This window comes from Cyanistes caeruleus, chromosome 27 (genome assembly GCF_971803275.1).
Source record: "Cyanistes caeruleus chromosome 27, bCyaCae1.hap1.1, whole genome shotgun sequence".
In the NCBI taxonomy this organism is placed as follows: Eukaryota; Metazoa; Chordata; class Aves; order Passeriformes; family Paridae; genus Cyanistes; species Cyanistes caeruleus.
Window position 1 is genome coordinate 3,209,653 of NC_141727.1, and position 258,468 is coordinate 3,468,120.

At 48.6% G+C, this 258,468-nt stretch overlaps 22 protein-coding genes and 3 long non-coding RNA genes across 42 annotated transcripts; 21 read left to right on the plus strand and 4 right to left on the minus strand.

Moving 5' to 3' along the window:
• Positions 1–349: 349 nt before the first annotated feature.
• On the plus strand, positions 350–5,034 carry LOC147649186 (keratin, type I cytoskeletal 14-like). The gene is made up of 8 exons (XM_086864266.1): positions 350–930; positions 2,484–2,566; positions 2,822–2,978; positions 3,234–3,395; positions 3,477–3,602; positions 3,693–3,913; positions 4,347–4,384; positions 4,747–5,034. The coding sequence occupies exons 1-8, from the start codon at positions 421–423 to the stop codon at positions 4,842–4,844; spliced, it is 1,395 nt and encodes a 464-aa protein (XP_086720392.1). The 5' UTR covers positions 350–420; the 3' UTR covers positions 4,845–5,034.
• A 4,316-nt stretch (positions 5,035–9,350) lies between these two features.
• Positions 9,351–13,752, plus strand: LOC111940119 (keratin, type I cytoskeletal 14). The gene is made up of 8 exons (XM_086864267.1): positions 9,351–9,934; positions 11,488–11,570; positions 11,826–11,982; positions 12,238–12,399; positions 12,481–12,606; positions 12,697–12,917; positions 13,257–13,306; positions 13,496–13,752. The coding sequence occupies exons 1-8, from the start codon at positions 9,425–9,427 to the stop codon at positions 13,591–13,593; spliced, it is 1,407 nt and encodes a 468-aa protein (XP_086720393.1). The 5' UTR covers positions 9,351–9,424; the 3' UTR covers positions 13,594–13,752.
• Positions 13,753–19,384: 5,632 nt separating this feature from the next.
• Positions 19,385–22,724, plus strand: LOC111939989 (keratin, type I cytoskeletal 19-like). The gene is made up of 7 exons (XM_023942503.2): positions 19,385–19,915; positions 20,249–20,331; positions 20,563–20,719; positions 20,805–20,966; positions 21,269–21,394; positions 21,490–21,716; positions 22,634–22,724. The coding sequence occupies exons 1-7, from the start codon at positions 19,385–19,387 to the stop codon at positions 22,719–22,721; spliced, it is 1,374 nt and encodes a 457-aa protein (XP_023798271.2). The 3' UTR covers positions 22,722–22,724.
• A 6,733-nt stretch (positions 22,725–29,457) lies between these two features.
• Positions 29,458–34,403, plus strand: LOC111939972 (keratin, type I cytoskeletal 19-like). The gene is made up of 8 exons (XM_086864668.1): positions 29,458–30,089; positions 31,020–31,102; positions 31,457–31,613; positions 31,780–31,941; positions 32,366–32,491; positions 32,596–32,822; positions 33,119–33,264; positions 34,061–34,403. Exons 1-8 carry the CDS (start codon positions 29,514–29,516, stop codon positions 34,084–34,086), a joined length of 1,503 nt encoding a protein of 500 aa, XP_086720794.1. The 5' UTR covers positions 29,458–29,513; the 3' UTR covers positions 34,087–34,403.
• Positions 34,404–38,705: 4,302 nt separating this feature from the next.
• LOC111939973 (keratin, type I cytoskeletal 19-like) lies at positions 38,706–44,177 on the plus strand. Its single transcript, XM_023942491.2, has 8 exons — positions 38,706–39,474; positions 40,444–40,526; positions 41,058–41,214; positions 41,629–41,790; positions 42,249–42,374; positions 42,538–42,764; positions 43,235–43,353; positions 43,885–44,177. Exons 1-8 carry the CDS (start codon positions 38,986–38,988, stop codon positions 43,908–43,910), a joined length of 1,389 nt encoding a protein of 462 aa, XP_023798259.2. The 5' UTR covers positions 38,706–38,985; the 3' UTR covers positions 43,911–44,177.
• Positions 44,178–51,435: 7,258 nt separating this feature from the next.
• LOC111939950 (keratin, type I cytoskeletal 19-like) lies at positions 51,436–56,552 on the plus strand. Of its 2 annotated transcripts, XM_086864666.1 has the most exons (9): positions 51,436–52,109; positions 52,199–52,281; positions 52,894–53,050; positions 53,285–53,446; positions 53,721–53,846; positions 54,016–54,242; positions 54,534–54,835; positions 55,289–55,390; positions 56,237–56,552. In XM_086864666.1, exons 1-9 carry the CDS (start codon positions 51,513–51,515, stop codon positions 56,260–56,262), a joined length of 1,782 nt encoding a protein of 593 aa, XP_086720792.1. In that variant the 5' UTR covers positions 51,436–51,512; the 3' UTR covers positions 56,263–56,552. The 2 variants fall into 2 exon arrangements, with proteins under 2 accessions (XP_086720792.1, XP_086720793.1); XM_086864667.1 differs by lacking the exon at positions 55,289–55,390.
• A 1,141-nt stretch (positions 56,553–57,693) lies between these two features.
• On the plus strand, positions 57,694–68,878 carry LOC111939948 (keratin, type I cytoskeletal 17-like). The gene is made up of 8 exons (XM_023942455.2): positions 57,694–63,764; positions 64,539–64,621; positions 65,065–65,221; positions 65,822–65,983; positions 66,317–66,442; positions 66,659–66,885; positions 67,747–68,105; positions 68,556–68,878. Exons 1-8 carry the CDS (start codon positions 63,084–63,086, stop codon positions 68,579–68,581), a joined length of 1,821 nt encoding a protein of 606 aa, XP_023798223.1. The 5' UTR covers positions 57,694–63,083; the 3' UTR covers positions 68,582–68,878.
• Positions 68,879–69,062: 184 nt separating this feature from the next.
• LOC147649187 (keratin, type I cytoskeletal 19-like) lies at positions 69,063–75,626 on the plus strand. Its single transcript, XM_086864670.1, has 8 exons — positions 69,063–72,463; positions 73,246–73,328; positions 73,520–73,676; positions 73,912–74,073; positions 74,243–74,368; positions 74,461–74,687; positions 74,852–74,940; positions 75,348–75,626. The coding sequence occupies exons 1-8, from the start codon at positions 72,014–72,016 to the stop codon at positions 75,365–75,367; spliced, it is 1,314 nt and encodes a 437-aa protein (XP_086720796.1). The 5' UTR covers positions 69,063–72,013; the 3' UTR covers positions 75,368–75,626.
• Positions 75,627–80,409: 4,783 nt separating this feature from the next.
• LOC111939957 (keratin, type I cytoskeletal 42-like) lies at positions 80,410–84,513 on the plus strand. The gene is made up of 8 exons (XM_086864671.1): positions 80,410–81,071; positions 81,877–81,959; positions 82,113–82,269; positions 82,505–82,666; positions 82,836–82,961; positions 83,054–83,280; positions 83,830–83,858; positions 84,217–84,513. The coding sequence occupies exons 1-8, from the start codon at positions 80,622–80,624 to the stop codon at positions 84,234–84,236; spliced, it is 1,254 nt and encodes a 417-aa protein (XP_086720797.1). The 5' UTR covers positions 80,410–80,621; the 3' UTR covers positions 84,237–84,513.
• Positions 84,514–88,653: 4,140 nt separating this feature from the next.
• On the plus strand, positions 88,654–97,309 carry LOC111939959 (keratin, type I cytoskeletal 19). The gene is made up of 8 exons (XM_023942474.2): positions 88,654–92,969; positions 94,264–94,346; positions 94,671–94,827; positions 95,066–95,227; positions 95,360–95,485; positions 95,600–95,820; positions 96,523–96,551; positions 97,052–97,309. Exons 1-8 carry the CDS (start codon positions 92,553–92,555, stop codon positions 97,069–97,071), a joined length of 1,215 nt encoding a protein of 404 aa, XP_023798242.1. The 5' UTR covers positions 88,654–92,552; the 3' UTR covers positions 97,072–97,309.
• A 3,941-nt stretch (positions 97,310–101,250) lies between these two features.
• Positions 101,251–106,199, plus strand: LOC111939954 (keratin, type I cytoskeletal 19-like). The gene is made up of 8 exons (XM_023942464.2): positions 101,251–101,928; positions 102,434–102,516; positions 103,316–103,472; positions 103,757–103,918; positions 104,056–104,181; positions 104,319–104,539; positions 105,360–105,385; positions 105,892–106,199. Exons 1-8 carry the CDS (start codon positions 101,401–101,403, stop codon positions 105,963–105,965), a joined length of 1,377 nt encoding a protein of 458 aa, XP_023798232.1. The 5' UTR covers positions 101,251–101,400; the 3' UTR covers positions 105,966–106,199.
• A 3,406-nt stretch (positions 106,200–109,605) lies between these two features.
• KRT23 (keratin 23) lies at positions 109,606–119,395 on the plus strand. Its single transcript, XM_023942463.2, has 8 exons — positions 109,606–110,105; positions 113,528–113,610; positions 114,961–115,117; positions 116,599–116,760; positions 116,851–116,976; positions 117,713–117,933; positions 118,601–118,626; positions 119,195–119,395. The coding sequence occupies exons 1-8, from the start codon at positions 109,692–109,694 to the stop codon at positions 119,296–119,298; spliced, it is 1,293 nt and encodes a 430-aa protein (XP_023798231.2). The 5' UTR covers positions 109,606–109,691; the 3' UTR covers positions 119,299–119,395.
• LOC111939977 (uncharacterized) lies at positions 117,987–150,417 on the minus strand. 3 transcript variants are annotated; one of them, XR_015279565.1, is made up of 4 exons: positions 149,133–150,417; positions 140,799–140,926; positions 139,217–139,252; positions 119,395–119,829 (listed from the first exon to the last, which is right to left on the minus strand). It is a non-coding gene; the product is annotated as an uncharacterized LOC111939977 (long non-coding RNA). The 3 variants fall into 3 exon arrangements; XR_002869400.2 differs by having other exon boundaries at positions 148,811–150,200; XR_015279564.1 differs by lacking the exon at positions 140,799–140,926 and having other exon boundaries at positions 117,987–119,829; positions 148,811–150,403.
• On the plus strand, positions 126,127–133,587 carry KRT20 (keratin 20). The gene is made up of 8 exons (XM_023942467.2): positions 126,127–129,680; positions 130,441–130,523; positions 130,729–130,885; positions 131,384–131,545; positions 131,627–131,752; positions 131,897–132,117; positions 132,678–132,718; positions 133,365–133,587. Exons 1-8 carry the CDS (start codon positions 129,063–129,065, stop codon positions 133,460–133,462), a joined length of 1,506 nt encoding a protein of 501 aa, XP_023798235.2. The 5' UTR covers positions 126,127–129,062; the 3' UTR covers positions 133,463–133,587.
• On the plus strand, positions 135,283–139,065 carry LOC111939971 (keratin, type I cytoskeletal 12-like). Its single transcript, XM_023942489.2, has 8 exons — positions 135,283–136,000; positions 136,349–136,431; positions 136,661–136,817; positions 137,080–137,241; positions 137,340–137,465; positions 137,827–138,044; positions 138,298–138,380; positions 138,604–139,065. Exons 1-8 carry the CDS (start codon positions 135,356–135,358, stop codon positions 138,699–138,701), a joined length of 1,572 nt encoding a protein of 523 aa, XP_023798257.1. The 5' UTR covers positions 135,283–135,355; the 3' UTR covers positions 138,702–139,065.
• KRT222 (keratin 222) lies at positions 140,618–147,529 on the plus strand. 2 transcript variants are annotated; one of them, XM_023942477.2, is made up of 6 exons: positions 140,618–140,773; positions 142,399–142,527; positions 143,247–143,467; positions 143,970–144,046; positions 144,221–144,326; positions 145,656–147,529. In XM_023942477.2, the coding sequence occupies exons 1-6, from the start codon at positions 140,678–140,680 to the stop codon at positions 145,867–145,869; spliced, it is 843 nt and encodes a 280-aa protein (XP_023798245.1). In that variant the 5' UTR covers positions 140,618–140,677; the 3' UTR covers positions 145,870–147,529. The 2 variants fall into 2 exon arrangements, with proteins under 2 accessions (XP_023798245.1, XP_023798246.1); XM_023942478.2 differs by having other exon boundaries at positions 140,765–140,855.
• On the plus strand, positions 149,955–165,965 carry SMARCE1 (SWI/SNF related BAF chromatin remodeling complex subunit E1). Of its 6 annotated transcripts, none has more exons than XM_086864673.1 (11): positions 149,955–150,443; positions 151,183–151,233; positions 151,740–151,783; positions 154,666–154,770; positions 157,040–157,120; positions 158,236–158,367; positions 159,883–160,054; positions 161,680–161,852; positions 162,886–162,987; positions 163,490–163,700; positions 164,415–165,965. In XM_086864673.1, the coding sequence occupies exons 2-11, from the start codon at positions 151,227–151,229 to the stop codon at positions 164,624–164,626; spliced, it is 1,239 nt and encodes a 412-aa protein (XP_086720799.1). In that variant the 5' UTR covers positions 149,955–150,443; positions 151,183–151,226; the 3' UTR covers positions 164,627–165,965. The 6 variants fall into 6 exon arrangements, with proteins under 6 accessions (XP_086720799.1, XP_086720801.1, XP_086720800.1 ...); XM_023942469.2 differs by lacking the exon at positions 149,955–150,443 and adding an exon at positions 150,474–150,764; XM_086864675.1 differs by lacking the exon at positions 158,236–158,367 and having other exon boundaries at positions 150,224–150,443.
• Positions 163,408–189,630, minus strand: LOC111939979 (uncharacterized). Its single transcript, XR_015279566.1, has 4 exons — positions 189,589–189,630; positions 187,107–187,243; positions 168,563–169,077; positions 163,408–167,551 (listed from the first exon to the last, which is right to left on the minus strand). It is a non-coding gene; the product is annotated as an uncharacterized LOC111939979 (long non-coding RNA).
• CCR7 (C-C motif chemokine receptor 7) lies at positions 172,336–183,046 on the plus strand. The gene is made up of 3 exons (XM_023942475.2): positions 172,336–173,544; positions 178,416–178,465; positions 179,761–183,046. The coding sequence occupies exons 1-3, from the start codon at positions 173,535–173,537 to the stop codon at positions 180,823–180,825; spliced, it is 1,125 nt and encodes a 374-aa protein (XP_023798243.1). The 5' UTR covers positions 172,336–173,534; the 3' UTR covers positions 180,826–183,046.
• On the minus strand, positions 179,390–185,039 carry LOC147649188 (uncharacterized). The gene is made up of 2 exons (XR_015279567.1): positions 179,940–185,039; positions 179,390–179,832 (listed from the first exon to the last, which is right to left on the minus strand). It is a non-coding gene; the product is annotated as an uncharacterized LOC147649188 (long non-coding RNA).
• A 10,920-nt stretch (positions 189,631–200,550) lies between the features above and the next one.
• On the plus strand, positions 200,551–217,566 carry TNS4 (tensin 4). 6 transcript variants are annotated; one of them, XR_015279568.1, is made up of 14 exons: positions 200,741–200,825; positions 206,741–206,876; positions 207,010–207,375; positions 210,885–211,296; positions 211,456–211,865; positions 212,640–212,726; positions 213,198–213,317; positions 213,577–213,669; positions 213,950–214,027; positions 214,423–214,494; positions 215,456–215,624; positions 215,915–215,983; positions 216,140–216,224; positions 216,755–217,566. XR_015279568.1 is itself a non-coding variant. In XM_086864678.1 (14 exons), the coding sequence occupies exons 1-14, from the start codon at positions 200,760–200,762 to the stop codon at positions 216,882–216,884; spliced, it is 2,235 nt and encodes a 744-aa protein (XP_086720804.1). In that variant the 5' UTR covers positions 200,741–200,759; the 3' UTR covers positions 216,885–217,566. The 6 variants fall into 6 exon arrangements, 4 of the variants coding, with proteins under 4 accessions (XP_086720806.1, XP_086720807.1, XP_086720804.1 ...); XM_086864678.1 differs by having other exon boundaries at positions 216,198–216,224; XM_086864679.1 differs by having other exon boundaries at positions 211,459–211,865; positions 216,198–216,224.
• Positions 217,567–219,282: 1,716 nt separating this feature from the next.
• Positions 219,283–228,034, minus strand: IGFBP4 (insulin like growth factor binding protein 4). Its single transcript, XM_086864682.1, has 4 exons — positions 227,606–228,034; positions 221,772–221,926; positions 221,530–221,664; positions 219,283–221,291 (listed from the first exon to the last, which is right to left on the minus strand). The coding sequence occupies exons 1-4, from the start codon at positions 227,985–227,987 to the stop codon at positions 221,163–221,165; spliced, it is 801 nt and encodes a 266-aa protein (XP_086720808.1). The 5' UTR covers positions 227,988–228,034; the 3' UTR covers positions 219,283–221,162.
• A 2,175-nt stretch (positions 228,035–230,209) lies between these two features.
• Positions 230,210–236,783, plus strand: LOC111940004 (uncharacterized). 4 transcript variants are annotated; one of them, XM_086864686.1, is made up of 23 exons: positions 230,210–230,469; positions 230,685–230,824; positions 231,176–231,244; positions 231,396–231,479; positions 231,563–231,619; positions 231,860–232,057; positions 232,242–232,604; positions 232,798–232,917; positions 232,994–233,047; positions 233,232–233,258; positions 233,529–233,630; positions 233,814–233,858; positions 234,028–234,108; positions 234,216–234,257; positions 234,345–234,372; positions 234,471–234,652; positions 234,737–234,871; positions 235,000–235,062; positions 235,189–235,257; positions 235,442–235,510; positions 235,669–235,863; positions 236,063–236,175; positions 236,315–236,783. In XM_086864686.1, exons 1-23 carry the CDS (start codon positions 230,256–230,258, stop codon positions 236,523–236,525), a joined length of 2,661 nt encoding a protein of 886 aa, XP_086720812.1. In that variant the 5' UTR covers positions 230,210–230,255; the 3' UTR covers positions 236,526–236,783. The 4 variants fall into 4 exon arrangements, with proteins under 4 accessions (XP_086720812.1, XP_086720810.1, XP_086720809.1 ...); XM_086864684.1 differs by having other exon boundaries at positions 230,220–230,469; positions 231,417–231,479; XM_086864683.1 differs by having other exon boundaries at positions 230,239–230,469; positions 231,417–231,479; positions 234,534–234,652.
• Positions 236,784–237,392: 609 nt separating this feature from the next.
• On the plus strand, positions 237,393–255,613 carry TOP2A (DNA topoisomerase II alpha). The gene is made up of 35 exons (XM_023942379.2): positions 237,393–237,603; positions 237,911–238,054; positions 238,230–238,320; positions 238,737–238,800; positions 239,260–239,405; positions 240,022–240,119; positions 240,422–240,634; positions 240,843–241,016; positions 241,200–241,301; positions 241,753–241,890; positions 242,002–242,140; positions 242,423–242,580; positions 242,968–243,093; positions 243,533–243,643; positions 243,735–243,840; positions 244,220–244,329; positions 245,058–245,150; positions 245,617–245,731; positions 246,047–246,168; positions 246,729–246,877; positions 247,188–247,419; positions 247,548–247,682; positions 247,778–247,978; positions 248,532–248,727; positions 249,974–250,065; positions 250,251–250,394; positions 250,516–250,599; positions 250,702–250,899; positions 251,817–251,922; positions 252,202–252,342; positions 252,787–252,931; positions 253,064–253,125; positions 253,237–253,356; positions 254,338–254,531; positions 254,990–255,613. Exons 1-35 carry the CDS (start codon positions 237,571–237,573, stop codon positions 255,116–255,118), a joined length of 4,611 nt encoding a protein of 1,536 aa, XP_023798147.1. The 5' UTR covers positions 237,393–237,570; the 3' UTR covers positions 255,119–255,613.
• A 1,423-nt stretch (positions 255,614–257,036) lies between these two features.
• On the plus strand, positions 257,037–258,462 carry GJD3 (gap junction protein delta 3). The gene has a single exon (XM_086864328.1). It carries the CDS (start codon positions 257,401–257,403, stop codon positions 258,118–258,120), a length of 720 nt encoding a protein of 239 aa, XP_086720454.1. The 5' UTR covers positions 257,037–257,400; the 3' UTR covers positions 258,121–258,462.
• Positions 258,463–258,468: the final 6 nt, after the last annotated feature.

A 258,468-nucleotide genomic window follows, 5' to 3' on the forward strand; every position in this document is an offset into this window, starting at 1 on the left:
GCTGAGCTACTCGGTCAAATGCTGCCTGCACCGCTCTGTTTCAAAGCTCACAGTGCAGAGGGAATTAAATCATAGCCCTGAGCAAGGAGCCTCCTCCTTTTAATCACACCTGACAATTTACTTGGAAACGGAAGAAGCATAAAGACTCCCTTTGTAAGAGAAAAATCTTCTAGTGGAATATGACAAAAAGTATGAATAGAACAAAGGCAAAAATGACGATTCTGGAAGTTGGCTCAGGTTTTATGAGTGATGAAAATTGTCGGGAATGCAAAAAAAAAAAAAAAAAAAAAAAAAAAAAAGGTGGTGTGGCAACGCCTCCTGGCCGGGCTATAAAGGGCCCCGAGGCAGGGGAGCGAGCACTCGCTGCTGCTGCTGCTGCTGCTGCTCTGCCGAGCCGCCTCTCTCCATTGCAGCTCCAGCATGAGCACCACTGTCAGGCAGTTCTCCTCCTCCACCTCCCTCAAGGGCTTCGGCGGCCTGGGGGGGGGCTCCAGCAGGCTCTCCTCCGTGCGTGTTGGGGGAGGAGGCTATAGGGCCCCCAGCGTGCACGGGGGCTCTGGCAGCTACTCCGTGTCCTCCCGCATGGTCTCGGGCTTCGGCAGCGGCTTTGGGGGCAGCTACTGCAGCAGCGCAGGAGGGACCCTCGGCGGGGGCTTTGGGGGCAGCTATGGGGCCGGCTTTGGGGCCGGCTTTGGGGCCGGCTTTGGAGGAGGCTTTGGAGGCGGTGATGGCATCCTGCCGGCCGGGGAGAAGGAGACCATGCAGAACCTCAACGACCGCCTGGCCACCTACCTGGACAAGGTGCGAGCCCTGGAGGAGGCCAACACCGACCTGGAGGTGAAGATCAGGGAGTGGTACAAGAAGCAGGGACCTGGTCCTGACCGTGACTACAGCCCCTACTACAGGACTATCGAGGAGCTCAGGAACAAGGTAGGATGCTGGGATTAATGTGACATCTTCATCAAAGCCACTTGTAAAGAGATGGCTTTGTTCCTAACAGCTGGAGGGAAGAGGCTTATCAAATAACAGGTAATTACTCTGAAATGAAAACCAGGTCTTTGGAATAACAGTCACTATGAACAACAGAACACCAGGGACCAGAATGGAGTTTCTGTTGACTGTTCCAGTGTAGGAAGGAAGATGGGACAGGAAAGGAGTCAGACAGTGATTCAGGTTACCTGATGCTACTTGCTGTCCCACTGTCACCTCCTGCCTTCCTTCTTACTACCTGTGCCCCATAGTTGCTCCCTGTTAGGCTCCTGATGGAGCTCTCAGCAGGCAGGGACTTGTTATCTCCTGGCCCTCTTCACTGCTGAGTGATATGCAGATGGAGATGAATAGTCATTCTCAAAATATCCTAGATTTTTATCCCTACCCTTCAAGGAGGCTAAAGGCAGAGGTTAAAACAGAAAGTGTCCTATGGGATGGATTTTCTTTAGGAGCTGCAGACACAGACATAAGTCCAACCCAGGACTGGAACACACTGGGCTGTGGTAGTTGTGTACCCTGCTCTAAAATGTAGCAGATGAAATCATGGCCAAGGTAATTTCTTTATTCTTAGAAGCTCCCTGGATGATTTTAAACAAAAGTCCTTCGACAAAACACCAGAATCTGTCCATCCCTCCTGCCCTGCCATTGCTTGCCCCCCTTCACCCTCATCACTCATCCTGAGTGAGCTCAGGTTCGCTGAGGGAATGAGGTGTGGGCGGTTGGGCAATTCGTACCTGCTCTGGGAGTGTAAATTCCTGGGAAATGGGGCAGGGTCAGCCTCTGGGGGGAACTCACATTCCTAAAATTTCTTGAGCTTCACCCTGGGGGAAAGGGCTTGTCTTGATGCAGGAAGCTCCTCTGCTGATTCCAGCATGTGGTGTGCTTTGATGGAGCACAGAAACATCTGGTGGCAGGAGCTGTCTCTGGATTTGAGTGATGAAGTCCTGGGTCTCACAGAAACCTTCTGCTCCTGATCCAGGGGAAGGCAGATCCTTCCCTCCTCACCCTTCAGCTGGGAAATGACCATATCAATATTCCTGGATTATTCCTTGGATATCCCCTGAAGCAGGAGAACTCAGAGTTCCTCATTAGCTCGTGGCTACAGAAATTCCTGCTCACTAAATGGCCAATCATTTTCATAATCTCAGAGCAAATACTTGTACCTCAGGTGTAATTATGAAAGCCAAATGAGGCAGGCACAAGGCACTCCTTCCTTCCTCGTTTTTCCTTCTTAGCTGGGCTGCTTCCATTCCCAAAGCCTGGAGTGTTTCCAGGGCTCAGCATGGTGTGAGCACCTGGAGGTGCCACCTGGGCAGGCCCATGCACCCAGGGCAGTGTTCTCAGGGGTCTGTGCTGATGGGAGGTGGAAATGAGCACCCCACCTTGTCTCCCTCCATGGGCAGGAGGCCCAGTGCTGCTCCAGTCCTTCCCTGGATGGGATTACTCAGAGTGTTTGAAATGACTTTTTAACTCTTTCACTTATCCCTCATTAGATTCTTTCTGCAACTGTTGAAAATGCCAATATCGTCCTGCAGATCGACAATGCCAGGCTGGCAGCAGATGACTTCCGAACCAAGTGAGTCCAATCCCTCCAAGAGCTTTTGTGAAAAAGGGGGGAAAGCCTGGCTGTTCAAGGTGCTCTTTTTCTGCACTTGGGGTTGCTCCACTGGAGTGGAACATTTGGGAATAGTTCAACTCTTTCTGGGCACAGCACTGACATTTCTGCACTGTGAGAACTGTGCACACACTTGGCAAAAATACACTGATCTGGGGAAGGAACAAGAAAAATGCTGTATCAGGTGGGTGTATTCAGCTGTGTGTGTGTCCCGAGGTTTGAGTCGGAGCAGGCTCTGCGCATGAGCGTGGAGGCCGACATCAACGGCCTGCGCCGGGTCCTGGATGAGCTGACCCTGTCCAGAGCCGACCTGGAGATGCAGATTGAGAACCTGAAGGAGGAGCTGGCTTATCTGAAGAAGAACCACGAGGAGGTGAGCACAGAGTTGGGCTCAAATTGTGACCTGCAGACATTCATTGCACAACAGGGAAATGGGCCAAACACACAGGAGTCTCTGCAATTAGGGCTGTCAGCAGACACTTGAGCAGGAAGGGAGAGAGAAATAATCCCTTCAGGCAGGACCTCCAGGAGGTCTGTGGGGTTCCTGTGCTGGGTGCAAATAAAGAATGTCTCATGATGGGAAGATGCCATGTCACTCTGACGTGTGGTGTTTCTCTTTTTGTGTCAGGAAATGACTGCCCTGCGCGGGCAGGTGGGTGGGGAGATCAGCGTGGAGATGGACGCTGCTCCTGGCATTGACCTCACCAAGATCCTGGCGGAGATGCGGGAGCAGTACGAGAGCCTGGCGGAGAAGAACCGCAGGGACGCCGAGCAGTGGTTCTTTAGCAAGGTGAGGAGCCGGCGGCGAGCAGCGGGCGCGGGGCCGGGGTGGCTGCCGGGGCTCTGAGGACACGGCTTTGCCTGGCTGCAGACGGAAGAGCTGAACCGGGAGGTGGCCATCAACACGGAGCAGCTGCAGAGCGGCAAGACGGAGATCACGGAGCTGCGGCGCACGATCCAGAGCCTGGAGATCGACCTGCAGTCGCAGCTCAGCACGGTACGAGGGCCGGGCTGGCGGCGGGGCGGGGGGCGCGGGGCTGTGCCCCCCCGGCCGCCCCCCTGAGCCCGGCCCGTGCCCGTCCCACAGAAAGCGGCTCTGGAGGGCACCCTGGCCGACACCGAGGCGCGCTACGGCACCCAGCTGGCCCAGCTGCAGATGCTGATCACCGGCGTGGAGGAGCAGCTGGCCGAGCTGCGCTGCGACATGGAGCGCCAGAACCACGAGTACAGGGTCCTGCTGGATGTCAAGTGCCGCCTGGAGCAGGAGATCGCCACGTACCGCCGGCTCCTGGAGGGCGAGGATGCCCAGTGCGTGAGGGGCTTGGCTGGGAGGGAGGGTGGGATGAGATGGGTCGTAGCAAAGGAAAGAGAAAATGAACCACCTGCATCCCCTGGAGAGTTCTCTCAGCCCATTCCCTGACCCATTGCATGCAACAGGGTCTCCCTTTTCAGTCCCACCAGCCCACAACAGCCCAGTGCTTGTAACGGCCCTGCAGCATCCCTGGGTTCCACCTCCCGTTCTTCCACGTGTGTGTGGTCCTGGGCAGGGAGCAGGTGCTGCACTGGTGTGTGAATCCCTGTGTCACACTCCCATCCTTACCAGCTTCTTCCTTGAGTGGGGACACTGGCAGCATTTTAATCATATATTGGTACAAGAAATAAAGGCAGGGTTTAAATAATGATTTTGTCTTGGAGATGACTCACTTTTCCTCACCACCTTTTCCTTGTTCTCCTCCCATAGCATGTCTTCCCACTACGTCTCACAGCCTGTGAAAGAAGGTAAGAACAGGTCTTGGCCGAAGCTCTGGTCATATACAGCTCTCATACCCTCACCCACCTTAGCACGCACTCCTTTTACTTTTCTACTAAAGTTACTATTTTATTATATTTCCCAAATTTGAACTGATATACAAAATTTTACAATATAATAAGTTTATTATATTAAAAATATTATGATATACCAAAACATGTGTCAGAAATTATCTGAACAGACTGAGTCTGTACAATTTAGCAGTGGGAATGTGGTGCTATATTGAGTTTCTAACGTGATGATTGTAGTAACAAATCTCTAAGACAAAGATCCTTAAGACACTTCCTCCCTGCTGCCCTGGAAATAACAGTTCCTTCTTTCCCCATTGCAGGACCAGTAACCACCCGCCAGATCCGCACCATCTTCGAGGAAGTCCAGGATGGGAAGGTGATCTCCTCCCGGGAGCAGATCACCCAGGCTGCCCACTGAGGCACTGCCTGTTCTGCTGCAAGCCTCGCCCAGCACAGCAAAGCAGATCCCAGCTGATGTGTTCTTGCCATATGGATCATCAAAAGCACCTTCTCCCACTATCACCCCCTTCCTTCCCCTCTCTCACCCTTCCCTCAGCTCTGTGCTACACACAGAAATCAAATAAAGCTTCTCTTTGCAGTCCTGCAAACCAAGGTCTGGTCTCGATGCTCTTGGGCTGTCCCACCCCTGTGGGACAAAGCTCCTCCCTGCAAGGAAAATATTCCCCATCCTTGGTACCCTGATGGTGGGGCCTGCACACCCACATCTCTGTAATTCCCGAGACCTGGTGGCTCCAGGGGAGAGTGTGTGGGGGCCAGTCTAGAAAGGAGCTGATCCCACAGGTGGTGGGAGGTGAAGCCTGTGAGAATCCCCACGTGTCACAGGTTGGACAAAATGCTGCTCCCCCACTGCAATGCCCAGCAACAGCAGCACTGAAACTTTAACCCAGTGAGCCCAAGCAAGTGACAAAGCCCAAGTGATGCAGACAGGACCCTGCAAACACCACACCCCAGCTCTGCCCCAGCAGCTGCTCCCCATTCTGGATCCCAAGCTTTGGGGTGAAACTGTCTGAGGCTGCAGGCAGGACAGGGATGCACCGGCTGCTGTCCCTCCAGACAGGCAAACTCAGCTCAGTTCTGTTCCTGCTTCCAGAGGTGCCACTGAAGGGTGAGGAAAACAGTGATGGGAAGAGGAGGGTATGGTCTGTGCAAGCAAAAGGATTAAAATTCTTCTGGGTGTTCTTGTAGCACTCCCCGGCTGCCGGTGGCTGCTCCTGACACAGCAGTTCCCACTGCCGTCAGCCGGCCCAGCGTTCCTGGAAAGCCAGTTCAGACACATTCTTGGCTGCATTCTGACACATTTATTACTTCATAAATCCAACTTCTAACTCAATGAAATGAATCAGAGCAATGCAACTAAGCAAGAGTGAAAGCAGAGCTGGCCACACAGCCTTATGACCCTTCTCCAGAAATCTGTGGAATTTAGGAGGAGATAAGAGAGAATTCTTTATTTTTCCCCAAACACTGGAATGATGCCTGCAGTTCATCATCTGCCCTGCAGCCAGGTTGGAAGGGCTCCATGGTTTTGAGGCCCCCTCCATGCCCCTGCCCTGCAGCTCTGCCCAGCACCGTGGGCCGTGTCCCCCCAGCCCCCTCGGAGCGGATCCCCGTGACCCTCGTGGGGCATTGGTTGCCCCCAAGCACCCCCAGTGTCCACCTGCTGGAGGAGACACGGTTCTGGTTTGAAGTTTAATGCTAATGATCAGTGAGCTCCTCAGTGGGGTCAGAAGAAAGGCTCCTGGAGCATCACGAGTGATCCATGGGTCAGTGGCAGCACAATTCCTGACCCTCCCAACTCGAGGCACTTCCAGCCCCAGCACCTCCACGGTCCTGCAGACTGCACTCCCTCCACTCCCATAGCCTTGAGGAGAGAGCCCAGAGCAATCCAGGGACTCTTCCTGAGGGAATTCATGTCCCAGGGCTGGATAAAGACAGGGTTGAATCACTCAAGATCAGATGCCTGAGAAGGGTCGGGACAGACACAGCTTGCACGGCCACACCACGTTCCAGGTCACCTCTTAGGGACCCTGTTGTCCCCATGGGTGGTGCAGGGACCACCAACACCTCTTGCAGCTCCTCTGAGGCCCCTGCCACGCCTGTGCCCCTCTGGCTGCTGCCCTTGCAACACCCAGTGCAGGGATGCTGAGGTGCCTCACTGGAATTCACCCTTGCTTTATATTTTCCTCCTGTAAAAGTCTGGGCACACCTGTGTTCCTATAGAAACAACAAATAACACTTTGCTAATGAAATCCCCTGCTTTAATTACTCCTGCTGCCGCACAGTGTGAGGGAGGTTTGGAAAACAGACGTCAGTTTTCTCCTGCCTTGAGCATTAATAATTAGTCTTGACCTTAGGAAACCCTACCGAGGAGGGAGCTGCAGAGGTGGCTCATGACAGGCAGCGGCAGCTTGAGGCAGGTCTCAGAAAGTGGGAATTCAGTCCAGAAAGATGGCTTGACTTCTCAGGCAACACTGAATTCCTCTGACAGAAAAGACCACTTTAGAAACAGACATTAATGTGTGGTTTTCAGCTCATTTTAGGGAACTTCTCGGTGATAATTTGGTTCCAGGGCAAACTTTATAAACAGGTAAAAAGAGGGAAGTGGTTTTATCCAGGTAGTATCTGCATCTGCTGATATGTAATTTTGGAGCCAGAACTTCACCTCCATTTTCCCTCAAAGTAAGACTGAATTGTATGTTTAAACACCATTGTGCTACCATGAAGCTGCTGTTATGCCATAGAACTGGAATTCTTAATTTGAATTAGATTAAAAATGAGCTCGCAGTGTGCACGTGCGCAAGAACAGAGGCAGGATCTGGTTTAATACTCAGCCTTTTACTTCAAAGGGTGTGATAGAAATAGCATGCAGTCCTTGTGGTTGTGTTCAATGGGAGGTCATGGAAATAACTTTGAGTGGTTAATGTAGTTTTAAATCTTAATTAATGCTCATGATTTTAATTGCTGCCCTGTGGCATTACCAAAGTATCACAGATATTCTGGGAAATGTGTGTTTTTATGACATAGCAGTTCAATGGCAAACAAAAGATGAAAGAAAAGGCAATCCCCCATCCAGGAAGAACCGTGAATCACCTGTGTGTGACATGACTGTGACAGTGTGACACCTGTGCCACTCCAAGGGGCTTTGCTCAGGGCAGGGCTGAGCATTTGGACTGACACAGGGGCTCTGTACCGGCTTTGGCTCTGACATTCCCCGTTCCCCACATCACCGCTGCAATCAGAGAGGACAAACCACAGCATTGCCCAGGCAAAGGTGAGGAAATGAAGATGGGGACGAAGCACATTCCTGGGAGCGACACGTCCCGGCCGCCCCCGCGCTGCTGCACCTTTTCCATCTGCACCTGGGGAGGACGAGCAGCAAGTGGGCGGCCCCTGGCCCCGTGCCCGGAGCTCACACGACACGAACACGCTGACTCCAAGAGTCAGAAATGGCCAGAGCCATCATGGCCGAGACTCCCACCCTCCAGCTCTCCAAACTGCACAGACTTGTCTCCATTCACCTGTGGCAAATGGGAACATAGGGAATCACTTCTCCATAGCAGCCAACTTCTGATATTCCAAGGACACATCCAGTCCTGTACTGTCTCCAGCTTTTTGCAGATGGAGGGGAGGGAGTTGTGCCCTTTGAGCTCCTCAGCAATGTACCTTTGTTCTTCCTTCCATACCCTTTCTCCCCTCCTTTGGCAAATGATCTAAGGAAGAACTTGGCTGTTGGGAAGGGGCTGTTGGGGCCTGTCTGCAGAGACAGCCCAACAATCCACCGTGTGCTCACATGAGCAATCCCCTCCCCTCCACACCCTGCACCATGAGCCAGGGACACTCAGACTGCTGGATTCTGCTCGTGCTGCAGGTCAGCACAGAGAGGCGACAGCAGGGCCTGACCACACCACTGCCCTCAGTTCTGGAGCCTTTTTGCTTGCCACAGACAGTCACTGTCTCTCCTGAAGCTCCGTTTCTGTGGGAGCCGTAAACTCAACTCACAGTGGAGCTGTCCTGCCTGGTCACAACTTTCAGAATTGTCCACCACGGAAAACATCGCTGGCATTGCTGAGCTCACAGCTTTGTGCTCCTGTTCACAGGGCTTACACACCAGGAGCATTTCCCTTACGTCCTTCATCTACTTTATGCTATCCCACATTTTTCCTGGAGATCTCATAACTTCTAGCTAGCCACCATACCCTGTCCTTTTGGGATGGTTGGCTAGTGCTCGTTCCCAAAGAACACAAACCATCCTATTACCTTCCCACAGTCCCCCACTCTTGGGTGGTCTCTGAAGTGAAATCTCCAGTGAGCCCTGGAGCACAAATTCCCTTTTCATTGCTTTTTCACTACTGTTCATCCCCCTCCCTGCAGATAAAAGAGCGGACTTGCACTTCCAGGATTGGGAGCCAAGTTCCTCCCAGCACCACTGGTTTCAGGAGGCTTTGGAGGGCCATGCAGGGCCTCCCAACACGGCTACTGTCCTGCAGGTGTGTGTGCAGCCCAAGCAGGGACAGGAAACTGTAGCTGGGACAAAAAGCCAGAGTAAAGGAGATGCTGAGCTACTCGGTCAAATGCTGCCTGCACCGCTCTGTTTCAAAGCTCACAGTGCAGAGGGAATTAAATCATAGCCCTGAGCAAGGAGCCTCCTCCTTTTAATCACACCTGACAATTTACTTGGAAACGGAAGAAGCATAAAGACTCCCTTTGTAAGAGAAAAATCTTCTAGTGGAATATGACAAAAAGTATGAATAGAACAAAGGCAAAAATGACGATTCTGGAAGTTGGCTCAGGTTTTATGAGTGATGAAAATTGTCGGGAATGCAAAAAAAAAAAAAAAAAAAAAAAAAAAAAAAAAAATAGGTGGTGTGGCAACGCCTCCTGGCCGGGCTATAAAGGGCCCCGAGGCAGGGGAGCGAGCACTCGCTGCTGCTGCTGCTGCTGCTGCTCTGCCGAGCCGCCTCTCTCCATTGCAGCTCCAGCATGAGCACCACTGTCAGGCAGTTCTCCTCCTCCACCTCCCTCAAGGGCTTCGGCGGCCTGGGGGGGGGCTCCAGTAGGCTCTCCTCCGTGCGTGTTGGGGGAGGAGGCTATAGGGCCCCCAGCGTGCACGGGGGCTCTGGCAGCTACTCCGTGTCCTCCCGCATGGTCTCGGGCTTCGGCAGCGGCTTTGGGGGCAGCTACTGCAGCAGCGCAGGAGGGACCCTCGGCGGGGGCTTTGGGGGCAGCTATGGGGCCGGCTTTGGGGCCGGCTTTGGAGGAGGCTTTGGAGGAGGCTTTGGAGGCGGTGATGGCATCCTGCCGGCCGGGGAGAAGGAGACCATGCAGAACCTCAACGACCGCCTGGCCACCTACCTGGACAAGGTGCGAGCCCTGGAGGAGGCCAACACCGACCTGGAGGTGAAGATCAGGGAGTGGTACAAGAAGCAGGGACCTGGTCCTGACCGTGACTACAGCCCCTACTACAGGACTATCGAGGAGCTCAGGAACAAGGTAGGATGCTGGGATTAATGTGACATCTTCATCAAAGCCACTTGTAAAGAGATGGCTTTGTTCCTAACAGCTGGAGGGAAGAGGCTTATCAAATAACAGGTAATTACTCTGAAATGAAAACCAGGTCTTTGGAATAACAGTCACTATGAACAACAGAACACCAGGGACCAGAATGGAGTTTCTGTTGACTGTTCCAGTGTAGGAAGGAAGATGGGACAGGAAAGGAGTCAGACAGTGATTCAGGTTACCTGATGCTACTTGCTGTCCCACTGTCACCTCCTGCCTTCCTTCTTACTACCTGTGCCCCATAGTTGCTCCCTGTTAGGCTCCTGATGGAGCTCTCAGCAGGCAGGGACTTGTTATCTCCTGGCCCTCTTCACTGCTGAGTGATATGCAGATGGAGATGAATAGTCATTCTCAAAATATCCTAGATTTTTATCCCTACCCTTCAAGGAGGCTAAAGGCAGAGGTTAAAACAGAAAGTGTCCTATGGGATGGATTTTCTTTAGGAGCTGCAGACACAGACATAAGTCCAACCCAGGACTGGAACACACTGGGCTGTGGTAGTTGTGTACCCTGCTCTAAAATGTAGCAGATGAAATCATGGCCAAGGTAATTTCTTTATTCTTAGAAGCTCCCTGGATGATTTTAAACAAAAGTCCTTCGACAAAACACCAGAATCTGTCCATCCCTCCTGCCCTGCCATTGCTTGCCCCCCTTCACCCTCATCACTCATCCTGAGTGAGCTCAGGTTCGCTGAGGGAATGAGGTGTGGGCGGTTGGGCAATTCGTACCTGCTCTGGGAGTGTAAATTCCTGGGAAATGGGGCAGGGTCAGCCTCTGGGGGGAACTCACATTCCTAAAATTTCTTGAGCTTCACCCTGGGGGAAAGGGCTTGTCTTGATGCAGGAAGCTCCTCTGCTGATTCCAGCATGTGGTGTGCTTTGATGGAGCACAGAAACATCTGGTGGCAGGAGCTGTCTCTGGATTTGAGTGATGAAGTCCTGGGTCTCACAGAAACCTTCTGCTCCTGATCCAGGGGAAGGCAGATCCTTCCCTCCTCACCCTTCAGCTGGGAAATGACCATATCAATATTCCTGGATTATTCCTTGGATATCCCCTGAAGCAGGAGAACTCAGAGTTCCTCATTAGCTCGTGGCTACAGAAATTCCTGCTCACTAAATGGCCAATCATTTTCATAATCTCAGAGCAAATACTTGTACCTCAGGTGTAATTATGAAAGCCAAATGAGGCAGGCACAAGGCACTCCTTCCTTCCTCGTTTTTCCTTCTTAGCTGGGCTGCTTCCATTCCCAAAGCCTGGAGTGTTTCCAGGGCTCAGCATGGTGTGAGCACCTGGAGGTGCCACCTGGGCAGGCCCATGCACCCAGGGCAGTGTTCTCAGGGGTCTGTGCTGATGGGAGGTGGAAATGAGCACCCCACCTTGTCTCCCTCCATGGGCAGGAGGCCCAGTGCTGCTCCAGTCCTTCCCTGGATGGGATTACTCAGAGTGTTTGAAATGACTTTTTAACTCTTTCACTTATCCCTCATTAGATTCTTTCTGCAACTGTTGAAAATGCCAATATCGTCCTGCAGATCGACAATGCCAGGCTGGCAGCAGATGACTTCCGAACCAAGTGAGTCCAATCCCTCCAAGAGCTTTTGTGAAAAAGGGGGGAAAGCCTGGCTGTTCAAGGTGCTCTTTTTCTGCACTTGGGGTTGCTCCACTGGAGTGGAACATTTGGGAATAGTTCAACTCTTTCTGGGCACAGCACTGACATTTCTGCACTGTGAGAACTGTGCACACACTTGGCAAAAATACACTGATCTGGGGAAGGAACAAGAAAAATGCTGTATCAGGTGGGTGTATTCAGCTGTGTGTGTGTCCCGAGGTTTGAGTCGGAGCAGGCTCTGCGCATGAGCGTGGAGGCCGACATCAACGGCCTGCGCCGGGTCCTGGATGAGCTGACCCTGTCCAGAGCCGACCTGGAGATGCAGATTGAGAACCTGAAGGAGGAGCTGGCTTATCTGAAGAAGAACCACGAGGAGGTGAGCACAGAGTTGGGCTCAAATTGTGACCTGCAGACATTCATTGCACAACAGGGAAATGGGCCAAACACACAGGAGTCTCTGCAATTAGGGCTGTCAGCAGACACTTGAGCAGGAAGGGAGAGAGAAATAATCCCTTCAGGCAGGACCTCCAGGAGGTCTGTGGGGTTCCTGTGCTGGGTGCAAATAAAGAATGTCTCATGATGGGAAGATGCCATGTCACTCTGACGTGTGGTGTTTCTCTTTTTGTGTCAGGAAATGACTGCCCTGCGCGGGCAGGTGGGTGGGGAGATCAGCGTGGAGATGGACGCTGCTCCTGGCATTGACCTCACCAAGATCCTGGCGGAGATGCGGGAGCAGTACGAGAGCCTGGCGGAGAAGAACCGCAGGGACGCCGAGCAGTGGTTCTTTAGCAAGGTGAGGAGCCGGCGGCGAGCAGCGGGCGCGGGGCCGGGGTGGCTGCCGGGGCTCTGAGGACACGGCTTTGCCTGGCTGCAGACGGAAGAGCTGAACCGGGAGGTGGCCATCAACACGGAGCAGCTGCAGAGCGGCAAGACGGAGATCACGGAGCTGCGGCGCACGATCCAGAGCCTGGAGATCGACCTGCAGTCGCAGCTCAGCACGGTACGAGGGCCGGGCTGGCGGCGGGGCGGGGGGCGCGGGGCTGTGCCCCCCCGGCCGCCCCCCTGAGCCCGGCCCGTGCCCGTCCCACAGAAAGCGGCTCTGGAGGGCACCCTGGCCGACACCGAGGCGCGCTACGGCACCCAGCTGGCCCAGCTGCAGATGCTGATCACCGGCGTGGAGGAGCAGCTGGCCGAGCTGCGCTGCGACATGGAGCGCCAGAACCACGAGTACAGGGTCCTGCTGGATGTCAAGTGCCGCCTGGAGCAGGAGATCGCCACGTACCGCCGGCTCCTGGAGGGCGAGGATGCCCAGTGCGTGAGGGGCTTGGCTGGGAGGGAGGGTGGGATGAGATGGGTCATAGACACAAAATGCCTAAGGCCTCAGCCCAGTCTTAGCTTTCAGGCCTGGTTCCTCTGTTCACACCAGCTGTGGGTGCCCAGAACTCTGTCCCTGGCTGGAGTGGGATGCTGCCCTGGGTCCCTTTCCTTGCTGGAAAGGGCTGTGGTCCCTCCATCCCTCAGGAGAGGCCAAGTGGAACAACACTTCTATTGCCATGAGCCTTTTTTCTTCTGCCAGAACACAGAGCCTGTGTATTAGCAATAATCAGTATTTGTCCCTAACATCTGTTTGGTTTTGTGCTTCTCTTGTAGCATCTCCTCCCAGTACTCCTCCGCCATGTCCTCACACTCTGGCAGAGATGGTAAGAACCCACCTTTCTCCTCAGCCTGGTTCTTTCCCCTTCCCAGTCAAAGCAGGGTTTGTTTAAAGCAGCATTTTCTACTTCCCTGTGGAATTTTCACCAGCTCTTGAAGAATGTGCAATATCTGATAGTGTTTTAAAAAATTTCTCTCCTTCCAGCCATGAATAATTGTCCTCCTTTCCTTTGCAGTCACGACATCATCCCGTCAGGTGCGCACGATCGTTGAGGAGGTGCAGGATGGGAAGGTGGTCTCCTCCCGGGAGCAGGTCGCACTCACCACTCGCTAGGACAGCCCCTGGCTCAGGAGAGCAGGGAATTGAGCCAAGAAGTGCCTGAGGCCACGTGTGGTCGGGTTGTGTCCCCTCACCTGCTCTTCTGTGTTGCCCTCATTTTGTGCAGGTGTCTCTGGACACACTTAATAAAGCTTTTTCTCCTTGCTTGTGCAACTGCAGACTTGTCTGTCACTGTCATGCGATCCCTCAAAGCCTCTGGGTTCTGTGTTCATGCCAGGGAAAGTTCTGAGAAACACAAGAAGTCAGTGAGAGGAGGAGAATGGAGGGACATGTTCCACCTGGAGGGATAGGGGTTCTGCCTGTGACAAACATAATTTGAGACAGCTTTTTCTAATAAACTCAATACTTGTAAATACATGGGACTAGCCAAGACATAAACTGTGTAAAGGATACAAAATGAAGGCAATTATGGAAAGATGAGGTTTGAGGTCAATGTGCCACGCGACTCATAATTAAAGCCAACAAGATAAAGCTCAGTTCTCTAACTCTTGGGATCATAAAAAGTCACTTTCTCCTGTCAGCTGAACTTAGATGGCTTCAGCAAGACTGCTGCTGTCAGGTGTTCTCTCTGAGATGTGAGCCTGGTGTCTGCTCGGTTGGCAAACCTCATCCTCACAGGCCTGCTGTCTCTTTTGTCTTTAAATCACACTATCAGGCACAAAAACTTTTTACAGGGCTATTCATGCTGCCCCAGGGCTGCACTTAAGAGGAACTAAAGTAACCATTGCTTAATCTGTGCAGGGATGAGTAGCAATAATTTTATCACTGTCGTGTGTAGCAGATCACTGCTAAAACCCTTCCTGAAACATGCCAGGTAGAAACGACGCCTGAGGCTGAGCTGCAGCTCAGGATTAGTGATGAGGTTGGGCAGCAGCAGGTTCTGGCTGTGCCTGTGCCCATTTGCCTGCTGGAAAGCAACCAAGAGAGGGCCAGAGAGGAGAGGAAATTGTGTTAGAGCCAAATGCATGATGGAATCGCTTTGAGCCAGCCTCATGCTTTCTAGTCCGCGGTAGCTGGGAGCCCTGAGCATCGGCTTGTGTTCATCCCACACCTCAAGGATACAAATCTGGGGCTCAGCCCAAAGGGAGAGGGAAGAGTTTGCATTAAATCAGCTTCCCTAATAACAATGGGCAAGAGGCTCCTCCTTTGGGTGATCAGTGGTTCATTCATTCCCCTCAGTCTCCCCACGGCATTACTGTTCCTCATCCCACTGAGCGCTCCCCACGGTGCTCCCTGGCCCCAGCAGCTTTGGAAAGAGCTCATGAGGTCACACTGGGCATGACAGAACAGGCAAAGGAGAGGAAAGGAGATCAAAAATGTGAGGAACCCGCCATGAGAAGGGAGTGTGAGATATTATCACTCTGTATCATTGTTCAGCAATTACAGAAAAGGGCAGGAAATGAGACACAGCAGAGCAAAGAGTTCATGGGCTGCATTGTGCTTTTCCCTTTGGAATGACAGACCTTCCGTGGAGAAAGTCTTCCAGGCCAAGCAAACCAGAGCTATTCTCAAAAATGAAAACCAGAGCAAGGAAAAATGCACCTGAGTCTCAAACTATCTCAGACTCTATGGCAGTGGGCAAAGCTGCAGGCTGGAAATCCTGAGCCAACTGCTCATGTGCTTTTTTGGTTGTGGTGGTTTTTGTTTTGTTTTGTTTGTTTTTTGTTTCATTTTTTGGTTTTTTTTTTTCTTTTTGTCATCAGAAGAGAGTTGTTATGTTTAGTTGTAAATGGCTTTTTAAGTCTTGAACCATCTGCAGAATGCCCCAAGTGTATGAACAGAGAAAAGCTTTCTGCAAACCACAAATATAACTGATTAAATATAAGTAGGAGGTGAAAAGAAGACGTCAGTTTAAGAGTAATTGGCTCTGCTGGCAGCACAGAGAGACATGGCCCCTTCTGCAGCCAAAAGGGCACAGGGGAGAGATTGATCCAGCAGAACACTCAGTCATCTCTGAGATATTTACATCTGTCAGCAGGAACAGCCAGAGATGAAATCCTGAGGAGAGGTGGGAGAACAGCCGGGAGAGCTGATGGAAGAAACTGGTTTGTAATCAGTGGATTCAGTTCCCCTGGGAGGATTTTATCAGGGGATATTAATCAACATATATTTGCATCAATGAAAAAGGCTTTAATTCTGCATGCAGCTCAGTGTAACCCTGTTATCACAGGCAAGAGCAAAGTCCAAGCTCAGCACAAATGATCTCTGTGTGACATTACAGTGCTCTGAAGAAGGAAAATACCACAGAAGTGTAAGGTAATATATTGCTTGTTATTTACTCTTTGCTACACACATTTGTGTCTGTGAAACATGGACAAATTGTCTCTCTAAGAGGTGGACAAACACTGGTTTTGTGGTTTGTTTTCAGATTTGCTGCAAGCACAAGAAGAAAAGCCTTGTTAGGATTCAGCTGGGAATTACAGAGGCAAGTCCTCAGTGAATGATGGTGAAACTTTATGGACAACAAAATGAAAAATGGAAACTATGAATGTCCTTGAAAGGTGTTTCATGATGGAGACACAAGGAGAAATCTATGAGATGTGCCTGTGTCAAGAATAATATAAAATAGCAAGAACATTGACAATGAATTAAGTGTTGTCTTTCCAATCTCTAAAGCCCCATGTGCTCTTCAGACAGTTGTTTTTACAATGCACTCGAGGAGGAGGATAGTTGTTATTGTTGTGTCCATCCTATAAAGCATGAAATTGAGACCTGGAAGAGCTGAACAATTTGCCTGGAGTGACTTGCAAAGCTGGGATCAGACCCTGGAGCACCTGGTGTCAGCAGCAAGATGGAGATCAGCATCAGTAGAGCCAATAACAGGCTGGCACAAAGTGGCATGACAGGTGCATCATCAGCCAGATAAGCAAATACTTTGTAAATACTTTGTAAATTGAGAACACCAGGATTTTCCATAGGTGTAACATGGAAATTCAGCTGACAGTGAGAAGAGAAAAGCTCTGGCTGGCTCTTGATGAGCCTCTCCCTGGCCAGGCTGGCAGAGCCTGTCTCCAGCTCCTTTCCTGGCCCTCCTGTGCCTGGGCACCAGCAGTGACTTAGGGTTTGGTGCCATGTCTGAGTCATTGGGTCCCCAAGGAAGTCCTCTTGGATGTGAAAACAGCTGGTGATTCCGGGAGTATTTGTAATAACGCGAAATGCTGGATCTCCTTCCTGGGGACACGTTAAACACCTGCATTAGACTAAGAAACAGTCTTTAGCCTTAAAAAGTATCCTGAGACTCCCAAAGGATTTCCAGGGAAATTCAGTCTTTCTCATTTCCATTGCCCTGTTGAGTCTGATAATTCTGCTGTACAGAAGTCTTGGGAATAACTCCAGCACCTCCATCCTCTGCCACCACCCCACTCTTCGTCACACAGCCCAGGATGCTGACGGAAACCTGAAATATAATCTCTTCCTTTCTATATTTACAAAGCTCATTACGTGGGAGCAACGCCTTTGCCTGGGGGAGGCTCTTCTGCTCATTTGTTACTTAAAGTAGTAATTTTTCCTGGTCAGACCTGCGCTGCTGTTCCTGAAATGCCCACGGGAGATCCTCGTGCGCCGTCATTCCTCTGCTGCTCTTCCTCCCTTGGGGTGCAGCGTTGCCCGCGAGGGGCTCCCAAGTCAGCCAAGGACAGCTCCTCAGAGCATCGCCCCTGGCTGCCTGCGAGGACGTGGGGAGCAAATTTCCGTCTGTAGACTCCAGCCAGGAAGTCAATCAAAGCTAATTCTGGAAAGAGCCTTCCATTAGGCAATGAGATCCCATCATTAGCAGACCTCCTCATCACAAAGTGAAAATCTCTTTAATAAAATGAGGGCTGTGACTGCTTGGCAGGGCTTGAGGTTTGTTCTCATGTGAAAGCAAAAGCTGGTTTTAAAAAATATTTTTGATTTTGGAAAGGAAAAAGCTGCCATGAAGAACACACAATTCCAGGAAAATAATGACTGAAATGATTGTTCTCCTTTACAAAAGCTGTAGAAATTCTAATCACCTTTGGTAAGGTCTGAAGTAAGAAAATAAGTAAGAAAGAAAGAAACATGGACATCTCTGCTTAGTTTGCAGTAATTGAAAAAAAACCCTCCACTCATTGTGGATGTTTTCCTCATTGAAAAAAATCACACAGCCATGGGATGGTTTGTGTTGGGAGGGACCTTAAAAACCATCTCATTCTACCCCCCTGCCATGGGCAGGGACACCTGCCACTAGACCAGGTTGCTCCAAGCCCCATCCAATCCAGCCTTGAAAAATGAAGGACCATTTATCATATAAATATTGATTAAATAAAATTTAATGTTTGCTCAGCAGTAATTTTATAATTTTTTGGTAGAAAAAAACCCCAGTTGTGACCAGGCTGCACGTGGGCTCCAGACTGACTCTGATCTTGGCTCCAGGCAGGGTCTGGCCACCACCAGGGCACCAGAGCACCCTGGCATCGCTTCCTGATGATGGCTCTAACGAAGGATGGGCACTCACAGAACCACCCCGCACTTCAGGAGTGCTGGATTTGCAGTGCCAAGATAAAATTGAGCTTAATGAACTTGCCCAAATGGCAGAAGCAATATTTATGAGCCAGGCTGCACCTGACACATTCTTTATGCCACGTGTCCAAGTGACCTGGATGCCAAACCCAAAGCTGAACCACACGTGGGTGAGAGCCAGCCAATATTAGCATTGCTATATTAATGTTATTAATAAAATGAAAGATTCAGATGACAAAACGTTTTAATTATTTCCCTTCTTCCTCAATTCAGCATTCCAGAACTAAAAAATTAGCTTCATAAACTTTTTAAAAGATCTTTTCTATTGTCCTTTCTAAATTTAACACCTAGATTGTATTGGAGAGTTTTCATGGCGCTGTTTGCATGGAACTGGATCAGACTTCTGCAACGTCAAGCATCTCCTGAAATTCTCCACTTTACTGTTTAAGAAATCTTATTAAACATCCTGTGTGGCAGTGAATAGTCAGTGAACTGCATGTTTGGCATCCAGGAAATACCCTTTCATATTTTGGATAAATATTTGACTATTTTGTCTAGCCTTGAAGGCAGCAAAACAACTGAGACCTGCACAAGGGGATGTTTTGATGGATGTAGAATAAAGAGAAGGGATAAACCAGCCCTGGTACATTCCAGAGCAATATTCCTCTGTGCTCTCCTAGAGCATTTGAGGTCTAAAGACCCAGACCAGGGGCTCACTCCACTGGTGGCCATGTGGAATGGAACAGAGCCTCACTGCACGGCCCAGGGTGGTCTCCTGGCTCTGGTTCCAGCGACAGAGCCAGGTGAGTGAGGGGACACCCTCGCTTCTGGTCACAAAAGGGCCGAACAGGCTCCATCAGATAGGGCGCCTTTCCCACAGCTTTCACTTTCCGGGTAGACTCGCCCACGCCAGGGATGGATAATTGCTGTGGTGTTTCATTCCCCGGGCACTCTTGGGTATCGTCGGGTTTTTGTGTCACTGTTGTTGAGTTGTCATCACAAGTCAGACCTGATGATTCAGGAAGTAACATTTTTGATGTAGTTTTGAAACACGCTTCTGTTAACCAAAGCATCTTTCTGTTGTGGGATTTCTGGAGACAAACGCCTTTGGGGAATTATTTCCGGCTGAAAAAAAAGAAAACACCTCCTAGCCAGGTCACAAGGAGGAAGAATAAACAGCCCTTCTCCAGTGGCACGATCCACAGGGACTGGTATAAATAGAGGACCAGGGGACAGAGGGCTCACAGTTGGATCCTGCAGCGACCTGAGCGCTCGCCTTGGGCTCTGTTGGCTCCGCACCCACACCATGAGCTGTGCTGTCAGGCAGGTCGTCACCACCTGCGCCCAGGGCAGGGGCAGCACAGGCAGCAATGCGGCTGGCACCGGCAGGAGGGTCTCCTCTGCCTCCTCGGGGAGACACGCTGCCTATGACTTGGGTGCTGTGGTTGGCAGCTTCTCCGGTGGCAGCGTAAGCGAGGGATTACTCGGGAAGCAGCTGAGCGCCGGCAGCGTGGCTGGTGGGAGCTTCGGAGCCACCCAGAGGGCTTGTTCTGCCCTGGGATTCAGCGGTGGAGGCATCTGCACTCGAGGTGCTGGTGGCTTCCCCAGGGCTGGCGCTGGCTGCGGGGATGGGATCCTGTTTGCTAACAACGAGAAGGCGACGATGCAGAACCTCAACGACCGCTTGGCCTCGTACCTGGACAAGGTGCGGCTCCTGGAGGGGGACAATGCCGACCTGGAGTGCAAGATCAGGGAGTGGTACGCCAAGGTAGGGCCCAGCTGCGAGCCACGGGACTACAGCTGCTACCACAAGGAAATAGAAGACCTTCAGAACCAGGTAAATCCTTGCTGGTCAAGAAAATCCTAATATTTCTTTGGGCTTTGCTTTCACATGTGCACAGAGCTCTGGCTCTGGAGGGGCAGCTGAAGCAATGGTTTATATGAAATGATGGTCTGTGGGAGGGGGATTCTGCATTTACTGAGCACTGATGCTTCAGCAAGGCTGTGTCCACCATCTGGCACATGGGTTTCCCTGCTGTGATGCCATATAACTGATTAATAACCCCAAAATATGGAATAATTATAAAATTCTCCAGGTGTTTCCTCCAGGGTCTTCTGGAGGCAGAGGAAGCTGCAAGCCCACATATTCTTCTTACGATTCCTTTTCCAGATCCTGTGTGCAGCCATGGAGACTAACAAAATCCTTCTGAACATTGATAACAACAGGATGACTGCTGATGACTTCAGAGTGAAGTGAGTACAGTCCCCTGCTGGCCCGTGGAAGGGCAGGTGAAGGGTGGTGATGGGGAGATCCAAACCCTCTGCCTGTCACACTGCGTAGTAAAACAGATCTCTGACACCACTGGCAATGCTCATGTCTGGAGCAAAAGAACTTCATTCTAATTTTTTTTCCCCCCAACCTCACTGAAGGCCTTGCCCTGCTTTGCTGATGTGCTGACCTTCATTTGCTGCCTGTGGTTTAAGGTATGAGACCGAGTGTGGGCTCCGGCAGAACGTGGACGCTGACATTTGCAACCTCCGTCCTGTCCTGGACCAGCTGGCCAGCTGCAAGACCGACCTGCAGCTGCAGTGTGAGGCTCTGACAGAGGAGATGTGCTGCCTAAAGACCAACCACGAGGAGGTCAGCTCTCTCAGGGAATTAAGCAGAAGGAGAGTCCCCCCAAGGGTGGATGGATGTTACTGACACAGTCACATATTTCCTGCAGGAAATGAGCTGTCTGAGGAAACAGGCAACTGGGGATGTGAGTGTGGAGGTCAATGCCTGCCCTGGCCCAGACCTGAGGAAGATCCTGGAGGATCTGCGGTGTCAGTACGAGACGCTGATGGAGCGCAACCGCAAAGAGACAGAGCAGTGGTACGCCTGCAAGGTACCACGTCCCCGAAGAGCTGCACCCAGCCCTGCCCCCAGGGGGAAAGCGAAAAAAGAGGGATTAGGAAGTGTCCCAATAACAGCAAGTGTGTCACAGATGTACTCAGATCTATCTGTACTGCCCAATTTCTGTGCTCCATGTGCGGCAGAGGGGCCACCACACAGTGCCACAGGGTCAGAATGGAATAAACAGTGTCAGCCTTGGACATGCTCAGGGCACTGCAGGGTGTGGGGAGGTCCTGGACACCACGAGATGCACTGGGGAGGTGAGGAAAGGGCTGTTCTTTTCTGACCTTGCAGGTGGAGGAGGTGAATCTGGAGGTTGTCACAAGCAGCCAGGAGATCGAGTCAAGCAACAAACAGGTCACTGAGCTGAGACGGCAGCTGCAGGCCCTGGAAATCAATGTACAAGCCCAGCTCACTATGGTAGGTGATGCCACAAGGATTCACAGCTCCAGCTCTCACAAGCAGGGTTGTACCCGTGTCAGACCCAGCTACCTGTGTGTTTGTTCTATTCTCAGAAAGAAAACCTGGAATCCTCTTTGGCGGAGACCGAATGTCGCTACAACAAATACCTGGCTGAGCTGCAGAACCAGATCTCCTGCGTGGAGCAGCGGCTGGCCGAGATCCGAGCGGAAATGGAGTGCCAGAACCAGGAATACAAGACCCTCCTGGATGTCAAGTGTCGCTTGGAGCAGGAGATCCAGACCTACCACTGCCTGCTGGAGGGTGGCCAACATGACATCATGTATGCAAACAGGGCTGGGCACCTGAAAATCTCTGTGCTTTGCCTTACAGGGATATGAAAATTTGTGATTCTGGTAGGAAAAGCAACACTGTGGTGAGGAACCAGTGCTGACCTGTTACCAGACAGGGCCGATTAGAAAACCATGAGGCATCTGAGGATTTGGCTCTGATAAATGTCCAGGGAGTGCATCAAAAACCATTCTTGGGCCAGGGAATGGGCTGGGAGAACCCCCAGAATTGTCCCAACTCCTGGAACAGTTCAGCAGCTCTTTAAGGGCAGCTTCACCGGGAGCTGGGCAAACAGTCATGTAACTGAGTTTTATTGGCTTGCCAGAGTGAGACAGAATTAGGGACTAGCAGCTAAATTAACTGAAATGATGAATTATCTAAACATTTTCAGTTTCACACAACAATTTTAATTAAAGTTTTGGAAAATTTAATTTGTATGCAAAGCATTTGGCTCTGCCCTGCCTTCCATTGACTGAGGTTTTGAAACAGCCAGGCTGTTAATTCCAGACATGGCTGTGCACACACAAAACTGCCCTGAGCACCCACCTACTCCTTTTGTTTTGTTGGAAGAGGAGGCTTTGGAATGGTGGTGCCCTGACATGGGCTCCCCTGGACTCTGCAGCACTAAATTATTTACATGAAAAGTCAGTTTTTGTTCCAAAATGCCTATTGCAAGGGCTGAAGTGGCACCGTTAGTGCTTGCTCAGGGTAATTCTGAGTGCCAGATGGAAAACCATGGTCTGCCAGAAGACAGGCGGGATGGAGATGGATGGTGGCTGCAGCTGACCCTCGGGGCTGGGAGGGGGAATGGCGGCTGAGTCTGAAGAGATGAAGCTGAGAAGGGCAGGGGGAGATCTCCAGGGTGGCAATGCCGGGTGCCTGGGTGTCCAGAGCTGTTTTTTTCCACAGAGGGTCAGCGGGAAGAGGAGTTGGTGCCACATCAGCTGGGAGGAGCGCGGGGCTGAAAGGCAGCCTGTGCCAGCCCTGCCTGCCCTGAGCCCCAGGGCCAGGCTCTGCCAGGTGAGGGGGTCTGCAGGGAGGTGGGACCATGAAATGCTTCTTCAGTGCCGGGTACCTGTGGAACAGGAGGATAAGAGGTCTCCAGGCTTTTCTGGGTGGTGAAGAGAGGCTGGAGGGGTTTTTCCCTGGAGAGAGGCTGGGCTGGAGTCAGGATCACAGCTGTGACTGTTGGTGGTAGGGCACTGGGATTAACTGGGCTGTGGTGGGAAGCAGAGATAAGGGATGTAACTATGAGATATTTATTTATAAACCTCTGCACAGAAATTATGTTTGACACTGAGGGGTGCCCAGCAATAAATGTGTGTTTAAACAAGATTTTCAGCACAACATGGGAATGAGGAACTGGCAGGGGAATCAGTCACAAGTCTTTCAACAATGATACAGTTTAGCAAAGCTGGGGAGACAAGGGAAAGAGGAAGGTCAGTACAAAAGCGAAGGGGTGTAAGAGAAAGGCACAGGATGCAGACTCCCCTGAAATGATTATTCTTCCTACTCTCCTTCAGGTCACTGCAAACCAGAGAGTCCCCACCAGCCCCACTGCACATCCCCTGAGGAGCTCTCTGAAGAAAGTCTTTTGGAAAAACAAGGCAAAAATAACCTGGGAGTTCTCAGTTGTGCTCCAGCAGCAGTCAGAGGGACTCTGCAGGACGTCACCTCCTGGCCACCCCACTCTGATCCCAGCACTGCCCCTCACTCAGGCTCCCCTGGGTTTTGGCCGTTCTCTAACAGCAACCAAGGCTTGTCTCCAATAAAACTTTTCTCCTGCTGACACAGCCTTGAACCTGAGAAATAATTTCTACAAGTAAATCAATATACAAGTATTAAAAAAATATATTATGAGTCTACCTTCAGTCTCCATCCACACAGGAATCACTACAGGGAAAAAGGAAAACAAGAGATGTTGCCAGCAGTGCCCCAGCTGAACTCAGAGGCTGAGGATGGGGATGGAGGGTGGAGGAGAAGGACCAGCTGATGTTGTGAAAAGGGATATTTGCTATCAGAGGAGGAAGCATGAGGCAAGACATGAAGCAGAAGGTGGTGAGGAAAGGAACGCCCGGGGCGGCTGGGCAGAGGGCAGGGAGGGAGGCTCAGGGCTGTCTGACTGACAGTCTGCTGCCGAGAGGGAACTCAGTAAGACAGGGAGTCTTCACTAAAGCAGGCATATGCTAATAGAATATCACATAATATCACATAATATAATATAATATAATACAATACACAACATCTTTGAGTTATTAAAGATGCACACTAAGAGCATAAAAGCAAGAACAGCAAGTTTTTTCAAATAATACCAAAGGAGGAATTTTAAAAGCCAGGCTCTGCTGGACTCTCCACACCCTTCTAGTGGAGGAAAACAATTCCCAGAGAAAACACTAAATAAAAAACCTCTAAATGGATTTGTAAAAAAGGCAAACAGGAAGAACCAGCTGGTAACACGTGGGAAGATAAAAGGGTGAGACAAATTAATATGTGGGAGAGAATTTTTTTAAAAGTGAGACACAATAAACAGACAGAAAAAACAGCTGCTGGTGTTTTATTAGCGCAGAGAAAGGAATGACAAATGCATTTAGGAACACAACTGCATTTTGCTGTGTGTGCAAGCCAAGGCTCAGGATTCAGCCTGTCCCTCCTTGCTGGCAGCAGCGTCCAAGCGATGGCTTGGATGGGCTGGGAGTGGTGGCACACCCCTTGTTCCTTGTTGTGGGGCTCTGGCAGCCTTTCTCTCATGAAATGTGGGATGGGGGTTGATGACTGACCTTAGACAGAGGCCTGACATGAAGGCTTCTAACAGTAAGGCTTTGGGGGACATGATGAGTGTGAATTAGTGCCTGTTTCTAAAGAAAGAAACAGCTCAGATGGTTCTGGAATGGCCTCTTCTTGGGCTCTGTCCAGGACACTTGTTAGCCCTGTGGAGTAATTGCTCTAATGAGCTCCTGGACAAGCTGTGTTACTTTCCCTGCTCAGTTCTGCATCTCCCATTCCTGCAGCACTAATTACACTGTGCATTTTGGGGTGATTTAATCCACCTCGGTGCTGACACGGCACCTCTGAGGTTACTGCACTGCATCTGTGCAGAAATACAATTCTGTATTCCCTGCCCAGTGTTTATAACCTGGACAGCGATGGGAAATGGTGACTGCTGTGGAGACAGCACAGGAAGAGACAGGGAAGGGAAGATGAATGAAATGGGGAGGACACAGTGCATGGAACAACAGAACAGGAATGACCAGGGACCTGAACTTCACATGAGCTCACGGGTTGTGCGGCTCGTAGGAGCGTGTTCTGTCCTCTTGTAACACGCAAATCTTGTAAAGCAAGAACAAACGAGTATCTCCAAGAAAGAGAGACTTGAGCTGAAGGTACAGCTGATGGAGAGAGGAACCCAAGAATATGAGGAACATGGGTGGGTGCCCCTGAGAGAGGCAGGGGTGACATCAGCACTCGGGCTGGTAAGCAGGCAGTGAAATGCACTGTGACAGCTCCAGCAGATGTGTCTGTGTTGTAAGAGAGCAGGAACATGGGAATTACACCACCATCAGGAAAAATCCCTGAGGAGTTAACACACCAGAGGTTTAAGGGATCAGTGAAGAAATGGGAAGAAAACAACTAGTTTTGTAAATTACCAGTGCTGGAAATCAGCCATGAGTTCCAAACTGCACAGCACAGGAAATTATTTCTGATTACAGGCATGGTGTGTTTGGAAAAGCAGGCCATATTCTAGTGTGATACATAAACTGTAATTTCTCTACAAAAGTCTGCTTTATACAGTATGCAGATAGGTAAGTCTAACACCCACAGTAACTATTTGTGGGGTTTAGATTTTTGTTTGTTGGCTTGTGTAACACTTGTAAAGAATTAGATGAGCAAACTGCTGCTGTAACCCAACAGATTTCTCTGCTCAGTACACTGAAAAATACAATCTAAACTGCCAGTATGAGCCACATATTGAAAGTGTATTGAAATTAAGAGACTTTAGTACAAGTATGATATAAAGATAAAAGAATACAGCTTGGGGAGTTCTGGTTGCCCTCCACCTTTGCCTGCCTGGCTCTGTTGAACCACTGGACGGTGCCTGAGTGCAGGAAGCACCTGAACACTCCAGGTTGTCAGGCTGTGACCTGATCCTGTGTCTCTGCAGCAGACACCACAGGCTGAAGCCTTGGTTTCCCTCCTGTCATGCTCTGCCAGCTCTCTGTGCAGAGTGGAACTGTTGCAGTTTCATCACCCATCACTATTCTTATCTGTCCTAAGAAATCTCCAGGACTCTCCTCTGCTGTGATAACCTGCAGTGCCACCAAGAGATGCTGGAGGCCTGACTGCACTGTCAGCACCTGGCAGGTCCTGGGAGGATCTAACACTCTTCATCAACTCAAGTTCTCCTTCATCAGGGGGAGACTGAACTTCAGCAGGAAGAAACCCAGTTGTGCCCACCTCCATGTCCTGCTGAACTTCTCCTTCAGCACTGCAAATACCCAGACACTGCAGATGTGAACACTCAGCAAGAAAGAAGCTGAAGCAGAGTCATTCTCTCGGTCTCCGAGGTGTATTTAAGCCTGTGCTGTTACCAAACCCACTGTGGTAATTATTTCAGTTGCCTTACAGGATTTGGTTAACATGGTGGTATAAACCAATGAGTCACTAGCCAGGAAAAAGTCGTGGTCTGCATTTGAAAGATGGGAGTAGGGAGCCTGGAGCCGGCTCAGTATCACATCAAAGGAGTGTTTAATAAGTGATGCCTAATGGCCATTATGCAAATTATTAGTGGTAATTACAAGTGACAAGATAAAATCATGTTCCAGTGTGGTTGCACAAACATCACTGAGGCAATGCTTATGAAAGCAAAGTTCTGTTGAACCAGACACACCTTTCTTGTAGTTGACACAAGAAAACATTATCAGCTTTGATAAGCAAAGCAAGGTGAGCATGTGGAGCCAGGCTGGGCACAGCGACAGCCACAGCTCGCTAAGGACCAGACTGTCCTGGCCACAGCAGGACATGCCCTGCTCTTGGGAATGTGGCATCATCCTGCCTCCTCCATCCCTGTGCACCAGTATTCACCCTTATCCCCTCTTCCTCCCCTTTCACTCTCTCCTCTCATCCATCAAGCCCACAGGACTCAGCAGCACTGGCACTGATGTGTGCGACCACTGCTGATTGTCCTGGCCCAGGGCCTGTTGTGGCTTCCTGCACCCCAAACCAATTGTCTCCTCCAGTCCTACACTGAGGTTATAAATCCTTCTGGGACACGTTTATGTCTTAGACTTGCACATCCTTTCCCTGTGTTGTGCCCCAAGGCTGTGTCCCAAGGCTACAGGAATACAATAATAACAAAAATGAAGGTAAAGAAATCAGTTTAGTGGGGGGAAAAAAGCCTGTACTGAGGGAACACAGCCTGTGCCTGTCTTGGTGCTGGGCCCTGGAGCTCTGACATGGCCATGAGGAGTGAGACAACACCACAGTTTATTTTTCAGATACAGCCAGGTTAGCCAGGGACCAGCTCCTGGGTGCATTTGCTGTATCAAACACATGCTCCATGTCCCAGCAAAATTGGCAGGAGCCCAGAAAAACTCCAAAGAATGCAACTGCATCCCAAATAAGAGTTCTTCAGAAGAATTATATGGTCTTGTTTAATCTTCACTAATAAATATAAATTTGAGAGTCTATGGACCATTCCACCAGGACACGAGTGAAAGGTTGTACAGTGCTGCTGCTGTTTGTTTTATGGAGCAAAACCTGTTCCTTCTTCCCATCAGAGAACTGCTGAAAGAAGCAGGAGTGTGTGCTCCATGCCCACCCATAGAGCAATGCCCAACATCTGCAGTGTCTCCTCCTAAACCCAACACTCTGCAAGGGAAAGAAAGGCACCCTCAGCCCCATCTCTGTAGGTTGCTCTTGGGTAACTCCTGAAAACCTCCCCAGCAGAAGCAAAGCTCCAAGCAAACATTATATTAATTTCTGTTGGCTCCAACAGCCACACCCTGTCTTCAATTATATTCCTCAAAATGACGGATGAAAGCCAGATTTTCTCCCTGTCTTTTTTGCTCATGATTTTCCCGACTGTGAATCTAGGCTGTGTGGGGAGCACAGGGACTGTGTCTTGGGGGAGGATGGACTTGTATTTCAGGCACTGCAGTCTCAGCGAGGAATCCGAGCTCCGACAGACTTCAAGTCTGTCCTTAAGCAAGTTATTTCCCTGCACCATATGAATAATGAATATTCCTGGATGCCGCCAGCCTTGGGTAGGCGGCTTTTTATCATTTCTGATCTAAGAAATAAATTAACCCACTGGAGGGTGGAAAGCTTTAACTCATGCTGGTGTGAAGACGATCTTATCAAAACATGTTTGGGGACACTCTTCTACCATGGTGACAGCAGTCACCAACTTCCCACCAGTAAAAGTGGCTGAGGGTATGAGCGTTGGCTTTCTTCACTCTTCCTCCCAGAGGTGACGCTGCTCTCAGAGCTCCTTCAGTGTCACCCTCACAGCCAGCAGGGATCTATCACAACTGCTCCTGTATATATGGACGTCCTTGAGTCAAAAGCTGCTTTGTGAGTAAGAGATGCATCGAAATTCCATGCTGTAGGGAACAGAAGCTGTCGTCCCCTGGAGAGCAGAATATCCTCTCATTACAGAATCAGCTGGAAAAGGACACTGGCACTGGTGGAGCCAGTTCTCTGAACTCTCCCTTGTCTATTGCCTGCCTGGTTGGGAGGTTGTGCTCCTCTGACAGTTGTGCTCCTCTGACCAGCCAGGCTGTGCCTGCTAGCGCTCGACAAACTCTGTAAGAAATGCAGAAAGCGTTTCTCCTTATTCAGTGCACAGCACAATCTCTGTAATGGCAAAGACCTGCTGGGTTGCATCTGAGTCCAGGGATCACCAGTGGATGCTCCCTTTCCTGTTATCTCTGTCTTCATCTACCATCACCACAAACTGAGAAAGCATGGACAGCAATTAAAGCAATTGAAAAATAACTTCAGCAAGGTCCTTCATACGCTGCAGTGTATGTGACCCATGTGTCACCCATGTACAGGGGACACTGAACAGGCCTGAGCTTCACAGTGGGAGCATCTTGACTTCTTGTGTTCACATGACTAAAGAAATTTAAGCCATAAATAGGGAACTAAGTGGATGGGGGATTTACCTCAGTGATTTTGGAAATCTCACAGTAAAGCAGATATTAAAGCTCTGCCAGGTAACCAACATCCACACCACAGTGTACCTGGTCTGTTCTCTACTACAGTCACAACCATTCATACTGTTCAGAAGTGAGAAATTCTATTAGTTTTCCATTTTTTGTTTCACAAGCTCTACCATAGCATGTGATATAAAAATGGTTACTGAACTAGGAATAAAATAAATACAAATTAATAAAAGATTAAAGGCACTTTGATGTTATAAATACCGATGTTTCTTCTTTGTACATAATCTAGGGCAATTTTTTTTCTTGACTTGTTGCAAAGTTTGCATCATACAAAAAGCTGATGACTCATAAAACACCATTTTACTTTTTGGAATAAGCTGCTGACATGTAAAGTATCTTCCTTGTGAACTGGGATTTCTAGAGGGAAACTGCCTATGGGCTATTTAATCTTGGCATAAACAGCCAGACTAGCCAGCCCCGTGGGAAGAAGAAACACCCCACAGGTGACACCCCCTTTGGAAGGTATAAATGGAGACCTGAGGCAGCTGCCAGCCTGCAGTCGGACTCAGTATCACGCTCTGCATCTTGCTTTGGGCTGTGGGTTGGTGCTGCAGCTGGGCCTCACCATGAGCTGTAGTATTAAGCAGACAACTGGCTCTCTCAGGGGCAGGACCAGCGGTGGCAGCTGTGTGATTGGTGGTGGTGGTGGTGGTGGTGGTGGAGTGCGGATCTCCTCGGTCTCCTCTGGACGGTACACGAGCTGCGGGATAGGCGGTAGCCGAGGGTTCTCTGGGAGAAGCTACTGCGGTGGTGTCAATTATGGAGGAGGACTGAGCACTGGCAGTTTGGTCGGTGGAAACTACGGAGGTGGCTTAGGAGCCACCGTCCTTGGAGGATGTCCAGGCATGGGATTCAGTGGTGGCAGCGCTCGCTTTGGCGGTGGCATGGGAGGTGGCATGGGTATGGGTCTTGGTGGAGGTGGTTTTGCTGGTGATGGCATTCTTCTTTCTGGTGACGAGAAGGTCACCATGCAAAACCTGAATGATCGCCTGGCTTCTTACCTGGACAAGGTGAGGTGCCTGGAACAAGAGAATGCTGACCTGGAGTGCAGGATCAGGGAGTGGTACGCCAAGCAGGGCCCTTTTTGTGAGCCACGGGACTACAGCTGCTATTACAAAGAAATAGAAGATCTTCAGAACCAGGTAACATCCCCTTCAGCTGCTTTCCCCCTTGCAAGGCTGTCTCTGGGGCTGGTTCATAAATTGGTCCATTATCTGGAGTAACAAATTGTTGTTGTAAAATGCTTTTTGCAAACAGCTACTATAACATCTGCCTGTGGAAAGCCCAGAGCTCAGGGGTAAAACTGGAGGGTTTGGGCTGTTTCTGTTGCTGTTATTTATCAGACATATTGAAGGGGAAAATGTTACTTCACGGGATGCATCTGGATGGGCTCAGTAGTCTTTTTGAATTTAGTTTGTGCCAAGGTGGTCAAATTGATATATGGCAAGAAAAAAACTAAAAGATAAAAAGAATAATGGATCACATTAATTTGCCTGAATCCATATTATTGTCATGCAGTCTTGCAGAGTTCCAGTTAAACTTTATTTTCACTTTCTTATCAGTTTACTCTTTCATGTAGAATTGGGAAACATAGGACATCTAATTAAAACTAAGAAAAAAGAGAATATTGCCATTACACATTTAGAATGGGTAATTTAAAATTCAAAACATTTGTAAAGTGGCAAAAATTTAGGATGCCAATGCACAATGAATAAAGAGAAAAGAATCTAGGAAAGGAACTGAATAAGATAGGCTTGTCATTAATTCTAGAAATAAAATTTTAAATCTCATAAGATTTAGATTTAAAAGTCTGAGATAGATTGTTGCAGACGCTGGACAGTAATTACACCTCCCAGACTCTCTGCACCTGAACCATGAATTTTATCACTTTAATGTCTTCACTGCCCCTTCCCTGAATGTCCCTTTGAGTGCTGCATCCCTCAGGTCCCCATCTTTAATACCCAGGATTTAAAAAAAGGAGAAGGAGAAAGAGGGTCTGCTTGCACCAGGCAATGGGTGCTTTGAGCCCAAGGATGTAGAGCAGAGACCAGGAACAAATGTTCTTTTTCCAGATTGTCTGTGCAACCATAGACAACAACAAGATCATTCTGAACATCGATAACAGCAGGATGACAGCAGATGACTTCCGAGTGAAGTGAGTACCTGGGTCCCCTGTGTCACCTCCTCCTCAGGGCTCTCAGCCTCTCTCCTGTGGCCCAGGACAGGCTGGAGGCTGTGCTGAAGAATTCTCTCATCCATTGTCTCTAGAGATGTCCTAATTAGGGGCAGTTCCAGGAGGGGAAGTTTGGGATGCCAAGCTGGTTTTGAGTAGAGATTAAAGGAAGCAGAAGGGATCTGCAGACTGGGAGCAGTGAGGGTTCAACCGAGCTGCTGTTCCAGCATGTGCTATCTTTCAGAGGGAAAGGATTTGATTTTTCCTGTCAGAGCTCAGAAATACTGGTGCTGTCAGACACTGACTGCTCTTTCTTGCTTGTTTCCTCCCTCGCAGGTACGAGACGGAGCTGGCCCTGCGCCAGAGCGTAGAGGCCGACATCAACGGGCTGCGCCAGGTGCTGGACCAGCTGACGCTGTGCAGGTCTGACCTGGAGGCACAGCTGGAGTCGCTGCGGGAGGAGCTCTGCTGCCTGAAGAAGAACCATGAAGAGGTAGGTCCAGCCTTCTCCTGTACAAAACATTCCCATTGTGTGACCCAGGAGCTGTGAAGGTCCATCAGAAAGGGGCTCTGCAGGGCTCTGCTCCCTGTGAGGGAACTTGGCTCCCTCAGTTCTTTCTTTCGTTTTAAACCTGACCTGATCTGGCTGGTGTTTGCAGGAGATGTGCTGTCTGAGGAAGCAATCGACTGGAGATGTGAGCGTGGAGGTCAATGCCTGCCCTGGCCCAGACCTGAGGAAGATCCTGGAGGAGATGAGGTGCCAGTATGAGACGCTGATTGAACGCAACCGCAAAGAAGTTGAGGATTGGTACGAGTGCAAGGTGAGTAAATTCCCACAGCTCTGACTTTCCCTGGCTGACACCCAGACAATCATCCCACAGGGATTTGTTGCATGTAAAACCACACAAAAGACAGTAAGAACATTTAACATTGATTTGCACTGACCAAATGACACAAGGGAGGGGCACTGCCACCCTGTGTTCTTGTCATGGGCTGAAGGAAGTTGGTGGGACTTAAGGTATGAATTCTCTACAAAGCAGTAAGTGGTGAGAAGAACTGGAAGCAGCACTATTAGAAGAGAAAGAGGAATGACCAGCCAGGTTTACACTACCATTAGGATGAGAGTTTTCATCCAAACCTTTCTCATTTCATGTCTTTGCTAACTTCTTTGCTCTTTCCTTAATACTTGATCCAACTTAAACTGCACATTCCCTGAAGCTCTTTACCCTGGATTGGTGATTTCAGATTGAGGAGGTGAATCGGGAAGTTATTACAAGTGGTCAGGAGGTGGAAACGTGCAACAACCAGGTGACTGAACTGAGACGCCAATTGCAAACCCTGGAAATCGATCTCCAAGCTCAGCTCAGCCAGGTGGGTGATGAGCTGGTGCAAACCTCATCCATCTCACAGATGTCATAGCTAAATGCAGTGTTTCTCCTGCCTGTATTTGTCTTATGTCCCATGTCACTCCTCAGAGGGACAATCTGGAGTCCTCGCTGGCGGAGACAGAGTGTCGCTACAACAACCACCTTGGTGAGCTGCAGAGCCAGATCACCTGTGTGGAGCAGCAGCTGGCTGACCTGCGGGCAGAGATGGAGTGCCAGAACCAAGAGTACAAGATCCTGCTGGACGTTAAGTGCCGCCTGGAGCAGGAGATCCACACGTACCGCTGCCTGCTGGAGGGTGGCCAGCAGGACCTTATGTAAGTGGGCTTAAGACACACAAAAAAAATGCCATAAAATACCTGTGTTATGGTTATTTCAATGTAAGAGCAAAGTGAAGGACCTGCCAAGCTCTTTCTCCCTTACTGAGCTATTTGGCCTGCCTGGTGTCATGGTGGTGACCTGCTTTCTTCCCTGTGCCAATTGCTGCCACAAGGTCACTGCAACATTTTTCCAATTTTCTGCTAAAAAGGGAAGCAGACTGAGAGCTGAAAATCTGTATCTCTAATTTATCTGTCATTTGCCTCACTAAAATGTTATTTTCCTGTCTCCTCAGTCAGCAAGGAGGAATTGGTCAGTCTTCGGGTCTAGGAGGAGGAGTTGCAAGAAGCAGTGGGATAGGAGGAGGAGGCATCATTAGGACAAGCCACACTTACACTTCGTCTGCCCAGATCCCATCCTGTGCAGCTGCGGAGATCCAAGGTAAGAACTGTTCCACTCTAAATATTTCCACAATCTTCTCTGCTCTAATGCAACACTGATGGGCTGGAAGAAAGATCTTTCCCACGCAGCTTACAGGTGCTACTTGAAAGTTTTATTGGGGGGCCTGTGGGAAATAGAGGACAGGAGCCACAGAGGAGTGGCTGAAAGGAGAGCTTTTGGGAGCTGGGACTCTGCTGGGACACATGAGAATTGCTAAAGGGAGGAGAGGTAGAAGGGAGAGGGACAGAGTCAACAGATGGGCAAGCCATGGAGAACATGGAGAAAGGACTGATGTGAAATGTGAAATGTGAAATGTGAAATGCGGGACAAAGGAAAGAACAGGACAAAGAAAAGTTCTCAGAAATTATGTGGGAAAAAAAAAAAGGCAAGAATCATGGGAATACTGGCAGATAAATATTAGTCCTAATTCAAGGGGAAACTTCCAGCCAAGCTGAAAAGGAAAGAAGGAAAATATAGTGACAGTTGGTCCAGGAGAATGACATGAGCAGGGGCATTGATCTGGCATGGACCCCAGTGCCATTCCCTCATCCAGATCGCTGCTGGAACAGTGTCTGCAGCTTCCACCTTTTGGCATGTTGATGCAGCCTGTGCTCCAGCCAGTGACAGATCCATCTGCCAGGCTGGCAGGAGCCATCAGATCTTCCCAGGAAGGGGCAGTATTTATCTGAAATTTTAATTGAATTGGCTTGTGAAACGATCACGTGTAGGGAATGACAGTGTGGGAAAGAATCTATTTTTGCTATAAACACAGTAATGTTTCCTTTGATCTCTTCAGTGCCTTGCCGAAGGATTTGTGATTAAGCAGAGAAACGAGAATATCCAACAAGAGAAGCCTGAAGCAGAGCTATGGATGAAGAGAGAGAATATTTACTGCATGTGTCTGCAGAGAGCACGGAGCGTGCTCATCTGTGTTGCTCAGCCATGCTAAACAATGTGTCAGAGGGATGAGCAGAGCATTGGGCCACATTCTGCTTTATTTTGCTATTCGCTTTTCAGTCTGTGTTGCTGTGTGTGGCCCAGCACCATGACTATTGCTGTAGTCAGCCAGGGCTATGATCACTTATGTACCTGCTGGTGAAAAATGTCTCTAATAAAACTTTGCTTCTGCCTGATGCAATCAAGAACCTGTGTCTGAAACTGAGTTCCTTTTGAACACCAGGTTCATGAACAAAGGGCACCTAAACCGGTCAGGATCATCCTGCACTGGGAACAAAGCTGCTTTGACAGTGGGACCAGAGAGTGGCCTTGCTGACCTGGCAGGTCTCGTCCAGCTCCTCCCTGCTGGCACAGCCTGAGGCAGATCTTGCCCATTCCTGTGGGACACCTGCCCCATGGACAGGCAGGTCAGGCAGAGGCCTGTGTCCTTCCCATACAGCATTGAGCTGAAACACAGTTTTAGAAGAATTTTGAAAGTCAGTGGTGGAACATCTGGAGACAGTTTGCCTCAGTCACAGTCTAGTGCTGACACATCTGGGTTGATCCCTCCATGCTCCATCCCCCAGCCTGGGGACTGTTGAGGATGAAATCTTGGTCTCCACAACTGATTAAATTTCTGCTGACATGGCTTATATTCAAACCTATCCCTTTCATTGTATGGGAATCTTCACACTGGGAAAAGGACTGGAGGCAAAAGGTTTCTCTCCTCTCTTTTCACAGTGACTGAGTCATTTACTGATCGTTCTCTGATTGCCAAGAGTTTCAACCTGATCAAGAGTGGTTGAAAGATCATCTTTGCGTTAAACAAACCTTGTCTGGGGAGCTGCAGAGGGCAGGGTGGGAACTGAAAAAGTGCAGCTTAACAGAGAATAGAATGGAGAAAACAGCCAGGTAGGGCCTTTGGACACCCAGAGCCACCCAATTGTCACAGATGAGGCAGGTCAGTCCCTCCTTGGCCTTGACCAGCAGCCGGGTGCTGAGCTGGTTTTGTCCTGGCACTGACCTGCTGGAACAGCCATGGGCCATGCTGAGCTGGCAATCACTCTGGGTTTGGAGAACTGGCAGTTCAAAGTATCATAAGGGTGTTTTGAGGATTAAATTGTTGGTCCAGAAAGCCAAGCAGTGGTGGTTTTGACAGTGGTGTGGCTGTTAGAGAGTCACATTCACCTGTGAGATGACCCAGTAAAGCAAAACTCCTGGTTATTCATTTTCCATCAAAGGCTGGAGGTTATGGAACAGCTAGACTCAGGGCAGGAGGAGAACAGGTGCAAAGGAAAAAATCACCTCAGGACTGGACATACAGTATAGTGTGACACACTTTTCTATTGCCAGTTCTTTTCTAGAGACACCAATTTCTCTGATGATACAGAAATACACTTACCATGGTAGCAAGTGCCTGAAGAAGTTCAGCCACTAATGTCTTAGGGAACAGGTGGAAGGTGCCCTTCTCCTGTTGTAAGAGGCCATGGAGAGAAGATGTCTCAGTGATATTTCTTTATTTCATCTATCAGACACTACGTTTAATAATATCCATGGGTAAGACAAGAAAACACAGCATTGGGACACCTGCAATGACTCAGAGGAGTGGCCAAAGGTAGAAGTTTTTAAACCAAGACTAAATTAAGCCTTATTTGAAGTTCAGTTCCAGCCCTACAGGAAGTCCCAGACTTGATGCAGAATTCTTTCAGTAGACATGTATGGCCAGTGCTTCACAAGGGATCAAAAGAGATACAAATTGTGACTTTAATGGCAAATTTCCTTGTGTCAGACTCCAGTGGATAACCCAGTTGTTCTCAGAGCTCTGGCTGAGAAGTTCAAAAGCAAATCTTTCCCCTTCCATTCCCATTGTCTCTTCCTTCTTGTTTAGTGCAAAGACAGACAGTGAGATAACCCAATCCTTCCCGGTCTATGAGTCCTCACACTCTTGTTCCTAAAAACATTTAGACACTGCACTGAGACTCTTCCAGTTCCCAGTCTTCTGAAAACTTGGCTACCTATGGTACATAAAACTCCCCAGTCCCTCCTGGCAGCCCCAGCTGACTCCCACCAGCTGTGGGCTGGTTCCTCCTCTTGTGAACTGCTACTGACATCTAGCTGCTCCTCCAGATTCCCTGGGCTCATATCAAAGACCTTCCCACCCTTCTCACCACATCCAGCAGGTCCAGCACTTTCACAAAGGAGCTGTCCTGAATTCCTGAGAGGTGAAAGAGACCTAATGACATGGCCAGAAAGACTCTAATGATCCAGAAATTATGAATATGCCTCTGGAAAGCCCCTGGGCTTACAGCCTCAGCTCCTGGGACGCTGTAATGTTGTTTGTGGACCAACAAGTTGGGATGAGTCTGGAAGGCAGCTCAGGAGAGGCAGGTTGTGATTAACAGTTCCCCAGCAGAAAACACCCTAGAAACACTTCAATTATTAAAGACCTTCAAATTATGGAGCTGCAAAGCTTGGAAACTACATTTCCATAAGATTTCCCTATTTCTTTGTGCTGATGAGACAGACCCAGGAAGTTTATGAGTTCAAGTAACTGAATGAAAACATAAGGAAAAAATTAATTTACATTTTTAAGGTCTCGGAACAATTACTTAGTTTTGTCTTAGTTTATCTAGTGTCCTCATTTCCTGAAGACGAACAGGAAAAATAACAAGACAGAGGGAATTGTGTGTGGAGTGAAGCTCCTGGGCACAGGTGGTTGCTGCAGGCACACGGAGGTGTGGGGGGAGAGAGGACCGAGGTGTCCTGGAGGAGCAGGAGTGTCCCCAGCATGCAGACACCCTCCACTCCCACGGAGTACAAGTCATCCCGTGTTTCTGCCTGCTCTACACTGATGTGCCTGCGTGATAACTGCGGGGCTGGGGAAGGAATGTGTGCTCACTCAGGAGAGATGCTTGCTGCACACAGCTGTTGGGAAACTCCTGAGGAATCATCCGCAGACCAGGCGAAGCTTCCAGCAACGCAGCTTACAGCAGTTTCGGTTCGCTCCTTCCACCACACCCTGACTCCCAATTATGTTCTCCAGTCCTAGGAATGAAATCTGGTGATTCCTTCCTATACACAATAATTTTATTAGAGCTTTTACCTATTCTGAGCTTTGTGTGTTTTGGGCCAGAGGGAGGCCCAGTGTGTCAGGCAGGGCAGGGTGACACACAGACACCATGTCTGGGTCCAGCTGCAGCTCGGCCAGCAGTGAGTGCTTTGTCTTGGAGTAAATCACTTAATGAAGCTTCTCCACGCCAGTTTCCAGCCTGCTGGAGAGATTTCTGGAATGCTTCTGCCTTTCATGGCATGGATAAGGATCATCTAAGGAGGCAAAGAAAAGGGGCAACATCTTTTCAACAGAAACAAGAATAACAGCAATAAAATGATGAGTAAATCCATGAATACTGGGATAAGTCAGTCCTTAAGTAAAAGGGATCATTTACCTGCCATAACAATAGCTACTCCAATCCACAATCCTGACACACATTCTGACTGAGGATTTCAGCAAGAGTTTGAACTCACCTTTCTCTGATGAAGGAGATTTGGAGAATTTCTTACAAAGAAGAGTTGGGTTCAGAAAGCCATGGAACACCTGTCCCTTGCTTCATGGCCACTGGAAAGGGGCTCCCCTAGGGAGAAGGCTCTGGAGCCTCAGCAAAACATCTTATGAAAAGAAGCTCAGCCTGAATTTTGATTACAAAATTGTTAAAAGATTCTTACTTTTTATTTTGGGAACATTACTGATAGAGAGCCTCTAGTTTGTACCAAATCCAGCTTCTCCAGCCCAGGTAGAACTGCACAGGGCAGTGACTGCTCTGCAGCTCTATCAGCAATTCTGTCTTTATATGTCCCAGGACAGCAATCCCAAAGCTCTGATTAAAATGCAACATGTATTGACAGAGAAATTTGCCATAAGATGTTTCCACTCCCATCCACTGTTTCAAAACCACCCTTTCCCAGCAACAATTACAATCCATAATGAGGAAAAGTGCAGAAATTGTCTTTCACTGAACAACAGGAAATATTTAAAGCACTTTTACCTTCCTTTACATTCTCCACATAATGAAACAAATCCTTTGTGAATTACTGGAGAGCCACAATCATGTATGAAGAACCTTTCATCCGTGTCCATTAAGAGATCCCTCCTTGGTCTCACTTGTCTCGCAGCAGAGTGTTTCAGATTTGTCATTTTGCCAGTGGAGAGATTTGAAGGTTAATCTCTGTGTCTCTCATCTTTCCAGAGTTCTTACATCATTCTTCATACATCATTCGAAAAGCAAACTTAGTATTTCTCCTTTCTTTTTCATCTTACATATTCCAACCTCAGCACCTTGCATGAAAACTGCTTATTCAACTCAAAATAAAATGAAAATAAATTAATGAGAGATAAAGAGCTCTTTGATGCAATAACCTTTAATGATTTCTTCCTGGTATGTAATTTAGGACAGTGTTTTTCCTGGCTTAATGTTGTAAGTTTGCATCATAAACAAAAAGCTGATGATTCATAAAACATTATTGCTAATGTATTTTTGAAATTAGCAAGAGACATGTAAAGTATCTTCCTTGTCTACCAGGCTTCTTGAAAGGAAACTTCCCTTTGAGAAATTATTCTTGGCACCAATGGCTGGAGTAGCCAGCCTTATGGGAAGAAGAACCAGTGGTGACACCCACTGTGGAAGGTATAAATAGGGATTGGCGGCCACGGACAGCTCGCAGTCTGATTTCGTATCAAGCTGTGCATCTTGCTTTGGGCTTCTGCTTGTGTTTCCAACCGCTGTCGCCATGAGTTGCAACATTAAGGAGACTATTACTGTGTCTAGCAAAGGCAGGAGCAGCGGTGGCAGCTGTATCATTGGTGGTGGTGGTGGAGCACGGATTTCTTCCTTTGGCATAGGCAGTGGCAGAGGTTTTTCTGGAAGGAGTTACTGCGGTGGAGTGAATTATGGAGGGGGACTGAGTGTTGGTAGCTTGGCTGGTGGGAGCTATGGAGGTGGCAACTGCTATGGCAATGGCCTCGGGTTTGGACTCGGAGGTGGTGTGGTTGTTGGGGGTCTTGGTGGCGACTGCTTGCTTTCATCCTGCGATGAGAAGGTCACCATGCAAAACCTCAACGACCGCCTGGCTTCCTACCTGGACAAAGTGAAGTGCTTGGAGAAGGAGAATGCTGAGCTGGAGTGCAGGATCAGAGAGTGGTACGCAACACAGGGCCTCTCCTGCGAGCCCCGCGACTACAGCTGCTACTACAAAGAGATTGAAGATCTTCAGAACCAGGTAATCCCCCCCTTGGGCTTTCCTCCCCTCTGGAAACCTTACTACTGAGTTTCTGGGTTGTTCCTCCCCCTTAGAAAGCTTACTGCTGAGTTTCTGGGTTGTTCCTCCCCCTTTGAAAGCTTATTCCTGAATTTGTGTTTAGAACGTACCACAGTTGTTGGAAGGAATTTTGGTGCTTGTGAATGTCTTTGCAAATAGGAATTTTGGCAAATTCCCCAGAGACATTGCTGAGTGTGGGGGCACATCAAGGATGGGTATTGCAAGGTGGTATCAGTGGGAGAACACTCTGAAAGAGGAAAAGGATGCTTTGGTACATTGTAGTTGACTATACATTTTATTTGACTGTAATTGAAATATTACCAATGTACTCTGAGGAAATGTAGTGGTGTCAGCCCCACAGGAATATCAAAACAAACTATGGGACAATCAAAAATACACACCTTGGATGCTTTATCAAATGAAATGTTATAAATGTCTAGGTGAGAAAAGCTGAGAATTGAAACTGATTGTCACAGTGATACAAACAGCCTGATATTAATAAGTCCACAATGAAAGTTATGGCTGATCCTAAGGCTTAAAGACACCTTCCCACCATGTTCCCTGAAGGTCCTTAAGTCTGAAGCCCAGAACATGCCAGCTTGAATGTCAGCTGAGATTTAATATATTCAGGAAGGTATTTTAGGCTTACTTTTTGCAGCATCTTTAGAACTTGTTTTCAGATCTTGAAACTGGGAAGTCCCATCCCATAGCTCTTTAATTCCCAGTTCTATGTGGTTGATCTTTCTTTTCTGAGTAAAGGAGTCAAAGCTACCTCCTTCAACTTCTCTGCTGAAGAGACAAGGTTACTTACATAAGAAGGTAATAGAAAAAGGGAAATGTGAAGAATTACTCCCTAATTGCAAGGCAGAAAGACCTAGAGAGTAGAACAAGAGAGAGAGGAGACCTCTCTCATGGTTTGCTGTTTTCCAGATTGTCTGCGCAACCATTGATAACAACAAGATCATCCTGGACATTGATAACAGCAGGATGGCTGCTGATGACTTCCGTGTGAAGTGAGTGCTCATCTATGAACCTGATGCCTCCCCCCTGCCCCTTTCCAGCTCCCTGGGAGGCTCAGAGCACTAATTACAGAGGCTCCAGACACGTCTCCCCACACCACTGCGGCAGGGCAGGATGATGAAAGGCATTTTCCTCCTGGTCACCAGCCCTCCCTTAATTAGTGTTCTTGGGTAAAACATTTAGCAATGGCGTTTGTGGTGAGGCTGGGGACGGGCACCTCAGGGAGTGGCCCATTTTCACCCCAGACCAGTGCAGATGGGATCAACAAAGCAGAAGTGCAGCCAAATAAGTGATACCAAATATACAGTGAGCAGGAGCAGGGAAAAAATCATGAGGAAGAAAAGCTTTCACATAACAGACGTGAAGCGGTGCAGAAATCCAAGGCATGGTGCATTCACCTTGGACAGCAAAATGCAGGTCAAAGCATGGAGCTGGGGAAGGAGATCTGGGCACAAACAGAACCCATGTGGGACATCCCCATGCTGAATCTGTGTACAGATACCTGAATACCTGTCACAACGCAGGTACGAGACGGAGCTGGCCCTGCGCCAGAGCGTAGAGGCCGACATCAACGGGCTGCGCCAGGTGCTGGACCAGCTGACGCTGTGCAGGTCTGACCTGGAGGCACAGCTGGAGTCGCTGCGGGAGGAGCTCTGCTGCCTGAAGAAGAATCATGAAGAGGTAGGTCCTGCCCAGACCCTACAAGAATCATGGCCCTGGCAGAAAATTTTGCCATGGTGCTTGGAATTTAAAAGATTATCCCCTTTGAGGCCACAGCTTTCCCACCAAACTTTCTGGGGCTCAGACCACTCTGCCTCAGAAGGGAAGGGAGCTCTGGCAGGGGCAGTGCTGCTCCCAGAGCTGGGCTCACACTGGGAGTGCCAGAAGGGGGAAAGCTGCTGCTGACTCCAGTGGATGAAGAAAGAAATTAGCCAACAGATTTGTTGGGAAAACACTTGCACCATCCTCTGGTGCCTTTCACAGCCACAGCAGGGAGGAAAGTCTCACAGGGAGGGCAGTTTCTGGCCACTGAGCTTTGCTCCTCTGTGCTGCCTTCCAAAAGCCAGCATGATCTGATATGGGATTTATTTCCAGGAGATGTGCTGTCTGAGGAAGCAATCAACTGGAGATGTGAGCGTGGAGGTCAATGCCTGCCCGGGACCAGATCTCAGGCAAATCTTGGAGGATTTGAGATGCCAGTATGAAACACTGATAGCGCGCAACCGCAAGGAAGTCGAGGATTGGTACGAGTGCAAGGTAAGTGACACACTTGTGCTGCAAACCAGACTGACACACATAGCCCCAGGCCCAGGAGCTTTCCAGAAACCAGACACGGAGACAATAAGCAGTTCTTCCTTCCCAGTGAAGCCTGAGAGCAGCATTCATTATACCCTGTGTTCCACAGAAGCCACAGGCCTGTCTGACCAGTTTGTTATGTCCCATCTGGAACAGCAGCATTTGCCACAATGTGGTGTGTTGTTGGAACAGAGATAGATATTCCACATTTGGATTAAAGAGATTAAATAGCCACGAGATTAAGGGAATTTGTAAAATAATCAAGCGGGGGAGCTGGTAGGGAACACCCTGTGCACAGAGAACCTGCCCTGCTCCCTGTTTCCTTTTGCTGAACACTCACCGTATTCTGCTCCTGTAAAAGCAAGTCCAGTGTACCCAGATATCCCCTGAAGCTCTTTATCCTGGATTGGTGATTTCAGATTGAGGAGGTGAATCGGGAAGTTATTACAAGTGGTCAGGAGGTGGAAACGTGCAACAACCAGGTGACTGAACTGAGACGCCAATTGCAAACTCTGGAAATCGATCTCCAAGCTCAGCTCAGCCAGGTGGGTGATGAGCTGACTCACAGCTCCAACTGCTCACTCTTGGGTTTCTTAGCATGAACAGCCAGACCCACCCACCAGCACAATGGTGGCGAATGGCTCGTTCATTTTTGGATTGGAGGGTGACACTTAAAATGATTGCTGGTTTTTTTGGTTATCTTATCAGAGAAATAACTTGGAATCATCTCTGGCTGAAACTGAGTGCCAGTACAACACCCTCCTCGGTGACCTGCAGAACCAGATCACGTGTGTGGAGCAGCAGTTGGCTGAAATAAGAGCAGAAATAGAGTGCCAGAACCAAGAGTACAAGACCTTACTGGATGTCAAGTGCCGCCTGGAGCAGGAGATCCAGACCTACCGGTGCTTGTTGGAAGGAGGACAGCAGGACCTCATGTAAGTACCTCTCTAGATCCACTAGAGAATAAATGAAAACTTCAAGCATCTGTATTACAGATTGGGTATCCAACCTGATCTTCAGTCTTTCTTAAGGCTTTCTCTGAGATTAAGAAGTTGTTTCATGAACAACTTCCTTGTAATGAACATCCCAATCAGAACTAAATGTCAGTCCTTGGGATCTGCAAAGCAGAACACCAGATCTGTTAACTTCTGGTGACAACACTGTCACTCCTGGCATTATGTCAGTATTGGTGACAGTCACTTTTCTATAGTGAGATGGATGAGAACTGTCCATGCCAAGGGGGAGCACAAATGCAAAGCAACTCTGAAAGTTAAGGAAAATGCAATGTAAAATACTGTAATGCCTCTAAAGGCCACAGTTTGAGACTTTGTGTCGTGTAGTCAGTCAGCAGTGACATGCAAAGTTCTAAAATTCCCTATTTCTCTCACCAAATTTATCCCACTAGTCACGGAGGAGGAATTGGAACTGGTGGAGGGGTCATTAGGACAAGCCACACCTACACAACAACTTCAGCTGCCCACTGCCAGCCCCAGGTCCCGCCCTGCAAGACCGGAGACATACAAGGTAAGGGCTGCATTTTCATGAAAGGAAAACTGGCTTTGTTCATTTCCTTGTGCACTAAGGCCAGGAGACAACACATTCCTAGGACGTGTCAAAGGCATCCTCTCAGAGTCACTGTGCTACAGGGGGGATCTGTTCCAGTGGTGGTGTCACTGGGAAATGGATTTAAAGAGAGCTTGGACTGAACATGGGGTTCAGGAAGGAAATGGGAGACAAAAAGGAGAAGTAGAATTCAGAGAAGGAGGCCAGGGAAACAAAGCATGATGGGAAGATGTGGAAGAAGTGAAGAAAACAAGAGCCAAAGCTTAGCAAAAGAGTCTGGAAAGAGTGAAGAGTAAACTTATAACTTTACAAATGAAAATTCCAATTAAAACAAATTATTTAAGGAATTTCTGGAGCTTCCTGGGTTGCTGCCAGGTGCACCAGCTTAGCAGTACATTCCAGAAACAAGGGCACCACCAGGATCCAATATCTGTTATGTGAAGGGTTTTACTTATTTTCCAATCAAATAACGCTGCTGTGTTTTCTCTCCAGTGACCTGCAGGAGAATTTGTGATTAAGGAGAAACGGACTGGAAGGTGACAGGAAAACCCACAGACAACCCAAGAACAGTCTGTGCTCACTGCACCCTCTGTGCAGAGAAAGTAGAAGTAACTCAGTGACGCTTGGCCATGTAGCTAAAGGGGGTGTCTGGAGCCACCTCCTCTGTTCTGCTCTTCTGTCCTGCAATGCTGTAACCTCTAGAAGTTACCTGAGTTAGTCAGGTCACTTATGCACCTGCTGGTGAAAAATGTCTCTAATAAAACTTTGCTTCTGCCTGATGCAATCAAGAACCTGCGTCTGAGTTTCTTTTGAACACCAGGTGCTGATCCATGAACAAAGGGCACCTAAACCGGTCAGGATCACCCTGCACTGGGAACAAAGCTGCTTTGCCAGTGGGACCAGAGAGTGGCCTTGCTGACCTGGCAGGTCTTGTCCAGCTCCTCCCTGCTGGCACAGCCAGCAGATCTTGCCCATTCCTGTGTGGCAGAGGAGTCAGACAGGTCAGCAGAGCTGGAGCTCATCAGTGAAAGAGCAGTGACAGAAATGTCCGAGGCTCGGGCAGGTGTGTATCCAAATACAGGTACCTGAGCAGCCAGCTCTGGTGCCCATCTCCAGCTGCTCTCCAGATGTGCCAGGTGTTAAACTGGGAGCTGTGCTGGTGCTGGGGAGGATGATGTCTGTCACACACATCTCAGCAGGTGTCTCCTGGCCTTGCCTGTCTCCCAGCCTCGTGCAGTGTGAGCATGTCCGAGTGAGGTGCTGCCCCTCGGCAGAGCAGACCCAGCTCCTCTGTGTCAAACTGCTGCCCAGGGAGGGGGACCCTGTGGGGACAGTGCCCCTTCTCCTGGGTACCTCAACAGAGCAGCAGGTGCTGGCATGGCAGACATTCTCAGCAACCTCATCTGCTCTTCAGACAGACAAGGGGTGCTTGGACCTCCCTAGCTTTGCAGAGACACCCACAGGACAGAAAGAGCTGATGGCCTGGAAGCCGTTTTTGTACCTTATGTCACACGGTATAAAGATTTCTCACACCTAAACACGTGTCAAATATTTTGGACTCCTTTGTTGAGAAATTAAAAAACATTTGAAACATAAAGGCAAATTAATTTCCCCAAGTCTCGCTCCTACTGTCACAACATTTCTGAGTCTGCTCTGGCAGGTTCCTGCGCTGCAATAAGCCGGGAGCAGGGAAGGGGCAAAGGGAGGGCGGGATTTTGGCTGTGGGGAAGCGGAGAAGGGACAAGAGTGATCCCTGGCGGCCGGAGGAGGCGGGGACGGAGAGCAGGGATGCTCATCCCGGCAGCCGGGAGGAACCGGAGCCTCCTGCCGGCAGCGCTGCACTTTCCCGGGGCAGGGCAGGATCTGCTGCTCTTCCCAGAGTCGAATCAATCCCTGCAGCTGCCCAAAGCCTCGAACGAAAGCCCGAAGCTGCTGCTCGCTGCTCCCAGCAGAACAGCGTCAATCAGATCCTCCGTGAGCCAGAGGCAGAAGCTCATCGAAACTAAAATCCAGGGAATTTGGCATCTGACTTTTCACCTTCGGCTCCAGTGGCACTGCCCCTCTTGTACCACAGAATGAAATAGCAACCTGAAGCACCTGGGAGAATATTTACACTGCGTTGTTCTTCCAAGAGGAAAGAGAAATTTAAAATACCTGTGCTGGGCTGGTTTTATTTTATTTTCCCCAGAGACAGAGACATTGAACATGCCTGAGAATATAGGGCAAAACTGGCCAATCCAAAAACTGTCCCGTTTGGACCGAGTCTGAAGCAGAGGTTTGTTATTAGCACTGTATTTCTGTATTTAAAGTCACACAAAAATTTAAGAGCAGCTGGAATAATCAGTAATCTTGACTGATGTGCAAATGCTTCTCGTGCTGAAGAACAAGGAAATGTAGAAAGTGCCTGGGAAATTCTGGCACTTCCCAGCTCTTCCCATCAGGTGTCAGCTGTTCCCAGCTGGCAGATCCAAGGGAAACACTGAGCTGTCTGTCCTGCTCCGAGCCCTGCCTGTCCGGTGCCTGCTCTGCCCCAGGTGTGCAAACACTGCATTACCTGAGACCAAGGTCTGACACTCTGCTTAAAGCGGAGTTTACATTTTCCTAAGAGGTCCAGAGACCCTGAGTTAACGGAGGGTTAATCCTGAGCGTGGCTAAGTGGATGTAGTCACTGTTGGCCTATCCAACAGAAGTACAATAATATGTGATTTAAATGATATAAAAATGCATTGATCCACAATCTGCAGTAATTTCAGCCCTGCCCTGCAGTGGGGTGGGCAGCGCTCCCGCTGTGCCACCGAACCATGCCGAGGGATCCGACACACGTTTCGCCACACGGGATATTTGGAGAGTCTGTGGCGATGAAGCGATCCCCGGGCCTGGGCTGCAGGTGCTCTCTAGAGGGCACTCGGCTCCCAGAGAGCTGCCGAAGGGCAGAGGAGAGCGCAGAGCAAGCGCGGGGGCTCGGCTCATCCCCGGCCGGCAGAGCCAGCCCCGGGCAGAGGGGAGCCGGTCCCGGGCCGAGCGGGGCCAGCCCCGGGCAGGGCAGAGCCAGCCCCGGGCCGAGGGGAGCCAACCGGAGCCAGTCCCGGGCAGAGCGGAGCCAACCCCGGGCAGGGCAGAGCCAGCCCCGGGCAGAGCGGGGCCAGCCCCGGACAGAGGGGAGCCAGCCCCGGGCAGAGCGGAGCCAACCCCGGGCAGAGCGGAGCCAACCCCGGGCAGGGCAGAGCCAACCCCGGGCAGAGCGGAGCCAACCCCGGGCAGAGCGGAGCCAGCCCCGGGCAGAGCGGAGCCAACCCCGGGCAGGGCAGAGCTGGCCCCGGACAGAGCGGAGCCAACCCCGGGCAGGGCAGAGCCAGCCCCGGGCAGAGCGGAGCCAACCCCGGGCAGGGCAGAGCCAGCCCCGGGCAGAGCGGAACCTGCTGGATGCGCTGGGACATCCCAGCGCCCCAAAACACGCTACGAGCCCTGGCAGCCCGCTCCTGCTCCGCCGGTATTCAGCTCTCGTAGTGAGGTTGATGTGGGGCGGTTCTGTCCATCAGGGGTGCAGGTGTTCCCCGGCTCCCGCAGCTCCCAGCTCTTCTCCCGTGTGGGGCTGCGTGGGACGGGCGCAGACTGAAACTCGCTCACCACTTTGCTAATAGGTGTTTGTTTTCCAAACGGCACTGGACTGTTTTGAGTTGTGTTGTTAGGTGGGAGCACAGTGGAACCAGGGTCTCCTCAGGGGCTGTAAATGTGCTGTAATGACTCTTTGCTAATGAGGCTCTTGCCGAGGGAGCAGCAGCTGAGACCCCAGGGAGACAGCTGGGCCAGGGCTGCTCAGACCCACAGTAAAGCAGTTCCAAATCAAAGGATTTGTGCTCTCAAAGTTTCTTACGGCTCTGACTCACCTAATTACTGCTCCTATCACAACCACCATCGCTCTGTTGGGTGGTGGAGCTTTTGAAGGTGCTCTTTAATGTTTCATCACTACTCGGCTCTGCAATAGTGAATGAGTAACAGATCAGTAGAATGGAGGCAGGAATTACACTTTTCCTAAAGGAGGATGTTTGCTGGACTGGACACTCCTGACTGTCCTTCCCTGGAGGGCAGCAGGTCACCTGTCCATGACCAGTGGGTGAACGTGCTGTGTTAGGACCATTGGACACAACAGGGACAGATTCCAGGGATATTCCCTCTCCCACACCTTGGGGTGTGGGTGGACGCCAGGATTACACCCTGTCTTGCAGAATTGTTCAGGAGAGGTGGGGACTTTCTCACCTTGAAACAGATATTTTTAAACCCCTTCACTTAAAAAGAAGCCTAAATAGTTTTTGGCATAAGGGAATCACAGAATCATTTAGTTTGGAATATCCATCTAAGATCCTTGAGTCCAGCCCTTCAGCCAGCACAGCCAAGGCCACCACTTGCAGATGATTTTCACAGAATATCACTGAGATCTAAAACAATACTGTGTGTTTTGGGTTGTGGTAATGAACCAAAGAACACTTGGTGAGGAGCCCTGTGCCTGGAGAAGAATGAAGCACCACCTTTTGGCAAAATTGTTTCTAATTACAGAAATGCATTTATAGAAAATCACACCTTTCAGTGGAAATTGTTGGAACTGACAGCATTTTCAACCTCAAATATTTCTGGATGGAACTGCTGCCAGGCACCCATAGCTGTGCTAGTGAGGGGGGACAAAAGATTCCAAACACGTTGTGCCCTCACTACAGAGTGAACAATTATGAATTGTTGGGTAGGAATTACTTTTTGCTTAGAACTCTCAGTTAATCCACTATTAAAACAATAAATATGATTGAGCTCTAATATGTTACAATCGTTACAATATGTTACAATCTAAATCAGATTTTTCCATTTTCCAACATTTAGTTTTTTATTGGATAAGAAAAAAGATCCTCATCATTTAAATTTTAATGGAGAAGAGAAGAACTTCGTGCTAAGTGTCAGGCAGCTGAAGATCATTGGAATGAAGAGCAGAGTAGAAACAAGAATTGATGTTCACCCTGCATCACAGTCACACTGCACGGCCTGGCTTTCTTTTCTACTATGGAGAAATCCTATGGGATTATCTAGTGTTAATAAAACTGCCTGATGATCATATAATGAGAGTTACTTTATAACATATAATTATAAGAATGAGTCATATTCCCCAAGTAAATAATTCATAGTTTTTCTCTGTGTAGCAACATACAAAAATTGAGTTTTCTAACAAGAGCTGACCAGAAGCAGGAAGGATGGAATAGGATCCAGTGAAACACCAAAAAGGGGGAAAACAATCCAGCTGTGACCCTATGAATGTGCTCTGCAGCCTCGGTGGTTTCTCCCAAACACAAGTGTGGGAAAGGTGGTCCTGGAGTCTGAGAGGAGCTGGTGTGTGCTCACCCACACCCCCAGCCTGAGCTCTGCCCCAGCCCCTTCCTGCTGCCACCCTCCCAAAGGAAAGGGAAAAGGGCTTCATTCTCCTGCAGCCTCTGCTGCAGCCAACGCACATCTGGGCTGTGCAGGGAACTCTGCCATTGGAATGCTGAGGGAATTCCTGCCCATCCCAGGAGAATTCCTGCCAGCACTAGGTGAGTTCAGGCTTAAATAGTTCATCCTCCTCTTTGGGCAGGAGCTCCTAACAGTTTCATCATAGGAAAAGGGAGAGGCCTCAAAGTTGCAAACAACTGTGGAGCCGCCTGCCTCCTCCTCCTGCTCCTCCACACCCCCAAACCCCATCCCAGCTTGGCTCTACCCAGTTTTTGGCTCTGCTGCAGTGAGCAGCACCAGCCCCAAATTCTGTAACATTTCACTGTCCCATTTCACAGGTACCACTGGGGATCCTTCCAGTTCCTGAAGTTTATTGCAATCACTTTTATGTGAAGCTTTCCCAGCCCTCCAGCTGCACTTCAGCAGCATCTCTGAATTTTGCTGGAAACATTATCTAAGATCAGCCAGGAAGTTCAGTGCATTTCAAGGGCTTGGACAATACCATGAGACAGAACTCTGAGAAAATTACCACCTTATAAACCAGCTTCCACCTGACAGCAGCTCTGAAATAAAACATTCCTTTCAGGAACCATTTGTTCTGTAACTTCTATCTCTGATCCTGGCCAGGATCAGATCCCAACATGTTGAATCTGTCAGGCTTCTTCGGTTTCAAGGAGCTAAGTTTCACCCTTGAAGTACATTGCCTTCACAAGTTCTAGGGGAAATATGGCATTAAACCTTCCTTTCATGTATTAAAAATGAAGCTATGAAATTGCACACAAGCATCCTCACTGATTATTCAAACCATCCAAAAATGTTCTTTTGTTAAAGGAAGACAGGAAGGTTGGTCTTCCTAAATGGAATTACTGATACAGAAGATGTAATAAACATCTTTCCAGGAAAAAAAATCAAAACCTTTCTGCAGAATTTTACACAACAGCATTGATTTGTTCCCATGTCTCTGTATCAGGGATGTCAAAACAACAGTTAAATGGAACATAACCCAGCTGCTGCTTGAGCCAAAGTAGGTGGAAGTATAGAAGAGAATTTAATTCACTTTGGGAGAAAAGGATTTCTCCCTGGAGAAAATTATCCCCCAGACTCCACTGAGTGGTGAACCATTTAAATTCCTACAATGCAGAGGAGGCCTCGCTCCCTGGGATGTTTCAGAGATGAAGTGGAGCAGCAGGTGGAACACAAGGCATGTCCTCTGTGTGGGCCAGGGTGTGCTGGGAGGGGCCTCTACCAAAAGCTGTTTCCACAAACAATTGCTGGAACAAACAAAACTTAATTAGCAACAACCATCATCACAAAGGCTGAGTGAGAAAACAGTAATATCCCAAATCAATACAGGAAATTTGGTATCACACGAGTTCCACCTACAGGAACAGGTAACAGACTGGGATTTGCTATGGATCGTGTGCCTGGGCAGGAGGAAAGGGGTGAGAGGTACCCAGGGGAGAAATGTCTGAGGCTCAGGGTGCTGTGAAGGCTCACAGGGCAGATGTGCAGCTGAACTATCCACTGCACTGGGCAAAGATACAACCTGAAAAGAAGAAAATGGAAGATAGCAAATATTTCCTGCTTTTGGTCATGCTGTATCTGTGAATGGAAAGCAAATCTGAAGGAAAAATGCTGTTTTGATGTAGTTTATTGATCTAATCCCCAAACCAGGAACTTTACCTTTCTCCTCCAAGTATTTTATTTGTGCTGCATAGGGAAAACATCCTGATAAAATTCTGAATTCCCTTCAGGAACATGACCATGACTCCCAGCCATGTCAGGAGAGACCAGCCCCAAGCCTCAAAGCTTTCCCAAGTCTCTCAGCCATCCTGTATCTGAATTTGGTCCAAGCACATGAAGGGTTTTTCCCTGCAACAACCTGCCACACTTCCTTCCTTCAGCCTGACACAGAGCACTTGTTGTGATACCATTTTTTCATAATTAATTTGTTATTTATAAAACACAATTATAGAGGTGTGATTGAAATAATTGCTGACACGTGGTATTTGCCATTGTTCACTGAGTTTTTATGAGATATTACAAAGGAGTCAGAGTGGTTCTCTGTACCTACAACATGCACCCTGCAGTCGGCTTTCTAAAGGCATAAAGCAATAAAGGATTACAAATAAGGAGCATACAGCATAGGATAATGATAAAACCAAGAAAATACCAGTTAAAATTAGCTATAAAAAAATCAGCCAGAATTCCTTGACAAATATCTGAGCATTAGAAGAGAGCTAGGAACATGCACTGCTACTGTGGCAGCGTGTTGTTGTGCTGAGAGGGCTGTGACCAGGACGAGGTGAGTGGGATGAATTTGTTTTGGATGACTGCAAGGCAGTGCACTAGATCTCAACAGAGATCTCCCTAATTCAGGGCCACCCAACAGAAATTACATGTTTTGTGTCAATAAACAAATGGTCACAAACACTTAGAGGAAGGGTTAAGCTTCCTGCCACTGCCAAGCATCTCCCTTTGGCAAATTAGGGCTTGCAACCACACATGGAAAGCAGGTACTCCCTTCCACGGTGACACCCACCATCTCAGGTATAAATGGAGAGGAGGCCAGCTGGAACTTGGAGCTATGATTCCAGAACAACTGTAAGACCAGCTTTGACGTTTCACCTGAGTTATTTGCTGCTGCCACTATGAGCTGTGGCTCCAAGCAGCCCCTGAAGAGCTGCCTGCGGGGGAGCAGCAGCGGAGGGGGTGGAGGAGGGGGTAGCTCGCATTCCTCGGCCTCCTCTAGGACAGTCACTTCCAGGACAAGTGGTGGTGGCAGGTTTTCTGGCAGCAGTTGTGGCGGAGGAAGCTCCCGGAGCAGCAGTGCTTATGGCAGGCGCGGTAGCTACGGAGGAGGAATGAGCAGCAGCAGCTGTGGAGGAAGGCTGGGTGGTGGATGTTATGGAGGGGGAATGGGGCACTGCAGCATGGGAACGGGCTTCAGCTCAGGTGGGAGCGGCTTTGGGGGAGGCTTTGGTGGAGGTGGTGTTGGTTTCAGTGGTGGCAGCTTTGGCAGTGGTGGCTTTCACGGAGGGAATGTGGGAATTCTCGCCAACGATGAGAAGCTGACCATGCAGAGCCTTAATGAACGCCTGGCTTCCTACATGGAGACTGTCAGGAATTTGGAAAAGGAAAATGCTCAGCTTGAACAGTTAATTAGGGAGTGGTACCAGAAGCAAGGTCCTATTGGCCCAAAGGACTACAGCCACTATTATGGACAAATTGAAGAACTCCAAAACAAGGTAGGATGTTCTTTGCCAGAGAGGTTCAAGCACTGTCAGACTGAGAGATTCACAGGGAATGTTTTCCTAACATGTTGTTTCTCTTCTAGATTGTGGCTGCAGCTGTGGAAACCCACAAGGTACTTCTGGACCTGGATAACACAAAGATGACTGCAGAAGACTTTAGAATAAAGTAAATATATATTGCTCTTTTACAGGCACTGACTTCCTTCCTCCTGCCTTCCTGAACTTATAAACAAATATCAGCTCACATGGACTTGGCTTCCTCCTGCTTTCATGGCAGTGCAACTGAAATAATTTGTGAAACTTCAAAATTTTCAATATTCCTAGAGAGATCTTTGATGGGAATACTGCCTATGGCTGCAGAGCCAGAGCTTACAAAAAGTTTTATTTTTAAGAATATAAAAATTGGGATTTTCTGACACTCCAAGTCAGGTTAACCAGAGAGATGGAACCTGTACAAAACTGCAGTGAGAAGAGACGATGAAAGAGACCACAGAACACATTTTAATATTAGAGTTTGATATTGATACTGAACTTAACATTTATTTAGTATAAAGAATAATAACTTTATGTTATTAAGTAATATTATTAATTAAATGTTAAGTACTGGCTGATGATTTCCTAATTCTGATACCTGAGAGGTGCTGCATGCTCCAAAATACAGACATAAAAGCAAGCACTGATACTGGAACAGGTGAATTTTCTATAACTAATGTGACTTAGGAGGAGGACTGTGGGTGCCAGGAGCAGGGCTGAGCTCTCTGCACTGTCTTTGGCACAGGTACGAGATGGAGAGCGGGCTCCGGCAGAATGTGGAGAGCGACCTCAACAGCCTGCGGCCCTTGCTGGATAACCTGACCCTGACCAAGTCTGACCTGGAAATGCAGTTTGAGTCTCTGAAGGAGGAGATCATTGACCTCAAGAAGAACCATGAGGAGGTAAGAGACAGCTCCTTGAAAGGCACACTGGAGATGTGGGAAGCTGACACCCCGCGCTCGAAACGCCAACCAAGGCTGCTGCAGGGTGCCCCTGAGCTCAGCCCCCTCAACAAACAATGACTGGAAAGTCAAGGCTAGATAATTGCAACACAAAGCTCCCAAATATATATATCTGTATGTTGTTGGAAGGTTCCACTTGTGTTCATTGTCCTTGGGCCTGGGTTTTCTCTGCAGGAAATGAAACTGCTGCAATCCCAGTCCAATGGGGATGTGAATGTGAAGATAAACTCTGCTCCAGGAGAGGATCTGCTGAAAAAACTGAATGAGATGAGGCAGGAATATGAAGCTATTATTCAGAAAAACCGTGCAGAGGTTGAAAAGTGGTACGAAAGCAAGGTAAATGGTTACAATTCTTGTTAAGAACCTCCTGTAGAGGAATGACACAACATCATTTGCTTTTACAAAATAATAGTAGAGTCCCTTTGGTCAAAATGAAGCAAATCACGAGTGGGCTTGAATTGCTCTGGCAGAGCCACACAGTCAAGTTTAACAGTTCCATTCTACCAGTGGCCCTTCTGCAAATTATGTTCCAAATGCTCCCATGATAAACTGCCATGCTGGCATTGTAAGTAAAACTCAGAAACTCCAATTCCTTACATTAATTTTTCAGATGGAGGAAGTGAGTCAACAAGTCCACTCAAGTGGCCAGGAGATACAATCAAGCAACCAGCAGATCTCTGAGCTGAGACGTGAATATCAGAGTCTGGAGATTGAGCTGCAGTCACAGATCAGTCTGGTAGGTAACAACTACTCCTCATCCCCTGAAACGCAAAGAGCTCAGGAGCTGCTGGAATGCCAGGATGTCAGCTGTAAGGATGCTTGGAGCATCCAACTCATGTTGGGCATAAGAATGATCTAATCCTGCCACATTGCCATAAGCAGAGTGTTTTGTTTTCCCCTTGCAGATAGACTCTCTGCAATCCAACCTGGAAGACACGGAACGTCGCTATAACATGCAGCTGCAGCAGATCCAGGGCATGATCGGGCCCTTGGAGGAGGAGCTGGCCAGCATCCGCTGTGAGATGGAGAGCCAGAACGAGGAGTACAAGATGCTCCTGGGCATCAAGACCCGCCTGGAGCAGGAGATCCAGCAGTACCGGGCACTGCTGCAGGAGGGGCAGCAGGGCATTAGGTACAGACTTCAGTTAATTAACTTTCTAATGATGCAATCAGGGAAAGAGGACGGCAGTTCCTAATATTTGTATTAGGAACTGGTGCAAGGAATTAATCACCAACATATTTACTACAAGCACAAGAATTCACATGGAATCTAATTCTTTGCTGGCAGCATGCAAAGCTGTACTTTTACAAAAGTGTTTAGAATTGTAATTTGTCATTTCTTCCCCTAAGTACCATCAGGAAGTGCCATTTTTTGGGAAAATGAAAGGTAAGATAGAAATAACACACCCCTTCCTCCTTACAGCACTTCACAGGGAGGAGCTGGTGGTGGATCTTCAGGAGGAGGAGGTCATGGAGGAAGTAGTGGAGGTGGAAGCTGTTGGTCCTCAGGTGGAGGAAGCAGTGGAGGAAAAACTGGAGGATCCTATGGAAGATCTTCCTCTTCTGAAAGTGGAGGAGGAGGGAGTGGAGGAAGAACAGGAGGTGGAACTTGTGGGAAAACTTCAGGTGGAGGAGGTGGCAGTGGTGGAGGAGGAGGGGGTAAATCCTGCCTCTCCCGCTCTTCATCTTCCCAGTCCCAGCCCAGCGACTCTTGTGAAAGCCCAGGTAAATATGGAATTAAAAAATACACCCTGCAGTTCACAATTCTCTCTGAATAGCAGGAAAGGATATATCAACTTCCTTCCTGGAAATATTTTTGCTTTATTTTCCCAGTTTTTTTTTAAAGCCACTCTGACATTTGTTCTTGGACAGTGAGAAATCAACACAAGCAGCACGAAGGATGGCATGAAGAGTAGTGTCAGATGATGGGTGAAAAAAGGAAATTAAGAGAGAAAAGGGAAAATTGTGCCAAACCCAAAGTAGGCAGGGAATTAGGAAAGTCAGAAGTTAAAAATGTGACTGGAATTAAGCAGGGGTTGGTTAAAGCAGGGTAGGATAGTTGGAACACTCAAGACATTTGAAATATAAGGGGCATTGGCTGCAAAATACTGAAGCAGCAAAAGATGGAGAGTGACCAAAGGGTCTGATCCGTATCTGATTTCCTGGCTCTGGTTCCAGGAAGTGCTGAAAACATGAAGCTCTGCCTGGAAGGAAACAAAACATTGGAGAGAGGAGCAACCATGGAGGAAGTGTCTGAAGCCATAAAACACATGAGACTGGGTAAGGGTCCAGGTCCTGGCAGCACCTCAGACGAAAGCCTGAAAATGGTGAAAATGAGCAGGAAGATGTAATTTTAGAAAGATTCAATTCCACTTTTGATTTTTTATGAAAAGATGGAAAATGGTCCTGCTTTGAGGTTTATATTTACTTGTTATAAGGACCAGGTTCAGCCAGGCTCTGCCCCAAACACAGTTTCCATTGCAGACTGACAGGCTGTCATGACATGAGAGTTGTCTCTCACCCAAAGGGCCTGAAGCCATCAGTGCAAACAGCAGGAACACTGCACAGACACTCCTGATGCTGAAAACCAGGCAGTGAACTCAGGAGGATTTTGTGTCATGAGGAAGATTAGTAAAATTTGGTGTAGATGAGCTCTAGTTTTTAAAAAATTCCTACACAGGCTTTGCAAACTCCTCCGCAAAAATTTATTCCTGATCAAGGAACTCCTCTGTCCTGCAACACTCCAACACACATTAATGCTTGGAAGCAAGATTAAAGCATATTATGTGCCATCTCTCTTTAACTTATAAAAATCTACTGTAAATATCCATACACACACAAATGCAGATTCTAAGTTCTCCTGTATTTGGTTTGTACTGCAAGCCACTCTATATTTAAAGTGATTTGCACTCCCATGGCTGAGAACAGCAGCAGATTCATGTAGTTAATTGCTAAATCTGCACATGAACTGTACAGACTCAGGTCTGACAATGTCTAAACCTTTCCAGAAGGCTGGGAACAACCCTGCTGCACTGAGTACTGCAGAGGTGAAACTTGGGAAGTAACAAAAGGTTAAAAATGCTGAATACTTTGAAGAAATTCTTGCTTTCCTCCATCTTTCAACAGGGAGTTTTAGAAGGGTTGAGGAGTGATCAGCAAGACCAGCATCTCCCACTGCACAACCTCCCAGTGAGGCCTTCAGACCAAGCAAGACTCTACTGAGCATGGCTGAACATCCCCTGCCACGAGCAGGAGAGAACACTTGTCCAACTTACCCAACACTGCTCACTCCAGGGGCTCATCAGAGCTCTCTGGATGTTCTGTCTGCTTCTTCCATCTGTTTCTGTTCCAAATCACTGTTACCTGAGTTAATCTCTACCGTGATTGGTGTTCCTGTGGAATAAATGCTAATAAATCTTTGCTTTTCTCTGATGCAATCAAAGCTGGTTCAAGTTCCTTTAGTGGAGATTTTTGTTTGAATCAGTTACAAATATCAAGCCCTGCCTGTGTAATACACAATAATGTGTTAGATTACCCATAAGACCCAAAGTTTTCAGTGACATATTCACCATTTAAGACTCACTGGGCAAAACTTTGCAGTCTGCACTGCCAGGAACAATGCTCTGCTGGTTCCTGCAATGGAAAAACTCAGTCAGAACCCTTCTGCTTTTGACTTCCATCAGGGACAAGACAGTGGGCTTAAGGAACTGACTATTCCCTATGAAAACCTCTTTAAAATATGAGCTCTGTTAGGAATTTCACTTCAAAATAACCCAGAAGGTTTCTCACACAACACCAGCTCACAGATACATCCTTTCTCCCGTGCATTTCTCTCCTCACCTGCTTAAACCCAAATAGAAAGGTCACTCTATGAGTCTTTCTCTCTCAGTTTTATAACCATGAGGTTTGTTTTTTCCCTCTGAGGAAGGCATCACCCATGGGAGAATGCTGGGAAACACATACTGAGTGGGAGACCGTGGGAATGGGAACCCTAAATGCCTGAGTTCCAGGCAGATCTGTGCCAGTGATTCACACTGTTGCTTTATGCCGGGCTCTCAGCCATGAATTAGTACTGAAAAACAAAAAGAAATCTGATTTTTTTTCCTGTCCAGTGTCTCTCTGGGGGCTGGAGGACTCAGCTCAGCTGTATGAAGGACTCCTGCACACACAAGCACACGCTGATGTGCCTGGCCTGACACCACAGCAGTGGTGGGCTTCATTTGCCAGGATACCCCTGACTCCCACCTGCTGCAAAACCACCTCTTCATTATTAACCCCTTGCAGCATCACATCACACTTGTCTCTGTTCTGCTACCTATCCCCTGAGCCTACTTTCTTCAATTGCTCTGCTCGTTTTCCACCTCTGGCAGGTGGTGACACTCAGACCTGTCTGCGCAGGGTACTCAACTAGCAGCTCAAATTAAGGAATACTCCCAATCCAGGAGCCCTGCTTCTCATATCTCCCCTAGGCGCCTGCCAAGTTAACCTCAAAAATGTTCCTGCTCAGTTCCTGCTTCCTGGCTGTCCCAGGGTGATTTACAGGCCATCACCTGGCCTCACAGCAACACCCAGGAGGCTGTTGGGGTGGTTGGATATGATTTACTCAGAGGAACAGCTTGGCCATGCTGGAGTTCACTGCTCTCTGACCACTGTGGTACCACTGACACCTCTTGTTCCTGTCTTTCTTTCCAAAAATATAACTTACTTTGAGTATTTTACTGCTGCTTATCTAATTCTCGGGCATCTCTGCATTTAACCTTGCAGAAGAAATTCTCCTGAATTGATCCCTGGGGGAGCAAAGCAGAAACTGGAATTTGGAGCATGGAAAGGGCAATGAGGCTGTTCAGGGGCTGAAAACCCAGGGTGCAGCATGTTGCAATATTCACTGCAGTTCTGCTTTAACTGATTTAAATGCTTATTTTGATATGTTACAATAAGTAACAATTTCTGAAGCATAAGGATAAATAATATACTACTACTATTACTACTACTTTTGCTACTCAGCATTGATTGTACTGCCTTTTCCTTATCTAAAATCTTTGGCTTTCTTAACAAGATGTTTTTATAATGTTTATACATTTAATGAGTCTGCATCTACAATGTAAATCAGCTTCATAATATGGTTTATTGCATGCTACGGTATGTGACAAAATAGAAACAAACCACCAATAAACACACAAAACCCCCTACTTAATCATGGCATTAGCACTCACTACAGAAAAAAAGCAGACTAAAATGAGATGGTTTCTTACCAGACCCCAGAAGAAAAAGTCACTTTTAAGGATTCTTTCCTTTTTACAAAATCTACACCTGGGTTATCACTGGCACTTGCTAACTGAGAAAAAAGGCTTACATGGAGGAACAGAGATGGAAAAGTCACTGCAAAGCAGGAGTAAAAAATAAAAACATTGTAGTGTCAGGTGTCAAAGCTTAGGGCAGGCTCAAAGTAGGGCAGCAGCAATACTGAGGAGTGAGGAGAATTCTGCACTTTTTATTTGCATGCATCTCATCAGTCATTAATCAGCATAATAAGCTTTAATTTTATGAGCACAAAGTGTTGCAATTCGGATACTTATCTGCTGTTCCTATTAGTGCTCTGAGAAGATAATTGTGGTACGTGTTGGAACAAGACCTTCAGAGCAACCTCAGGCAAAAAGCCATGTGCACACACTCCTGCGTGTTTGCTCCCAAGCAATCCATGTGTCCAACTGAAGGCACAGATGGCATTTCCAAATTGCCTGTGTGTATATTGTGCTGATGTCTCTTTTGCTGAGCGTTCATTGTCAGCCCTGTTAATTGCCAAATGCTGTCCAGGCCATCTTCATGGGCTGCAGAAATGAGTACATCAAGTACATCATGTCACCGTGCTGTGGGGGAAGGCAGAGCCCACCTGGGCTGTCCCTGAGTGTGTAAATCCTCTGCAGAGCTCAGCCCAGCAGGACCCTCCTCCCTGGGCTATGCTGCAAGGAGAGCAGATGCCATGGATGTCCTTCCCCACCCCACAAGAGCTGCAGCAGCAGCAGAACCTGCCACACCAGTGCCTTTGCAGGCAGAGGGATGTGGGTGCCCACAGCTCCGAGGGGCTCTGAGGCTGCACAGCCCAAATGAACTGAGGATTCTGAACCTCAGAGAGAGGCAGGAACCTTGGCAGGCATTCTGACCATGCCCTCCAGCTGTTCTGTTTTGGTACCAACAAAATGAATTATTCCAATCTAATTGCCTTCACCCTGTAGGAGGCTGGGGAAATGACAGTGGGACCACTCTGACTGTGGCTCAGAAACTGCTAGAAATGCTGACAGCTGACAGGAGGGAATTAGCAGCCTGCAAAGTGTCCCCAGCTCTGGGGCACACACACCCTGACCCACAGCTCTCACAGCTAATGGCAAAGCCCACGTGTGCATTTTTAGGATCTGAGGCACAGCTGCTCTTCCATCAGCCTCCTTGCATGGAAGGTCCAGGTTTATCCTGCACAAAAGGTTGTGATGGGAGTGCTGGAGGTTTTAAACTTCACAGGCAAGCCCACTGCTGCCTTAAGGAAGCAGTCCTTCTTTGTTTTGCTAAATTTCTTCAGAAATGACAGTGAATTCACTAGAACATTCTGAGCTGAAGCAGGAATGAGGAGTGAGTGCGATCTCTGAGGTGAAAACAGACCCTCTCCTCTCAAAAAAAATTCTGGTGAGAGTGATAGGAGGAGGTCATCAAATGAATGTAAAGAAACTCTGGTTTGCCTCCGGCAGCAGAATGACATGGAGTTAAGGGGAAATGTTTCACATTTTCAGCACAGAGGCACAAGAGGGAGAACACATTTTCTCCAGGACTGTTTGGAATGCAGCAGCTCCAGCCTACAGGAAAAGTCTCCCAGTTCTGCAGCATGGGCTGCTCGCAGGGTTTGTGATTGGGAGTCACTTTTTTGATACCGATCACGGAGGCCTGATTAAAAGGAGAACAATAACAGAGTGAGAGTGAAGGAACATCAGCTGGGCTGAACCATGGCATGTGCTGAGCCGGAGCAGAGGCCGCGCGCAGTCGGAACATTCCAGCACTCTGCAGCCTGGGCACTGCTGTGGCTGGAGTAATAAAGGTTATAAATAATTACCCTGCTCCCACTGGGAAACAGCAATGTTATATAAGGTATGGATGCTGCATCAACACAGAAACATTAATGATTCAACTGTATGGGAAAGAGAAGGGAGACAGTCTTAAACCTGATGACTCCTTTTTAGTTAATTCCATAAATTAACATCACCCATATAATATATTAGCAAAAAGCATCAGAGAACAAAAATCTTTTAAGGCTCTTTTAATGAGCTCAGAAATGAAAAATTAATTCTGTCCACACAACAGATCTTCCTTGGTTTACAAGTATGTGCACAGCCAAATATTTAATAATCAAAAATTTTTTAAAAATCAGCCAGGAGTGAATTCAGTGTGTGTGCAACTTTACAGGAAGATTAAGTATTCATAGTTCACTTGTATTTTTCAGGAACTTCAGTGTCCTGCTCCAAAGAGACAAACAGTGACTGTGACAGAAACCAAACATCCCAAGGGCAGCTCTCAGCTCCAGGAATACACAGGAATATGGCCCAGCCTCATGGCTGGCAGGGTTCCTATAAATCCAAGGTGGAACTGAAAATGAAATAGCAGCAATGCTAAAGATGAAACAGGAACATCCTACGAGCATGTGACTTAAAAGTTACCTTAGATCTATGGGCAAAACCTGTGATTTATAATCCTTCTTGGTATACAAAGAGTGGTAAAAATACAGAGCTAAAATGAAATGTCAAGTTCAGTGAAAGTTCTCCACCTTTGGAGGTTTGAACCTTTCTTTCCTTACATTGTTATTTTTAAAAGTATTTTCCAAGCCTGCAATAAGACTTGTTCTTATCAGAGCTCTCCCATACAGACAAATCCCTGCTGTGAGTAGTTACACATGGAAAAAGACACCAGTAAATAAAACAGGAAATAATGTGGGTTCTCAAAAGATAAATAAAGAGATTATAATATTATTTTGGCAATGTTTTTACTTTCTTCAATCATTCCAGGGAATTTTGCATTTACTATCACCAACAAACCCAAAGATGTTCTATCTTGGCTATGAAAAGCATGTCTAAGGAATCACTGATGGCAATTTGAACATGATAATCAATTTTACTCACCACAGCAGAGTTTGTGACAAAGGGTCCCACTGACCAAAGCAGCATTGCCCAGACCCAGAGGCAAAACAGCACAAAAAAAGAAAAAACATTTTGCCTATAGCAAACTCCATCTTTCTGCACCAATAATAGACTGTACTAAAGTCCACAAATTGTTTATGCTGCTGAGATGTCACTACCAGCCTACAGCTGAGAATCAGGAGAAATTATTCCATCACCAAACTGCTCGGAATCTTTCATCATCTTTCAGCCATTGAGAGATCAAATAGCAAGATAAAATCCGGAGGTTTTGAAAGCAATTGCATAAGCAGCAATAGAGCAATGCTGGTGTAGACATGGCACAAAGGCCAGAACAGAGGATGAGGTTAGGAAATGTTAAATAATCCTGAATCTACAATCAGCATCCCACCAAGGTGACCTTTGGAAAGCAAGGACTGTGCTGCATTGTCATGTCCAAGAAGTCTTGGCTGGGAGAAGGACAGCAGAGCACAAATGGCAGGTCCTCAGGTGAGCCCTCTGCTCCTACACCTGAGGTTTAGGGGAGATTGCTACATTTCATAAATACCTACAGTCGCTGAAGGCTCCATCACCCCACAGAGGGGAGGGCACGCAATGAAGACATTTCAGACAGAGCAGAACTGTCACTGGGGAACTGTGCACATTGTCCCAGGCAAACTGGGACAGTTTGGGTCCATCTGCAGCAAGACACAAATGCTGGTGTAGTGCTGTTATTTGCACATCTGCCTTCAGACATTTGCCTTTGGCATCCAACCTACCCTTCCATCCAGGGTCAGCTCTTGGGGATCAGGGCAACACTGAAGTGTGCTGTCATTTCTTTTGTGGTCTCAACAGTCTGATTTCTCCTCATTTGAGTAAAAAGTCTTTCAGCTTTTCTCTCAGGATGCTATTTTAATCTCAAGGATCTTTGCTTTAAGAACAGTAGATATAATTACTTTATCACCTACAATATATGACATATTAATAATAGAGTGAGCTGCTTTATATTAAATGATAAAACGACTTCCCACACACTAGGTTTTAAATAATTGTCTGCAATAAAACAACTTCTAATTTGGATACAATTGACTTTATAATATAATTAATGCATCCTAGATCTTCTCTCTATTTTAGATCAACAGTGCTTTGGTGAAAAAAGTCCAATATTATTTTTCTTTTTAAATTCTAGGACTTGGCTGGCTGTGTGCTGCCCTAGTGCTTTCTTCACAAAAGAGGGATTTTGATTTTTATACAAGAATCCCTCTGCATTGCTCGAAATAGCCTGCTCATATTAAATAAGATGTTCTGTAAGTGATGGCAGGGATATATGAATTGGACAATCTTTACAGACAAGTCACACAATCCTATTAATAAAACTTGCACTAGCACATATGGTGAGAAATGGAACATAAGCTGTGTAGAAAATCTGAAATGCACAAAGTTGGAAAGAGCAAAAGAGAACAAACAACAGTCTTTAGCAATAGCAGCTACAAAACCTTTGCAAAGGAAGTACCTATTCCAGAAACTACTAAATTAAAAGAATGCTGCCCAAAAGTGAGATGTTCAACCTTAGCCAAGCCTCAGAAGCCCAGCTGTGGGCTGGATTGACTGAGATAGCTGCACAAAAATACTGTTCAGCAAATTATTCTTGGCACAAACAAGAAGTTTGGTAAATGCCCTGGGAGAAGGAAACACCCTGATGGTGACACCCAGTATCAAATGCATAAATAGAGAGAGCTGGGGATGAAAATTCGCAGTCCTGAAGCTTATCAGGCTGTGAAGCAAAATTTGGGGTTGCAGTTTGACTCTTGCCTGCTGTCACCATGAGCTGTGGCACCAAATCTTCGAGCAGCACCATTAGAATTAGCAGTGGAGGGGGAGGTGGTGGTGGTGGCGGTGGAAGATGCGGTGGTGGAGGCGGTGGAGGGGGTAGGTCTGGTGGATCCTCCTCAATGTCCTCAAGAAAATACACCTCTTCTGGAGGCGGTGGGGGCTTTTCTGGGAGAAGCTTTGGTGGAGGAGGCTCCAGGAGCAGCTATGGGGGCGGCTTTAGCAGCGGCAGCTGTGGCAGGATCAGCCGCAGTAGCTATGGAGGGAGAATGAGTGGTGGCAGTTACGGAGGAGGAATGAGCTGTGGAAGTATGGGTGGAGGATTTGGATCAGGAGGGGGTGGATTTGGGGGAATGGGAGGTGGTGGATACGGTGGAGGTGGATTTAGTGGCTTTGGGGGTAGTGGTGGCTTTGGTGGTGGCGGCAGCTATGGCGGGGGCAGCTTTGGCGGGATGGGCTTTGGGGAGGACTCTGGCTTGCTCTCCACAAACGAGAAGTTGACCATGCAGAACCTCAATGATCGCCTGGCATCGTACATGGATAAAGTACGACGCTTGGAAGAAGAAAATTCCCAACTTGAGCAGCTGATCAGGGAGTGGTACAAAAACCAAGCTCCCTCTCAGAACAAGGATTACAGCCAATATTACAGGACAATTGAAGAACTGCAAAACCAGGTATGATTTACTCTGACCTACTTGGAGCAGGTTCTTACTGGAATGGCACTTTCCCCATGCAGCACAAGGCCCCGTTTGGGGCGATTTCCCCTTCCTGTGCTTTAGTCAGGAAGCAGAGTGGTGTGGGGACCAGCTCCTGTCCGTGTGTTCTGCCACATGTGTATTTGGTGCAGGAAACACTGTTGGGTGCAGGGGCACATCAGCACCAGTGCCACATCACATGGTCTGTGCCATGCTGCTTCCAATGCTGGGCTGCTGCTCACTCGTTCTTCACTCTTGAACAGCAGATTTCATCCTTGCTTGTGTTGTGCTATTATTGCAATATTAATTGGATGTTTTTATGAATATACGGGTGAGCCAGCATGTGCAGTTAGTCTCATTCCAGCCCTCAGCCATTTAACAGCCATGTATCTCTTGTGTGAACATGGCTGTTCTCAAAAGTAATGGAAATTCTGCTTTCCCACTGTTTTTTCTTGGTTGGGTTGGGGTTGTTTGTTTGTTTTTACTTTTTTGAATATGAGGAGCTAATTTAGTTACTTCCAACAAGGTATTTTTAATGGATATTTGTAAACCAAAATTAACAGTAAAGGCACTTTCTTTTATCTGGAAGCAATAAACTCCTCTCTCTCAATAGCTCCTGCAGCTCTAGTCAGGCTTGAAATCTTGACATTGCCATAAACCCCTTCTGCAAGGTGTTTGTACAAAGTATCTCTTTCCTCTGTCATTGTACTGAAAAGACAACTGACTGAATAACACCTGCTCCCTCCCTTTCAGATTGTTGGTGCAAATGTGGACCTTAACAGGATGCTTCTTGACATGGACAACACTAGAATGACTGTGGATGACTTCAGGCTGAAGTGAGTCGCTCCCTTACTCGCTTTTTTTCCATCCACGTTTTCTCCCTTTGTTCCCCAGAGTTTTCATTGACAATAAATCTTTGTAGAAGCTGGAGACTTTTGGCTATGATCACAGAATAGAGAATTGTTGGGAAAAGTATTCTGAGAAGGATTGCTTTGGGTTTTCATTGTTATTTTTCTCCAGACAAGTTCTTGAAGAGACACATTTAAGGGACTCCATTCTAAGTTTCTCCATCCTTGCATGTAGATTTGTAAGCATAATCCTCATGGTGTAATTCTCACTGAGAGAAACTGTACTGAAATCAAACACAGCTATTGGAGACAGAAAGAGAATGGGGTCCTTTCTTCTAAGAATTGACCAGAGATGTAAGATGGGAACTGTCCATAATTGAGATACCAAAGGTCTGGCAGCACTTTTACTCTCTTTCTTGTCTGTAATTCAGGTATGAGACTGAATATACTCTCCACCAGAGTGTGGCAAGTGATATCAATGGATTACGCCCACTTTTGGATCAACTGACTCTGTCCAGATCTGACTTGGAGACACAGTTTGAGTCCCTGAAAGAGGAACTGATCTTCCTGAAGAAGAACCATGAAGAGGTAAGTTTCTTCACACTTCAATAATTAAAGGCAACACAACACTCAAAGAATTTCCCCTCACTTTTTCCACCAGCAATAACCAGGTTTTGGCCACTGGTTTTGATCATCCAACTTGGCACAAGCCAGCTTTGATGTTGAGGAGTGTGTAGAGGGCACAGCTGCTCACAGTTGGTGTCATGAGACACCAGGTCAACACATGGAACTGGGGGATGAATGGCTTTCAGTACAAACTACAGTTTGCTTGCTGAACTCATGGAGGGAAAATCGGATAGACTATATGGAGGAGTCAAAAGAAAGCATTTTTACTCTCTTCAGTGAGATTTCCCACTAAGAAGAAAAGTTTCCCACAAAGAGTACACTGCACAGAATTCCTTACAACCCTGTGGAGGCAGCAGCAGGGTCTCCAAGCATGCAGTGCCTGGCTGTGAGCACTGCAGCCTCAGGAATGGCAGAATTGTTCCATGGCAAGGACAGGCAAGGCACTTCTGCTGGAGTCATGGGCTGTGTGAGGACCTGTGTCCTTTTCCTTCCCTTTATTTGAACTGATGCCATTCCTCCTTGCCTTGAGAACCTCATGGGGTTTTTGTGATTTTTTTCCAGGAAATGAGAGGACTGCAAGGCCAATCTGGTGGTGATGTCAATGTGGAGGTCAATGCTACTCCTGGCATTAACTTAATGGAAAAACTAAATGAAATGCGCAGTGAGTACGAGAGGCTCATTGAGAACAACCGCAAGGAGGTGGAAAGCTGGTATGAAACCAAGGTAAAACACAGGCAGGCTTTGCTAATTAAACTTTTCACAAAGTACAGCTGGTGAAAGGCAACTTATCATGTGTTATTTAAGGGATAATAGCTTTAATAGCTTTCCTACAACAGGTCAGTCCTGGAATATCAGTTACATGGTAAAACAGGTAGAGCCTCTGTGTTCCAGCAGCCAGTGAATTACTGGGGTGTTGGCAGAGTGGCTTGCAGGGAATAAACAGTCTGTATGGCATCTTTTTTCTTATTAATTGATTTATTGATGCTTTTATGATAACCCCACAATGTTTTCTAATTATCAAAAATGCCTCAATTTTTGGATGTTAATTTTTTTCAGATGGAAGAAGTCAATCAACAAGTCCACTCAAGTGGTCAGGAGATACAATCAAGCAACCAGCAGATCTCTGAGCTGAGGCGTGAATATCAGAGTCTGGAGATTGAGCTGCAGTCACAGATCAGCATGGTAAGGAAAGGCATTTGCTTCACCCATGCCATGTGTGTGAGAAGAAGAGCTGCAGGCAACTCTAAGTAATTAATCCAAGGAGAATGGGATACTGGATTATTTATCTTTAATGATACACTTTCTTCTGAGGATTTGTGAAGATCTCCTGTTTTCCCACAAAAATAAGTTAAAGTCACCACATTGCCATAAGCAGAGTGTTTTGTTTTCCCCTTGCAGATAGACTCTCTGCAATCCAACCTGGAAGACACGGAACGTCGCTATAACATGCAGCTGCAGCAGATCCAGGGCATGATCGGGCCCTTGGAGGAGGAGCTGGCCAGCATCCGCTGTGAGATGGAGAGCCAGAACGAGGAGTACAAGATGCTCCTGGGCATCAAGACTCGCCTGGAGCAGGAGATCCAGCAGTACCGGGCACTGCTGGAGGAGGGACAGCAGGACCTTGTGTACGTATTGACAGGGCACAGCACTGTGTGACACCCGACTGCTGCTCAGTCACAGGCAGGAAATGGAACAGTCGAGAATTGCAAAACAGATTTTGTACTGAAATGATGCAGATTGCAGCTGGCTTGGCCAACCTCCTTGTAGGTGTGAGATATTTCATTCTGTTCAGAATATAGTTCATGTGAAGAAAACCTAATGCAGAAATTCTGAACTACCAGTTTGGGACTGGACCTATGTAAGAGAGCCTGGTTCCAAGCTTCCAGAAAAGATTGTAAGCAAAAAAAAAACAAAACAAAAAACCAAAAAAAACCAAAAAAAACCAAAAAAAACCCAAAAAAACACAAAAAAAACCCAAAACCAAAACCAAAACCAAAACCAAAAACAAAAACAAAAACAAAAACAAAAAACAACCCCAAAAATCAACCAAAAAAAAAGCCCAGCAAACCCAAACCAACCAAAGTTTTCCAAACCTTTATGAAGTTTCTGAAAGTTCAAGCTACTTCAGCCTCACTTATGCAGTGTGCCAGCTTCTTCTTGGAAATGGTGCCTGAAACAACAGCTGAAGTTTCATTCTCTTCTTTCTTTTGATTTTGAGTCACACACTGATGTATGTGCCAAATATTGCAAGGAATCCCTAGGCAGAATGTGGGAAGAGCAAAAGCTCTCGCATTCAAGTTGAAATTGAAAGACAGGATAATTTTTGGCACTGCCTCAGTTGTTTTGCTGTGCAGTGCTGGGTTCTAACCAGCAGTACGACCCACAGAGGTGCTGGTTCCTGGGCAGCAGCTGTAGCTTAATGGCCTTCAGATGGCAAAGTGCTCTTGATTCACTTTTTTTTTCCCCTTCTTTCTCTCTCTTTGCAGAATCCCAGGAGGAGGAATGGGAGGAGGCATGGGAGGAGGCATGGGAGGTGGTAGAATTGGAGGTGGTGGTTACTCTGGAGGAGGAAGAGGAGGAGGAGGTGGTGGCATGAGTGGTGGATATGGAGGTGGTAGCAGCGGAATGGGAGGAGGAATGGGAGGAGGAAGTTGTGGAGGAGGAATGGGAGGAGGAAGTGGCGGAGGAGGAATGGGAGGAGGAAGTGGAGGAATGGGAGGGGGCAGCAGTGGTGGATGCATTGGAGGAGGAGGAGGAGGAAGAACCTCAGGAGGCATCAGCAGTTCCCACTCCTACTCTTCATCTTCCCAGTCCCAATCCTGCAGGAGCGGTGGTGAAAGCCAAGGTGAGAACTATGGTATGGGCATAATGTTCTCCAGTCACATCTTGACTAATTTATGCACTAATTTATACCAACATGCTCTTCCAGGGGCAAACAGTACTGAGGATAAACTAAAATTTCTGGAAAGTATTAGATTTACTGTTACTAAAAATTCTTTCCTCTTTGTCTGCAAAGAATCAACTCCATTTCCAGAGCACACAGTCGATTTCTATTCCATTTTGTGGGTGATATCAGCTGATCCTGTAGTTTAACCTCAGCTGTTTTGTTTCATCTGTCTCATTCTTTGCAGAACCTCATAAATCTCACACCCTTTGTGCCATACTGGAGTTTTCCTTTTTACTTTTGGAATGCTTATGGCCACTCCCACATAATCCCAATGTCTGGGGAATATTGGTATCTCAGACATTCAGTGCCAGGACTGATGATGTTCATGTTTATTTTATCTCTAAACAGGATATGGAAGAAAATCTTTTGACTAAGAATATACATCAAGGATCCTCCAGAGCAAGACCTTTCGAAATGAAACTGGCCCAAATCTGCTGCATTCCCCACACTCCCAAGGAAAGATGATGCTCTGAACAGTTCCTGGGAGTTGCAGATGCCACCTCTCCCCCTGCCCTGCATGCTCTGTGCTGCTTCTGCCCATAAAGCTCTGCAGCTTTGGTCATTGGCACTCAAACTGCTGCTTTACAGATCCGACCTGTTTGGTACTCAAATTGCTCTGAATCAGGAAAATGTCTCTAATAAAATTTCATTTCTGTCTGATGCAACCAGAATCTTGTGTGTGGTTTTTCTTTCCTTCTGTAGGTGCAAACACTTAGAAAACACAAAGCCATGCCAAGACACACCTCCAGGCAGAGAGGTTGATGATACACTCCAGTAGCTGATAACAAAATTTAAAGTTAAAACACAATTTCTAGCAGTCAGGACAGATCAGAATTTTCTTGGGCTGTGCTTTTTTTTTTTTTAATAATGTGTCAGATATTCATATGAACTGAGCTCTGAGACCCAACAGATGAATATCAGCCTTAAAGGGACTGCAGAACCTCAGTGCTAGATGACTCTAATGGTATTGGCAGCACGTGAGTGTCCACAAGGGAACACTCATGATTAGGGAGCCATGGTTGTAAAATGAAACTAATGTTTCAATTCACAAAACCTTGATGGATACTCATTGGTTTAACCTGGAAATGCACAGATAAAGGATCTTGTTTTGAAAGTATAAAAAGTGAAAGGGATGTATAATTTACAGGAACTTTACAAAGTTCATTTAATATTAACATAAAGTGCAGTGCTGGGTTCTAACCAGCAGTACGACCCACAGAGGTGCTGGTTCCTGGGCAGCAACTGTAGCTTAATGGCCTTCAGATGGCAAAGTGCTCTGGATTAACTTTTTTTTCCCCTTCTTTCTCTCTTTGCAGAATCCCAGGAGGAGGCATGGGAGGAGGCATGGGAGGTGGTAGAATTGGAGGTGGTGGTTATAAAAGGGCATAAAAGGGCCTGGAATGATCACTGGATATAGCTACCAGTGTATCCCAGCAACTGAGGGGCCAGAATTCCAGCGAGGCTGCCCAAGGGGAGGGTACATCTCACTTGCACACTACCTTGCAGGCTGCACACAAGGGAGGGAACTCTGAGGCCGAGGTGAGAGTGAAAGAAAATGTGAGTTCCAGAGCCGAGGAGCAGCACTGCTGAGTAACACAACAGATGCACATAAGTACGGATTCAGAGAAGATACAAAACTGATTTCCAGAAATACACGTCACACTGCCATGCAAACTTTCTCAGCACTTGGAAACCATTCAGGGAAACAGAAACACTTGACTTACACCAAGCCAAAGTGTGCTGGCATTGTGCTGGCATGAACGAGCCTTTGCAGGCTTGTTAAACAGAGTTGGTGCTGCCTAAATGCTGCCAAGGACATGGAACAGGAACAGTGAGATTCTAAATTTATCCTTCTTTGGTTTAGAAACTTGAACTACACACACCATCCACAAAGAGCCATGGTGTTCATGAGAAATTGTCTGAGGATTAAGAATTGTGAGTATTCCAGAGCCCTCTAAGGGAAGGAATTGCATTGCCACGTCCTACAGGTGCAGGGACAGAGACATCCACGGATGTGAGTCCACGCTTTAAACTAACCTTGGAAGAGTATTTATCTCCCTGACTCCTAATTACTTTGCTGCCCAACAGGCACTAACTGCTACACATCATACAGTGAAGTCCAGAAGGGGTTAAAACAGAACGAAGACAGCAACTACTGAGACCCAGGTGGAGGACAGGAAGCATTTCCAATATCATTTTACATCCATAAGGCCCAGTATTGGGTTTGTGTGGCAAGTTTGGGTAGCAGGGGATACAGGGGGATTTCTGTGAGAAGCTGCCAGAAGCTTCCCCCGTGTCCAGTGGATCCAGTGCCAGCCCAGGATGGCCCAGGCCAGCCAGGGCAGAGCCCCTCAGCGATGGTGGCAACACCTCGGGGGTAACAGAGTTACCAAGGGTGAACAAATCTGCACAACTGCAGCCAGAGACAGGAGTGGGCTTCTTTCTTCTTCTGTAATATGGAACCTCTTCCTAAAACACTTCTAGGTTGAATCCATCCTCCCTCTCCATGGGTAAGCTGACTTTGAGGTGGCAATTCACAACAAGTCCCACCAGCTCCTTGTGCTTCCTTTGCACAGCCCAGTGACTCTTCCATAGGAGCTGCAGTGCTGGTATTTTATGCACAACTGGAAATTCGAAAATTTGTTTCTGTTCAAGGCTTTTCTCAGTTTCACAGGACCTTGATTAGTAAAGGTGGAAAAAGCAGCTCACTGCTGTTCCCTATTGCACAGGCAGTGGAAAAAAGTACACAACTGTTTCTGACTCTGTTGGGTTATGCAAGGTATTCTGTCATGGTTGCAAAACACTCTTCACTGTAATGATCTCAGGTAATGATGATATTTTTTTCAGATCTAATCTTTGGCTCTTTTAATCAAACTTATTTTTTCATTGTATTATAAAATTCAAAGATGTATTCTGAGAAATTACTATTTAATACAGTTATGAAAATACACAAAGTAAAATATTTCTCCTCTCAATTTCCTCTGAGTCCATTTAAAATGGCTACAGTAAAATAAATACAATAAAATATGGAGCTCTTTGATAGGAAAATATTTAATATCTTTTCCCTTGCACAATTTTACTTTTGTGGCTGTTATGCAGAGTTTTCTTCAAAAAGAAAAAAGACTGATCCACATGCTGCATGTTCAGAGAAAGCTGAATGCCAGCAGGACCGTATTCAATACAGAGTGAAAAATTCAGAGGCAAGTTTTCCTCTGTAACAGACATGGGAATGCAGTCTTTAAAGTTTTTATTTCAATACCTTAAAGTAAATTTCTATGAAGGTGATGTAAATTTGAAATAAATCAATGAATGAAGAGTCCCTTGGAGGCTGCTGTGTTATGAATCATGTCTGTGATCTCAGGTGGAAGACCGAAGCTGAGCAACTGAGTTTCAAAACCTAAAAAATGATGGACACAGACAATGAGGCAGAGACTTCATTAGCTGCCGTTACCAGTGAGATATTGCCAGATTAACAGAAACCGAGAGATACAACATTGTTCAACAAAATATCCAACAAGGAGCCACCCACATAAAATTATAGTGCAGCTAGGTGTGAATCAACTAAGACATACTTGAACTGAATGGTAATGCCTTTTACTTACCTCAGACAAAATTCCCCTTAGCACATCACTTTCAGCATGAGCACGATGGCTGGCAAAGCCCATGGGAAGCTGGACTGCCTAGCAGGTGACACCCACCCGGGCAGGTATAAATAGCCACCAGCAAGGACGACCTGCTCACTTTGATTTCCTCTATCTCGCTGTGCACAGCTTTGCATCTGGGGCTGGATATCTGATCCCTTCACCATGAGCTGCAGCATCAAGAGATCCTCCAGCACCTCGTACAGGAGCGGAGGAGGAGGTGGAGGCGCCTGCGGTGGTGGCAGCAGCGGCCGCAGCTCCTCCGTGTCCTGCCGGCGCTACGCCTCCTCCGTGATCGGCGGTGGCAGCTACGGCGGGGCAGCCTGCGGGGGCTACGGGGGCGGCCTGAGCATGGGCAGCCTGGCCGGGGGCTTTGGCGGGGGCTTTGCGGGCAGCTGCGGCCCTGGGGGGGACCTGCTGCTCAGCGGCAATGAGAAGGTCACCATGCAGAACCTCAACGACCGCCTGGCGGCTTACCTGGAGAAGGTGCGAAGGCTGGAGGAAGAGAACGCTCAGCTTGAGCACCACATCCGGGAATGGTACAGGAAACAAGCTCCCAATGTTTCCAAGGACTACAGCTCCTACTACCAGACCATTGAACAACTCCAGAATCAGGTAGGATCTTCCTGGCACACGTGGCTCCATCTCCCGCATGCTTCTCTCTCCTCTAAGACCTTCCTCTTTCCTTCTTGCTTCTTCCTCCTCCCTCCATCCCCAGCACTGGGCTCTACCGCCCGCAGGACGGCCGTGCTGCGGTGGCACCGCAGGCACAAACCTGCTGAGCTGCACCTCCCATCCCCTGGCTGAGCAAAGCCTCACAGCAGCCCACAGGCAGCAGGGCACAGCCCCAGGCACCAGGAGCTCCAGCAGCCACAGGCACGCTGCCTCACGCAATGTTCATCCCACGTTGTGCAGGTGGCTCCAAACCAGCCACGTGTGCCTTGCACTGCTTCCCTCTGCTCCCACCCAGATCAGCTGGATGGAGTGCAAAGCCAAAGCACCGGGACGGCAGGGCCTGAGCTCCCTTTGTCCCTGTCCCTCTCCTACAGACACCAGGTGGAAGGACTCAGCTCTTCCCTTACAATCAGGTCACATAGTACCAAAAAAACAGAGTAAACAGACACTGTGAAGGAATACATTCTATAGATAGTTCTGCAAACACTCTTTGGGACACACAGGGTCTGTCCTTAACTTGATAAAAGGAAGAGCATGGATTTGGCAGGATGATCTCTAATAGCACAAGCTCCCCTGAAAAGTAAATCTGGATCTTTACCCTTCCATATGGACCCTGCACTACTGCAAGAAACAATTCTAGGACCCATAATAAAACCCTACCAAAGCTTTGTCCTGCAAATCTAGAACACAGAAAGACTTCTCTCCCCCTTCCCCTTTTGCAGATTATTTCTGCCACTGTGGACAACAACAGAATGCTTCTGGACATCGATAATAGCAAGATGACTGCCGATGACTTCCGAATGAAGTGAGTACCTCCCTGTGAACCTTCCATGTCTGTCAAATCCCTGTCATCATCTAAGAAGACAAGGGAGGACTGGCCTGGGTGGTATTACTGAGTCATCCCATTTTACTGGAATACTGATCTTAGAAGGATCTGTGCTATTGACTGTTAGCGTCTCATTTCCCCATTTCTCTGTCTCTGTGTGTGTGACATAGGTATGAGAATGAGCTGGTCATCCGTCAGACCGTGGAGGCTGACATCAATGGCCTGAGAAATCTCATGGATGACCTGACTCTGGTTAGATCTTCACTGGAATCTGAGCTGGAGACCTTGAAGGATGAGCTGATTGCTCTGAAGAGAAACCATGAGGAGGTACGATCCACTGATAGATGGCACAGCCAAAGAAAGAATGTGTTGGTTCTTCACGGCTCCCACCACCACATATCAAATATGAAATCAATTTCATTTTATTCATTATATCATATATATATATGTATTCATGCCATAGGACTGTCATTCCTTTGTACCTTGGACTGCTTTGCCCACAGTCCCCAGCACAACAAATGACCTGTGTGTGCTCTTGTGTCTCTCTCTGGACTCCCTGCAGGAAATGAGGCAGCTTCAGTCCCAAACTGGTGGCGATGTGAGCGTCGAGGTCAATGCTGCCCCTGGAGAAGACTTGACAAAGATCCTGAATGACCTGAGAGATGAATATGAGCAGATCATTGCAAAGAACCGCAAGGAGGTGGAGCAGTGGTATGAGGTCAAGGTATGTAGCAATGCCCAGAGTGGGAATAGGGTGGGACAGCCCAGACACCCTGGTACCAGGACTGGCTGAAAGGGAGACGCTCCCTGGAGATGTGAGCACTCGCTCAGCAAATCTGCTCCCTGAGGAGCTGCTGTGGCTCAGAAAGTGCCTCTGGGGTTGGACTCCACAGATCCAAGAAGTCAATCAGCAGGTCACTTCCAGCAGCCAGGACATCCAGACAAGCAGCCACCAGCTCACCGAGCTGAGGCGCGAGATGCAGAACCTGGAGATCGAACTGCAGGCACAGCTCAGCACGGTACGTGGGCAGCATCTGCGGGCCCTTCCCTCCTTGGCACGGGCAGGGAGCCGTAGAACTCTGCTCCTCAACTCCTGTGTTTGCCTTTCCAGAAAGGCTCTCTGGAAAACTCCCTGGCAGAAACCGAGTCTCGCTACAGCTGCCTGCTCCAACAAATCCAGGGGCAGATAAACTGTATCGAGGAGGAGCTGGCCAGCATCCGCTGTGAGATGGAGAGTCAGAGCCAGGAGTACAAGATGCTCCTGGGTATAAAAACCCGCCTGGAGCAGGAGATCCAGCAGTACCGGGCACTGCTGCAGGAGGGGCAGCAGGATCTTGTGTACGTATTTCATATTTTAGCAAGGGTGTAAAAAGAAATCCTCATGTACTTATTTACTAACAGAAAATTTTTGTCCCTAAAGCTACATCAACATATCTTTCAAGTGAACATCCCATGTTAGTAGGTTTAGATGAATTCTCTCTTTTTTTTTTCTTTTCTCACAGTGCCTCCCAAGGAGCTTTCCAAGTAGGTGGAAAATCCTCCCAGACTTATTCTGCTTCCTACTCTCATTCCCAGTGTGGGGAGATGTCAGGTAAGCCAACACTCTGTAAGCATGTGATTACTAGTGGGTTACATCTGCCCCAATGGCTGCAATGTATTTAGTCAGAAAAAAGTTTGTGTTGGGAAAGATTCCGAGGTCCATTAGCCAAGGAGTGAGAAACCTCATTACTCTGTTGCAGTAGAATCAGGGATTAAAATACAGCAAGTGTTGCTCTTCCCTCTGCTTAAATAAAATACAGCTTACAAACTTTATGGGATGGGAAACAGTTTTTGCTTATTGGAATAATAAAAAAACACAGTTCTGAGGAAGCGCTCAGGGTGCTGCTGGGCAGGGAGCCTCTGTGCCTCTGCTGCTGACACTGTCAGGTGTAAGAATTCCACTCAGCAGGAATGTTCAGACATTCCCTCAAGGGAGTGATTTGCTCTGTGTTCACACAGGGCAGTCAAGAGTGTGCTAGAGCACCAGGAGAGACCCTGGCACCATCCAGCTGAGATGCACCGACCATGGGCAGCAAAAGACACCCAAGAGCTTCTGCAGCATGGCCAAGGCAGCAGGAGGGGTTTGGAAGATGAGCCTGGTCACCTGCCCCAGCACCCCTTCCTCTGCCCTGCAATGCTTGGCTTACTCAACATGTGTTTGGCAACTCATTCTTTGTTAAAGGGCTCACCCTCTGCTGGTAACTCTGCTCTAATAAACCTTTATGTCTGCAATGCAAATCACAACTTGTCTGAGAAAATCAATATAACCAACCTCGTGCGAGTACTTATCCAGATTATCCACCAAACATGGGCTGTGCAGTTGTACAGTGTACGTGGTCTCAGGACAGTCCATTTCACACTAGGAAAATGGACACAGTGCTGGGATAGAACCACTGAGTGAAAGGAAATAGCTGGCAGTGTGACCATGGCTGTGTGAGGTGAGACAACAGCCAGCCTCTGCCTAGGGAAACTGCCAGGTGAGGCTGGCAGAACTCTCTCTTCACAAGCAAAAAATATAAAGCTGAAAATAGAAACCTTGTTGTGTTCTTGACACAAGTTTTCTCTTTCCTGAGACATTAAAAACCATTTACCATTTTGGTTTTTAGTGGTCACTAAGGGATTGCTTTCTGGCCCCTTGCCTTGCCACTTGCACTATGAGAGAATTAATTATGTGAACGGAGAAAGGAAATACAAATGATGTGTAACTATCAAGAGATCAACTGTTAATTTACTAAATTGTGCCCAGTGGTACTACTATAACTTATCTGAGTCCATTAATCTCATCACAGCTGGAGCCCTGTGAGAAGGAAGGTGTGACTCAGCAGAAGTTGTTCCAGCATGAGGGGGCTCCTCACAAGTATTTCTACATCTTTTGTTGCACACAGAATTACATATTGCTGACTTCTGTTAGGAAAGACAGAACAATGTACCTATTTCCTTCAGTGTCATGCACCAAAAGCATTCCAGTGTTTTATGATAGAAATTTCAATTTAAATACTAATATAATACCAAGAACCCAATTTCTGTAATTATACACAGCTGGCTGATACTCTGCCTTAAGAGAAATGAGAGACACATTCCTTTCATTGAAGGTATTTTCTACATTTTTCTGCTTAAGAACACAACATATGAAACAAAATTAGACAAGAGAGCAATACTAAATTGAAGCAGTTCTTTTAGATGTATTTTGCTTTCTGAAGATCACAGTGAAGCTCCTTTTCAGTCCCTGACTGTTGTGCACCAGATACACAAAATCGGCCTTGTATCACTTGCCTGTTCATCCCTTCCCCACTGATTAAACCAGGTTTCTAGTATTTCCCATTTCATTTCAGACTGAAGGATTGATCTGTTAGGGTAATGAAATGAAACACTTTCTCATCACAACCAACTTAAAAGAGTTTGATCTTGTTTAGGTTTTCTCTCAGTACCCACATGCCTTGGCTCTGCCAGCACAGCCCCCTGACTGCAGCCTGCAGTGAGTGCCCATAAAGAATACACTTTCTATTCCTGTTGAAAAACTGACTTTTATCAGTCCAGCATCAGGAATTTGTGTGAATAAAAGCCTGTCTACAATGAATAAAAAGCTCATTTCAGGTTTTAACAGAATAGAAAGTGATGCAAGCAAATGCAAACATGACTTTTATCTCCAGAGGCTGCCAGAACTCGCTCAGGTCTCAGCTATATTTATTGTAGCCAAAGCAGCTGAAGGAGACATCTCTTTTGAGGCGAGATTATGGAACCTTAAACTACAGTTCATGAATGTAACTAAAGAACTGAAAAGTTCTTTTGCTTCCTTCTAACATTGCAGAACTCCCAGGAACTCCAGAGCAGCAGTGTTTGTCCCCATTTCTGAGCTGATTTGGGAGTGTGAGGTCTTGGTGCAGTGGGTGGCACTGGGTGGGTGCCACTCCTCAGGAGTCTCTATAGCAGGATCAACTCACTGCAGAGTCCTGCAGCTGACAGCACAATGTCCTCCACATATTCCTGCCAATCCACAGGGCACTAACCCCCACCTAGGGATGGGCCAAGGCCTGTCCTAGGGACAACACACAGCACAGGTGTGCCACAGGCACAGCAAGATCCACAGCCTCCATCTAAGACTGGCAGGTGCTCCAGAAACCTTGTGCTATTGCTGTGATCAGCTATCCACTGCCTGCTCCTGTGCTCACTTCACTCATCCATGTTCTTAGAAAATCCATACACTTGCTTAGTGCTTTGAACAGATCTACAGGATAGGAAAAAAAGGCTTTGGCAGGGAGGAATTTAGAATTCAATTAGTCACCATCATCAATAACAGGAGCACATGGAAGAAGGTTGAGAGAAAAAGAACAGGAAAGGATCCCTCGTCTGGAAGTGTTTAATTTCTCTTGGGAAGTATCTCTAAATTTGTCTTTTTTCAGTGGTAGGAAGGACTATGAGTAATGATTTAGATCAAGTACAGAATCAAAATAGCTCACATTTAATAGGATTTTCTGTAGGTCTATACATATGCAAGTTTATGAGCCCAGCCCATGGAGTGAATAAGAGAAGGATGAGCCCAGAATGGGGGATTGTGGAATCCTACAGCTCTGAATGAACTGAACAAATGCACAGGTTGAGCGATGCTGCAGAACAATGGATGACGGATGAGGAATGCACAAATGGAGTTCCTGACGAAACTCTTGGGAGTTGCACTCTTCTTACCAAGACCACATTTGACTCATTTACAGTAGAACAATTAATTACCAGTAATTGTATCTAGGATTGTCCTCTCCCTCTCGTGTGATTGAAGACATGCACCCAGTAATGCCATCACAGCCTCTGTGGAAACCACAGCCTGCTTTTGGTTCTTCTGCCAATTTGGAGGCTGTTTGTGGCTCAACATCCAACTTCACCGGTGAGTAAACAGCGCTGGGAAAGGATTCACAGCACTCCTACTTCAAACAAACTTCTGACCTGCTGAGGTCCATGAGGTGCACTATGAGCAGAAAGTCTGCCATGGGAAGATGTGATTTCAAAGTTCTTACAGCGCCTTTGAATGGCTGAGGAACCTCAACATCTTCTACAGCAGAACATGTCTGACCTCCTTCTGTCATTACTGTGGACTGTGAAAGGTAATGGCTCCTGAACAGTCCTGGCTCTTCTGGCTTGTGAAGTAAATCAGCAGGTCCAAACTCACTCACAACAGGCAACTCAGGCCATGAGCCATGGACACAGGACAGTGGCCAGAAATGCACATGGAGACAAGGAAATACCCCTGAGTTACAGAACAGAAAGTCTAGAAATTAAACATTTGGGATGCAGTTATGGCAGTTAGAAGAGTTAGAAAACCTATTTGAGAAAATAAGAAAGAAACACAGAGACAGAGAAAAGGCACCTGGTGATGGTATGAAATTACAGCATTGGGAAATGTCAGGAATTGTTGGGTCGGGTGTTGTGATGCAATGATGCCAAGAAGGAGATATAAAATCAGCACCTCTGGCACTAACACCAATCAGCAATAAACATCTCATAGGGGAGAATAAAAGTGCATTTCAACAATCTAATGAGGAAAATATGACTAAGGAATCACACCCTGTGAGAAAATAATTTTTATTTTTTAATAATGATGACTCAGTCTCAATAACATATGCAAAGCACTTGGTACTGACGTGTGGATAATTAAAGAGCTACCAATAAAACAACAATCATAATTATGCCGCTCAAAGGATTACATTAACTGTGATATGGGGGTGGTGGTGTGTCAAGAAAGAGGGTCAATGGTTTTCCATGATTCTTCAGTCATCTATAACACACATTAGTAACTTTTATGGATCTCATAATCATTGTGGCTAAGAAAAAAAAAATGCTGCTTGAGCCACAACTGCAGGGTGTGTGTAAGTAACAGCACAAATGGAGAAACCAACAACAGAACAAATGGGTAATAACCTCCAGTAGAGATGGATTTCCATCAAAGTTCAACCCTCACATAATGAGGTCCCTTGTCTTTCAGGCTTAAAATTCACATTTTCCAAAAGTTATTTAAAGGTAAAATTTCCATAGAAGGGCTTATGACAATCTTCCCCCTTATAGAAATGGTGCAGTTCTTCTGCACCAAGGGACAAAAGACCAAAGGTAAGGGGGATCTAGAGGGTCATCACAGCTACCTCTGTTATACAAGGATAAAATCCCCAACATCAGTTGACCAAGACTTGAAACTCTCCCATCCACAGCTCCTGCAATGCAAACTCTTCAAGACTCTTCTGCCTCCCACAGTTAAAAATTTCCTTTTACTTTCCAAACAGACTTAAATCCAGACTGTGACCATTCCTACATGTACAACAGGATGGTTCTGTATTTCAAACAGCCCTGGTACCTCCTTCCTCAAGAGCCAGCTGATAACAATCTCAGCCTCCATCTGGCCAAGCCAAATCCTTTCTTTCCTCTCCCAGGATACAGCCAATGCAGCCATATAGATTTCATGTACATATTTTAGTTTAAGATAACATCTGAGTGATCGTAAATTTGCACAAAAAATGTTTAGAATCTCACAGCTTTAAAATGCCATCACTGCATGCTCGCATGCTCATGAGACAAGAGCATTTCCTGGAAGTGATACCACATGAGTTTGGTAAGAACAGAAATAATATTGCTGCTGTTAAGCCCATTCTACAGTGATTTACCATTAAGTACCCTGAGAGACAGGGCCCACATTGAGCTTTCTCTTCTAAGGGAAGCACCCAAATTCTTAGAGATTCTGTTTCCAGGGCAGTTCCACAGGCTGATTTGAACCAGCCTCTTGCAAAGGGTGCCTGAGTTCATACTTCTCCAAATCTGAAATTAAAGCAGAGTGATTAGGTAGGTGGTGCTTTCACCACCTGTTTTCAGGACAAAAAGAAGTTACTCCAAAGAACAAAGAACAACTATTAAAATGAGTCTCACTCACTAAGTAGCCAGCAACAAACTATCTCCAAAAAAATCTAACACACAGCCACCCACCCGAAATTGCAGTGCAGGCTTGGTGTGAATCAGCATGCAAACACAGAACCTGGGGGGAGGGCTGTCCCAAGCCCCAAAAGAAATTCCCCTTAGCACATCACTTTCAGCATGAGCACCATGGCTGGCAAAGCCCATGGGAAGCTGGACTGCCTAGCAGGTGACACCCACCCGGGCAGGTATAAATAGCCACCAGCAAGGACGACCTGCTCACTTTGATTTCCTCTATCTCGCTGTGCACAGCTTTGCATCTGGGGCTGGATATCTGATCCCTTCACCATGAGCTGCAGCATCAAGAGATCCTCCAGCACCTCGTACAGGAGCGGAGGAGGAGGTGGAGGCGCCTGCGGTGGTGGCAGCAGCGGCCGCAGCTCCTCCGTGTCCTGCCGGCGCTACGCCTCCTCCGTGATCGGCGGTGGCAGCTACGGCAGGGCAGCCTGCGGGGGCTACGGGGGCGGCCTGAGCATGGGCAGCCTGGCCGGGGGCTTTGGCGGGGGCTTTGCGGGCAGCTGCGGCCCTGGGGGGGACCTGCTGCTCAGCGGCAATGAGAAGGTCACCATGCAGAACCTCAACGACCGCCTGGCGGCTTACCTGGAGAAGGTGCGAAGGCTGGAGGAAGAGAACGCTCAGCTTGAGCACCACATCCGGGAATGGTACAGGAAACAAGCTCCCAATGTTTCCAAGGACTACAGCTCCTACTACCAGACCATTGAACAACTCCAGAATCAGGTAGGATCTTCCTGGCACACGTGGCTCCATCTCCCGCATGCTTCTCTCTCCTCTAAGACCTTCCTCTTTCCTTCTTGCTTCTTCCTCCTCCCTCCATCCCCAGCACTGGGCTCTACCGCCCGCAGGACGGCCGTGCTGCGGTGGCACCGCAGGCACAAACCTGCTGAGCTGCACCTCCCATCCCCTGGCTGAGCAAAGCCTCACAGCAGCCCACAGGCAGCAGGGCACAGCCCCAGGCACCAGGAGCTCCAGCAGCCACAGGCACGCTGCCTCACGCAATGTTCATCCCACGTTGTGCAGGTGGCTCCAAACCAGCCACGTGTGCCTTGCACTGCTTCCCTCTGCTCCCACCCAGATCAGCTGGATGGAGTGCAAAGCCAAAGCACCGGGACGGCAGGGCCTGAGCTCCCTTTGTCCCTGTCCCTCTCCTACAGACACCAGGTGGAAGGACTCAGCTCTTCCCTTACAATCAACATTTTTTGTAAAGAGATGACTTAGAGCATTTGGGTAAAGCCCACAGTGCATCCTACACACAGAAACCATTGGGGATTGGCCATTTCCCAGCATAAAGGTTCTTCTGTTCTTTCCCCCATCAATATACTCTTCCATCAAAATCTTGGGAAAAACCTTGCACACACCAGTCCCTGTGGCATGGCCATTCAGGAAATGTCTGTGGTCCCTGCTCTTCTCCATAAAACAATTCCAAGACCAGCAGTAACACTCTACCAAAGCTTTGTATCTCCTTTCTGCTTGTCCTGCAAATCTAGAACAGAGAAAGACTCCTCTCCCCCTTCCCCTTTTGCAGATTATTTCTGCCACTGTGGACAACAACAGAATGATTCTGGACATTGATAACAGCAAGATGACTGCCGATGACTTCCGAATGAAGTGAGTACCTCCCTGTGAACGTTGCCTCTTTCGTGTCACAAATTTTATGAGACTCATGAAATCAGGTGGATGGAGCCCTGTCTAGAGCGATATGATCATGCCTACATATTGTAATGAAATGAATGTGCAATGCTTTGCTTTCCCTTGGTACAGGTATGAGAATGAGCTGGTCATCCGTCAGACCGTGGAGGCTGACATCAATGGCCTGAGAAACATCCTGGATGGTCTCACTACCACTCGGTCTTCACTGGAATCTGAGCTGGAGACCTTGAAGGATGAGCTGATTGCTCTGAAGAGAAACCATGAGGAGGTACGATCCACTGATAGATGGCACAGCCAAAGACAGAATGTGTTGGTTCTTCACGGCTCCCACCACCACATATCAAATATGAAATCAATTTCATTTTATTCATTATATCATATATATATATGTATTCATGCCATAGGACTGTCATTCCTTTGTACCTTGGACTGCTTTGCCCACAGTCCCCAGCACAACAAATGACCTGTGTGTGCTCTTGTGTCTCTCTCTGGACTCCCTGCAGGAAATGAGGCAGCTTCAGTCCCAAACTGGTGGCGATGTGAGCGTCGAGGTCAATGCTGCCCCTGGAGAAGACTTGACAAAGATCCTGAATGACCTGAGAGATGAATATGAGCAGATCATTGCAAAGAACCGCAAGGAGGTGGAGCAGTGGTATGAGGTCAAGGTATGTAGCAATGCCCAGAGTGGGAATAGGGTGGGACAGCCCAGACACCCTGGTACCAGGACTGGCTGAAAGGGAGACGCTCCCTGGAGATGTGAGCACTCGCTCAGCAAATCTGCTCCCTGAGGAGCTGCTGTGGCTCAGAAAGTGCCTCTGGGGTTGGACTCCACAGATCCAAGAAGTCAATCAGCAGGTCACTTCCAGCAGCCAGGACATCCAGACAAGCAGCCACCAGCTCACCGAGCTGAGGCGCGAGATGCAGAACCTGGAGATCGAACTGCAGGCACAGCTCAGCACGGTACGTGGGCAGCATCTGCGGGCCCTTCCCTCCTTGGCACGGGCAGGGAGCCGTAGAACTCTGCTCCTCAACTCCTGTGTTTGCCTTTCCAGAAAGGCTCTCTGGAAAACTCCCTGGCAGAAACCGAGTCTCGCTACGGCCGCATGCTCCAACAAATCCAGGGGCAGATAAACTGTATCGAGGAGGAGCTGGCCAGCATCCGCTGTGAGATGGAGAGTCAGAGCCAGGAGTACAAGATGCTCCTGGGCATCAAGATGCGCCTGGAGCAGGAGATCCAGCAGTACCGGGCACTGCTGCAGGAGGGGCAGCAGGATCTTGTGTATGTTGTCTGTTTGCAAATAAGGGCACAAATTTTATCACAAGCTTTTCTCTCCTGGCACTCAAAGAAGACAGAGCGGAATACTTTACTTGTCTGTAGCTGAATTTAAATTCAGTGCCTTTTTTTCATGGCATCTGCATTGAAATGTGTCTATCAAAAACTTCCTAAGCACATCAAACACCGAAGGAAACATAGAGCAGATTGTTACTGACAGGTTTTGAGTTAATCAGTTCCTCTTGACCTGTTTGTGCAGAGTGAATTCCATGAGAGGAATCACTATGCCAAACCAAACTGTAATGAATTTCCTTCTGTCAGCAGACAAACAAGCACAACTGGACTGTGAGAGTACAAGAATTATACTGCAGCAGTCTCTTGCTGTCTCTGCTTTTACAAAATTTCTAGGAAAATACAGCTGAAGGGATTGAAATGAAAAAATAGATATAAATATATATTTGCAAGATCCAGGAAAAGTTGAGCTGTTTCCTGCACTGCACATGATGTCAGTATGTATTTATTGTTCCCTTCATTAAAACTCCTTTCCTTTTACAGATCGTGTCAAGGAGCAACCCAAGGAGGAGGTATGTCTTCCCACTCTTCTAGTTCCTACTGTCATGGTCAATCTAGTAACAAGAAACATCTTCCAAAGAGCATCCAAACTTAAGGCTTTCACATTTTGTGTTTCATCCCTTTTTCTGTTAATACCAACTTTGTGCTATGACTTCCACATCTGCAATTGCAGCAGGGATTAAACCATTCACAATCAAAGCTCTTAATTTCAAAGTGGTTTGGCTCCAATTCCAGAGACAAGTTAAGCTCCTTTCCCATGCTTTTGTTAACAAATGGATGTTTTAATAGTGGATGAGTTTGAAAAATCAGTGCTGCAAACAGATTCTTGGTTTCCCTATCAGAGCAATGATTTCTTCTTTCTTTCCACAGGGCAGTCAAGAGTGTGTTAAGATCCCACCGACACATTTGGCTTCCCTGATCCAGTCAGTGCCATGGGAGCCCACACACGCTGTGAGCTACCCCATGCACAGATGGCTCTCCAAATGCTAGTCATGAAATCAGAATTAATAATTACTAGGCTTTTCCTTAAACTATCTACTCCTCCCTTTTCATACTGTCCATCACTGTGACCACTGTGCTTACACACAAGGCTCTGAAGTGCACTTGGTTCTCTACTGAACAACAATCCCTCAAATAAAGCTTTACCTTTCTGCATTGCAAAGAAAACTCTGTGTCCAGCAGTCTATTTGGTATATTAATATTCTATTTACATTTAGGTGTAACAAATCAGATACACAAAGAAATTAAGGTTGCATGAATTATGTAATACGTCTCCAAAGAAATATGTGAATCCTAAATCATACGATGACTGGATAAAATCCTGGAGAGGAATAAACACATCCACATTAAACTCAACGGTGACACCTATGGGGAAGAGAAAGGGGTGGGAGAACCCCTTCTTCATAGCATATATTTCAAGGGGTTGATTTGCCATTTCAGCAGCTGAAGTGAAAAATCAGGATTAATTAACCTGAAAATTTCATGAAAATTTTGTCAAATCAAAACCACTTCCCTTAGAGTCGCTGAACAAGAAATGAATCCTCTCCAGGCAGCCCTTTCCCAGCTTCTGGATGAGAGGTCTGTCTAATCTTGTTCAATTAAAGCAAAGGGTTAGATCAGGAAATGAGTGAGGACTGTGAAGGTTCTACTAACCCAACATTCAGTTGTTGGGATTATTCCTCCTGTTGGAAAATCTGAGCTCAGGTCTTTTACCTGAAAGTTCCACATGGAGGAGTGTGCTCCTTTATTCCATAGGCTCATTCCCAGCTCCATGCTGTGTGGAACTCTGAGTGGAGAAGGGCACGGTGCAGGCAAGGTTCAAGCGTTGTTACTAAACCTGCCCCACTTGGTGTACCACACTCAGCTTATTTGGGCTCAACAGAGGAAGAAAACGGGTGAAATAGATCAATCATTTCAAAATTAGAAATCTGCATTTCAGTGTTTGGTTTGAAGGCTGAGGAAGCTGCTGAACAGGGTCAGCCACATAGCAGGGGAGTGCCGCCCTGTCCCAGACCTTGGGTGGGTCTCAGAGGCTTCATTGTTTCCTGAACACCTCCTAAATCACCGACATTTCTTATCCTGTCACGCTGCTTTACACTCACACTTTGGTTTGCAAAGAGAGTCAGGACAGGTAAAACATCATCGTTTTGGATAATAAGGTATTATTTTAAAATACATCAAACTGTTCCATGTTACAATCCAAACTGAATTCTCTGCACAGCAGGAAAGGGATGAGTCAGAGAAACTATTTCCATGGGAAACAAGGGTTTGTAAAGTCAAAGCAAATCCGCCTGTCCTTGGAGTCACAACAGGACTCTTCTGCCTTCCCTTTTACTCCTCTCTCTTATCAACCAATGCTGACTGTCTCAAGCCCCCTCAGCACTAGCCAGCTATAATGGACTTTGGGATCAAATACCTTCTTTAGGCACAGTTTAACTAGGAAGAATGTCTGTAATCCCAGAAAGGAGCCATTTGTGCTCTAGGCTGTTTGTTGGGAACATTTCCGAGTCTCCTGCTCCTTCTCTCTTTTAGGTGGGACACGTTTGCAGTGCCAGCATGAGGGAATGCTGTGATCCTGCTCCAGTGGTGTGTCCCACAGCTCCGGACCAGGGACAGGATTTATCTGGCTCACACAGTGTGGCACTCCATTCAGCTCGGCATCCTCTGATGGCAATCAAGGAAATAACAAGTAGGATTTGTGACACAAACTGCTCAAAACACTCTCAAAATTAAATTAAAGCCTCGGGCCTGGGACACGGTTGGTACAAGGAAAGGACAGGTTCATTAATACAAAAACTGGCAGGTTTTTATTTTTATTTCATGCCTTGGAGTCGATGGCTGTGTTTAACAGCGGGGCCGGCAGGGAGCGCTCTGAGCTCTCCCGCTTCCCAAGGCCCCAAACCCCGGGGTTTATGGCTCAATCTGAAAATGAATCATCTCCAGAAGGATAACACAACATTTTCAGGAGATTTGATGAAGATAAGAGGGTGAAACGGCTGTATGGAGAGAAATTCAAGAAAAGAAGCAGAATTCAGTGGACCGGGTTCTCCGAGGGGATTTGCTCAGGATCAGGATTCTGACACCTGCAGGGTTTAGACCCTCAGCGATGTTTCCATCTGCAAGGTACAGCTAGAGCAGCCCACTGCTACCCCTGGTGCCTTTGTACACAGTCCTGCCAGGCTCTGGCACTCCTGGCTACACAGAAATGGATCCACGGAGGTGACAAAGCAGATTTCCCTCTCGGCCCACCACCGACTCAAAGAATGAGAAAAGAAAACTCTGACTCACTGTGCCTGTAACAAAAAGCGAGAGGAAAGGAAGCTGCTCCTGTGCCCACCATAACCATGAAAAATAGCAGCAGCCAAGTTAAGTATGAGAATTCATGCAGGAAAATCTCTTTGTAACAATTTCTGTTATAACACTTTGGAGTGCTAATCCCAGTGAACCTTGGAATTTCTTTAAGTGTTTCCACATTGTGGTTGCTGTATCCCTGGAAGCGTTCACGGCCTGTTTGGAGTGGCTTGGATAAACCTGTTCTAGTGGAAGGTTTCCCTGCCTGTGGCAGAGGGTGGAACTGGATGAGCTCTGAGGGCCCTTCCCACCCAAAGCATTCCATGATTCCACGATAAAGGACAAGTGACAGTGAACACGTAGTCTCAGGAGCACTGGAGCTGACTCTCAGAGCTGTTTTAGTACTGCCTAAAGAGAGGTTTCTGCATGCTGCAATTACTCCTAATAGCTCAGTTTGGGAGCCCACGCTCCTGCAGCTCTGCCAAGCCTGGCTCCAGGGAACACCTTTCCCTGGCACACACCTGTGCTCCCAGCCCTGGCAACCCGCGCAGGGTTGGGATCAAAGGCACCCACAGCCTCCCTAATCAACATTTTCTGACAACATTCCCAATCTTAGTTCGGTTCTTTCCCACAACCTGACGTCAGACTATCAAAAATCACAGCCATACCCAAAAGTTCACAGTACTCACACACACACACAAAGATTTTAAACAAATTCCAACAACTCCTTTCTGTTGAAAATGCTGTTAGAAATCATGTCACCAGATTTTATCAGTTATTAAAGCTGAATCCATTAGGAAATCATGAAAAGGTACTCAGAAAGCACTTCAGTCACTGGCTTTGCTGGTGATAGGCTGCCCAAAACACAGTCAGTTGGCACAAACTTCAGTATTTAATAAAAGGAAGGTTTAAAGCTGAATATGGGTGTCAGAGTCTGGTGGAAAACCACAGCTCTTAGTTAAGGTAACAGCCAGGTCTGCCTGTGAAGGGACTGCCTGGTACACACAAACATGGGTAACACAGTCCTTTATGAAAGTGCTACAAACTGTGAAAACTAGTGAGAAATCCCCTTTTATTCCCTTAAAGTTGTGTGTGCAGCCAGGGCAGTCAGAGCCGGGGCTCCAAAGGGGTTTCAATGGTTTAAGAGTTGCCATGAGAACCGAGTGTTAAAAATGCCTCCCTGGCAGCAGCTCCACAAACCAGAGGCTGCAGGGTTTGCCCTCATACAGTAACAGCTGGATTTTCTCACTGAGCCCAACCAGAGATCTTCAGGCTCTGAGAAATCCTGTCAAGAAAAACTGAGTAAGAAACCACTGGTAGGATCAGGAAAGCCCAAATACAAGGATCCACCAGGAGGGTACTAAGAGAGCTCATTGTTTTCTAATTAGATCCAGAACTAATGTTTAAACTGATCTTTAAGGCTTGCACAGTCAAATCTCTGACCTTACTGGAAGCTGTGGCTTGCCCCTGTGATCAGAACATATATTCTTACAAAACTAGCAAGAGAAATAATAATCTATAAATCTATAAATACAAGTATGTGTGTGTAAATATATGAGCATGTAGATATAAATAATAGACATACAAATGTTTTACAGATGGGAACAGAATAAAGCAGCTCTGTGCTATGAGCCCTATCTACTCTGTGTCCCTCCTAAGTCTAGGATTTATTTTTGGGCAGGAATTTTCCATGTGGTGTATGGGAAGATCCCTGTGGATAGCCCCAGGCCTCCTCCCTTAGCAAGGCCAGGACAGGTTCAGTCCCTTGGGCTCTGGCAGAGGCCCCTGCACTGCCTTTGCTGGTGCCTGCAGAAACCTGACTTTTGGAACACATCCTCCTGTCAGTTGGATGCTTGACTCTCAAATAATAGTTTCCAGCCCAATCATACCTTGCTGAGATTTACCAGCCAGATAACAGGTTAAAGGAAGTGTGAAAGTACATCCAGTGAGTTGACTTGCACTCCCTAGGGCTTGGTGCCTCAACTGAGCCCTCCTTCTCACACAATCTTTAATCACACAATAAGAAAATCTGGTTTCTTTTCCTGTCTGAGGTACTTTACTCCCCAATTTACTTTATGATTAGAATTCTGGAATGATGGAGGAGTCAGGAGTTTAAAGCTAGTTATGTTTCTAGGGAAACAGGGACAATAATGAAGCATTTCCTCACCACAGCCAGTTTCAAGGATTTGCAAAATATTTACACTTCTCTCAGTTATTTAAGTGCTTGAGCTCTTCAGGAGAATCTTTTATGTATTTTCCTCATACCAATCTGTTCAAATGTTCTATAAATGGCAATCATTGAGAAATTAAAGTCTGTGCATAATAGCACTGCAGCAGCTTGGGCAGGAATCATTCCAGTTCAGCTCAAATCATTGATCCATCATTTCTGTCCTGCCATGAACAAACCAGAGCCCTGGACAGAAATGTCTTGTCCTGTGTCTTGCTCTCACAATTTCTGTTAACACAGAATCCTTACACAACTTTATTTCTCATCTCCTTCAGTGCAGAAATTATGCATTCCCTTCGCCACAATCCCTCTACTTTGCAAAAATAGTAATTTTGAGCAAATTCCCTGTGTTGCTCTGCTCTTCCCAAGCCTCTTCTCCAGCCACTCACAGCTGTGTGTGCATGTGCTGGGACCTGCCTCTTCAGCACAGCAACATTCCTGTCTCACAATCTGTTGGCACATTCAGAGAATATATGGCAATTAGGTTTGTAAAGATTAAAAAAAAAAAAAAACAACAACAAAAAAAATGATTTATGATGGGCTGTAAAAGCCAGACAGCTGAGAATTGTATCTTGGGCAAACCATAACTGCAGTTACCTTGTTACCAGCTGCAGATCAGTGCTTGTTGTCACTGGTTCTTCCCACAAGGAAGTTTAAAAGAAAAAATAGAAAATTTTTTGCTTGAATTAAAAAGCTGCAAATAATTCATGCCTTTGATCTTCAAAAAGGGAGAAAAATATCCCAAGCTGTGATCCTAAGAGGGCCTGTGACATGATTGGTTGGGAAGGTGGACAAAGTTAATAAGAGCAAGAGATGAGATGGAGATTAAAAATCTGCATGTGAAAAAGCAGCACATTTTCATTGATGGAAGCAAAGACAGAAAGGAAGATTTACCAGTAAGGACAGTTAAAAATTGAAAAGGTAAATCCAGAATAATAAATTGGCTTTGTTCATTCATCCATAGATGCATCCATGGAACTGCAGGCACCAATGAAGTTGGTTAAAATGTTCAGCAGGTTCATTAAAGTGTAATTGCATTAGCTATCCCTGGAAGCAAATTCAGCAGGATGTGAAAAGAAAGAAGGATATACCAGTGTCCTCAAGGGCAAGGAAAAAAAGGTTTACAGGACAATTAATAAAGCTACCCTAAAACAATATGAATGATTTTATAAAGCAGCAGTGACTAGCAAGGCAAAGAAGATAAAGGCAAAGCAGAACCAGGTCTCAGCCAGGAGCTTGGGTGTGACTGGATGGCTTTGCTTGAAAAAATGTGTCTCCCTTCCCATCTGATAAGGTGCAGATAAGGGAAATTCCCTGTGCTGACCATTCCTTATTGGGGAAAAGCTGACCCAACCATAAATTAGGTTTATAGCACTGGGAGAAAATGAGACCTACACTGAACGCTGACAGCACCTTCTTCAGCTTGCTGTACTGAGGGCTTTTCCAAGCGCTGAAGTACACATTCTCACCTTTAGGGTGTCCCTACAAAAACAAGCACATGCAACCATTAAGGTAAAACAGAAATGGAAAGTTAAGATTTAGAATTAAGTTTTAGCAAAAATGCTGTGTGAGGGATTGATTTGATACTAGAGGCTTATGCTGTATTTGGTGTTATAAATCAGATTAATCCATTTGACTGTGTGTCCCAAGCCTTTCTTCTCCTGACACTTCCAGCTGTACTTCCAAACTGCCACTAAGAATTGCAGTTCATTCTTTGGGAGATTCTTCCCTGTAAGCTCATGCAAACCCAACCTGCCTGATCAATATTCTGACACTGCAATCTATGGTGATTGCTGCTTTTATTCAAGATATTGCAGAGGGCATCCAGAAGCCTTCCAGATCCTAATTTTTATGAGCTGGATCATAAAATACTATGCAGCAGCACAGATGTGCTTTCTATTTTGCAAAACTCAAAAATACACTGCATTGAGGTTCTGATATGGGAGTCCAGGGAATGCTGAAGGAGTACCTGGAGGGACAGATGTTCATCTCTCCTTGCACCAGGAGATAGATCTCAAAAAGAATGCATTGGAATTTATTCTCCTTTCAGCTTCCTGTTTTTCTGTTCAGTGTGGAAAACATGATGCTCTTTACGCTCTAACTATGGACTTTAATATTTAATAAAAAAATAACTGTTTTCCAATTGCTTTTTCTCAGTCACCTCATGACACCACTATTTCACCTGTTCACAGCCCTTGGAGCAGTTACTGGCTGGGCAGGTTTGTCCCACCCAATGCTGAACAGGACAATCAGGTGTCCAGAAGGAACTGCCATGTCCCTGGCAGCAGGAGCGTCCCTGGGCCTTTGAGGAAAGGCTGCACAACGTTACAGTGCAGGATGGAGAGCTGTGGAAAGCAGAACTGTGTACAGAGAGCTCCGCTGAGGTATCCTGGGGCTGAAGCATGGTACATACCCTGTGTGTAACCAGTGATATATTCTGCACCTGAGTCACTGCAGAATTCCTCCTTCTGATACAGCCTCCTGGTTACCTGGTGATACAGGTGCCTTGGCTGGCCTCCCATTTGCTGTTTGCTCTTTCCCTCCCTGAATTTGCCCTGCAGTTTGACACCTCTGTACACAGGGAGTGCAGCTCTATTCTGCAGCCTGAAACACCTGGAGCATTTTTCACAGGTATAGAAAGGCCTGGCTGCTCCCAGGAGCTGCAAGTGCTGCCAGGCCAGAACTTCCTCTTTCTCCAAAACACTTCTGAGGAGTTCCACAGAATGTGGAAGGAATAAAAAAGAGAATGGAAGGAAAGCTCTGAGTATCCTCTTTTGTTGTAGGGATGCTCAGGGAGGAGCTCACAGTAACAAAAGCTTTTGAAAATCCATCTTGGATAATAGAGGACCTGAAAATTTTAGAAATAACATTTTCATGACTCTCAAAGACCAGAAGTGATTCTGTTTCTTCTCTTTGCTTCTGTCTTTCATTGGCGATCAAAGGGCTCAAAGTGTAATCAGACACTTGTTTCTGCTCATTCTCCAGGTACTCAGGGATTTCACTGCTTCTCTCTGAATACAGATACAGCCACGGCTGCTTCAGAAGGATCCTTGTGTCTGTAGAAAACCAGACTCTCAGACACAGCACGTTCTCTGTTAGCCCAAACAGAACCAAGAGTAAAGACAGAGTGAAAATTTCCTTTCTGAAAGAAGAACTTTTCTCAGTGGGAATGAGGGAAAACAGAGGGGTGGGAACGTGAAGGTCCACACACACTGGACCATTTGGGCTCTTTACAAGCTCTGTTATCAGGCTGAGTCACTGTTGAAACAAAGCTTTGTGTGACTCCCCTCTGGCCGCGCCGTTGGCCGCACTGGGTGCGCTCCCCAGCCCTTTGTTTCCATGCACACTCCAGCCAGGTTTAGGAGCGCTGCCCTCGGCAGGGAGGTGCCTCCTCCAAATCCCACCTTTCGCTTCAAGCGGCAGCGGTCCGGGGGAGGGGATGGCCTCCCTGGAGCGAGGTGCTGGGGAAGGAAACAGCCCACTCCACACGCACTGACCAATAAGGGGAACCGCCGTGTTGGCAGAAGGCTTAGGGCTGATAAATTCCATGGGTCTCAGATAACACATTCTGGAGACAACTCCCATTGTCACCGGCATAAAAGCGGTGAGGTGGGGGAGCAGGGCACTCTCCTGCCTCGGGATCAGCAGCTGAGGTGCAGTTTAGTTTGAGTCCTTGCTCTTCCTCCCCATGGCCAGTTACAACTTCAGGCAGAGCAGCTCCTCCGTGGTGGGGGGACCCGGTGCCTCCTCCCGCCTCTTCGGTGGCAGCTTCAGGGCCCCCAGCATCCACGGGGGATCTGGTGGCAGAGGTGTGTCCGTGTCCTCTGCCAGGTTTGTCTCCTCTGGCCTGGGTGGGGGCTATGGTGGGGGCAGCTTCAGCAGCAGCTTTAGCTATGGGGGTGATGGCCTCCTGTCGGGAAATGAGAAGGCAACCATGCAAAGCCTGAACGATCGCCTGGCCTCCTACCTGGAGAAAGTGCGTGCGCTCGAAGAGGCCAACTCTGAGCTTGAAACCAAAATCCGGAACTGGTACCAAAAACAAGGACCGAGCCCAGCCCGGGACTACAGTCCTTACTTCAAGACTATTGAGGACCTTCGAGACAAGGTAGGTGTAAATATTTATCGAAAATCATTTTAGATTTCCACTTCCAAAGGAAGCATGAAAACCCAAAAAGTTCCTTAGGGAACCCCTAGAAAGCATTACAGGTCATGGGAAGGAGAGGGAGATGAGATGTAAATGCAAGGAATGGGTGGGGGGATCAAGTCAATATGGAATTACCTAATTTTTTAAATGCTAGCCAAGAGGAGGTACAAACTAGTCAGTGGGGATCCCCGAGTACCGAAGTCTGATAATGTTTGCTTTTAACAAAGCATGTGTTTATACAACTTACAACCTGCCTGTCTCTGCAACCTCTCACCTGCCAGAGAGCTTGAAAACCGTCAGAGGCCCAGACACACTGCTTTAACAATGAAAATAAAAATGGATTTTGACTAATTTCTTTTTCACATACTTAACCTTGGAATTAAGTGAACTGAAACATTTGGCGTAGGAAAAAAGGAAACAGCAGACATGAAGTAATCAATCCCATATATAAATGCAGGATTTGCCCCAAGAGCCCATGGGTACCTGATAACAGATTGCTGAGGTGATACACATCCTGCATAACGCAGGGAGTAGCTGATTAACTACGTAAATAAACAAAGGAAAACTTGAGGTTTAGTTTTCTGAGTTCAGCCTGGAGTTCATGACCACTCCCACACAGGTTGCTTCTCCGTGCTACAACCCATGCACATTCACTTCCTATATAAAATCTGAGCTCTGCTGAATTGCCAGAATTGCAGAACTGGCAATGGGATTTCCTCCTGTTAGTATTCTGTTAGTATTCTTTTCCCTCTTTTCTTTTGCTCCCCTTAGATAGGAGTGGGAAATCATACAGCTAATTTGTGAATGACCTTTTGAGTTTTAGAAGTGGAAGGCACAGAAGACATGCTTTCCAGGTAAAACTGAACAGAGATTCCTTCTAAATAAATTTTCCTTCAGAGGCTTTCATGATGCATTAAAAGAATCAATAAACACTATCCTGAGTATTCTAGGAAATAAAAATGTGATCAAAGGTGGTCTCTCCAAGTCCTCTCCCTCTCAGCCAGTATGTAGTTTTGTCTCACTGGGAAACTTCTACCTAAAGCCACTTCATACACCAGAGAGGAGGATGTGTCCAGAACAGAATCCTGGCAGAAGTACATGATAAATCTGTGTGATGTGTGTGCTGTAGATTATTGATCCTTACACCTCTGTTTGCTGTAGCCAGAGATGAAATAGACTCTTCACTCTTATCTGCACAGCAGGGAAGCTGATAACAGTTGTTTCAGCCTCAGTAATGAGCTCTCATTGTTTGCAGATCCTTGATGCCACCTTTGATAATGCCAGGATTGTGCTGCAGATTGACAATGCCAGGCTGGCTGCTGATGACTTCAAAACCAAGTGAGTAATTTCTGAGAGGGAAAAGATCTCATGAGTAGGCAAAAGTCCTTGTTGAGACAAAGGACAGTGAAACAGGAATGGAATGCCCCTAAAAACCCATATATGAATATTGGTTTGATCCTGGTGCATGCAGTTCAATCCTTCATGTCTTTGCTAAGAGCACCATCTGCATCACTGAAAATTTTGCATAATGTGAAATATGTGGAGAAATGCTTGGTGACATTTGCTACACCATAAATCCTACAAACCCAGATACATTCATTCTGTGTTTCTTGTGGGCTGGTTAATCAGTGAACCTCAATGGGTTCATTTTGCTTTTTTAAGGTTTGAGACCGAGCAAGGTCTGCGTATGAGCGTGGAGGCCGACATCAACGGCCTGCGCCGGGTCCTGGATGAGCTGACCCTGTCCAGAGCCGACCTGGAGCTGCAGATTGAAGGGTTTAAGGAGGAACTGGCCTACCTAAAGAAAAACCATGAGGAGGTAAACCCCAAGAAACACATTTCAAAGTGGCACTAGAAAAACAGCCTGTGGAGATGTGGAGTCCCTCAGGACTGCCCTGGGCAATCCTGAGGAAAAGATTTCTGTGTAGACTGGGATCCCTCCTGCCAGTATCTCAGGGGAGTCAGTCAGCCTTAGCCCTTGAAGAAAGGACAGAAGGTTCATAATGTTTTCAGTTTACAGTTGTACCCTCTTTTGTCTCCTCTGCTGTTCCCCACAGGAGCTGAGTGCCCTGAGAGGCCAAGTAGCTGGGCAAGTCAGCGTTGAAGTGGACTCTGCTCCAGGCATTGACCTGTCCAAGATCCTGGCAGATATGAGGGACCAGTATGAACACATGGCTGAGAAGAACAGGAAGGATGCTGAGGCCTGGTTCCACAGCAAGGTAAAACCCCTCCATATTGTACAAACACTAACCAAAAAATCCATGAAAGAAACAACTGTTATAACACACAGAAAAATGCTGTGAGAACCTTACATCCCCCACATTTCTCATGTAGTGTTTTCCCTGTCTCAGACTGAAGAGCTGAACCGTGAGGTCGCTGTTAACACCGAACAACTGCAGAGCAGCAAGTCCGAGGTGACCGACCTGAGACGCACCCTGCAAGGGTTGGAGATCGAGCTGCAGTCCCAGCTCAGCATGGTATGTCAGAATTTGCAATTCCTGGCAACCCCCCACTGAAAAGGGCCAATTCTTCCCGCCCTGCACAGAGCCCTGCACTGGCAGCAACCTTTCCTGTGTGTGGTTTCCCGACAGAAAGCAGCGCTGGAAGGCACCTTGGCCGATACAGAAGCGCGTTATGGGGCACAGCTGGCGCAGATCCAGGGGCTGGTTGGCAGCATCGAGGCACAGCTGGCTGAGCTCCGAGCTGACATGGAGCGCCAGAACACCGAATACAAGATCCTCATGGATATCAAGACTCGGCTGGAGCAAGAGATCGCTACGTACCGACAGCTCCTGGAAGGCCAGGAGTCCCAGTAAGAACCTTTTGCTCAGCCTCATATGTCTGACCATGTCATGGTACTCATTTGCCACAGCATCTTGGTAGACACAATTAAATACTCCTGGAGTTCTACAGTTTTTAACAAACTAGTTTTTCTGGACCGTGGTGGAGGTAGAAATGTTACAGTTGCCATTTACATGAAGTAAATATTACATGTTACAGATTTTCTAAACAGGAAGGGAACCTGACAAGCAGCATAGTAACAACTAAGAGTTGATCAACTGCATCACAGTCAGGAAAAGTGCAGTTAATAATGTTTTACAAAATATAACAATTAATACCAAATTCCCATAAACTCCCTCTTACCAGGTTTTACCCAACAGGAATCAGTGTGGGAGGAAATACTGGGAAGGGAAGGCAGTCACTGAGTGACTCCCACATGAGAGCACAGCTCAATCTCCTCTCACACAGCCTCAAGGAGGAAAAAATTGGGGCAGGGCTTGAAAGGTTTTCATTTCCTCTGTTACTTCTTTTCCATAATGTCTTTTCCCAATGCAGTTTAAAGATGTATTTCCTACAACAACTCCCTGTCCTTTGCTGAGGAATGCAGGGAGATGGGCATCTCTTCCCTGACTGCATACAGAGTGATTGATAGACAATGTTCTTTCATACATCCTCATCTCATGCAGCATTTGATTTATTAACTCTCCTTTCAATTGTTCTCTTTGTTCCACAGGATGTTTGGCTCCCTTTCGGGAACTGCTGGTAAGAATCCTTTCTCTTTCAGGAGAAGTTTTATTTTCTAAAATACACATAACTGGGAGTTGTGTCTGTTCTAGAGATTGGGGTCTGCGTTATTTGTCAGAGAAAAAAAAAATAATAAGTAACAAATGATGTCTCTGGTTAGAATGGAACAAATTTCAGCAATTAAAAGATGTCAGATATCAGAAAAACATCTCAGGCTCTGCTACAGTAAAGGCTAAGTAAAGCACAAAACACTTAATCATTTCCCCAGATGAAAGGACATGGGAATTGAAGCTTGGCCAGCTCAGGGGAATTGCAAGAACATGCCAGTAAAACCTGCCTTGAGCTGTTAGAGGTCAGGAGTCATAAAAGGGATGAGTCAAATCCAGGTGATGGAGAGGAAAACTTCTGAGAGAAGGGAATGAGAGATGAGGCTGAAGCCAAGATCAGCACTCATCACAGAGTGGTCTGTGTGAGCTGGGCTTAAATAATTGCTGTTCTTTCTCTCCATGTTACTGCAGATAAAAGAGACAAGCACTGAAGGTCCTTCAAAGGTCATCTGTAAACTGAGAAAAAGCAGACAACATATGTGGATTGAGACAGAGAAATCTCTCTGAACTGCTGGAAATGACTGTTGAAGCACAGAAGGTTCTTGGCCACACAAAGTTTAGGCAAATTTAGTGATGATTAAGATGCGAAATGGATCAGCTTTGCAATTATTTCTAGTTTTGCATGTACTGAATTGCTGCATCTACTCAAATAAAGATGATATTCTTGCATCTTTGCTTCTTTTGAGTTACTGTTATATTTCACTAAAGTTTGGCTTTACTCAGGCAGGAATTAGCCAGCCAGCCTCACTGAGAGTGCTCACAGTGTGGGGAGCTCGGGCTCCATCCTGATTCTTGCTGGCACCTCTTGCTGACAGGAGCTTGGAATGCAGAGGCAGCACATCCCCAGCCCCTGGGAGGGGGACACAAGAACGACCTGGATTTCTCACTACGATGCTGTGCACTCTGCAGAGCAGGGGCAGTGGGATGGGCAGTGGTTCTGGAGAGCAGCAGGAGCTGGGAGAAATTTCATAGGGTAAAATACAAAGTCCAATACTGGCTGGTAGATAATTCCTGCAGGAGCACACAGGGATGAGCCACAGCTGGGAGAATTCTTTACTTCCATTCCCTGATCACACAGAGCTTACAAAGCCTTAGCACCAATTTCAGCCCCATTACCTCTCATGCCATTGCAAAGATATCAGTTTTAACTCCAACACCCAGAAATCACTGATTTTATTTGCTACCATCTCTTCCCAAAGTGACAGCCAAGGAAACTTCTCAGGGATTGTGCTAACAGCAAACCATGGCTCCAGTCCAACCAGCACCTTCCCAGCTCCTGCTGTTACCAGAGGCACAGTTTTCTCCACAACTGGGGGAGGAATGGAAACAGGGATATGCTCAGACTGAAAGTATCCCAGCACTGCTCTCCCCCAGAGTGGATCACTTTGCAGTCTGTGTTTCAGGGAGACATCATGAAATCCTTCAGCACTTCTCTCCTTGGCCCTGGGGAATGTCCATGATCCCTTGCTCACAACTAGATATTCACAAGGGATTAATGGAGTGTTCGCATGGCTCAGAGCACCCCAAGGCTCTGGACCTCCTCTCTCAAGATGGGGAAATCCTCTTCAATATAAAGGTGCTGGTGCTTGGGTTTGGTTCAGCAGTGACTCAGGTGACCTGTCAACATCAGCTGTCACTACTGACACTGACAATCCGGCTCAGCCTCTGGAATGAAGCATGGTGGCATTGAGCAGTGGCTTCACTTTGACAGGGGAAAATTGTGACAGGAGAGAACAGTCAAAAAAAGTAAGATCCAGAGAAAGGGACAAGATAGGGAGAATAGGGGGAAAGATGGGAGGAATCAAAGGGAACAGCAGTCCAAGAGGCACACGGGGTGCAGGGGATCCTTCAGGAGCTCACCCATTTCTGTGGGGTTCACTACAGGATAAGAAGATCTTGTGCATTCAGTACAGGCAGACACATTAACACATGCTCTGTACCAAACTTATTCCCTACAACACCAAGACCTGGAAACCTCCTTACATGAAAGAACAAACAGCTACAGGTTTGTTTTTTAATCTTAACAAATCCCATTCCCTGAGAGCAATTTCATGTGACAAAACCAGTCAGGGTGGGAGCTCACTGTTGTGGATTTCTGGTATTGTCCAGCTGCAAATGTGCAAGTCTGACAAGAAATTCTCATGCTTCAAGAATGCAAACTATAAAAATCCTGAATTCTTGTTTTTATAGCTTAGTCTAAGTTTATTTTATAATTTTAGTGATTTTGTCCTGTATCTATAAGGCAGTGAAGGATTTCTGGTAAAATATTTGATATAAATCACTCAGACACTATAATTTTAGAGTCTGGTTCAGGAAAAAAAAAAAGTTTTCTAAAGGTATGTCATGTCTCCTCTGAGTGATGGTTTTATCACTCATAGAGTGATCACTGAGATGACAAACAAGCTGCTGCTTGACTGGAACTTGCTGTCCTGAGAGGAGGGGTTGGAGTGTGTCAGCTCCATTAATCCCACAGCAGAAGTAACAAAAGAGTTTGTGCAGCACAGACATGTCAGGGCACGTCTTCCAGGAAAGCTCGGTGGAAGATGACAAACTGAGGGGCTCAGATACCACAGATACAACGCTGAGACCGTGCAAAGAACGAGTCTGTGTGTCAAGATACTGGATAAGGAATCTCTGAGCAAAGTTAGTGAGACCAGAATAAACTCATAAGCTTGAAAGAGCTTTTCTTTTTTTTCTTCCTTCAGCAGGTGATTGGTTTCTATTTCCTTGTACGGCCTGTAAGGAGAAAATGCTGTTAAAATCATTGTCTAAATTATGTTATGGGGCATGATCTGTATTGGCTTCTTGATTTATTTTGTTTCCCAATGGTAAATATTGAACAGAAAGAAAAGCTTTTATCCGCTACTTGGTTTTTGTAAGTGTTCATCTGATACTGATCCAGCGTGATGCCTGGGGCATGTTAGAAAGCAGCAAAGTGTGTTTCACCATTGACCTTCCAAAGGAATTATCACACCTGAGTGAAAGAAGACTCAATGAAAACTCCCCAAAGTTTCCAACTAAATTTTTTGGTATTTTGTTGCTTGGGTTTTTTTAATGGAATATGATTTGCTTATTGTGGGCTCTCTCAGTTGAACAGCCCCTGGCAGTACACACACTTCAGGGCATTGGCATTACAGGGGTCTTCAAGACAATTTTTATCTTCAGGAGGGCTTGTCTGTACTTGTTTCCTGAGCCACCCACCCATGGAGACACAGGGATCTGTCAAGGTACACAGACCATTAATCTGCCCAGCAGCAAAACTGAAGGGCTGTGGCAAAGGGCCAGCTTCAGTTTGAAACACGTTTCCAGAGCGGTGAACACCCACCCGTGTGCTCTGCTCAGCCTGGAGCGAGTGGCCGTGCCCAGAGCCAGCCTGTGAGTGCACATCACAGCTGGACTCTGCCATCTCTTTTCTCCCAAGTGCACTCAGAGTTTCATCTCTGAGTAAAAATGCTGAACATTCCCTGTGCCTGCATTAAGATCCCAGCTCGAAATGTCAGAAACCCCCTTGGTTTATTCCGGCAACTCCTGTAAGCCTTGGGTTAGCTGAAATCCTCACCCTGACTTCTAAGCTCAGTTTCTGTACTGTCAAAGACTGTGCTAAAAACAATGCTCTTCTTATGAGGTTTTTAACAAACATATCAGTTTTCTTCTTCAAGCTTTATTTGAGGTCGCTGTGTTGTGCAGCGCTCCCCACACGCCCCATCCCCAGCAGGGCACACGGGCAGCTCGTGTGTCTCCCACACCTCCCACCTCTGCCTTCCCAGGCTGTGCAGGGCTGCATGACTGAATTCCTGAGTTTTGATTGCAGTTTATTAGCTCTGTAATGTAGTTCTGTTTCAGACTCCTGCTTTAAATGAAGGATTAAGGTGACTCCTCTGAGCCTTATTTTCAAATACTCCGTTTCCTAGTGCACACTGGCATTAAACAACTGTATTGCTATCAGAACAGTGTTATCTTAAACCCATCCTCTTTACATTCTCCAAATCCAAATCCAAGTCCTCCCACATTTACTTTTTTAACTGAGTTTTTTCAATCTGTGTTACCTTTCTGCACTATTTCATAACAATTAATAAATTTACTGTTCCCTCTCTTCCTTGCATCTTCCAATGGATGCTGATTGTTCCTCACACAATGCCATGAATAGATGCTTTTTGTACTTAAAATTCAGACTCCTACATAAAATAAATCTACATATTAGTTCCAAGAAAAAAATCAAGAATAAGAACATTTCTAATCCAATTCCAAAAATTTAAAGGGAAAAAAATGCAGATAGAAAAGAAGGAATAACGGTGAGATGAAGAGATGATTCTACATTTTTCAACGAAAGGAGAATTTTACTTAAGCCTCATTTTTAGAAAAAGTTGATTTTCTGAAGGTAGCCATGGTGAGCATTGTAAATAGGCGAGTGGGTGGGGCTGAACTCACTTTGTTTTTCCATTCTTAAATGTCAGAGAAGTAAACTCCAAGTTTCAGAACTATAGCCTGAAGAAAAAACATCTGATTCATGCCTTTTGTTTAATTAAAAAAGAAACCCCAAGCCCCTGCGATGTGCTGCCAGCACTTCTTGTCAGGAATGTCATCATAGTTGGCCTCACCTCTAGGGAGGAGGAATTTTGGAGGGAGGGCTGCAGTAAGGTTTGTCTCCCAACACCCGAGATCATGAGGATATAAAAGAGGCACCAGGGCTGTTGAAGGCACAGGCTGTCTTCTCTTGCCAGGCTGCATAACTGACCTTTGCTCCTCCTCGTGCCTCAGCCATGGCCACTTCCTTCCTGAGCTCTTCCTCCACCTGCGGGGGTGGCATTGGGGGTGTTGGGGGCGGCAGCTGTCGCCTGTCCTCGGTGCGCACCGGAGGCGCCTACCGGGCCCCGAGCATCCACGGCGGCTCCGGCGGCCGCGGCGTCTCCGTCTCCTCGGCCAGGTACGTCTCCTCTTCAGGAGGAGGCTACGGCTTTGGGGGGGGCTATGGAGGAGGCTTTGGAGGGGGGGCAGCCTGTGGCTTTGGAGGGGGCTCTGGCTTTGGAGGCGGTGCTGGTTTCGGTGGAGGATTTGACCTTGGTGGTGGCTTTGGTGGTGGCGATGGCCTCCTCTCTGGCAATGAGAAGATAACCATGCAGAACCTGAATGACCGGCTGGCTTCGTACCTGGACAAGGTACGAGCCCTGGAAGAGGCCAATTCAGATTTAGAAGTGAAAATCCGAGACTGGTACCAGAAACAAGCTCCGACCAGCCCCGCCCGTGACTACAGCAATTATTACAAGATAATTGAAGATCTCCGAGATAAGGTATGACATTCATATGTAGAGGAGTTATAAGAAGGCAAGAGAATTATGGACTTTTATGTTCTATGTCTTTAAAATAAGATTGAATAATTACAGAAGAAGTAGTGAATTCCTCATCACAAATACACTGAGGTCCTGAGCATTCTAGCAGGAAAGAGTAGTCTCTTCTCAATTTAAGCACCAAATATCTTACCCTGACAATGTGATGCTTGTTGAAACTAAGATAGTTGCAGTAAAAGTCAGCAAAATGTGTTTAGAATTACCAACATATTTATTCAGGAATCAAATAGGAAAGAAAATGACAGGTAGTCCTCAAAGGCTGGAAAGATAATTCTCCTGGCTACAGATAAGATCAGGTGTTGTACAAACATATTTCCCTACTATGGTTCTAATCCGTGTTGCAGAGAGTACCACAGCTCTCTGGTTTGCTTATGGAATACAGATCATATATGTTACACATATATATCATCATTCATGGAAACCTCTCTCCATGTTTCTTAATTTCCAGATCCTTGCTGCTACCATTGACAATTCCCGGGTCATTTTGGAGATTGACAATGCCAGACTGGCTGCTGACGACTTTAGACTGAAGTAAGTTCACCTGGAACACATTTGTCTTCACTCTGCTTTGTCTTCACACTCTCAAAACAGAATTTTCTTTAGTAACTTCAGATGCAAAACACCCTGGCAAGCAGAATCCATTGATAATGGACCAATTCAGAGTATAAACCTGACAAAACACAGCATTCAGATCACTGAGCTGTTTGCATGAGTTATAGCCCATGTCTTCATTTCTCTGTGATACACAAATATTTTTAATAGTCTGAATCTCAGGGGAAAGAGGGCAGGAATAGGTGGAATTTCCACTTAGAAAGAACTGAGTAGCAGGAAGAGATTGCTGTGGGCCTGCAGTAGTTTTCTTCTGGAGTCTGAAATTTAGAGTAAGGTGGGGCTTTTCCAGCTCCCAAGCTCAGCAGTACATCAGATGATAAAGGTCCATGTGCAGCTGCCTTCCCTGCAGCAATGCACCTGCAGGTTTCCATCTTCCCTCCTGTGTCCCAGGCAGCCCTGGCCCACCTGTGCTTTCCTACACACCAAAGCTGGGATGACACTGCAAAACTCCTGTCCTGTGTGACAATGTTTCTATTGATGCTGATAGTCATTATTAGGTTCTGCAAGGTGAAATGTCATATCCTCCTCGAACTAAGTCAGTCTGTGCTTCCTTATGCCATGGCTGGATATTGGAAAAAACATCTTTAATGCTTTTACACTTCTACATCTGTGTGTTTCCATCTACAGTCCACTGTTCCTGCCATATGTGATCATTTTATAGCTCTACTGAATACAAATTCTGACATGTTCCACTGCTTGTTTCATTTTCGAACTGCAGGTATGAGAACGAGCTGTATCTGCGCCAGAGCGTGGAGTCCGACATCAACGGCCTGCGACGGGTGCTGGATGAGCTGACCCTGTCCAGAGCCGACCTGGAGATGCAGATTGAGACACTGAAAGAGGAGCTGGCTTATATGAAGAAGAACCATGAAGAGGTGAGAGTCCTGACAGTACAGGGAGGAGATAACTCCCCTTTGGAATTTATCTCTTGTAAATGATACATGTAAGTTACATGTAAATTTGTGTGTCCTGTGTGAGTTCACAGAGTAGGGAAGCTGGTGCAACAAAAGAGAAAATGTGATGTATGCTTTATGTGTGTTCTATCTGTGATATTTGATAGCACAGGTACTGTGTACCACAGCAGGGATTGCTGGGGGCAGGAGCAGTGTGAGAGGAGAGAGGCTGATCTTTCTGTGTCCTCTGCCTTCTGCCCATGCAGGAAATGAAAGAGTACTCGAACCAGCTGACTGGAACAGTCAATGTGGAAATGGATGCGGTTCCTGGCGTCGACCTGACCAGAGTTCTCGCTGAGATGAGGGAACAGTATGAAGCTCTGGCTGAGAAGAACCGTAAGGATGCTGAGGCGTGGTTCTTCACTCAGGTACAGTCACACCAATGAACAGCACAGCAATGCACTGCCTCCGCATTACCGCCCTGGCAGGTCCCTACCTCCCTTTTTCAAAATGATTGATTTTTTTATACATTTGTATGTGATTTTAGAGTTGTTATTCCTTTCAGACAGAGGAGCTGAACCGTGAAGTTGCCACCCACACCCAGCAGATACAGAGCAGCAAGTCGGAGATCACGGAGCTGCGCCGCACCCTGCAGGGCCTGGAGATCGATCTCCAGTCGCAGCTCAGCATGGTACGGAGCTGCCCCGAGCACACCACAAGGCACTGCCTCACACTGTCCCCTTCCTCCCTTGCTGTCTCACCTCTCCTCAACTCCCCCTCCGTGGGACAAACTTCATTCTAACCTGCTCTGACATTACTGCTCTTTAGAAAGCTGGGCTGGAGGCCAACCTGCGGGACACAGAAGGCCGATACTGCGCGCAGCTGGCTCAGATCCAGGCCCTCATCACCAGCGTGGAGGAGCAGCTGAGCGAGCTCCGCTGTGACATGGAGCGCCAGAACCAGGACTACAGAATGCTCATGGACATCAAGAGTCGCCTGGAGCAGGAGATCGCCACGTACCGCCAGCTGCTGGAGGGCCAGGACTCACAGTATGTCACTCTGTCCCAGTCCTGATGAGCAGATAAGGGTAACAACACTCTCTGGAGCGAGTTGTGGCTGCCAGGCTGACTCCAGAGTGCTCAGTCACGCTCCCTGCACACGCAGCCTTTGGAAATGGCAAAGCAGGTGCCCGGCAAAGCCCCCGGCGCTGCCGTAACTCAAGCTAAATCTGCACATCAGGGATGTGGAGGATTTGAAAATATAAATGCCACCATTTTGACCATGATGAATTACAAAAGGCACCAGGCCCCATATATATGTCTCAGTCCTTTGGTTGCACTGGAATTAGAGCCTTCAGCCTGAGACAACCCATAAAAACCTGCTCCCAGTATTTCTTAACTCCTGGTTTTCTCTATTTGTGCACAGAGGTGAAAATGCTCATCCTCACACACCAGTATTCCCAGCTAGAAAACAGCTTGGAACAGACTCCAGTTTACTTCAGTAAAATCTACATTTTCATGCCCATTTCTCATATCTGATCTATACATGGAATTACTTTTGATTTCTGAGGACAAATCAGCTCCTTCCATAGTTTGTAGAAGAGGTGTTCTGAGGAGAGGAGCAGTATAAGGAGACACCTCAGGAAAAGGAACTGGTCTGACCACTGTTCCCATTCCCTCTCAAGTACATAGGGGTGGATTTCAAAGCTGAAAGCACCTTAACACCACCTCTGGTAACAACACACTCCAGAAGCAGCCACTGAGAGCAGCCGTGTGAAATCCTGGCTGTCCACACAAATTCCTAAATGGTACAATGGTTTCAGGGAACAGGCTCAGGAATGGTAATTAATCAAATATTTCTTTTCTGCAGGTTGTCAGGACTGAACCCCAAGGACGGTAAGAAACATTTTTATTTAATGAGGGGCTGAAATGAACAGGCAAAATAGGAATAAATAAACCTTTTAGCCTTGGATTTCTTCTTACTACCACAGATTCCGTTCTCCCCACAATGAGCATGTTCTGTATCATGTAGATACAAAAATATAATACTTTATTTTATGTGCATTTTTGAACCCAGTAGATTTCCAAAATGATGGTATAAACTGCTCATTGGATTCTAAAATACTAAAATCTCCCAAAAATTCCTAAGTTCCTCTGCTGATTCACATAACATATAAGAAACTTCTAAATCCATATCTGATGTGCACTCCTAAGGGTTTCTGGATTTCTGGAGGGCCAGGAGGAAAACTGGGTAAGACGTGAAGGCAGTTCTGCCTTTGCTATGTGAAAGATCTTGTGAGAAAACAAACAAACGCAACCTCATCGTTCAGCTCCTCAGGGTCTTGGCAGGGCCTCATTGTTTTTTTGTTCCCTATTTAATTTTTTTATTCCCCCTACAACAGTATATGGGGCCGGTGGAAGAGTTCGTTCTGGCACGGAAGATGATGGAAAATCTACCCGTGACAGGAGATTCTAATAAAGAAATACTGAATCCCCAGATGGACCCAGTGCAGCCTCCACACTGGCTAATGCTGAAAGAGCCTTTTGCTTCCCCAAATCACAAGAATGTATCCAAGAATGTCTTTCCTTAAATTTGCTCTGCCTTTGCACATGAGCACTGGCTCTCTGGGTCAGAGATGCCAAGTCTGTTTTCTGCTGATGTTTTATTGTGTCCCAACAATAAAGTTTCTGTTCTGCTTCTGCAAATAAATCCAGTCTAATGGTGTTTTTTGGAGCCACTGTGGCACTGCCACACACAGCCCACAGACCCTCCCAGTATGGGCTGCTGGAACCCAACCAGGGAATATTCTGGGAATAACAACAAAAATAACAATAATAACTTTAAAAATAATAATAAAGACAGAGATGAAGGGACAGATAAAGTGCCATTAGATTCTGCCAGCTATCTGGAACTGGTATCACTTAAAAACAGAGAAGATAACTTAAAAAAATCCCTAAGGTCTTTGTTCTCAATTCCAAGGGCACAACAGGGCTGCAATTAATGCACAAATAAAATGCAACTCTGAAAAAAAATGCATATACTTGTGCTCCTGGATTGCCTGCAGCAACAAGACAAATTCCCTCAGCTCCTAAGGAAGCAGCAGGCACAGTGCAGGTGAAATGAATTGCTCAGAGTTTGCTGCAACTGTTTTGGTTTTCATCCATCATAAAGAAGATCCCCAGCCCATGTCACTGCTGTGCTGTTTTAGCCACACCACCTTCTCCCAGCTACACATCCCCCACCAGTGGAACTGAAGGGATGCTGATAAAGCTTTGAGAGCCTGGTGACTCCCTGAAGCACACAAAGCAGTTACCTAAGTGCTGTACTTTGCTTACATAACATGTTTGGAAAAGGCATCCCTAGCCCCATCACTGGATATTCAATCCACATGATAGTACCTGCAAAAATTATATAATTTCTAGAATTACATGTTTTGTTTTCCTTCCGAGCTCCTTAGAGACACTATTTTTGTGTCTCTTATTTTCTGACATTTAATAAAATGAAATACACACTGCTGGCATCACCAGTTTGGCCATGAGATCATTGGTGCTGCTGGTAAGAAATGCACATCCTGCTGGCATTCCCACTGGAAGCATTTCGGCAGAGGTTCTGGCAAACTGCAGCAAAGCAACATCACAATCCACTAGAGAGGAAAACCAAATTGTATAAATTATATTTTTTCCTGATCCATAACCTGGTGGCTTGTATCACTCAAACAGCAAGAGAGGGAATTCCTACAGCCACAGGCAGCTGTCCATCCATTTGTATTCCAGATGGAGGAGTTGAATCAATCAGTGATTGTTGCAGGATATTGATCTGTACAATGTAAATGTCAAAGTATTCTGCCTGTATTTAAACTGCAGCCTAGAAATTCAGCTCAGTTTTCTTCCCATGTTCCAATTCAGTAAAACAAGCATGATTCCCAGATGAAGCAAGCCAGGACTGTGGAGCAGCACCCATGCCCAGGGAGAAGAGCAGTCCCCATCCAAGGGTGCCATCTGCTGACAACAGTTTATTTCCTTACTCCGAGTGTCACTTCCATTCTCTGTTCTGGATTAAAGAGGTGATCAAACCCAAATTCAGCACTGTAGCCTGACAAAAAGTCATGTCAGATTTTGAAGTAAGTTGTTTGGTCTTTTTCATTGATCCTCAACATGTGTGGATCAAACCGCATGGCATCTTTTCCACTTTGGAAAGGCTGAGCTTCAGAGGAAGCACTTCCCATGTCCCAGATCACCTGCACTTTGGATTAATTGCAAGAGAAAATACAATTCTGGTTTTCATGATGTGGTAATTCCATGATATTCTCAGGACCGAGTCTCTGTGGTCTCTCACATTGCCAGGCAGGGTGGGAATGCCATGGAGTTATTTCAGGTTAAACAGGATTCATTTTATTTCACGTTCTATTCTGTACATCCATGTGCAATTCCATCTCAGTGTGATAGTTCATATACACCAGCTTGCTAGCCTGAAAAGTCAATCTGAAATTGATCTCTGGTAAGATCTGCAGGATTTCATCAGTTCTATTATAATTTGGGGTTTTTTTTCAAGTTAGGGCCTCAGTTTTTGTCTGATGCTTCATGCTCATCCCTACTGATAGGGATACTACTGATAGTGACTACTGATAGTGGCTGTAACCAGAATATTTGAGGACAGCCAAACCTTGTACTCACTGGAGAAGCCTATTTTAAATTATTTCTTTCCCCAAATAGTGAGAAATGACAGGATTTCTACAGAAGGAAGTGTCTGAGAAAGAAAGAGGAGCTCAATGTACAGGGAGCTGGGGAAAAGGAGCAGGTGCTGAGCAAAGCCAAGCCCGAGCCACAAGGAGGAGCCCGAATCCTGCTCCGTCAAGAATGAGGCAGGGAGGTACCAGAGAAGCTGGAGTGCAACAATTCCTTATTGCTGCAGCATTCCAAATGAAACAAACAGGGAAAAACACATCCCTTCCTGTTTCTCCCAGGACAGTGTTACTCTGCTCCATGGGTTTCCCTGACCTCACCAGTCAGGACGAGCAGCAGGGCCAGGGCAGACCCTGGGGAAGGGGTTTAGCCTTCACCTAGGTAAGGAAAGCAGCTGCAGCATTTTTGGGAGAGCCTGTGCCCACTCAGCTTCTTGCATCTTCCCAAATCTTCCTCCTCTATCTCATCAAGGCAAACCCACTAAGCCCAGCAGTTGCCACAGGACCACTCCCCAGTCTACAACCCCTACCAACATGAGGAGCAGGACAATCTGCAACAGCCACATTGCACCTTTCCCGGTTGGATGGATACCGTTTGACAGAAAGTTACTGAGACTGTTGAGAAAGACAGCATGATTGCCACGTCAATTTTTAGGGCTGGTAGCTTTAAATAATCACTTGAATTTTTTGAGTGTTGTTAGAAACTCATAGTGTAAATATTTTCTATAGCAAAGATAAATAACTCAATAGTATCCATGCTGGAACAGCAAGAAATCTTTGCATTGCTGCCTATTGAGACCACTGAAACAGGACTGCACCTCAAATCCTGAGAAACAGTAGAAAAGTATTTAATTCTCATGTATTTCCCCTGGAAATGGGCAGCTGAAGGGAACAGCTAGGCATTACTGACTCTGGAATGTTTTGAGTTTAGAAGCTGGATGACTTCATGAAAGCCTCAGGTCTCCCACAGGCTGTTTGAAGCTGTTTGGTCACTAAGCTGTTTGATGGCTGACAGGACACATTGCATTTGAGAATCCAAAGGTTTGAGGATCCACAGGCTGCTGCAATTCTACAGCCTGAGAATTACCACAGAAAGTATCTGCAGAGCCCCATCCCTGCCCCAGCTCTCCATTTATTCCCTTCATGAGCAGGAAAACATAACATACTAACTACAGGGTTAGAGAGAAGTCTGAGGCAGAGCTGATCCTGTTCCACACCTACGGATTTTGGCCACACCTCACTATTATCATATGAAAAGAAAAAGAAAAAAAAAACCCAAACAAGCGAAAGGAAAGCAACCCGGTATGTAGCTGATTCCAAACAACAACAGCGTGCAGGCTCATAAATGCTTCAGAATTGACCAAGAGGAAGCACGTTTCGTGATGACACAATCTTGTTGCTGTAGTCATTCATCGAAGGGAAACTCCCACAGGAAAAGGCATAAAGCTGCTCAGGGAAGGCGAAGAGGCTGCTCAGTGCTAGGCAGCCAAACCTGGGGTTCGATTCACACAGAGCTAAGCATGAACACCAGCCAAGGCCCTTTCCAGTTTTTTTCTGGGTCCCTCAGGGGTAGTTCAGGGTGTGGTTTGGCCCAGCAAGGAACTTCTTACAGAGCGTCAAGTGCAGATGGTGGTGCCAGCAGCACACATCCCTCCTTCTCCTCCGCCAGACCCTTCTGGCTGGCTGCAGGAGGGACAACCTGGGGAAGCTTCAGCGAGCACTATGGGGAAAGCATCTTCCTGGGTGGGAATGAGAAACAGACTATGCAGAACCTGAATGAGCGCTTGGCTGCCTACCTGGACAAGGTCCGTGCCTTAGAAGCAGCCAACGCTCAGCTGGAGAGCTGTATCCTAGAGTGGCACAGGACAAAGGCTCATGGAAAGAGGCATGACTTCAACCAGTACGAGCAAAACGTCACTGACATGCAAAGACAGGTAAGTCAGAGCTGGGACTGTGTCATTCTGTGCTCTTCTAAGGAATTGGGCTTCTCCTTTATGCTGATGGCTTTCTTTTAAAGAGGTTAAATAAAACCTTTGAAATGTTACAAGTCCTCAGGAAGGTAGTTCCAGGACCTGGGCATAAACATTCTTTGTGTTAACAAGGAGGAAACTGAGCACAAGAGAAGGGGGTGAAGGGTATTCTGCAGAGACTGGCAGAATAAAGGGATCCATGTGCTGCCAAGTGTTCCTTTCTGCACTGAAACTGGGGTTTGAGCAACTGCAGCTGGCAGAACTTGGTCTTTTTGACTGCACAGGTCTTGAGCAAATTACAAAGCAGAAGTGCAGAGCCTGCCCCTCTCCTGCTGCTGTCTCCAGACAGACTGGGGCATTCCAGCTCTTTGATTCCTGCGGTAGCAGACAATGAAACTACAGGAGTTTTGGGACCAATGAGCTTATGTAATCAGATGGAAAAATACTTCATTGTAATTAAGAAAATAGCAGTGACAAATTCCTTGTGGATGTTTTCACTATAATTAAAAGGAGAATTTCTGGTTCCTGCCAGTAGTTAATATTAATGTTCAACAGTAACTCTTTCAATCTCCCAAACTCACGTGTCTTCAAATTTAAGCATAATATTAATCTGTATCCATAATGAACATGCTTAGCACTGTAACCATCTGTGTGACTAATCAGTGTAATTAACTTCACATACCCATATGGGGCAAAACCCAAAGCTCTTCCAAAAGCAATGTTGTCATTTGCCCTCCACTTTTTATAATACAATTGCTTGGCATTCTCAAGATCCTGAGAAATTCTTTTTAAAAAGACTTGGAAATTGTGTTAATTCACATCTTTGCTGACTGGGGCCAAGGACTTAATCAAACTCCAAGCTCACAGCTAAAAGTGTTGCCTCCAGGCAGTAGATGAGGTGCTCGGACCACAGCCTGTGTACAGAAAGCCAGACCTGCCATCACTTATTTCTGTTTTAAGGATAAAGAAAGGTCACCATCCCCAGACCTGACACTTGGGCACTTTCCTTTTTATCAGAAAGAGAAATACAAACTTGTTCATCAAGAACATATATGTGTTCAGGTTGATTTGGAATTAGTAAATCAGAAAGATTTAGGAAGACAGTAAGCATAAAACCATGATGCTGACTGGGGTAAAGCCTTCATTTTTGAATAGGTTGTACCATACCATTTATATTTAACACTCACCACTTAAACAGCTGTCCCTGGCCACAGACACCTGCAGGCTGGTGGCTGCTCTGGATGTGCAAGGAAAGGCCAGGAAAGGATCAATTACGGGTGACAATTCAGTGATTGAACCCGGAATTTTTACTTTCTCTATAAAATATTGCAATTAGCAGCATGTCTGCCAGTAAAATGAGTGAAAATATAGCATCTAATTATTAACTATAATTAAAGTAATTGAATGTTAATTTAAAATTGAAACTAATTTAGCACCTAAAATAAAATTTAGACTAAATTTAGGGTCCTATATCAAATAATCCAGGATGTCTATGATATGATGCCTGTCTGAACTTGGAGGCATATAATCACTTGGGTCCTACATTTTTAACCACACTCTCCTGGATACCTGAATTCAGGATGAATAGAATGAAATGAATACCTGATGGAGCAACAAGTTTTGGGAAAAACCTTGCTCCAGCCTGACTCTATCCTAACCCAGATAAACAATGAAATAGCACTTGTTCTTCAGGTAACTGTCTCATTCAAACACCTTGTGCCATTAAATAAGCAAAGTTATCTACAGAGCCTTCCAGGAGGGACAAAGGACATGAGACATGAGAGGTAAATCAGTGCAGGAAGCCTTCTTGGAAAATCCCTGTTTTGAGAAGGAATTGGAGTTTATTTCCTATACAATAATGTTTCCTATACAATAATGTTTCCTATACAATAATGTGTGAGTTCTTAATGACATTGACAATCTGCAGACTGGTACTAGAGACACAGCCATGTTCACAATGGATGCAGTAAGGAATTCCATGTGATTTAAGAGATAACTGGCACATGTGAGATCCGCTGGCTGCAGAGCGACTGGGGCCACACGGCAGTGGGCAAAGCACTGACCAGTGCTCGGATCTCACAGAGTCACACAGCAATTCTGTACACAGCACAAAGCTCAAGAACTCATCTTGTTTTCTCTTTGCCTTGTACATTCTCCAAGGCTGGACTGAAGAATTGCCTCTTCTCTGTCACCAAATTCCAGGCAGCCATGCATTCAGGGTATTGTTATAGTTCTTGAGCTGGCCTCGATCATGTCCCAGGGCAGTATCCGAGGTGTGCTGCTAATTGCACAGGAATGCACAGTGTGTTAGCAGATTAGTTAAACATTCCACAGCACCTTCTTCTTCACTACAGAGGTGAACCTTTGACACTTCAGGAGAATTCTGTCATTTCCTTGTTTCTTTGTGATTCATTGAGGTGTAGGAAATTTACTCCAAGGTATTGAGAGCTCTGTAAATGACTTCTGTACAGCCACGGTGCCCCTTGGTTTGCTCTGTGGATGCTGAGGGAAGGGAGCTGGTGGGATGGCAATCACGCTTCTTTATCCTGTGTTAGAAAAGGACACGATGCCCTGCATTTATGATTTCCTGATAATTATGTATGAGTTCCTGTTGGAGTTCTTTCAAAGATTTGGCACAGAATACTGAACTTTTCAAATTCAGATCTATAGTTAAAAGCTATTCCAAGTTATCAGGGACACATGAGCCTTTCCATGCGTGCTGAGTGCATCAAAGGAATGAAATTGTGCTTCATCCTGCAGCTTTTAGGGCAATTTTCAAATCCCAAAGCAAAATCAGACACCTGAATCAATCAGTCTGTGCTGCTGGTTGATTCAGAGCAGCTATAGGTGCATAACTGAATGGACCACAACAACCAGATGCCAGACAAGCTCAGTGGGGTGTTCATGCACAGGCTACTTTTTAGCATAACATTAACTCCAGTATTTTGATTGTACTCAGACACAGCTTAATGGTTCTTACTGAAATTTGCCCTAAAGATGCCCAAGGCAGCTTTGTCAGCAGTGCTGAACAGGATCAGAATCCTGTCTCAAAACCAGAGGAAGGCAGTGACTGTTACTCTGTAATAGACCATGAAGTTTGTGTAATGAAATTCATATCTTCTACCTGGCCAGGAATAAGATGATGCCTCCTGGTTCATACTCTCAAAAAAAATAAGAAAAAGAGCACAGTGTGATTATGAACAAAAAATGCAAAACACCTAGGTGAATCAGAAAACTGAACTGTTTTTATTCCTATGGTCTCCTTAGCATGGGAATTCCACTATTTAGATGCTTGCTATGAGCAGCAAAGAGGCTAAACCAGCACAGATTATTTACTGTCACCCCATGGCAACACCAACTCTCTTGCTGGATTCTCTGTTTTCCAGATTGAGGATAGCAAGATCACCAATGCCAGCATCCTTTTACAAATCGATAACGCTAACATGGCAACTGAAGACTTCAGGCTCAAGTAAGATTTTCTTTGGTTTCCTCATTAGATTTGAGAGAGGATTGAACTAAACATTACTTTTTCTTGCTAAGCCAATAGGGGAGTGATTTTACTGAGGTTTTCTGTTGATACTGGATGAATAAAAACAATGTAGAACAGGGAAAAAAAAAACCCAAAGGATGTAAAACCCACAAATGATTGCTGAAGAACCTTGACTCACCCTGTTTATGATACTTAGAGCAGGTCCTGATGAGCAGGTTTGACAGTAGACACTTGATACTTGTGACAAAAGGCACTTAAAACTGTCATCTGGGATTACAAATTATCCCCTCTAAGCACTGCACTTCCTAGTCCAGCCCAAATCTATTTCCTGGACTTATCACCTCTTCTGTCCAGCTCTGCAGGGAACACCTGTCCTTGTGGAGCTTTGGAGTCCCGTGCATTGTGCACAGTAACTGAGCCGGTGCATCACTGACTCCCAGCACAGTCTGATTTTCAGCACATTGAAAGAGAGTTTTCACATCAACTAAAAACACAAAATGTTTGTACAGAACACTTTCAGGCAGGTATTTCCAATGGAAAGGATTTGACACTTCTCTAAGTAAGACTTCTTAGGAAGCAGGAAGATTTGTCTTATTTCAAGCAGTTAGTGATCAGCTATAAAAAATATCACAGCTTTTGGTAATATTGTGACAAACTTGGAAACCCTGAGCACTGCCAGCCTTTCATTATCAGTCAGCAGTGTCACAAAAGGAACCAGTGGAACCATTTGAGGGATGGGATTCAGGCTGAGTTTATTGAGTGAATGGAGATAGGACCCACAAAATATGGAGCAAAGGGTGAGATGCTGAGGAGCAAAAGTGTTTCCCATGCCCAAGGGAATCACAGCAGCATCTCCGTGCTTTTGACTCACTACAGACACTGGAAGAGGTTAGAGAGGAATATTAGTAACTGGCTTCCATCACATTTTTCTTGTTTTTCTGAAGGACTCAAAAGTTACCATTTTGGATAAACTACAGCAATCAGTGCTTGCTGATACTCCTTTTAGAGAATTGTATTCTCAAAGCTTTCACAACCTGGTGAAGGTTAACATGCAAAAAGGGAAGTGAAAAAAAGAAATTTTATTTCCTACCTTATAGGAGGAGTTACAAGGGAGAAAGGAAAGTGAAATACAAAACTAATAAAACTAAATTTATTGTTAAGACTATTCAAAAATATTTAATAACATATGTTAGAAACAGAATTGGTTTCTTTGGTTGTTTGTTCTCTCTAGTTCCCCACACAGACTAAGCAAGTCTACTTCTCCTTATACAAGAGCCTGAATCGGGCAGTTCTCAACATGCACGTTGTGTCTTCTCTTCCCTCATAAAGATATGAAGCAGAGAAGTGTCGCAGGCAGGGAGTGCAGCTGGATGTGGAGAACCTGCGGAAGGAGCTCGATGGCATGACCATTATTACCACAGATCTAGAAATGGAAATTGAAGGCTTGAGAGAAGAGCACATCCTCAGGAGGAAAGATCATGAGGAGGTAGAAAAAGTTCCACTTGGTAAAATCCTATCACACAAATCTTTACTACCATGTAATTAACTAAGACCCACAATCTGTAAGGGGGATTGATGATTCAGGACCTAATCCTGTTTCTGAGGCAGCCAATGAGAGTCAAGTGAGGCAAAAAGTCTGTGTCTGCTTTACCAATTACGCTGGGGGCTTCAGAGAGAACAGATTGCTGGAGTCTCTCCCACCCATCTGTCACAGATAGCTAATAATAACTGACATATTGGACAGAAATGTTCTCAGAAAGATTTAGATATAAATACACAGAGTGCTGCCGGGTTTTAGTCATCACAGACTTTTTCCTCAGTTCTGAATATATAATTTCCCTTACTCACAGAAGTATGGAGGTGTTGAGGGTTGGAAGGGATCTCTTTAGGCCCCCTTGTCCACCCCCACTAAACTCAAGCAGCGTTACCCAGAACAGGCTGACCTGAGCAAAACAGATCTCAAATTCTTGAAGGATCAAAATTAAAAAGAATGGTTGGTGAAGTCAGGAAAAATTACTCATTCTTACAAAATCCTAAGCACAGCAATTAGATAATTCTCAAAAGCCACACTACTCTGAATTCTCCAGAGCTATACTCAGTGCCCTCTGTTATTCCCACATTTATAATTCCACTGCTTGAAACATGCTGGTTTCGCTTGATCTGGTGTTTGCAGCTATTACCTAACACCAGACTAAACGTCCTGCTCAGTGTCTGTGGCTTATTAAAGCTAAGAATGAAACACAGGGGTTGCACAGTGGTAGGTGCAGCTGCCTTTGGCTGACCCCCTTCCAGCCCAGGAGAGTTCTTGGACACAGGGGACCAGCAGAGCCATCCCTGTGTCCAGCTGATCCGCATTCCGTGATGTCATACCCCGAAAGGCTCCTTTGCCTGGGCGCTTTGAAAATGGTACCAGGCACAGAAGGCTGTGCTACACTGAAAGGAATGCTACCCTACCTGCCCAACTGGTCCTGTAATTATGTTGTTTACACAGTAATTATATGCTTTAATCCAATTATTCCTTTAACAATTACATAGAACTTTTACATTACTCTCCTGTAAACTTAGTTATAGTTCCATAAATATTAACATAAAGGGTAAGAAAGATGAAATTACTGTTAGATTTTCATCAAGGTTTTGGGTTTCAAATAGATAAATAAATAAAAAATGGCAGTGCTTCTTCACTGAGTCTATTTCTTCCAGAAACATTCTATGAAAAGATCTTCTTGCGTGTTTTTTATTGAATTCTGCCACAGAAGCACCTATGTCACTGGTTTAAGTTACATCAGAACATTACATCATGATGTATTACAAATACATCAGTATTATCAATATATAAATTTTTAAAATAATATTAGCTTAATGTATATAACAACTACCCCCCAAACCTCTCTGGGATTTGGTGTCTCTCTGAAAACTTTCTACTTCCATAAATGAGTTTGCATGTTCCCTCTGCTAACACATGAACAGGATATGGAAGCCAATCGCTCCTCACAAGACTTCAAAGTCAATGTAAAAGTAAATGCGGCCCCTCCTGCAGATTTAGGCAAGATTCTGGCAGAAATAAGAGAAGATTATGAGGCCATAATTGAAAAGAATCGTCAAAGCCTGGATAACTGGTACAAAGAACAGGTAACAGCTATTCCCTGCTCATTCCCAAGCCCCCCATGGCTGTAGCTGCCTGACCAGAGTCTGAGCTTTTCTCTTGCTTCTGCTCCACAGAGTGCAGCAATGTCCCTGGCAGCAACCCCTAATCCTGAGCAGATCCAGCGCAACGAGAACGAGATCAAGGAGTTAAGGAGAACTTTGCAGTCCCTGGACATCGAGCTGCAGGCACAGATTAGTAAGGTATCTCCTGCAGACATCTTGGGCTGCTCACACACTCTGAAGCTTTCATGGACCAATTCTCCATTTAAATCCACAGCCTAGCATAACTTTATTGCAGTTGTTAAAGTATGAAGGAAATTGGAATTCAGATCATGCTTGACTTTGCCAAAATATGCAAAATAGATTCAGAAACCATCAGCAGGAAGTGAAAAATTTATGTCTCTTCTTACGACAAAATATGAGGAGAAAAAGTGGAGAAGGAGGGATAGCTGACTCCAGGTCTAGAAAGAAAATGTGTCCAGACAATAAGCAGTAACACAAAGAATGCAAAGTTTATATTTACAAGCCCTGTTATCAGGCATGAAATACACAAACTGTGAAAAATTGGTGGGGAAATTTCACAAATATTACATAGCTTTTACATGGGTTAAAGCTCACATCCCCGAGACCTGGAGACTGGAGCAATTCTGGACAGTTCATGCAGAAGGGACAGGACAGAAAACAGTCTCAGGATCAGAGCTTTGAGCAGAACGGATATGGCAGGGATAAATGACTCGGGTTTGCTTCTCATGCACACACGGCACAGCTTTGTGGTTCTGCTGCCTTCACAAGAATAGTTATGCAAATGCATAAGTGTTTAAATTACCACAGCCTTAATTTTGCAATCTTCTAGCTAGAGACCAAATTTGCTGGTATTTCTGTGTTGTATCTACCACATAAATAATAATCATGGTCTTGGTATTATCTGCCCCGTCAGAAACACATGCTGGAAGACACCTTGGCTGACACTCGGAATTACTATGCTGCTGCGCTTCAAAATATGCAGCAGATCATCTCCAGATGTGAGGAAGAGCTGAGCCAGGCTCGTCATGACATGAAGCAGCAAAATAACCAATATAAGGTTCTTCTTGGGATCAAAACGCGCCTGGAAAAGGAAATTTCCACGTACCGCCTGCTGCTGGAAGGGAATGCTGACGGGTAAGGCAGAGCTGCCCTGACTGGAACAGATGAGAGTCCTCATATTTGGATTATTTATTTGTTTGTTTGTTTATGCTTAATCAAAGCTTGTGAGTCCCATACTACATCAAGGGTTGGTATTTTAATGTGACGGATCATAATAAAAAGATGGAGCCACTTAGAGACACTGGTATCCATGTAATTTGGATTACCTAAAGTAATATAACTTTTTATTAAAAAAAGAATCAAATTCTCCACTCCCACGGCATGGCCATCTCAGCATAGGAGAACGCTGGTCTCATTTTTATCCTCTCATCTGATTTGTATGAAGTCAGAAAAAGAAGATCATCAGCTTTAGAACCAGAACTCTCAGGCAGGCAGGACAGAGTGGTCCCAAGTGTGAGGGTATTTGTCAGAAACCAAACTGGGTTCAACAAGAACCCATTGGTTCATTCTCCCACCTGTCCCTGGGAGCAGTAGTGAATGTGCCCAGGGATGGCTTCCAGGGACAATAGCTATCAAAGGGAAAGCTCACATGGTATAAAAGCATCATTCTTTTTCCTTCTTTTTTTTTTTTAAATTTTATCTCATAGTGGGATAAGGTCTCCTTAGAAACAGTGAGAAGGGGATAAATAACTTCTTTAAATTACTGTAACATTATTTTCTCTCTCTTTCATTATCTTCACAGGACAGCAAGAAAATTTGAAACTAAAGGTAAAAGTTCCTTACTTGGTTCTTTGAAGTGGCTCTTAATTACTGTCATTTCCAATCAAATGTGACTCAGGGCAATTTTAACCTCACTTGAGTGAAGTGTGGAAGGTGTGCATGGCAGGCTCACTGCAGAACCCACCGGGCTGTGCCTGCCCATGTCAGTCACACACGTGGCCACAGCTCAGGTTCCAGACTAAAGCTTTCCTGGGGTATGAGGAGGCAAGGAGACTCCACTGGGTGACTAAAACAGCATTAGGGCCCGAGAGCAAACCAAAAATCTGCATGTCTGGAAACTCATATTCTGGCATGGGCATGACCTGCAGACATCCAGGATAATCTGCTGATTTGCATTGGCTGGGCTGTCCCTGCGTTATTCATTTGCCCTGACCTAGAGCAGACCCAGGGTGACTTTCTGGCAGCACACTTCACACAGAGAATAATAAACATTGACTTGAAGGAAACCATGTAGAGAAAACTTTGTTGAGGAGGCAAATGACTGCAAATGAGGCTTTCCCTGCATCACCCTGTCTCAGCATTGCTCCTTGGATAATTAAACTTTCTTTTCTTTCAGAACACTCTGGGCTGAGCAACCGAAAACTGAAAGCGATTGTCCACGACAGCGTGAACGGGGAGGTGGTGTCCTCCACCATCAACGAGCTGCCCCCACAAGCCTGAAGGAAAGCTCTGCCAACCTCGGCTCTCCCAGCAGCAGCTCCCACGGCCCCTCTGGGAACAGCGTGCCGTGGGCTGGCTCCCCGTGTGTCAAACAGGGATCCTGTAGGGAACGCGCTTCTCAAATGATCTGCAGCCTAACACTGCCACACAGAGCTGGGTATAGCTGGCATTGGTAGTTTAAGGAGCTTTTAGTCACCAAAATGCTGAAGAAAAGCTGTTGAATTAAAGTGACTGGCTGAGCTAGCGACAGATGTATTGTGCACATCTCCCCAGGGCAGGAATATCCATCTGGGATTCAGTTATCTCTCTGCAAATTAGCTGTAATTTAAGGGGAATAATCTCTCAACTTTTTTCCTGGTCTTATGTCTCTCATCATATACCTCACTGCAGCAAATAAATTTTTATCCATCACTTGTTTTGGTCCTTGGAATATCTGATTTTGCTTTCCCTTACATATGCCCAGTCCACTGTGGCAGTGTCATTGACGTGGGTCAGGACAGCCAAAGCCTCATCATTTCAGAAGGGACAACACTGGAAGAACACAAAAAAGAAAAGAGGAGACACAAGTTACAGTGACATTTACATGAGCAAAACTATTCAACTTCCCTACATGCAACTTATCAATGTCACCATTTAAAACTGCATTATGAGTAGGAGTGTTGCAAACTCACTTTACTAAAAATAGCCCCCCAGAAAAGTTTCTTTATTCTTCAGTTTGAGAGAAATTTTCTAGCACTGTCTTTACTCACTTTCCCTCAGAGCCTGTAAGTACTTTTCCAGACACTCATTTTTTCTTGATGACCCAGGTAATTCAAAAAACCATCTCAGTTATTTGGTCTGAAATTAATGTTCACTGTCTCTGTCAAGGGTTCTGCAGTCAGGCCAGACTGGTGTTTACAGTGCATGTTAACATCAGGGAGAGCTGTCAGACTTAGACAAACTCAGGCTTTCTCCCTTTCTCATGCCCGAGTCAGCAGCAGACAGCAGCGAGACCCTGACAGCAATAGAGCTATGCAAAGATAAAATCTGGGCAAGGAGAAGAGAAAAACCATTAGGATGTTTAGATGAGGAAGGGTGTAAGGCAGAAGGAAGAAAGACCAAATGGAATATAATGAGTGTGTCAGGGATTTGCATTCCAAAGTCACCGTCTGCGTGTCCAGGGCAGTCTCGCATTCATGAGCGACATTGTCATCGTGTTCCGTCATCCCCACACACCACGGACTCTCACAAAAGGGCTCCTGTTACCTGCTTTGCTTTGAAACAGGGCTCACAAAGGAAAGGGGAAATCTCAAAGGAAATGCAGATTAAACTGAACAAAGTCCACTTCTGTCATACTGTGTTCTGCTACTGGCATGTTCCAACCAGTTCCTGATCCCCCCTTGCCCCCCGCAGCCCAACTCTCCACCCTTGTTGCACAAAGAGATCCCAAAAGCATTGGATGGATTACCTAATGGTTTCTTTAAACTGGGTAAAACTTGTAATACAGGATTAGTAACTCCTGGATAATTAAGAGTGTCCTTCCTTATGGCTTACCAGATCTAACAAGCCAGACCTGGTGTTTGCAGCATCTGGACAAAATGTGTCCAGGTCTTCTTTTCTGTGTTATTTAAAGATATGTTCATTTATCAGATTTACATAGCTGAGCCACATTGCTGTGACACAAATAATTATAAAAGCTTCTAAGTAGCCCCTTATTTCTACATCAAAGGAAAGTATGTGCTTTGTGCTGGGTTATTGTGCTGAACTACAAGAAAGAAGGAAAAGCAAATAATTGAAGTGCCTTATGGAACACGCCTGCCCTTATTTCACATTCCCGAGCAAGTCTCTGGCTTTACTCTGCCCTGGTGTCCCCTCACCATGCAGAGGTGACACCTGCTCCCCATGCCTTGTGTCACACTCAGCTGTGGTCTGAGAGGGGCTGGATAAGAGGCAGCAGAATTCCTGTTCTTCTCTGCTGAGAGGCAGCAGAATTCCCACTCCACTCCACCACTACAGCTCACAGCACCATGCTCACAATTAGTCCTTAAACTTAAAATAGGCGTTACACCATATTCTGTTTGTTTCTGGTAAAAAATGCTTATTTCTGGAGAACCTTTCACAGCTTCAGATTGCTCTGTACAACTGCAGATCTCCTTTGTGTTGAACAGCTCGTGACACTGTGTCACCAGCCATGTGTGCCCGGTACCTGGTGGTTACTCATTACCTCTGAATTTGTGCTCTGGTGGATAAGCTATGCATTCCTAAATGTATTTAGGGTGGGTCTGCACCCTAAATAATAAATAATGATGCTAATATTTACCACTTGCATGCACTGTTAACATCACATTCTCACACCACGCTGAGAGATGAAGTCAGGGAGATAATGAATGGGGGCAGTATTATCATTCCCATTTTATTGCCTGAGAAATTGGAAAAAGAGATGACATAAATCGCTCAGGGCTGCAAAGAAAGTCACTGAGAGCCACTAAATTAGAATCCGTCACTTCACAGCTTCTACTTAGCCCAGTTATTAGATAATACAACTTCCCAAAGAGCCATTTCCCACTCACAGCAATCCTGTCAGTGTCTGATGGCTCGGAAGAGAAAAAGCCCTTGATTCATTCCAAGTGTTTATGGCTGGTCAGGACCCTGCACATACTCTGATGATGTTCTTCAATGCACCTGTGCCAACAGCCCGACTGAAATGAGTCCTGTGCAGAACGCTGTGCTGGCAGCTCTGGCAGCTTTGTAGTATTTGGGAGACTTTAAGAGCACAGGTGGTGCTGTTTCTGATTTCAGGACTGTGATGATGTATGGCTTGAAAAATGACTTTGTTAATTCATTGTATTGAAACTGATTGAACTCTGCCAGCTCATATTTGTTCTCCTTCAGTATTCCATACACACAGAAGTGCCATTTTGACATGAAGAAAGTGATGGACCCAGGCACAAAGAAAGTGCAATTTGAAAAATATGAAGTATCACTAAAAACAACACTCACCAAGTGAATAAACTTTATTTCCCATAAACGGAAAAGGATAGCAAAGAAACATGAGCAGGAGAGAACAGCATTTCTCAGTCTAAGTGAATGATGCAACAATACTTCTGCAAACCAACAAGATACAGGAACTCAGCCTATAAAAGGAGGCTGAAACCATCAGCGTTCACAACCGGCTCCTCGCAGTTTCACCTGCCATTTAAGGTAGTCCTGCATGGAATAATCCTCAGCATGATTTCCAAGAGCCTTGACTGCACTCCAGCCTGGGCATGAGTCACAGCTCATTTCACTTGTAGAAATGTTAAAACTTATTAAGGTGTATTACAATAGGCAGCTTTGGTAAGTGAAGTGTTGATCCCCTGGAAGAAGTGTGCGATGAGGTAATGCAGTCATGGTTTGTGCTATTAATCACACATTCTTCTGGGGAGCTGGCCCCACACTGCTGGGGTTCAGCCTTATTTATCAACAGCCACATCTGTAGAACGAAAATTTTTGCTTTCTGACTTCCTGGTTAATGCAGATGCAAAATTAACAAAGTCATTTCAGAAACAGAAGAAAAGAAATCTCGCCTTTATAGCACTGCTAAGCCCACGGGTTCTATGGATTATTGAAGCAGAGAGAATAGGTAGAAGAGCCGGTAAAACATTTCACAATGTCCACACCCTGACCTATAAAGGTTTCTAAAGTTTTGCTAGGAGATGCCTGTTCCTGTGTATGAATCATTTAGAAAAAGGACGAATCTATAAACAGAGAAGCAAGGAAGGAATAATGCTGGAGAGGGCTGCACCCCCTGATCCCCCATTTCATGCATTATACAGCAAAAGCATCTTAATTATTGACTCTACCTGGATGTTTGGCTTGGTGAAATCCCAACTAAAGTTTTACCATGTGTTGTTTCCTCATCATTCCACCCTCTGTAAAATTTTTGATTCTTTTCAAGCTGTACTTTTATGATATCTTTAATTGTGTGACTATACTGAAATGACCTACTTGAGCCCCTGACCTAGGACTGGCACAAACCAATTGTCTGTAAAAATATTCCATGAAGCAGAAGTACCGGTGTCAGACAGTTTGGAGTGTCCCTATGGCAGGAGGTGAGAAATATGACCTAATGGTGAGGCAGGTGCAGGGCTGCTTCTTCTGGACATGTTAATTTGCTTTTTGAATGGCTGAATATGCATCAGAACCTTAAAGGCACAAAATCATCACACCAGCTGTGGTAAAGACACTTTCAATAACTATATAGACTTCGGGGGTAAATTTTTTTGGCTTTCCAATGTCCTAAGGACAAGTCCAAAGGAGTCAATGTGACGGGTTGTAATTAGGCTCTATAGAAAGCAACAAAAATGAGGAATATAATTTGGAAAAATGTGCTTCAATTAAGAGGCATAATTAGCTGGAGCAGGCAGGGAAATGGAGAAACAAACAGGCTGAAGTAGCTACTAAGTACAGTTTTTCCTTGGAACAGAAGTTAAAGGTGTGCTGCCTTTAGAGAAGTACCAGCTTTGGCTCAGCTCTGCACCCCTGAACCAATATATGAGAAAATAAAACACTGAGTGCATCAAACAAAAAACTGGGAGTGACTCTTGCCAGAACGATTTCAAAGCAGGAAATCTGTAACACTGTTGCAAGCAGACAGAAATTGTGATATTAAAGTTACTCTGTGCAGGAAAGAAAACACATTCTTATGTCTTATTAATGAGAACAATGACTAATTTTTGAAAGCCATTCCAGCACCCAGGCTCTGCTGCCAGGTTAATCTCACAAGAGACAGTCTCAAGACATTCTGAGAATGTATCCTCTGCTATTGTACAAAACAAAAACCTTAAAAACACAACCAAATAAACCTTTTCTTTAATGTCTACAGCCTATTGCTGCCTAAAAATTGAGATACTCAAGCATCAGCCATATAAAAGGGTGTAATTCAAAAGGATAATGAACACTCCTTATTCTCAAAGACTAATTTAGAATTTAGAAAGATAGCCCATTCTTCTTGCCATTGCTTCCAAACCCACTCCATACAAAGCACTGAACTCCTTAATTATGGCTGATGGCTCTGAAGAGAAATATTCCTCTAAACGTTTGGCCACAAGAGCGACAAGAAACTAAATTTCCTGTGGGCCAGGAAAGCGTATAATATGAGATATTTTGTTATGTAATCCGTAAATTTTATTCTCTCGTTGAAGTTCCGCACGGATTGTCCCGCGGTGCTCAGCACGGGGAGGGCTGGGGCAGCTCCGTTCTGAAGGCCGGTGGTGGCCTCTAGTGACAACCTGGCAGATCCGCACGGAGCCCGGTGCCTGTCCCTGCTCCTGCCGCTCCTCGGGGGCTCCTGCGGCTGGGGAACAACTTCTAACCGGAAATTTCTGCTGCAGTATTTGTGCAATGAACCTTATTAACAGCTCCAGAATTGTTCCAGGGGGGTATGGAGACGGATTTTCGGCCTGTTTCCTTTATTTGGTTTTTTGGTATGTGCTTTCCTGACACAGATCTTGAGCCTGGGAGGGTATTTTGGGTTCCAAGCAGCCCGCAGATTGCTCCTGTACAAACTCTAGGAGGGGGCTGCCGTGGGATCGCTGGGATGCGCTGAAAGGATCATAATCCAGAACAGTCCCCAGACAAGAAACTGCAGCTGTGCCTCTGCCTAGGCACCTCCTGGCATTATGAGTGCAATTTTACCCCGGGGAAAAATTGAGTTTTTCTTCTGATTTGGGAGCTCCAAGCGTAACACAAGTGAGCTCCCCAGAACCTCAAGAACTTTTTTTTAAAGTTAGACAAAAAGTCTACACAATATGACACACATGATACGTGTTTATACATATTTTTTAGTGTACAATCAGTGTGTACCTATACTTGCACAGGGCCATGAAAATTGTACTTGCCTCCTGAATCACAGAAATATACAATATTTTTTACTACTCCAGCATTATGGAACTGAGAGAGTCAGTAGGCTGAAATTCTCTCCAGTTCACTGGTTTTCTCATTCCCCTGACACTTCAGTTGCGCAGGGTTTTTCCAAGGGAGAGAGATCTGCCAGCAGTCCTGGCAGATTAAGAGCTGATCTTAATGGCACTTTTGGGGAAGAAAAAAGAGAAGGTTCGTTTGTGTGGCCTGGAGCTGTTTTTGTTGGCACTGAGATCTGATTCTGCTCAAGGAGAGCAGCCGAGACAGGAAAGGCAGCTCCTGACTTTCATTTTCCACCTGTGGCTGGGGAGGGATGGAACCCACACACTGCCTCACACACCACTCCAGGAGCTGGAACACCTCTCTAAGTACCATAAATATGCAATGTTTTAACTTACCCCTCTGGTCAAAGCTCCAGGCAGAAAGAAATAAGGTGCAGTGGTTTGGTGATTGAGATATTTTCATTGGACAAAAGATAAAAAGGAGAGGGAAATGAGGGGGGGGAAAAATACATGAGACAGACAGTGTAAGATCTTGAGCTGCAAATGTTCAGGGTTTAGGTGAATCCAGCTGAGTTGGTGACATCATCCAGAACCTTCCTCTGATCCCATTCAGCAAAGCACAAAACACCTTGCTTTGCTCTTTGGAGAGAGTAGGCTTCACGGTCATTGGCATTAACAGGAGGCGCAAAGCTAAGTGCAAAGAAGTTAAGAAAAGAAGGAGGGGAATATCTCAGACCCAGAAATGCTGAATATTGGAATAAGGCTGGAACATTGAACACAGAATGCATCTTTCCTGAATGCACTTTGCACAGCGATGTCCTTTCAGGACTTCAGTGTAGATCTTCCAGAATCAAACTCTTATGATGCTAAACCCAAACACAGGGACCAACAAAAGGGTGTTGAATTTCACTCCTAGAATGGATCATCTCTACAGACTGAATTAAAAACTTTGCTTTATTTCAGTCTCTATGTCAGCCAAAAGAAAAGCATCTGTTCTACCTAAAGGCAGCAAAAACGCAGACCCACAGCTGGGTGTGTCTTTTTTCCTTGAACTCTCCAGACTGGTTGCCCATGGCTGGTTAGCACAGGTGAGTCAGATGGAATGGCATCCACATTATCAGAGCCCTGCAGAACTTATCTCCATGGCCCTCTAATGCACATTAAACTTCTGTCACACAGGTGACATTTCTTCATGAAATCAAACAATTCATTAGTGTTGCTATAAATGTTTTATTATGTCTATAGGCAATCTACTCTGACCAAGCACGTCACTGAAGGGAAGTGCTACCCTTGAACCCACAGACTGTCCTCTACAGCTCCCACATTTGAGTCTGGAGCTGAAACTGCTCTGCTGAGCTAAAGCAGCAGCAAACTGTTAATGCTGACCAAAACTGCAGTAATGGACAAAACACGTCTAGGTTGCCCAATATCTATTTAGATAACTTATTCTCCCAACCAGTAAAATAAAATAAATAAAAATTAGGCAGCCCGTGTTCTTGCAGATTAATTCCTGGGCATAGTCCAGGGGTGGAGGACACGATAGCCACTCCCAGCTGATGCCTTGAGGAGTCCATTGCCCTCCAGCCCAGCTGGTGCCTTGCCCTCCTGTCACTGCCATGGCTGCAGCTTCACAGCTCCCTCTGGCAGTTTCCAGTCATTGATACAACCAGTTGTGACACATGTCATGGAAAAAAGTGTACTGGACCAAAACCAGGAGCAAACCCCACCTCTGATGTGAATCTATCCTAATCCTAGCAAGTATTCTTGCAAATATTCTAGATTTTGGGGGAGGATAGAAGCATATATAAAATTATAAGACCAGAGAAATTGTCAGTAAACAATTGAGGGATAAGAATAAAAAGAACACTAAGAAAATTCTGTCTTGCATCTTTTCACGTTGGGTTTGCACGATGCCATTGCTTCTTGCTTCCTCTTGCATACATGTTGGATGCTTCTGCTGAATAGTCATGAGGAAAATAATTGCTGGAGGTTCAGCTTGAACAAAAGCAGCAGAGCCATGACACAAGGCAAATCTGATCTAAGTCTGATGCTCACCTTACTTCAGATCACTGACTTCTTTTTTCATTTCCTCACTAAATGAAAAAATAGAACCTCCAAATGATGTTTAGAAAAAAATATCACCAAGGTAACATGGAAACTAATTTTAATACTGAGAAGACAAAGCAGAATGTTTGCTCTTAAATAGAGTGACACACAATCCTGCAGAGATCTAGGCAGTGAGATATAGAGCCAAGGGATGTAGGAACAGCAGGATCTCTTCTGTACTCCTCCTACAGTCTAAAGATATAGACTCTGCTCTATTAAAATGAGTAATTCTTACTCAGCCCAAATAATTTCAATAATTTCAAAAAATAGCACACCCTGAATGTCTCTAATGACACATCAAATATGGCCAGCGTACTTTGGTTTTACATCTCATAAAGGTTTTTTTATTACGAGTTGCACCCAAAGAAGTTCAAGGTCCAAAGACACTCCACAGCATCCTCCTAGGAAAAAAAAAAATAAAAATCCTGCCCTGCACACTGATTGCTTTGATTTGGAAGCTGTGTTTCCAGAACAGCCAAGTACAACAGTTTAACTCTGCCTTGAGCCACGACCAGCTAGACTAATCCCTAGCACAGTAACTTAAAAACTTGGCAGTACTGATTCCCTAATATATTGGGCATTCTCTAATATCCAACTGTTCCGGGTTGGGTGCTCTCAGAAAGCTGAAGGTGCCTCCAAAACACAGTTCAATGCCTCAAAAGCTCCATGTCTCACCAATTTCCTTGCCCCAAGGTGGGAGATGAGTACATAGAGCAGCTGCTCTCACTAGCCAAGCCATGTGTGTTCATTGTTCTACCTGACATCAGTAACACACATAAGCACTGTCAATGCGATGCCCCAGGAGCTACACCTCCACACTGTCCCAACACACACCTGACACCTGCTCTCCTGCAGCACTAACAACCCCTCAGGTAATGCCATCAGGTCCTTCCCTTGCTTTACAAATTCTCCATGCACTTTCTGTCTCAAGTACAGCACAGTCAGTCCAGGAGCCTCCCCCACACCATCAGCTGTAGGATTGTTGAGTCTCTTCATACCATGGAAAGGCAGCTGGTTTCCTGTTAATGACCACAGCCCCTGGGTTGGGGACAGACCCCTCAGCGTGGCACTTGTTAGCTGGTTGTTTCTGATGAGGCAGGAGGGCAACTTGTTTTGCTTCAACTTCAGCCACACAGGAGGGCTGGAGGCTCATTCTGCTGGAAGCTGGAACTCAACACTTCCTGCCACTCTATGGACCTCAGCATCTCACATGTGAAACACAGTGGGCTCTGAGGGTTTCCAATATTCTCATTCCTCCTACCTCACTTAAGGACAAAGAAATACCCTTCCCACTCAATCTCAGCTGTACTGAAAGCTTGAATTCCACTTGCAAGGGTTTTCTAATACCAGATGAATGCATATTCAATGCAAACTGATGGCAACAGCCTCCACTCTTCACTGGCAGTGCAGATGTTGGTTTGTGTTTTCTATGAAATGAATTCACACAGTAGTAAGGCTGCCTTCTTTCTAATAATTTATACACTGTTCTAGACTGTCCTGAGGCCCAAGTTATTGCTTACTCAACAGAAATATAAATATTTTAAGTCTCTTGTCACATACAGGCAACTCACATTTTAAATTCATGCACTGCGTAGGGGGCTTAGAACCTACTCATTTGTTCCAAAGGGCTACAGAGCAGGTTGGCTGCAGGTACATGGTTATAAATGATTCAACAGATCATTTTTTGTTTATCTGTTATACAAAATAACAAAGCAAGTAAACTACCCGGGGAGTGTTCCTCAAACACAGATGAACAGATGAGAATCCCTTCAAATTATGGGGAGGGGGAGCAATATCCTGTGTGCTCTTTGTGCTGATACCAGTGACACTCTGTGTCAACATAGGTGGGGTTTCCAGGCACTGTGCTTCCTCTTGGACCTGTATAAAGGTGCAGAGTGCACACTCAGCTGCTCACTGCTGTCTCTCTCCGTGCTGATTTACCTGCTTCAGTCCAGAAGACAAAGAGCACAAATGGCATTCTCCACCCGCAGCATCCAGTGGAGTACGGGCAGCCGTGTCCAGCCCTCTGCACCCAGTGTCAGTAGTGTGACCTCCAGGAAAATGTCCATCCAGAAGATCCAGGCACCCAGTGTCTACGGGGGAGCTGGGGGCTATGGCACCCGCATATCAACCAGCACCAGCTCTGGCCAAGGCCTTGGAGGGAGCCTCCAGCTCAGCATCACTGGGAGCGATGTGCTGCTGGCTGGCAGCGAAAAATCAACTATGCAAAACCTGAACGATCGCTTGGCTGCGTACCTGGAGAGGGTGCGCTCACTGGAGAAGTCAAACTCCCTGATTGAGATGCAGATCAGGGAATGGTACGAAAAGAACACCGTAAGCACAGGGCAGGACTACAGCTCCTACTTCAAAACAATTGAAGAGCTCCGAAATAAGGTAAGAGATCCTAGAGTCCTCCATAAATATAGGAATTGCAATCATCAGTGAGATAGAGAATAATCTGTTGTAGAAAATGTACTTTTCCAAATTGTAATTGGCCTAGATGGGAAGAAGTTTATTTTTGATCAGCTAGAAATAGGTGACAGATCATTTGCAATGCCAGATATATATCTGCAGTTGTGAATAATCTCATACCTGAAAAATTTGTGATTCAAAATTAATTAGTTCTATGATATTTGTCTTAGATGGCTTTAATTAGAGAAAGTATTAATGGTAATCTACATATTTAAATATAGTTTAGCAATAGTGTATTTCAAAGTGTTTTTTTCAGAAAAGAAGAGCAAACACTCAGAATAAAATTAAAGACCACTATTTAAAATAGTAAATTACCACTGGAAACAATAAAATATTCCAAACAATCAACTGAAAGGCTTGTCAAATCATGTTTCCAGAACTTCCTTCAGTCTTTTCCCTTTTATTTTTTATCAGTTCTACTTCTCAACATCTAAAAGCAGATCCCTTCAGAGAGCAGTTCATCCCAACTATTTGATATTCTTATTTTATGGCAGGACAACTTGTCTTTTGGACATCCCTAATTATTTTCATGCACTTCAAATGGATTTTAGCTTAAAGCCAGCAGACCAACAGACAGCTGAAGTGAAGGAGGATGAAGCCCACTAACAGTATGCATTCCCAGGAAAAGATCAAGTGTAAATTTCTATGCAAAGTTTCATTGCTTGTCCACCATTCCCTTTAGATTTCTGCTGCCCAGATGGAAAATTCCAGGCTTGTCCTGCAGATCGACAATGCCAAGCTGGCTGCTGATGACTTTAGGCTGAAGTAAGTTCCAGGATTTTATATCAATTCTCTTTCATGCTCCCCTTATTTAGGAAAGCTTCCACTTACTGGAACTGATGCCAAGGAGTGAACATTTTCCAGCTTTAAGTTTAATGAAAATTTCACAATGACTGTGGTAGTTAGTGATTCTAACATTTACTCCAAACTGTTGCATTCCAATGATGACAAAAGGCACTGCATTGTACAGGTTTGAGAACGAACACCTGCTCAAGCAGAGCGTGGAGAGTGACATCACCGGACTGCTCCGTGTCCGTGATGACCTGACTCTGACAAATGCTGACCTGGAGTCCCAGATTGAGAATCTAACAGAGGAACTTGTTTTCCTTAAGAAGAACCACGAGGAGGTGAGAGCAGCTGACCACTGCCAGGGAAAGGGGTTTTGAGTGGCAAACACAACCTCACTAGGGAACATTTCTATCCTTCCTGGAAGCAGCGTAACCATACGTGGCCCTAAGGGACATTCAAGCTGTCAGGAATCGAGGGCTGAACACTCCTCCATTCCAGAAATGGAGGAGCGAAGGTATCCTCTAAGAAAAATGTATGATTCAGGAATTGCTACCTCAAAAAGTATGCGAATGGGAGCCATAACTTCTGCCCTCATTCCACAGGTTCAGTTTTGAGGAAATAATTTTTATGATACATTTATCTATGATATAACATTTATTGCCATAAAGTAAGCAAACTGTTCCAAGATGAAGTGCACTAAACAGTATTTACAAAGTGATTAAGTTGTCTTGCCCCAAGCTACTATTAAGGATTAGTCCTAGATGTTGAGTTTGTGTCCAGTGCCCAAGAGTGCCAGCTGCCAGCAGCCAGTGCTAACACAGTCCCCATTGCTGCAGGACCGTGACAGGCTGCGCAAAGAGGCGAGCGGCTCTGTGAACGTGGCAGTGGATGCTGCTCCTGGCATTGATCTCGCAGCTATTATGGAAAACATGAGAAAGCAATATGAAGAAATGGCAGAAAAGAACCGCCAAGAAGCCAAAGAACATTTTGAAAAGCAGGTAAAGTCAACTGCTTAAACACCAGTAAGAACCTCGGTCATGCCTGGCTGCAGTTCACAGTCCCTCCATTCCTCATTCCAGACAGTAGAACTGAACCAGGAAGTTGCCCTCAATGTTGAACGGCTGGAGGTCCAAAGGAAAGAGATCACGGAACGGAGACAGGTCTATCAGAACCTGGAGCTGGAATTACAGTCCCTGCTGACCATGGTAAATAACAAAAAGCAAAATAAGCACTGTGGATAGCAGGGAGTTACACAGATAAATAGAGGAATGAGGGGCAATCAAAATGTTATTTCAACAGAAAAATGTATCCTCTAAATAATATGTCACTGTTCTTCCCATGGACTATAGAAACGGACCCTGGAAGGCTCTGTGGCTGAAACAGAAGCACGGTACAGTTACCAGCTTGACCAGATACAGGGAGCAATTTCCAGTCTGGAGGCTCAGCTGAGGCAGCTCCGAGCTGACATGGAAGCTCAGAACAATGAGTACAGCACCCTGCTGGATGTCAAGACTCGCTTGGAGATGGAGATCGCCACGTACCGCCGGCTGCTAGAGGGAGAGGAAAGCGGGTGAGCACACACATGGCCTTGCATTTTGGTTTGGGTTTTGTGTCAGATCTGCCTCTTTCCAGCTGCTTTGGGGTGGGCAAGCCCATTGCCCAGTTCTCAGCCACACAATCAGAGCAGGTTGCTGTTCAGGCTGGGCTGCTAAGGCTGCTGTGGAATTTTGAGGTGGGCTCTCCCAGCCTACAGACTGTCACTCTGTGAGCTGGGGAGTCAGGTAGATGTTTACATGCCAGGAACAACACTAATGCAGTTTTCTATCAACCTGTCCACGTGGGTTAAGCAAAGAGTGGAACTTCCCTCCAGATTCTACCTGTTCAGGAACTAGATTGGGTGTACCTGTGTGAGGTGAAGTCCTGGCATTGCAGATTAATTGCACCTACAGCTTATGCTTAACAAGTTTCACTTTAACTGAGAGAACTCATTTTACAGAGTTATCTCCTGACTAAATGTCTTGATGAAAGGGGATTAGCTGTCCTGATCAAACACATAGGAAATGCACAAGGATGTTTCTTCAATACATGAGTTGCCATATATTTACATGTTCTAATTTCTAATTTGAACAGGCATTTGGAAGTGATAACATCGACAACAGAGACTGAAAAAGGTATGTCCCACCAACTTCCTTCAGTTTGGATGGCTGCCTATTGAAATACTATGGAATGAAGTAGCCTTATATAAAACAACAGCTTCAGAGCAGGCAATCAGCCAGTGGAATATCACATCAAGAAAGTAATCAACTGTATGGGGACTATACAAACCTGAGTTTATATATACAATCAGGTGCCCAGTGTAAAATCACAGACTCACCCATTCTGTGATTCTGTGAGTCATCAGAGAGCCAAAAGAACAACAGAGAATTACTGAATTCCCCTCTGGAGAGCTGCAGAAGCATGTGCTTCTCCCTACTGGCTGCACAGGGAGACTGAGGCTCCTAAGTAACATATCCAGTTTCATAGCAAAAATTTCCAATTTGGTGTAAGTCTATTCCAAGGCTTTATGTCTACAAGTCAGTGCTAAACTGAAGCAAAACTATCACGAGCACTAGAGAGTTACTGAACACAGTGTCCACTACAGTCTATGGGCAACATACTCAATATCCAAAAGAGCAGCACACTGCAAAAGTTTGCCTCAAGGACCTGAGGACTGAAGATGCATTTTGATATTTCCTCATTGACTGCTACTACTGCAGCAATATTACTCTGTCAGTGAACTTTGTATTAAATTACTTCTCTTTTCAATTTCCTTAACAGAATCAAGTAAATTTAAGAAGATCAAGACAATAGTTGAGGAGGTGGTTGATGGCAAGATTGTCTCCTCTCAGGTCAAAGAGATTGAAGAAAAGATGTAAATGGCACCAGCAGAAAAGATGCCTCTGAGTTCCCTGGAGCAGATGCCAAAAATAAAAGATTTATAAAGAATCTTATCTAATTCACCCTAAACACCAGAAGGATTAAAAAACATCAAAATATCAAATATTTTGTTGTTGTTACTGTTTTTGTGGGGGAGCATTAATAAAATTCTGTAAGTCAAAACATAGAAGACTTTGGGTTAACTTACATAGTGACTAAGTACCTTGATGAAAAAAAATCAAATCAGCCTGATATGAATGTATAATTGCTTCCAACACAGATAAAAATGGAAGTATTAGGTTTTAAAATGCATTAAGACATCAGTTCAGCACACCTTTTCTGAATGTGAACTCCCACTCAAACATAAAGCAGCTTCACTTCATTAAAACCTGATTTTCAAATAATTATGAAGTGTCAATTTGCTTTTCATAATATATTAACATGAAAAAATAAATTGAAGAAGCCTTTTTGATATTTTTCACATTCTGTGAATGATTATATCACCAGGGACTACAGCAAGCCAAGATATTTTATCAAGAAGAATATATTTGAAATGATCTCCCTCTCTCTCAAACCTTTCTGTGCCAATAACGTTCCCTGTCCCATACGGAGGCCCCTGTGCCACACCTGGATTCTCAGTCCCAGAAGTTTACATTTTCCTCTTGAGAACATAAACACACAAAGCTCTTCCCTATGAAACCTCACCTGTCCAGAGCTATGTACTGAACATAAACAGCTGCCAAAGAATTAATCCTCTGCTTTCACTGCCCCGAGTCACTGAGACCAGGCTATCAGCTCATTTCCACAGAAATGCTTTACTTACACCTTTGATCTTCCGCTCTTTTATGCCCCAAAAGCACCCCATGCTCCTGGGTGTGGATAAATCAAAAATTAACGCATTTAAATTGACAAATCCAATGATATAATTAAGTCAGGACAAAGGAAAAATAATTTTCCATTTATCAAAATAACTTCAAAAGAAAATCATACTGGCTTGGAAGGGTTCCCATGCCCAAACCTGCACCCAGAAGCACTACATTTGATCTTTAGACTTGTATTATAAAAAGCACCAAATACAGAAATCAGGTTTGTTATTTTGAGATAACAGCAAACTATTTAGCAGACACAATGGTGAGTTCCCAGCTCCAAAATGCAAACTCTCATAGGCCATAGACTATATGATACAGACTATAAGCATACCACTCTGAGGTATTTCAATGATTAAAGGGTTAGGGCATAAACCCAATTCCAAATCTTATTTGGTATATTTATATTTTCATATTAATGATCACTTTTCAGTTCACTGAACATCTATGTGCCCTAGGACACCTGATGGTCACTTTTCTTACTTCCTATCAAGCACCCATGAGCACTAATCCAGCAGAGGCTCCTGCCAGAAGAGCATTATGAAAAGAAAGGCACTCCTGTCACACAGGCTGAGAAGCAGGGATCAAAGGGATCACTCTGCTGACTTAGCAAACTCCTGTAAGAACAGCCCCAAATGCAGGAAGCACTGAATCTGCAATGACAAAACAATTATTTAGGAGGGATTTAAATGCAAAAAGAACTTCTTGTGCTCCATTGCACATGGCAGAACACAATTGTGATATCTCAGCTCCACTCCACCCATTTCCCCTCGTACAAATACCTGGAGGGCACCAGATTTCCACTCCCATTGGCAATTTCAGTTGGCACATATCATTTCAGTTGGTCAGAACATACTAAACTGACATCTCCTCCAAACAGGAAGGAGAGAGTGAGAGCTCTCCCCAGGAGGTGGGGACTCCTCCTGAAACACCCACTGCTGTCCCTCTATAAAGCTGACCCTGCTCCTGTTCTGCCCTACTCTCTGTTGTATCCTCCACGGGGCAGATCCAGGCACCTCGAGCACCATGGCCCTTTCCGTGCGCACAAGCGGCGGGTCCCGGCAATTCTCCTCTCGGAGTGGATTTGGAGGGGGATCTCTGAGGACGTCTGGTTCTGGTGGTGGAGGAGGCTTTGGTGGCAGTGGGCTTGGGTTTGGTGGGGGGTCTGGTGGAGGGTTTGGCGCAGCTTCTGTTTTGGGTTCAAGCTCTGGCTTCGGTGGGGGCTTTGGGGGCAGTGCAGGTGCAGGATATGGAAGCAGCTTAAGCAGCGGCTTTGGTGGGAGCTTTGGAGGTGGTTTGGGTGGTAGCTATGGAAGCGGTTTGGGCAGTGGGTTTGGGGGAGGTTTGGGAAGTGGTTTTGGCAGCAGCTCAGGTGCTGCTCTTGGAAGTGGCTTTGGTGGTGGCTTAGGGACAGGTTTTGGAGGTGGGTTTGGCCCTGCTGGTGCTGGTGATGGTGGCATTCTTTCTGGCTCAAAAAAAGAGACAATGCAGAACCTCAATGACCGTCTGGCTGCATATCTGGACAAAGTGAGATCTCTGGAGGATGCCAACACCGAGCTGGAGCGCAAAATCCGTGAGTGGTATGAGAAAAGTGGCCCTGGCACTGGCACCCCTGGATCTGGGAATGACTACAGTAAATTCTACCCCTTCATTGAAGATCTTCGAAACAAGGTAGCAAGGCAATGTATTTTTTTGTATCTTTAAATTTGTAACTCACTTAATAGTATGAATGAAAATAACAAATTTCTTTCAGTAACCAAGAGCACATTTATCAGTACCTTTGGTACTGACACTTGCAGTGACCTCTGTCACCTTGCATTGGTGACATGTGCTGAATTTTTCCTGTACATTAAAGCTGTTCTGTAGTTGTGTCACACAGTGATTTGTCTAATCTGAATAAAGGAGAAGGCAGTGTTGGATTTCAGTTCTACAAACCCTTGTAGAACACAAAGTTTAAAGCCATTATTAAGCCATGAAGCCTTTGGGCTGTAACATCATTCTCTGAACACTGTATTCTAGATCATCAATGCAACCATCGACAATGCAAGGATCATTCTGCAGGTTGATAATGCCAGACTGGCTGCTGATGACTTCAGAGTGAAGTAAGGATATCTTAATGCTACAAAAACTCCTACTAATAACTTAAGGAAAAAGTTCTTTGGTATTAAAAATATCTTTCCTTGTAGAATACTTGTAATATAATTATTAAACAATATTATAATAATTATGTGTATTAAGTTTTCATATTAAAGCTAAAATAACGCACATTAATAGTTTACATTTGACCTCACTGACCATGTAAAAAATAATATTTAATCCCTTTATGCATAGATATGAGAATGAAGTGGCTCTTCGGCAGAGTGTGGAGGCCGACATCAATGGCCTGCGCAGAGTCCTGGATGAGCTGACCATGACCAGGGCAGATTTGGAGATGCAGATTGAAAGCCTGAATGAAGAACTGGCTTATCTCAAGAAGAATCATGAAGAGGTTATTTTTTTCCTTTGTGAATTCATAACAAGACACATGAAATTGTGAAACATCGAATTACTCCTTTATTTAAACCAGGTCCTGGGTTTCATTACAGGTTTTGTTTGCTGTTATTTTTTGAGTTTGCTAAGTGAAAGAGTGCAAGAAACAAGTTACAGATCCTTGTTGAAACAGAATTTATATATATTTCTTTACATATATTTTGGTAGTACTATTTTGTCTTCTATTAACAGACCCTTCTCTTTATTTTCAATCTCTCCAGGAGCTTCAGGGCATTCAAAGCAGTGAATTTGGCCAAGTCAGCGTGGAAATGGATGCTGCTCCAGGGACTGACCTGACCAAGCTTCTGAATGATATGAGGGGACAGTACGAAGTCATTGCCGAGCAAAACCGTAAAGAGGCTGAGGCGTGGTTCAATGAAAAAGTAACAACCAGAGAGAGCCAACTGAGCAAAATGCATGGGAAAATTAGTTCAATACTTGGAACTGTAAAATTACACCCTATTCTTCCTTGTCATTTCAGAGCGGGGAGCTGAAAAGGGAAATCTCCACCAACACTGAGCAGCTTCAGTCGGGAAAGAGCGAGATCACAGATTTAAAACGGACTCTCCAGAGCCTGGAAATAGAGCTGCAGTCTCAGCTTGCCATGGTATGTTCTGGGAAGCTGTTGACTGCTCAGAGCCAATTCGGCAACTTCAAAAGTCATTTTAGACCTAATCCTATTCCATAGAATTGATGATTTGCATTTATTTCCGATTAAATCCTATATTCTTTTAGTTCCTAAATAGCAGTAATATAGCTAACTGGATTATAAAGAGCATGTCACAAAGCAGATGAGTTTTTACATCACATTTAGGGAAGTGACAAGGGACCATTTTCAAACTGGTGCTTTCAAAAAGAAAATAAAACCTTCTAAGTAATGCAGCTGTGCTCACTCCCTTAAACTACTTCAGTTGGTTTTGTAAAGAGATGTTTTCCTTAACCAGAGATTATTTAATATCCTTACACAGAAAAAATCCCTGGAAGACACTTTAGCAGAAACGGAAGGTGGTTACTGCGCTCAGCTGTCACAAATCCAAATGCAGATCGGGAACCTGGAGTCCCAGCTTTTCCAGGTCAGAGCTGACATGGAGCGCCAGAACGCGGAGTACCAACAGCTCCTAGACATCAAGACTCGTCTGGAAATGGAGATTGAAACCTACAGGCGCCTGCTGGATGGCGAGTTTGTGTAAGGAACAAAGTATCTCCTTGGGTTTATTTTCTGTAGCAAAATCCTTTCCAGGAAAATACGAGGTGAAATAAGTGGAACATTCTCCAAGAGACAGTAAGGCACAAACAGTGATCTGAAATATCACTGTGACTGAGGAGAGTGAGCCATTCTGCTCACCGTTTAAATAATTTATCAATGTCACCAAGAAAAGAGAATTTATCCTGATCCTATTAACACCCTGCAATAGTGCATGTCTCTGATTCCCTTTCAGGGGAGGTGGACAGGGAGTTACATTTGAAAGTTCATCCCTGACAGGGTCCAAATCTCAAACACAATCACTGGACTCTTCCCAAGGTAGGTAGAACTTGATGGAATAAAATTTTGTTTCTAAAGTCATTCTTATAACTCCAATAATATATGTTATCCTGTTTAACTGTATCATAGAGTTCATTAAAATCAGAAGCCAATTGGAAAGGAAAAGCGGGCACGCGCTGCTTTAGTTGATCATTTTTAATACATTGATAAATACATTTTTAATACATTGATAAATATTTTTTGTTTTGTTCACGATGTTTAGATCCAACCAAAACGAGAAAGATCAAGACAATTGTCGAAGAAGTGGTAGATGGAAAGGTTGTTGCATCCCACGTTAAGGAAGTTGAAGAGAAGATATGAGGCACAATCTGATGTGGCAAAGGATCCATTTGCTCCAAGCCAAAATGGATAAATAATTTTATTCTTTTGTATGAAGTGATAAAGCATTTGGCTTTGTACTAAGAATCTTTTAGATAAGACAAAGTTGGCACTTCATTCCTTGCAGACATGCAATATATTTTCTGCTTCACTCTATCAGCATTAACTGTATGTTTTCCACAGTGTTCTTTAAAACTATCATCAAATCTCTGTTCAATAACCAGAAATAAGAAGCACACATTTAATTAGATCTGCCTTTTTATAATCGTTAGTATTATAATCAATAGATAAAACAATTTTGCTGTTCTAACCTCATTTTCCAGTTTTCATCCCTAATAAAAAAAAATCAACAAGCTTTAATGTATTAGTGTCCCTTTATTCTCTATGACCCCCTCCCGCTGTGTGGTGAGCCAGCAATAAAATATGAACATTGAAAGCAGCTAGAATTCAAAGTTCCAGAAGTTCTAGGAAAGATTCAATTGCTTATACCAACCTACCTTTAGCCTTCAGGAATCTCATAGCCAGGTGTTCTCCTAAAAAGAAAAAGAAAGCATTAGTTTATACTATCCCAAGTGCAATACCTTGTGTTTGTCTCATGGATTCCTAATGGTTTTCTTATGTAACTGTTCTCAACCCATCAATGACAGACACTGCCAATATTTTGAGTTTAGAGCTACACAGAACAAGGATAATTGAGATATTTGTAAAAAAGAGAGTGGACAACAAAACCTTTCCATCTCAGTCCAGGTCAACTGGAAGACAGTCAGCTAAGGAAAATATAATCCAAACACAGGATCCTTTCATATGTGCCAACAGACCCAGCCAAGAACAGGGAAGCCTTTTTACACCAAGAGACTTTTAAGTGGTACAATACTTTGACTTCTAAAAAGATGCGTGTCTTGTGAAAATTTACTGCCTGTCTTATCATTTCATTGATGTATAGTCTCATTCAGAATGTATTTCTCACTTTGCTAAATTTTAAATTTCTATTTAAATCGGAGATTTTTTTACTGCATATTGGAAATTGTGCACTACTGAAAAAAAAAATTAAATAAGCAAGAGGTAAAATGAAATAGGTAAGAGCCATTCTTAGCAGACAAGGTCATCGGGATCACACAGTGCTCCAGTGAGCAGGAAATGAAGAAGCACACCAGACAACCTGCGCTGACCTGCCTGGGAGCTGTCAGGAAAGGGGGAATAGCCCCATATACATCGAATGTTGTGTGTACTGAGCACACCAACACCTGGCACAGGTACTGAAACACTGTCAGAGGCAACCAAGACCCTTTTCCTGACAGCAGTGATGTGTCTGAAGTGCACATTCACCAGAACTTTGCCATCTGCAGAAGAGGAGCCCATACCACAAACTGTACCAGCACTACTCACCACCAGTAGTGCTGGTTCCTCTCCCTCCTTGTGTGTTTCTGCCCATAAAAGAGGATGCCCAGGAGCCCAGCTCATTTCTGAAATGGGACAGTCCTCAACACTGGTCAGACACCCAAGTCTTCATCTCACTGAGTCTCAAATACCTTCAGAGATGGAAATTCTGTGACAACCCTAACAATAGTGAAGGCACTGCCAGCAACCCAGCTGTGCAGGGGAGGCTCTGTCCCTCCACCTCCTCTTGCCAGAGCATTTCATGCTGGGCAGCTGCATCTTTATCCTTTGCTTTCTCTCTCTTACCCCCACATTTCTGAGGTTATAAAACCCCACAGTTACAGCGTAACAAAAACATTAACACATTGATATATTAATTTCGGCACATAATTTAGGAATAGATTTTTTTTAGTGCCATTCTTTGCTGTATTGACCTGCTGCCAGGACGGGCCGGCAGGTTCGGAGCCCCCCGCGCTCCCCGAAATGGGCCGCTGCCGCTTTAACGGGCCCGCGGCCGCAGCCCCGCGCCACCGGCAGCGGAGCCGGGAGCCGGGGAGGATGGGAGGAGAAGAAGGAGGAGGATGGAGCCGGCTCGGCTCCGCCGAGAGATCAGGGCAAAGTATGAATCGCTCATCACCCGAAATCAGATAAAGACCGTCAGCTCAGCAAGGACGCAGGTAATGCCTCCTCACAGCCACACACCTTGCAGAGTACGGAGCCATTCCCTGGCCGTACAGTTCCTCCCGCAGCCTCTATGAGGTACAGTAATTCCTTTCAATGCAGCAGATTTTCGGGGAAGGGACGTGGATTTTACCGCAGTAAGATGTGAACTAGAAGAATGGAAAATAGATTTTGTTAAGGGTATAGATTCACGCTGAACGAGTGCTGTGTAATTCATCAGGATGCTTTTCTGTCCCTGCAGCCGGGTTATTGCTGGGATTTAAGGGATGATGACATAGGCTGTAACAGGGTAACCTCTAGCTCCATGTAGTTATCTCAGAGGAAAAAAAGAATCCTGAAGAGAATCCTTTTATATACAGCAATCTCTGCCATTTTTAGCCCTCTAGTAAAGTACACTGTACCTCTGCAGGAACTATTTTCTATTGCTCACAGTAAAAACTATGTTTTGCTCTTCAGCAAATATCAGTTGCTTTCTCATATAGCTTGATTAAATGTTACCAACACACAATGCTGCTGTTAGGGATTTACATACAAACAGCTCTAAACCCAACTGAAATCAAATGGCAAAACAATTTTGAGCCATCAAATGTAAAGAAATTCAGGGGGAATCAGGTATTCTGTCACCTTGTACTCAGGTATTGCAGGAGTCCCAGGTTTGTTTTAAGGACAGGCCAGACGCTGCTGCAGCCCGGCTGATCCACCAGCAGTGCCAGACACACAGCAGCTGCACACCCAACAGGGAAGCCAAGTTTATCTTTGTGCTGGCACAAAGCAACCAATGCACATTGGTTTGATCCTGTCACACAAATTCTGCAGCACCCAGGAAAGAAAGGGGAAGCAAAGAATATTGGGGGTTCACTTGTGGATGAGACAAATCTAGATTTTTCACAAATAGCTGGTAAAAGTTGCAATAGAATGTACAGGGGAACAAACCCTTTATTTTCCTTAGTTTATAAGACCTGAATTAAAGAGATTCTTTTCTTAGAGTCAATGTCATCATAAGAACCTGCATAAAGCAGTAAAATATGCAAAAGAGCAAGTGCTGTTTCAAGGGCTTATGGCAACTTCACCACTTGCAGGGAAACTCAGAATCAAAAAAGAAAAATAACTTCTATAAGCCAAACAATCATTCTGGAAGTTACATGCAGGAACACACTATCGAAATCAAAGTCCAGATCTAAAATGACCCCATACATCATCAGGAGTGGTTTTAAAAAACTACTTTTAACAGGATAAAAGGAAAAAAAACCCAAAAATTCTGAAATCAAAATGCATTAAAATTAAAGCACTTTATTCAAACCTGGAAGTTCGAACTATCTGCACCTCCTCTAAGCCACTTTACTCTAGAAGTGAGTAAGGTCTCAATACATTTGGGTAATTTTTATGAGCATTCCTCTAGGACAAAGGTGCCAGGGATAGAGATGTGGCCAACCACTTCCCGTCAAACACGGTGGGATAAGAGCTTTCCCTCTACACAGCACAAAAATATTAACTCCTCACTGTGAGCTTTCACACATTTATACCACTCTAACAAAAACTCCAACTAGACATTTTTATGTGCCAATTTATTATCGTTATTTGAATATCTTTAATATTGTTATCTTTTGTATGTCCCCTGTAGTTAGAAGAAGGTACAAGTAAAAGAATGGACAGAGATGCAGAAGCACTAAAGGCAGCCAGAGCAGAACTCTGTGAAGCCCGACGGCAGTGGCACCACATGCAGATTGAAATCGAGTCTCTCCACGCTGTGGTAAGAGTCAGAAATGAAATTTGAAATCTCTTGGAAAAAAAAGAAGTCTTGTCCTTGATGTAAACTATCCCACAGTCAATTTCTGTAACAGTCACAGGCACCATAAAGCAGAAATCCATCATGGGAACACTCAGCTTTGGGGGCTCCAGCTCCTCACAGAGCCCTCACTCACTCACTGCCCCAGCACGTGTTCTGGAGCAGGATCTGCCACTCCAGACACACCTGGAGTCCTGTTTTCACACCTCCCAAGCACAGATTTGCATGATACTCCCCCACCAAGCTCCTGGTCATTCTGCCTTATCTCACAGCATGTTTATGAGCATTTTTTAACGTGTGGACCAGATTTATCAATTCATTAGTGACAAAATGTCAGCCATTTGCTCAATTCAGCAGTATAGAAAAGCTCCAAGAGCACACAGACACTTCATACAGCACTGAGCTAGACATTGTTTAACTGTAAAATCAGAGATCTGTAAACTCGAGGCAGTGGATTGCTGTGCAAGATATGGCCACTCTTTCATCTGATCTTAAATTACCACAGATTTTACTGGAAAAATTCTCAGCCAAAATATTACCTTAAAAGTTTTACTCCTGTTCTTAAAGAATAATCTTACAAGAACTAATGTAAAAATACACAATTAGTTAATGAAACCATGTACACCTGTAACATCTTTACACACAAACTTTCCAAATTTTAAAATATGACTTAAATTTCACAGGAAAAGGGTTTGGAACGTTCACTGAGGGCCACAGAACAGCAGTACCACATGCAGCTACAAAATTTGGAAGGTGAGATTGAATGCTTGGAGAAAGAGTTGTTGGATGTGAGAAGGGGAATTGAGAAACAGCTTCGAGAGCACGAAATTCTCCTGAACACGAGGATGAAGCTGGAGGAGGAAATAGCGACATATCGCAGTCTGTTGGAGCAAGAAGAAAGCAGGTACTCGCTGCTTAGAGCAAAAGATCTCAAATTTGTCTTCCATTTCTGAAAGTCTTAAATAATGAGAATTGTAAATAATGAACTAAACCTTAAAAAATTACAGTATAAAATCTTAGAAAAGGTTTTGTTGTAAGGTAGCTTCACTGACTGCAGAGTTTCTGGTGCTCAGTGTCTCCCACACGTTGCAGAGAGCAGCTCAGTCACTGCAGCCTCACTCGAGGCACCGTGGGACACTGGGGGCCTGTGGCCCCGCAGATCTCAGAGAGGACAGGGCCAGTCCACACACATGAAGTGTCCACGTCTCAGACCAGGACAGACCCCTACTGCACATGTATTGCCAGTAACTTCCTCCAGTTCTGACCTCAGAATAAGAAATCCCAACAAATAGTTACCACCATCAAACAGAACGTCTCATGATTCTCACATTTTTAAATTTCTCACATATGACAAGTTAGGAACTAAATTAATACTATTAGATGCCTGGAATCTTTTTTTTTTGCAGGTTCCGTTGCTCAATACCTGCTCAGAAGGATGAAAAAAAGCCCAGCACTAGCAAGATCACCTTTATGCTGCCTTCAGGTGAGTTTCATGCACCTTCTCCTTAAGGGTTTTGGCCCTAACTGTTCACAACTACTGACAAATTCCTGAATATTAAAAAAGGACCTTTTCAAATGTATGGGAAATACCTCCAGGTCCTATGTACTGCCCTTGCCCTTCTGCATGCTCACTGTATATCTGCATATTCTTTTACAGAGGGTGTAAAGAAGCACAAACCAAAGAAGGTGGAACTGATGACAAAACAAGCAATCCTAGATGGAAATATCATGAAGGAAAGTGCTGAAGCTCATGGCACTGTACAGTAAGATAAACAGGAATTTCACAAAATAACAATTGGAAGTAAAGAGTGGAGGTTATGTTTCAGTAGCTTTGAATTTTCCGTTACTTGGTATCTGTTTTATCATGCCCACAGAGCCCAGGAGCTTCAGAAGCACAGGGAGAGCTCCTGAAGGTGCACTCAATGGCAGTGTTTAACAATACATTACATTTAAAAGTTCTTTTTATTAGCATTGGCTTCACAAGCAAATAATACCATTCTGGTGCTTCTGATTTGTAATTTCTATTTCTGTTAAGAATGAAACTATGAATAATTCATCTTGCTAAGGCTGAAAGCAAAGAGCCCAGACCACATTCGGGAAGTCCCTCTGGGGCATATTTATGCACATAAATTCAGGCTCAGCTGCTCCAACTTGCTCCTTGGAAACTCCTACGTTTCCCCAAACAGGGGAGGGAGAGCCTGGCTCCCAAATAGGCATGTGAAAGTCTGTTAGGATGTGTTATTCACCTGAAATTACTTTAATAGCAATGGGTTGCCTCATTTTTATTTTTTTTTCCTGCTGCTCTCTGAGCTTTTTTTGTAGGCTAATTTAATATTACCTTTAAACTCACTGTAGTGGGCCATTCCTAACACTGAACCATAATCAGCTGCTGAAAAAATTAATGCCAGCATAAGGCCCCACCAGACACACCCTATAGATGACGTTTATTTTTGTGCACAAGCTTTGTTCATCACACACTCAGATCTGCAAGGAGCTACTCCACCAGGTGCAGTGTACTCAGCTGGGTGAGGCCCCAGGGCCTGACTTTCAGATCTGAATTCTGACACACACATAAAGAATTGAATCAATAGGATTTGGGTGCCTCAATAGTCCTGGATCAGCTGGCTTTTCAATTCTCACTATTTTACTTCTGCCCCTTTTTCTCTTTGATGTAATATAGCTCCACATTCTGAAGTTAGAGTCTAAACTAGATTTTCTCCTCCCTATTCTGAAGGTTTTCAGGTGCAGGAATTCTGTCCTGCTCACTACAGTACTGAGGTTTCTTGCAAAATTTTTGAGCTTGGATTACAAACTTTCTCCTTGGAAACAAACTGCCTCATGTATTTGGAGCAGTGGTTTTGTAGCCATGTCTACCTAAAAGTACAAAAACAAGAACATAATGAACCCTCATCCTTTATTTAGCTTCTCTGGAGAATGAATCTGTAAAAAAAGACACCTCTAGTATCTCAGTATCATATAAAATAACTCGACTTTTTATGATGCCATTTCTCTCTCTGTTTTAAAAGCAGTTCTGAAGATAGATAACTAATATAGACAAAAAAATCATAAATACATTTTCTTTATTGTTTCAGGACAGAAAAAGTGGATGAAGTTATTAAGGAATGGGAAGGTTCTTTCTTTAAGGACAACCCTCGCTTAAGGAAAAAGTCCGTTTCCTTGCGTTTTGATCTCCACCTGGCAGCCACAGAGGAAGGGTGTTTGCACACAAAAAAGAAAACCCTCCCCGACATTGAAGTCAGGCTGGTGATGAGGAGATCCTGCAGCATCCCATCCATCAAACCTTAACCTCAGCCAATTCCCTCAAAGTGCATCCACAATGGGCTCCGGAAATAAACTGTAGATGGACTCCCACGGCTGCTGTCTGCTACAACCACAACATCTTACCAAGCACTTGGATCAATACAATAAAACCATATAAGTCCTTTAATAGAAAGGGTGAAGAGCAAGGGGGTTCCAATTCCAAGAAAGCCTACTTTTATTGGTTTTATACTCTGGGTGCAGCCCTTTCATTTTCTCATTGTTGTTGTTTTGTAGAATTTCTCCAAATATTACAAAAATTAAACTAGAACTTTATAGTTTGACATACTTTGCCTTTATAAAGAGAACTTGTTTTCTCTTTCCAAAATTGAGAAATGCCTATTTGCTTAATTATTCAATATTCCATTCATATAATGACTGGTGAATCCTTGCAATAATTTATATCACAGCTATCATACTTCTAGAAATATATTTTAAAATAATACTTTCTAAGAGCAAAAATTACACACAAAATTACTTTTAAAATACATGAACTATTAATGAAGAGTTTTAGAAGTGGCTAGTATTTTTAAATTCCTTTTTTTCAGGCAACAACTGAACAAAAATATCTTTCCTCTACACCTATTTTAAAAGTGTTGTTACAATCCAGTAACATTTTAGCCATATTGTTCAACTGATTTTGAACCAGTAACTTCCCCTGAAAAATCATTTTCTTATGTGTCCACACACACCTGTACTACAAGTCTCTCAGCCAAGGCAAATGAAATTACTCTCTAATTGTTGAAATGTTCAAACAACCATTTGAATGTTGGTATTCCATTAATTTTGTTTATTATGACAATGTGCATTGAAATATCCTCAACAAATTCCTCTTCTGATAAAAACTACAGGTAAGTGATGCTGTTGATCTAGTCCATGTGACAAGTCACTGTTATATCAGGGTACAACTGTTACTACTTCAAATTAACTGGGCAAAATAAGGGCTACAAATTCAAACTACAATTAAACCAGACCCCTTAAGTACCCCCCACTCCTACCCAAAGTAGCTGTGGGAAAACACAAACCCCAACAGAAACCCTGCACCAGTACAGAGAGGAACAGCCATCATTCTTTAAAACCTTATGGGACAAATTACAAAGACTCAAACAAGATTGTACAAAGACAAGAATGATTGTTTGTGAGGATTCTGAAGAGGATGGATGTCACAGCTCCCACTGGAACGCTGGGATTCCTGGGGCTCAGAGTCTGCAAAACCCACGCACAGGATTTGCTGGATTACAGCAGCATGTAAAGGATTGATTTCAGTGTCAGTATCTGCCTTATTACTTATGGCATGTGTACAAAAGTGATACTGCAGATTTTTTCAGAGTTAATTTATGCTTCTATCCTTTTTTCATGGTAAGAACAATGCATCAATATTGCCCCGTCCTGTCTGTACTGTATCAAACTCGCTAATTATCCTTAACCTGAATCATGAGCTGATGTTACCATTTGAGTACTTGGCAACCTGAATGTATCAGCCTGCTCCAGTATTTTCACTATGCAGCTTTTTTTTGTGCTTAGACTGTGTACATTTTACAATACTTGAATTTAAACTAAGTTTTAATTGCTTTAAGGCACTTTAAACAGGGATACGAATTTACCAAAGTAAATTATAGTACTACAATAAAAAAAGTATTAAAATGGCGTTTGTCCATGCATATTTTGTGTGTGTCAATGTCTTCTCCTTAAGTGGAAAGGTTTAAAAGAAAAATGCAAAATAAAAGTTGCAGATAGGAAAACCTGTAGCACTGTAACAAATGTTTTCTATGAGCCCCCCTGCAATCAGAAAGACACAAATTCCCTCTTTATCTTTCCTTCTATCTATCTATCTTTACGGATAAGAATCTTTACCATAACATGTGAGTGTTCTCCTGCTACAGAACTTACTCTTTTTTCCTGGTAAATCCAGTCACCCTGCCTATCTTCTTCAGGTGTGACTTCCTCATACTGACTTCAGTAGCTTCTGCTACTCTAAGCCTGGTTTAAGAGGGCATTCTGGTTTTAACTAAGTTTTCACCCCTTTCAGTAAGTATCTATTTTTGCATTATTCACAAATTCCAGCTCTTCAAATGTAAAAAACACTCTTTTGTTCACGATGTAGTGAACTTCCACAAGTGTCAGCGTGAACTCCACATTGGCATCAAATAATATCTCACCCTCATTTTTAGGTCACTTTAAAGCTGAATTTAAAAAAAAAACAAACAAAAAAACACTGAAGCTTAGTACTATGGCAGAGAATTCTTCATTTCTGTGGGTCTAATTAAATCCAGACCAGCTGAGCCTCTGCCAACCAGCACCTGCAAATGGCTGATGTAAAAACGAGTTTCATTGTCTCAACCTACTTCCCAGTGAATGTTTGTCCTCATTCCAGAGCTTATGAAACTGCTGGTAATTAAAACAGTTGGGTAAGAATTAGTTTTTACATCCCCCCTGGTAAGCATGGTGAAGTATAAACAATTCCATTAAATCAGTAAAAGTACTTATATATTGTACAGGATATTAAATAGCATATGCTGGCAAAAACCTTTCACTATCACAAGATGGAACTGAGGCAAGGAGCACAGTAAGAAAAAAAAGGGGGAATAAAGCAAAGCAGGAAATACACTGGTGGCTTTGAAAACATAATGATTTAAAATAATTAGTGTAGAATATGAGTTTCCATAAATGTACTTAAACACCATAATAAGCAATTCCATTTTAAAAATAAATGCATTTAAAATAATTAAAATTTAAAAATTAAAGTGTAATTTAAAAATAATAAATACTTCAAAATTTCAGTTTTAAATGTAACATTAAATGCAATTTATACTATCAACAAAACCATGTTATTAATAAACTAGAAGTGAATGTATGAAACTAGGGCGAAACCTGGTCAAAAGCATGGGGAAACCAAGTTATTTTTCACTTCTTACAAGTATTTTATCACCTTTTCTTTACCTTTTCCTGACCCAGTGAAGTTGGTGAACTAGTGTGATGTATTTTGCTGGCTGAGGAATCTTTTCAACTCTTGTTTTAATATCAAATTGAAGTCACAGATTATTCTGCTGCATGTCAATAAATGGCTATTGTAGGTATAGTCAGCAGAGTCTAAGCAGATGAGGGCAGAGCTCTTGTCGCTTTATTTGTTCATAAAAATAAGTTTATTTAAGCAGGAAAACACACTGGGCCAGTGGAACTGTAAGCATCAAGAAAAATGGACCCAACTTGCAGCAACCCATGTTCAGTTAGTTTTTCTTTTTTTCACCTACCTTCTATCCTTTTGGGTTAGGCAGGTATCAACCCCCTTGGCTTTCCTCAGATCCACACAAATTCTCACACATGAATGTCTAGAAATATATCTTATTGGCCACGTGAGAGCATTTCAATGCCAAACATTCAATTTCAACGTCAAACATTCAGTAACAAAATTTCAATTTCAAGTTTCACTGCCTAAGTTTTCATATTTAGTTCAGTCACTGATAATTTTCAGTGTAAAAGGCTGTAAAGCTGAATGCTGAGATCTGAAACTCTTAGTCTTCTTCACACCCTCAATCCACATGCTTCACCTTGTTTGATATTTGTGAGGGTTTTACCTGTGTGTGATTACTTTGCTGATTGCTGCAAGGAATTGTGGACAATTCCACTGCTCCCAGACTACTAGGAAATTTATAATCCCGTGAGATTCCGCAGCAGTGTTTTGAGTTCGTCAGGCTCATTTAATTGACAATTATCATGTATGATCGTATTTAATACCCGGGGTCCATCTCGCTGCCTTCCCAGCCATCCCTAACGCTATCCCTTTCCTGACCTTCTCCCAAACGCCGGCACCTTCCCGCTGCCCTCAGAGCTCATCCTGCTCCACTGAACCGCCTCTGAAAACGCTGCCATTCCAAACAGCCATTTCGGCACAGAGCAGGATCTCCCAGCACTGACGGACGGTGCACCTGACTCCATCGCTGATTTTATGGGATATTATTCGGGCTCGGACACGACCCCGCAGCATTTCCCCGTGGCCTCACGGCAGCCCAGGGGCTTCAGGGGTCGCGCGCTGGCCGTGAGGGGAAAAAGGCGCCAAACTCCCCTCAGGGGCCGCGCGCTGCCCGTGAGGGGGAAAAAGGCGCCAAAGCGCAGCGGGCACGAGGCGTCCGCAGGCCCTTCCCTGTGCGCCCGTTCTGCGCCGCAGGTTCACCACCGGCAGCCATCACTCGGGGCACGGCCACCGGGGAGGGGACGGTGCGGTGCTTGTCACAGAGGGTCTGGGGTGCCTCGGGAACCCCGCTCACACGCCGCGGGACAGCGCCTCCCTGCCGCTAATGGCGGGCGGGGCCGCCCCTCGCGCGGAACTCGGGTTGCATCCCGCAGATTCGCAACGGCCTCTGGAGTCGCCGCCGTCCCGGAGGGTGCGGGGTCGGCCCTGGCCCCTCGGTGGGGCGCGGGGCAGCCGAACAGGCCCCCCATAGCGATCAGGGAGGCATCGGCGGGCCGGGGCCGGTGTGTCGAAAGTGCGGAGCGCAGTGCGCAGGCGCCGTCGCCGCCGCCCCGGCCCGTGGGAACAAAGGGAGCGCGGCCGCGCCGAGCGGGTGAGTGCCGGGGGCCCGGCGGGGCTGAGCGGGGGGTTCGGGACGGCCCCGGTCCCTCTCCGGCAGCGCTGCGGGGCTCAGGAGGGCCCTTGGGCCCGGGGAGGGGGCGCTAGGGCCGAGGGACCCCCGCCGGTGGCCGCCTTGGGCCCGCTCAGGCTTTGCCCGGTCTCCCCGAGCCCGCCCCGTGTGCGAGCCCGGAGCACGTCGTTAATAGGGATTCTGAAGGAGGTTGCAGCTGCTGTGGCGTTATTTGAAGAGAAGGACCGAAGAAACGCTTTTTTACAGCGCTCTTTGACGCACTTCTGGGTATTTTGCTAAAAGGTTAAGCATTGCCTGTCAGACCGCAGCTGCCGGGCTCGGTGATTGTTCTATGTTCCCTGTAAAGGAAATACATAATTTGGTCATTTATGTGTTAATACCAGATTTCTGAAAAAGTGAGTGTAAAATAATGAGGTGTGTTCTCTTTATTCCTTAAGAGACAAAATATATTTATTTAGTCCCTTTAATATGAAAGTGATCTAAACCTCTCTCTTAAATAGCTCTTGCACAGCTATTTAAGGCCAGATTCCTTGTAAAGTCAATTTTTCAAAGGGATAACACCTTGGTTTCTGACTTTCTTTCTGTATTCCAAAATTGACAAACTTTGATAATCACTGATACCGATAACAATCGAAGCTTCAAAGATCTGGCGGGGGGAAAGGTACAACACTTATTAGCGTGATCTTCTTTTGTCTTGCAGAAGTACAAATATAATGTCAGGTGGCTGAAAATTTGACTATCAAAATGTCAAGTAAGTTTCTTTAAAAGATTTTTCTTTCTTTAACTTGGTGTTTTAAAGATCTGGTTCTGCAGAACCTGTTTCTGAGATGATGCCATTATTCCTGGCATTAAAAGAAATTAGCGAGTGTAGTGACTAAACTCTTGGCCTTAAATCCTGCTGTGGCTGATTCCTGGCATATTGTTTTTGTAGGAAATCCAGATATCACAGCTTCTAAATCCTGTTGGACTGCATTTTTGCTTTCCCTCCATGTAATTGGTGTATATATAAATGAATTTCATATTCTGCAGTCTTGTGCTTGAATAAAAGGCTGGGACTAGAGCAATGTGCGGGGTTCAGTTTTTCATTTCTTTTTCTTGTGTTGCTTTTTGCTGTTCAGTGGCAAAACGCAAAGTCTTTCAGAGTAGAATTTGCTTGTTTTTGTACATTCCTTTAAAAATGTTGGCCACAGCAGATGCCTTAAAAATTCGTTCAGATTTTCAAGAAAAAAAAATGTGCTTACATTTCTATCTTAACAGAAAGGCCATCCTATGCCCCACCTCCCACCCCAGCTCCTGCAACCGTAAGTATAGTGATTTTTCTCATTAACACAGACCCTTTAGTAACTTCCCAGAACAATAATTACAGAGTTGCATCATCTTCCTGTATGGGAAACACAGTATTAGTGTGATATGCATTGTTTAAATTAGTATTTTTTTTTTTGAGAAGTTTGGGAAAGAGAAGCTGAATAAATTGGTTTGCCTTTAAGGCTGGATCTTGCAGACACTGAATTTTCTGTGAGCAGTCTCTTGTTTCAAATGACTCACAGTAGGTTGCAGCAGAACTGGAATGGTTAAGAATCAACTGATATATTTGATTGTAAAACATCCTACTCAACCTGTGCCCAAATCATGGGCAGACAGTGCGTTTTCCACATTTCAGTTGTACTGAGCTGCTTTTTAGTGGAATGCAGGATTATGAAACATCCTGTTATATCAGGTCAGAATAATGAAACACTCCTGATGCCAGTCTTGCATTCCTTGAAATCACTGGTATTTTGGAGTCTAGGGCATGGGAAGTATTTTACTTTCTAGTAAAGTGGTGTGGCCTGACACTGAGGAAATCATAAACAGGAGCTTTGAATCCTGTCAGGTGACATTCCTGGATGTGCAAAGGTGCTGCAGTACCAGTGTGCTGTGGGAAGTAACTGTGTGAAAGTAAATGCACATCCTTGGTCACATTTGCGAATAGTTTGGGTTCTAGAACAAATCCTTTGTACAGAAGATTGAGAAAAGATGCTATGGTGAATTTTTTTTTACCAAAGTGAATTGGAAAACTGTTCCCAGTAGTGTGTCCTTGATCTCTGCAGGAGGGGAATTAGAAGGAATGCGATCTTCGAATTTATTGTGCCATACTTTACAGGAAGAGGCTTGAAAATTATATAATGCATAAATACAAGTTATGTTTTTATAAGTTTACATAAATAAAACTTGATTTGCATAGTTTTCTCAGAGTTTTCATTTTGCACACAGCGAAATAGGTCTGTGGCAGTGTTAGAAGGAACATGATGGATCCACTCTGACCGCTGGATTCCTGCATCGAGAGCTGTGCACACACACATGATTCTTTTGGGTTGTAGCATGAATACAAATGTTGAATGGTTCATGTTGATGTGGTACAGTCCTTCAGAAGGATACATGAAGCACATGTCAGAACTGCAACCAGTGACATGCATTGCCTGTCTTACAAGCATCTTTTATTCTGTATTATATTTTATACAGTCCTTCACGTGATGGCCTGTGCTCTGTTAATTCAAGTCACAAAGTAGCTAAATAACCTTGCTTGTTCTTCCACAGCCAGTTCCAGGTGCTGCAGTCAACAAAATCCCAGTAATACTCAAAACTGCAGTACTGTACCTGAAATAAAAATTCTCCATGTGATGCAAGGTAGTTCCTGGTAACATTTAAATCCTGTCTTGCAGAAATAAAGAATTAAGCAGATGGAGATTGCAATTGTCATCTGGTTTTATTGAAGAGGTGTAGTTCAACATATTCAAAACCTGTTGTTATGGTAATACAAAAAACTGTAGTAAAACGGTGCCTTATGAAGTAGTGAATGTGTATGTCGTGAGCCCAGGCATACAGATGAGCACATCAGCTGCTGTGACTGAGTTCAAAAGCTTGGCAATAAAATCTCTATTGAACACTGACTGTTAAAGGATAATTTTCCTCTGCACTTGTGTGTTGAGAAATACACTTCTGCAGTATGTCTGCATTGACCTGAAACCTTCCTAGTTACTGTAGTCAGCTCCTAGGACGCTTCTGTTCTGTGTTTGTGCGTGTCATACTTCGGTTCTTAGAGTCCTGAACCCATCTGTAATTTTTATAACTGTAATCTGGAAGAGGTACAATCAGCAAATCGCTGTGGAAGACTTCTTGGAATGTTTATAGGGCTGCTGGAGAGTGGGACACTGTGGGAATGACATTTAAATGTCCAGAAAAACTCTAGACTCTGGTGAATCCTAATGGAATCATAGAACCACCACAGTCAGGACTTAATCGCTATTACCATTAAATAGCTGATCTATTTTTGTAACACAATCTGATTGGGAAAGGGGGGAATAATGGAAAAAAATTAAATTTATTTGAGGAGGGTAATACAGAGAACCTGGTGAAACTTGAATGTCTATTGCTAAATGAGAGGGAATGTAAAGAAACGATTTATTTTTTTTTTCTGCATGACTGAGGTGAGAACAAAACAATCTACTTCCATGAATGAATGACGATGTATTGATTAACTTCTGAATTGTCTTGGATTTGGTGATGTGTTCAGACTAGTTTAAAGTTTTTAATTTATAGGTCTTACTGCAGATGTAGAGTTCCTCAGCTCTGTCAGTGTACAGCCTGCCTTATAACAGAGGGATGTCCATGGGAATTGTCTTCAGCCACTGGCAGTGGAGCACAAATGGTGCTTTGAGAGATTTCCCCCCCTAACCCACTTGTTGGGAAGGCAGAATTCTGGAAAGAAAAGTAGGCAGGGATTTTTCAATAAATGTGGGTACTGGGGATTTCTGCCCCATCACTGGGTGCTGTGTTATCCTTTAACTTTCACCTTTGGGAGACAAGAATCTTCTGAATTCCTTGGTGGCTTATGTTGGAAAACTTCATTAGCCATGAGTTGAATTTACAGAATATCTGTTTAAATGAGTTACACAGTTAATAGAACTAAAATCAACAATTTCAGACAGAAATCTGTAGTGACACATTTGTTTAAAAGTCCTGTTTCCTTACTAGGTTTATACTGAAGTAAGCTGTGTGTGTTGGGAAGACACCAACTGCTACACCTCATTGCTTGTTTGAATTCTGGTTGCTTTTGCATGCCATATTGCAGTTCATTTTCATTTCTGTGTTTTCCTCGTTTGAGCTCATTTCTCATTCGTGTTTTTGTCTCATTTGTTTCCATCAGCAAATGCCCAGCACCCCAGGGTTTGTGGGATACAATCCATACAGCCATCTGGCCTACAACAACTACAGGCTGGGAGGGAACCCGGGCACCAACAGCCGGGTCACGGTAGGAGAATCAACTATTACATCCTCCGGCAAACACCAGGAACTGACCAGAAATGGCTTTAGGGTTAGGTTCTTCGGAGTCTTGGCTGCTGCCACTTCTTTATAAAAAAAAAAAAACAAAACCAACTTCTCATTCTTATTTCTTACCTTCTCCCCCCTTCCCTTTCACTCTGAAACCTTTTGCAGGAAAATGGGATTTTACTCAGCAGGGAAAACTGGTAATGGTATATGATGCAGACATCCAAAAAGACAGAGTGTGTGGTCTTCAGTAACCACTGCATGCATAGGAAAAGGTTCTGTAGCTTGGTATGAATTTTTGGAGGGAGGGAACTGCTTTTTTTGGTACAAAAATAAGGAAGAACATTTTGCAAGCTGGAGATCATTGATAGTAGTTGCATCATCCTGTTAAGCCATGTGAGAGGTACAGGCCTTTATTTTTCTTTCTAGTCTTAGTCTGATAATAACTGCACAGTCCCAAGTTCAGTCATTATTTTTTCAACAAAAGCGTGATGTTGATAATAAAATAGAATCCTTTCAGCTCATATATGTGTCAGTGTGTGGGAAATGGATGTTACATTCATTTTTCATTGGGTAAACGGTGAGATGGAGACAAGTGATGAGGGAGGTGACAGCTTCTTTCAAACATGAATCAAGTCCTAGCATTGTATGCAGTTGGGAAACAAAAATAGACAGTGGAAATGTAACACTTTTATACCACAGCAGAAAGAGAGTAAATCCCTGATATTTTCTTAAATATCTCACAACTTTAGAGTTTTTCCACGTAGAACTTTGTACCTCAAAACTTCTTATCAGTTTGGAAGGTGATACGAAGATTTCTCAAGGATCAAATACATGGTGCTTTTAAAGAAGTATACTCTTTCTATGCCTTTCATATAAACCTTCTTTCAAACTTCTTATATGAAGTTCATCCAATTTGTTAAAGCATTTACAGAAAGGACCTTCCCCTACAAGGTGGAATTGACTGTCCAAATGGATACTTTCCTTATACAAGACTAAGTCAGGTTTTGTCTGAGAACTTCCATTGTTTCTGTATGTCACAAGCATACACAGCCTGCTCTGCCATGCATATCCCAGTATATGGATGGTGTCTTTAAATCCCTCTTAATTTAAAAGCATTAAACAGTTTCCGTTAATGTTTTTCCAACCCATTTGTATGTGTATCTATGTATACATTTTGGTAATGCATATACCTCATGCACATTATTTATACACAGTTCTGTATGCATTGTTCATAGAGCTCCATAAATTCAGCAAACAAAAAATAAAAAAATAAATTTTTAAAAAAAAACAACAAAACACCTGTCAGGAGGAAAACAGAGTATTGAATGTGAGCCTTCTGGGCTACACCCAAGTATTGATCTACAGGCCACAGCCCTGAAAGATCTTGAGCCTGCTTTATATTTTCATGTAAATACTCCCACTTAATAGAACTGCTGAATATGTGGAAGTGCTGGAAGAGTGGAGGGTTTCAGACCCTGCAGTTGACAGGGGCTGTGATGTCACTGCACTGTTTTAGGTGTTCTGTGGGTTTAGGGGATGCAAGGGGACCCAGCAGCAGCATTAAAGCTCAGTGGCCTTTTGTGTGGTGCCAGCACTGTGTCTGGCAACATAAAGCCAAAGAAAGACAGAGCACAGGAACATGTTCCAGGCTAATTGGGACAATTCATTACAGCTTGGCTACAAGTAGAGCACATATTTACCTTTTAGCTGCATAGGGTTGTTTTCTTTTTGTGAAGCGTCTGTTAATGGGCTCCAAATTACCACTGACAAATTTTGCAGAAAAATAATTGCTAGAATTATTTGATAATGTCTCTAACTTAATGTTTTTAAACTTTTTTCGTATCTTTTTTCACCTGTACAGTAGCCACATTAAATTTCTCAAAACAGATAAAATAAGTTATTTACCAGAAGTGAGAAAAAATAACCTGCTGGGATTAGTGTTTCCATGTCAGTTCCTATCTGCATAGTTCAGTTTTAAGAACATGGAGCCCTTTTGAGGATTTGTCTAGTTACTGCTCTGTAAACTTAGAGAGAAAAGAACAAATTTACATTGGAAAATTATTCCTGTGAGGAATAGCTCTAGCTAGTGCTTGTTCCTTTACAGACTGGGCATTTTTTTTGGGTCATGTTGCTTGCTTCTCTTGGTGGGGGTGTGTGAATGCACAAGAATGAGTGTTTTCCAAAACTAGTGCGTGTAGAAACTATTCAGCGACCCCATTAACGAATGGATTTATCCGGTTCTTTTATAGGCTTCCTCTGGTATTACCATTCCAAAGCCCCCCAAACCCCCAGACAAGCCCCTGATGCCCTACATGAGGTACAGCCGGAAGGTGGGTATTACAGTGTCCATCAGTAATAAAGTCAGTGTTCGTTTGTGCTAACAATTAATTGCTATGATCTTAGTTTCAGCTTCTAAACGTTGACTCCTAACAGCCTGCGCTCTCTTAAGGGGATGTAAAGTACAGAGTCTGCCCTGCAGAACAAAGGCAGCAGTAGTCTGGTCACACAGTTGCCAATTTCTGGGGGGAAAATTGCTAAAATGCTAATTCCTACCACTGTCTGCTGACAAGGATCCACCCCGCCACATTCAGAAGTTCCTGTGACTTACTGACAGAACTTTTTTATATAAAGGAAGTATTCCTTGCGTTTTCTGGGCTTTGTGCAGTGCTGTAGCTGGACTGAAGAGTAGCAATGAGTGGACTTTGCATGTTCTCCTTCACCACCCTAGCCCGTGGCAACGTTTGCTTCGCTATTCTGAACTGTTTGACAGAAAGTAGGAGAGAGACTCTTGTGGAGTCTGGAATCTGATGGGGCATGGGGAGGGCATGGCAGCCTGGCTGAAGCGGGTGAGCCAGAAGGAATTTCTTCCACTTCTGGTAAAGTATCTTTACCAGCATGTCTGTCTTAGGCCAAAAAACATCAACACACACACAAAAAAAAAAAAAAAAAAAAAAAAAAAAAGTCAAGTGGCGCAGCAAGAAATTACACTGGCAGCTCTCCTTTTTTTTTCCCTATAAAGTTAGAAACCTTTTTGGTGGAGTCAGAACTTGTTGGAACTCAGATTGATCAGCAAGACTGAAATATTGTGAAATGTTACATTCTGATCTGAAAAGCTCAGTCTCTGTCATAATCTACTGCTGGATGTGTTTACTCAGTAGCATTTTTTTCCCCGAGATGCAGCGATGTTCATTTAAGAAGAGAATTGAGAGGGTTAAAGGCAATATTCCCATGAGACCAAAGCCACTCAGCAATTACGTGGTTCAGTAGCTGGCTTCCTACTGACTTCCTGCCCCAGAAAATAATCCAGATAGTTTAGCCAGACTCATTCCTAACTTTATCCTGTTTTTCATGGTGATTCCAGAAAGAACACTGAGATGACAATATAAAATGTTTAATTTGGAAGTATTTAGATATCATTAGTAAAGCTCCAGCTGTTTCTGTTAAGGTCTGGGACCAAGTGAAGGCGTCCAATCCTGATTTGAAGTTATGGGAAATTGGCAAGATTATTGGAGGAATGTGGCGAGATCTCACTGATGAAGAGAAGCAAGAGTATTTGAATGAATATGAAGCTGAAAAGGTAAATGGAAGAAATCTGGGATGTTTATTACAGCTGATTCTTCTAGGAACTGGTCTGAGAAGAAAAATTCATCCTCCCCATGCAGGGGTGTTTGAGGCATTCACGAGAGCCCTGTATGTAACTTAAATGGAAGTTTGTCCTGACACGTCTCTTAGATTTTTTTAAATAACTGTGCATCAACTGTGACTGGTCAGTTTTTAGACCTAATTCAAAATGAAGTATTTATAATTGAGTGTCGATTTTAACTGTTTAATGAATGGATTTGATTGTACAACATCAGTATTGAAAAGATTGTCTCAACACCAAAATCCTCTTTCAAAACTGGTGCTCTGCAACTACTGCTGTTGTCATGAACATGTTCCTAAGAGACTTCCAGTCACGTGGGGTTTGGTTTTCCTGGTGGAACTCCATGCTGTGGCATTAGTGTTTTGTTTCTTAATAGAAAATGATACCACTCGTAGGGTTTTCTTGTGCTTTTGTTTTGGTTTTATTGATCTTAATGACCAGAGATGACAGCTGCCTCGTGTCTAGGTTGGTAAGTGTTGAGCACCTGTACGAGACTGTTCTTGTGATTCTCAGGTACAAAGGGGGAATTTTCCAGCTGATGTGTTGTGCTTACACCTGGCAGGCACCTGAGGCTCTGGCTACCTGGTCAAATCTCAGCTGGTTCTATTCCAAGGCAGTAGAGAAGTACTGCAAAGCTTGGTGCTCTTAGCTGAGAAAAAAGAATCCAGGAATTCTATTTTTACCTTGGTAATGATGTTTAGATTGTAAGCTCCTTGGGGCAGGGGCCAGCTGGTTTCTGTTTGTGCAGTGCCAAGGCAGAAGGATTCTGGTCCTGATCATAAACAAACATTTTAGGTACCTTTAACAATATCAGAGTTTATATCCATTTTTTCATTGGAAATAGCTCAAATCACTGTATAAAATCTTGAAAGTGAGATTAAAGAAAGCAATTCAAAGGGAAAAGGTATTTCAAAGAAAATGAAAATAGTGTTGCTGTCCTGCTGCCAGGAGGAGACAGGAGCCTGGCTGCAGCTTTCTGTGTCATCCCAGAGCAGGGATGGGTCAAAGAATGGACAAATCTTAAGTGATTTTGAAAAGTGGTTCGTGACATGCTGGCATAAGGAAGGAGAAGAAATCAGAATCACAGATTTAGTTAGAACTTCAGAGAATTACCAAGAATATTCTGTGTTTGCTATTTTCATCTTACCAGAACTTGATCCTAAATGTTCTGAGGTGTTTGATTTTGAAACCTCAGAAAACAAAGCTATCTTAAGACCTCCAGGTAGTAAAACTGAAAAGGACCTAAAAACCAGCTGTGTTTTTAAAACACAAACGACTATAGAGGAAGTTCTAATTTTTAAAAAAGAAAGACTGAGAGAATCTGGTCATTTGTATCTCAGCCAGATTCAGCTTTGCCAGTGTAACCACACTGTGAGTTACACAGAGCGCAGTTGTGGCAAGGTGGGAATCACCCAGTGGTGCAATCAAACTGTGTTGGTCACTTTTCAGATCGAGTACAACGAGTCCATGAAGGCCTACCACAACTCCCCTGCCTACCTGGCCTACATCAACGCCAAGAGCCGCGCCGAGGCAGCGCTGGAAGAGGAGAGCCGGCAGCGCCAGTCGCGCATGGAGAAGGGGGAGCCCTACATGAGCATCCAGCCCGCGGAGGATCCCGATGGTAAGGAGCTTGTGTGCACTCCCAGTGGGATGTTCTCATGGCAGGACAGGCCTTGGAGATACAGAAAACCACCCATGTGCACCTTCCGCAGCGCTTCACGTGGCTTTGTTTCTGCTTTGGTGCTTTAATGCTGATTTTCATTACCACATTTTATTCCATACAGCTGACTTTGTTCCCAAAAGTAAGGTGGCACCCGTGGCAAAAGTTATTCCAACCCTTCTTAATTAAGTGTGAAGTAATGCTTAATAGTTCAAACCAAATCAGTCTGCTTATGGTTCCGTAATGGCTTTAGCACATGCTTTAGAAAAGGCTGAGATGCCTGATTTAATCTGGCTTGGATGGAATGTTGTGCTTTATTACCAGAAGCACATAAATTTGACAGGCAGAGTTCTGGTGTGATTAAGAGCACCTGAACTTTGAATGTGTTCAACAACTGTCATTTGAGATTGTTTGGGTATTGAGGTGCCTTTGCTGCTGACAAGTTGATGAGAAAATTCTGAAAGTTTATTTGACTGCAAGGAAATGCACCCCACCCAGTGGGAAAAGTCAGCCTCACACACCTCATGGCTGCTTTTAAATTCATCACCAAATACTTGTTGAAACCTGAGGGTGAAAAATGTACTCAGTTACACCCTTTTTTTTCCTTCCCCCTTGTAAAAGCACACCCTTGAGATAAAGCTCATGGCAAACAGCACTTTCCCCCGTGTGAGGTAATTGCAACATATATGTAAATACATTTCATGCTGGAATAGCTGGAACCTGGGGACTTGAGATTCTGTTCTGTGCTACCTGAGCAAAGTAGGCTGGGGCAGAACCAACTGTTACCTCTTTCTTGCTTTGTTTAATCAGATAACTCAATGAGATACAATATAACAATTTGAAATAAACTTCCATTTAACTAGTTCTCTTCTTTGCTAGTATCCCCTGGCATGGTGTTCAGCTTCTTAAGATTTCTGTGAATAATTGGGATAGTCATCTCCAGTAGGAATACTTAATGTAAAACAAATTAGGTTTCTGGACTTTTATACACGGCATTGTTCTGGGAAATAATTCATACTTATTGTTTAACTAGTTTCTCTTTAGAGAAAGTGCACTTACTAATAAATAATCGAATACTCTTAATACATGACTGTGAATTTTTGGTGATGAGTAAATGTGTCTCACTGCTTCATGCTTTCAGCCCTCTGTGTTTTAAAAAATAAGTGTTTTTGATCTGTGCTGCAAAGGTTATTTATAGATGAATGACTATCCTGCTGGCATTTTATTCTGGAAACATGATTAATCAGGAATGGGTCTTTTATTTGGTGTATTAATAGTCCTCTTACTGTGGAAATGTGGAAAGCAACAGAGTGAATAACTAGGTCAGTCCCAATTTCAGCTGTGGGAAATGCATGTGAAATCAGCCATTAGAGCTGTGCCAGGTAAATGCTGCCCTGGCCACACTTTGTCTCCTCTCGTGATTCTCTGATGCTCTGTCTGTGTTACTGTGAACTTTGTGACATGAGAACTACTGGTGTTAGGGCTCCTATTTTGTTTTCTGTGAGTGCTAGTGTGGGTACAGCATCATTAGACTTGGCTGTCATTTTGTGGAATCAAAGCAGTTCCCCCTCGAACTCCTGTTGCAGATTACGACGATGGGTTCTCCATGAAGCACACGGCCACGGCTCGGTTCCAGAGGAACCACCGGCTCATCAGCGAGATCCTGAGCGAGAGCGTGGTGCCCGACGTCCGCTCCGTGGTCACCACAGCCAGAATGCAAGTCCTGAAACGCCAGGTTCAGTCTTTAATGGTTCATCAGGTAAAAAGAAAGGATGCGGATGCGGTTAAAACGTGGTGGGGTTGGGCTGGACTCCAAGTCTTGGATCATTTGATCACCTACATGATTGTTCTTGCTGGGTGTCAATGTTCTGTGTGCTCCAGGAGATAATCCCTAGGATTTCTTGGGAGCTGCAGAACGTGAGACTTCACCTTCTGTGCTGTTTTGTTCTGGAGGATCATGTTTAACTGTATTTTGTTCTTTGGGATATCCTAAGTGTTAGTTGCATAGTTCTTCATTATTACACACAACCCTCTGTATGCAGTGTAAAAGTCTGCTGGTTAGTAAGTACTGGTAGGGTTGTGATCTTGGATACCTGGTAAGTCATCTTGTTTGTAATGATTCTGGTTTTTTGCAGTGAATTGTCCCTATTCTAACATTTTCCATTGAAAGTTAAATTTATACAAAATATATGGTGAAGCCACACCTGCCTGTTTCACCCAGCTTTGGGCACATGCATGTGCTTTTCCAAGCACTCATGTTACCAAAAGAACCCTTTCAGCATGATCAGTGTGTGTGTGAGCGAAGTGAGACCAGAATTAGGTAGAGATTTGTTGGAGTTTTTTTTTAATCACAGAAGATTTGGAGGGTGGAGGGGGTGGTTGTCCTTCTTTCCTGTGAACAGTGGTCTTTCTGTGGTAGAGAATATAATTGATGTGAAGGGTGTGTCTCTACCTGTGAGCTGTGTATATACAGACCTGTGGGATAGGTATACACAGACCTGGGGGTGCAGAATAGGAAAGAAAATGTGCAGATTTGATGCTGGAAGCTTCACCTCAGGTACACAGTGTTTCATTTACAATGTGCTCAAACTGCTGCACAGACCCATGTACTGTTCCTACTTTTCAGTATGAACTTCTGAGTTAGTGGGTATCAGAGGCAGGCAAAAGGATGTTTACGTATTAGACCAATATTTAAAAATAAACCCATATGAAAATTGGTATGTGTAGCTGTAGCTTTGCCCAGTTTTTAGGTGACTGCACAGTGAGGTTCTTGCTTTTCCTTTCACTTCCAGCGTAAGCTTGAAGCTGAGCTGCTGCAAATTGAGGAGCGTCACCAGGAAAAGAAGAGGAAGTTTTTGGAAAGCACAGAATCTTTCAACAACGAGCTTAAAAGGGTACAACTCATTTTTCTCACTCTGAGGAAGCTGCTGGTTCCACAGTGGTATAAGTGCTTCAGTTCTCTGTTCAGTTCTGAGCAATTGCCCAGCTGCTGGGGCAGTGCCCTGGTGTGGGTGGTACAAAATACAGGATGTTTTCCTCCTTCAGTGACCTTTAGGGGACATTGGGCCAGTACAGTTTAGAAGTGCTACCAGGCTGGGCTGGGTGAATTCACTCAGAGTAGTTGGAGGAAGGTGGCCTGAAGCCACTGTGGAGGGCACACTGCTCTCCTTGGCTGCATTCAAATAACAAGTTTTATTTACTGCCTCTCCCCTTTTTTTGTTAATATGCCTGTATCTCCCTCCCTAGTTACTTTTAATATAAACTTTGTACAATCAAAAGGACTGTGCTGCGTGTAGAAATAATGAACTCATCGCTGGGGTTTACTGATGATTTATTTCTCAGGGTAAATGAGGTAATAAAAGAGCTAAAGAGTTTTGTTTTGTTTTTAATTGCTAGTTATGCAGTTTGAAGGTGGAAGTGGATATGGAAAAAATTGCAGCTGAAATTGCTCAAGCTGAGGAACAGGCTCGCAAGAGACAGGAGGAAAGGGAAAAGGAAGCAGCTGAGCAAGCCGAGCGCAGTCAGAACAGCCTGGCAGCCGAGGAGGAGCAGGCAGCCAGCAAGGGGGAGGAGAAGAAGGAAGAGGAGAGCACTCCAATGGAGACAGGTAACTGCATCCAATCATCAGCTGCAGAATCCTCCAAGGATCAGCATTAAAGGGTCTCTGAGGAGAACAGTGCATTGCATCTTGGTGAACAAAGGCATTTGCTTGCTTCTCATTAAATCACTCATTTTTAAAAGAGGAGAGGATAAGATCCCGCAGAGCCCCATGTCATGCTTTGTGTGTGATGTACCCAGGGGGAAAAATAGTAAACCAGAAGTTAGACTTTGGTTAACTGGGAGCAACTGGGAGTGTTTCCTTGTCCCAGTGTCAGTGCCCAGCCAGGATGATAAAACAGCAATGCTTCCTATGCTGCTCTCAGGCAAGTTTTCCAGCTGCTTTGTGCTCTGCACAGTGGGAGTAAGAAATGCTGCTGGATTCAGGAGTCCCAGTGACATCAGTGAGTCACTGCTGCAACAGCAGGGGCATAAGGAAAGAGGGACCAAGGAGTTTGAATTCCAGTGCTTCTGCTATAACAAGGAGCATGGCTTTCTGAGGTCAGGCAGCTGTGGCTGACATCAGGATGCTGTGGCAGGACCACATGTGTCCTCAGCACTGAGAGATCCCTGAGCTGTGCCTGTCCCTGCATGTTCTACGTGACATAAGTGAGTGCTATGGAATACTCGGATTTATTACAGCTTCTGTTTCTTCCTAAATCCTAATTGCACAATCTAAATAAATATTGGCATGTAATTGACACTGAGAAATATGTTTTTCCAGAAGAGCCTCACCCAGAAGAGAGCACAGAGAGCCAGCAGAATGGTGAAGAAGGAACCTCTACCACAGAGGACAAGGAGAGTGGGCAGGAAGGGGTGGACAGCACAGCTGAGGAGGGAACCAGCGACAGCAACACCGGCTCAGAGAGCAACAGCGCGACCGTGGAGGAGCCGCCCGCAGACCCCATCGCTGAGGAGGGAGAGAAGAAAGAATAATCACTGACTCAATTCCTGTGTCTCTGTAATGAAGTACTGTTTGATTTCAGAACGTGCTCTGCAGCTGTTGTACCTTCCCTGCCTCTGTCACTTGTCTCCAAAGGATGCCAGGGCTTAATGACATGTCAGGTTAGCAGCGTAGCAATGTGAAGGGGCCTGGAGAGGCACAGGGTATCCTGCAGCAGGCAGAAAAGGAACCTCATATGTCTAAACACAGTTATTACAGTGTGGAGAGGTGCTTATATCACTTGTAATTGTTCCCTAGAAAGACACCACTAGTTTTGGTTTCTGTATGAGAAATCAGGCCTTCTCCTTTTCTTCTGATGCCATGGACACAGTGGCACTTTTCCCCAAAGGCCCTTCTTGCCCCTTTGTGGCAGCAGTCAGGTGCAGGTGTCTCACCTGTGCTGCAGTCCTGGCCTGGCTGCACAAGGTGCTGTTGGCAGTGGCACTGGCTTTCTGGAGAGGCTGGAATGTGGCTGAAGCATTCAGACATGTTCTTACCATGGAGCAAAGACCTGATGCCTGCCTAAGGCATCCCCTGGAGCCTCTTCTTACCTAACAGCCCCAAAAGTCCCCTGTGTCCCACAACTACTGCGCTGCATGTCAACAGAGGCAATTTCTGCTGCAGCTGCCCCAGTCTGTGCTTTTAAAGAAGGTTCTCAGTGCTCAGGAGCAGCTCCAGAGTGAGGCTGAAAGTCTGGGATTTAGGGGTTTTTGGTGTAACTTGTTTTTCTAGAGTAGCTGCTCTGCAGTGGTGGAAACTTTCTCATGGTCTGTGTGTGGCATGTCAGGAGATCCAGTTCCAAAGGGCTCAGTGTAGTCTTGCAGGAAATGACACATCATGAGGGATTTTTTTTTTTCTGTGGTGCAGGATTCTTTTCAACAAGCCTTTGCTTTTCTGTTCCAATTAACTCCTTTACTTGCTACCAAGAGACCCTGGTGTGACCTCAGCCAGAGACCTGGCACAGAACAGAGCAGGAGAGCGTTTAGACACGCACATGTTCTCTGAGCAGACAGTCACTGATATGGCACAAATGGTAAAAAAATAGTAGTTTTGCTTGTCATGAGCTTTCAGAACCTCTGGAGACTCTACAAACATACTGAAAAGGCCATAATTTGCCCTATATAAGCAAAAGCCCACAAATAAATACACTGAATTGCAGCAACAGCCATGGGCCACTTCTTGACTTTTAACTGAGGGAACACATAATGTTTCAATGAACCAATGTGTATTTACAGAGCAGTGGGTCTATCAGATGGTGTTTTTTAAGTCCTTTTTTTTCTAAATGGTCTAAAAATAATAAAATCCAACATGTTTGGTTTTTTTTAAAACTCACAGTGGTCTGTTCTTATCTTTTAAGGTAGTGCTAGTGTTTGGTTCAGAGCTTTCTTCAGCTGTTCTCCATCACAAACCAGAGGAAAACAAACACACAGGATTTTGTTTCTTACACAGTACCAGCTGCTGGCTGGACTGGAGCCCCCCTCCCTCCCCCAACACCGTGGGGACCAGGTGGGGTTCCATACCTGAGGTGCTGCAAACCCTTGTTGTGCAACAGCTTTTATCTGCAGCAGCCCTGGGTTCTGTAGGCCGGGGGTGCTTTTCATCTGCTCCAAATTCTCAAGGTGTATGTAAATAACTAATTATTGGCAAAGACGGGTGTGTGCAGCTCAGGGTGTGTACGTGAAGGAGTGGGTGTCGTCTTCACGAGTGAAATAACTTGTCCAAGCACATGAGAACGTGAAAGAATGCCCATGGGCACTGTTGGAGCACTGACCAGCCCCATGGTGCCAGGCAGAGGTGCCTACAAGGGACAGGAGCATCAGGGACCCCAGCACAGGGGAGGGACAGGCCTCAGGAGAAACCTGGCTCCTGTAGCAGCCCTTCCCCAGAGCAACCTGGAGCTCCTGGCAGGCCTTGTGTCCTGCAAGTCCTCAGTGGGATGTTCTTGGTGGACCCTGCAGGGCCCCAGCAGGGCCAGGAACTCTTTCTCCCATGAGGAAGAGCCCTTGTGCTTTGCTGCTGGTCCCACTGGGTTTGCTGGGTGCCCTGTCTGGCAGGTGGTGGTGCAGGCTGGAGATCTGGGGTGCAGCCATCCCCCGTGGGGTGCTGAGAGCTGCTGAGTCCCTCCCGCCCCCGGGGGACTGAAGCAAAGAGGCAAATCCAAGCTTTACATCATGCGAGGGAGTTGTTTTCTTCGGTTTGTTTTTCTCTTTGAGAAAAACCAGGGGTTTTCAAGTCTGACTCAGGCATTGTGACCTGACATCAGCGTGGTGCTTCTGCTGGTTTGCTCTGCAGGCAAAGGTTCTTGTCTGTGTTGGGTCGTTGTCAAAAATATGCTTTTATCTCACCACAAAAACACATTCGGTAAAAGTTATTAAGAAGCCTGGGTTAAAAAAAGAACTGGTCTCAAGTTTTTTGATGGTTTGGGGGTTTGTTGGGGTTTTTTTTTTTCATTTATGTAATTACTAGATTTTATCACCCCAAAAACCTTCTAACCTACAAAGCTGGTACAGAGTAACGGGTACACAGCACAAAGCAGGCCCAAAGGGTAAGTTTTGAAAGGGATTTAGATGTTAAAATATGAACCAGGCACCTTGTGAGGTTGTTCAGAAATTATTCACCAGGTAAAGTGAACCCAGAGCCCAAGAGAGAGAGCTTCATGCACCCAAATCCCTTCCAAACCCCTCACCTACACACAGGACTGAGCTTGGCTTCCCAAAAAGACAAAAGCCTTGTGTTTGTTCAGCAGCTGAACTTTCAGAAAAGAAAAAAAAAAAAGACTTCTAGAGAAACAAATAAGGTTGTTTTTAGAAAAAAAATAAATGGAAGAAATCACCTGTGCATCACCTGGACAAGTCTTGCCAAGTTGCTCTGCCTGGAGCCAAATGAGCTGCAGACGCTGCTCACAAGAGAGGATTATGCTGGTGACAGAAAGAAATAAAACAGATTAAAGGAGCTTTACAGAAATAAAATATCAAAGCAAATCCGAATGCTGGCACAAAGGGGTGTTGGGGCAGCTCATGTGTGTCAGGGATGTTCAGAGCCTTGTGCTCAGGGCAGGAGCAGAGAACCCCTGAGCCCTGACTCGGGGGAGCAGGTCCAGAGCCCCTGGTGGGGGAACTCACATCCACCCGTGTGTGGTGACAAACTGGGGGTGAGGAGGGTCCTGAGGAGGGTCCTGAGGAGGGGAGGTGTGGGTGGGCAGCACACAAGGAACGGGGTCAGACCCTCGCTCTGCTCAGGCCTTTGCCAAGACCCCTCCTCCATCCCAGGATTTGTTTTCCCATTTCCCACCAGCTCCAAGTGTATCCTCTGCCCTGTCCCAAGGATCCTGGGATGGTTTATTTCTCCTTTTCTTGCCCCAAGTTTTGCCCTGAACCTCCAGCCAGGCAGGTTTTGCTGTTCATTTTTTTAAAAAAACAAAGCTATTTTGGATTTTTTTTTTTCCCTCAATTTATGAAAAGCTACTCAAAGCATGTTTGATCAGCCACCAATCCAAACCTCCCCACCATGCGGGGTGTCCTCACTCCGGTGTGACCTCCCCTCATCCCTTTAACTGCCAAGTGTTCCCAGCAGTCCCAGGTGCTGGGACACTGGGGGAAAACACCCCTCATGGCAGACTGGAGATGGAATTAGTGCAGGATATGTGCTGACAGAGGTGTGTGAACTGCAGCAGACACTGCCACCAGGAGTCCTCACCAACCTGCCCAAAGGACACACGGTGCTACCCTCGGCTGTAAACGTGAGCGCTACTTTTCTTGTACAGGATGGTCGGTGCCACCAACAGCAGCAGCTGTGGCACCTCATGCTCTGTGCAACTGCTCAGAGCTGCTGGTTGTACCAGCTCAGAGTGAGCTGCAGTTGTACCAACTCACAGAGTGAGGTATTTGTACCAATTTGCCAGATCAGGGTGATGCTCACAGGTCACTCACCTGCAGCTTTGAGCTCTCCAGGCACCTGGATACAAACTGTGGGTGCCACACTGCAGAAGTGGGGGTTCAGGAATTCCACATGTTCTCCCAGGCAAGCTCCAGTTTCATCCTGGACTGTTACAGCCATGTTTGTGCCTTTGAGGAGCTGCAACACCTGCTCGAGACTGAACCCAGGTCTTGGATCTCTGGGTTTGAAATCCCCCCTGTGCTCAGTGTTACTGACAGAGGCTGGCAAACCTCTCCCAGCAGGATCTGATGGCCAAATGGGATCAGGCACTTGAATCTGAAAGCCCAGATCCTGCTTCAGGTCTGTCTTGCTGTTTGTGCTCTCAGTTCCCTTCTTTCACTTTGACGTTTCTTTTTCCACAGTCTTCGAGGGGTTTTTTGAAGTGGTTTGCACGTATCAGGCTGGTGTCTTATTTTGTTGTAAATCATCACGTAAAGCTTCACTTGTGACTCCACAAGTCAGTAATTTCTGTCAACAACCAGTTTCAATTTGCTTTTATCACCCGATTCTGTTTAAAAACCAAGAAAAACCCATTTTAGTTCTGGAACCAGAGTGAAAATCACATTATCATGGGTTTATTACAATTTTTTAATCCCAGGGATGAGAAATGCCAGATCTGTAAGAGAGGGCTGGATGAGCTCTTCTTGGAGCAAACACTGAGGGGATTATTTCCAGTTTCTAGATCCAGTTTTCATCCAAAGGCAGCAGCAGATTGGTGTTACACCTTCCACCTTTTGAACAAGGGAACACAGCTTGCAGGAGTGATGTTTGCTGGATGGTCAGAGACACTTCACCTCTCAATTATTTTTAAGTGTCATAATGCTTTATCTCTTTAATCAATATCCCTTTATCTCCCTAAAATGTATCTTGTTATGCCTCTAAATGATTCACTGCTCACTAGGGTTTGATATCCTGTGTGAATTGCCCAGCAGTTTGCTCACTTGGGTGAGAAGGTTTTACCATCTCTGGGCACATCTGGTGCTCATATGCTCCCCTGACATAGTTTCTGTATCATCCCAGGAGCTTTTCTGCCCATTTTCAATCACCTCTCCTTTCCCACCCAGCATTTTGAGGGGACCACTGTCTCCTTCAGATCCAGAAAGGACCAGTTTGCTCATCACAGTCCCAGGCAGACAAGAGGGAGCAGAAGCCACGGGAAGCTGCCCAGCCCTGCCCTGAGGGACAGAGGGACCAGCAGTGCAAATGGTCAGTGGCTGATCACTGGAATTCCCTTCTCACCCTGGGGCTGGAAAGGGGAATGTCACTGTCCCTGCCAGCCTGACCCCTCCTCACTGGCATCTCCAGCTCTGTTTCCCTCCTCGTGTCTCCATTCCTGAGCTCCAGGATGAGGGAGCTGCTGTCATGGAGTAGAATCATGGAGTCATTTAGGTTGGAAAAAACCTCCAAGGTCACAAGTCCAACCTGTGACCGATCCCCACCTTACCAAGCAGACCAGAGCACTGAGTGCCACATCCTGTCGTTCTCTGGACACGTCCAGGGATGAGGACTCCACCACCTCCCTGGGCAGCCCCTTCCAATGCCTGTCCACCCTGCCCATGAAGAAATTCTTGCTGATGTCCAACTGTTCAGTGCAGTGCAGATGCCAATTCGATAAATCTTTTATTTTTCCAAAAAAAAAAGAACTGGAGAGCCAGGCCATCACCTAGGACATGATGTGGGCACAAAGCAGGTGAATTCCCAGTGACACTGGGTGTGCCCCTCTCTGCTGTGGCTGACCACCACTGTGGCTGTGCATCCCCATCAGAGCCTGGCCCTGCACAGATTGCTTCCTCCCTCCGGAGGATAAGGATCTGTTAATAACCTGGTGGTGAGATCAAAATCACGAGATGTTTCTCAGGGCATCCCCAACACCCGCACAAAGAACTCTCCTGGGTGAAGAATCCCAGCTTGGTGCCACTCTTAAGGTCAGGAATTTACTCACGATTTCACTTCTGCTATTTTATATTTGCCTGAGGAACAACAACGTCAACAGCCCCTGGAGCGACCCTGCTGACTTCCAGCATAAACCCCCCTGGATGTCCCCAGACGTCAGAGCAGGGGTCTGGGCAGATCCCAGGCACCTCAAGTTGGCATTGCCAGGCAGAGGAACAGCAGGACAGACGTGAGGGTCCCTCCTTGACGTCAGTGCAAGGATGTGACTGGGAAGTACAGCTGGGAAAGGCTCACCCTGAACTCACCAACACTTCTGTCTGGGCACCCCTGGCTTCCTCCAGCCACGGGGACAAACCTTCCCATGGCTCATGTCAGCCAAGGGGCAGAACAGGAGAAGGAGACAATGTTTCCATCTCAAATCACCTAAAGCAAAACTGATGGAAAATACCAAAAAGTTTGGAATCCAGGATGCAAGAACATTCTGTGTTGTGCTTCTCTCAGACCAAATTCCACCTCCTTAGGCAAAGCCCTGAGTTCTGATTTCCAAGGTCTCCCAGCCTGCATGTGCCACCTTGGAACCCTCTCCTGGAGCTCTAGGATCTTTCCCACCTCAGGATGTCTGTGAGACTGTGTTGGGACAAACCACAGGAATTCCAGTTTTACACACAGGCCAGGGATGTGAAACACAGAGCTAAACTTCCTTGTGATGTTCCATTGCTGAGCAAGTTGCAATTTAATGTCAGGACAATTCAGGATTACACAGTTCAGTTCAACTCAATATTTCAATTCAAGTGGAACCAATGAGAACTGAACCAAATTCTCTCTGAATTTCCTGTGGAATTTCTCAGGAGCTGCATTTTTGTTGAGAAGTTTATGGATGAAAGCTGCCACCCAGCTCTGCTGCAGCCTGGGCAGCAGCTTTAAATCACTGACTTCCACTCTCCTGGGTGCTGGAGGGGAGCAGAGACACCCAGAGACTGGAATGCCTGGTAATTTGATTCTTTATATATATTTAATTAACTTTGGAATAACAAATAGGTTCTAGTAGCAATGGCTTTCATGGGCACAGCTCAGGCCTGGCAGTGTCTGGGTTTGTCTGTCTGCTCACACAGGATCACAGTTCTGTGAAAAGCAGCTCAGGGGGCACCCAGGTTCAGGCAACGTTTCAAAGACATGGAATCATTCAGGCATGAAATAGACTGCAAATATACACAATCAAATTAAGCAAAGATTTAATAAATGTTCTGAGAACTCCCTGGGTACAAAACGTGACAGTACAAGAAGTTCAGTGTCATACACACATATATGTCACACATATGTTCAGTGTCATACATAGACAGCAAACTGATCCAAATATTTTAAATATTCCCACTTTAAATATTCCCATTTTAAATATTCCCATTCTTTTTAAGAAAAACAGTTTGCTTGACTGGGCTCTAACAACACAGAATTTGGCATGTACCGAAACTTTGAAGCTGAATCTTGGGACCATGAGCAGAAAACAAGCTGCAAACCACCTGCCTGCCTCCCCTGTCTCACCTTTGGCTTCAGCCAGCGTGAACATGGGGATGGATCCACCAGAACAGTGCCTGGTGCCTCTCCCTGGGGCAGGGTGAGCCCAGAGCACCCAGAGGGGCCCGTGCCCTCTCTGCACACCCACAGCTCCCCAGCTGTGACCCTGTGTGAAGCCTCCACAGAGCTGTCACACCCCTTGATTCCGGGTATTCTGCCGGTACCCAAGGGAAGCCTTTCATCTCCGGTCCTCCTTGGAGGAAGTGGTTACGAGATAAAGCTCCCGAGGCAGCGTACCTGCCTGGATTCCTGATGAGCAGAGGCAAACAGAGCAATAAATAGCTGCAGAGATGTGAACAGCACCTGCTGACTGAGATAAGAGCCAGGAGAGGTGCGGGGGAGTCGGTGCCACGCGCTCACAGAGCAGCAAGGAGAGTGGGGTCACCTTGTGTGAGAAGAGGAAAACCATCACACTCCTCCTGCCCTGCCAAAACCCCAAAATCCTGACCCTGAGCACCCCAGAATGGGCTCAGAACCACACCAGCACTGGTCCACTGAGAGGATTTTGAGTTGGGCTGGGACCACATTGAAGGAGGGTCTGAAACTGGATCTGAGTCTTCATAAAGGACCTAAGACCTTATGACCTAGGATCTAAATCCACAGGAGCCTCAAAACTACCCTCAGCTTCAGGTATATTTCATTTGGGCTGGGATTCCATCCTGTGATGCCCTATTTTTTCCACCTGGCTGCAGTAACAGCACTGACATAGCATAAGAAGACAGAAAGGACAAGATGCCAAAGGTGTAACTTCCAGGTGAGCCTGGCTTAGGAGAACAGCGAGTTTGTGAGGAGCTGGAGATGTTTCTGTCTGAGAAACAACCCCTCTGTCTGAGGGGTCTGCTCCAAGAGCAGAGCCCTCTTTGACACCCATCAAACACTGGTTTGCCTTGGGGGAAGGCGTGACACTGAGAAAATGCAGAGCCTTTTGGGGAAGACAAAAATACCCAGAAAGAGAACGGGGGAAGTCACTGAGCTGCTGGCAGTGTAGCAGGGGAGAAGGACAAAGGGTTATTGTCATGGGCAGTCCTGTGCACTGAGAGTTTTCATCCTGCACCCCCTCCCCAAAACAGCTCTGGGGAATGGGATGGGATCCTCTGTTTCCTCCAGCACTGAGGGCTCCATAGATGAAGCAGGATTTGCTGGAGGGGGAGGTAAGAAAGAGCCTCTTTCCCCTGTTTCCTTCACCACAGACCATTCCTCGTGTGTCAGTCCAAAAGCAGAGCTCCCTTCTCTTCCCCGAGCGTCAGCAGCAGCTCTGGGTGTGCAGAACACTCCGAGGCAGCACCTGAGCACCCCGAGAGCTCAGCACAGCTCTGAGCACACGAGGAGGAGGAGCAGGGTCTAAATGTCAGTGACATCAGGGTGCCTGTGACCTCCTCAGAGGGGCGCAGGAGGTATAAAAGCAGAGCTGCCCGAGGAGGGTCCTGCAGGAGAGGAGGCGGCGCTGGGGCCAGGGATGCTCTCGCTACCTCTGTGACTGGAGAGTGCTGGAACCACACCATGGATGGGGGTGAGTGCCTGGGCTGCAGCCTCGAGCTTTATTATTAATTAATTAATTACTAATTAAAATTAATTAATAATTAATTAATAATTTTCAGCTTTATTAATAATTCTCGGTCCCTGCCCTGTGACACAGGAGTGGAGCACTTCTATCTGAGTATTTAAACAGTGTAAAAGACTTTCATCTTCCTCATTTTTACTATTTAAGAAAAAAAAAAAAGATTTAAAAAAAAAAGCACAGTTCTCTTTTAGAAGCTCAAAAACCTCAAATCACTTCAGAAACAAACACAAAAAAAGAGGCTGGGAGGCAATTTTAAGGGGGCCTTTTGTTCCAAAGCAAATGGAATCTTGCATAATTCACACCTTTTCTTCTGTGTTCTTAATTTAAAAAATAAAACTTAAAAAAAGAGAGAGAGAGAACACTTTCCCTGGCAACATTTTAATTCAGTGAATCAATCAAGGAATTGGGAGTAAGAAGAGCTGAGTTTGTTCACTGAGTCCATCCAGTCTTTTGCAAATTATTTCTATTAAAAAATATCTGCAGGAACACTGGGGGAAGCAGGATGCATTGGAGATGCAGGATGCTCAGGGGGATGGATGCAGGAAGTTCTGGGTTCCAGGGATGCAGGAAGCCCTGGGGGATTCAGGGAAAAAGGGGGGAAGGTCCCACAGGACCCTCCAGGCAAGAGCAGGGAATGGGCCAAGGGAGTTTTCCTTCTCCTGGATCTTCTCAGAGCCTCTGGCAATCAATGGCTCAGGAAATTCCTGGATTTTGGAATCCCTGCATCCAAACAAATACCCAGCTGGACCTGCCCACCACACATCATTCTTCTCATTTAAACTTCTGGCCTCTGCATCATCCTGTGGACACTTTGTGGGCTCTTTGTTCCGAGGGGTTCAGTGTCCAGGGACAGCTGAACTTAACTCCTGGGAAAGGTTAATCATGACAGGGAAAAGAAAGACTTACTGAGAATCTGACCAGATTATGATCATTTTCCTGCTTTGGGTTTTTCGTATTTCAGATGAATATTTAATTTCCCTGGAAGTTGCACCAAGTGGTGCTTTCTTTAAAACACCACTGGCTCACTTCAGCAGGAAGTTTTTTACTTGCTTCTCTCTGCTTATCTTTTGATTCACAGATTCCTGAAAGGAGTGAAGGTAGATAACTATTAACTTTCTTCTGCAATAGATCAGTGAACACATGAAATAAGAGCATGACTGGGTTTCACTGGGTCCACTCACTCCTGAGATGAGTGTCTTTCCTCTGCCCGTTGTGAGGCAGCGAAGTGGGGACAGGAGGCTGATAACTGACAATAGTCATTAAATAACTTAAGTATGATTAACTTTTCTCAGAAATATCTGGTTCTTCCCCCAAAAGTTTCCTGTACTGCTGGAGCACCAGAAACTGGTACATGTATAAAATACAGAGAGCAGGTTAATCACTGCCTACAAGTGTGCTGAGGCTGGAACTTTTGCCTTGCCATCCTGGATGGCCAGAAAATGTTCTTTCACCATGAGGGTTTGATCAGAGCAGGTGTGCTCAGCTTTGCCAACACTCCCAAAGCATTCCCAACTCCTGCTTTGTTCTCCTGCATCCCTCAGCTGTAGCAGCAGCCAGAGCTGCCCTGGTCATTTGTGTGATCTGATTAATCACCCTCAGGGCTCTCTCCTCCAGGCAGATGTCCTGACACCAAACACTTCCAGAGGCCTTTTTGGGTCCACCTGATGGGATCCACCGCTCCTGCAGCTGCTCTTACCCTGCTTACAATTAGTAGCTGGTGCTGAGGGAGATCCAGATAAACTGGGAGGGATCTACCTGTCCAAACTCACCCAGCCTTCTGCCACAGCACAGCCTGAACTGTGCCCCAGGTGCCCAGCCCAGGTGCCCACCCCAGGACACCTGAACTGGGGTTTGAAAACACCTGTTTCTTTCCCTTTGCTATCGAGTGAGCCTGAACAGCTCAACAGCTGCCAAGGGATGAATCCCACCCCTTTGGCTTAATCTGTGGAGGAAGATTGTAAATCTGGGGGGTTCTCATTCCCTGCCATGAACAGACCCCTTCATTCCTACACTCCCATGGAGCAAGTCCCCTTTCCACCTGTTTCCAGGTCCTTCAGGACAAGGGTGGCCTCAAACCAGCATCTCCCAGGCTGATTCATGGGGCTGGCACGGGGCTTTAGGGCCAGGCTGACTCATTTGCCCTGGTGGGTTTTGGTGTATTTTTATAAATGAGGTTTCTAGCGCAACTGGTTGCAGGGACTTTTGAGAGGGGTTTTCTTTCCTTAATATTTTGAGGAACAAAACTTTAAAAACTTTAAGAAAATACCCACAGCAGCCAACTGCCAGGAGGTGTAAAAAATAGAAAAAGTAAAAAAAACCTGCCTGATAAACTGCAGAGCAAGATTTGTGTGGTGATAATTGTTTCTGCCCACTTCCCCAGACCACAAGACAAGTTGGGGAGATGCAAGTCCTGTCCAGTCTGACTGAAACCAGGGACACAAACGTGCTCAAACTGGTGCAGAGGGAGCAGGAGGCAGCAGGGCCTCTCTGGTTGTGCTTTTGCAAATCTGTAATCTGAGGTGGGGGCACAGAAGAGGGGCAGAAACAGCACAGACTTTCTTCATATTGAAAAGCCATTTGACATTTAAGACACTTGAAACAGCAACTGAGAAGGGGGGGGGGGAAAAGAAACCCATGATGATCTTCAAAGGAATGATATGGGCTGAACTGTTTCAGGAGTTGGTTGAGTCACGTTCTCAGTCCTGTTTTTCTAGACCTCTACAGGGTGATAAGAAAACAGAATAGAGCAAAGGAGCCCTCACCAGGGCTGGTTCTGGAGTTTGCAAACCAAGCCAAAGAGAGCTGATGGGGTCTGGTTTAGGTGGGGCTTTTCCTTCTTGGAGTGAGGGGTGGTTCTTCTCTGCCTCTTTTCCAGCTGCCACAGGGGTAATTTCCTGGTGGGGCTGAACTACCAGCACAGGTACTCATCACCCATCCCAGGCAGCCAGGAGCAGCTCCAGGAGTCCCAGGGAAACCTTTAGAAGGTGCAATGGAAGGCTAAAGGCTGCTATGGTGTTTGCAGAGTCAGGGACCCCGTGCCCCATCCCAGGCAGGAAGGGCAGCTACAGCCTGTGCTTGCTTAAACCCACCCAGCAGGTCTCAGTCCTTGGAACTTTTCATGTATTTCCTGTGTTATATACAAAAGCCAGGGCAGCAGTTTGAAGGGGAGACAACCACAGCAGACACAAAACCTCTTCCTGCAGTCTGGGACTGGTCAGAGTGAAAGCCACTGGCTGGACAGAACAGCCAGAAGCTTCACTCCATGCTCAGTCCCTGCCTTGCACTCCTCCACTCCTGAGTCACCTGCGCTAAGGAGAAGGGGAGGGGAGGATGAACACAACTGAGCTCTCAGCTGCATGAGCATAAAATATGGAAAAAAGGGGGGAAGGTGAGACAGAGCTTGTAGAAGACCTCAGGGGAGGCGCTCACACAGGCCCGGGGATGAGCAGTACGAGTTTCACACGTGGCTGAGGAACTCTCACCCACACATCACCCTCACGTATTAAAAACCATCCCCACTCACAGATAACTCTGTTATTAGTGAAGCTGTTGCATGTGACTTTGCATGGGGACTTGGTGTTATTATATAAATCTATTTTAACTCCACAAACAGCCTGCAGTGGGTGCAGTTACCTGTAGTGGAAGTTCATCATCCTGGTCCAGTGAAACATGAGCAGGAGCCTGGCACAGCAGGCTCCAAACTGAAATCAAGCAGAAACCAAGCAGAGCTGAGTCCAGCAGACACTGAGCACAAGAATCAGTGACATTCATGAACAACCAGGACATGAGGAGCAAGGCAGAGTTCCAGGAGGAACAGGGAGCTGAAAGCCAAAGCTATCTCCTTGCCCAGTGCCCCCCGGAGCAGAAACCCACAGTAACAGAGGGGCTGCAGGGACCAGCCAGTGCCTGGAGGGACATCCTGGGACAAGACACTCCTCAGGGAGGGACACATCTCCTCCTCACACCGGAGTGTAGCCAGGGGCTTTCTCTCTGCCACATTCCAGCTGAGCAACTTTCAGTGGCAATTGCTTGCTGGTGTGAACTGTAAAACCAGCGAGGAGAAAGCTTTCCCTGGCCCCTGCCCTGCTAACCACAGCAGGAAGAGCTGTTTGGCTGAGATTGCTCTCTCACCACCATCACACCTGGTTCTGAATTCAGTTTTTCCTTCCAGCTGTCAGCATCCTGTATTTTTACATCCCAAGGCAGCAGAAGCCAATTCTTGACATTTAGAGACAAGCAATAAATTTCAGCCAGTTCCAGTTCTATCTGTCCCACAGGGAGCTGAGCTCTCCTCTCCGCAGCCCAGGCACCACACGGGCACAGCTGGGGTGGATTTATGGCCCTCACAGCTGGGTATTTTCACATGGATTAAGCTGCACCCTCACTGCTCAGACACAAGGGAACAGGCTGCTGGCTGCCTGCAGGGAAAAGTATTGGATAAAATCAGAATGGGTGCTCTGTGCCTGAGTTAAGAGTTCTCAGCTCTCAGCCTTCACTGCACGGGGTCCTGATCGAGTTGAAGACATCCCTGCTCGCTGCAGGGGGTTGGACTGAATGACCTTTAGAGGCCCCTTGCAACCCAAACTGTGACCTGTGAAGCCAGAGGGGCCAGACTCCTGAGCCTCCAGCAGTGCTCTGGCACTAACACACACAACCCTGAGTTATCTTGCTGGCATCTTCCCCAGGTTTTGGTTTCCTTAGTGGTGAGGGCTCTGCAGGGTTCACAGTGCCATGGCCAACATGACCCACTGCTGTTTCAAACAGAGAACCTTGTGGAAACCCCCACTCAGCCACTAACACAGCATCTCCTTCTTCCCTAGGCAAGCAGCTAAAGGTCACCCTTGTTTTCAGCCTGCCGCTCGTTTTTCAGGTAAGATGTTTTCAACTACGTTGTTGAAATCCAGCTGCTTTGTGTAGTGGGTAAAAGGAGATCTCAAAAACTCAGAGCAGCCACCCACAGTCCCAGAAATGTGTGGGGACACAGCTGCTCACCCCAGGATCCAGCTGTGGGAGGTGGGAGGTGACAGCAGAGCCCAGCTACAGAAAAACAAACAAGAGAAACAAAACCAAGGAGAGAAAAACAGTGACAAACACAGTGATTTTCAGGTGGCCTGGCTTGTTGGAGTCCCCTTTTAGCCCCAAATGAGCATTTCCAGGGCAGACAGGAGTGCACCATATTGACTGCAGGGAGCAGCTGGTTCCTGCTCAAGGTGCTGGGCTCTGACCAAGCATAGAGCCAGAGAGGGCTGTGCCCGAGGAGGAAGAGCTCAGCATCTCCCCTGCCTGTTTTTGCCCAGTTCCTACCCGGCAGGGAGGACCCCAAGCACGGAGCTGTGCCATGACCTGCTCCCAGAGCCGGGGTCTGGTCCTGGTGCCCGCTGTCCCTCGGCAGCGGTGGCCACCCCCAGCCCGTGGGGCTCCTGGGGCTCAGCCCAGCCACCCGTGCTTTTCCCTTTCACTGCTGGCAGCCTGGCAGGATGTGGTGAAAGCCAAACCTGCTGAGATGGAGAGCACCAAGGTGCTCTCTGATAAAGGGTGGGGGTATCCAGAGGAAACCTTTAATGTCTGTGAGATGGGGAGAAGGTTCTGGAGACTAATAAGTCACAAAAAGCAGGGCACAGATACCGCAGGCCCTGTCTGCCCTGCAGGTTATGGCAGTGTAGGAAGATGAAACGAGTAATCAGAACTGAAATCAGGGGCCTGAATGAGATGCCGGCCCCACATCCGCGCCGACACGGGAACAGCTTCCTGCTGCACTCACTGCGCTTCCTCACACTCTCACCAACACCTTCACTGATTTTTAATTTAGCCGAAGGATGTTTTATTTCTCACATTTTATCTGACAGCTGGCTGTGCACATGCAGCTGGAGGCAGGTCCTGGAACACTCTGGAGAGCTGCCACACATCTGAGGGTTTGCAGGTGTTACTTTGGCTGAGCACAAAACATTTCTGGTGAAATTCCCACTTGGAGCCCCCCAGAAAGCCCCAAACCTCATATATTTATGGGAAACACTTTCAGCCACGAGGTTGTGTCAGCTCTGTTTGTGATGCTGGCATGAAACAGCACTTGGGAACTCCCTGAGACTTCTCTCCAGGCTCCTTTCCCAGCACGGCCATGCAGGGAACGCAGTCCTTGTCCCAACACTCTTCTCTTTCCTGCTCTAGTTCTGTGCCGGGGACAATGTCACTGATGACTACGACTCCAACAGCACCATCGACTACAGCATGTTTGAGTCCCTGTGTGAGAAGAAGGAGGTCCGTAACTTCCGTGCTGCCTTCCTCCCGGCCATGTACAGCCTCATCTGCTTCATGGGGCTGCTGGGGAACGGCCTGGTCATGCTCACCTACATCTACTTCAAGAGGCTGAAGACCATGACAGACATCTACTTGCTGAACCTGGCTCTGGCAGATATCCTCTTCCTGCTGACCCTTCCCTTCTGGGCCACGAGCGCGGTCACACACTGGCTTTTTGGGAGCTTTGCCTGCAAAGCCGTCTACTGCATCTGCAAAATGAGTTTCTTCAGCGGGATGCTGCTCCTCCTGTCCATCAGCATCGACAGGTACTTCGCCATCGTCCAGGCTGCCTCGGCCCATCGCCTGCGTCCCCGGATGATATTCATCAGCAAGGTGACGTGCATCCTCATCTGGCTCCTGGCCTTCATCCTCTCCATCCCTGAGCTGGTTCACAGTGGTGTCAACTACTCGGAGAGCAATCCCCGTTGTTCCATCATTGCTAATGACTTGCAGACCTTCAACACTGGCATCAAAGTGTCCCAAATGGTGTTTGGCTTCTTAATTCCCCTCCTGGTCATGTCTTTCTGCTACCTCATCATCATCAAAACGTTGCTCCAGGCCCGCAACTTTGAGAAGAACAAAGCCATCAAGGTCATCATCGCCGTGGTCATCGTCTTCGTCATCTTCCAGCTGCCCTACAACGGCGTCATGCTGGCCAAGACCATCTCAGCCTTCAACCAGACCAGCTCGTGTGAGGAGAGCAAGAAGCTGGACGTGGCGGATGACGTGACCTACACCCTGGCCTGCTTCCGATGCTGCCTCAACCCGTTCCTCTACGCCTTCATCGGCGTCAAATTCCGCACCGACCTCTTCAAGCTGCTGAAGGAGCTGGGCTGCCTGAGCCAGGAGCGCCTCTGGCAGCTCACCTCCTGCCGAGACAACAAGAGGTCCTCCTTCGCCATGGAGACAGAGACAACCACCACCTTCTCCCCGTGAGCTCTTGGTCGAGCTGAAATGGCTTTAGACATTTTCTCCAGTCTGAACTCCTGGCAGAACAAGACCTGCCACACTGCAGAGAAGCCAAGGGGAAAATCCAGAAGCCTCCCCCTGTTTCAAGCAGTGGGGACTGCTGGCCAACATCCCACGGGTGGACAGGCTTTACAATGGAGTTGTCACTAACAGCAAAGCAAGGGAGAGGTGGTGAGTTTATAATTTCTCCTGTCATTTCACCTTCAGCTTAGAACTTTCCCTGTCAAAATGAGAAATGCTCAAAATAGAACATTTACCCTAAAAGCGACAAGCACCAAGAGAAAACAGACGCTGGTGCAGCAGGACTGTCGTTTGGAGCTGAGCTGCCAGGAGCATCACCCTTGCTTTGGATGTTGCTTTTAACAAGACAACAGCTCTGCAATCCCATGGAAATGCCCTTGCACTGAGCCAGTCTGAGGCCAACCCTTACCCACAGACTTGCTCCAACACACAAGCCCAGCAGTGGAGTATCTGAGCACACAACTGCTCTGCCTTCCCCCATGAAACGTGAGAGATGACCTCAGCTAATGCTAAATCCATACAAACCCTAGCCAGCATTTCAATTACTTTGTATAATATTGTAGCCACTCATAGCTCTGTCAGGAAAAGCACAAATTCCACTTCTGCCAGTACGCTGTTTCTGGGCTACCACCTGCTGACCTTGAGATAAAAATGAATGTGGGTTTTCTCCTCCCTTCCCCATCCTTCTGCAGGACTTCAGCTGCCTTTGAAGTCAGATCTGTATTTCACTCATAAGCTACTGGGGCGTGTTTTGCATCGGTGCTGTCGGCACCAACAAAGACACGGCCGACTGAGGTTTGATCTGAACAGTCCCACCACTGCCAGGGCCACAGCAGCTGAACAGAGATTATTGTCGTGCAAAGTCAGACCTCAGAGGAGCCCAGACTGTAATTCCAGTTGGCGCTTTTACAGGAATTCCTGATGACAGATGAACGCTCTGGGAAGCGCTGCGGTGGGACAGGGGAATGTCAGCACAGGCTGTGCAGCTGTCCCTGTCCTTGTCCTGCTCTGGTCTGGTGCTCTGGTCCCACAGCACCCACCTCTCCCAGGGCCATCACCAGTGGAGAGAGGGCTCAGCCTGGAGCTGCTCCCAGGGCTGACAGGGGACACGTGTCCATGTTCCCTTGAACACACAGAGCCATGAGCAGCAAAACACTCACTAAACAGACATTTATCCTTTTTTAACACACGGATCCATCAGGAGTGACACAGAGAACTCCCTGGTTCACGGGTTTGGAGAGGATTGCTTTAGAGAACTGAGGATTAAAATCAGCCTTCCAAGGCAGAATTCACTGGCTCAGTCTGAGACAGCACTGCCAGTTATTAACCTGGCTGCCACCAAATCTAAACAAACTCTCCATAAACCTCTGGTGTGTGGCATTTTTGCCAAGGGCTGGGATTTGGGAAGAGAGGACATTCTGCTCCGTGTTGCCTATCTGTGCTCAAGAGTTGAACTCATTTTCATTTACAATGCCCAGGTAACTGTACAGAAGTGCTGCTTCTCTGTCACATGAAACGGAGTGACAACTGACACTGAACAGCTATTTACCCTTGGTTTCCTTCTCATCCTTATTTGGGCAAGACCCAGCTATCATGATCTTGGCCAGAGCCAGGGACACCCCCAGCACGGGGTATCTGCAGTTTTCCTCATCAGTAACAATACATTGTTAATGTATATTCAATATGTAAAGCTGCTTTACACAAAATTCAATCTGTTCATGAATGTACCCTGAGAACACTCTGCTTCCATGGAACCTTTTCATGCAGAATCCATTCACCTAATTCCAGCCAGGAAACTGCCCCACCAGTACCTGGAGCTGTGCTTGTGTCCTGTAGATAAAAACCATTCCCCTCCTGCAAATGAAGAGGTCTCCAGGTCCTTACAGACCAGATGAATTCCAAACAGGATAACACACATCTGCTTCCATAAATGAGATGCAGAGGTGCCCCCTGGGACAGCTGCAGCTGGTGCCTCAGAGAGGCAGTGGTGATGTCAGAGTGCCTGGCTTTCCCTGCTTAAATTTAACGGACAGAACAAATTTGCATCTAATTTAGATGAGTCATGTTAATGTTGGCCTAAGATCCCAACCTGAAGTTCCCCATTGATGTCTGAAAACTGACTGTATTTTGCTACTTGAGAAAAATAAATTATAATGGTTTAAACAAATTACTTCTGGATTTCCATTGCATTTTTTCCATCCTTGTACAGTCCTTGTCAATCCTTCTGTCTTGTCAGGAGCTGTTTGATCAGCTCAGCTTCATCCCAGTGCTGCCCTGCAGGACAGAGCGTGGAAAATAAACTAAATAGAAAAATGTTGGTTTACTTCATCTGCTGATGGACTACAAAAGAAACAAGTCAGCAGCACATGAAGTTTTTCTTTTAACTGTGAACCCACCTGCCTTGATGCTGCTCCACAGCTGAGTGCACCTAATGGCTACTCATCAACCTTTAAGTGAAAATTCTTTGAGCTGTAGGACTTTATTGTTCATGTTTAATTAAAATTCAGTAATAAACCACCACGTTACTGTGAGAATTGCTCCCAGGGAGAGGCAGCAGGTCTGGGTCCCCATCCTCATCCAGGGGAGAGTGGGAACTGCAACTAAAACAATAAACACAATGCTCCTTCCTGACCTCCCCAATCAATTCGTGCCTCAAAGCACTCAGGGGAGTGAGGGGGGACCCATATCCTTCACCAAAAGTGCCTGGTGATTGTAACCACGGAATCAAAGAGGAAGAAACTCACAGAACACGAGGAGACAGAAGCCTGACCCCCCCCGTGCCAGGGCTAAGGCCCATTTCTGCTTTCACTGAGAGGTGAAAGCCTCATGTTTTCTCCCGGAAGAGAAAGGACAGGGCCAGTTTCAGCACCTGGCCAGAGACTCCAGAAGCATCTCCAGACTGCAGCACAACTCAAGATGCAGAAGCCCAAAGCCTGGGATCCTTAAATAAACACTGGGTCTCACCACAGCAAGGTCCTCAACTGCCCCAAGGCTCGTTTGTGCACAAGGTGCAGTCAGCTGGGCAGGGCTTGGAGCAAGAGCTGGGGATCTGCAGAGAGCCACAGCCCTTGTAGCCATTCCTCCTGAAACTCTTAATATCCAGGAACTTTCTTGATTAAGAAAACAGACTCCACCTTAAAGCCCTAACTTAAACCAGTAAAACTTACCCATCAAGCAACCCCACAAAATCACAGCTTGGGCAACAAATATTGCAGCCAAGTCACACAGAACTTGCTAAAAAAAAAAAAAAACAACGTGCATTTTTCAGATGGATTTAACCTATTTTAGTAGCTTTCACCAGAAAAAGGTGCCTATTTCCTTTCACAGTTCCAAATCTTCTTTAAAAAGCCAATAAAAATCCTGGATCTCATTAGAGAATGGGGACACAGGTTTGCCTTTCACTGCATAAAGGCAGGGGAGGGAGTGACTGCCCAGTCCCAGCTGTGTGGAGTCTGGGGGGTTCCTGCAATCCCTGGTCCAGGTTATTGTGGGGAATCCTGCATCACTCAGAACATCACTTTTCACTGCTCTGGATAAGTATCACTGTTCATCATTTTTCCTTCCCTGACAGTTCTTTGTCTCTGAGCACGTGTATTTTTAAGTTATGGTTTGAAAGCCCTCAGTGCCAAATGGATCTGGGCTGGGTGGGAGCCAAACTGGCAGAAGGAACAAGAGACCTGGCACTGGGGGAGCTGGAAGCTGCTCCCAGAGATCTCAGAGCGTGGCACTGGTGTGTCACCTCCCTCTCTCTGCTGTCCCAGGCACTGCCCCCCGTCACTTGATGGGAAGGGGAAAGTTCTCCAGGCAGGGCTGTGGTTTCTCATGTGCCACCTGGGCAGCTGCGGGAGGGAAGTCCTTGTCACCCCAAAAAAGAATGAGCTGGAACCGAGTGAGGTAAACAAACCCTAAAAATAATGCCCGTGGGTGGTGGGGAAGGGTGGGGGCACATTGCATCAGTCAGAGTAGCTGAGAGCAGCCCATCACGGCTTCTTTTGTAAGGAAAAAAAACCCCAAACTCCTGTTCTGGGGGTGGAGGTGTCACATCTCAGGGGAGAACTTTTTGTACCACCAACTGTCCTTGTTGGCAAAGCTTCCCTGCCTGGGGCCACGGTGGGGTTCCATCCATCCCTGGGCCACGGTGAGAGGCACCTGGGGAAACTGAGGCAGCTGAGATGCCCTTTGTGTCATCACAGGCAGCTTCATGACCTCAAAGCAAGTGAATCAAAGAGTCTGACCAGGACTGTTTCCAGTCTGTAACCCACTGTTTATGGATTAGATATCCATATGGACTATATATTTCCATAATCCATATGCTTACGGATTAGAATCCACTGTTCCATTTGTAATCCACTGTTTATGGATTCGAAGGTGGAGGATCAGCTCAGAGCCAACAGTTGGCACCAAGCAGGGGACAGGAACATGCAGTAGAGATATAAGGAAAAATAACCAGATTACAGTGTGCTGCTGCATTCAATGACAGAATTGAACTGACACACCTCAGAGTGTCCCCAGCCCTCCTCCTCAGCCCAGCCCATCCTGCTCCTTCCCCAAGCACTAAAACCAGGCAGAACATCCCTGCCTCTGTGCTTGTCCCATGTGTGGGAGCCCTCACAGCCTCTGAAATGAAGAGTTTCACACATTCAGATTTAGCAGAAATCTGCAGTTTTCAAGCCAGGCTGTGGCAGCCACCGGCCTGCCCAAAATGAGAGTTGTTTTTTCACTTTCACTAAGACCCCAGTTCTGCAGAGCTGAGTATTGATATTAAACCAGCAGAGAGTCAACTGTTGATATTCTACCATCACCTGCCACTGCCCCAGCTTGTTGTAGAAACTTTATTCAGGTCTGAACAGATAAGGAGCCTTCTGGCTCCACATGCAGAGCCAGCCCAGGCATTTGCCACTGCTGAGCCCCTGCAGCTCCTCATGTGCAGGAACTGAAACTTCCCTTCCTGCTGCTTTGTTTTTAATTCAATTGTCTAAAAAAAAAAATAAATAACAAGAGAGCTACTTTCCTTTCTGTGCTTGCTGGCACAAAAATTATTGTCAAGTGGTCAGGGGCTTTACTGGGAAATTTCCATGACTGAAGGACAGCACTAATGCTCAGAATCATCCTGCAGGAGAGGAAAAGGCCAAGTAATTTCCAGTTAAATAGACAAAAAGGCCTTCCAGGATTTGGAATCTGTGCATGCTGCTCTGTACCAAAATCAGAACTTCTCTCACCCAGTTCCAGTTCCTGGATCCCGCAGGTTTTACCCACAGCTTTGTCTTCTCATCAGGGAATGTCCCACCTCCACACGAAGCTCAGTGAGCACACACACATGTTTCACTCTGGGGCAATCACAGCAGAATCCAACCCCACTGGGGCAAAACCCAGCTGTTGGGGCTGCACAGAGAGAAACTCGTGTTTTCAGGGCAGAGTTGATTGATTCCCTGGGAGATAACATGCTGCTTCTAAGTTCTGGCCACACCACGCAGCAAGAAAGAGCTTCAGCCCCTGTGCCAGGGCAGGGAGTGGGAGAGGGAAAAAACAAAGCCCTTTATGGATGACTAACCCAGGCTCAGCTCCTCCACTGTTGCATGAGCCCCTTTGAAGAGTTTCACACTTTTGCAGGTGGGTCCTGGTTTTGCCTCGCCAGGGGGTCACAGGTAGGGACGAGGCTCCTGCTCAAACATCCCCCCCTGACACAGACGTGACTTCCTGCAGGCTTTGGAGGGTTGCAGCAGACCTGGAAAGGCACCAGATCCCTACAAGACTCATCCAGCTGTGTTGCCAGCAGCTCCTGGCAGGCCCCCACCACCCTCCCCACGGGAGCCGCCCTCACGTGCCAGCGCTGCCTGCGCAGCCCAAACAGCCGCAGGCGTGAGGCTGTTCTGGAGCTGCAGAGAACAGCCAACAGAAAAGGTCTCCCCAACACCACAAACAAGCCCTGAAAAGCTGCCAGAGCCTCCTGCACTGTTCCAGGCACTGCCCAGGCTGTGCTGAACCAGAGAAGGTCATCGTGGAATCACGGAATGGTTTGGGCTGGAGGGAGCTCAGGGTGGGGAGCAGCCCCACAGCTGTGCCACAGGTCCTGTCCCGGCTGCGCCAGGGCACGGAGGTGATGCTCCACTGAGACAGCAGCTCTGCAGAAAAGCTGCTCTTTCCAGGGGACTTGTGGTGCATGTTCCACCCCCACCAAAGACCTGCTCCTGAGCTCCAGCAGGGAAATGAGCCCCTTTTACAATCACCTGTGCAGGAAGAGCCTTCCCTCGCTGGGCATTTCCTCCTGCAGCTGTGGAGGAGGTCATGGCACACGGCCTGAAACACACCGTGACACAGAGCTCCAGTGACCAGGACACAAACACTTCCTTCTCTTCCCTGACATCTGAAACAAAAAGAAATTGAGATTATTAGGAAAAGGCCCGAACAGAAAGAACTTCCCAAAGCACTGGTGACCTCCCCAGGGCCTGAGTGACAGCCTCAGGAATGACAGGACAGGCTCTGAGTGACCCACAGCACATCCAGCACGAACCCCTTTGGCTGCAGCCCTGATGGAACCCAGTTCCAGTTCCCCAGATGGAACGCTGGGATGGGGAGAGAAGGGACAAGGTCTCCTCCATGTCCTTCCCTCAGAGCCACCCTCCTCTGCTCTTGCCTTGGGTCATGAGTTCCCTGCTCCTGGGAGAGGGCTCCCAGCCAAACCTCTGAACTCCCCACAGGACGGACCACAGCGCTCCCCTTGAGAGCTGCTGACACCATGTGGGAATGGCTGGGAAGTGATCCACACACACCTGCCCTCCAAGCCAGGATTCCTGGAAAAACTCGGGGAAAACTTACCCTGAAGTAAAGGTGTGGGTTCAGATCGTATAAGTGATATCATCTGGAATCCCTCTGTCGGCAACCAGGCTAAAAAGTGGCGTTGCTCTACTTTGGTTTCATTTAAATATATTGGAAGTGATTTTAAATGGCTTTGATTCACCTGACTTTTCCCTCTGGATCAGCCCACACCTCTTCCATGTGACTTCAACAATCCATTCTCAATGCTAAATCCCATCCTGTTTCTTCCATCTTCCCATGAAATGACATCTCCCACAGATCACCTTCCGCTGGCTTTGTACCCAAACTTCCCAGACAACTCTGAAAAACCTAAATGGCCTTTTCCAGCCACCTCCCACCATGTCGGAAACTCCAGTGCAGCTGCTCTGGAAAAATCCCAGCCTGGAAAATGGGATTTATCAGGCAGCAGAAGATGATTTTTCCAAGCAAGCTTTACAAACACTCCCTCCTCTCCACGAGGCCTCACTGTGCTTTTCCATCTCTCACCACACAACAACGGGTGGCTTCAGCTCCTGAATTTGTAGATGAACTGAGAAAAACACTGCCAGTGACCCAAAGACTCATTGTTACGCAGGTGACAATGAACGTTGCAGAGGTGTGAACTTTGCACCGAGGTGAAGCTACAGCTGGTAGAGGCTGGGCAGAAACTCTGACAGTAAATGGTCCCTCTGCTGGGAGCTTCTGTCACCCTAAAACCCCACAGTTTGTGTGAACAAACTGTTCTGGAGTAATTCCTGTGCAAGAGACAGAGGTCTAAAGCTGTTTGAGAGCATCCCGAGGGGCTGTGAGGATGGTGAAGGAAGGGAAGGGTATGGAGGAGCAGCTGAGGGCATTGGGCTCTTCAACATCCTCCTGGTGGGCAGATCTCTGCTCTGGTGACCAGCGACAGGACCTGAGGGAACAGCTGGAGCTGAGCCTGGGATGGTTTGGTTGGATATCAGGGAAAGGTTCTTATCCCAGAGGGTGCTCAGGCACTGAACACACTCCCCAGGCAATGGGCACAGCCCCAAGGCTGACAGAGCTCCAGGAGTGTTTGGACAATGCTCTCAGCACACGGTGGGATTGCTGGGGTGTCCTGTGCAGGGATGGGAGCTGGAGTGGATGATCCTCAGGATATTCCCTGATTCTTTGTCAGCAAAGATGCACGTGAAAATTCACAGCTTTTAGTGCAGAAACACGCCGACTTCAGGCTCATTTTCCAGGGGGTGCCCAAACCCCTCAGACACTCTCCCAGCACCTCTGTGCTCCTCCAGAAGTGTGAGGCACAACTGAATTCCCCTCATTCCCCCCCCCAACACGCTCCCTCCAAACTGAAACCTTGCCGGCTCCACACACATTTCTTCACTCAGGTTTTGCCTTTTCCCCCTTGTTTGCATAGTGAAAAAAAAGAGTCCTTTTTTGTGGCTTCTGCAGAAGACAAACGAACAAAAACAACCCCGCTCGCCCCACCTATGCCACCGGCTTTTATCTGCGGGGGCCAGAGCCCACCCCCTCAGACCTAATGGAAATAAACACTCGGTGACAGCAAATCTGTTTTCAAGGAAAGGTTCCCACACCCCCTTACAAAACATTTCAGTGGTTTTTCCCCAAAATGCTGTCCATGTGTCTCCCCTGCACGGCACAGCACAGGCACCAGGTTAGGAACCCTCACCTGCTTCCCTGCTGTGTTCACCTGTCCCTCACCTGTCCCCACTTGTCCTCACCTGATCCCTTCACTCTCTCCTGTCCCCACCTGTCCCCTCGTGTCCCCACCTGTCCTCGCCTGCCCTCACCTGCTCCCCCCGTGCTCACCTGTTCCCACCTGTCCTCACTACTCTCTCTTGTCCCCATCTGTCCCCTCCTGTCCCCTCCTGTCCCCTCACTCTCTCCTACCCTCACCTGTCCCGCTCTCACCTGTGCACGCGCAGTCACGTGTCCCCCTCACGTGTTCCCGCGCGCGCCCTCGCTCCGCCCCCCCCCGCCTGACCCTGCAGCGCCCCCTGGCGGCCCCGAGCCAAGCGCGGCTTCCGCCGCCGCTGGGGGGAACCGGAGACCGCCGGATCCACCGGGACATCCATCCACCGGGACATCCACCGGGACATCCACCGGGACATCCATCCACCGGGACATCCACCGGGACATCCACCGGGACATCCACCGGGACATCCATCCACCGGGACATCCATCCACCGGGACATCCAGCCACCGGGACATCCACTGGGACATCCACCGGGACATCCACCGGGTCATCCATCCACCGGGACATCCAGATACCGGGACATCCACCGGGAACATCCAGCCACCGGAACATCCACCGGGAACATCCAGCCACCGGGAACATCCAGCCACCGGGACATCCACCGGGACATCCACTGGGACATCCACCGAGACATCCACAGAGACATCCACCGGGACATCCATCCACCGGGACATCCACCGGGACATCCACCGGGACATCCAGCCACCGGGACATCCACCGGGACATCCACCGGGACATCCACCGGGACATTCATCCACCGGGACATCCACCGAGACATCCACCGAGACATCCATCCACCGGGACATCCACCGGGACATCCACCGGGACATCCACCGGGACATCCACCGGGACATCCACCGAGACATCCATCCACCGGGACATCCACCGGGACATCCACCGGGACATCCACCGGGACATCCACCGAGACATCCATCCACCGGGACATCCACCGGGACATCCACCGGGACATCCATCCACTGGGACATCCAGCCACCGGGACATCCACCGGGACATCCATCCACCGGGACATCCATCCACCGGGACATCCACCGGGACATCCACCGGGACATCCATCCACCTGGACATCCACCGGGAACATCCAGCCACCGGGACATCCACCGGGAACATCCAGCCACCGGGAACATCCAGCCACCGGGAAAATCCAGCCACCAGGAACGTCCAGCCACCGGGACATCCACTGGGACATCCATCCACTGGGACATCCACCGGGACATCCACCGGGACATCCACCGAGACATCCACTGGGACATCCATCCACCGAGACATCCACCGGGACATCCATCCACCGGGACATCCATCCACCGGGACATCCACCGGGACATCCACCGGGACATCCACCGAGACATCCACCGGGACATCCAGCCACCGGGACATTCACCGGGAACATCCACTGGGACATCCATCCACCGGGACATCCACCGGGACATCCACCGGGACATCCACCGGGACATCCAGCCACCGGGACATCCACCGGGACATCCACCGGGACATCCACCGGGACATCCACCGGGACATCCACCAGGACATCCAGCCACCGGGACATCCAGCCACCGGGACATTCACTGGGACAGCCACCAGGACAGCCGGGCCCACCGGGACACCTGGACCCCCTGAGCCAGCACAGCCAGCAGCAGAACCATCCCTGGCTCAGGTGCCCAGAGCAGCTGCCCCATCCCTGGGAGTGTCCAAGGCCAGGTTGGACGGACCTTGGAGCACCCTGGGATAGTGGAAGGTGCCTCTGCCCATGGCAGGGGGTGGGACGGGATGAGTGTTACAGTTCCTTGCAACCCAAACTCTTCTGTGAGTCCATGGTTTTATAACACAGTTGTCACTGTGGGACAGTACTGCCAGGAGTGGAACTGCAGCAGGATGCAGGAGCTGCAGATGCCACCAGGATCAAGCCCAAATTAACCTTGAATGGTTTTTATTCCCTCTATCATCTCCCAGGAAAGTTTCTGGCTCTGAGCCGTGTGCTGTGTCACTCTGGGGCAAGGGGGTCTGTTGGTGCCCTTCAGTATTCTCATTAAGGGTCTAAAAGCTCAGTTTGGTGCTCAGATGTGCTCGTGCCTCCCAAGCAGATGCTGTTCCCACTTCCCTTCTCATCACTGACTGCTGCAGGGAGCAGGTGATGCCCAGGAAATCCACAAAAAAAAACCCTGGCTGCAGTTGGCAGCTTCTCCTTCCAGCACAGCCTCACACCAGGTAAATCCCGGTGCCCCTATCAGTGACCACCGAGCACAATTCCCATTCCTCCAAACCTTGAACAGCACAGTGGCAAAGCCCAGCTGGAAACCAGGCAGGAGAACCACATTTTCCATTGCTGTGGTATCTCCTGAGGGTCTCAGGGCCGTTTGGAGATGGGAACCGAGCTCACAGTGTGTGTCACAACGAGCCCGAGGTGATGCTCGGGCTGTTCCCAATGTCACCAGCTCGTTCCCGGTCCCGTTTTGCTGGCACAGCCCGTGGCACTGGAAGTCGCAGGGCCTGAGGAAGCAGCACTGCAGCACTCGGCTATGGAAATGTGCCGATAAATAGAGCATGACCCGCCTGCGGAGTACGGGAAGGGCACTGCAGCTCTCGATTCCTGGAGAAAGTCTGGAGCTGATCCCTTCCTCGTGCCGAACACCGCGGGTAATCCCTGGGGAGAGGCAGAGGGAGCAGGAGTGCTAGCTCGCAAACGGGCAGGAAAACAACAAAACCGGGGGCAAACCGTCTTGTTCTTGTAAATTCTTTTCGGTTTTCCCAAGGCACACTTTTGTTATGAGAAAAGTCTTGAAAATTCTTAATGGCAAAATAAAAATGAAAGAGGCCGGCGTGTCACTCCTGGCACTGGGTCAGGCTCATCCCTGTGCTCAGTATTTCCTTCACCTGAGAGCTCCTCGGAGGAGGATGCTGCTGTTACCTGGCAGAAATGGGATGCTGCTGAGCTGTGAGATCCCCAAATTCCCCTGCAGTAGCGGCACTGGCCTCAAATTTCCCAACCCACCTCCGTGGATTGCTCGGAGCTGCAAATCTTCCTCCGCCCTGCTCTGGAAGCTGTAACCCCGAGGGATGGCTGAGAGCCACAGCCGGAGCAGCCGTGCCAGTGCGGGTGAGCTGCTCGCCGCTTTTCTCGCTACAGGACAGCTCGGCTGCCTCCCGGGAGGATCCTCACAGCTCCATTAGCGTCCATTAGCAGCTTCCTCTCCTTTGCCTGGCAATGTGTGGCCCTGTGAAAGTTGTCACCGTGGTGATACCGGGGGCTGGAGCTCACGGAGAGGGGTCAGAGCAGCCCCGGCTCCGGGCAGGAAGGAACCGCGGGGGCCTCCGCTCCTTCCTTTTCCTGCAGGCTCGGACAATAACAGGGCAAGGGCTGGAAAGAGACCAAGCAGTGGGTTCCCCAAAGCAAAGTTTTAATGAAGAGTTTTAATAAACAGGCACTTTTTAATTTTTTTTATTTTTTTTTTTTTGCCTGTGTAGGGGTCTCAGAGCACTGAGCTCCGAGCTGTCCCTGCTATCAGGTTATTAGGAGTTATTATTATGGATAAAGTGGACAAGGATGGTGAGATAGGTGAGGATAAGCAGTGCTGGAGGGCTGCTGAGGGGCTGTGAGTGGGACAGGGAAGTGCTGAGGGGTGCAGCTCCCTCTCTGAAGCTCTGCAGGGACAGGCACACACGGTTCCATCTCACAGCAGCTCAGCCCCACTGAAATCTGTAGCAGCCTTTGAGGCTCTGAGGATCAAGCACTGTCCCAGCAGCTGTTCCCAGATTTTCTCATGGCCTTACCATCCCAGTCAGAGAGCTTTACATCCCTGAGCAAAGAGCAAAGGCTGGAAAGGAAGCATTCAGGACCGTGTGGGACAGGAATGGATGGACTGGTTGGTGCGGGAGAGCTTTGGCCAGGACAAAGCTGCCTCTTCACTGGGAAATGGCCCGGACTGGAGGCTGGGAGGGGGATCCAGGTGCCCTTCCCATCCTGCGGCCCTGGCAGCAGCCGGGCCAGGGCGCTGCGGGCTGGGCTGAGGGTGGGGAAGGCAGGAGCCTTTGGCCCCGCTGTGCCCGCACTGCGGCTGGAAACAGCCTCCATAAATACCAAAATGCTTTCAGCGTGACAAGTGTCAGCAGCTGTGAGTCAGCCCTTGGCACTGCCTGCAGTCACCAAAGCATGCTCCCATTGTCTGGGGTCCCCCGGAACGTGAGCCCCGCTGCTCCCCCGGGATCAGACACGGTGAGGAGGCACCTTGTGATTCCCCGTGCGGTGATGCCCAGGCTGCGGGGACCCGAGGGGAGATGCCACCTCCCCAGAAGCACTGGAGCGCTTTGTGTGGGATTCAGCACAGAAAATGGATCCTGAGATTCCGTCCCAAGCTCTTCTCCCAAGAAAAATCCGGGAACAGCTGCTGGGACAGTGCTTGATCCTCAGTCCCTCGAAGGCTGCTACAATTTTCAGTGAGGCTGAACCATTGTAAGATGGAAACGTGTGTGTGTGCATGTCCCTGCAGAGCTTCAGAGAGGGAGCTGCACCCCTCAGCACTTCCCTGTCCCACTCACAGCCCCTTGGCAGCCCTCCAGCACTGAATGATCCTCACCATCCTTGCCCACTTTATCCCAGCAAACCCAGAATAATCAGCCTATTCTTCTCCAGCCCTTTGTTGCTGCACCCATCCGGAGGCCCTCAGCACACCTTGGCTCTACCTTTCCCCTTCCTGCCGTCCCTGCTCGTTCCTCCTCACCCCTGCTATTAGCAGTAAGAGCTGTAATTAACCTTCTGGCTGTGCCCAGAATCCTCTCCCTTCCCTCCTCACAGGATTTAAGGTTTTTCCGTTGAACAAATATGGGAGCAATTCCCTTGAATTGCCAACCCCTATCAGTGCTGGCGTGGGGCACCGCAGCTAGAACAAACAGAACTGATTGTGGAGGGGAAAAGTGAGTGTGGAAAGCAATTGTTCTCCTTGAGTTCACCTTGATAACAGAGACGCCAGCTCCAAGACAAAAGCTGTTTCACGGTTCCATGCCCTGGAGTTGCAGGAGTCTCACTCCTGAAAAACTGGTGTATTAGTTAAAAATGCGTTTCAGAGGTGGGAAGGAGAGTCCAAGCAGAGTGAGAAGAGGCTGGGCTTCCTTTCCTTTTCTTCTTCCACCACCATGAAACCTCCAGCAAGTCTCCTACCCTGGAGAAGAGAACTTTACCAGGATTATTTGTTTGGAAGCTGTCAGCAGCTATAGTTCAGAGGTTAATGTCTCTCCCATCGCCGTGCTGTCAGTGTGTGCAGAAATGCTTCTGCTGAGAGGTCATTGGAGCGCAAACAAGGACAGGTGTGATGCTCCATCTCACCCCATCCCCACCTGCGCACCTGCACCGTGGGCCCAGCTGCCAGCAGGATTTAGGGCCAGCACACCAGATTTCTTTACAGCAGGAACAGCCCAACCTTGCACGATGGGAAACAAACCCCTGAGGATCCCACTCTGCAGAGAAGAAGCCTCTGTATCTGTGGGTACAAACACAAACACCTCCAGGATTTCTCCTCCTGCATTTCTCCACCAAGACAGCCCCCACTTGCTGAGGAGCTCTGGAGGCTTCTCCCAGCACACAGCTCCCCTGGGACCAGTGAGTTTGAACCAGCTTATGGATTTAATGATGAAACTGCTGCTGGCTCACTGGGGAGGGCGAGTGCTCAGCCTGGGAGTGACCAGGACAGTCTCCTCCGAAAATCCCTGGGATTTAGTGCTGATAGTTACTAGAATGGTGCTGATAGTTACTAGAACGGCTCCAAGTGTGGGTTTTTTTCAGGCAGCATCTCCACAGCCCTGTGTCACTGATCACGTACAGGAGTGTGGAAGTGCTCACTGGTCCATGGCTCTTCAGAGGTGTCAGAGTTGTTCTGGCTCTCTCTGGGGGCTGAGCCTGAGGCAGTGCCTGGAGACCAGAGGAAAGAGAAGCAGCTCCCAGAGGCACAAGCACAGCAGCAGTGGTGCTGCTGCTCCCCTGGACACACAGGGATGGCCCCCGGGCCTGTGCCTTCACACCACACTGTCCTTGTGGAGCTGCTGAGGGGCCTGGAACAGGCATTGGGAAGATCCTCTGGTTCCTGAGGTAAAGGAAGTTGTTTTCCTGCTCAGTTTGCAGAGCCCTCTCAGACAATCCAGCTCAGGGTCCCTGGGGCTCTGCTGGCAGAGGTGGCCCCGGGGTGGCTCCCTGCAAGGGGATGGTGTCACTTGGCACAGGCTGAGATCTGTCTGTGGTGGGGAGCCAGGAGGCTTCGTGATTCATTCACTGCCTGACATCAGTGTGGAATGGCTCATGGCTGGGGCCAGGGTGGATCTTTCCAAGGAAAGTTTTGGACAATGACGTCCCAGCTTCTGACAATGGGTGATGCCATGTGGGTCAACCTGTGCTGCGCAGATACTCCCCATGTGAGGTTTCCTCACTGGAAATGATCCATCAAAAGCTGTTGCAGGAAAAGGGCTTGCTGCTAAGGAAAGAAGAGCTCAGTCTCTGACTCTTGGAGGTGCTAAGAGCAAAATGCACCTGCAGATGCAGGCTGGGGAGAGCTGTCCTGTGCTCCTTTGCTTGCTTTAAACCTCTGGGAAACAGCCCAGAGAAACCCAAGGTGCTCATCCTGGGATTCCTCAGTTATATGCTGAGCATCAACATCCTTGGGGCAAGCAGCCTCGAGGTGCCAGATTTCTTTTGGGCTTGTCTGTAGCTCTTTGGCACATGGACAGCTACCAGTGTCACCGGTCAATAAAGGGGTTTTCTCCGTGGCCCACCTCCACGGGCAGGTAATTCCTGGTGGGAGGCAGCAGGAAGCAGCTGCTGCTGTCCCCTGGGCTGTGCCGGTGCAGGGCAGCAGCAGGATCCTCACTCATCCTGAGCCCTTGACGTCAGTGGTTTTCCCCTCGCAGCGCCCGGCGTGTGCAGGCACAGTCCTGGAGCTGTGCTCAGCCCTGCCCACGCCTCTGCCACGTTCGGGGCCAGCACTGCTGCTCTTCCATCCCCTCCTGCACAGCCACAGCCGCCAGCCCCACCGCAGGGCACGGCCACACCGAGCTGTCCCCCTCCTCTCCCCGGCTCTGGATGTCACCGATGCTTCCAAGCACGATGGGGCTTCCCTGGAGCCTGGCACTTTCGGACCCTGAAAACCGTAACTGGGAGGTCTAGAAAACAAAAAGTCCTTTCTCGCTGAGAGGAGGCTGATTAATACCCCCTCAGGGGAACCAAAGGGCCTCGTCACCCCTCTGAGTAAATATGTTTTGTTATTATTCCATGAAAAGGGTGACTCACCTGGCGAGGAAGCCGTGAGTCCCCGCAGCCGCACGTGGCTGTTCCAGGAGCCCTGAGGTCCGGGGGAGGTGTGAGGGGCTGGCCCTGCCCCACAGCCCTGTCCTCGAGTCCTCAAATGCCGAGGAGCTGAACCCCCCCAGTGCTGAATGCAGCGGTGCTCACCAGCTCCTGCACCAGAGGAAGGGGCTGGTTTGGCTGGGGGAGTCTCTGGGGGTGTTGGACACGACAACAGGACCCAGTTACAGACCCTTGGGGGTGTTTGGGATCTTCTCTCCTGCCCTGTGCCACCGGCTGGGTACAGGACATCTCAGGAACCCCTCAGAGGGCTCCTTGGGAGCTGCCCAGACCTGCTCTGCCTGTACCAGCTGTGCCATCAATCCCCGAACACCACAGCCCTTTGTGCCTTTTTCAGCCAGGTATTGCAGCACTTAACATGTTTTCTTCATTTTCAAAGGCCCCAGAGGAAGGAGGAACACTGGAGGAGTGAGGAGAGGAGGAGGAAGGAAGGAGATAGAAGCAGTCTGCTTTCTGCACAGATTTACTGCTCAATTTCCCGTGACACTTCTGAAGTGCTGGACGTGGTGTCACTTCACCAGTGTCAGACTTCTGGAAGGTTTTCCAGAGCTGGTAGCAGCAGAGAGTCAGTGTCAGTGGCAACTCAGGACACGGGGCAGAGCAGCTGCTTGGGCCAACTCATGCATTTTATTTGTTCTTTTTTTAGCTGTCAGGTTAATACTTTGTCCTTTATGAGCACGTCCTGGGTAGGGCCATGCCTGGAGAAGTCTGCTCTGCACAGACAGGTCGGGTTTAGGAAGGAGGAGGCAGAGGAGGCACCTTCAGAGGGGTCACAGAGAATTCTGCCACAGTCACTGCCAAGAGGGGTTCCTGCAGGAGAAGGACCTGGAGGACAATCCCTTGTTCCTTCTGCATGGCCCAAGCATTTCGGATCCGAGGCCTCCCACCTTGCCTGCCCCCATCCTGCAGCCCCTGGAGCTCCATGGATCACCTCCTGAAAACCAAACCTGTGTGAGTGACAAAGAGAGGGATGTTTCATCCTTTTCTCCTCGTTTGCACAGGTGCATTCCAGGGAAACACTCCCAAGTCTTATTCATAACCAATATTTGTTCCTCTGAAAATGTTCTTTGATGTTGGGTCCCTCGGCAGTGTCTGGGTGTTTATTTTGCTCAAATCCCAGAAACAAGGAGCCACACATTTGCAGCCCTGCAGGAGGGACTCTGTGGCTCTCTGCCTCTCTTGTTCTTCCTCCAGCCTGTCCTGTGGCCACTCCAGTTTTCCTTGGCCATCCCCAGCTGTGAGCAGAGTGCTCTCCCCCAGTCTCTCGCTCCTCATTTCCCTCTGCTTTCTCCCTGAGAACAGAAAAGTGGCTTTAACTTGCTGCTGACCACCCCATCCCATCCGTGCTCCCATGGTCTCGCCTGCACACCTGTATCACCATTTCCAAAGTTTAGGGATGTGTTGTTTGTTAATAATGTTTGGGGCCTTCAGGATGGGAAAATCCAGGGTGACACAGGGGTTTGTTCCTGGTGGGATCCTCACCTGCACAGGTGAACTGACTGATGTGGTTCTCATAGGCATTGCTGCTTCAATCCAAAACCTCTGCAGTAAATGCAGTGTAAGCTGGGTTCTAACTGGGGTAACAGAGCCCCGATGTAAGATTTTTACCCCTTTGTGACACAGATTCAGGGGGCAGGGCAGAACATCCTGCTGCATGGACAAGCCTCCCTGCACACCATTATTTTTTCCCTGTTGATTTTCTGTGGATACAGAGAGCACAAAGAAAATGTGACAGCTTGGCCAAAGAGCCACTGAACTTCTTGGCCTCACTGCAGAACCAGCAACGTCAAAGCCAGAGGTAAATGATGTTTTTTTCAGAAGGGTCTTGCAATATCTCTGCATTTGCCTCAGCACTGGGGAGGAGTTTGACAGCCCTGCTAGAAACAAACCATTTTCTATAGCAGCTGCTCCCCCAGGCCATCTCCTCATGCTTTGCACAACACAGATGGAAAAGCAGAGAGAAAAGACGGAAAAGCAACGTTAGAGCAGCACAAGAATTGCAATTTGGTTTCCTAAGTGCCAAAAACAGTCACAACCCAGTGCCTTGACAGAGAATTGCATCACTCCAGGACACAGAGGCCTCTTCAGCCTGGGGCCAAGATGGGATGTGAGCACAGAGCAAAGAGCTTTGCTCTGATTTCTGGTTTGCTGAGCATGCTGATGGCACCAGAAGGTGACAGTAGAAGGTGACAGCAGAAGGTGACAGCACCTTCCTTTGGGGAGGCCATCCTGGCTCCACAGGTGAGTCCTACCCAATCCCCTCCTCCATGAGCTGGCTGGAGCTGGGCACTGAGATGGGGTGGCACAGCACAGGGTCACTTTGGGTGATTTTTCCAAAGGAGTTGCTTAGCTCTGAACACATTTTATCCTGCTGAGCTTCCCAGCACTGTGGAGAGTCAAAGCTGTGTGTGCTCAGAGCTGGCTGCAAACAGGACCAGAGCATGGAGACAGCTTGTCCTACTGCCAAAACCTTCCTCTTCCCCCAGCCTTGGTGCTTCCCTGTCCTTTGTAACCACCCGAGCACCCCAGGACAGAGAAGATGCTCAGCTTGAGGGACCCAACCCAACTTCACTCCCCTTTGGCTCCCTCCAGCTGGAGTCAGGCTGATGTGTGTGTGATACCAAATGTCCTCCAGGTGAGAAATTCCATCCCTCAAGGACCTCATCCAGGTGAATTTTACCAGCAGGAAAAGGAAAGATGCTGGGAAATCACTCCCACTGCAATTCCACAGCCATCACAGATGGAAAGGGGCTGTGCTGGCCATGACAAACTGTTTGCCCTGGGATGTAAGGACAGGAAAAAACAATGGCTGGTAATAAATGAAACGTTGAAAAGATTGTAAAGTGAGATGAAGGAATTTAAGGCAGGGAGTTTATATGGCCTATTTCCTGATAAAATCAGACATTTCAAAGTGTCCTTTCACAGTGTGGCAACACTGCAGTGAGCCCAAGGCATTTATGGGCAGCAGAATAGGCAGTTTCCTTGAAAAAGGATATTTCAGAGACATGGTTTTAAAGGTTGCTCCATGGCTCTGTGCCCACTGACACTGGAAGAAACCCTTGAGCCAAAATGTACAGCAATCCAGGAGGATGTTTGGGGGTTATTTATTATCCCCTGTTCCCCGATGTGGGAATGCTGAGTGCAGCAGTCAGGCCTGTCTGCCCTGGGCTGGACACTGCAAACACGTGTTAGAGACGTGGTTACCTTTCAAAATGTTTTTCAGTCTTCTCCCTGTAATACAGCAGGGATAACAGTGCAGTGGTGACTGATCACAGACCCTTGGATGGCGACAGATGCCCTTTAACCAGACTGATGATAGTGTCTTTCCCTTTGAACCAATCTCCCTCCTTAAGGCAGCACCTTTGCCACGAGGCAGTGACACAGGACAGGCTGTCCCCTCCCAGAAATGTGTCTGTGGTGCCTGCATCACTCAGGAGGAGCTGCTACCTCTGGAAAGAAGCGGGAGGAACTCAACTCCGATGCTCCAGCTGGAGAGGAGTCTGTGCTTGTTGTTCCCTCTTCATTTATCGTCAGAGCTGACAGCCGAGATTCGGACAGGCTGAAGCACAGTCCCCAGCAGTCCTGCCCCAGCGAGAGGGCCATGGCAGAGAGCTGGGGCTGCTGCTGCCCGGGGGATGCAGGGGCAGGCACAGTCCTTGGCAGCTGGAGCTCCTCACCTGTCCCGAGCGGCTTTCCTCGCTGTGCTCCAGCTGTGTCCCTGGCTGGCAGCTCTGCTTGCAGCTCTGCCTGCAGCCCTGCCGTGCCCGGGGGCAGCCCGGCCCCTCTGCAGCCTGGCTCCTCTCCAGCCCTGCTCTGCCCCACAGCCCGTCTGGCTCTTCCCTCTCGCACCACACCTGCGGGGCACGGAGGGGCGGCGAAGCTCGGCCCAGGTGGGAGGGACCGGGCTCCCGTTAAATCCAAGCTCCCAGGGGAGCCGGTCCTTGCACAGACTCACCCTTGTGGTTTATGAGCTCCAGGTGCCGGAGGTGCTGCAGCAGAGCCGCGGAGCGGGGACGAGCCGCTGCAGCCCAGGTACCTCCGAGCGCTGATTCCCAGGGCCATCTCTGCCCTTGCCGTGACTCTTCCCAGCCCTTTCTTTCTTGCAGTTCTCATGCTAATGCTGCGTGCAGTTCGTATCAGCTCTTTCCTTCCATCACTCGTCTTTCTACTGCTTTGCATTTAGCTGGGGATTATTCCTGTGCCTTGGGAGGAATCTGCTGCAGGGATCTCAGATAAGCCAAGACGTGGTTGTTCCTGCCCCAGCAGTGGGGCAGAAACTGAGCAGTGGTGATCCAGGCTGGGGAAAGCTGCTGGATACTGCTGGGAGCAGTGGTGTGGAATTATGCACATTGCTCTAGCTGAGGTTCTGAGGTTTTCTCAGTTGTCCATGGGGTTTATGACATGAGCAATTACCTTCCTCACCCTTTTGAAGCCCATTTAAGATTTCCAGTGGTGTTTGTTGTCTGTGCATGTGTCCAAGTGCATGTTTCCTCCTGTGCCTCGAGTGAGCTCAGCTGAGGTGAAGTGGCTGGGATTGAGTGTTCCAGTGTCTCCTTCCTCCCCGTGGGAGGCTGTGGTGTGGGAATTGTGGAGAGTTGAAGGCAATGAAAGTGCCACGTGGGAGCAGAAGTGTCAGCGGCTGGGGCAGAGGTTTGTGTGGGGCTCCAAGTTACTCAGGGTGTTGTGGTACCACTGAACCTCCTTAAGCCACAGCCAGACAGGAAGGTCAAGGCACTAGGAATGGGGTCAGCAACAAAAATGCCATGAAACCAAAGCCAGGTTCTGGGCCTCCATCCTTGAGTCAGAGGAGAGGGATTATGGGCAGGATGGCATAGAAGCTGTGCAGCCAGAGCTCCAGGTGGGAGCGCTGGGATCTGCTGCTGGTGTAGGTAGAGGTATTGGGAGGAAAATGGAGTCTGAGGAGGGGAGGAAAAGGATCCAGTCCCACCTCTACTTCTTGGACCCAAGGGAAGAGCCTGAAGCATGTTCTGGTGCTTCACAAGGTTTCCAGGCCTGGGTGCAGCGCTTTGGAGCTTTGGAGCAGGGGAGGTGCCCAGGCCAGCACAGATGTTCAGGGCCCTTCTGAAACACCTGCAGTGTGCAGAGCCCCCCTTTTGCAGCAGCTGCCATCCTCTCCCTCCCCTGGGCACCCCTGAAATGCAGGGAAATAGTCTCTTATGCTGCAGATTCCTCTGTCTGATGCTGCCTGGTGATTCCCACAAGGGCTGGAGGGAGATGTTCTCATGGTCTCAGAGAAGAAACATCCTGGCTGGTGCTCCGAGGAGCTCGTTAGTGTCTGTTCCTGCAACTCATCTCAAGCATTCTTAGGATTTGCTAATTTAGCCTATTTTTAGACAGACACCCTGTTCTAAAGACATTGTTGTCCCTGAGCCTCCCATGTCAACTGCTCACCCACAAAGAGGGGAGGGGAAACTTCTCCTGCTGTGCTGGGACTTCTCTTGGAAACGGGGCCCAGGCTCTGTGCTGATCTTGTACCCAGAGAAGCTCTTGCCAGAGGGGAAAGAGCTGTCCCGGGAGAGGAAAAGGCTGTAAGGCAGTGGGAGGGGGAGCTGCTGGAGCAGCGATTTCAAACATTCCTAATGACACGCCTCCTCCAAAAGCCTGGAGACCCTTCCAGAAGTCTGAAATGTTGCTAAACAAGCAGCACTTCTGGAGGGCGGGGGGGGTCCTCGGGGGGGTCTCTGGGGGTGGGTGGCTCCTGCTGTGGATGCTCTCGGCTTGCACTGGAGAGTTTCTTTTTCCCCACCAAAACCTCCTTCACTGGCACTGCCCGTGCGGGCTCTGCTCCGGGGGCTGCTCAGATACCGAGATGCTGTCTGGGATTCCATAAACGCTTCTTTTCCTTGCCGCTGAGATTGCTAATCGCCCGTGTCAGAGCGAGGGAGGAGGCTCTGACAGGCTGTCCTTCTCCCTCGGCGTGGGAGGGCAGCCCCTCCTCGGGCACCAGGTGCTGGAACCCCCCGGAGCTGGGATTTATTAATATCTGCCATGTGATACCGCGGCTCTCCCTGCTCTGCAGGGAAAACACATCATAACCATGGGAACTTCTTTTCCTCAACCCCCTCAGCACGCCCCTCTAATCCAGGCAAGTCGCCCGCAGCCCTCGCAGCGATTAAACAGTGGATAATGAGCTCTGGAAATCCTGGGTGTCCCAGCAGTTCCCTCTGCCCTTCCTGGCGAGGGGCTGTGTAACAGGCTTGTCATCGGGAGGCTCCCAGGGCTCACGTTGCAAGGAAAAACAACCAGACTTGGCAGCTGGCTGAGCTGTTTTGGGGTCTGCGCAGACAGGGAGCGAGGCCGTGTCCCGGCTCCAATGTCTGAGCTGCAAATATCCTCGCTGGGACACCCAGCGTGCGGCTGCCGGCGATGCTGCGGGGCATCTGCCAGCCCTGCCCTTCCCCTGCCCGAGCCGGTGCGGGGGCTGGGGGGTCCCACGGGCTCCCTGAGCTGCCGCAGATGAAGCGGGAGGGACTTTGCTCGGTGCGGATCCCCGGGCTCGGCCCGTGCCGGGCGGCTTTGGGAAGGGCGGGTGGTTATCGAGCAGCCGGGGTGTGGCACAGCCCTGGCCCCAGGGCACCCGGCTTCTCGCAGCCGCGCCCAGGAGCGCCCTGCAGCCCTCCAAACCCAGCCCCCCACCCCTGCCCCGCCTGGGTGCTGCGGTCCCGCTCCTGACACCCCCAGCTCCTTTTGCTGTCTGCCAAGCCGGGCTGGAGCAGAGCTGGGGTTACTGGGCTGAGCTGCAGCTCCAGCCCCACAGCCTGGGTGTCCTGCTACAGCTGGCAGGTCCCTCACTCAGGACGTTTCTAGGAGTGTCCATCTGCATGTGAAATCTGTGACTCGTCCCCTTCTGCTCAGAGAGAATTGTGTTCCACAGTCTGCTTCCAGTAGCAGAAACTCTGCAGTTTCCAGTCTGGATGTGTTTGTGCCAGCTTATTTCCATCTCTTTCTGTGCTAGCCTTGACTTAGCTGAGACAACAGAGCTCCTTCCCAGGAATTGCCATGCAGTTGATCTCCCAGCCCTGGCTGAACCAGCCTGTCCAGGCATGGCTGCAGTGCTGGGGTTCCCTCTGCCAGGGCTGCCCTGAGTGTCCTGGAGCTCTCTGCTGCTGCCACGAGCCCGGGGCATGGCTCATGGCACGCTGTGGGGATGGGTGGTACCTGTGCCCACACCTGGGGGACAGAGCCAGACCCTGCCCAGCCCTCGCTGGGCCTGTGCATGGAGACACTGCCGTTCCCAGTGGCTCTGGGGAGGTCCTGATATCTGTGGCCAGTGTTTGCCCATCCCATGGCTGTGCCATGCTGGTGGCCAGCAGCCACCCTGTGATTCACCTCCTTCACCTCAGCCCTTCTCCTTTGCTCCTCCAAGCACAAGAGCCCGCAGCTGAGGCCCAAAATTCCTGTGAGGAGCTCGGGAGACCTCTCACTTCAACCTAGGGAAGGGAAGGGAGGAGAAATGAGGTTTGGAGGCTAATTCTGGCAGCATCACACATGAGAAAGATCAAAAACTCAGGGCAGGAGTACAAGAAAGGAGGGAAGCTGTTGCGTGCATGCTCCTGGAAGCCCTGACAGCCCTGGTTCTTGCATCCTGCACGTTATTTCTGTACCTACTTAAATTAAAACCAGCCTTTTCTTGCAGATGCTGACTGGAGCCAGGCAGTTCTTCTCCCCAGGGGAGAATCCAATTTTCACTCCATCTCGCTTGTGTTTTTGACCTGGAATGACTCTTCTTTTTATATTTAACAAATGCTCCCTCTGAGCCTTGTACCACACTGCGCTTCTCACACAGAGCTGGCAGCGCTGTGGCACAGGGTGCCCCGAGGCAGGAGACCCTGGGTGGTTTCCCAAGGTGGGCACCTGCTTACCTGGGCTCTGACCACCCCCAGGCAGAGCTGTGCTGTCACTCCACCAGAGGGGACACGAGCTTTGTGGGCAGAGCCCTGGCACAGCCCAGCCCAGCTGCTGTGGGAAAGGGGGGCAGGGTCCTGCTCCTGTGTCCCCTGTGCCCTGGGCTTGGGGTCTGGAAATGGCAAGGAAGAGCCATGTTCTGGTGCTGTGGCCATGGGAGGGCACCGTGGGCTGTGGCATTGCTGCAGTCAGAGGAGGGATCCCACCTCCTGCAGCCCCTCACCCACCTGCACCCCAATTTCTGGCAGATCCCTTCACAGCTGGTTCCCCATGGGGATAGCTGGCCCCAGACTCAGTCCATCTCCTCTGGGAACTGGGACAGACCTGGTTCCAACAGCATAGACTCCAATTCCCAGAGGTTCCCACCTCTAGGAATAATTAGCAACAATTCAGAGGTGCCTTGGACCTGTCTAATTCTGGCTCCAGAGGTGCTTCCCTTCCTGCAGCACAGCCCTGCTCCCAAGCCTTTCCCATGCCAGTCCTGTAACTCAAACCTCTCAGAGGCTCAGGAGACACGGCAGGGGCCGAGCTGACAGGAAGGTAAATGGGCTTGAGGTATTTATTCACTCCTGCAGCTCTCGGAAGCCCTGGAGAGGGATTTACCTGCCGTGACTCGCCCGGGGCCAGGTGCTGACAGCAGCAGCAGACAGCAGCGATGTTTTGTTTCTAATTCCCTACACTTCATGAGCCCGGGCTATTCCGGGTGTCTCTCTAGCAAGATGTGGGGCTTCTCCGGGGTTATATAACTCAGCCAGGCCACGGCTGCTCTGTTTTGAGCCACCCTCCGCACTTGCTCTCAACACCTGGCGGGGCAATTAGTCACCGATTAGAGTCAGTGACGCAGGGCTCCAACCCAGCCCACGGGGCTGAGGGACCGGCTGCCTTGGAGCAACGTGTCCCGTTCCTAATCCTGTGACTCCATCGTTAATCAGCCCAGGATAAGGGAGTAAATAAGTCCGTCATTGGAGACTGCTGCAGGAGAGGATAAATATTTTCTGAAGTGTTCCCCTCTGTTTGCGAGTGTCACGCACCAGATGTGTGCGGGATGTGGAGAGGGAGCCCTGAGCTGTGGCATTAACTCCTGCCAGCAAACCTCTGGATCTCTGGATACCCTGTGGTCCCCACCAGTGCTGCCTCCCCAGGGAGCAGAGGGGATGGGCTGTGCTGACACGGGGCATGTGCTGGGCCTGGATGTCCCCAGCACACCAGGCTTGGCTGCCACAGTGGGCACGGAAGTGGGATGGGGTTATTGTCCTCATCCCGAGCCAAAGGCGTGAGGCTCTCTCTGTTTGGTGTCCTGAGGGACAGCTCCTGCCAAGCAGAGGGGGGCAGCAGCCCCATTTGATCACTGATGCTGCAGGGCAACCTCCCCATCTCCAAACAGCATCCCAAGACCCTCTTTCCCAGATTCCTGAGGGAAGCCGACCTCTTCCACAGGGCTTTATAATGGGGAATAAAAAAATACTTTATGCCTAAAGCAAAGCCAGGAAGTATTCAAAATGTATCTGCAGTCTGATTCCTCGAGCAGCACCACGACTGAGACAGCAGCCACGTCCACAGGCTCCACACTCTCACTGTACCAGGAAAACAAAATCCTGGATTAGCTGTACACCCACTTTCAGGACACTGCCCTGGCAGGCAGCTCCAGCTCTCTGCCCTGCAGGGCTCCAGGCTTGCTGCCTGTCCTTGGCTGGCTCCTGGGGGCTCAGGGTCCCATGGGAAGGCTGTTAGAGCCTTCATTTCATTCTTAATCCAGAAAAATAGCAAATAAAAGCAGGATTCCATTTTAGGCCTTTGAATCCTGAAAAGCTGTTGCCAATGAGTTCGTGTGCTTGCCTGGCTGCACTGTGGCACCGGGAGCAGAGGCTGGAGGGGGTGGAAAAGCAGGAAGAGGGTGACTTGTTTTCATTTGAGCTGAATTCCAGCTTTCACTCCAAATCCCCTTTTTTATAGACTTTTCCGCTGAAGTCTGCTCCTGCCCGGGGCATGCCTGTGTAACCGCTCCTCTCTGCATTCCTCAGATTCTTATTCTGCTGGAGACTGGAGTGAAGACGGGGTCTGAGGTCCCTGGTGGAGGAAGGAGGCGAGGAGGAGGAGGAGAAGGAGGTTTCCCTTGGCCTCTAAGCTGCGAAACCGGAAAACCAAAGCATGTCACAGGTGATAGAATCCCACGTGTTGCGTGTTGGACAGACTGTGTGTATTTCCTCACCGGAGGAGAGCGAGAGCCTGCGCCCGCCGGGGTACCCGGGCTGCTCCGTGCTGCCGGCCAAGTACGTCTACTACTCCACAGAGGCCTGGACTGATCCCCACTCCATGGTGCGTCCCAAGGCTCCCCTGCTCCCCAGCACCAGAGCGTACGGAGCCCAGCCCGTGTCGGAGCACCTGGCTGCTCACACACAGGGGAAGAACCAGCAGAATTCCTCCTTGGAGAGAGCCCCTGCCCCGCGCCAGCTGAGCGGGGAGGAGAACACCCGCACGGAGCCCGAGGTTCAGCCCATGTCTCCCTCCCTGGACATAACCATAGAGACCCTCAACCAGATGATCCTAGAGATCGATCCGACCTTCCAGCCGCTGCCGTGCAGGCCGGTGGAGGATGCAGCCCAGCCTGCTCAGGGCGGCACTGCAGCCACCGAGAAGCCGGACCCGGAGGCAGTAGGTGAGGCAAAGGCAGCGCTCGGGCTGTGGAGACAGAGAAGCTCCCACCTGGTGAAAACCTTCTGTCTGGGGCACAGGGTTGGACACACGCCTGTCCCCTGGACCCACACAAGGTCCTGTGCTCCTGGGGAGGCTGGAAAGGGGCATCAGGGGCATTCCCCACTGTCCCCAGGGGGTTCAGCGTGGAGGACTGTTCTCTGACATCAGGGCTAAAGAGCAGGACAGGCTGTGTATCCAAGTTCTGCCGATCTCCGGTGTTTCCACGGCCCTGGTCTGATTGCTGTTGACATCTCATGTCCAGACAGCTCAAAGGGCTCAAGAAGGGAAGAGGGAAAACAGCCTTTAGTTCTACCTGATGTTCATTTCCCTGTGTTTGGAGAAAACAATTCTCATTACAAATGGGACTTGCTGCTCTTGGAAAACTTCTAATCCCAGTTGTCACCACCAGGGACTGGCCCTGTGCTCTGGGTGCCCAGTGAGGACCCTGCTCCCCTCAAGGGCAGCAGGACCTTTCCCAGGGTCACACTTGACCTGTGGGAACCCATGGATTTGCAGCCAGATTTCCAGAGCCCTGGGCTAAGGTATCGAGTGTTGCACAACCATCCCATTTAAGTGTTCCCAGTTCCTTTGCCAGGGAAATTCTTTTTCCAGGGCTTGTGCACTCCCCAGGCAGCATACCTGGCATAGGCAAGGCACCAGCAGCACATACCAGCCCTGTCTCTGCTCACAAGTGCCTTATGTGAACACTTGTGCAGCTCTTCCTGTCATCCCTGCAACCCAAGCTCTGATTTGTGAGCTGCTCCTGATCCAAGTATTCCTGCCTGGGCTCTCCTGCTCATTTTAGGTGTTCAACACCTTGTGCACGGCACAGCCCCAGTGTGTGGGGAGCTGACACTGCTGGCAGGACAGGTCCAGGGTGGTTCAGGTGCCTCAGGTACTTCCCAAAAGCCTTGTTGCCTGTCCCTGTCTTTTACACAAAGAAATATCCTGACAATCAGTCCTCAGGCTTCTTTCCACAGCAAATGTGAGGATGTTGAAGACAAGAAAAAAATTCAGTTCTCCCTGAGCCCTCATGCAACAAGGATGTGAGCTCTCAAACCACGAGGATGGTGGGGCTGGAGAAGGATGAGGTGGCACAGGACAGGGCAGCAGCACTGCAGCAGCCAGGCAGTTCCAGAGCAGTGTCCCTGCTTCCTGCTGGGATGGACAGGATGGCCTTGCAGATAAAATACTGTGACAAAGTGCAGATTCAGCTCTGGCTGCTCAGTGCCTGACCCATTCCACTGCCCTGCTCCATGCTCAGGAGCTGGAGCCCCAAGCAGCTCCGCAGGTATCGTGCTGGTGGTCTGAAGAGTCTGGCTCCAAGTATGGAACTGAACATCTGGAAAGCTGGCCAGGAATTCAGTGGGAAAAGCCTCACTTCAGCTTTCATTTTCTTTTAACAGCTCTTGTTTTTTTTACACAAACTTCCTCCCATGGGGCAGTGTCCCTGTTCACTCACCTCCTCCTGCTCCAGCCCTGCAACCTGTGCCCTGATGCGAGGGTGGCAGGGACTGATGGAGCCCAAGAGAGGCGAGAGGGGCCTGTTCTTGTCTTGTGGAGACCACGAGGAAGCTTTAAACATGGCACTCGATCCTGATGGGTCCCTTCCAACTCAGTGTGCTAGTTTTAAAACCACCACACTCAGCACAGTCTGTCATTCTGTGAAATGCTGCTGCAACAGGAGGCACATTCATGAGAGGCACTATTCCCTCTGGATCCTTCTAGTTCCTAGAGGAGAAAGGAGATCTCAGATCTCGGCTTGCGTGACATCTGAGCTCTGTGTTTGTGGCACTTTTGCCACTCCTTGATGCTGGAAAACTTGCCAAGGTCTTGAGCAAATATTTGAGGTTTAACCACAGGTGATAAGAGGAGCAAAGGCAGAGAAGTAGGAGGTAAAAGGCCTCATGAGCCTGGTGCACGGATGCTTGTCAGTCCTTTAAAACACAATTAAAATCCCCATTTCTTTCTCCTTTTGGGGAGACGTTGACAAAAAGCATCCGGCCAGCATCTGGCCAGCTCAACCGCAAGGACATGTGGCCACAGAGCTTCCCCCAGGCTGGGCACTGGAGGAGCTGCTGCTGGCAGCCAGGCTGTGGAGGAGCAAAGCTCTGGCTCTGTCCTGCCTGATCCAGCTGTGTCCCCACTGGGATCAGCCCTCCTGGCTCACCCAGCGCCTCCTTGGTGCTCGTGGCTGGCCGTGTTTATCCAATCTGCTGCTGGGATGGGCACAGAGAAAGGGCTCAGGGAGTAACTTCTGTAAAGCCATGTGCTTTTCCTGCTCATCCAGCTCCGTGCCCAGAGCTCAGGCTGTTGCTTGCAGTAGCCAGGGCCAGGAGCTCCCGCACAGCAGGTCCATCAGGACCTGTCACACCCTGGGCAGGGAGCTCAGTGCTGTCCGAGCAGTTTGCTGCAGCAAAGAGGATTTTCCCTCTCTGAGAAACACCTTTGAGAAGGGGAACTTTCCTGAACTCCATGGCAGGGCAGGAACCAGGTGCTGGAAGCAAAGCTGGGCACGTCCAGACTGGAAGGGAGGTGCACACCTTTGGCACTGGAGTGATTAACCACCAGAGCAGCTTCCCTGGGATGTGATGGATGTGCCATCGCTGCAAGCACTCAAATCAATCTGAATGTCTCTTGCTAAAAGGCCTCTTCCAGCTCAGCCAGAAATGCTGGCTTTGTCCAAGGAAGCCAGGACGTGCATCAGGCACCCTGGTGCTGGCTGTGAGGTTCCACTGAGGGTTTGGGACAGGAGATGTTCTGTCAGAAGGAGGGGCTGCCTCTCAGCACCAATGGAAGAGAGAGAACAATCCCACAGCAAGGCACAGAGACTGCCTTGGAAGTTAATTCTCTAGAGAGATTTGTGCAGGGTGGGAGAAAGGAGGAGGGAGCAGCCCTCTCCTGCCGGGTCTGGTCTTGCAGTGGACACCAAGAGTGTTGTAACTGCCCCTGTCCCACGTGCATTTCCTCTGCCTCACTGCCACAGTGTGGGTGGAAGTCCAGCTGTACCTGGGGCCAGGTGACATCCCCCTGCTCCTCTGCCCCGGGTGTGCAGGGCCACCCTCCGAACCTGACGTCACCCTGGGGGGAGCAGCCAGGTGTTTTTCTCTTGAGTCAGGTACAAACAGAGCAGCTGCTGGAGGGAACACCCACCTCTGGCTGCAGGTCTCGGCAGGTCCTGGCTGGGTAATGCTGGCGAGGGGGGTCTGAGCAGCCAGACGTGACCGCACGTAACCCCCTTCCCTGGGAGCCTGCCAGCACCGGGGGGTCACCTCACCTTGGGATCTGTGGGGCATCAGCCCTCACAGGCTCTCAGCAAAGGGTACTGCTGGACCCCCAGCCTTGCAGAGCCAGAATTCACAGCAGGAAGAACAGACACACATTCCTCACAGAGCCTTGCTAAGGAACCCAGCTTGCACACCAGACCCTTCATGACCTCCTCTCTCTGTCTCTTTCTCTCTCTCTTTGCAGACATCAAGTACATAGAGCTGACACTGGGCAGAGCCACGGGGCCCGACCAGCCACGGGGCACCCCCAGCCCTTCGGGCACCCCCTTCTCCAGATCCCCCCAGGCCAACAGCTTCCTGCCCCAAAAAGGGGTGCTCGGAGGCAAATACAGCACCAGTGACAGCGTGGTTTTCTCCAGCCCACCCGGACCCTCCAGCCCACAGTCGGCCGCCCTGAGCTGCAGCACCAGCATGCCCTGGCAGTGCCTGGCAGGACACACGGACACGGTCTCCCACAGCCCCGGGGCCCTTAGCACCTCCCCAGGTGCTGACAATCTGCTGAAGCCCTTGCAGGTGTTGAGGGCCCGGCAGAGGGGCAGTTGGGTGTCCCAGCTCTCCACGAGCCCTGGCTCTGACACCAGCTACATCCTGGGCAGGTAAATGCCACCTGTGCCTGGTGGAAGGGGCACAGGGCAGTGCCCCAAGTCCCTCATTCCCTGGGCTGGGAGATGATGTCCTGCAGAGCTGCTGCAGTGGCTGGGACGGTGTCTGTGTGTGAACAACCCCCTGATCTCTGCTCTGTCTCCCTCCTGCAGCAGCACCCACTCGCTCCACAACGAGGACTCGGATGCTTCGGCCACTGCCTCCCCGTCCCCCATCAGCTCCCTGGGAAGCCCCTGCTCTCCTTCCTCTGCCATCGTGTCTCACTCCAGGGAGGCTTTTGGCCAGAGCCCCGCACAGCCCCGGGCAGGCAGCTCCCCCAGCACCTCCCTGGGCCAGAAGGGCCAGGCCAGCAGCTGCCCCCCCTCCATCCTCACCTCCGCTGCCGACATCCCGGTGCTGCTGGTGAACGGGTGCCTGGAACAAGGGGATGGACCCCCTCGGCTGGCCAAAGCCCCCCCCAGCTGTGGCACACAGCCCCCTGTGCCCGGCTGCAGCCCAGCCTTGAGGCTCGGTGGCCTGAACAATGCGCTGTCAGCGCCAGCACTCAGCTGCCTCTCGGACAGTGAGTCACGGGCAGGGCAGGGAGGAGCTGCAGACCCCAAAACCTGCTGGGAAAGGGGGAACAAACCAAATTTTGCTTTAGCAGAGGATGAGATGAGAGGCTGTGGATGAGAGCTCCTTGCTCCTCATGCTCCACGTGGTCTCCTGACCCTGGATTAGCCACAGCCTTCTGCCCACCAGCATCCTGGGGCATGGGCTCGGCAGCCAGGAATGCTCTGCTCCCTCCAGGAGATGCAGATGCACCTATTTATAGTACCTGAGAATGAGAAACATCCTTCAGTCCTGTTTGCTGCCCCAGACCAAGCTGGGAGGAGGGGTTGGGGTCCTCATTTGCTCTGAGGACACCAAAAGGTACCAGGGTTCACCAGGTCCCTCATTCAAGAGCAAACACTGGGGCTATTGTTCTCTGGAGGAGATGAGCAGAGGCAGCTCTCGGGGCAGAGGGTTTTAATTGGGATCCTTATGGAAATAGCAAGAGGGTGTGTGGGTCAGATCCTGGTGTAAATCCCATGGTCCAGTGGATTGTGCAGGGCTGGACAGGCTGGCACTGCCAGGGGATTCCATGTGACCCTCTCTGCACTACATCACAGCCTGCCAAGAGAGATAATTACATGGAGAACGAGCTATTCTGAGGAGTGGGGAGGAAAGGATTCAAAAAGATTGAAAAACCTTCATCCCTGGCCAGCCTGAGTGAGAAATGTCTCTGCTGGGCTCTGCCATCGGTGGAGGTCCTTCAGGTTCCTGCTGGCCTTGACATGCCTGTGGTCTCTTGCAGGTCCCCTGAAGGCAGGGCAGCCCACCATGAAGTTTGTGATGGACACTTCAAAATACTGGTTCAAGCCAAGCATCAGCAGGGACCGAGGTGAGGCAGGAAAGGCTCCACGGGTGTGAGCCCACCTCAGGCTCTGGCCTGTCCCTGGAGTTCTCTGGTGTCCCTGTGGGGACTCAGTGGGGGCAAATCAAAGCCTACTGGGGGCTGATGGGTGTGGAGGAACCTTCTCACAGGTTGGGGGGGGGGGGGGGCGGGGGGGGGGGGCAGAGAAACAAGGGCTGTGCCACGGCCCCTCTGTGCTCTCCAAGTCCAGCAAAGCTGTCACACAGCGTGGTCTGGGCAGGGGCTGAGTGTCCTGGGGACTGCAGGGACCATGGCACCAAGCCAGAGCCCTGCAGGGACGCTGCAGCTGGTGCCACACAAGGGGTGTGCGTGTCCTCGGCACACGCTCCAGAGCTTTTCCTGCCGCTGCCAAGGAGCAACTCCCTGCAGAGCAGCAGGGCACAGAGCAGGGGGTCCCACCTGCTGTGTTTGGCTGAGCCCCTGCCTGTGCTCTGACAGCAATCCAGCTGCTGAGGGACAAGGAGCCGGGCACGTTCCTCGTGCGGGACAGCACCTCATTCCGGGGCTCCTTTGGACTGGCCATGAAGGTTCCTGCCTCTCCCTCCGACAGCCAGACAGGTACAGGGGTGCAAACGGGGGGATTGCTTCGAGGGTTTAACTGAAGCTATGCAAACTAAAGCCAGATGAGAAGCCACAGGAGTCTGGGAGGTGCTGGCAGCGAGTCTGTGGGTGCCCATTCCACTTCTCACAGGGGCTGGCACCACGGTGGTGGCACAAAGCAGCTCCAGTGATGCCCTGGGACAGCACTCTGGGGTGGGCAGGGGTGGCACAGTGGCACTGGGGCCGGTGCTGATGCTGATTATGGTCCCTCTTGCAGGGAAGGAGAGCAGTGACCTCGTCCGGCACTTCCTCATCGAGTCCTCCACCAAAGGGGTTCACCTGAAAGGTGCCAGCGAGGAGCTGTACTTTGGTAAGGACACTGCTGCTGCCCACAGCAGCCCTGGCAGCCCCAGGAGCTGCTTCCAAAGCCCCTGGAAGCACCAGTCAGGACTTGGTGAATGTGTTATACGCCTGCCAGCACAGGAACCCCCCAGCCCCAGGTCCTGCCTGCACTTCCCTGACAGTGAGACCGTGGTAGTGGCTCCAAAGCAGGAGCATGAGCTCCCTGGGACACTGTTGCAGGCTGGAGGTGTGTGGGTGGGGGGTGTTACAGGCACCAGGCCCCCCCCAACTCACAGTTCTGGTTGCAGGGAGCCTCTCTGCCTTTGTCTACCAGCACTCCATCATCCCGCTGGCACTGCCCTGCAAGCTCAGCATCCCCACCCGAGGTAGGTGACGGGACACAAGGGGAGCTCCGAGCGGCCCCTCCGGGCAGGTGGGAGCGGTCCTGCTGTGGGGAGGGGTCTGAATCCCCCCGGGTGCCTGTGAGGGGCTGCTCTCCTGGCTGCAGGTGGAGCAGGGACCTGCAGAGCTGACCTGGGGATGGGATGGTGGTGACTCCATTCCTCTGGGGATGGGGAGAGGGCAAGGGAAGCAGGAGTGATCAGAGGTGAACAGAGCCCAGAGAGGGAAATGAAGGACAATTAAGTTAATTACTGCTCTAAACCCCTGCAATTAGAGTTGTCCTGGGCCTTTGAGCCTCTTGTGAGATAAGGAACGGCCAAAGAGGTGACCAGCTCAGCCCGGCCGGTGGCATCACCGCTCCTGCTTGTCCTTTGTGCAGATCTCGCTGATGGAGAGGACAGCCCTGACTGCGCCCCCGAATCTGCGCCGTCCCTGGCCAGGAAAACTGCAGGTGAGGACAGGAGCCGGCTGCTGGCCCTGGGGACAGCCTGGCTGGCAAGAGCTGGAGCCTTGGGGACGCTGTGACAGCAGCAGATCACCCCTGTGCAGTGGTGGGCACTGGTGTGACATCCCCCTCAGCCTCCCCATGGGGCTGGAGATACCTGCAGGATTTCTGCAGGTTTTTCCCTGGGCTGCAAGGGAAACTGATATTTTTAAGGAAAGGAGACTTGGGGTCCTCAAGATGCTCGAAAACACAGTTCTTGAGGTCATGAGGTTGATAAAAGACCCCTGGTTTCCATGGTTTAATGAGTTCCTGATTTTTAAGCCTCTCTACTGATGGGCTCCAATGGGGGTGGAACAGCTGGGGCTTTAGGAGAGGGATGGGCAGTCAGGGGCTGCTGAAGGGACCTTATGGGGGAATGACAGGGAAGGGTCTGTGCACCTCAGCCTGGGTGGGCTCCAGGTGAGGGCAAAGAACGAAGGGCAGGAGACCACACGGATGGGTCACAACACAGGCTGGGGAGCTGGGGAGTGCTTTGTTTTGCTGGAAATTCTGAAAAATCAGTTGGCAAGCTGGAAAGTTTAGTTTGACCCAGCACAGCCCTTTAAACAGCTCAATCAGCCTGAAATGTCATGTTTTAGGTTGGCCTTCAGCCCTTCGTTGGCTTGGGGTATTTCTGCTTTTCATTAAAGGAAATATGTAATAAACAGAAAAAAAAAGAAACCAGCAAATGTGACATTTAGAAACGGGAAATTAAATACTTTGACTTTTACAACAATTAGTGCAAAGAATTAAAGTAAACCAAACTAAATTAGTGAAGAATTTCTGAGTCACCAAATCTTTTAATTTTCATCAAAACAAACCTGACCCGGGTCCGTGTGAGGGATCTGCAGGATGGCCCCTGGGACCCAGCCCTGGATCTGGCCCGGGTCACACCCGCACTGAGCAGGGCCCTGTGCTGTTCCTGCAGTGTGCAACGTCCTGTACCTCAATTCTGTGAACGTGGAGACACTGACGGGAGCCCCGGCCATCCTGAAAGCCATCTCCTGCACCTTGGAGCTGGAGACACTGCCCACACCCACCCTGGTGCACTTCAGGGTGGCGGAGCAGGGCGTCACGCTGACCGACGTGCAGAGGAAGTAAGAGCCCAGGATGGGCCAAGGGGGTGGCCCAGGGGAGGTTTCCATCTCTGTCCTCACCTCCCAGCCTCAGGAAAAACTGTTCTGGTTGGACAATCTCATGTCACAATCCAGGGATGGACTGGACCCTCTAACAACCCCATCGCAGGGCTGGGATGCAGGAACCAGGGTTGGGATTTTGGGATGCCTTGGGATCCTCAATCTCCCACAAGCACAACAGGGCTTGGATTTGTGAATTAGTGTCCTGGCCCAGGCCCTTCATTTCCTAACAATTCCCTTTCCTCTTCCAGGGTGTTTTTCAGGCGACACTACCCCTTGGCTGCCATCAGGTTCTGTGGGATGGACCCTGAGAACAGAAAGTGAGTTTTGGGCAGCTGTGCCTGTCAGAGCCACCCGCTGTGCTCCCTTCCCTGTGGTTCCTGGTGCCTCTGCACCACTTCAGACCCCAAATCCCATAAAACTGCCCTGGGCACGCTGTGCTGGGGTGGATCTAAACATAACCCTTGGCTTTGCAGCTGATGGAATGAGTTAAACATCAGCCTTTGAGCAACTCCAATTCTGTTCTTCCCCCAGGTGGCAGAAGTACTGCAAGTCCTCCAGGTAAGAACAGGAACTTCCTGCATGGAGTCGGGGGCTGGAATCCGGGGGAATGGTGCTGCTTTGGGAAGTGGTTGCATTGCAGAGCAGCAAAGAATGAGCTTAAAAATGAGAAGGGGATGTGTTAGAAGTTACCATGGTGGCAGGATGAGGCGTGGGACTGCTGGGTGAAGCTTTGTGGGGAGAGGGTTGCTCTGTAGGTTTGGATGAGAGGTTTGGCTGAGCCCAGTTCTCCACATCCCCTTGTGCAGAACCCCTCATCCAAATCCCACAGCCTTCCCAGGGGCTTGTGCTGGGCTCAGGAAGTGAGTTTATATCTGGCTCTACCTTGTGCTCAAGAATCTTTTCGCAGCTGGGGAAGCCTTGCCAAAAATGCTCCTCCCAGCTGCTTGGCTTCCAAGGAAACGTGATTGGGGAGCGGGCCAAGGTGGAATTGCTGGAACTGGGATTTGGCTTTGTGGCTGGGCTGGTTTCAGCCTATTCCTTCAGATTCCTGGATGCAAACTGAATAAGCCTCTTTTTTTTTCTCAAAGAATCTTCGGGTTCGTGGCCAAAAACCAGGCAGACTCAGAGAACCTGTGTCACCTGTTTGCAGAGTACGACACCGTGCAGCCAGTGTCCCTTGTCATCGACCTGCTCCGCCAGCTCCTGCCCAGCCCGTAGGGACAGAACGCTGGGACACTCAGGGCCAGCAGCTGCCCACACTCTGCTGAGCTTCTCCTGCTCCCCTTCTGCTTCTGGGTTGCATTTTGGCAACAGCATGTATTTAGACTTTTTTGTTACGCACCGTCACGTCAGGAGTCTCAGCTAAAGACTTTCAGCTCTGCTGGGATGCGATGCTCCTCCAGCCTCTCCGTGGGGCACTGGCTGCCCTGGGGAAGGGGCGAGAGGTGCCTGGGAGGGACGGGAGCTGTGCTCTCTCTGGAACCACTGTCCCCCAGCTGGACCACAGTGCTCTGGCTGGGGTTTCTACCAGCCATGAGGTTCTCTGTTCTTGGGGTGTCTGGGCTGAGGGAGGTCAAGGAGCTTGGCTGAGCTCCCACCACTGGGGACCCAGCCCTGACGCCCCAGTGCTGCGGGAGGGAAAGTCTGGGGAAGGAATCACCCCCCCTGAGCAGCACAAAGAGGCAGCTTTGCAAATCAAAGTGTATAAAATGACTAAGTCCTGCTGGAAACCTGCTCCACTCAAGGAGCATCCACAGGCAGGAATGACAGAGCAGTGCATTTTTCCTGATGCTGGGAAATTCTCCTGCCCTTTTACGCAGCGCAGAGTTGCGGGCGGGCTCGACCTCCCAGCATTGCAGAGAGCTGGGAAATAAATGGTGACATTTCCATGACAGTGAAACATCGGGTTTTTGGAAATGACTTGCCTGAATTTGGGCCGGATTCTCAGATGACGTAAATTGGCAGGGCCTTGAGGAAGACGGTGCTGCCGTGATGTGCAGCAGCTGAAGGGTCAGCTCATGCTGCAGCTCGGAGCAGAAAGCGGCTCTGAGGACACCACGCTCTTCTCTACCTTAGTTCTCATTTGGTGCCTCTGCGTTGGTTTAATTTTGGCCCCCATGCTAACGAGCCCTCTCAGGGGTATTTTCAGTAAAGCAGTAGAACATTTATCCTGCCACAGGCACCACAGGGATGGCAGCAGCAGAGACACTCGCTCTGCTCCAGAGCAGCTGAACAGATGCACCCATGGCAGAGCCCTTCTTCTGCAGCCAGGCTGTGGAGAGGCTCCAGCTGTGGCCACTCTTGGTAGTGACCAAAACAGATATTGGGGTCACCACAGTGGGGGCACATGGGGCTCTGAGAGGACACAGGAGCAGCTTTGTCCCCCTGGTCCCTCTGCCCTGTGCTCTGCTCAGTGATCCCAGCACTGCAGGGTAAGCTCAGGAGCTGGTGCCCAGGGGATCCAGGAGCCTCTGCTGTCCCCATCGTGCTGCAGGGACCAGGGGCCTGCAGCTCCCCAAGGTCACAGGCAGCTCAGGCTGTGGGACCTCAGCCCCGAGACCCTGGGGCAGGCCCAGGACCCCCAGAGCTGGACTCTGTTGTGGTTATTGTGTTGCTGGTCAGGATCAGCAACTGGGGGTGGGGACAGGCAAAGGCTTTGGCTCCACACGGTGCTTTGGGGGGGTCGTGCTGCCTCCCCCGATCCCAGCCAGCCCTGGTAACCACCAGCACAGGGCCAGGCCCAGGGCTGGGCTCCAGGAGGGCTGGTGTCAGCCCTGGTCTGGTGGCTGATCTGCCATGCCAGCAGATTTCTGGGCTGTCTGTATTGGCTCCAGCCTCATCCCGGTGGTGTTTGCACAACACCAGCACCGCCGGCCGCCCAGCTCCGGTAACCGGGGCATAGGGCTGGCGCCAGCCTCGGATGGCACTGCTGGCCCCGGGAGCCACCAAACAGGGACTCAGCGAGCTCCTGGTCCGTGACCCCAGGCAGCACTGGCTGCAGACACTGGGAGAGAGCCAAGCCATGACTGGGAAGTGTGCGGCTGTCAGAATTCCTGTGCCTGGACATCTCCCACCCATATCCTGACACCCTCCCAAAACACCGAGCAGGGCTGGAGATGCCCGGTGCACCCCGGCACCAGCAGGCACCTCACATGGGCTGTGGCTCATCAAGGCTGTCAGCACGGCCTGGCCATGAGCCCGTGTCCCTGGAGCAGCCAGTGCCTGTCCCTGTCCTCTCCTGAACTTTGAAGCCAGTCCAGGGTCCCCTCCCCAGCCTGGCGCCGTCTGCGGTGGTGCTGTGACAGTGACAATCCTCCCGGTGGCACCTCTGGAGACTCTGAGCTGGGAGTCACAAGGAAGCAAGAAAACATTTCTTTCCCACCCCATCCCTGCTCAGTGAAGTTCTTCCAGAGGCTTGTGGGCTTTTGGGTTTCCAGGGCTGCTGAACCCCAAACCCAATGCAGAGCCAGGAGACCAAGTCCTTGTGCAGAGGTGGTGACCAGAGCCTGTCCCCACACCAGTGGGATCCCACAGCCCCTCCTCCTGCTCTGCCTCCCTCCTCTCCCATAATTTAAAGCCATAAAAGACAAAACACAGTCAATAGAAACACATCAAATAACAGGAAATTAAATACAGTAATTACCTTTTTTGAGGATACAAAGGCTCATGTGTACTGTAAAAGGTCGGTGCTACACAGGAATCTGATGGGACGGGCTTGGCCCGGGAGGGACGGACAGGGACCCCTTGGGCACCAGGGGATGCGCTGGGGGTGGGGGACACTGGTACATGGTGGTGTGTAAATACAGCCCTAAACTACAGGAGAGACACTACGAAACGCTGGAGCCCTCAGAGCGGGACACAGAACGTGCCCTGGTGCATTGGCATTGGGAGCCCCCAAACCAGGAAAGGCCCTGCTGGAGCTGCCCTGGTGTCCACGGGGAGCGGCGAAGTGGCCGAGGCCACCAGGCTGGCACTGCCACTGTGCAGTGTCCGGGGCTGCCGCAGGGGACTGGCAGTGGGAACCCCTTCCTTGGTGCGCTGGCTTTGGGGGGTGGCAGCAGCAGGGACCCCCCTCTCCACCGAGGACTGTCCTGGCAAACTGACTCGGTTTAGAAGCTGTGTGTGAGCAGGGCCATGGGCAGCCGGGGCAGGCAGGGATCTGGCAGGGCAGGGGATCAGGAGAGCAGAGGGTGTTTCACTAAAACTGAAACACTTCATTCCCATTGCGGGGGCCTTGGACAGGACAAATCCACATGGAAAACCAAAACCTACCACTGGGGCCATGGAGCCAGAGGGTGGGGCAGGAGGGGATTGGGGAAGTCCCCTCTGTCTTTGGCACACTTTCCACAGCATTTTTATGTGAAAAATTTCCATCACAGCTTGAAGAAAAACCAGGTACAAAACCAGTGGCAATTTCTCAGCTGAGAACTTTGTGCTGGTGAAATCTGCAGATCCCATCACGGAGACATTCCAGAATCCATCCCAGTTTTGTCACATTGGCCAGGAAGAGAAGACAGGAGCCATCACCAAAGCCATCACCAGCTATCATCATGCCCTGGTCCCTCGGGATGGAGAATTCCAGCCTCGGGGCCTCACACAGTCACTTATTAGATCCCACCAACAACATTTTTTAAATACTAAAAAATTTAGGGAAGAAAGAAAAATCTCAAACCGAAAGAAGCTCTTCCCCCTGGGATGTGTTTCCTGGGCATCCCTCACCTCTCCACCCTCCCCTCAATGCTGCTTGCCTGGGGATCCTGACCCCCTGACCCCAGGATGGAGGAGGGGGAGATAGGATGGATGGGAGGCTTTGTCCCTGCACAGGGAGTGGGATGGGGCTGGGCTGTGGGGAGGAGGTCCCGGGCTGTGGGGCTGGGAGGCTGCAGCAGGGAGTGGGAAGGTTTCTTATTGCTCTGAGGTCGCAGTGCCCTTCACACACACACGCTCGGGGTGGGATGAAGGCGAGGGGGGTCTCTCCAGATCCCCCAGTCCTTGCCTGGGCAGCCTCTCACCAGCAGGGAGAGCAGGATGAGGCACTTCTGCTGCTGCAGAGGTCTGGCATGGAGGGCACCGAGCTGCAAATGCGATGCTGCCACTGCACCCCCCGAGGTGCCAGATGTCCGAGGTCTCCTGTGGGGCTGGGCTGAAAACCAGGGGTACCACGGGGCAGCAGCAGCAGCATCAAGGGTACTTCCCACCCACTCCACCCACACAACCCGACCCCAGCCCCAGAGCAGCATGCTCCAAGCCGTGTCCGTGTGGGATGGAGGTGGTGCTGGCGCGTGCCGGGACCCCTGGCAGTGGCCGATAGTGGTCATGGCGCAGGTGGCGGTGCCGTGGGCAGCCCGTGGTGCAGAGAACGCTGCCATCCGAGGCGCATCCCGGGGTCCCCCGGCACCAGGGCGCTGCTCAGCAGTCACGTCCCCTCTCCTTCTCTCCAAGGCAGCCCCGGCGGGGGTCCTGGCCCTGCACGGCGCGGGGCCGCCGCGGTCATGCTCACATGCTGTCCGCCAGCTGGTGACAGTCCAAGTCCCCCTTCAGCTCCAGGAAGCCCGGCAGCTTCACTCCCGTCTTGCGGTCCACACACCAGCACTTGCCCCGCTGCCCATCCAGCGCCGGGTGACACTGTGGGGATGGCTTTGGTCAAGGACACCCAGCCTGGTCCCTGTGGCCATTCCCGTGGGCTGCCTGGCAACCAGGAGCTCTCTTTGGGGCTTTACCACCCCCATCCCACCCTGGGGCTTTTGTAAAGGGCCCCCAGCATCCCAAGGGTAATTCCCACCAAAGCCAGGAGCCCTCCCAGCCTCACCCTGGCTCTAAAAATCCCCCCCTGTCCCCCACAATAGGTCAGAGCCCCTCCTACCTGCTTGGGGTGGAAGTTGCCGTTGCGGTCGCAGTTGGGGATGGGGATGACATACAGATCCTCATGTGTCCGCGTCTGCGAGGCCGCCAGCCTCTCCAGCGCCCGGTGCAGCTCGCTCTGGCACGAGCCCTGTGCCTGGGGAAAAGGAGGGGCTGAGCTGGTCACAGGGCTGGCACCTGCTCCTGGCCCAGAGCCCCAACACCCTGGAGCAGCCACCCTGCCCTCCCCAGCCTTGTGCTCACCATGACCCGCGTGTCCTCGCGGTGGTGAGGGCTCCCGCTGCTGCGCATCTTGTTGCCGTTGTTGACCCTCTTCGCCTGCTGCTTCTGCAGGCACTTGCGGTCGTGGATGCTGCAGGGGCTGAAGCTGTTGTTGGGGTGGTCAATCTCCTCCTTCTCTGCAGAGACACAGACCAAGGGAGCTCAGTGCCACAGGGCAGGCCTGGGAGTGGCAGAGCCCCCACGGTGCCCCAATCTCCACAGTGCCACTTGCACCCCGAGGAACGGCATGCAGGGGATTCTGGCAGGCTGCACATCACCATGTCTGCTCCCCACAGGCGTCATTCACAGCCCTGCGTCCATCCTGCCTCTGCCACTGCACTGGGCTGAGCTCCCTGCAGCACTGGGAAAGACTCCTGGGAGCTTTTCCTACTCATTAGCCACGACTAACAACTTGTTGCCATGTGTTTGTTATTGCAGGGTCACAAATGCCTGCTGCAAGTGCTGGGCAGTGGCTCCAGTGTGCTGGCTCTGGCTGTGCCCTTGCCAGCCACGTGTCACCGGGCATCAGGGGCTCACCCACAGCACTGGAGCTACAGACCTAGAAGCTGACCCTGGGACACACAGCCAACCAGCCCCAGGACACCCCCAGTGCCCCCCAAAATCTCCCTCTGAGGAGCTGCAGTGGCAGTGGGGGCACCGGGGCGGTGCTGAGTCCCCGCCACGCCCGGGGCAGCACCGGGCGCCACAGCCGGGAGTGGAGCCGAGCTCTGCTGCGGGGCACGGCCCCCGCCAAGACATGAAAGAAGAAATTCCTGGAATAAGAAAGTTAATCTCCCGAGGGGCCAATCCCAAAAGGCGGCACTTGGCATCCCCGCCTGCGCCAGGAGCGCAGCCAAGCTGCCGGCCCAGATGTTGGCAGCTGGACAGAGCGTCATGAGACGAGTGCTCGGTGTGACTTTAGTTTTTAAAAAGCTGCGGGTTCCTCTGGTTTGGGGCCCGTGAAGACTCTGTGGAAGGGGGACACCCCAGGAGCCAGGGTTCCTCCTGTGCTCAGAGCTGCATCAGGCACAGCCCGAGCAGTGTTTTGCCCCCAGTCCACCTGGGTTGTGCAGGGAAGTGGCTGAAATTCGTGGGGTTGGGCTTAAACAAATCAATATTGCAGCTGGCAGCAGGGAAAACCTTCCCAAACCAGGCGGGGGTGGTCACTTGTCGGGGGCACACCCAGGGGCTCACAGTGCCAGGACAGGCTGCTGGGTGATGCCCGGTACAGGCACTTCCCACAGGCGGGCAGAGGGGTCAGAGCCGCAGTTTCCTGCCCACTGTTATCCCCACGGCATCCCGCTCCTGATCTCCCATTGGCACCTCTTGCCACGGTCCCTTGCAGTGCAGGGCTCCTGGCCCAGCTCCTGGGGGTCTGGTTAAAGTCCAGAGCGAAGCCCAAATCAAAGCCCCCTCCCTCGTGGGTGTTATTTACTTTTTGCTTAATCTGTCCATATTTTCCAGGAAATAGCTCATGCCCTTGAAATTTGAAACACAAACCCAAAGTCTCCAGGACCCTGCACAGAGCGGTGCCAGCACCATGAGGCTGTGGCGCAACACGGGCGCTGGTGGCAGAGCCCTGCCGGGGGCTCGGGGGCTCTGCCAAGGATGCTCTTTCCCTCCTCTGTACCCCTGTGGGGACACACACAGGAAGAGCTGGGCAGGTTTGGCACCGGTGGGGACCACCATGCCAAAATTCCGGCACCTCCACGCGCTGCTCCCACGCCATGGAAAGGCAGGACCGGGAGGCACCGGCGCTGCCCCCGCAGGGAAACCCTCACCGATCGCCGGCACAGCCAAACACCCCCTCCTCCGCCCGCCAGCCGCCTCCAGAGCATCAAATCTCCCGGCTTAAATAAAACCAGATGCCAATAACATTTTCATAAGGTCACATGAAACGCCGGTGCCTCCGGGCAGCGAGGCGGCTCCTGACAGCACTCGGGACCGTGGTCCCCGGCTCTCAGGGCAGCTCCAGCATCGCTGCTGCCCTTGGGGTTACTGTCCCCCTGCTAAGTGACACACAGCTGCTCAGGGAGCCTCTCGCCTCCCTGGAAATCCGACTGGACCAGAAAACTCACCCGCAGCACAAAGACTTGGGAAAGGCAATGTGTGTGGGGCCCTACACTGCCCTGATGCCATCCAATCTGCCACCCTGGGCACCACCACCCTGGAGGGATGGAGGGTAGGGGGGTCCCGATTTGGCCAAGGAAAACCTCTCTGCTCGCTTTGGAATGGAAGTGGGTGCCAAGGGGATGGGAGGGGGTGCTGCCCTCCCCGGACACATAAAACAGCCTGTCCCGGGAGGAGGAGGAGGATTCCTGCCCGGCCTGTGGACAGGGGACACAAACGAGTCATTCAGCATCGCCTTCAATTAACGGGAGCTGCAAATGAGGTTGGTCACGTGCCGAACTTGTGATTCACAGCGCTGAGTCCGAGGGAGCGGTGAAGGGCTCCGGCTCCACCGCGCGGATCCCGTGGGAGCAGAGCCTGGGGCAGCCAGCAAAGCCCTGGGACCTCGTGCGTGTGTCCATGAGGACAGACGAGTGTCATTGACCCTCACAGCCCCAGCCCTGCTGCCCCCTGTGCCACCAGCCCCAGCACGAAGGACCTCTGATGCCTCAAAGGCCAGAAAGGACGTCCACGTGTCTGTGGCCAACATGGCACGAGCTGCAGTGAGCTCCAGCACCCTCCATGTCCCTGGCCAGCACCCCCAGTGCCACCTGTGGGTGGTCCTGGCAGGACCGTGGCAGTGCTGGCTCTTGCCTTTCTGGGCTCCCGACTTGGCAGGCGCCAGCACTGGGAGGGCTGGGCTCTTTTTGCCAAGTGCTGGCTCTGGCAGAACGTGGGGAGCTGGGGATGGGGGTGGCAGGGGCACAGGCACCAGGCACCTGCTGCCCCTTGGCCTGGGGTGGCAGCTGGGAGTTTGGCCTGTCCCCATCCCAGGACACGCTGCCCTGCTCACCTCCCACCTCAGTGCCCAGTGTGGGACCGAGGGAGGGCAGGTCAGGATGCAGGACAGGGAGTGAGGGATGCAGATGCAGGTGATTCCCCAGAGGCACGAGAACAGCAGCCCAGAGGCCAGGAGCAGCACCCAGCCTGGAAAAACCCAGGTGTGGATGAGCCCCACCCCAGGGGACAGATGGGACACGGCTGATCCTTGCCTGGCCGGACCCAGCCTGTCCTCCCTACCTGTGCACGGTCCAGCCATGGCTCAGCCACTGCCATTCCTCCCAGTGTAGCACATAGGAAGGAAACAGGATCTGTCCCAGTTTACAGAGACCACACGGGATGAACGCAGCTCCCATGGGTCAGGTTTTCCCAGACATAATCATTTACCCAACACTAAATCACTCATCCTGTGTGTTGGGGAGTACGTCCTCACCTCCTCCTGGCTGCCACACACGGCCTCAGCCACCACCACCTCCAGCTGTGATAGAAAGCCCTGGCTGGGACGTTTTGGAGCCGGTCCCTGCACAGGACTTTGGCCGAGGAGTGGGATCCCAAAGCCAGTCCTGAGCTGGCGGGGCTGGGAGCGGGTGGCAGGGACAGGGTCCAGCACAAGGTGCCCACTGCCATGGAAGACGGTCTCAAGTCAGGCGAGCAGCCGGTGCTCCCTCACATCCCGCGGGTGTCACAGCTCCCGGGTGAGCAGAGAGGCTCTTCCTGGCTATGGAGCCGGGAGCCATGTCCAACTGTTCAGAAAGCCCAGCCCCCTGATCCCAGCCTCTTCCCTGGAATGCGGAGCCCCCCGGACAGAGCCCCCAGACAAAGTGTTTACTGTACGAGCTGCGCGTTAACCGCTTCCCAGCCGCCGGCACCCGCCCGGCCCCGGGGCCGCGGGCACAGCCGGGGGCACCTGCTCCGTACGCCCCTGCCCCTGAACAGGCATTTCATTCCCTTCTGCTGATCCCGAGGGACACATCAGAGGCCGTGCCAGGGTGCCCTCGCTGTGCCAGGCAAGGCTGTGTGGGAGCGAGGGGTCCCGCAGCCCCCAGCCCCACACTCCCACTGTCCCCGGAGCAGGTCAGGGATCCACGGGGGGAGGCACCGCTGGGACTGCACCGACCAATTTTCTGTGGGTGTCCTGCCCACATCCTGACGGGACAACGGGCTCCTCCTGCCCATCCTGCTGCCTGTGACGCCGCTGGCCAGCACAGTGCCCGGCGGGCGACCCGGCTCCCACAGCCACCCACCCATCCCCAGCCAAGCCAAAACACCGCGGGAAGGAAGGGAAAAAATGCAAGTCTGTTTCCTAAAGGCTCTGGGAAAAAATGTTGCATTACACAGGGCACGGCCAAAACCAACAGGGCTTGGCAGCACGGCGCAGCCCCGGGCCAGGGAGCCCAGACAGCTCCTGCAGGATGTGGGATGAGGACAGACAGGCAGGACAGGGGGGCTCCAAGCACTCCCAGCCAGCTCCTGTCCCTGCAGGGGGGTGCCTAGAGGGGCCTATCCACGAACGGCACTCATCACAGCAGGGACACCAGAGGAGATGCCATGGATCAGACGTGCAAGGAGGGAGTGGAACTGGGATCCAGCCCCCCGCATGGGCAGGGACAAACATTGCTCCAGTCCCTTCTGCCCCCCAGGGAGCTCCGAGTGACCCCACGTGCGGACCCAGGGTCAGGCTAGAGCAGCTTGTAGATTGTTCTGGGATGACACTTCCCAGCTTCAGGGGACATAGTCCTGGTCACAGCATGGGAAAAGGGGACCACCGATGGACCAGGTCCCCACACTCATTCCCTGGGAGCAGCTTCATTCCCATGGTGCGACTTGCACAGCTCTGGGGTGGGGTGGGTTCCCACTGCCAGCTCTGCTCTCAGACCCCAGACCCTGCCCGAGCAGCAGGGGTGTGGCAGGGGGGCCACGATCACCACCTGCAAGGCAGACAGAGCACACGGGCAGCAGCTCCTCCAGCCTGGCCCTGCCTGCACCCCGCTGCCCTGTCCAGCACAGCACAGCTCCCACACAGCCTGGAGGAGAGCAGGTGCCCCGTGCCCTCTTTCCTGTTTCCTCCCGGCAGTGCAGCCAGATCTGCTGGCAGCATCCCAGGGGTCACTGTGCAACGGGAGCTTCCCTGGCAGCTGGGATGTGTCTCCAAGGGCTGCAGGTGCTCGTGGGACACTGGGCTGTCCACGTTGCAGCCAGGGCACAGCAGGTGAAGGTTTGCCTCTCCAGCACATGTGGTGCCAGTGGCTGTGGCACTGCTGTGCCCACAGTGGGTGAGGATGGCACAAACGGGAGCCACTTGTACCAGGTCTCCTGCAGCCTGTCTCTGCTCCCTGGAACATGCTCCCTGCATTCCCATCCTGCTTCTTAGAGTCATGGAATTGTTTGGGCTGGAAGGGACCTTAAAGACCACCCAGTTCCACCCTCCTGCCATGGGCAGAGTCACCTTCCACCCAACGAGGTTGCTCCAAACCTCATCCCACTTCGCCTTGAACACTTCCAGGGATGGGGCAGCCAGAAAATATTCTGGGCAACCTGTGCCAGAGCTTCACCACCCTCACAGGGAGGAATTTCTTCCTAACATCTAATCTAAATCTTCCCTTCTTAGTTTAAAATCCTTCCCCTTGCCCTGCCACAATCTATCAGTGTAAAAGTCACTCCTCATCATTTTTATCAGCTTCCTCTAAGTATGGGAAGGTCCCTGATGAGTCCAATCCTTTAGTCACAGCTCTTGCCGAGTGAGCAGGGAGTGGGTTGGTGCCAACAGGGGTTATGCCACTGCCCCTGTGAGGGACAAGGACCCCCAGGCACCCACCCAGGGTACCCACCCTGGGCACCCACCCTCTGCCGCCCCTCCGCCGCCTCACCTGGGGGCTGGAGGCTCTCCTGGATGGCCTCGACGTCGGCCAGGTCTGTGCAGATGCCCTGGCCGTGCATGAGGGTGCGGAGGGGCCGGGGCTCGCCGCGGGGTGGGTAGCAGCGCAGCCCCGCACCGCAGCGAGCGGTGTAGACGCCGCAGGCGGTGCCGCGGGGCAGAGCGCAGGTCGCGCAGCACCCGCAGCCCGGCTCCCGCACCAGCTCCGCGCAGCCCTGCGGAGCCTTGCACCGCGCCAGCCGCTCCTCCGAGCACGGCGGGCACTGGATCGCCTCCTCGCCGCTGCCCGGCCGCGCCGCCGCCGCCAGCAGCGCCAGCACCACCGGCAGCACCGGCAGCGCCGGCAGCACCGGCAGCCCCGGCCCCGGGCGCATGGCGGCCCCGCTCCGGCCCCGCTCCGCGGCGCTCGGCTGGCGGCGGGCGCGGGGCGGCGGCGGCGGCTTTATGCGGCTTTATGCGGCCCCTGGCCACACCTCCCGCCGCCGCCACCGGGGCCACCGGCGGGGCCGCCCCCGTCGCCACCGGGAACTCACCGGGCAGCGACGCTCCCCCCGGCGGCGGCCACACCGGCACCGGCGGCTTCTGCAGCGGGGCCGCCGGCGGGGCAGCCCCTGCGCCGGGCAGTACGGAGAGCCGGCCCGGAGCCCCCAGCCCCGAGACACCCACCCGAATCACCCGCCCCCTCGACCCCCTGCTCAGTCCGGAGAGCAGCGGGGATGAACGGGGGACACACCGTGCGGGGCTGCAGCGCGGGGAATGCGGCCGAGACCCCCGGCGTGGGCTCTGGGCTCCGGGTGGTGGGGGGTCCCGGCGGGAGGGAAAGTGCTGCTGACAAAGGAGCGTCCTGTGCGGCTCGGCCCCGGTCTGCCCGGGACGGCCCAGGGCGGCCCTGCCGGCTCCCCGAGCCCACCTGCCCCCGGTCCCGCAGCCGCGGCCCCCCGCGCCCCCCGCCCCGCACAGCCCGGGATAGGTTGAAGGCTGCCGGCACCTAGTGGCTACTCGGGAAAAACGGGAGAGGGCGGAAGCCCCGGCTGCCTCCCGGGACCCCGGCCCTGTCAGTCCCCGCAGCACCGGGCGAGGGCTCGGGAGACGGCAGAGAGCAGCCCCTGAGCCCTGGCGACAGTCCCCGAGCGTCACCCGGGGCTGGTGATCCCCGAGCCCCGGGGCATCTCAGTCAACAGCGGGACTGGGGCAATTGGAGGGACCTGTCTACATGTGACAAGAGGGTCGTGGGCACTGCAGCGGCGTCTTGGGCACAACACGGGGGTCTTGGATATGGCAGGGGGGCCGTGGTGTGGGAGTCAGTGTGGTGGGTGGGACAAGAAGAGCAGAGCTGCCTGTCATGCAGGGCCTGGGCTGAGAGCCCCAAACTCATCTCATGGATGAGTACATCTAGTGCTTAAACTGGCATTTTGAGGCTCGAGTGACAGCACTGATGGCATTGCCACCAGGGCTCTCCAGACCATCTTCTCTCTCCCGTGCAGGTGAGTTGGGCAAGTGCAGACAGGACAGAGGCAAACAGGGTCTATGTCCCCTGCACCCCCAGGCCCCACAAGGTGTGGTCACCCAGCACTGCTCTGAGCCCCTGCCCTGCCTGGCACTGCTGCACAGTGGCCGTGACTCAGGGCAGAGGCACCAGCCTTGACCCAGTGTCCCAGCAGAGACCAAACCCAAACAGGTGCCCAGCCCCGCTCAGGCCGTGGCACCTTATCAGGCCTTGGCAGCACTGAGTGCCCGCCAGGGAGACTGTTGTGTCTGCGGGCAGAGGCAGCACCAGCGGCCGGTGGAGCACACGGCGGGAGGACAGTGTTCCCTCACCTCCACCCAGGCACTGCTCCTCCAGGTCCCTGTCCCAGCACCATCCTGTAAAATGGAGTAGGGCTGGGCTGGTGCCCCCACAGTCGTGCTGCCCCTACCCCAACCACAGCTCTGAGGCCACGCAGGGGCTCAGTGCTGGTGTTTGGTGCTCAGTGTAGCCCAGGTCCTTGCCTGGGACAGCTCCATGCCCTCAGTCCTTGATGGGGGGGCTCTTCAGGATTCCCGAGGCTGTGGGGACCCAAACTGGCTGCTGCTCCTTAGCCACACACCCCAGCAGGGTCTGGAGCTGCCCCAGCCCTGGGGAGAGGTTGCAGACCAGCAGGAGCAGGAGGGGGCTGGGGATCAGAGAAGGCTGTAGCCCCACAGCTGAGGGTGGCTCTGATGAAACCAGTGAAACCCCAGACCCTTTGAACGTGCTTTGGGACACAGTGACTGCACAGATACTGCAGGACTCCAACACCTCCTGCCTCCAGCCACCAGCAGCAGGACAGACCTCAGCGAGGACCTGCAGCCGATGCCCTCTGTTCTCAGCCAGCCCACTCGTCCACTGGATTTACTCCCCATTTCCAGGCAGCTTCTCCTCCCCAGCCCTCCCTCGCATCCATTCTGGCATCTCCTCCTGGCCCTGGCTCCCTTCCTGTGGTTCCCACTGCCCCCCTCTCCCCGGGCTGGCAGGACAGGCGGTGACCTGGCTGCGTGGGTGCCCAGCACCGCCGGATGCGGTCCGTGGGGTGCGGGTGCGGGTGCGGGGCGGGCAAGGGGCGTGTCGGGGGCCGCCGATAACAGCGGGCGCCGTGCCGGGGCCGCGGGACCAGACGAGTGGGATGATCCAAGGACCTCCATCCTGGGCTGCCGGGCCCCGAGGCAGCGGAATGGGGTCCAGCAGTCTCCTGAGACTCTTCCGCACCCTCTGCATCGTCTCGGTGCTGGCCGGGTGTCTGCACCCTGCCACGGCCCAGTGGTTTTCTCTGGGCTCAGAGGACACCGCCCCCGATCCAGGCACCAGCCCCACGCCCCTCACCCTGGATGGGGAGGAAGGTAGGCATGGCAGGATGGGGATCCCAGCACCCCGAATTCCTGCGCCTCAGCATGGAGGGGGCACTTGGAGGGTGATGTGGAGGGTGCCAGGGTCTAGGGCTGCTGGTGGCACTGCTGTGGCCATGGCAGGTGCTGGGAACTGGGAGTGCTGTGCCAGCCTGGTACCCCTCCAGCCTGGTACCACCTCCCATCCCAGCGCTCCTCTGCTCCTGCAGACACAGACACCAGCGTGGAGCGCGTGGGGAAGGTGCTGCTGAGCAAACCTCCTCTGGCAACAGCCCCTAGACGCCGGGACCAACCCTCCAGGGGGACAGCGAAGGGGTCAGGCCATGCCCCGCCGCGCACACGAGGCCAGGTGCTTTTTCCCTGGGCAGTGGCCCTCCTCCAGCTCCTCCAGCCCTCCCGAAACTCGCCAGCTGCTTCCAGGCTCCTTGCTGTGTCCTTCCCCTTATCCGTGTCCTGCTTGCACACAGCAGCCCGGGCACCGCGCCCTGCTCCAATCTCGAGCGCGACTCTCAGCTCCCTCTTCCCCGTTGGAAAGAAGTCACGGCAGCTCCCAGGGTCCCTCACATGGGGCAGTCCGTCAGCAGCGCTGGGGTTGAACCCCCCCGCCGGGCTGAGGGCAGCCCCGACTGGGGAAGGGTCCCACCTTCCCCCCAGGATCCCCCCGAGCCCTGCACTGAGTATTCTCTGTCTGTCCCAGCAGCACCGACCCACGGCCGCCCCGGAGGTCCTTGAGGGGAGCGCAGTGGAAGAGGAGTTCCTGCAGATGCAGGTGTTGGAGGGGTCCCAGTCCCCGGGGAGGTGTCGGGGACAGCCTGGGATGGACACCCGGGCAAGGGGCTCTGGAAGACACGGGCTGGCAGGCCGGGACGGGGATGGTGGAAGTGGAGAATGGGGATGATGATCAGGGATTTCGCACTCAGCCCGTCCTCTCCTCCGCACAGACGACGGCGAAGGGGCTGCCCCGGCGGGTCCCGTCGGCCCCCGAGACGGACCCAGCCCTCCAGGTGAGAGGTGGGCGCGGGGCACTCGTGTCGGACCCGTCAGTCGGGGCTCCGGTCCCGCGGCTCATCGCTCTCTCCCTCTCCAGGTGCACAACACCTCCGGCTGTGTCTGCCCCTTGCGCCCCGGCCCTCCCGGCCCAAAGGTGCGGTGGTCCTCCCGGGGAGGGGCAGGGGTGTGCGGGGACCCCCAGGGACACACTGCGCGAAATCCTGTTCGTCCTTTGTGCAAAACCCTTTTTGCTCAGGATCTGGACTCTAACTTTGGGGACTGGGTTGAGAAGTGGCTCAGGTGGCCCCAGGGAGGGGGTCAGCAGGTGCCCGTGGTGGGCCCCAGTGGAGAAAAGTGCCGGAAGGTGGAGCCAGGCTTTGAATTTCCCCGACAGGGAGAGAAAGGTGACCGAGGATTCCCTGGAGAGAGAGGCAAGCCCGGATTCTTAGGGGAGAGAGGGAAGTCCGGCAGCCCAGGACAGCCAGGTCACCAGGGTCCCCGGGGCCCGCCGGGTCCTCCAGGACCTCCGGGACCACCGGGACCCCCGGGTGCCTGGGGAGCCCGGGGGCCACCCGCGCCTGCAGAGAACGATGTGAGCACCGGGGCAGGGAAAAGGGCAGGTGACGCCGGTGCTGGCCGCAGAGTCCGTCCCCGGCGGGACTGGCGGGGATGGGGAGGACTGGGACATGTGGCTGTGTGGGAGGGCAGGGGGAGCAGGGGATGGTACACGGCAGCTCATTGCTCCTTCTCCTCTCCCCCTGCAACCTGACAAGCAGCTGGGAGTCTCCAGCCCTGCGGGAAACCCAGGACCCCCAGGTCCCCCCGGGCTGCCCGGCATGCCCGGACCCCCCGGCTACCCAGGCCATGATGGCCCCCAGGGGGCCCCTGGGCGGGAGGGAAAGCCAGGACCCCCAGGCCCTCCAGGAGCCGTGGGGCCACCTGGTTTCCCTGGGGCTGAAGGACTTCCAGGGTCTCCAGGCTCAGCTGGACCAGAAGGACCCCCAGGGGCACCTGGACTCCCAGGATCTCAGGGTCCCCCTGGGGTTCCTGGGCACGAAGGACCCCCTGGTCCCCCAGGATCTGCATCAGTCCCTGGAAAACCAGGGCTCCGAGGGGAGCCAGGATTCCCAGGACCAAAGGTAAGGGGGTCCCAGCCCACCCTGTCCATGCGCTGGGGTGGGCTACCTGAGCTCACCAGCCCCTTGCCCTGCCCTGGGGGAGCAGCCCCATTACCAAATCCTCAGGGGGCTCCAGGACTGCCCCAATCCTGCCACTGTGGGGGAACACAGGGGCTCAACTCCACACTCACCACCCTGTGCCATCTGCCCTCAGGGTGACAAGGGCGAGTATGGGCTGCCAGGCATGCCAGGGAGCCCTGGCCGGACCGGAGAGCCAGGACCCCCAGGCATGCCCGGTCCCATGGGGCCACCAGGACCACCAGGGGACTACAGGGTGAGTAGAGGGTCCTGGGCTGTGGGTCCTAGGGAGGGGGCACCCCAGTGTCACCCCACACATCCTCTCTTTGCAGTGTGACTCACGCCACGCTGGACACCGTGGATTGGCCGGGCTGCCGGGCCCCAAGGTGAGCCAGGCAGTGGCACCATGGGCAGGGGTCCTGGAGCAGGGGCACTGGCCAAGGCACCCTGCCCAAACAGCTCCATGGCGGGTGGTACCCTGGTTGTGAGGCACAGCACTGCCTGGGGGGGTTGGGAGGCCTGGGGACCCCCAGAGCTGGGCACTGACAGGATCTCTCACTTCCCTTCCAGGGAGAAAAGGGTGACCCTGGAGAGCTGGTTTGTAGCCATGAGCAGCAGCGTGGGGGAAGCTGGCTGGGGGGGTCCCATCCCCACACCTGAGTGTGCACCCCTGAGCCCTCCATGCTGCCTTTGCTCCCTCTTCACCTCCCCCCAGGGCATGGGGCACAGGGTGGGGAATGAGGGACACCATGGCACGTGGAGAGGCACATGTGTGCACATCTGTGCCACCCATAAACATCCCCAGCACACCCCAGCACCCAGACACAGCACAGGCTCTAACCCTGCCTCCCTCTGTGGCTCACCCAGGGGTGCTGCTATGGGAATCACAGGTGCAAACCAGGCCACCTCCCCTTCCTCAGCACTGGCAGCCAGCCTGGCTCCTGGGGGTCCATCAACAGGTACCAGACGGTGAGTGGCCAGGGGAAGGGGTGCCTGGGGACCTCAGCCCTGCCTTGGGGACATGGTTCACCCCATCAGCAACACCACAGGACCCATCGTCCCAGATGGGGTAGATGAAGGGGAAGGGGAGAATGGAAAATGGAGAGAGGGAGGATGGAGATCAGTCTCAGTCTTCTCCCTCTCCCTTTGCAGGATGGCAAAGAGGAACCAGAGATCTATGGAGCGATCATCCCCCATGTGAGAGTCACTCCCTGGCCAGTGTCTGTGGTGCCCCAGCCAGGGACATTCAGCCCTGGGAGGGGATGGGAGTGGGAAGCATGGGAGACATCAGCTGGGTGTCATAGCTGCCCCCCTAAAAGGCAGCACCAAAATAGCCCAGTCCAATCTCCACACTGCTTTACTGCAGGGTCTTCGAGGTCCCCCCGGGATCCCCGGCCCTCCTGGGCCCCCTGGCCCTCCTGGCCCACCAGGTCTCCTCTATTTCAACGTAAGGCCCAGCACTGGTGTTCACACGCCTGTGCCAGAGCACACACACGTGTGTGTGAGCGTGCACAGCACCAGGGCCCCCCCAAACCTGCCTGTCTTTGGTTCCAGAGGGTGCACCCTGTGCATGCCCAGCCACCCTGCAAGCAGCCGGTAAGACACGGCCTCACTGTCCCCAAGAGTGTCCCTGTCCCCCTCCCTGTGCCCAGCAGCAGACACAGGCTCCGTTTCCCCTCACAGGCATCTGCAGACCGCAGCTGGCCATCAGGTGAGGGCGTTTCCCAGGTGTTTTGGGGGCTCCAGCCACCTTGGGGACACCTTTCCTGAAGCTTTGCCTCCCCTCCTTGGGCGCCGGGACCGTGGCAGCACGGGTCCCTGGCACCACTGCTGGCTCTCCCACCCACTCCCACCACATCCCTGTGGGACCAGTTCCCATGGGAGCACCCAGGACCGATGCTGGGACACCTTGTGACCCCCCACCATCTCTGGGCTCTCCAGCTGCTGGTGTCCCTCAGACAGAGCCATCGGACTCCCGTGCTGATCTCCGGGTGAGTCCAGACTGTGGCCCTGGGCAAACCCCCGCAGCTGCCCCGTACCACACAGCAGGACCCTCACCCTCTGCACTCCCCCAGCGCCAGACATGGGTTTTCAAGTCCAAGGAGCTGATGGTGAAGGCGAGCAGTGCTGTGCCCGAGGGGAGCCTGGTCTATGTGCGGGAAGGGAGCAACGCCTTCCTCCGGACCCCCACTGGCTGGAGCCGCCTCCTGGTACCGTGTGGGGTCCCTTGCAGGGCTGGGGGGGCAGGATCCAGAGCTGGATTTGGCACTAGGACAGCAAATCCCCAGGAAGGAGAGGATTCTCCCTAACCTTTCCCTCTACTCGTGTCATTGAGCAGCTGGAGGATCCAAAATCCTTTTTGGCTGGTGATGACCCTTCTGCCTCCACCCCACAGTACCAGGTGAGGGGTGTAGGAACTGCAGGGTCCACTCATGTCCCTGTAAGAGGACAGACCCCTCCTCTGCATGATGGATGGGACAGACCACACAGAACTGTTCTCTCCCTCTTCTTCCACCTCTCCATCCAGGAGGCAAAGAGGGTGCAGCCAAGAGGCCCCAACACGCTGTCACCCATGCAGTCTCCAACAGACTCACTGGTGAGCCCTGCTGAGGGTCTGGCCATGCTGGGAGGGATGTGCCATAGGAATGGGCTGGATGTCAGCAGGACAGTGCCAGCTTAGCATGAGCAGAGCCTGGGGTCATGTTGGTCAGAGGTGGGTGCCCCCCACTCATGGCACATGGATGGGTGTCCCCAGATTGAACTGAGCTGTGTTTTTGCAGATCCAGAAGGAGGAAGAACAAGGGCTGCCCCAGATTCTGCCAACCACCATTGCCCCACGGATCCCATCTGTAAGGAATGCCTGGTCCCTGGGTGGGGATGAGTGGCCAGTCATGGGAGAGAGGGGAGAGGTGTCCAGGGGACCCCCAATCCTGGCCAGCACTGCCAGGGACTTGCACCCTCTGGGAAAGGGGGAGCAGAGACCTCAATTCCTCCCTGCCATCCCCAGCTCCGCCTGGCTGCCCTCAACGTGCCCCTGTCCGGTGACATGAGTGGGATCCGGGGCGCTGACCTGCAGTGCTACCGGCAGTCACAGGAGGCCGGGCTCTACGGCACCTTCCGGGCCTTCCTGTCAGCCCCCAGCCAGCAGCTGGTGTCCATCGTCAAGAGGACAGACAGGACCCTCCCCATTGTTAACCTGAAGGCAGGTTCCCCGTCCCTGTCCCCAGGGTGGCAAAGCCTCAGTGGGTGGGGGACCCCTACCCAGACCTGCTCTGGGGCTGCTGCACCTGGGCCATGCTCAGGGCTTTTGGGGAGCTGACAGAACCCAGAGGATGTTATTGCCCTCACATGGTGGGGACAAGGGCATTCCCCTGGCTCAGCACCACGGCTCATGCCCACAGGGCCAGCTGCTGGCCAAGTCCTGGGGCTCCCTCTTTGGGGGTCAGGCTGGTGCCACCCTGCGGGGTCCCATCTACTCCTTCAACGGGCGTGACATCCTGACGGATCCGCTCTGGTGAGTCTGGACACGGTCCTGAACGGCTGCCCCTGTGTGGGAGCTGGAGAGGGGGGTCTGTGCTGGGTCCCTCCCAGGAGCAAAGAGCGGCGGTGCCCCAGGGTGCCCCCAGCCCCTCTCACCCCATCCCCACCCACAGGCCCCGCCGGCTGGCCTGGCACGGCTCCACACCACGGGGTGGCCATGCCCGCCGGTGGGATTGCCAGGGCTGGCGCAGCTCTGGCACAGCCGAGGGCATGGCCACTGCTCTGGGCGAGGGCCGGCTGCTGGCTGGGCACCGGCACAACTGCTCCACACCGCTGGCCGTGCTCTGCGTCGAGGTGGCTTTTCCTTACCGGCACATGTGGTGACAACGGTGACACCCAGCCATGTGCTCCAGGCATTCCTCCAGCCCTGTGTGGCTGAGGAATGTCCCTGGGAGCACCATGGGTGGTGTCTGAGCTGTGCTGGAGCACTGAGGGGACATCGGATCCACAGCCAGGCTGTGCCATCCCATGGATCCCTGTGCCATGGGGCAATGCTAGGCTGTGCCTGCAGCCTCTCACCCCCACTGGAGCCATCAGTGTCACCACGCAGAAATAAAGATAAAAAAATGTTGTTTTTTATGACACCATGCTTTGTTCTTGGGGGGACATGGCCAGGTGCAGCAAAGGGCTGAGGGGATACACCTGGGAATGGGAACAGAGACTCAGGGGGCTGGGAACAGGCTTCAGTCCCCTTGGGATTTGCAATAACTGGGAGGGGACACCCTGGCATTGGTCCCCATGTCTGTGTTTTGATCCCAGAACAGTGTTCCAGTATATCCCAGTGGGTTGCCAGGTCTTGCTGAGTGTATTCCCGTGGGCTCCCAAGGCCTTCCCAGTGTACCCCAATGGGTGTCCAAGGTCTGGCCAGAGTATCCCAATGATTCCCAGTGTATCCCAGTGCGTGTCCAAGGTCTGTCCAGTGGCCCACTGGGTCCCTGGGGGCTGCCCAGTGTGTAGCTGTACCCCAGGGGATCCACAGGGTCTGTGCAGTGTATTCCAGTGTGTGCCCTGGGCTTCCCAGTGTATCCCCGTATGTCCCAGTACATCCCAGTGCATCCCAATACATCCCAGTACATCCCGCCACCAAAGACAAACGGCCAGCATCAGCGCCCACCCTCCGCTTCTCTATTGGTCAATCCTGCTGCCCATCTCGCCGCTCTCCCTCTCGATTGGCCGGTTTGAACGCACGGTGCGGTCTCTGATTGGTCAGGGGGCAGGCCGAACGCTGGCTGTGTGCCCGCCCCAGCACTGCGATTGGCTGCGCGTTTCGGCGGGACGAGCGGAGGTTTGAAGGGGACGTTGCACCGCCATCACCGCCTCAGCCGCTATCGCCTCTATCACCGCCTCAGCCGCTATCGCCACCATCACCATGGAGCTCTCGCAGGCCCCGTCTCCTCTCCGGGTGCGTCCTGCGATCGCTGCCCCCGACCCTGCGGGGCTTCGTGATCTCCCGCCACACCGTCCCCTCGGGGTCTCGGGTCCCCCTCAGCCTCCGCCGGACACCCGCAAATTCTTCCTGGGCCCCCTCAGGGTCTCCCCGGGCTCCTCTCTCGAGTCTTTCCCCAGCCCTTCCCTCTCCTCAGATTCCTCGCTTCTCTGTGATTCCGCTTCTCTTTGTCCTCCCAACCCCGGTCCTCTTCCGCTCTCCGGCCTGGCCCCCTCGCGTTCCCCTCGCTCACCGCCCTCACCGCCGCTGCCTTCCCCAACAGCCCGCGAACGAGAACATCCGTGTGAACAAGCCTGATGGCCCCAAGAAGCTGACGGTGGAGCACATCTACCAGAAGAAGACGCAGCTGGAGCACATCCTGCTCCGGCCAGACACCTACATCGGCTCTGTGGAGCTCGTCACCCAGGTAGGAGCAGGGGGGAGTGGGACTGAGCCCCTCGGGGCAGGCTAGAAGTCATTAGCAGCTGTTTACAAAACACGAAACATCTGCTTATCAGTCACAAAACACTTGCTTTACAAACGGATGGCACAGAAGAGGAGATGTACCTGGGCGCTTACAAATTCTTTCTTTTTTATTCCAGCAAATGTGGGTTTATGATGAAGATGTTGGCCTCAACTGCAGAGATGTGACCTTTGTGCCTGGCTTGTACAAAATCTTTGATGAGATTCTGGGTAAGCTGACAGATCCGTTGAATAAGTGAGTGATAGGTTATTAATGGGGGTTGAATGGAAGAACTAAACATAAATTATCAAGAATTTATTAGCACTACTTAGCAAGCTATTCATGGGAAACAAACTAAAAGAAAAATTTCAAAAATCCAATTACAAACCTAATTTCATTCTGCCCAAAATTCTCCCTTTTACGTTAATGGTTGCACTGGAGGAATTCACAGGTCATTTCCAACCTTCATAATTCCATGATAACTTGTTGTGCTCCTCTTTGAATTTGCAAAATATTTTCATGCTGAGATGATTATTAGTAACACTGTTGTGAGTTTTTGCTTTCATTCTACTGGAACACTTCACAGTTCATAGTTTTCCCTCGATTTGGAGCGTAATAAAAAACCAATATTCTCTTTTCTTTCTAGTCAATGCCGCAGACAACAAGCAGAGGGATAAAAACATGTCGTGCATTAAAGTCACAATTGATGTGTAAGTTTGGTTTCACTGTGGTTTGTTGGCTTCAGCTGTTCTGCAAAGCTGAGGTGGCACTGCAGGGCTCTGCCGTGGGGCTGATCCAAGATAGCCCAAATTTAAGTCACCAATTGTGAAAGTCTTTCTCTCTGCTCAGTCCCCTGATCTCTTACTGAGGGCTGACTGGGGAAAAGGCTGCTCTTTTGTTGGTGTTGTTTTCCACCTCTTCCTCTCCGTTTTCGTCCTGCTTGAGCAGAGGGGTTGGAGGGTTTTGTCTGTGGGTCCATTTCAGAGCCGGCATGTGCAGATCTGGGCATTTCAGTGTTGCCTGTCCCCCCTCTGCTGGCAGCTGCTGCACTTGCTGAGCACAGATTTGTTCCTGGTTGAAATGGTGCCTTTCCCCAGAGCCTTTCAGTGACTCCTTTCACAGCTCAGCCATTTGCAGCCTTAAAAACAGACTTTTCTTTCCCTCCCCAGAGAGAATAACACAATCAGCGTGTGGAACAACGGGAAAGGTATCCCAGTTGTTGAACACAAAGTGGAGAAGGTCTATGTGCCTGCTCTGATCTTTGGACAGCTACTGACATCCAGCAACTACGATGACAATGAGAAGAAAGTCACAGGTGGGGAAGGCTCAGATATGCACTAATATCTCTGAGCAGCTCTGAGTGTGTGACCTGAACTAGAAAGGGCAGGAAGGGGGTCCTTGATGCAGCATGAAAACTGAAAGAGGGGAAATTTAGGTGAGATAAAAGGAAGAAATTCTTCTCTTTGAGGGTGGTGAGGCCCTGGCACAGGTTGTCCAGAAAAGCTGTGGCTGCCCCATCCCTGGGAGCATCCAAGGCCAGGTTGGACAGGGCTTGAAGCAACCTGGGCTAGTGAAAGGTGCCCTGCCTACAGCAGATAGTGGGATTGGATGGGCTTTAAGGTCCCTTCCAGCCCAAATCATTCTGTGATTCTATGAAAATTACATTCTGAATCTATCAAAGAAGTCTCTGTGCTCTGTTTAATTGTAGTAACAGTGCAAACGTGGGAACAGGGAAAATTGTCTTTGAGTATTCTCTTAAACCCTAATTAAATCAAAGTTTGTAGTTGCTTACTGAGCTTGTAGAATATTGTTGCTTGTTGGCAATTGGCCTTGGATTGGGCTGACATTGACAAACTCCAGTTAGTCTTGGATTCTTTTAGATGGTTTTGGACAAAGATAATAACATGAGTCTGTGTTCCTTCTAATTCCAGGGGGGAGAAATGGTTATGGAGCCAAACTGTGCAACATATTCAGCACAAAATTTACTGTGGAAACTGGATGTCGTGAATACAAAAAGTTATTCAAGCAGGTAGGAGTGCTTTTCTTTCCAGGGAGTTTATACCTGAGGTTTTCAAATGAGAGCCTCAGGTTTTGTTTCAAAACTCTATGCATACCTTGGAGTCAGTTCATTGTGATTAGAGTAAATTTAACCCACAAAATGTAATTCAAAGGAATAATGAAATTGGCAGACAGAGTCAGACTCTGTTTTTTAACCAGAATTTATTTTTAATTTATAGGTATCTAAAACATAAACCATCTTACTGCATTTAAAAACTAAAGTAGTTATTTGTGTGTGTTTGACTTGCAACTCACCAAAGCTCCTTTCCTCAGACCTGGACAGACAATATGGGAAAGGCTGGAGAAATGAAGCTGAAATACTTTGATGGAGATGATTTCACCTGTGTTACTTTCCAACCTGATCTGTCCAAGTTCAAAATGACCATTCTGGATAAGGACATTGTAGCACTGATGTCTCGAAGAGCATATGATATTGCTGGGTCCACAAAGGACGTCAAGGTTTTCCTGAATGGACAGAGGCTTCCTGTAAGTGAGCATTGAAAAGAAACACAAATATCTACATTTTTTTTTGTGCCGTTTAACCAGTGGGATCTGTTGAGGCCATTCCTGTCATCACAAACAGAACAAAGGAACATGTACAAGATGGATTTCTGCACCTGCTTTGCAGGAGGATGTGAATTAAGTATTTATAGGAGCTGTTATCAACCAGTTGTTTGTTCTCATCTGCGTGCAGGTGAAAGGATTCCGCAGCTATGTGGACCTCTATCTGAAGGATAAGGTCGATGAAACTGGGAATGCACTTAAAGTTATCCATGAGGAAGTCAATTCCCGATGGGAAGTGTGCTTAACTTTGAGTGAAAAAGGCTTCCAGCAAGTCAGCTTTGTTAACAGCATTGCCACCACAAAGGTAACTCCTTAGTGTGTTTAGTCGAGCTAGTGCCATATTCTTCAACATTAATACTCTTGGCTATTTGTAAATGTACATATGTTAGTGAAAAATAACATTGCAAAGAATGTGCTTAAAGTTTTACATGGATGTTTATAGTTTTGTGGGTTTTAGTGGCTTCAGTCCTTGTCCCGTTCTCCTCAGGGTGGCAGACACGTCGATTATGTGGCTGACCAGCTCGTGACCAAACTCATTGATGTTGTGAAAAAGAAGAACAAAAATGGAGTTGGAGTGAAGCCTTTCCAGGTACAATGCCAGAATTTTCCATGTGGGAAACACAACTTGAAGCATTACTGCAAATTGTGACTTCAGCTTAATGCATACTTGCATTAATTAATAACACATTTCCATTGTACAGATAATATATATAAGATTGCTAATTATAGAAGTCTCATATTGTCCAGTTTAAGCTAATTTACTTTCCTTTGCTTGAAGAATGCATTTTGTAGTCACTTTAAGTCAGTGTAGATGCACTGAACCTCAGTATCTGTTAGATAACACCTACTGAGGTGGAAAGATGCTAATTCCTTGACATCCCAAATCATCTAACGCTGTTCCTGAGTGTTCATTAGCTGTTCAAAATTAACTAAATAAATAACGATATGAAAATTCCAAACACTACCGTGTTCCCTCACTGTGTGATTGACAAGTGAGCTGAGCCCGTGCAGTGTGTGATCCTTGCTGTATTTAACTACAGGTGAAGAATCACATGTGGATTTTTGTGAATGCCTTAATTGAAAACCCAACCTTTGACTCTCAGACTAAGGAGAACATGACTCTGCAGGCAAAGAACTTCGGCTCTACCTGTAAACTGAGTGAAAAATTCATTAAGGGTGTAAGTCCTGATGTACACAGACGGTCAAGATGTCTGTAAAAAATACATAACAAAAGTTCCTGTCATTGCTGAGACTTTTCCCAACGTTTTGGATTGGGTTTTGTATTGCAGGCAGTTGGCTGTGGCATTGTTGAAAGTATCCTAAATTGGGTAAAATTTAAAGCCCAGAACCAACTGAATAAGAAATGTTCAGCTGTGAAACACTCCAAGATTAAGGGTGTTCCTAAACTGGATGATGCCAACGATGCTGGTAAGTGTTTGACATCCTTTTTAACCAATTCAATTCAAAAACAGTTAAAACTTGTTTGTTAAACAAAAGATTTGTCTCCTAAGGAAAAGTGAGAAGAGAAAACCTGTCATTATAGTTTTACTCCCATTTTACAGTCCCACTTACTATGATTATTCCCTTTTACTGTGTGCAGTGCCAAAAAAACTGTGTTAAAAGATTATTTATACTTGCTCAGTTGTGAATGTGCAGCCTTGGATTTAATTTCTTAAGTAGAAAACCAACTCGATTTTCTTCTTTTTTTAGGCAGCAAGAATTCTCTAGATTGTACACTGATCCTGACTGAGGGAGACTCAGCCAAAACTCTAGCTGTCTCTGGTCTGGGAGTGGTTGGTAGAGACAAATATGGAGTATTTCCTCTTCGTGGGAAAATACTCAATGTCAGGGAAGCTTCTCATAAGCAGGTTGGTTGGAAAATGGTTACAGTTACGTGTTGGAAGGTGTGGTGTGATTTGTGCAATGAGTCAGTGCAGCTGCACCTGGAGCACTGGAACTCCAAGGAGCAGTGTCTTAAACACCTGAGTCTTCCCTCACCCTGAGCCTGCCTCACTGGTTAAGTAGGAATATTGATTAAGTCCCACTCAGCAATTTGCCTGAGGGGATAATGTTTGTGTTGTGGATTGGAAAATGTTTGGAATTATCTAGAGTAGTTTAACCATTAGAAATAACAAGTTTCTAAACAGCAGCAGGACAGAGCTCAGCCAGTGATTCACTTATGGATAACTTTGTAATTTTTTGAGCTACATTTTGAATCTGAAAGACAAGTTTTTATTCTGTGTGATCTCTTTCAGATTATGGAAAATGCCGAAATCAACAATATCATCAAGATTGTGGGTTTGCAATATAAAAAGAACTATGAAGATCAAGAATCTTTAAAAAGTCTTCGCTATGGAAAGATTATGATCATGACAGATCAGGTTAGGTTCATTAAAATTGAAAGTTGGGAGAGGATAACAATTAGCACTTACATAAAGCGATAGGAAGAAAATATTTCTCTAACTGCTGCTATTGTTGTACCCAGTTCTCTGTGGTTTTCCCCATTTTATATTTTTGTGGGTCATAATGTCTTTTCAGCCATAAAAAAATTAAAATGGTGAGTTACCTCAAACACTAAACACTGTCTTTCCAGGCTGCTGATTCAAAGTGTTGACCAGTCCTTCACACCTTTTTTCATCAAGAATCTACCTTTTCTATTTCTCTTAATTTTCAGCAATTAACACGTGGCCACCTTTTTAGAGGTGAAAGTTAATAGGGTCAGGTAGCTGGAATTACAGAGTCATTTACTATTAAGCCAACAGTTGTCATTCCCATCATTCCGTGATAAAATATGGTTTGTTTTTTGCTTTTATAATTCAGGATCAGGATGGATCACACATCAAAGGTTTGCTGATTAACTTCATCCATCACAACTGGCCATCACTTCTAAGACACAATTTTTTGGAGGAATTCATTACTCCCATCATAAAGGTGAGGGCTGGGGGAGGATGAGGTGAATGACTGAGGATCCATTGTCAAAAAACACCTTTCATTTCACAGTTAAAATGTTTGTCCATTGTAGGCCTCTAAAAACAAAGAAGAAATTGCATTCTACAGCATTCCTGAGTTTGAAGAATGGAAGACCAATACACAGAACTACAACTCATGGAAAATCAAGTACTACAAAGGTTTGTAAGAACTTAATATGGTGAAACTGATCCAAGTCAGAGCATTGATGATTCGATGTAGTCAATCCTGCTTTGCAGGAAGGATTTGGACTGGGTGTCCACTGAGTCTTTTCCCTCCTATGATATTCCAGTTAGATTTTAGATACCTAGAAGAATTACAGACAAAATCCAAAACTACTACATGCCACCACTCACTTAATTGTAATTCTTATGACTTTTGTGATACATCTCATTTTGAAGTAACTTAAGTTTTCAGGAAGTAATTTTCAGACTATATGTTCATATGACGCATCACAAAAACTGGGCATGGCAAAATATTTCTTTGAATTGGAACTTAATTTAGGCAAAAAGTCATTAGGATTAACTCCTGTCCCTGCAGGTTTGGGTACCAGCACGTCAAAGGAGGCCAAAGAATACTTTGCAGATATGGCAAGACATCGAATTGGTTTCAAATATTCTGGGCCTGAAGATGATGCTGCGATCACCCTGGTAACTAACACTTGATTTAATTGCTGACTTACTACCTTTGGTATTTCACCTTGTACAGTGCTCTGTATTTTCTCTTAAAATGCTCTTTGAGGCCTTTTGGCTGGAGACAGTCTCTGTGTTACCAAGGCTACAGCTTTAGTTGAACCAGGAGCAGCGAATGTGCCCCTCGACCTCAGGGCAAGAGTACCCTTTTAATGATGGGCTTTAAATATAGCTCAGAACAAACTAATCACTGCAAACCAATTGACATTTTCAGACACAATAGTAAATATTCCTTGAATATTTTTCTGCGTATTCTGCTGCGTTTTTCTCCAAGCTGGATCTCCCCTTCCTCCCCCAGAGCAAATTGGATTAAAACAGTCCTCATTTCTGTGAACTTCACCTTAGCTGGTCTTTGATTCTTAAATATTCAGAGTTGTTAGGCAAGGCCAAAAAAATAAATTTTTCCCCAAAATATTCATTTCCCCTCAAATTTGCTTTAGTCTTCTGCTATTATATTAAAAATCTATAAATTTAAGCCTAACTACTCTGTCTTTCTACAGAGTGGTGGAAATTATGCTCTTAATATGTTTAGCTACAGAAACCTTTCATTGCATTTCTTGGGCTCTTAAATCAGCCTGTTTAGCATGTTCTCTTGGGTAAGCTTTTCCTTTTTCTCAGGTGATCCAATAGTGCACAACCACAGAATGTTCTGGAACTGAGTTTACTTTTCATTTTGTAACATCCAGGCCTTTAGCAAGAAGAAGATAGAAGAGCGAAAGGAGTGGCTGACTAATTTCATGGAGCACAGAAGACAACGGAAGCTGCACGGTCTGCCAGAGGTAAAAGGTTTATGTTTATAAAGAAACTGGTTTCCAGTCTCTGCCTGGGGCTGTTCTCAGCTTCATCCCAGCATGCCAGAGCTGCACACAGCTCAGTCAGTGAGTCAGGTCCGGATTATGGGACGTTGAAAATGTGTCAGGATTTTGCAGAGCAGCTTCTCTCATCTTATCAGTGTAGCCTCATTGTCAATTATCCAACTGTCAATTTCATTTTTAACACTCATCTTTCAAGTTACTGTATCAATAGGAAAATGATAACTCAAGCAGAGGCGAATGAAGTCTTTATTTCCCCCAAAATGAGGGAAATAATACATCCTGGGAAGTGTTTCCCATTGCCATGCAAAGGGTGTCAGCACTTGAGCTGTGTTTAGCTGGTCTTACAAGGAGTTCCCATTTCAGTGAAGCTAGCCAAGAAACAGATTAAGCCCAGTTAAAATTAAGGCAATCTTCTCTCTGTTTTTCTTAGGAATACCTGTATGGGAAAGACACTGATTACCTGACATACAATGACTTCATCAACAAGGAGTTAGTGCTGTTCTCAAACTCAGATAATGAGAGATCAATCCCATCATTGGTTGATGGTAAGTGATTTCTAAGTTGTGATTCTGCATAGTGTATCCTCAGAACGGAGGAAATGGGTGTTTGATGTCACATCAGAGCCAAGGAACCTGCTGAGGTTCCAGGGCCAGTATCCTGAAGTCTTCTTTTCTGCTGTCTAAGGTTTTTTCATCTTTGGATGAAATGTCTTGTCCATTTTGTAGTGTATTATTGCCAGTACCTTACTCAGTTGGTACAGAATCCTTAGGTGTATAAGTAGTTCCTGTATCTCTAGAGAGCAGAAGCCAAGTGCATCACATCATATGTTCTTACCACGAGGTCTTTTCTTTTTCATACAGGTTTGAAGCCAGGTCAGAGGAAAGTTTTGTTCACCTGTTTCAAACGAAACGATAAGCGGGAGGTGAAGGTTGCTCAGCTGGCTGGTTCTGTCGCTGAGATGTCCTCATACCATCACGGTGAGGTAAGAACCTGCCTGGGTGTGCAAAACACTTTAAAGGAAAGGCAAAAAGCCCTTCTGTTGGTGTGAGTTATGATGCCTCTAAAGCAGAATTACATTTGAGTGTGTACACCAAAGGGAAGTGGCTGTTTAGCTATTTCCACTGTTAATTCCTCAGCATTAATTTAATCTGACATTGGTCACTCTGCCTGTCTGGACTTCATGGGAGCATAGTTCATTCAAAAAGTGGAACAAGAAAACCCTGCATAATTTGTGATGGACTTAGGCAGGTGTTAATAACCTTTCTGCCTGGGTCAGGACAAGTTAACACCACCACAAGGTTCTCTGTGGAGACTGACAGAATCTTTCACTGGAGGTTTCAGAGCAGGTACAGAACAATAGACAGAGACATAGGTCACAAGAATATTTCAGATAGTCTTGTGACACATTTACCTTGAGTTTCCTCCAGTGTTTCATCAGTTGAGTTTATACTCTGTATCAATCAAGTTCTTGGTGTGAATGTTGCCTTTGTCCATCCCCTGAACAATTCTGCATGTTCAGCTTTGCACCTCCTTCAATTGCAGGCTGCACTGATGATGACCATCATTAACTTGGCTCAGAACTTTGTGGGCAGCAACAACCTCAACTTGCTCCAGCCCATTGGTCAGTTTGGCACAAGGCTGCATGGAGGGAAAGACTCTGCCAGCCCTCGATACATCTTCACCATGCTCAGGTCAGCATTCCAGAGTTCTTACTGTCTTAAAGAACTCCATTTTACAGCAACTAGAAAGAAAAACAAATTGGATTTTTCTCTTTAAAATTTCAGGCTATACTTGCATGATCAGAGTAGCAACAATTGAAGTGCGATTCAGGTGTTAGATTCCATTATGGAAACGTGACTTTCAGCACAGAGAATATGGAAATGGAAGCAGAACCAAAGGGAAAAATTTGGGTGGGATAATAAAAATTGAGGAGGTTTCTTTTTGCATGGCAGTCATGTTCTGTCACAAGAATTTGGGCTTAAATTCCCTTCTCCATTCCAGTCCCCTGGCACGCTTGGTGTTCCCACCAATGGATGACAACATCCTGAGGTTCCTCTATGATGACAACCAGCGTGTGGAGCCAGAGTGGTACATGCCCATCATCCCAATGGTGCTGGTCAATGGGGCTGAAGGGATTGGTACTGGCTGGGCCTGTAAGATCCCCAACTTCGATATCAGGGAAGTTGTGAACAATATCCGCCGGCTGATGGATGGAGAAGAGCCACTGCCAATGGTAAATAATATCATTCAAAAACAAATGTCTTGCGTGTTAGTTTATTGAGCTCATATTGAGCATTTTATGGGTGTGCTTAAAAAAGAGACATCCACACAAAGCTGAATTCAGTGGTTTTTTCTCCTCAGCTTCCCAGTTACAAGAATTTTAAAGGCACCATAGATGAGCTGGGGCCCAATCAGTATGTGATAAGTGGTGAAGTGTCCATCCTTGATTCCACAACCATTGAGATCACAGAGCTGCCTGTCAGAACATGGACACAGGTAATAAACAGGGAATCTGCTCTGGGAATGTAGTTTGCTCTTTAAAGCAAAAAGCGTGTAGTGGGTTTTGGGTCTGACTTTGTTTCTTCCCTCAGACATATAAAGAGCAGGTTTTGGAGCCGATGTTGAATGGGACTGAGAAGACCCCCCCTCTAATCACAGACTACAAAGAATATCACACAGACACCACGGTGAGGTTCGTGGTGAAGATGACTGAAGATAAACTAGCAGAAGCCGAAGCTGTGGGGCTGCATAAGGTCTTCAAACTCCAAACAAGCTTAACATGCAACTCCATGGTACGTGACAGATTTTGCTGAAGGAATTTCTTGGTTTAACTCAGACTCTGTGGACAGCTGCAGTCGTTGCGTGAAACAAAAATCCTCTTTGGCAGTAACCTATTCACTTTGATTTTTCTGCTGTTACTGGTTTTAAATCAGCTTTCAAAGGTCAAGAGCCTGGCTTAGGAATGGGCCCGGAGTGGATGGTTTGCCTGAAGGAGGCAAAATGATCTGAAATCAGTTTGCAGAGCTCTTTGAGCCAGCAGCAGGGGCACTGAACGTCTGGCTCCTGACAATGTGTGAAGCTTTGATGCAAGATGTTTGTCCTGCACAGAGCTCTAAGATTCAAGTAACCTTAACTTTACTGTGCCTATTCAGGAACATTGAAATTATAAAATCATCTCTGCTGTTGTGCTCACAAACTGAAGTAGTTTCTGGAACAACACTGAGATTTGATAATTTGTTGGTTAATAGTTTGGTGGTACCATCACACCTGTGTTACAGGTAACTTTCAGTGGGTTTGGAATCAGTTTTATCATCATAACACCGATGTTCTTTCATTTTCCTCCAGGTTCTTTTTGATCATGTTGGCTTTCTCAAGAAATACGACTCTCCCCAGGATATTCTTAAGGAGTTCTTTGAACTCCGGCTCCGATATTACAGTTTGAGGAAGGAATGGCTTATTGGGATGCTGGGTGCTGAGTCTGCAAAGCTGAGCAACCAGGCTCGCTTCATCCTGGAGAAAATAGATGGCAAAATTGTGATTGGTATGTTGTTCTTGGTGACTGGGATTGTAACTGGGAGAAATGGGTGATCTCTTGAGCTCTGTCAGCACCCCCTCAGACCCAGGCTGGCTTTTACAAACCACACCAGGGCTTATCTCTGTTCCAGTGACATCTAAGAGGAAAATGCTTCGCAGAGTATCCTTGGTCTGTGTATTATACACATAATCATGACAGTGGGATACTTATGCAGCTTTCCTGCTCTATGTTTGAGAATTTTTGAGAGAATCTTTTAATAGTTTAGCAATAATTCTCATTTATTTCTGACTTGGTAGGACTAAGACTTAATTAATTGTGGGTTTAGAAAGGGACAGTGTTTGCTGTTAATGCATTCTTAAGAATCTGTATCTCTCTCCATTATCTTTGTGAACCTCTGCAAAAATATTCCAAATCACGTTCTCAGTGGACTGGGGGTTCAAACTTCGATGATACTCAAGCAGCAGCATCTGAGAATCATGAGCTAGAAAAAGCAGCAGATCTTTGTTCCCAACATACACATTTTTCAATCAACTTTTCCCCCTCGGTGTAAAAGCCGGGCTGTGTTCTGCTGCCTTCACGGAGGATGCGGCCAGACAACGTGTCATAAGATGCTTTGTGGTTTGTGTCTGAAGGCAGCCCAGTAATCCCAGCAGCCCGAGTCTGTCTGCCTGAACTCAGGAAGAGAAATAATTCCCCTGAAATGCATTTTCTTGGGTTTTTGTAATAAGTAGTTCCAAGGCTGCCAGAGCTGGTTTCACTTGTATTTGTGTCTCATGGTTGATGGCTTCTGATACCTTAAAAAGGAGCAAATTCCAGCTGAAGCATTTCCAGTGGTTGAGCACTTAGAGCATAAATTTCCCAGATGATGTCTAATGAGGTGCAAGCTATACCAAGCTATGAAGGGTTTCTTTCTCCACCTGCCTGTCATGATGAAACCTGTTTTATACCATCATACCTTTTTTCCCCCAAGTTCAAAGACTACTTAAAGCAGGGGAAATGCATGTATGAAAACAAAGAAAAATACTAACATTGTTTTGGCTGGTACAGGAGCAATGCTTCCCCAACAAATCACTTGCTAAAATTGGAGCTTTTTAGGCTCTTCCCCGTGTCCCAGCTGTGATGTGGAAAGGCTGGTTTGGAGCTCTGTAGGATGCTGAGCAACCACAGGATCCAAACTGTAACACTCATCTGTTGCTCCTAACAGTGATTGGTAGTGGGCACTGAGTGACAATCCTGAACTGTCTGTTTGCAGAAAACAAACCCAAGAAAGAGCTGATTCAAGTTCTTATCCAGAGAGGGTACGAGTCTGATCCGGTGAAGGCTTGGAAGGAGGCTCAAAACAAGGTAATGCTTCAGTCATCCTCTGAATATGCCCGAACTGGCCCCAAGCTCTGAGACTTCATAATCCTTAGAGAGGCCCAACTTCCTTTTCAATTAACAGGTTTCAAAAGCTTCTGTGTTTGATCAGTAGCCCTACCCATGTGTGTCAGGGTTTTTGTTGACTATGTTTGTTTCAAATCCACATTTAGGATGAGGAGGAGGAAAACGAGGAAGAGAGTGACAAAGAATCAGCTGCAGCCTCTGGCCCAGACTTCAACTACCTGCTGAACATGCCCCTGTGGTATCTGACCAAGGAGAAGAAAGATGAGCTCTGCAAGCAGAGGGATAACAAAGTATGTGCCTTCCTTTCCTTATAAAAGCATTAAATTTATATATATTATGTCTTATGTAGCTTATTTTTGGCTGGTGGATTGAAATGTGCTACTAATGATTATCATCTGTGATTCCCTTTAGGAAAAGGAGCTGGAAAACCTGAAGCGCAAGAGTCCCTCTGACCTGTGGAAGGAAGACCTTGCTGCCTTCATTGAAGAACTCGATGTATGTCGATGCTCAGTGCAGACAATCAACTGCCCCTTCTTACCCACCAGCCCTTTATTGACTTTTATACCTTTTTGTGTTATTTTATGCTCCCCTCTGCAGGTAGTGGAGGCCAAGCAAGCACAGGATGAGAGTGCAGGGATTATTGGCAAACCTTTGAAGGTGAAAGGAGGGAAAGCAAAGGTGAAGAAAGCCCAGCTGGCAGAAGTAATGCCATCCCCTCATGGCATCAGGGTTGTTCCTCGGATCACTGCTGAGATGAAGGCAGAGGCAGAGAAGAAAACTAAAAAGAAAGTAAAGGTAAAAGGGAATATTCCAAATACTCTTATCTTCCTTTACATCCTCTTCAATACAGGCCTAAAGAAATGCGAGTCCTTGTTAGCTGGACTTGTCCTGTTGAAGCAATTGTTCAGGGAGAGGGACAGGACCTCAGGATCTGGGAAACACTGGGAATAGGGGATGTCTCAGTCTGAAGGAGAACAGACTCACATATCAGGAGATGGCTTAGAGGGAAATTTTTGGCACATTGCAGTGCCAGGGGTGGGCTGGTAGCTCAGAAAAGGGGGCAGATGCAAGTAAGGTTGTTCCAGGTGTCTTGGGAATTTGATAAACCCTCTAGCAGGCAGGAAGCACAGCCAGCACATTCCCTTCTCCAGAACAGCCTTTACATTCCCAGCAATGCTTTCACCCACTTAATGCCATCATTGTTCTCCATATCAAGGAGATAAAAAAGATTGAACTCTTTTTATAGAACTAGTTCAAACTGTGCCATTCAGCCATTTCCAACAGAGAGATATAACCCATCCCCTCACCTGTTTGGCCCTGGAAGCCATACAGGTCACTTTTTTCCTCCACATGATTCCACCCAACAGTTTTTCCAAATAACTTGTTTTTATCCCACCCTGTCCAGCCCTGCATCCCCATCCCCCCCAGAGCCAGCACACAGCAGCAGGACCAGAGTGCCCAGGATTGGGGCCAGAGTTCCTGTTTTTGTTCATGTTGGATTTACCTTTTAAGTCACCTGATTTGGGGGGCAGATCCTGTCTAATTTACAGATCCTGTCTGTAATCAATTCTACACACAGTTTATTTCACAGACTCAGATTTCTTGTGTCACTAACTTTTACATGGCTAAAATAAGCAGCTCGCTCCTCCATTACCCCGTGTGCCTCTTCTCTGTGAGCTGACTCACTGTTTGGTATCTGCTTGCATCTGCAGAGTGAAAAAACTGAATTTGATGAGAATCAGGATGAAAACACATCCGGAGAGAAGGAGTCTGCAGGCCTGAAGCAGAGATTATTGCAGAAGCTGAAGACTGAGCAAGGTAAATTCTATTCCCTCCAAGGAGAAGAGGGAAAGGGTTGTCAGTTTGGTTATCTGATCTCTTCCTGAAGGTGGTGAGAAACACCTAGGATCAGTAGTTTTGGAAAAAAATAGGTGAGAAAGTGATCCTGGATAACAGTCAAGCAGGATAAATTTCTAATTCTCTTTATTTAAGCCAGAATCCTCTGAATTCAGTGCATTTCTAAGCTGAGCTTGAACTGCTGAGCCTGAACTACACATGGAAGTTTACTGGTTCATCCTGCCTCCCAATATTTTTCAGGAGCTAAGAGACAGGCCACTCTGCCTTTCAAGCCATTAAAGAAAACCAAGAAACGAAACCCTTGGTCTGACTCAGGGTCTGATTCAGAGTCTGATTTTGAAGCACTACCTCAAAGAGAGCGGGTGGTTCGCCAGGCAGCAGGTGAGTGAGGACATGGATGCAGGAGAGGGGTGGTCCTCCTTGTGGAGGAGAAAATGGAACAGACTATTTAGGGACCTCCAGAGCCTCAGATCACATTTAGAAATCATCTTTAAAAGGCTTCTTTATTTGACTGTCTGAAACTATTAAATATTTCTACCATTTCTGCACATTTTCAAGGAAAAGCAGAAATGGGCAAGTAGAGAAATATGGCTATTGGGTTTAATTACACAACTGTCTTGGCAAATTAAATGTGTTGTGGGTGAGGTTGGAAGACTCCAAATGACAGAACACACTTTGTCATTTGGAGTCTTCTCCCTGGCAGTCTCAGCATCTGCTTGTTTTTATTCAGATATTTTTTTAATAACTGTAGCTAAAATATTGAAAAAGAAATGGAGCTGCATATTGCCAAATGTGTAAAATAACACATCTGTGTCCTTCCATCAGCCAAAGTCAAGCCCATCGTCATTTCGGACTCGAATCACTCCAGCTCAGATGAGGCGTTTGAATTCCAGGGTGACAGTGAAAGCAACTCTGAATCGGACACAAACTCTAAGAAAAAGGCTCCTCCCAAGCCCAGACCTGCTCCCAAGTGAGTATTTTTCCATAATCACTGGAAATTAGTAGTGCTTAATGCTACACAGAAATTAAAAGGAATTTTTTTCTAATGCCCTTCTTTAGTGCGTCATAAAACAAATTAAAAACTTGGAGTTTTGTTTTCCAGGGAAACCACCGAGAAAGCAGCAAAAGCTCCCAAGCAAAAGGCAGTGCCAAGCGCTGACCCTGGTGAGTGTGAGACCTCTAAACCATGTGGATTGCTCTATAATCCTTCAGCAGTGCAGAGGGGATAGCTTGGCTGTTTCAGGCTGACCTTCTGCTCTCCTTATCCCGTTCCAGTCCAAGATGTCCCTGAGGACAAGGTGAGCCAGGCTCCCGCAGCTCCGTCCGTGCCAGTGCCGAGCAGCAAGGCCATGCCTAAAAAACCTGCAGCAGCCAAGAAGGCTGGAGCCATCAAGGGTAAGGGCAGCTCAGCAACATCAGTTCTAGAGAACAATTATAATTCCTGTGGGAAACAATCCCAGTGATTTCGCATGGCGTTCCAGGGCCTGGGCAACTGGAGTTTGCATTTCAGCAAAGATCTGAGGTTTGTGGCAGAGGTTCTCTGGTTGTCAGGTTTGAGGTCTGTTTCCAAACATATCATGTTCTAGTTCATGTTGGACATGCTTGGAGGGAGGGAATTTTAGTTTGGGAACAGGAAAAGTGAATGCTTCCTACGGTGCTATGTAATACTTGGCAGGGATAATCCGAGTGGAATTTGTGTCTTGCAGTCAATGTCCTACTTCATGTCTTTTTCGGAAGCAAGGCAAGCTTGGAGCAGGCAGGCTTTTGGGGGCAGTTTGATCTGTTCAATGCTGGATCCATCTCATCCATCTCCAGCATCTGACTCGGGGTTTTTTTAAACTCAGCTGCCAGACTTTGGCACTGTTTTGTATATTCCAAATGGAATCAACTCAGTGTTGATCCCAGCAGGAAAACAGTGTTACTTCCACTCTTAAATTGAGAAAGCGTGTTATCACTCAGAAATGGCCTGAAATGAGCTGAACTGGAAGTTGTGCCTCAAGATGTTCTTTTAAAAAGTGAATATATAGGTAAGAAGGAATGAGTGTTTGGGAAATTCCTTCCTCCCTGTGCAGGAGTCTGAAGGTCTGAGATGGGTTACGGAACCTTGAGAGATCAGGACTTTTTCAATCTGAAATAGTCTGTAAATTGCTTTGGGGACGCTTTAATTTCATCCTCTAAGTGTGGCAGAACTGAGCAGACAAACAACCTCATTCCTCACCATCTGTGGAAGAGGGATCTTTCTGGAAAACCCAGCTTCAAACAGAGACGACCTGTGCGCTGACCCAACAGCGCAGAGCCTGTTTCTATTGGAAGTAATTCCCAAACTGGGAGCGAGAGAGGAACGAAACAGGGGTTTAACGCTGTGTTCTGTTCCAGACAACCAGCTCTCCATCAGGGATATCCTGGCCAAGAAAAAGGCTGCACCCAAACCCAAGCCAGCAGTGAAGGAGGAACCCCTGTGTGCCGAGGGTGACAATGCCAAGGGGAGGAAGGTTACGAAGAGACAGCAAATTTCTTCGGATTCCGATTCGGATTTTGGCTCCAAGGCTGCCAAATCTGTTGCATCAAAGGTTTGTGCAATGCTATCAGTGCTGAGGGAACCTAGGAGTGTGGGGTCAGTTCTGCCAGCAGGAAAAACTGGTGGAGGTCAAACCTCTACCTGGATGTGGGGAATGGGGAAGAGGGGGGTTATAGAATCATGGAATGTTCTGAGCTAGAAGGGACCCATAGGGATCACAGAACTCCCATCCCTGCACAGGACACCCCAGCAATCCCACCGTGTGCTGAGAGCATTGTCCAAACACTCCTGGAGCTCTGTCAGCCTTGGGGCTGTGCCCATTGCCTGGGGAGTGTGTTCAGTGCCTGAGCACCCTCTGGGATAAGAACCCTCATAAGGGTCAGACAGCCTGGATCCTTGGTCTGCTCCCACCACCTCACCCACTGGCCCCATGGCACAGGAGGTGTGTGGTGCTCGTTGTGTTCCCTGTCAATGCTCAGATCCATGATTCCTTCCCTTCTTTCCCTCCAGAAATCCAAGCTACAGGACAGCTGTGACTCTGGTGATGCAAGTCCTGTAGCTCAGCCCCGTGCCAGGCCTGGCCGCCTTAAAAAACCTGTCCAGTACCTGGAGGAGTCCTCAGAGGATGATATATTCTGAGTTTATAGAAAAATTTTAAACTCCAGATCCACAATGAGCCTTCAGCTGCGCTCCAGAGCTCCCACCAAAGACCACCTGAGCCTAGGAAATCTTCACTAAACATGAGCTGCTCCAGAAATGTTCATTACAGGTGAACACAGCTCCGTTTTTCTTAGTTTTAAAGAAGTTAGATTTGTTTAAACAGGAACATTCCCTTTTTGGTGAACACTGGAGCCACATGCCCAGCGAGTGCTGCCACACTTTCCTCTTCCCCATTGTTCGACACTATGTGGTCATTTTAGTGTTAAATTTGACTTTAGAACGTGTCAAATCTTTTAAAATTTATATATCTCTCTTGAAATACCTTGCAGTACTAAAATTTTTAATTCCACCACTCAACACAGGAATCATTTTTCCAGCACTATTCCTTCACTATGTAAATATTCTTTGTGGGGTTTTTTTGTTGTCCTGAGTTTGTTCATTTAAATATTTGTCTAATAAAAGTGGTTTTACTTATTTTCTTCACTGAATTTGTGTGTTTTTAGGGAAATAACAACTGCAGAGTTTGTGCTAAGCCCCCACTCTGTCACAGCAAAGGGTTTGGCACAAGCTCTGGAGGGTGTTGGGCTGGTTGGCCACTTCCCCACTGGCTGTGGCCACTGTGGCTCCAGCTGAATTCTTGTGAACACCCCTGTGGTCCCCGGCACGGGGGGAGCTGCTTGCCCAGAGCAGTTGTGCTTGCCCAGAGCAGTTGTGCTTGCCCAGAGCAGTTGTGCTCAGCCCATCCCTGGAAGTGTCCAGGGCCAGGTTGGAACAACCTGGTCTAGTGGAAGGAGTCCCTGCCTATGGAAGGGGATGGACTGGGATGAGCTCTAAGCTCCCCTTCCCATCCAAACCATTCCATGATTCCATGAAAGCCCAGGGCCCCCCGTGCTATCGGTGCTTTGCTGGAACCCAGTCAAGTGTGGAAAGCACTGTCAGATTTTCCACTGGCTCTGGAGAGCGTCTCCAGCGCGTCCCCTCCGAGGGCCGGGCTATTTACGGCTCCTCTTGCTGCAGAACACGACCCATGACAGAGCCACGGGTGGGTTGTGGGGCTGCTCTCAGAACTCTGCATCACCCTAATGTGGATGGAGAGCTTTGGGAGCACAGAGTGGAGCACGGAGTCCATACCAGCAGTTTCCCATCCCAAAACCTTGGATGGGGTGCTGGGGATGTTGTTGGATGGGCGCTGGGCTCTGGGGCATCAGGCACTGACCCACACTGGGCATTGCACATCCCCAAGGGCTGAGGGTGGAATGAGGGTGACCTGTGTTATCCAGGGCTCTGCTCCCATTTCTGGAAAGGGGATTCGAGGGGCCACCAAATTGCTGTCAGCACTGGCCAGGGACTGGCAGGAGCCCTGGCTGTGCCACACAGGATTTTGTAGGGGTTATTCTACACATGCCAGAGCTGGGGACAACCTGGGAAGATCCATGGAAGCCCCAACAGCCCTGGCACTGTGTCCTGGGACAGAGAGGGCTGGTGCCAGCCGTGAGCATCCCCCAGGCACTGCAGGGCTGGAGCTGTGGCAGCATGGGTCAGGGGGTGATGCCCTCTCATGGGTCAGGGAGGCGATGCCAGCAGAGGGGGGGGCGCTTTTGGGGGCCGAGTGCTGTGGCCTGGGGACCCTGAGCCCCAGTGGGTTCGGGAAGGATAAAGTTTGGGGGTATTTCTGCACTCGGGGCGGGCACCACCCCTCTCCCAACCTATGTCCTGGGCAGCTGCTGGCCCTGGGCAGGGCAGCTTTTGTCCCTGAGCCCCACCGGCAGTGCTGAGACCTTCCCTCCCTCCAGGCGCCCCTGGGGGTGCTCTGTCCCTTTAAAAGGACTCCAGGCGTGGCCGTGGGACCATTATCCCGTTCCAGCTGGACAAAGAGACTGGACAGTCCGGGACAGCCCTGGCCGGCCGGAGCCAGCAGCGCTGGCACACCGTGGACCGCAGCGTCCGCAGGTACGGGGCTGTTGTGGGGGCCGAGCTGCGGAGGGGGACGAGGGATGGGGAATCTGCTGCTCCTGCCCCTGTTGGTGTCCTTGTACCCATCCCTGGGGAAGCGAGTCCTGGGCACAGCGGGTGCCTGGGGACACTCGTGACGGGGCTGAGCTGGACTGGCAGTGCCCGGGCACCCTCCCGTGAGCGGGGACTCCGTGGTGCGTTTGGGAGCGGCGGGAGGATGGAGAGCTGGAGGGGCCGCGCTGGCACCGGGCTCCGAGCTGGCGGGCACTGCGTCCCCCTAGCGCTGACCCCGCTCCCGCAGCGCGGCCATGGGCGAGTGGGGCTTCCTGAGCTCGCTGCTGGACGCCGTGCAGGAGCACTCGCCCATGGTGGGCCGCTTCTGGCTGGTGGTGATGCTCCTCTTCCGCATCCTGGTCCTGGCCACCGTGGGCAGCGACGTCTTCGAGGACGAGCAGGAGGAGTTCGTGTGTAACACTCAGCAGCCGGGCTGCAAACCCGTGTGCTATGACGCCGCCTTCCCCATCTCCCACTATCGCTTCCTCGTCTTCCACGTCGTTGTGCTCTCGGCGCCCGCCGCCCTCTTCGTCATCTTCGCCGTGCACCAGGCGGCCAAGCCGGGGCGCGGGGGGGCTCCCGGCCAGCGCGCCCGCCGCCTCCAGCCCTTCTACGTGGGCAGCGTGGTGGCTCGGATCGCCGCCGAGCTGGGCTTCCTGCTGGGCCAGGCGCTGCTCTACGGCTTCAGGGTGCAGCCGCTCTTCGTGTGCCGCCGCCGGCCCTGCCCGCACCGCGTCGACTGCTTCGTCTCCCGCCCCACCGAGAAAACCGTCTTCATCCACTTCTACTTCGTGGTGGGGCTGGTGTCGGCGCTGCTCAGCCTAGCCGAGCTCGCCCATCTCCTGCGCAAGGGGCCCCCGGCCCGGCCCGGCTGCTGCCACCGGCCCCAGGAGCGGGGCCCGGCGCCGGGACAGCCGGCGGGGGCTGCGGACGGGCCCTGCGGTCCCCACCCGCGGGGAGACCTCACCGTGTGACCGGGCCCCGGTCTCAGGCCGGCGGCGACTGCGGATCTCCCTGCCCCGGAGGGGTCTCGGTCCTGGCCGTGCCCGGGAATGCGGGCCGGGCCGGGCTGGGCCGTGCCCCGCTGCCCCCGGTTCCTGCTTGGGCGGCGGATGGGCCTCACCCGGCGGCTGCTGGAAAAAAAAATACGGACAAAAAGAAAACAAACAGTCCCATCCCTGCCCAGCGGCAGGATCACCCCTGACCCCCCAGCGCAGCACGGGAGGGCCAGGACTGCCCCCAGACCTTGTGCTGGGAGTGCCACAAATGCATCAGGGCTGGCCCCTGGCCACGACTGTGGCCTCAGGAGTGGGAAGCTGAGA

Bases quoted from the DNA above. Each gene is read 5' to 3' on its own strand.
- TOP2A (XM_023942379.2), top strand. From the start codon at position 237,571: ATGGAGCTCTCGCAGGCCCCGTCTCCTCTCCGG. The intron at 238,055-238,229 runs GTAGGAGCAGGG...TTTTTATTCCAG, and splicing joins CTGTGGAGCTCGTCACCCAG to CAAATGTGGGTTTATGATGA. The intron at 244,330-245,057 runs GTAACTAACACT...TGTAACATCCAG, and splicing joins ATGATGCTGCGATCACCCTG to GCCTTTAGCAAGAAGAAGAT.
- LOC111940004 (XM_086864686.1), top strand. From the start codon at position 230,256: ATGATCCAAGGACCTCCATCCTGGGCTGCCGGGCCCCGAGGCAGCGGA. The intron at 230,825-231,175 runs GTGCTTTTTCCC...CTGTCCCAGCAG, and splicing joins CGCCGCGCACACGAGGCCAG to CACCGACCCACGGCCGCCCC. The intron at 234,872-234,999 runs GTACCGTGTGGG...GTCATTGAGCAG, and splicing joins CTGGCTGGAGCCGCCTCCTG to CTGGAGGATCCAAAATCCTT.
- KRT222 (XM_023942477.2), top strand. From the start codon at position 140,678: ATGGAGCCGGCTCGGCTCCGCCGAGAGATCAGGGCAAAGTATGAATCG. The intron at 140,774-142,398 runs GTAATGCCTCCT...TGTCCCCTGTAG, and splicing joins TCAGCTCAGCAAGGACGCAG to TTAGAAGAAGGTACAAGTAA. The intron at 142,528-143,246 runs GTAAGAGTCAGA...TAAATTTCACAG, and splicing joins TCGAGTCTCTCCACGCTGTG to GAAAAGGGTTTGGAACGTTC.
- KRT20 (XM_023942467.2), top strand. From the start codon at position 129,063: ATGGGGAGGGGGAGCAATATCCTGTGTGCTCTTTGTGCTGATACCAGT. The intron at 129,681-130,440 runs GTAAGAGATCCT...CATTCCCTTTAG, and splicing joins TTGAAGAGCTCCGAAATAAG to ATTTCTGCTGCCCAGATGGA. The intron at 132,719-133,364 runs GTATGTCCCACC...TTTCCTTAACAG, and splicing joins GACAACAGAGACTGAAAAAG to AATCAAGTAAATTTAAGAAG.
- LOC111939950 (XM_086864666.1), top strand. From the start codon at position 51,513: ATGAGCTGTGGCTCCAAGCAGCCCCTGAAGAGCTGCCTGCGGGGGAGC. The intron at 54,243-54,533 runs GTACAGACTTCA...TCCTCCTTACAG, and splicing joins GAGGGGCAGCAGGGCATTAG to CACTTCACAGGGAGGAGCTG. The intron at 54,836-55,288 runs GTAAATATGGAA...CTCTGGTTCCAG, and splicing joins CGACTCTTGTGAAAGCCCAG to GAAGTGCTGAAAACATGAAG.
- LOC111940119 (XM_086864267.1), top strand. From the start codon at position 9,425: ATGAGCACCACTGTCAGGCAGTTCTCCTCCTCCACCTCCCTCAAGGGC. The intron at 12,607-12,696 runs GTACGAGGGCCG...CCCGTCCCACAG, and splicing joins TGCAGTCGCAGCTCAGCACG to AAAGCGGCTCTGGAGGGCAC. The intron at 13,307-13,495 runs GTAAGAACCCAC...TTTCCTTTGCAG, and splicing joins CTCACACTCTGGCAGAGATG to TCACGACATCATCCCGTCAG.
- LOC111939948 (XM_023942455.2), top strand. From the start codon at position 63,084: ATGAGCTGTGGCACCAAATCTTCGAGCAGCACCATTAGAATTAGCAGT. The intron at 64,622-65,064 runs GTGAGTCGCTCC...TCTGTAATTCAG, and splicing joins GTGGATGACTTCAGGCTGAA to GTATGAGACTGAATATACTC. The intron at 65,222-65,821 runs GTAAGTTTCTTC...ATTTTTTTCCAG, and splicing joins TGAAGAAGAACCATGAAGAG to GAAATGAGAGGACTGCAAGG.
- LOC111939959 (XM_023942474.2), top strand. From the start codon at position 92,553: ATGGCCAGTTACAACTTCAGGCAGAGCAGCTCCTCCGTGGTGGGGGGA. The intron at 94,828-95,065 runs GTAAACCCCAAG...TGTTCCCCACAG, and splicing joins TAAAGAAAAACCATGAGGAG to GAGCTGAGTGCCCTGAGAGG. The intron at 96,552-97,051 runs GTAAGAATCCTT...ATGTTACTGCAG, and splicing joins CTCCCTTTCGGGAACTGCTG to ATAAAAGAGACAAGCACTGA.
- LOC111939972 (XM_086864668.1), top strand. From the start codon at position 29,514: ATGAGCTGTAGTATTAAGCAGACAACTGGCTCTCTCAGGGGCAGGACC. The intron at 31,614-31,779 runs GTAGGTCCAGCC...TGGTGTTTGCAG, and splicing joins TGAAGAAGAACCATGAAGAG to GAGATGTGCTGTCTGAGGAA. The intron at 33,265-34,060 runs GTAAGAACTGTT...TGATCTCTTCAG, and splicing joins TGCAGCTGCGGAGATCCAAG to TGCCTTGCCGAAGGATTTGT.
- LOC111939971 (XM_023942489.2), top strand. From the start codon at position 135,356: ATGGCCCTTTCCGTGCGCACAAGCGGCGGGTCCCGGCAATTCTCCTCT. The intron at 136,818-137,079 runs GTTATTTTTTTC...CAATCTCTCCAG, and splicing joins TCAAGAAGAATCATGAAGAG to GAGCTTCAGGGCATTCAAAG. The intron at 137,466-137,826 runs GTATGTTCTGGG...ATCCTTACACAG, and splicing joins TGCAGTCTCAGCTTGCCATG to AAAAAATCCCTGGAAGACAC.
- LOC147649187 (XM_086864670.1), top strand. From the start codon at position 72,014: ATGAGCTGCAGCATCAAGAGATCCTCCAGCACCTCGTACAGGAGCGGA. The intron at 72,464-73,245 runs GTAGGATCTTCC...CCCCTTTTGCAG, and splicing joins TTGAACAACTCCAGAATCAG to ATTATTTCTGCCACTGTGGA. The intron at 74,369-74,460 runs GTACGTGGGCAG...TTGCCTTTCCAG, and splicing joins TGCAGGCACAGCTCAGCACG to AAAGGCTCTCTGGAAAACTC.
- LOC111939973 (XM_023942491.2), top strand. From the start codon at position 38,986: ATGAGTTGCAACATTAAGGAGACTATTACTGTGTCTAGCAAAGGCAGG. The intron at 39,475-40,443 runs GTAATCCCCCCC...GCTGTTTTCCAG, and splicing joins TTGAAGATCTTCAGAACCAG to ATTGTCTGCGCAACCATTGA. The intron at 41,215-41,628 runs GTAGGTCCTGCC...ATTTATTTCCAG, and splicing joins TGAAGAAGAATCATGAAGAG to GAGATGTGCTGTCTGAGGAA.
- TNS4 (XM_086864678.1), top strand. From the start codon at position 200,760: ATGAGCTCCAGGTGCCGGAGGTGCTGCAGCAGAGCCGCGGAGCGGGGA. The intron at 206,877-207,009 runs GTGATAGAATCC...ACTACTCCACAG, and splicing joins AAAACCAAAGCATGTCACAG to AGGCCTGGACTGATCCCCAC. The intron at 214,028-214,422 runs GTAGGTGACGGG...TCCTTTGTGCAG, and splicing joins GCTCAGCATCCCCACCCGAG to ATCTCGCTGATGGAGAGGAC.
- KRT23 (XM_023942463.2), top strand. From the start codon at position 109,692: ATGAACACCAGCCAAGGCCCTTTCCAGTTTTTTTCTGGGTCCCTCAGG. The intron at 110,106-113,527 runs GTAAGTCAGAGC...TCTGTTTTCCAG, and splicing joins TCACTGACATGCAAAGACAG to ATTGAGGATAGCAAGATCAC. The intron at 116,761-116,850 runs GTAACAGCTATT...TCTGCTCCACAG, and splicing joins ATAACTGGTACAAAGAACAG to AGTGCAGCAATGTCCCTGGC.
- IGFBP4 (XM_086864682.1), bottom strand. From the start codon at position 227,987: ATGCGCCCGGGGCCGGGGCTGCCGGTGCTGCCGGCGCTGCCGGTGCTG. The intron at 221,927-227,605 runs GTGAGGCGGCGG...GTGTCTCTGCAG, and splicing joins GGAGAGCCTCCAGCCCCCAG to AGAAGGAGGAGATTGACCAC. The intron at 221,292-221,529 runs GTAGGAGGGGCT...CCATCCCCACAG, and splicing joins GCAACTTCCACCCCAAGCAG to TGTCACCCGGCGCTGGATGG.
- CCR7 (XM_023942475.2), top strand. The intron at 178,466-179,760 runs GTAAGATGTTTT...TTCCTGCTCTAG, and splicing joins GCCTGCCGCTCGTTTTTCAG to TTCTGTGCCGGGGACAATGT.
- LOC147649186 (XM_086864266.1), top strand. From the start codon at position 421: ATGAGCACCACTGTCAGGCAGTTCTCCTCCTCCACCTCCCTCAAGGGC. The intron at 931-2,483 runs GTAGGATGCTGG...ATCCCTCATTAG, and splicing joins TCGAGGAGCTCAGGAACAAG to ATTCTTTCTGCAACTGTTGA. The intron at 2,567-2,821 runs GTGAGTCCAATC...GTGTGTCCCGAG, and splicing joins GCAGATGACTTCCGAACCAA to GTTTGAGTCGGAGCAGGCTC.
- SMARCE1 (XM_086864673.1), top strand. The intron at 157,121-158,235 runs GTGGGTATTACA...GTTTCTGTTAAG, and splicing joins ACATGAGGTACAGCCGGAAG to GTCTGGGACCAAGTGAAGGC. The intron at 162,988-163,489 runs GTACAACTCATT...TTTAATTGCTAG, and splicing joins TCAACAACGAGCTTAAAAGG to TTATGCAGTTTGAAGGTGGA.
- GJD3 (XM_086864328.1), top strand. From the start codon at position 257,401: ATGGGCGAGTGGGGCTTCCTGAGCTCGCTGCTGGACGCCGTGCAGGAG.
- LOC111939954 (XM_023942464.2), top strand. From the start codon at position 101,401: ATGGCCACTTCCTTCCTGAGCTCTTCCTCCACCTGCGGGGGTGGCATT. The intron at 104,182-104,318 runs GTACGGAGCTGC...ACTGCTCTTTAG, and splicing joins TCCAGTCGCAGCTCAGCATG to AAAGCTGGGCTGGAGGCCAA. The intron at 104,540-105,359 runs GTATGTCACTCT...TCTTTTCTGCAG, and splicing joins CTGGAGGGCCAGGACTCACA to GTTGTCAGGACTGAACCCCA.
- LOC111939989 (XM_023942503.2), top strand. From the start codon at position 19,385: ATGAGCTGTGCTGTCAGGCAGGTCGTCACCACCTGCGCCCAGGGCAGG. The intron at 20,332-20,562 runs GTGAGTACAGTC...CTGTGGTTTAAG, and splicing joins GCTGATGACTTCAGAGTGAA to GTATGAGACCGAGTGTGGGC. The intron at 20,720-20,804 runs GTCAGCTCTCTC...TATTTCCTGCAG, and splicing joins TAAAGACCAACCACGAGGAG to GAAATGAGCTGTCTGAGGAA.
- LOC111939957 (XM_086864671.1), top strand. From the start codon at position 80,622: ATGAGCTGCAGCATCAAGAGATCCTCCAGCACCTCGTACAGGAGCGGA. The intron at 81,072-81,876 runs GTAGGATCTTCC...CCCCTTTTGCAG, and splicing joins TTGAACAACTCCAGAATCAG to ATTATTTCTGCCACTGTGGA. The intron at 82,962-83,053 runs GTACGTGGGCAG...TTGCCTTTCCAG, and splicing joins TGCAGGCACAGCTCAGCACG to AAAGGCTCTCTGGAAAACTC.